This window comes from Mixophyes fleayi, chromosome 8, assembly GCF_038048845.1.
Source record: "Mixophyes fleayi isolate aMixFle1 chromosome 8, aMixFle1.hap1, whole genome shotgun sequence".
Lineage (NCBI taxonomy): Eukaryota > Metazoa > Chordata > Amphibia > Anura > Limnodynastidae > Mixophyes > Mixophyes fleayi.
In genome coordinates, this window is record NC_134409.1 from 5,141,846 (window position 1) to 5,350,523 (window position 208,678).

At 41.5% G+C, this 208,678-nt stretch overlaps 5 protein-coding genes across 6 annotated transcripts; 1 reads left to right on the forward strand and 4 right to left on the reverse strand.

The window, feature by feature from the left end:
- Nucleotides 1–2,207: 2,207 nt before the first annotated feature.
- LOC142099975 (uncharacterized) lies at nucleotides 2,208–43,955 on the reverse strand. The gene is made up of 17 exons (XM_075183984.1): nucleotides 43,923–43,955; nucleotides 40,051–40,141; nucleotides 39,132–39,219; nucleotides 38,741–38,785; nucleotides 30,006–32,497; nucleotides 29,505–29,563; nucleotides 28,418–28,572; nucleotides 24,051–25,990; nucleotides 23,550–23,608; nucleotides 22,559–22,713; nucleotides 18,485–20,106; nucleotides 17,464–17,522; nucleotides 16,145–16,299; nucleotides 6,398–8,629; nucleotides 4,422–4,534; nucleotides 3,610–3,729; nucleotides 2,208–2,888 (listed from the first exon to the last, which is right to left on the reverse strand). The coding sequence occupies exons 3-17, from the start codon at nucleotides 39,172–39,174 to the stop codon at nucleotides 2,862–2,864; spliced, it is 9,276 nt and encodes a 3,091-aa protein (XP_075040085.1). The 5' UTR covers nucleotides 39,175–39,219; nucleotides 40,051–40,141; nucleotides 43,923–43,955; the 3' UTR covers nucleotides 2,208–2,861.
- A 39,895-nt stretch (nucleotides 43,956–83,850) lies between these two features.
- On the reverse strand, nucleotides 83,851–102,938 carry MPL (MPL proto-oncogene, thrombopoietin receptor). The gene is made up of 12 exons (XM_075181713.1): nucleotides 102,738–102,938; nucleotides 100,480–100,633; nucleotides 99,553–99,716; nucleotides 97,861–98,015; nucleotides 96,357–96,504; nucleotides 95,556–95,661; nucleotides 94,212–94,375; nucleotides 93,166–93,308; nucleotides 89,943–90,102; nucleotides 89,623–89,710; nucleotides 89,013–89,100; nucleotides 83,851–86,865 (listed from the first exon to the last, which is right to left on the reverse strand). Exons 1-12 carry the CDS (start codon nucleotides 102,832–102,834, stop codon nucleotides 86,590–86,592), a joined length of 1,743 nt encoding a protein of 580 aa, XP_075037814.1. The 5' UTR covers nucleotides 102,835–102,938; the 3' UTR covers nucleotides 83,851–86,589.
- Nucleotides 102,939–106,059: 3,121 nt separating this feature from the next.
- TIE1 (tyrosine kinase with immunoglobulin like and EGF like domains 1) lies at nucleotides 106,060–155,119 on the reverse strand. 2 transcript variants are annotated; one of them, XM_075181711.1, is made up of 23 exons: nucleotides 154,648–155,118; nucleotides 146,475–146,765; nucleotides 135,210–135,329; nucleotides 131,905–132,060; nucleotides 130,753–130,884; nucleotides 129,996–130,136; nucleotides 128,185–128,313; nucleotides 125,117–125,262; nucleotides 124,118–124,262; nucleotides 121,504–121,662; nucleotides 120,732–120,869; nucleotides 120,231–120,521; nucleotides 118,913–119,203; nucleotides 118,350–118,543; nucleotides 117,508–117,718; nucleotides 117,112–117,222; nucleotides 116,474–116,664; nucleotides 110,622–110,735; nucleotides 109,628–109,698; nucleotides 108,665–108,705; nucleotides 107,493–107,589; nucleotides 107,133–107,232; nucleotides 106,060–106,590 (listed from the first exon to the last, which is right to left on the reverse strand). In XM_075181711.1, exons 1-23 carry the CDS (start codon nucleotides 154,706–154,708, stop codon nucleotides 106,519–106,521), a joined length of 3,402 nt encoding a protein of 1,133 aa, XP_075037812.1. In that variant the 5' UTR covers nucleotides 154,709–155,118; the 3' UTR covers nucleotides 106,060–106,518. The 2 variants fall into 2 exon arrangements, with proteins under 2 accessions (XP_075037812.1, XP_075037813.1); XM_075181712.1 differs by lacking the exon at nucleotides 118,913–119,203 and having other exon boundaries at nucleotides 154,648–155,119.
- A 16,555-nt stretch (nucleotides 155,120–171,674) lies between these two features.
- On the forward strand, nucleotides 171,675–185,759 carry C8H1orf210 (chromosome 8 C1orf210 homolog). Its single transcript, XM_075181714.1, has 6 exons — nucleotides 171,675–171,747; nucleotides 178,503–178,580; nucleotides 179,244–179,332; nucleotides 180,319–180,802; nucleotides 181,318–181,458; nucleotides 183,726–185,759. The coding sequence occupies exons 3-6, from the start codon at nucleotides 179,261–179,263 to the stop codon at nucleotides 184,046–184,048; spliced, it is 1,020 nt and encodes a 339-aa protein (XP_075037815.1). The 5' UTR covers nucleotides 171,675–171,747; nucleotides 178,503–178,580; nucleotides 179,244–179,260; the 3' UTR covers nucleotides 184,049–185,759.
- Nucleotides 185,760–188,957: 3,198 nt separating this feature from the next.
- TMEM125 (transmembrane protein 125) lies at nucleotides 188,958–207,291 on the reverse strand. Its single transcript, XM_075181715.1, is given in 8 exon segments — nucleotides 188,958–193,644; nucleotides 193,647–193,784; nucleotides 193,787–193,855; nucleotides 193,857–193,880; nucleotides 193,882–193,938; nucleotides 193,941–194,021; nucleotides 194,023–194,632; nucleotides 207,172–207,291. Coding segments are annotated over 7 exon segments (663 nt in total). The 5' UTR covers nucleotides 194,191–194,632; nucleotides 207,172–207,291; the 3' UTR covers nucleotides 188,958–193,518.
- Between the last annotated feature and the right edge of the window lie 1,387 nt (nucleotides 207,292–208,678).

A 208,678-nucleotide genomic window follows, 5' to 3' on the forward strand; every position in this document is an offset into this window, starting at 1 on the left:
GCTTGACCGCATTGTCTGAACTCTTAAACACTGATGCATTTATACAGGTCGTGTTCAGAGTTGCTGCTGTATACACCCTAAATTAGTAACTGTGTTTTGTACAGGCACAGTCCCCCTAACGCCCCCTTCTCCATTAATTATGGGACAGAATTACAACATTTTAAGGAAAAAGTGAAAATAAATGAACACACAGCTACATATAACAATCTCAACGCAGCCACATTAATTGTTCAGATCTAGAAATACTTTTTTTTCATGATGCAGATTGCTCCTATTCATGATTAATTAATATTTACAAGTTTTCACAGTTACTGCACTTGAAAGGATAGCGTCACTCTGAATTGAGAATTCAGCTTATACTCATTTATATCTTAAATTAATCATGAAAGTGAGGGGACATTGGTGCTATCTGCATTATATGTATCACTGTTGAGTGTTTGCCCCCTAAATGTGCTTTCGCCACCCCTTAATCTCACTTAAATAGTTTTGCCACGCAAATTAAACTCAGTTGTAACAAGGTAACATTATATTAATGCACGCATGCGCCTATTACATACCTTGAAAGGAACACCCAAAATCTAGCCAACGCCTCCCATTGGCCAGTGCTAACTTTGGAATCCCCGCACACAACGCCATCTTGGTCTGAAAATCAATGCCCCCCCCTATGAAGATGAGTATAAATGATATTGCAACGCAGCTTTTGCGCTGCTGAATTATACCCTAGAAATTCACTTACTGTTACAATTTGGCCCATTGGAGGGTATGGGGGGTCACTAAGGTATTTGGGAATTGGGTGCCCACTAGAATGTTGTCCTTTGTATATACTGTTGTGTCATCTCTTTGCTTCCTATTTCAGCTTCAATTATGATCTATCAGCTTAATAACATGGATCAATCATTACTAATAGATTGCAAATAATTGTTTTTATATACTTATAAAGTTATTTAATAATATTTTCAAGATTGAAAGTGAGTAATACAGTATACACTGAAGCAAGATGTGCTTGTAGCATTTCCAAGGTTGATACATTAGCTGGCTACACTCACGGTGATCCAGTGGTCCACGGATGGTGGCGTGTTCTATTGCATATACATGAACTTGTGTCATTTATTTCACTGTAAAAATTAAGCTACTGTTTCTTAATCCTCCCTGATCCCTGGTATTTAAGTGACAAATGCTTATGCCTGGCATCCTGATGGCCTATAATGATATGGAATGGGTATCGGTCTGGGCAGTGTTCCAGGTTGTTGTGTAAGTTAGCGTGTAAAGTCTTACAGATGTCTCTAGCATGCTTGTGATGCAGAGCTGACAATCCCTCAATGACCTCATCTTTTACAGAGCTGAATTCTAAAAATGCCAGAACATTTTACTGTGTTATAAAGAATATACATTCAACAACACAGAACTCAGATAAATGATTTAACAAATAAAGCTGCTATCAGACTTTAATATATATTAATGACTGTATTACTGAACTAAGTAACATGCCTGTCGTTTCTGAAACATTTATACTTAAATAAATCTGTCCAGCAAGCTATCTGTCCCATCCCTTTGCTGACAGTTGGCTCTTGGTTTGTAGTTTCCTAGGTAACAGAAAAGCTCTGTAATGATTGGTAGATTCTTATATCGGCGGTACTGTAGCTATTGTCCAGGACTCGTGATGTGTTTGTATAGGCAGTTAAGTGATTTGCTAGTGAAAGAATGGAGCACAGTTCCAAATACTTATGGATTCTATGACATGATGCATACAAGTTTTACTGGCCACACACAAATGCCCAATGCCCTTTTAATGATTTTATATCAGTGTTTCCACTTTTTTTCAGACCCGCTATATATATATATATATATATCTATATATATATATATATATATATATATATATATATATATATATATGTATTTATATATATATAGATATATATATAGATATATATATATATATAGCGGGTCTGAAAAAAAGTGCAAACACTGATATAAAATCATTAATAAATATATATATATATATATATATATATATATATATATATATATATATATATATATATATATATATAGGTTTGGGGAAAAAACACACAATTTTTAATATCTGTTCAAACTGTTTACTTAAATATTTTACAGGTTGCAACCAGTTATGAAATCCATTTAAGCATTTGTTTAAAACATACTCAGCACCCATTCCCTGCATATTAACAACAACAACTACGGAATTTGATTGCTGTATCACTTTTATATTAATATTGCATAAATAATATTGTTTAGCATCAATGTAGTATGTAAAACATTAGGCATTATACATTTGTACATATATTTATGCAGGTGCATAAATTGAAGCATAAAATATAATTTAATCCATCAAAACATAAATTAGAACATTTATTAATTAACTGGCTCGTTAGGGAGCTATAGATTAGAGCAGCATTTTGTTGCAAAGATATGTTCCGATACATGTAACACATTGTATATGTTTTTACTTAAAGAGATCTGTATGTATGTGTAGTGTTCCTACACGTAAACAACATACATGTGCCTTTTCGCACTTCTGTATCTCATCAACTTCCCTGCGATACAGGACACACGCTTTGTACGAGCACTGCACCAATGAACAGGCTGTGTCGCTACAACCATAGAGAATTGCATCACCCCCTTTACAAATCAACATTCACAACGGGAGATTTTCAGTGCAAATTTCTTAAATAATTATGTCTGAAAAATCAGAATCACGGCTTTATTGGCGGCCAATAAGCTGGATCCACGGCGTTGCTTCGTTAGCGATGGGCTTCTGATTGCACATGTCCCTTGTAAACATTCAAGGTACTCAGGAGATTTTAGGATTGTCTGGAGCTCTCTGCGGGAATAGGAGCTCATGTGCGGAGGTCATAAGAGCCTCTCTGTAAAGAGGAAATTGTAGGTGTTAAGAAAGTAAATAACACTTTTTCTGTGTATTTTGACAAAGTACATGTGCTGTCTGTCTTTTCATCTGTCCATAGATGGTGTGGGGGGGGGGGGGGGGGGGTTAATGAGCGTCTCCTCTATGTTATCAATTTCTAGCACACAGTTTAGGGAGGAGGGGAATCTGTAGCTGCCTGAACCTCAGGGGAAAGAGGGGAAGTAGTCTACATTTTAATTTGTAACTAATATTGACTGTGATTGGAAATAAAAATAAATAAATACATTTAAAAATCAACAGCACATTAGTCTACGGACCACTGTAGACACGTGTGTTTGGTTTTAGTTTTATTTTTAGTCTCCGGTGTCTCATTCATTTAACGTTTAAATTTGATTAGAATAAGGGACCCATATGGGAAAAGTTTAATTTGGGAAGTGTTGTATGAGCAATGTCTGACAGCCAGTGCAGGCGAAACACCCTTAGATGTAATGTTACCATATAGCTAAATATGTCTTTCTGGATGAAAGAAAATGTATTTAACCATGGTATTTGTGAAACAAAGTTGAGGTGTCACCTTGGCGCACCTAACCCCACCGCTGCAGGATATCACACCTGAGAACAGCTGTGCTTAAGGATAGCTCAGCATTGACAAAACAATGCTGCAGGCTGACACTATAAGGCTAATAAAGCTTGTGTTGTATTAGATGTTATGGTTCACTTACCACGGAAGTCGGCATGCGTACTTCAACACTTCGGAATGTCATCCCAGTCTCTGGTAGACCAATAGAAGGACCGTTATTGACGGCATAAATCATCCGACTAAAGAATCCCAGTCTACCAGCCTGTGAGATTAAAAGAGAGAATATCATTCAATAACACAGAAGAAAGGGAGAGATGTAGATCTAATTCTCCCATGCGCGACTCTCTTCGATGATAGTCGTAAAGTTTTCTGTTAATAATCATTATTTCTCTGGAGCGAATCACCTATATTTTATTTTAAACAATGTTATAAAAGGAAAATGCTGTCTGATGAAAGGCAGAGGTCACAGTGTCCGCTGTTCCATGTTTGCAAAGTGGACCTATACACAGTGCACAAGCAGTCAGTATTATTCCCTGCATGCAGAAAACATGTTGCTTCAGACAGGAAAGTGAAATGCTGGGCAGCTTGCACTTTATAGCCTACTTTGCCAATGTATCTGTTTCAACCAAATCGGGCAGATATTGAAGCATGTGTGAGTCCTAAAGCCAGCAGACTAGATCAAGCTGGAGGGGATACAGGTCGTCTGATAACTTCATCAGCATGTTTATAAGTGAAGGACAGGAATTATAATGCCTTCTGGAAATCCAGTTATTTGGTTTGGCTGCCAAATCCATACAATCGGCCACCAACTTATGGGTATATTGGTCACAGATCAGATTCAGCAATCAAGACACATAACCACATAGCTTCATATGTGGTCGATATGTCATTCAACCTACAGTTACAGTAACCCATGTTTCAATTTAGATGCCCTATCAATATGTTTCTACTTACCATATAAAATAATATTGGCAAAAGGACAATCACCAATATGATCATCACCAAGAGAGCAATGGCATAGGCTGGGATGGCAGTGGCTGAAACAGCAGCTATGCCACTACTGATACCTAAAGATGGAGAGAAGATGTATCACTTGATATAACAGCACTGTATATGGTCTGCAATAGACAGATAAATGAAGATATGTATGTATATCCGGCGGTAGCCTCTGATAGATAGGTAGAAGTCCTATCTCAGGCAAAAACACCCGCTGCCACCGGAGATAGTGATTTTCTCTACTTAATAAACAGAGCCCTTACACCATACATTCGCCTCATTCCAAATTTGACTACCCAACAACACCACACAGCAGAATGAACTGACCGTCATAATCTCCAGCTCAATTCATTCCAGGAATTGTGAATTTACAAATACAGTATAGAGTGGCCCTCCATGGAATGGCGAAGCAAAATCGGAACTTGAACATTGTATCACCAGAACTTCTCACCTCTAAAACCAGCTGAGAATCTACGGGTGCATGGCATGCACCAAAGGGTCTTTCGTTGGGATGTCTGAGAGTAAAACAAAAGCCAGGACTGAGAAGAGAGGAAAATTGTGCTATGTTACCCGGCTATCCCGTATGTTGCATCTGCACGCAGGTTTTCATGAACAGCAGGGTCTATTATTATTTATATTGCGCCACAAAGGGTCAGAAGTGCCGTACATTGGGCATAGGATAAAACAGAACATGGCACACAGGGAAGTACAAAGACAAAGAAAAGTGCAATTGAATTGACAACCCAGCTGAGACCGTGCAGAGAGGTATAAATGAATAAAGGGACGCTTTAGAGCCAGAAAGGGGAAGGAAGAGAGGTGGAGAGTGGTTTAAAGTAGGATGGGCCTGGACCAGGAGTGTGAGCGCTACTAGGGACCAGAGCCAGTAATGGAGAGGAGAAAACTGAGGCAGAAGCCCAGAGTTGAGGTTGAAAAATAGAGCTGGGCTGTCAGAAGCAACAGGAAGGTGACAGGAAGAGTAGAGGTCCAGGCTCGTGGGAACTTATAGTCTTCAGGAGCACGAAAACTAACAGGAAACACCAGGGGAAGATGGGGTGAGGGGATATGTGGGACGGGACTCTGGGCCTGATTCATTAAGGAGCGTAAATGTAGATATGTGGCGAATGTTGCATAAAATCACACTCTGCATGCCCAGAACCAGAGTATACCCCAGTGAATGCAGAAATATTCAATTTATCTTCGAGCGCAAAGGACCCGTACTACAGGCTACGATTTCAAGGACGGCATGGGGAGGTGACTGAGCGTGTGCCCGTAGTCAATGTACAGAAGCGGAGCGCCAAGCTTGAGCGCACGCAGCAGTGTCTGATTTAAGCTTTGGGCATCTCAAGATTTGTAGTCGTATCCCCTGCACCAGCTACAGGTCAGGTGTAAGTGCTGATTACTAGTGATGACGGCTGTGTATACAGCTAGAACATGCATTTTATGTACAATAGACATTCCTAACATGCTGATAAATGTATTTTAGGAAAAAATATATATATTTTTTTACTTTTTAACGCTTTCTCATTAATGACTAAAATAATAACAGGTGACATTAATTGAATACTTCACATGTTTTTTTTTAAAAAAAACAAAAAAAATGTTAATTTTGCATTTGTAAATAAATCAGGTGCTATTGGTCTAAACAATGCTTTCTGATGGAATTATAAATATAAGATGTGCAACATAAATCAGACCAATTTCATGAGTGTTTAGTCAATCTCATGAGAATAGCCGTGTGAGTTTGTCACTTATATCTGCTTTATCTTGTAGAGCAGCATCATTGACTGTGTAGCACTATGTTTACTATGTGGCATTATGTCCTACATTGTACATTTCAGTACCATAAACTCATGTTATACTGCTAAGAAAACATGTTGTAACACAACTGCTGATATACCACTAACTTGCAGGGTAAAGACTAATCTGTTAAGTACCTGCTACATTGCTGGATCCAGTTGTTGTTCTGTCATCTGGTGTAGTGTTGATTAAAGGCATCGTGATAACACCAGGATTAGTGGCGACTCCAGCACCGGGTGTGGTGGAGACTGCAGTCGCTGGGCTGGCACCAGGTGTGGTGGAGACTGCAGACATTGTGCTCCCACCGGGTGTGGTAGAGACTACAGGCATTTTGCTTCCACCGGGTGTGATGGAGACTGCAGGTGTTGTGCTGGAGCCCGCTGTGGTGGAGATTGCAGGTGTTCTGCTTCCACTGGGTGTGGTGGAGACTGCAGGTGTTGTGCTTCCACCGGGTGTGGTGGAGACTGCAGACATTGTGCTTCCACTGGGTGTAGTGGAGACTGCAGGTGTTGTGCTTCCACCGGGTGTGGTGGAGACTGCAGACATTGTGCTTCCACCGGGTGTGGTGGAGACTGCAGACATTGTGCTTCCACCGGGTGTGGTGGAGACTGCAGACATTGTGCTTCCACCAGGTGTGGTGGAGATTGCAGGTGTTCTGCTTCCACCGGGTGTGGTGGAGACTGCAGACATTGTGCTTCCACCGGGTGTAGTGGAGACTGCAGACATTGTGCTTCCACCGGGTGTGGTGGAGACTGCAGACATTGTGCTTCCACCGGGTGTGGTGGAGACTGCAGACATTGTGCTTCCACCGGGTGTGGTGGAGACTGCAGACATTGTGCTTCCACTTGGTGTGGTGGAGGCTGCAGGCGTTGTGCTTCCACTTGGTGTGGTGGAGGCTGCAGGCGTTGTGCTTCCACTTGGTGTGGTGGAGACTGCAGGCGTTGTGCTTCCACTTGGTGTGGTGGAAGGCTGCAGGCGTTGTGCTTCCACTTGGTGTGGTGGAGGCTGCAGGCGTTGTGCTTCCACTTGGTGTGGTCGGAGGCTGCAGGCGTTGTGCTTCCACTTGGTGTGGTTGGAGACTGCAGACATTGTGCTTCCACTTGGTGTGGTGGAGAGATTGCAGGCGTTGTGCTTCCACTGGGTGTTATGGAGACTGCAGACATTGTGCTTCCTCTTGGTGTGGTGGAGACTGCAGGCGTTGTGCTTCCACTTGGTGTGGTGGAGACTGCAGGCGTTGTGCTTCCACTTGGTGTGGTGGAGACTGCAGGCGTTGTGCTTCCACTTGGTGTGGTGGAGACTGTGCAGGGCGTTGTGCTTCCACCTTGGTGTGGTGGAGACTGCAGACATTGTGCTTCCACCGGGTGTGGTGGAGACTGCAGGCGTTGTGCTTCCACTTGGTGTGGTGGAGACTGCAGGCGTTGTGCTTCCACTTGGTGTGGTGGAGACTGCAGGCGTTGTGCTTCCACTTGGTGTGGTGGAGGCTGCAGGCGTTGTGCTTCCACTTGGTGTGGTGGAGGCTGCAGGCGTTGTGCTTCCACTTGGTGTGGTGGAGACTGCAGACATTGTGCTTCCACTGGGTGTTATGGAGACTGCAGACATTGTGCTTCCTCTTGGTGTGGTGGAGACTGCAGGCGTTGTGCTTCCACTTGGTGTGGTGGAGACTGCAGGCGTTGTGCTTCCACTTGGTGTGGTGGAGACTGCAGGCGTTGTGCTTCCACTTGGTGTGGTGGAGACTGCAGGCGTTGTGCTTCCACTTGGTGTGGTGGAGACTGCAGGCGTTGTGCTTCCACTTGGTGTGGTGGAGACTGCAGACATTGTGCTTCCACCGGGTGTGGTGGAGACTGCAGGCGTTGTGCTTCCACTTGGTGTGGTGGAGACTGCAGGCGTTGTGCTTCCACTTGGTGTGGTGGAGACTGCAGGCGTTGTGCTTCCACTTGGTGTGGTGGAGACTGTAGGCGTTGTGCTTCCACTTGGTGTGGTGGAAACTGCAGGCGTTGTGCTTCCACTGGGTGTTATGGAGACTGCAGATATTGTGCTTCCACCGGGTGTGGTGGAGGCTGCAGGCGTTGTGCTTCCACTTGGTGTGGTGGAGACTGCAGGCGTTGTGCTTCCACTTGGTGTGGTGGAGGCTGCAGGCGTTGTGCTTCCACTTGGTGTGGTGGAGACTGCAGGCGTTGTGCTTCCACTTGGTGTGGTGGAGATTGCAGGTGTTGTGCTTCCACTTGGTGTGGTGGAGACTGCAGGCGTTGTGCTTCCACTGGGTGTAGTGGAGATTGTGGAGACTGCAGGTGTTGTGCTACCACCAGTTGTGGTTATTCCAGATGTTGTGGTTGGTGGTACAGTCGTTGTTCGCATAAATAACACAGTACCTTTAAAATATAACAAAATATCTTATTGAGTGACTGATTGTCATAACATTAATTTTCTAAGATTATAATGAATATTGAATTGCACGCATTTTCAAAGACGTTATACACATTATGTTACAATATGAATGACTACGGTTTAAGAGAGAGTTGAAAATATATTCATAACCTATTTAAGGGGGGATTATTATGCAGTTATTATTTAGAACATTATTAGAAGATTGATTGTAAGATCAATCCTTAATCACATATAAAATGCACTTGCAGCAGAGCTGCAATTGTTAACATACCAGCATGTATTGTGTATCCCAAGTATGTAATGTGTAGGAAGTCACATGATGAATCGGAGGTCACATGATGCAGAAGATAGCAGCTTTAAAGAATAAAGTCAAGTTCAGTCTTATTCTCTGTTTTATGACCCACTAAGCTTCACTTATTCAGTAAAAGATTGGGCTGCGAATTAAGCTTTGCGGGACATAAGCTAGGAAGGAGCTAGGAGCCACAGGTAAAGGCTCAGAGGGCCACTTGTTGCCTATCACTGATCCATTGGGATGAGGTGGATCAGGGATGTTCCTTGCTGAGAATGGATTCATCACAAATAAACCTATTTTATCACACATGTAAAATCTAGGTTTGTTTTCTAGACAAAAGTATTTTAATGAGATAAAGGATGGTGAGGTCACATTTTTAAAGACTGCGCCAATATCTCCTATTATGATTCATTTAAGATATCAATAAAGCTAAACTGAGCGGTATTTTAGGAGTTTACATGAATAAAGAGGATGGGAATAAAGCAGTTGTGGCCAATCTGTTGCTGTCCAGGTTTCTTTTAAAACTACAAGCCCCAGCATGCTGTGCCAGTAGATGGCTAGTTGATAGCTGGCAGGGCATGCTGTGACTTGTAGTTTCTCAACACCTGAAGAACCACATGTTGGCCAGTTCTGTCATAAAGTATTAGTAGTTTGGACAATGATGTGACATGAGTATTTCATGTATGTGTAGTGGTAAATAGATGATTTGTCTCTCATTAGTCTCTAAATCTGATCTGTTACATTAAAGAAATAATTTGTTGCCAATTTATTCTTTCTTTCAATTTGTCCATTTGTTTGGTGGCAATTGCAAGAAGGAATTAGCTTTTATTGGTCTGTTATGGGTTGGTATGGGTTAAATGCTGCGTTATACGGCCTGAATAGAGTGTAAATGGTGCATTCAGCATTTTAGGTGATCATGTGCTTCTTTTATTACAAGAGACCTACTCAGGTTGTATGGCCCTGTGTGTTGTTACAGAACGCGTGAGTATTCAGATGCAAAAATAAGATTTCGCTTTACAGGACAAGATTTGTTAAAGGAGATAAACAGGTGGAGAGAATACAATTAGGGACATACCCCACTTTTGCAGAAGGACACAGACTTTTTCCCTTGACAGTGGGACTTGAGTTCTCCACCAGCTATAGGCTGCGAGAGATCTGGTCACGTCTCTACAATATGATGTGAAGCATTTTGCTACTTCCAGTTGCATAGTGACGCATGTTGCATGCTTGCAGGAAAGATTATGTCTAGATGCATTTCCCCCCACATAATAAGAAGCTTCAAACATGCAAATGTCAAACGTGATAAAGTCTTGATGTCCCCAGTCAGTCATGGTTCATTTAGGACGTAAATAATGCAAAAACAGTGCAGTATTTTAGGAAAAAAAACATTAAATGTTTTAGTTAATAAAACTAATGTTGAAGTAGCTGAAACTTGATGATGATTTCACAGTTCTACAGGAATGCTCATTCCTTGACTATCATGATTAATTTAGGACGTAAATAAAGCAAAAATATGAAAGGCCTGAGTCATTAAGGAACGTATCTCTGTTTTTTGTGTGTATAGTATGCAATTCCCTTCTGCGCATGCCCAGAACGAGGACACTCAGTCGCCAACGTAAGCAAATCCACTGCGTATGGCAACGCAAATGACAGTTACGACGGTCTACGATTCCGGTTAGTGAACGGGGCTGGGAAGGGGCATGTGCCAGTACTTGGTGCACAATGTGGGCGTGCCAAACTGAATCGAATGCAGCCATGTTGGAATGAAGCTCTGAAAAAAGTGAAAGTGAAAGTTTCTTGTTTTTCTGCCGTATCTCTTGCATCACCTAAGGGTCTAGTCCAGTGGTTCCCAAACTTTTGCAGTTCGCGGCACCCTTAGAGTCTCCAAATTTTTTCAAGGCACCCCTCCAAAATAATTATTGAGCAGTCCTGTTTTAGAAGTAGTTGGGTCAAAAAATTGTAATAAGTATTTAGGTCAGGACAGAAATACTTATTTAGTTTTATGCAAAAATGCCCCCTCTGCATCCAGAAACTCTGCCCTCAGGCACTCTGTCCCCTCTGCATCCAGAAACTCTGCCCTCAGGCACTCTGCACCCTCTGCATCCAGACACACTGCCCTATCTCACACTGCCCCCTCTGCCCTCTGTCACGCTGTGTCCCCCTCCACTGCCCCTCTCACGCTGTGTCCCCCTCCACTGCCCCTCTCACGCTGTGTCCCCCTCCACTGCCCCTCTCACGCTGTGTCCCCCTCCACTGCCCCCTCTCACGCTGTGTCCCCCTCCACTGCCCCTTTCGTGCTGTGTCCCCCTCCACTGCCCCTTTCGTGCTGTGTCCCCCTCCACTGCCCCTTTCGTGCTGTGTCCCCCTCCACTGCCCCTCTCACGCTGTGTCCCCCTCCACTGCCCCTCTCACGCTGTGTCCCCCTCCACTGCCCCTCTCGTGCTGTGTCCCTCTCCACTGCCCCTCTCGCGCTGTGTCCCCCTCCACTGCCCCTCTCGCGCTGTGTCCCCCTCCACTGCCCCTCTCGCGCTGTGTCCCCCTCCACTGCCCCTCTCGCGCTGTGTCCCCCTCCACTGCCCCTCTCGCGCTGTGTCCCCCTCCACTGCCCCCTCTCGCGCTGTGTCCCCCTCCACTGCCCCTCTCACGCTGTGTCCCCCTCCACTGCCCCTCTCACGCTGTGTCCCCCTCCACTGCCCCTCTCGCGCTGTGTCCCCCTACACTGCCCCTCTCGCGCTGTGTCCCCCTCCACTGCCCCTCTCGCGCTGTGTCCCACTCCACTGCCCCTCTCGCGCTGTGTCCCCCTACACTGCCCCTCTCACGCTGTCTCCCCCTCCACTGCCCCTCTCACGCTGTCACTCTCACTCTGCCCCCGCTGTCACTTTCACTCTACCCCTGCTGTCACTCTCACTCTGCCCCCGCTGTCACCCTCCGCTGCCACGATCCCTGTCACTCTCACTCTGCCCCCGCTGTCACCCTCCGCTGCCACGATCCCTGTCACTCTCACTCTGCCCCCGCTGTCACCCTCCGCTGCCACGATCCCTGTCACTCTCACTCTGCCCCCGCTGTCACTCTCACTCTGCCCCCGCTGTCACTCTCACTCTGCCCCCGCTGTCACCCTCCACTGCCACGATCCCTGTCACTCCTCTGCCGCGGGCCAGACATAGAAAAAAAAAAAAAGAACACAAACTTACCAATCCGCTGGGCGCCGGGACCCAGCAGCCTCCTCTCCCCGCAGCTTGTTACTGACGTTGATATTCAGTGACGGGGAGAGGAGGCTGCTGGGTCCCGGCGCCCAGCGGATTGGTAAGTTTGTGTTCTTTTTTCTATGTCTGGCCTGCGGCACCCCAGTGACAGCGCCGCGGCACCCCTGGGAGCCGCGGCGCACACTTTGGGAACCGCCGGTCTAGTCTAAGTCCTGGGTCAGTAGTGTATACAGCTATAACCTGTCTCCCATCAGGAGCAACTGTAAAAATGTATTTTATGTACAGTAGACATTAAGGACAGCCTAATAAATATTTATCAATGGTGAAAAATATTCTAAAAATTTTTTTTAATACAATTTCTATTTCTAATCATAAATATTTTTGACAGGTAACATTAATTGATTAATATTTTTTTTCCTCTGCGTTCTTTTGAGAGGCCATATTTCACATAGGTATTGTATGCAGGGCCGGATTAAGGGAATGGAGGCCCCTGGACTAAGGGGGCCCCCATTCCCCCATAAGGCCCCCCCCTGTTAGCCGGCCGCTGACGCCCCCCGTGAGGTCTCCCGTTTGCCGCCCGCCCCCCGAGCGCTTACCAGCCTTACCTCCTTCTCCTGTCTCTGTACTCCTTCCGCAGCATGCTGTAAGCTCTTTACTGAGATCTCGTGACACTCTCATAAGATCTCCTCAGTATGGAGATTACTGAGCGCCGCGGAAGGAGTACAGAGACAGGCTCAACCCCTGGCCCAATTACTGCTGCTGAGCACTTTCAAGGGCTCCCTGGATGCCCGAGACCCCTGGGCTGTAGCCCAGTTAGACCTCGGGTTAATCCGACCCAGATTGCACGCATCCTGCAGTGTCTGGTCTAGCACAGCAGAGTGAACCTACACCCATAGTCATCACCACACGTATCTTGAGATCCGTTCCTTGCTGAGCCGATTTCTGTTGCATTGAGAACAACTGCACGATGCGCTCTGCATGCGTGCCTTAATGATTCAATCCCAAAATGTTTAAGTTAATAAAATCTAATGTGGAAGTAGCTGAAACTTGATGATGATTTCACACTTCTCCAAAAATGGGCATTCCCTGGAGAATCTGCAAACCTGCAAAACTACCCACAGACTTTTCAGGGGGAGTGGGGGGGTGGGGGGATGTGGATTGTTCAAATGTTTGTTTCCTAAGTAGGCATTCATCTAGAAATGAGCTAGTATTAGACTAGTGCGCAAGAAGACGCATCACTAGTCGCTTGCAGTAAATGTCCCTTAGTGTTTAGTTAAAATATCATTTCCTCTTTGGGGGCGTGATTTGGACTCCATTATAAGCAGGTGTGCTTCTCCACAGATCTCTACCTGGCCACCCTTAAATCTTAAATCATCAGGGTTTCGCCACGCCAGAAATAGCACCCCTCACACTGGCACGATATCTGCCTAACAGCAAGGACCAGCTGGAGGAATCTGGGAGCCTCAGACACTTGGCACCAAACACTGTCCAGATCCAGGCCCTCTCCACGCTATAATCACGGCCTTTCCTGGGCGGCTATGTGCCCCTCTTCTCTCCTTAAGGTGCCCATTTACTTAAATTTTGTCACGAGTAGACGGTGACAGATCCAACACTCCAGCTGACCACGGCTCGGAGGCCTCAACCAATCCGGTGCTGCGAGGTCCTGCAGTCAAGTATGTCTCGGCGCCCCGACAATCACTGGGTGCCTGCCTCGTCCTATACTGCCAGTAGAGGAGAGGGATAGCCTGCTACACCCACCAGAGAAGGGTGGAAACCACGTCTGCCTCACACCTCTTGGGCTCGAACCAAAGCCTGTTTCTGGAGCGGATGAGCGCCATCTTGTCTCCCCCACACACAGTTCTCAACCAGTGAGTACATATCGGCATATGCCCTCCAACTCTACTAGGTTTCTCATCAACAGGAGCGCCCCTGCACCAGGGACGGGAGCTTTTTCAGTACGGGGTTGCAGATTATCCGCGAGAGGCAGACGACCCTGACCTTGGACACGGGCGTAATGCTGGAGGACTGTCTACCCAGTTTGTGGCAACACTCGGGGTATTTAGAGCCACCTCTGCCGACACAGAAACCAGCAAAGTCGCGGGTGGTGAGTTTTGGGTCTGGCTGACACCCTCATTCCAGCCATTATTATCCTGACCCTTTCATTAACAGAGCAAGATGCATGCAACTTCACTGCACACCAGGCACTTATTATAACTCAGTGTACTCACAATTGCCCCTGCCACAAAATCTTCTCAAAGATTTCTGAAGCCTAAACAAAACTGTCTAGCCAACTGGAATTTTTCATCTAACTATAGCACCATAGTGAGAAGCTGAGAAATCTACCACTCTACATCTATATAGAATCCTCAAGGGCAAAGGGAACCACGTATATATCTCTTCTTACTTGTTTCTCAGAAAACCATCTCAAGTTACAAGCAGCAGCAGCTGTAACAGTTTTGCATGAGGACATCTTGTGGTGGTCTCTGATAACTGCAACACAAATCAACCTCCATTATCCTTTAAAAGCCTGATTTGCCAGCACCCTGCATCAGGGCCGCCATCAGGGGGGGTACGGGCAGTACTGCTGTGAGGGGCCCAGACAAACTAGGGGGGCCGGACAGATCTCTCCGTCTGTCCGGGCTCCTTGGACTGTCCGGGCCTCTCAGTCTGACTGACCATCCTGCCCCTTCTTTTCTGCGATGTTGCAGCTCTGCCTTCCAGGTTCTGATAGGCTGGGAGCAGGGCGCGGTGATGTCTTCACTGCGCTCTGCGCTCCCAGTGTATCAGTGACTGGGAGGCAGAGCTGCAAAATCGCGGAGGAGAAAGTAAGTTAATTAGGTATTCATGTTATAAGAGAGGGGCAGATAGAAGAGGGGACATTAACTGTGCCTGGGATGGGGGAGGGGGACATTATCCACGGGGGTGGGGGAGAAGGGGACATTAACTGTGGGGAGGGGGTCCTTAACTGTGGGGTGGAGAGGGGGATCTTATCTGTGGAAGGGGGGGGGGGGGGGGAGGGGGGACCTTAACTGTGATTGGAGGGGGAAAAGGGGGACAAACGTAATGGTGTTGCCATAATACGGTCCCTCTAGTGATCTCTAAGGTCATAGATAATCCTGAGGGTCGCTCCCTCATCTTCTCAGGCAACATCGGTCCCCATGACATCACCATAGCAACCCACAATTTGGGAGATACACAAAGCAGTAGTGAGAGGAGAAATCATTAAGCATGCCTCACATCGGAAGAAACAGCAACTAGAGCAAATATTTCTGTAATTCTGTTTTTCTTTTTCCTGTTTCCTGAATATGTTCTGCATTGTTGTTTTCTTTTTGGACAAAGTGTAAAAATAAAGAGATTTAGCAAAAGAATCCTTTTCTCTTTATATTTATTTATGTATTTATAGAGTCCCATTGGCAACCGAAAACTTGTGTTTTTTCTGGATATATATGTTAGCCCTATACATGAAAGGGTTACTGCCGGCAATAGCGGAAAGCCCCACTGAGTGTAAGATTAACCAGGCGTGGCTTCTTTAGACCTTTGCATGGGGAAGCCTAATCGTGGAGGAACGTTTTGTTGTCGCCATCTTTGAATAAAGCATTTTTTCCTATCTTATATTGTAAAAGCATATTATAGTTTTTTTAAATCTATTTTTTTTTTCACCAGGTAGAATTGATATCCCAAGTCCGCTAGACACATGTACATATCAGCAGTGACTGGCAAAGTACTAATTTAACCCTAACCATTCCAGGCCAGTATCACCGAGGCAACGGAGTATTGCTAAGCTGTCAGAGACAATCATACACATCACTGCATTTTAATACATATGCCTCTAAGAAAAACAAAGGTTAGTTATGGAATTTATTACAGGATAGCTCTACTATTTTAAGAGAGCTGCTGTTTCTACCATCTATTTTTAATGTAGTGTAAAGAAGATAGTTGGATATATTATATCCCTCTTAGCATAACGTCAGTTCTATGACTCTTCAGACACAATCCATACTTACCATTAAATGTGATACTGGAGACCTCCAGTATTAAATCACCAAGTTGGCCACTGTTATTCACATCCTCAAACAACTGCTGGATCTTTGCGATATCTATAGGTTGCGGGGTGTCCTCCGGTAAGGTGACTACTAATTTTGCAATCACGGATCCTTGGCTGGAGAAAACAGCATACAATTACTATATACACACATACTGTAGATACTTAGATGCACATGTATATAACTGCAGACTATCATAGACATCACTCAGCACCAATATAAGATCATCCTGCCCCGACTTGTCATAGTCGCAGTTAGAGAGGAACAGAGTTTTGAAAACCATTTCACGAAAGATGTGCATTTAGCCATAAAATTTTGAAGGTTTCATTGGGGACATTTGGCCTTAGGGGTTCCCCGATCCCAAGCAAACCGCACAGCAGAATGCCCCAGCTCTATTCATAGTCTATAAATCTTTGAAGTGGAAATTAATGAATACTGGGTGAAATCGCATTCCATTGTTTGTCAAGGCAACAACTGTTATGTCTAAATAATAGGTTAATAACAATGTTGTCCCACAATACCCTCTTGTTGAAACAATGTGCAATTAGGGAGATCTTCAAGCTACTTAACAGGGATAGTATTCAAGATGGCGGTAGCTGCCACTGGGTGAGGTTGAATGGATCAGGGGTTTTATTTGCGAAGTGCAAATTCTGTGCTTAATTTAACAAGGAAAGGAAAATGAGATTTCGTTGTAAACCACAAGATTATTTAAATGAGATAAAGGGGCGGAGAAGGTGCATTTACAGGGACGCATTCTGCAACATCCGGTTGCACTTCTGCATCAAAGCTCTGTTCGAGGCACATGTCAACCACACCCCCCAATTGTCCTATTTGGCAAGGACTGTCCTGATTCTCTGACTCTCATTAGGATATGCCTTGGATCCAGCTTTCCTTGTGGTGCTCAACAATTGTCACAGATGATGGCCAGCAAAGTTCTCCACTAAATACTGAGACCCCTCTGAATTTAGTGTATAGTTGAGGGCCCCAGGCGAAACAACCTCAGGGGTTGGGAAGATGGGGGGCAGCAGGAGAGAGAGGCTCTCCTGTTAGGACTGTTAGACCCAACACGTGACCCGTCAGATGAAAGGATCAAATTAGAGCAGGTAATTGGGATTTTGTTTTTCCATTTTTCTCACCTAACTTTACCCAACACTATCTATAAGACATGGCTGGGATCCAGCTTTCCTTTGGTTGGTGTTATCCATTACATTACATTATGTCTCTTATGATGTTATACATGTATGTTAGATATATAGATATATACAGTATATTTTACTCACCTAAACTCAACTACAACCACTGAAAAAACAGTAAACTCTTGTTGTAGAATTTGGTTTATCTGTGTAAAGAACACATATAACATTACACACAAGAAACATACAATATTGTGTACATGTTTAGTCTACACAGGTGATTGGTTCTGCATTGGTTACTTTCAGCTAGTGATACTCTGTGTCTGTATATTGTTCTTTATTTATTTGTTTAAATCAGATAGTTTTTATTTGGTTTTCCAAACACAAAAAACATCACAATACAAACACCATACAAAAACAGTAATACAAACACAGCAATACAGCAGTATATGGAGCGTTTCTCAACTACATTAGGATTAAGTACGGGTATGTAATTGAAGAGCAGTGCAATAGAGAGATAATGATAAATTGTTTCTAACTTAACTTCAAATATAGGAAAATGCAAAATGGAAGACTAAAGTTATACATTTGACCACTTGCAACTTGTTATTTTTAGAAAAAGAGGTAGCATAAAGAGCTCTGACAACACTGAACACTATACAATATCAACAGAATTATACACAAATTTACATTTTGCACATTTACACGGAAAGAGTCTCTCTCAGAAATACCCTCTCCCCAATCCCCAGCACATATATCAATCAAAGGATATTGTTCTTTATTTTAGTAAAAATAGACCATGTCCTACTTTCTCTAATTCCTGATCTGTCACCCACTTCTATAAAATACCCATCTGCACTGAACTTACGTCTCTCAGTAGGGATCAATGATCCCTATATGGGTATCCATCTCTCCTCCGTTATTATGTCATAAAAAGGATAGGAGGAATGAAGACACCCGTGTCCACTACCAGAAATGTGTAATGCAGTCTTATAATGGTAGTATTTTTCGACTTAAGTGACTTAAGTAAGTGTAAAAATAAAATAGTAATATAGTGTAGTAATCCGATGATTACTGACCAGAACATCCAGATTACTTTGCTGAATAAATCAGTAGCTCCCTTTGTACTTTGATATCACATGCACAAATATATCTTATTATCACTCACCAGTCTCTCTATTTCTTCTTTCAGCTTCTTGTGTTTCTCTGAATTTGGGTCATTGAGATCTTCTGTGTAGTTTACATTAAGTATTTTAAAAGTCATTGGAATTGTGATATTGCCAATCACATTACGTGCAGTGTTGGTGTTGGCACTAGGTGTGCTGGTAATTTCAGGTGTTGTATCGCCACTGGGTGTAGTGGTGAATGGAGTTGTTCTGCTGGCACTGGGTGTGGTGGTGTCTGTTGTTGTGCTGCCACTGGATGTAGTAGAGAGTGCAGGTGTTGAGCTGGCAACAAGTGTGGTTGTAATTCCAGATGTTGTGCTGCCACCAGGTGTGGTGGAGATTGCCGGTGTTGTGCTGGCTCCGGGTGTGGTAGTGTCTCCAGGTGTAGTGCTGGCTCCAGGTGTGGTAGTGTCTCCAGGTGTAGTGCTGGCTCCAGGTGTGGAAGTGTCACCAGGTGTTGTGCTGGCTCCAGGTGTGGTAGTGTCTCCAGGTGTAGTGCTGGCTCCAGGTGTAGTAGTTTCTCCAGGTGTTGTGCTGGCTCCAGGAGTGGTAGTGTCTGCAGGTGTTATACTGGCTCCGGATGTGGTAGTGTCTCCAGGTGTTGTGCTTCCTCCAGGTGTGGTAGTGTCTCCAGGTGTTGTGCTGGCTCCGGGTGTGGTAATGTCTCCTGGTGTTGTGCTGGCTCCAGGTGTGGTAGTGTCTCCAGGTGTTGTGCTGGCTCCAGGTGTAGTAGTGGTGTCTCCAGGTGTTGTGCTGGCTCCAGGTGTGGAAGTGTCACCAGGTGTTGTGCTGGCTCCAGGTGTGGTAGTGTCTCCAGGTGTTGTGCTAGAACTGGGTGTAGTGGTGTCACCAGGTGTTGTGCTGGCTCCAGGTGTGGTAGTGTCTCCAGGTGTTGTGCTGGCTCCAGGTGTGGTAGTGGCTTCAGGTGTTGTGCTGGCTCCAGGTGTGGTAGTGTCTCCAGGTGTTGTGCTGGCTCCGGGTGTGGTAATGTCTCCTGGTGTTGTGCTGATTCCAGGTGTGGTAGTGTCTCCAGGTGTTGTGCTGGCTCCAGGTGTGGTACTGTCTGCAGGTGTTGTACTGGCTCCAGGTGTGGTAGTGTCTTCAGGTGTTGTGCTGGCTCCAGGTGTGGTAGTGTCTCCAGGTGTTGTGCTGGATCCAGGTGTGGTAGTGTCTCCAGGTGGTGTGCTGGCTCTAGGTGTGGTAGTGTCTCCAGGTGTTGTGCTGGCTCCGGGTGTAGTAATGTCTCCTGGTGTTGTGCTGGCTCCAGGTGTGGTAGTGTCTCCAGGTGTTGTGCTGGCTCCAGGTGTGGTAGTGTCTGCAAGTGTTGTGCTAGAACTGGGTGTAGTGGTGTCACCAGGTGTTGTGCTGACTCCAGGTGTGGCAGTGTCTCCAGGTGTAGTGCTGGCTCCAGGTGTGGTAGTGTCTCCAGGTGTAGTGCTGGCTCCAGGTGTGGTAGTGTCTCCAGGTGTAGTGCTGACTCCAGGTGTGGTAGTGTCTCCAGGTGTAGTGCTGGCTCCAGGTGTGGTAGTGTCTCCAGGTGTTGTGCTGGCACTGGGTGTGGAGGTAAATCCAGGTGTTGTGGATGGTGGTGGTGTCGTCGTTGTTTGTGTAAATATCTCAGTACCTTTAAAATACAACAAAAAATGATATTGAAATGACTAATTATCACAACATTAATGTTGTAAGATTAAGAAGAATATTGAACTGCAATATATTCAGCCTCCACCTGACACATGCTTGTGGTGCTCCTAGCAGAACATTAAATACAAGACTCCTGAATCCTGAAGCACACGCATGTACAAGGACAGTATACGTCTCATCTTACAAGCTGTAACAAGTAAATCTGACAATTCAATGTGATGTCTGCGTGACCAGAGTCCCCACCAGGTTGTGAGAGTTAGGTGTAATTACAAGAGGCGTAACGTAATTCTACAGAGAGATTTCCATCCATCAGCCTGTTGCTCTTGTAGTTATTAATGTCTATTATGATAGAGAATGTCTGGTCCCCAAGTGTACCAGGTGAAACAGATCCACGGAGGAAGGTACAGAATGATACTGCAATGCAATATGGGTATTTAAGCTGACCTATTGGTAAATTACTGATCCGGCAACACTCATTAAAGGTGTGAACGAGCCCCTAAATATAAACTGTTACTTAAAATATTTAAGAATTTTATACGTGTTACCAATTGATTCCTTCTTTGAATTTTTCCATTTGTTTGGTGGAACGGCAGCAAGCAATTACTTTATATTAGTCTAATGTAAGCTGGTTGTCCTCTATGGATTGATGACAGACTAAATGTGGCATTATACAGCCTCAGTACTGACACACACACAAGTCAACAGGAATTGCAGTACCCCGGTGAGAGCATTATATTTTAAACTGGTGAATGCAGCATTTCAAGAAATAATGTGCCCTTTTGTGACAAGAAGCTGTGTTTGCCATGGACTGTACATGTAGAATGCTTCACTTATCTATATGCAGCATTTTATGGGCTAACACTCTCTTGAGTTGTGTAACATCACTTAAAATGTGCACTTACTATTGCGCAAATTCACTATTTTAAGGCTAAGGGGTTGGATGTGTCTGCGGGGGTACAAAAGTGTACACCTCTGATGGGACAAGTGAGGTGCATTGCAAGGCTGTTTTTTTCTTTAAATTTGAATAAATGGGTTCAGAGGCCACATTTAAGGACATGTCCTACTCTGCAAGAGGGCACACAGAGCCATTTTCTCCAGACAAAAGAATTTGAGTTCTCCGCCACTTCAAAAGTGCCATAGTTTATGTCTGGCCCCTATACTATCATGTGGCGCAGGAAAGAGAATTTCTAGCATCTCTTCCACCCATGTAATGAAAAGCCTCTAACTTACAAATTGACACATGTGATAAAATCTCAATTTCTCTGACTATGAGGATTAATTTACGACATCAATGAAGGAAAACTGTGCAGCATTGTAGGAGAAAAACAGGATACGTTTAAGTTAATAAAAAGTATTGTGGCAATAGGCTGGAACCTGAGGATAATTTTACTGTTTCCATAACTGAACTCCGAGGTCTGAGCTTTCACTGCACATGCACAAGGCGGCTAGATGGCTCACGCACATCGGCAGAGGCTGGCACAGTAAGGTGCAAGTTATCCCATACTGCTCCTGGGGGCAGCGAGTGTCAATGAGCTGCTCGGCGAGATTTTATTTATGAGTTACGGAGTAAGAGATTTTGGGGCACATTTATCATCACTTGCAAAATATGAAAAATAGTTTTCAATCCTTATCGCATTGATAAGGATTGAACTATTTCTCATATTTATTAAAAAAGCAACACAGGAACAGCAGTTCCGAAAAACTGCTGTTCCTGTGAAGTAGAAATCATACCACTGCTGCTTCGTTCCCGAAGCAGTATGTGGTCAACGGGGGGTCCTGTTCTTACTCCAGTGCGCATGCGCCGAGTGAATCCCTCGGGCATGCGCACAAACATCTCTGTTCTCTATCGGGAATTATAGTTTGCAGAGAGAGAGAGTGTGAATGACAGGGAGGGATCATGTGATCCCTCCACACATGCGCTGTCCAGCTCTGCTCGTCGGAGCAAAGCTGACAGCACTGAAACTTTTCATTAATGATAATGTACGCCAGCTTCAGCTGGTACATTATCAAGACAAGTTCCCGATAAAAACTATTTTTCGGAAACTTGTTAGATTGCAAGAGGGAGCAGTCACCATACTATTGAATGGTGACTACTCCCCAAAACGAAGCAGAATGCAAAGCAGCAGATATCCACGATATCTGCTGCGATGCATCTTTAATAAATATGCGGGGGACACATCGGGGCATGGATTCTATGTTAAGTGCACGTTAGTGCACCATCACAATTTGTTAAATATACCCCATTGTTTTACTAGAAATTACCAATACTTATCTCTGCATTTTGAAAACTATTCCCCATAGAAGCAGTGATTAGTTACAACTTTTTTTTTAAAGAATAGATCATTTTGAATGTATCTATTAAAACAGTTAGATTTATTATATCCCTCTTAGCATAACATTGGGTTTATGACTCTTCAGACACAATCCATACTTACCATTAAAAGTGATACTGGTGAGATCCATTATGAAATTCCCAAATGCGCCACGCGCATTCAAATCCCGAAATACCTTCCGTATCATTTCAATATCTATTGGTTGCGGGGTGTCCGCCGGTAAGTTCAGTATCATTTGTGTAATCACAGATCCTGGGCTGGAGAAAACAGGATACAATTACTATATATATATATAGAGAGAGAGAGAGAGAGAGATGCACGTGTATGCAACTGCAGACTATCATAGACACCGCTCGGCACCAATATAAGCTGCCATAGGAACAATTAGAAATGAGCAGAATTTTGCAAACCATTTCACGAAATATGTGTTTTATTCCACATTTGACCACAAAATGTTACACGCTTTGCAGCTGACATACAGCATAGACTGTTCTCTACCCCAACCAAACCACATACCAGAATTCTCCAGCTCTATTCATAGTCTATAAATCCTGTGAATTTCGAATTTTACGAATACAGCGCGAAACAACATTCTGTTATTTGTATGTTAATAAATACTCTGTCTAAAATGTTGAACATTTGTTTTATCAACTCAAAAATCATAATATCTAAAAAATAGATTAATAGCAATGTTGTCCCATAAGAACATCTTTTTGAAGCAATGAGAAATTAGGGAGATTTTCAAGCCACTTTATAGGGACGGGGCCATCTCTGACCGATGGTTGGGGTAGGAGGGATCGGAGCTGTTCCTCGCTAAGTGTAGATTCTGTTCTTAATTATGGAGGGAAGGGGAAAAGAACATTTCCTTGTAAGGCTTCAAAAAAGTACAGAAACCCATCTGATCACCATGCGCACACTCTTACCATTCATTGCCTCTGCTCATCCTCCCCTTATCACCCCTGTTCTGCCTTTCAAGTCATAGGCAGTTGTAAGTGTTATTTGCGTTCAGACATGAATTGTATGAAATTGTGTTCATTGGCAAAGGGACTTATGTGTGAACATGAATCAGACCAATACAGTTTATTTTACTCACCTAAACCCAACAACTTCCACTAACGAAGCAGGAAACGCTTCTTTCATTCTTTCGGATAGCTGTGTGGAGAACATATAACGTTACATCCAAGAAACATACAAAACTGTGAACTATTTTACAATTTTAGTTTACACAGGTGGTTGTTCCTGGTTACTTTCAGCTAATGATACTCTGTGATTGTATTTTTGTTCTTTTTTAATTATAAATAGACCATGTTCTAATTTCTCCAATCCCCGATCTGTCACCCACGTCTGTAAAATGCCCATTTGCACTGAACTTGCGTCTCTCTGTAGGGATCAGTGATCCCTATATCGGTATCCATCTCTCCTCTGTTGTAATTAGGAGACTTAAATAAGTCTAGAAATATAATAATAATATAGTCTGAATAAATGCATGGTAATGTGATGATTACTGACCAGAACATCCATATTAATTGGCTGAATAAATCAGTAGGTCTCTAATTTTGTATTACATGTGCAAATGTATTTTATTATCACTCACCGGTCCCTCTATAATTGTTTTCAGATCCTTGTATGTCTCTGAGTTTGGGTCTTTGAGATCATCCGTGTAGGTTACATTATTTAATTTCATAGTGATTGGAAAACTGATATTGCCCTTCTCATTAGGTGCAGTGTTGGTGCTGGCGCCCGGTGTGCTGGTATTTCCAGGTGTTGTGCCGGCACCAAGTGTGGTGGAGACTGAAGGTGTTGTGCTGGCACTGGGTGTGGTCGTGACTGCAGGTGTGCTGGCATCTGGTGTGGTGACTGCAGGTGTTGTACTGGCACCAGATGAGGTGGAAATTGCAGGTGTTGTGCTGGCACTGGGTGTGATGGTAATTCCAGGAGTTGTGCTCTCACTCGGTGTGGTCAACACAGCAGGCATTGAGCTGGCACCTGGTGTAGTGGTAATTCCAGGTGTTGTGCTAGCACCGGCTGTAGTAGTGACTACAGATGTTGTGCTAGCACTGGGTGTAGTGGTGACTACAGGTATTGTGTTGGCATCAGGTGTAGTAGTGTCTCCAGGTGTTGTGCTGGCACCAGGTGTGGTAGTGTCTCCAGGTGTTGTGCTGGCTCCGAGTGTAGTGGTGCCTCCAGGTGTTGTGCTGGCTCCGGGTGTGGTAGTGTCACCAGGTGTTGGGCTGTCTCCAGTTGTGGTAGTGTCTCCAGGTGTAGTGCTGGCTCCGGGTGTGGTAGTGTCTCCAGGTGTAGTGCTGGCTCCAGGTGTGGTAGTGTCTCCAGTTGTTGTGCTGACTCCGGGTGTAGTGATGTCTTCACGTGTTGTGCTGGCTCCACGTGTAGTGGTGTCTTCAGGTGTTGTGCTGGCTCCAGGTGTGGTAGTGTCACCAGGTGTTGTGCTGTCTCCAGGTGTGGTAGTGTCTCCAGGTGTTGTGCTGGTTTTAGGTGAGGTAGTGTCTCCAGGTGTTGTGCTGGCTCCGGGTGTGGAAGTGTCTCCAGGTGTTGTGCTGGCTCCGGGTGTAGTGATGTCTTCAGGTGTAGTGCTGGCTCCAGGTGAGGTAGTGTCACCAGGTGTTGTGCTGGCTCCAGGTGTGGTAGTGTCTCCAGGTGTTGTGCTGGCTCCGGGTGTGGTAGTGTCTCCAGGTGTTGTGCTGGCTCCAGGTGCAGTAGTGTCTCTAGGTGTTGTGCTGGCTCCGGGTGTGGTAGTGTCTCCAGGTGTAGTGCTGGCTCCAGGTGTGGTAGTGTCTTCAGGTGTTGTGCTGGCTCCAGGTGTGGTAGTGTCTCCAGGTGTTGTGCTGGCTCCAGGTGTGGTAGTGTCTCCAGGTGTTGTGCTGGCTCCGGGTGTAGTAATGTCTCTTGGTGTTGTGCTGGCTCCAGGCGTGGTAGTGTCTCCAGGTGTTGTGCTGGCTCCAGGTGTGGTAGTGTCTGCAAGTGTTGTGCTAGAACTGGGTGTAGTGGTGTCACCAGGTGTTGTGCTGACTCCAGGTGTGGTAGTGTCTCCAGGTGTAGTGCTGGCTCCAGGTGTGGTAGTGTCTCCAGGTGTAGTGCTGGCTCCAGGTGTGGTAGTGTCTCCAGGTGTAGTGCTGGCTCCAGGTGTGGTAGTAATTCCAGGTGTTGTGCTGGCACTGGGTGTGGTAGTGTCTCCAGGTGTAGTGCTGGCTCCAGGTGTGGTAGTGTCTCCAGGTGTAGTGCTGGCTCCAGGTGTGGTAGTGTCTCCAGGTGTAGTGCTGGCTCCAGGTGTGGTAGTAATTCCAGGTGTTGTGCTGGCTCCAGGTGTGGTAGTTTCTCCAGGTGTTGTGCTAGAACTGGGTGTAGTGGTGTCACCAGGTGTAGTGCTGGCTCCAGGTGTGGTAGTGTCTCCAGGTGTAGTGCTGGCTCCAGGTGTGGTAGTGTCTCCAGGTGTTGTGCTGGCACTGGGTGTGGAGGTAAATCCAGGTGTTGTGGATGGTGGTGGTGTCGTCGTTGTTTGTGTAAATATCTCAGTACCTTTAAAATACAACAAAAAATGATATTGAAATGACTAATTATCACAACATTAATGTTGTAAGATTAAGAAGAATATTGAACTGCAATATATTCAGCCTCCACCTGAGACCTGCTGGTGGTGCTCCAAGCAGAACATTAAATACAAGACTCCTGAATCCTGAAGCACACGCATGTACAAGGACAGTATACGTCTCATCTTACAAGCTGTAACAAGTAAATCTGACAATTCAATGTGATGTCTGCGTGACCAGAGTCCCCACCAGGTTGTGAGAGTTAGGTGTAATTACAAGAGGCGTAACGTAATTCTACAGAGAGATTTCCATCCATCAGCCTGTTGCTCTTGTAGTTATTAATGTCTATTATGATAGAGAATGTCTGGTCCCCAAGTGTACCAGGTGAAACAGATCCACGGAGGAAGGTACAGAATGATACTGCAATGCAATATGGGTATTTAAGCTGACCTATTGGTAAATTACTGATCCGGCAACACTCATTAAAGGTGTGAACGAGCCCCTAAATATAAACTGTTACTTAAAATATTTAAGAATTTTATACGTGTTACCAATTGATTCCTTCTTTGAATTTTTCCATTTGTTTGGTGGAACGGCAGCAAGCAATTACTTTATATTAGTCTAATGTAAGCTGGTTGTCCTCTATGGATTGATGACAGACTAAATGTGGCATTATACAGCCTCAGTACTGACACACACACAAGTCAACAGGAATTGCAGTACCCCGGTGAGAGCATTATATTTTAAACTGGTGAATGCAGCATTTCAAGAAATAATGTGCCCTTTTGTGACAAGAAGCTGTGTTTGCCATGGACTGTACATGTAGAATGCTTCACTTATCTATATGCAGCATTTTATGGGCTAACACTCTCTTGAGTTGTGTAACATCACTTAAAATGTGCACTTACTATTGCGCAAATTCACTATTTTAAGGCTAAGGGGTTGGATGTGTCTGCGGGGGTACAAAAGTGTACACCTCTGATGGGACAAGTGAGGTGCATTGCAAGGCTGTTTTTTTCTTTAAATTTGAATAAATGGGTTCAGAGGCCACATTTAAGGACATGTCCTACTCTGCAAGAGGGCACACAGAGCCATTTTCTCCAGACAAAAGAATTTGAGTTCTCCGCCTCTTCAAAAGTGCCATAGTTTATGTCTGGCCCCTATACTATCATGTGGCGCAGGAAAGCGGATTTCTAGCATCTCTTCCACCCATGTAATGAAAAGCCTCTAACTTACAAATTGACACATGTGATAAAATCTCAATTTCTCTGACTATGAGGATTAATTTACGACATCAATGAAGGAAAACTGTGCAGCATTGTAGGAGAAAAACAGGATACGTTTAAGTTAATAAAAAGTATTGTGGCAATAGGCTGGAACCTGAGGATAATTTTACTGTTTCCATAACTGAACTCCGAGGTCTGAGCTTTCACTGCACATGCACAAGGCGGCTAGATGGCTCACGCACATCGGCAGAGGCTGGCACAGTAAGGTGCAAGTTATCCCGTACTGCTCGGCGAGATTTTATTTATGAGTTACGGAGTAAGAGATTTTGGGGCACATTTATCATCACTTGCAAAATATGAAAAATAGTTTTCAATCCTTATCGCATTGATAAGGATTGAACTATTTCTCATATTTATTAAAAAAGCAACACAGGAACAGCAGTTCCGAAAAACTGCTGTTCCTGTGAAGTAGAAATCATACTTACCACTGCTGCTTCGTTCCCGAAGCAGTATGTGGTCAACGGGGGGGTCCTGTTCTTACTCCAGTGCGCATGCGCCGAGTGAAACCCTCGGGCATGCGCACAGACATCTCTGTTCTCTATCGGGAATTATAGTTTGCAGAGAGAGAGTGTGAATGACAGGGAGGGATCATGTGATCCCTCCACACATGTGCTGTCCAGTTCTGCTCGTCGGAGCAGAGCTGACAGCACTGAAACTTTTCATTAATGATAATGTACGCCATCTTCAGCTGGCGTACATTATCAAGACAAGTTCCCAAAAAAATGTATTTTTCGGAACTTGTTAGATTGCAAGAGGGAGCAGTCACCATACTATTGAATGGTGACTACTCCCCAAAACGAAGCAGAATGCAAAGCAGCAGATATCTACGATATCTGCTGCGATGCATCTTTAATAAATATGCCGGGGACACATCGGGGCATGGATTCTATGTTAAGTGCACGTTAGTGCACCATCACAATTTGTTAAATATACCCCATTGTTTTACTAGAAAGTACCAATACTTATCTCTGCATTTTGAAAACTATTCCCTTTAGAAGCAGTGATGAGTTACAACTTTTTTTTTTAAAGAATAGATCATTTTGAATGTATCTATTAAAACAGTTAGATTTATTATATCCCTCTTAGCATAACATTGGGTTTATGACTCTTCAGACACAATCCATACTTACCATTAAAAGTGATACTGGTGAGATCCATTATGAAATTCCCAAATGCGCCACGCGCATTCAAATCCCGAAATACCTCCTGTAACTTTTCAACATCTATTGGTTGCGGGGTGTCCGCCGGTAAGTTCAGTATCATTTGTGTAATCACAGATCCTGGGCTGGAGAAAACAGGATACAATTACTATATAGTATACTATGATAGTCTGCAGGTGTATACATGTGCATCTATGTATCTGCAGTGTGTGTATATAAAAATTATATATATATATATATAGACACACATACTGCAGATACGTAGATACACATGTATACACCTGCAGACTATCATAGACACTGCTCAGCACCAATATAAGATCATCCTGCCCCGAGTTATCATAGTAACAATTAAAAATTAACAAAATTTTGCAAACCGTTTCACGAAATATGTGTTTTATTCCGCATTTGACCACAAAATGTTACACGTTTTGCAGCTGACATACAGCATAGGCTGTTCCCTACCCCAACCAAACCGCATACCAGAATTCTCCAGCTCTATTCATAGTCTATAAATCCTGTGAAATGCGAATTTTACGAATACAGCGCGAAACAACATTCTGTTATTTTTGTGTTAAAAAATACTGTCTAAAATGTTGAACATTTGTTTATCAAGTCAAAAACCATAATGTCTAAAATATAGATTAATAGCAATGTTGTACCATAAAAATATCTTGTTGAGGCAATGAGAAATTAGGGAGATTTTCAAGCCACTTTATAGGGACGGGGCCATCTCTGACCGATGGTTGGGGTAGGAGGGATCGGAGCTGTTCCTCGCTAAGTGTAGATTCTGTTCTTAATTATGGAGGGAAGGGGAAAAGAACATTTCCTTGTAAGGCTTCAAAAAAGTACAGAAACCCATCTGATCACCATGCGCACACTCTTACCATTCATTGCCTCTGCTCATCCTCCCCTTATCACCCCTGTTCTGCCTTTCAAGTCATAGGCAGTTGTAAGTGTTATTTGCGTTCAGACATGAATTGTATGAAATTGTGTTCATTGGCAAAGGGACTTATGTGTGAACATGAATCAGACCAATACAGTTTATTTTACTCACCTAAACCCAACAACTTCCACTAACGAAGCAGGAAACGCTTCTTTCATTCTTTCGGATAGCTGTGTGGAGAACATATAACGTTAGATCCAAGAAACATATAAAACTGTGAACTATTTTACAATTTTAGTTTACACAGGTGGTTGTTCCTGGTTACTTTCAGCTAATGATACTCTGTGATTGTATTTTTGTTCTTTTTTAATTATAAATAGACCATGTTCTAATTTCTCCAATCCCCGATCTGTCACCCACGTCTGTAAAATGCCCATTTGCACTGAACTTGCGTCTCTCTGTAGGGATCAGTGATCCCTATATCGGTATCCATCTCTCCTCCGTTGTAATTAGGAGACTTAAATAAGTCTAGAAATATAATAATAATATAGTCTGAATAAATGCATGGTAATGTGATGATTACTGACCAGAACATCCATATTAATTGGCTGAATAAATCAGTAGGTCTCTAATTTTGTATTACATGTGCAAATGTATTTTATTATCACTCACCGGTCCCTCTATAATTGCTTTCAGATCCTTGTATGTCTCTGAGTTTGGGTCTTTGAGATCATCCGTGTAGGTTACATTATTTAATTTCATAGTGATTGGATAACTGATATTTCCCTTCTCGTTAGGTGCAGTGTTGGTGCTGGCGCCTGGTGTGCTGGTAATTTCAGATGTTGCGCTGGCACCAAGTGTGGTGGACACTGCAGGTATTGAGCTGGCACTGGGTTTGGTGGTGACTGCAGGTGTAGTGCTAGCTCCAGGAGTGGTAGTGTCTCCAGGTGTTGTGCTGACTCTTGGTGTGGTAGTGTGTCCAGGTGTAGTGCTGGCTCCAGGAGTAGTAGTGTCTCCAGGTGTTGTTCTGGCTCCGGGTGTGGTAGTGTCTCCAAGTGTTGTGCTGGCACCAAGTGTGGTAGTGTCTCCAGGTGTAGTGCTGGCTCCAGGTGTGGTAGTGTCTCCAGGTGTGGTAGTGGCTCCAGGTGTGGTAGTGTCTCCACGTGTTGTGCTGGCTCCAGGTGTGGTAGTGTCTCCAGGTGTTGTGCTGGCTCCAGGTGTGGTAGTATCTCCAGGCATTGTGCTGGCTCGAGGTGTGGTAATGTCTCCAGGTGTTGTGCTGGCTCCGGGTGTAGTGCTGACTCCGAGTGTAGTGGTGTCACCAGGAATTGTGCTGGCTCCAGGAGTGGTAGTGTCTCCAGGTGTTGTACTGGCTCCGGGTGTGGTAGTGTCTCCAGGTGTTGTGCTGGCTCCGGGTGTAGTGCTGACTCCGAGTGTAGTGGTGTCACCAGGAATTGTGCTGACTCCAGGAGTGGTAGTGTCTCCAGGTGTTGTACTGGCTCCGGGTGTGGTAGTGTCTCCAGGTGTGGTAGTGTCTCCAGGTGTTGTGCTGACTCCAGGAGTGGTAGTGTCTCCAGGTGTTGTGCTGGCTCCGGGTGTGGTAGTGTCTCCAAGTGTTGTGCTGGCACTGGGTGTGGTAGTGTCTCCAGGTGTGGTAGTGTCTCCAGGCATTGTGCTGGCTCCAGGTGTGGTAATGTCTCTGGGTGTTGTGCTGGCTCCGGGTGTAGTGCTGGCTCCGAGTGTAGTGGTGTCACCAGGAATTGTGCTGGCTCCAGGTGTAGTATTGTCTTCAGGTGTTGTGCTGGTGCCAGGTGTGGTAGTGTCTCCAGGTGTTGTGCTGGCTCCAGGTGTGGTAGTGTCTCCAGGTGTTGTGCCGGCTTCAGGTGTGGTAGTGTCTCCAGGTGTTGTGCTGACTCCAGATATGGTAGTGTCACCAGGTATGCTGGCTCCAGGTGTGGTTGTTTCTCCAGGTGTTGTGCTGGCTCCAGGAGTGGTAGTGTCTCTAGGTGTTGTACTGGCTCCGTGTGTGGTAGTTTCTCCAGGTGTTGTACTGGCTCCGGGTGTGGTAGTGTCTCCAGGTGTTGTGCTGGCTCCAAATGTGGTAGTGTCACCAGGTGTGCTGGCTCCAGTTGTGGTAGTTTCTCCAGGTGTGCTGGCTCCAGGTGTGGTAGTTTCTCCAGATGTTGTGCTGGCTCCAGGAGTGGTAGTGTCTCCAGGTGTAGTGCTGGCTCCAGGAGTGGTAGTGTCACCAGGTGTTGTACTGGCTACAGGTGTGGTAGTTTCTCCAGGTGTTGTACTGGCTCCTGGTGTTGTAGTGTCTCCAGGTGTAGTGCTGGCTCCAGGAGTGGTAGTGTCACCAGGTGTTGTACTGGCTCCGGGTGTGGTAGTTTCTCCAGGTGTTGTGCTGGCTCCGAGAGTGGTAGTGTCTCCAGGTGTTGTGCTGGCTCCAAGTGTGGTAGTGTCTTCAGGTGTGGTAGTGTCACCAGGTGTTGTGCTGGCTCCATGTGTGGTAGTGCCTCCAGGTGTTGTGCTGGCTCCAGGTGTGGTGGTTTCTTCAGGTGTTGTACTTGCTCCGGGTGTGGTAGTTTCTCCAGGTGTTGTACTGGCTCCAGGTGTGGTAGTGTCTCCAGGTGTAGTGCTGGCTCCAGGAGTGGTAGTGTCACCAGGTGTTGTACTGGCTACAGGTGTGGTAGTTTCTCCAGGTGTTGTACTGGCTCCTGGTGTTGTAGTGTCTCCAGGTGTAGTGCTGGCTCCAGGAGTGGTAGTGTCACCAGGTGTTGTACTGGCTCCAGGTGTGGTAGTTTCTCCAGGTGTTGTGCTGGCTCCGAGAGTGGTAGTGTCTCCAGGTGTTGTGCTGGCTCCAAGTGTGGTAGTGTCTCCAGGTGTGGTAGTGTCACCAGGTGTTGTGTTGGCTCTGGGTGTAGTTGTGTCTCCAGGTGTTGTGCTGGCTCCAGGTGTGGTAGTGTCTCCAGGTGTTGTGCTGGCTCCAGGTGTGGTAGTGTCTCCAGGTGTTGTGCTGGCTCCAGGCGTGGTAGTGTCTCCAGGTGTTGTGCTGGCTCCAGGCATGGTAGTGTCTCCAGGTGTTGTGCTGGCACTTGTTGTGGTAGTAATTCCAGGTGTTGTGGATGGTGGTGCCGTCTTTGTTTGTGTAAATAAATCAGTACCTTTAAAAAACAAGAAAAATTATATTGAAATGACTAATTATTACAACATTATTGTTGTAAGATTAAGAAGAATATTGAACTGCAATATATTCAGCCCCCACCTGACACATGCTTGTGGTGCTCCTAGCAGAACATTAAATACAAGACTCCTGAATCCTGAAGCACACGCGTGTACAAGGACAGTATGCGTCTCATGTGGGCAGAACGAAGGACGTACATTTATGTGAGATTTAGAAACATACTCACATCCCCTTATGAGGCGGGGGGGGGGGGTGTAATTCTGTAGTTCTTATTAGGAACAGGATTGTAAAGTCAACATTTAAATCACATATGCATTGCATCTTCAGCACGGCTGCATTGTATTGAGTTTTGTTGTATAGGCACGGCTGCAATTGTTAGTGTCAACATGCATCACGCATCCCAATCATCTTCATACTTTCCAATATGACCCATTTCATACAAAGTTCCGCTTATTTTTTAGTAGCAGTCACTTGGGGTATATTTACTAAACTGCAGGTTTGAAAAAGTGGAGATTTTGCCTATAGCAACCAATCAGATTCTAGATAGCATTTATTTTGTACATTCTATAAAATGACAGCTAGAATCTGATTGGTTGCTATAGGCAACATCTCCTCTTTTTCAAACCCGCAGTTTAGTAAATATACCCCTAGGTCTGATTTAATAATGGATGTCACTGGTTTTTCTGATGTTTTTTTAACGCAACGCTGAAGTGGGGAAAATATCAGTAAAACATCAATGCTGATTTTAAGAGCTGCAATCCCTCAGCGCAGAAGTTATTGTGCGACCTATTATATACAAATAAACCTGTTTTTTGCTAAGTATATGGATGCATCTGTAGGGGTATAAAAGTGTGCATCATCCAATGCAATGTTAGGCAACCTGATACATTTCAATAGAGATGAGCGGGCTCGGATTATCGCAATCCGAGGGCGATCCGAGCACTGTTCGGGTACTTCCGGCAGGGAGAAACACTGAAAGAGAGGCTGAGACTCAAAATCCCGCCGTCGGATCTCACGAGATTCGGATTTTTTATATTCCCGGCTATAATGTGCTCAACAGACAGGAGTGCTGTATGGAAGTATGGATCTGCACTTATCAAATTCCTCCATTATGTCTGGAAGCAGACAAATTATCAATGTACATTGACTGCACACCAATCAGTCAGTATAGAAATCCCCAGAAAGGTGAGTACAAATCAAATATGAGCATTACTAATTATTGTAAGTCTAAGGGGGGTATTCAATTGTTCCTCCGGGCGCCGCCGGAATGAGCGCGTTAAAACTATTACCGTTTATACGGTAATTACTCACTCAATTTCAGCTCGCAGCTCCCTGAGCAGCGAGCTGAAATTGAGCGAGTAAATTACCGTATGAACGGTAATTATGCGCAATATTACCGTATAAACGGTAATAGTTTTAACGCGCTCGTTCCGGCGGCGCCCGGAGGAACAATTGAATACCCCCCTAGGAGTCATAAAATGTGGTTTTAGTATTATTTACGTTATGATTCGACTGGAGAACCCTTTTTAATTCCAGTTTTTGGACTCCCCTTGTCCCTGTGGCTCTATAGCAAAAATTGGTGGTTGCAAGTAAATGTTCATTTAAAAAAATAACATCAGACTGCTTAAATATAACAATAGCAATTATTGTTTGCAGTACAGCTAAACTTGGAATATACTACTAACAGAGAAATAGAACAGTCTCCTTTTAAATAAAATGCATTTTTGAAATTATAATGTGCAAAGCAAAAGCAGTGACCTTCGAGAGGCTTCTGCTTGGAGAAGGCATATCACGCATCCTCGGCATAACTAGAGTCATGCATTGTCAATTTGTGTGGAAGAGCTGTAATTGAACTGATTGCAGTTGTAATAAAGCTGATGGAGCAGTTGAGAAAGTGAATTAGTACATTTGTGTTACAGAGATATAATTGATATGCTGTTTATGTATTTACATGGTACATCTCGTGTATGTATGTGGTGTCATATATCTGTCAATTTAGTATGAAAATGTACAGCGTAGACTCTGCTTATTCACTCACAATGTATTATGACATAATTGTTGTGTCTGCTTATTAATTTGGTCATAAGGTGCATTATGGTGTGATATAATTAACCAGAAATCCATATATTCTATATATGCACAACTAATGTGTATGAACCAGATCCTGTAAATATCTATTAATCTGTGTTACAGTTAATGTTATAGCTATTTATGATTAGCTTTCATGTTCCAGTTTTACAGCCCTCTGCTACAATGGTAGTATCCATAAAGTATGTGTTCCATATTTTACTGGCCATGCCCCTGTGTGCATATTTGTACAGATTATTTGCGTTACCTAGGAGACTGCAAGCAAGGCACTGATCCAATATTGTGAGGTGTGAGGTGTTCAGAATAGACTGGAAATGAGTGGAAATGAATGTTGTTGAGGTTAATAATAGTGTAGGAGTGAAAAAAGAAACAAACTGGATTTTAGCACTTTTTATGCTTTTTGAAAAAAAAATCAGAACCCAAAACCCTAAATCAGAACCAAAACCTTTCGTGGGGTGTTTTGGCAAAACAAATCAGAACCCAAAACCTCAAGCTAATCAGAACCCAAAACCCAAAACACCAAAAGTGGCCGGTGCACTCCCCTACATTTCAAGAGCCAGAGTTGAAACCCTCTAAGCTTCAAAGTGTCTGCACATAACCCTTAATTTCAGCAATATATCAAATACATTTAAGCGAAGAAAGAGACAAATCTGTAATAACATATTAACAGGCATTAAAATGTAACATGATGCGGTGTTACAGCCTACAACAAACAAATCTGACAATTCAATGTGACGTCTGCTTGACCAGAGTTCCCACCAAGTTGTGAGAGTTAGGTGTAATTATAACCAGGGCCGGATTAACCCGAGGGCTTTCTGGGCTAAAGCCCAGGGGCCTCGGAAAGCTGGGTGGCCCTAGAAAAGAGTTTAATTTGGGGCTCTTTTTTTTTACTCTGTGCGGCTCAGGCTTCTTCTTCATCAGGTCGGGTGGAGGGCCCCCTGGCTCCGAATGTCAGGTTAGGGAGGCTGGAAGGCTAACAGCTAAACTAATGCTGTTAGCTGCCTGCTGTCCCTAAGTGCGGAATAATCTCCTTAGTGCGGAGATCTTGTAAGAGTGAAACTATAGTCTCACTCTGACTAGATCTCCTCACTTACAGTGACAGAAGAACGCCTGCCACAGTGACGAGAGGACGGTGAGGAGGACCACAAGTAATTAGTAGATAAAAAAGGAAAAAAAAGAGAAAAAATATATAGTTTAATATGTTCAAATTGATCATGACATTGTTTGCATTTTTAAAATTCTGAGTATAGGTATATTAAAATGAACATTTGTGAAGCGACTAATGCCCAATCCAATATTACTGGGGGCCCCCCAAAATATCGGATTGGGCATAAGTCGCTTAACAAATGGAGGCCTCACGATTCCCCTAGCCCAGGGGTCTAATATCTTAATCCGGCTCTGATTACAACAGGCGAGATTTCCGTCCATCAGTCTGTTGCTCTTGTTGTTATTAATGTGTATTATGATAGAGAATGTCTGATCTCCAAGTGTCCCAGGTGAAAGAGATCCACGCAGGAAGGTACAGAATCAGACTGCAATGCAGTATGGGTATTTATGTGGACCTATTGGTAAATTACTGATCTGGGAACACTCATTAAAGGGCTGAACCAGCCCCCTTTTAAGAATGTTATACTTGTTACCAATTTATTCCTTCTTTAAAAGTCAACAGGAATTGCAGTACCCCGGTGAGAGCATTACGTTTTAAACCGGTGACTGCAGCATTTCAAGAGATAATACACACTTTTGTGACAAGAAGCTGCATCTGCCATAGACTGTACTTGTAAAATGCTGCATTTATCTGCATGCAGCATTTTATGGGATAACACTCTCTTGAGTGACAGGGGTAATGCAGTTCCTATCCATTACAGGGTACACGTATTGGGCTTGTAGAATGCTCCATTTCTTGAAATGGAAAGATCACGTTAAGGCTTAATTATGAAATTACAAAATTGCAAAACTGTTGTGTATCATCACTTATAACGTGCACCTACTATTGCGCATTTCACTATTTTAAGGTTAAGTGGTTGGATGTGTCTGCGGGGGTACGAAAGTGTACAACTCTGATGGGACAAGTGGGTTGCAATGCAGGACATTTTTTTTTTCCTTTAAATTTGGGTTCAGATGCCACATTTAAGGACATGCCCCACTCTGCAAGAGGGCACACAGAGCCATTTTCTCCAGACAAAAAGGATTTGATTTTTCTGCCACTTCAGAATTGCCAGAGTTCATGTCTGCCCCCGTACTATCATGTGGCGCATTTTGCTTCTTCCAGTTGCATGTGTGCAGGAAAGCGCATTTCTAGCATCTCTTCCACCCATGTAATAAAAAGCCTCAAACATACAAAGTGACACATGTGATAAAATCTCAATTTCCCTGACTATCATGCTTAATTTAGGACATCAATGATGGAATACTGGGCAGCATTTTAGGAGAACAACAGGAAAGTTTAAGTTAATATAAACTTATGTGGAAGTAGGCTGGAAACTGAGAATAATTTTACTGCTTCCAGAACTGCGTATTCTCCGCAACATCTTCCAACTCGTAAAACTGAACACAGATTGATTATACGGGGTGGTTCCAATGATCATGTCCTACGTGGATATGCACCTTAAAATGAGCTTGGCTAACAAGTAGCAGATTAGTGGCTGTCAAGCATCGCTGGTCGGCCCTTTTTTGCAGTTCTTAAATGTCCGTTAGTGTGTCGGTAAAAATCCTGCATGTATATCAAAGGGCAAAAAGCTCAGTAAACCACATCGGCGGTAAGATTTGCCAACAATGGCTTCCTCGTTTAACAGGGATCACAGAGGTACATGTACAGCAAGGCGATAAAAAGAAATTCATAGTAAAAATGCATAACATGCTTTGAATAAAGCATGTTTGGTCTATATTTAATTATTTTGAAAATATATATATTTTTTTAAATATTTTTGCTTATACCAAGTGGAACTGAACTCCGAGGTCTGAGCTCTCACTGCACGTGCACAAGGCAGCTAGAGGGCTCACGCACATCGGCAGAGGCTGGCACGGTAAGGCGCAAGTTAACCCATACTGCTCCTGGGGGCAGCGAGTGTCAATGTGCTGCCTCGGCGAGACTTTATTCATGAGTTGCGGAGTAAGAGATTTTGTTTTACTAGAAAGTACCAATACTTATCTCTGCATTTTGAAAACTATTCCCCATAGAAGCAGTGATTAGTTACAACGTTTTTTGAATGTTACTATTAAAATAGTTAGATTTATTATATCCCTCTTAGCATAACATCAATTCACACTTACATGTTACATCCATATGTGCACATCCAGTACACACATCCATACGTGTGCATCCAGTACACACATCCATACATGTGCATCCAATACACACATCCATATGTGCACATCCAGTACACGTATAAATGCATATACATCCAGTACACACATCCATACGTGCGCATCAAGTACACACATCCATGCGTGCGCATCCAGTACACACATCCATATGTGTGCATCCAGTACACACATCCATACGTGTGCATCCAGTACACACATCCATACGTGCGCATCCAGTACACACATCCATATGTGCGCATCCAGTACACACATCCATACGTGTGCATTCAGTAATGATCCCAAAATGATAAAACTCGCCTGGCTAGATTATGAAACCTGGGGTAACTGATTTATAGTGAAAATTAGATTGGTCATGGAGAGGTAACATTACTGGATTGAATCATCTGTATATTTGTCCCAATATGTTATATTAAGTCCATGGACTACAATACATGAATGTAATGCATACCTGCCAACTTTTGGCAGTAGGTGTCATGGAGCTGTGGGGGGAGGTGGTCGTGCAGGGGTGGGGCTCAGAAAATTGATGCGATTCTCAGGGAATCACAGTATTTTGGATTTAATTCTGTCCACATCACTAGAAAGTGGGCAGATGCGGTTGGCTGCCATACTCTCCCGGGAGTCCTGCCCGGAATTAGGGAGTCTCCCCGACATTCCGGGAGAGTTGGCAAGTATGATAATTAAACAGCTTTTTCTAGACTTTCCCCTTTCTCATTCCCAGATACAATTGTTTTTTTGGTTGTAATGACAGTGATAACCAAATGAAATGAAACAATATGTGTGTGATATTGTCCTCAGTGTCTCTACTTACCTGCGCTGGTAGTGCTAGTCTGCGCTGCTGTTTCCACGCACAGGGCTGTATACAAATAACACAGAAATTAATTCAAAGGAAAATATTTGTGGCATTTATAATATTTCTTATATATCTGTCCAGGGCACAGGTGCTGTTGTTGTTTATGGATGATTACAGCTGTTTATTGTTGACTATAACGGCAGTGAAGCAAAGCATTAATAACCGGAAATAATTCCGGGATAACTAACACCGGGTACAGCTGCTTAATGTTCTACGACAATAAAGAATTCAACACAGACGGGGAATTTATATGTAAGTTTGTGTAATACAAGAGTTTGTTCCTGTCTGTAGATTAATACAGTGACATATACAAGCGACACATTATCTATATACTGATCCCTACTCTTACCTGCTAAAAGAAGCCAAAGTCTGGAGTGCATCTTCCAGTTCATTCTGAGATCTGAGTCTCAGCGCGATTTCCCCAACGCTCCCCGTATCTAGTGGAGATTAAGAGTGAAACACTGTTTATATGTATACAGCACTCTCTCACTGAATAGCATGGTAAAATGTCTCAAAGGGACCCTTAACATTAAATACAGGTTACTTTCTATTAAAGTAGTACTAATAGCATTTACAAATATATCCCCATACTCAGAGCTTGAGATGTTTGGCAGTGTATTCAAAATTAATATGGAACTATTTTGTGTATTTGAAGCTTTGTTTACATTGGGCTAATTAAGCCAACTGGAAGGTGAAAAATGGGTCCTATTAAAAGTATAAAACAAGACCCGATTTTGGTCAGCTAGGAACTGGTATAAAATTCAAGTCAATTTTGCTGTTATTAGCACCTCTAAAAATGTGCTGTCTGTACCCCTTTCAATTCGGCGTCAAGTTCCGCCAAAGTGATCGGAGATTTTCTCAAATCTCCGCTTATTTTTCCTTGCGCCCCATAGGGATGCGAGGAGAAGATGAGCAGAGACGCCGTACGGCAATGTGCACAGCCAGACATCTCGGTGCCAGCAATTGAATTCCCCCTTAATGTAGTATTACTACATTATATAATTGCATTACATTATATCAACAATATTTTGATTGCATTTTGTACATCTTGATCAGAAGACCAAATTTGTATCAATACACCAAAATGTAAAGGAACAGGAAAAGATAAAAAAAAAACTTCTAATTAAAAAAAAAACATTAATCCTTAACTGTACCCCTAACACGAAAAGTGTCACAACTGGAGATGGAAATAAAATAAAAGTTTTCATAAATGTTCCATAAATATTGCACCACCTCATGTAACAGCCTCAAGTCTACTAGACACACACCTGTACATCCGTATTCAACAGGGAGAGGATATGAAGATACGTCTGGTGATAAATACGGGTCTAGGTCCGCTCTGCTCTAACAGACAATACACTGCAGGACACGTCCAATACATATGTGGAATATAAAGTCACATAAGAACGCGCAGTAAAGAAATCCTATTCATTTAATGTCACATGGTAATAATATATAGTCATTAATGTCAAAACATTAAAAAAAAAAGGGTTTTTTTCATCCCCCCCCCATAAAATACATTTATCAGGATGTTATTAATGTCTATTGTACATAAAATACATTGTTATAGTTTCTCCTGATTGCAGACACATGTTCTAGCTGTATACACAGCCGTCATCACTAGTAATCAGCACTTACACCTGACCTGTAGCTGGTGCCAGTGATACGACAGCTGCATTCAGATTGGTTACATATAATAGTATAGTACAGGGTTTCCCAAACCCAGTCCTCAGGGCTCCCCAACAGTGCAGGTTTTCCAGATCACATGTGACATAATTAGGACCATCTGTGGATCTGTTACAATGTGTCAGTCAGTAATGAATACACCTGTGCTCCAGCAAGGAGATATGGAAAACATGCACTGTTGGGGAGCCCTGAGGACTGGGTTTGGGAATCCCTGGATAGTATAAAAAGCAGAGTAAAACAGCTATTAAACAACTCTATCCTGTATGAAAATTACCTGTGTCTTATTGGGGATGGAGGGAGGTTATATTCTGGTAATCCCGTGCTCTAACATGGCAGCACTAAGATAAATGCAGGGTCAATACTAGGCTTACTACATTAACAGTTTGTTTAGGAATAAGTTCTCTATTTGCATGTGTTTCATTTTACTTAGTCCTGATGCAAAACCGTAGAAGCTGTTGTTCTTCCTGAAAAGAGGGACCTTATTGGCAGTGATGTCAGAGAGAAGCTAAAAAAAATCAGGACACTTGTACAATGTGCATCTTAAGATTTATATTTGCTGCATTTAAACTGCATCCTGAACTGTTGCGTGTTTATATATATATATATATATATATATATGTCACTGATTAATTAAATGATTTTGTAAGTTTAGTCAAGAGGATATCAGTGATCAATCATCTGTCCACCAAGCTGAGTGTTAGTTACTATATAATATGGGGAAAATAATCATTAAGCACGGTGATATATAGCCGTCAGTGCTCGTGTTTCCTATGTGCATGGAATTTGATCTGATTGCAAAACAAATATATATTTAGCCCTTTCGGTGCTATTATTTTGACGGAAAAGTTTTACTGTACTAAATGTATTGTATCACATCTGTCAGGGGAAAGAGTTGGGCAATTAAGGAAGTTGGCTGGTCTGGGGGGCAGCCTGTCCCATACTGGGCTACCTGTATTTTTGTTCCCTTTAAAAAGTTACTAATAGGCTGCTGAGCCTAGTCCTGCCCCCTGGGCTAAAATTTGCAGCCCTCCCTTGGGGCGAAGTGAGGGCATTCCTTGCTAAGTGCGGACTAGGTGCACCGCTGTGCCTAGTTTTGTATAGTTGAATGCCAGGTCACTTTCTGCAGCTACAAAAGCTTTACTCATACTTGCCAACCCTTCCGTAACGTTTGGGAGACTCACGAATTCCAGGTAGGTCTCCCGGACTCCCGGGGGGAGTAGGGCAACCTCTCGCATCTACCCACTTTCTAGTGAAGTTGGCAGCTTTAGAGTCGCCATGACGCGATTCCATGAGAATCACGTCATTTTGGCCCCTCCCCACTGTAAAATGATGCCTATGTTCATCAAGCCCCGCCCCCTCCACCTATACCACCGCCTCCACTCATACCACTCACCTCCCCTCCAACAGCCAAAAGTTGGCAAGTATGACTTTACTGTCATCAAGTCTGCCTCTGTTTCTGAGTTGCTCACAAGAACCAGTGACTGGACGGACAGGGCTACAGAGATGAGCAGGGGGCTACATCTTATCTGAGCAAATGAAAGCAATTGATAGTGGATGAATCATACATATGTTTCATTTAATGGCAATATAAAATCACTGGTACTCTGACATCAGGGAGTAACCTCATTGTAGGGTTACTGAGCCTATTGTCCCTGAGCAAATTTTAACTTCTTCACAACTGTTTACGTCTATTATCTCTTTCCATTGAGTGTCGTGTCTCTGAATGCAGGCAGCAGAACCAGTTCCCAGCACAGCCATCCCAAACAAGTTTATCTTTTGTTTCATAATAATGAATACTTTTCTGAGGTGAATGGAAAATGCACAGACCTGCAGGTAAGAACCAGGTGCTATCTGATCATTATCCATCAGCCAGAGAGACGGATAACTCAGGTCACAGCAGTGACCTAATACATGTATCTGCAAATATCATAAATGGGTTCTAAATATAGAACCTGTTACATATTTATCTATACCATATGCTAATATTACATATTTACCCTCATCACAATCCTCATAGTAGAAACCGGAGGGATAATCCTACCAGTCTCTTTATTCTGTAAAATCGTAAAAGCTTGCTTATGTTTTTGAACTACAAGTCCCAGCATGTTCTGAGACAGAATCAGAGACTTCCTGTAGCTTCCCTCTGTGGTATGCTCACTACTTACAAACACATCCAGAGTAACCTGCCTCAGTAATTATCAGGTACTTAATAATAATTAATTCGTTAGTGGGTGTTCGTTAATAATTGTCAGACATCAATCATTTTCTGGTTCATGATTCAACTTGATTGGAAAATATTCTACCTTGACCCAATAATGGAAATCTGACCATTGTCTGGAACTATTATGTTATTTACTAATAGCAGCTACCAATGCCGTGTGTTTCTCAAAAGACGTTAGATAAACCCATGTACTGAAACTACTATAAATTCAGAGCAACTAAAACTGTTATTCTGTTTACATGTGAACCGTTAAACAGGACACAATGGGCCCGATTCATTAAGAATCTTAAATTAAGAAATACCTTATTTCAGTCTCCTGGACAAAACCATGTTACAACAATGCAAGGGGTGAAAATATTTTTTTTTGTTTTGCATATAAGTTAAATACTGACTGTTTTTTCATGTAGCACACAAATATCAACTTTAAATGTCAGTGTACAAATAAGCTATCAAGTATGTGTGTGCTACATAAAAAAACAGTCAGTATTTAACTTATGTGCAAAACAAAAAAAAATTTTTTTCACCCCTTGAATTGTAACATGGTTTTGTCCAGGAGACTTAAATAAGAAATTCCTTAATTTAAGATCCTTAATGAATCAGGCCCAATATATATATTTAACTATTAAACAGAACTTTCTGAGCTGCATGGTTCATATGAACTTATATACATGAAACAAATCATCTTAATCACAGCAAGAATGTAGCATTATCTGTATACAGAATAGACCAATCATATAGGAGAACAAGGTGACATTGTATAGTTCAACATCTTCTAAGACCAGTGATAGACAACCTGATACACTTCAGCCTCACAATCTTAGTAAATAAGTTGATACATTTAATGAAAGAGACACCTATCTGTATTAACATATCAGCAGGCATTTTAGGCAAGAGTTACAAGGTATAACAAACACGGCCCTAGGGCTGCCTAAAACCCATCACTGCTCTTAGATCCTGTACACAAGGGTCGCAGAAACACAGCGCCTGTTAAAAGCGAACACAAAACCGTATACTTTGCACTAACTTTTACCAGGGTTTCTTCGCCATAAATCTCAAATGACATTTATCTATTTCAAGATATCATTATCATCTGTCATTTTGTGGGATCTACAAGTAACCTCTGATGAAGATTGTTACAAAGGTAACATTATTTGTGAGTGGGCCCACCAGATCCCGGTAATGTATGTCCAAAATGAAAAATAATTCCTTCAGCATTGAATTCTCCATCCTCACCTGAGTCGGTCCAGTTCCTGTATTATCCTAACAGGTAATGAGGATAACTGTGGGAGCCGGCAGGTGAGAATAGCTTATATAAAGGAGGCAGGGCTAGATGCTTTGAGTCAGGTACCTGTATAGTCAATATTGCCTTTCTCTGTTCATATATTATACAGGGACGGCAGCTCATTCATCTAATTATATCAGTAATCACCTATGTAAAATACATTACAAATATCTGAAGAATGAGAGAAAGAAACTCGGAGAATGATGGGCGGGGTACAGGTCATATCACAAAAATAGTAGCAGGGAATTGTACAATTATCAGTGCGTTGTACACGAGTCATACACCAGGTTACAGAGTAGTGCTGGATAATCACACCTAAGGGGAAGTAACAGTCATGTGACTGAACTCAGGCAATTGAGGTTGTTTGGTGACAGATACAATGTATCTATGGGACATCCAAGAGTTAATACCAATTCAGAGACAACTTTTAATAGTTTAAATTGAAAGCACCATTTTACAAGTTTAAAATAAAGTATAAGAATGGACATACCAAAGTTTTGAATGTGGTTTTGAAACATAAACAGCATCATTTATTAATTTGAGTCTTGCATAAGACAGGATCTCATGTGTGACAGGTTTAAAATATGCAAATTGCAGGTAATTAACCACCAACTGCGTGTGGTTTAGAACAAACCACTGATTTGCAAACCGAACTCCTGATTTAATGCGATGCATCCTATTTTGACATTTATCTTTTAAGATACAGCTTTTAGGAGGTGCATCCTTGTGCGCTTGGTGCAGGTTTTATTGTTGTTGATGATGATTTCTCACCTTTTTGTCTGTTTTACCCAGTTTGTTTATTAGTTTACTGTGTTTGTCCCCAATTGTAAAGCGTTACGGAATATGTTGGCGCTATATAAATAAATGATGATGATAATGATGATGATGACTGACATATTTGTGTTCTGAAGGCATTTGTGTGTTATATAAAATTTTGCACATATCATGGGCCTCATTCATCAAGGAAAGGAAAGTAAAAAAAATTAGTATAATTGCACCTTGGCAAAACCATGTTGCTTATGAGGGGGAGGTAAATGTAAAATGTGGGGACAGATTTATAGTTGAGGTAGGGTATATATTAATATAGTCATGAATAACTAAATGTTAACAAATAAAAAAAGATTGTTTTTTCTTGTTTTTTCCCCCCATAAAATAAATTTATTAGGATTATTATGTTAATGTCTCCTGTACATAAAATACATTGTTACAGCTGCTCCTGATTACAGACACATGTTCTAGCTGTATACACAGCCGTCATCACTAGTAATCAGCACTTACACCTGACCTGTAGCTGGTGCCAGTGATACGACAGAAAAACACGTATCTGAGAGATGTCCAAAGCTTCAATAGGACGCTGCTGTGTGTGCTCCAGCTTGGCACATCCTTACTGTACACTGACTACGGGCATATGCCCAGTCCCCTCCCATTCTGCCAATTATATCATAGGCTGTAGTAAGGGTCCTTTGTGCTCGAAGTTGAATTGGACGTTTCAGCATTCGCTGGTGTATGGTCTGCTTCTGGGCATGCACAGTGTGATTTTACACACATACGACATCGGCATTTATATTCCTTGATGGTTCAGGCCACATATGTCTAAACATATTTACTTTATCAATCAATTGTAAATCAGGTACCTCTGTATAGGCATAATACTCAAAAAGTAACTACTCAGCACTACAGCCACTACGTATAGGGACGCCGAGGAAGTATAACATTGTTTCTATGGCTTATTGCATGTAAAGGTTGTTTAGTCACATTTATTGCACTGTTACCAGAGACTTCTATGCTCTGTGCAGGATGACAGTATGTTTTATAATAGGACTGTATGTGTTTTGCTGCAGTTATTGGGGCAATGTCTGCACCCTGCTATAACTCTGCTGACATGTGTAATACTGAAAAACTTACTCTCATTTTTACACCCTCTCATCAACCTGTTCCTGATTTTTATTTCTCATTTAAAAATATATTTTTTATTCCCCTTAAATATTATTGAGCACAGTTGTTTTTTTTCTCCATAAACTTTTATAGTTCTGACTAGTCTATTATTATTGTGGTCTATTTGCCCCCCTCCTAATGCCCTTTCATTCCCATACGCACCAGTGGAAGGCGGGCGCAGCGCGTGTTCAGGGGACATACCTTCCAAGTAACACACCTGCTGGAAATCCCAATGGGGATAGCCAGACAAATGGAAGCGAGTTGCTTATCTTGAAGCCCAGATTCTGGATCTAAATGATTTTTTTTTCACCTAAATTGTTTTGGTTTTTGTGTTTTATGTTTTATCATGTCAAAGTTAAGTTCCTCTATCTTTCTGTAACAAATGTATGTTATTTGTTTTTGTTTGTTCTTTACATGAGAAATGTATAAAATAAAGTTGTTTTATTGTTTATATTTGTCTGTTTCATTATAACATCCACATATCTTCCACTAAAATGCTGCTTTTAGGTCACTGTCCCGTTGTCCTGAAAGTCAGGACTGCTGGAACATATGTCATGTTCCAGGGAGCGGGCGCTGTACTCTTCTGCCAATGGTGTACGTAGCAATGCAGGGGGGGAGGGGTTCTGTAAGAACGGGCCTTTTGCTTTCCACCTGCTAGACACGCCCCCAATGATGCAAAGCCATGCCCCCAATGGTATGGCTACACTCTAGGGGGGCCCATTGAAGTTCCTGTTTCAGGGTCCAAAATTTGTCTTTGCACCCGTGACTGCATAATCCTGAGTTATTCCACCCACCCCTCCTCCGAGGGCCCCACTACCCCCTGAGACCCCTACTGGACATCCACAGGTCCAGGGCATGTGCAAAGAAAGCCTCAGATTATAATAATGGTGATATATAATCTGATTGGTTGCTATGGGTTACACTATGTCCGAAATACCCCAATATCTGCTTTCGCGCAGCAGACAATATTGTGATTGCACATAGCGGCAGTAGACTCCTTAAATGTTATTTAAAACAACAACACAACTTGTTATCAATTGCTTAAGTAGAAATTAATTTAAATAGAGTCTGAATGTTCGTGTCATGATATAATCAGATCGTGGGTAATGTTGACTTTATCCATGTGCCTTTCAGAACTAGCAAGAAACTGTCCATGTTCAGAAAGAAATCCATCAGTAATGTGTGCAACTGTAATACTGTATTAAATAATGAATCTCGACATCTGCAGTGTATTAAATGGACAGATGTATTGATATGAAAATCTATAATAGCTATAATAACATTGAAGTACTCTGGAACTATTATCCTAGTGACGTTAATTAACTTAATTTAAAATGACCAACTACTTTGATAATGAATGCAGCAAGGCGTGTGCTAATTTTCTCCACTTGGATATGAATATGCATGTGACCAGTACACATTAACCTATCACTTATGCGGATTATCGGACATTCCTAGGTTATTTTAGTCACATTAACAGGTTATAGCAAGCAGAAACAAGTAAAGCTTCTAATATGATTGTGCTTATTGTATCTGATTTTCTTCATTCTGCAGAGAGGTATTTTTTATTATGTTTTTATTAACAGTTATTTATGTAACACCACCATATTACATCGAGCTTTACAGGGAATATTTAATCCTTCACATCAGTCATATGTTGTTATGTTTTTTTCTCTAGTTGTTGGGCAATCTTTACCACCTTAGGACACCTAGTAATGATATGACCCGGTTATTGATTATATGTATAAAGGAAAAAAAAGAGGTTCTTTGAAAAGTAATGCACTGCTCACTCCAAAATAAACAATTGTATCATAGTGGTAATTAATTAAAAATTATAATACTTAACCTTTATTATTAATAATTTAAAAAAAATAATTAATAAAGGTTAAGTATTATAATTGTAAATTAATTACCACTATGATACAATTGTTTATTTTCATCATCGTCATCATCATTTATTTATATAGCGCCAACATATTCCGTAGTGCTTTACAATTGGGGACAAACATAGTAAACTAATAAACAAACTGGGTAAAACAGACAAAGAGGGGAGAAGGCCCTGCTCGCAAGCTTACAATCTATGGGACAATGGGAGTTTGACACATGAGGTTAAGTCTACATTTGCGGTCGGCCCAGCCAGACTGCAAAGGTAAAAGTGACTCATAAGCTAAATGATCCTGTCACACAACAATGTTGGTCAAGGGGTGGTTGTAAAACAGGTGGTAATAGGGTAATGTAGTGAGGTTAAGAGGGTGGTTGAGGAATATTATAAGCTTGTCTGAAGAGATGGGTTTTCAGAGAACGCTTGAAAGCTTGTAGACTAGAGGAGAGTCTTATTGTGCGAGGGAGAGAATTCCATAGAGTGGGTGCAGCCCGGAAAAAGTCCTGTAATCGGGATGTGATGAGTGTGGATGAGAGACGGAGATCTTGTGCAGAACGGAGTTACCGAGTTGAGAGATATTTTGTGACAAGTGAGGAGATGTATGTTGGTGCAGCTTTTTTGATGGCCTTGTAGGTTAGTAAGAGTATTTTATATTGGATTCGGTAGAAAACAGGCAACCAGTGTAGACATACAGAGTGATTCAACAGGGGAATAACAATTTGCAAGGATAATCAATCTTGCCGCAGCGTGCAAAATTTGAGTCTGTTTTTGGGAAGGCCAGTAAGGAGGGAATTGCAATAGTCAATGCGGGAGATGATAAGTGCATGAATTAAGGTTTTTGCAGTGTCTTTTGTGAGATATGTGCGAATTCTGGAAATGTTTTTTAGATGTATGTAACATGATTTAGATATAGAGTCAATGTGGGGAACAAAGGATAGGCGTGAATCAAGGATTACACCTAGGCAGCGAGCTTGTGGGGTGGGATTTATGGTCATGTTATCAACACAGATAGAAATGTCAGGTATGCTCTTGTTGGTGGGTGGGAATATTATTAACTCTGTTTTAGAAAGATTAAGTTTGAGTTGGCAAGAGGACATCCAAGATGAAATGGCAGAAAGACAGTCAGTTACACGGGACAACACAGATGTCGAGATATCAGGAGAGGATAGATAAATTTGGGTATCATCCGCGTAGAGATGATACTGAAAGCCAAAGGAACTTATTAGATTTCCAAGAGAAGCGGTATAGATAGAGAACAGCAGAGGACCTAGCACTGAGCTTTGTGGTACTCCAACTGATAAAGGAAGCGGAGCAGAGGTGGCCCCAGAGAAATTAACAGTGAAAGAGCGATTAGAAAGGTCGGATGAGAACCAGGATAGAACAGTGTCTTGAAGACCTAGGGATTGCAGCGTTTGCATGAGAAGAGAGTGGTCAACGGTGTCAAATGCAGCCGAGAGATCCAGGAGAATTAGGAGAGAGTAATGGTGTTTAGTTTTAGCAGTGATCAGATCATCGACAACCTTGGTCAACGCAGTCTCTGTGGAGTGTTGAGAACGAAAGCCAGACTGAAGAGGATCCAACAGGTTGTTTGTGGAAAGGAAGCGTGTGAGGCGAGTGTAGGCAAGTCTCTCTAGAAGCTTGGACGGGCACGGCAGCTGAGAGATGGGACAGTAATTTAAGAGAGAGTTTGGGTCCGAATCTTGTTTTTTTTAGAATAGGAGTAATCAATGGAGTGAGCAGTACATTACTTTTCAAAGAACCTCTATTTTTTCCTTTAAACAAATTGCCTTATGGTTTGTGCACCCCTTAATTAGATGATGAAATAATTCATGAACATTTTATAACAAGGGTATTTTTCACTCCTTATAATTGGCGCGACCTATTCATTATTCATTACCTATTCATTATTCCCCACTTCCTACTTCTTTGATTATTGATTATATGTAGACAGATCGATCTCTGAATACTTCCAGATGCTCTGAATTATGATAAATATACTGTTGTCATGAAAATATATCAGAAAAGTTAATTAGGGTATGACCTCTACTCTGTGATGCCCTAAGACCGAACACCCGGCTGTAGCTCAGTCTTTTCTAACCCACGGTAATCATGCAAGCAAACTTTAGCCTCACACATTTGCTGAATCTCTTGCCCAATTATGTACCTTGTAACTAGTTACGTTATTCAATCGATATAAATCGTGTCACTGTTTACAAAAAAAAACACATACAATTCTACAATAAAAGAAGAGTTTTCACTATCTCTTTGCTTACATAACACAGAGAGAAGACTTCCCCCATATTCAAAAATCTCCCAAATATGCACAGGACTGGACTTAATCCTTCTCCTGTCTGAGGGGGCACAAACTAACAGAAACCTTGGTTTATGTGTAGTGTACCTAACAAAATACAAATCTTGGCTCTACTTTATTAGATATACAGTCATGGCCAAAAGTTTTGAGAATGACACAAGTATTGGTTTGCACAAAGTTTGCTGCTACAGTGTTTTTAGACCTTTTTGGCAGATGTCGCTATGGTATACTGAAGTAAAATTTCAAGCATTTCATAGGTGTCAAAGGCTTTTATTGACAATTACATTAAGTTTATGCAAATAGTCAATATTTGCTGTGTTGACCCTTCTTTATGAAGACCTCTACAAGTCGCCCTGGCATGTTGTCAATCAACTTCTGGGCCACATAGTGACTGATGGCCGCCCATTCTTGCCTAAGCAATGCTTGGAGTTTATCAGAATTTGTGGGTTTTTGTTTGTCCACCCACCTCTTGAGGATTGACCTCAAGTTCTCAATGGGATTATGGTCTGTGTAGTTTCCTGACCATGGACCCAAAATTTGGATGTTTGATCCCCAAGCCATTTAGTTATCACTTTTGCCTTACGACAAGGTGCTTGAAAAGGCATTGTTCAGCACTAAACTGTTCTTGGATGGTTGGGAGAAATTGCTCTTGGAGGATGTTTTGGTACCATTCTTTATTCATGGCTGTGTTCTTAGACAAAATTGTGAGTGAGCCCACTCCCTTGGCTGACAAGCAAACCCACACATGAATGGCCTCAGGATGCTTTACTGCATAATACAGGACTGATGGTAGCGCTCACCTTTCCTTCTCCGGACAAGCATTTTTCCAGATGCCCCAAACAATCTAAAAGGGGATTCATCAGAGAAAATTAGTTTACCCCAGTCCTCAGCAGTCCAATCCTTGTACCTTTTGCAGAATATCAGTGTCTCCCTGATGTTGTTCCTGGAGAGAAGTGGCTTCTTTGCTAGCCTTCTTGACACCAGGCCATCCTCCAAAAGTCTTCGCCTCACTGTGCGTGCAGATGCCCTCACACCTGCCTGCTGCCATTCCTGAGCAAGCTCTGCACTGGTGGTGCCCCGATCCTGCAGTTGAATCAACTTTAGGAGGCTGTCCTGGCTCTTGCTGGACGTTCTTAGGTGCCCTGAAGCCTTCTTCATAACTATTGAACCTCTCTCTTTGAAGTTCTTGATGATTCTATAAATGGTTGAATTAGGTGCAATCTTGCTAGCAGCAATATCCTTGCCTGTGATGCCCTTTTTGTGCACAGCAATAATGACTGCAGGTGTTTCCTTGCAGGTAACCATGGTTAACAGAGAAAGAACAATGATTTCAAGCACCACCCTCCATTTAAAGCTTCCAGTTTGTTATTCTAACTCAATCAGCATGACAGAGGGATCTCCAGCTTTGTCCTCATCAACACTCTCACCTGTGTTAACGAGAGAATCACTGACCTGATGTCACCTGGTCCTTTTGTGGCAGGGCTGAAATACAGTGGAAATGTTGTTTTGGGGATAAAGTTCATTGTCATGGCAAAGAGGGACTTTAATTGCAATTCATCTAATCACTCTTCATGACATTCTGGAGTATATGCAAACTGCGATCATAAAGACTGAAACAGCAGACTTTGTGAAAAATTTGGCTATGGCTGTAGGTTAATTGGCTGCTATTAAAATTGACGCTCTTTGTCTGTGTGTGTGAATTTAGATTGTAAGCTCCAATGGGGCAGAGACAGATGTGAGTTCTCTGTACAGCGCTGCAGAATTAGTGGCGCTATATAAATAGCTGATGATGATATACAGCGGAAACCACCAAATCACACTTATCAGTACATAGCTGCACATTTTAATTCACATTATTTAGCTCCCAATCCTTACCTGGTGCCTGAGAAAATAGTATCAGATTGTCTTTTTGTAGGTATAACCCATTAATAATTGTCAACAGTTTAAAACATTTTAAAATAGTTTCCAATGACACATTGCTAGTGAGTCAGTGAATCTACATATGATACTTTCTCAAGGACCTTAGAGGATCACTATGCCCATGATGTCATGCTGACTTAATTGTATCTTTCTGTGCATTTCAATAATTCCCCTAAATTAATATCAACTTATAAAATCCAGAAATGAAGAATATATGGTAAGAATGGTAAGAATTGCATCTAACTTGCAGAAAATTAGGAATTTTATTCTGCATTTGGTCTATACTGAGATATTGGGACAAACGTTTCTAGGGAAAAATCTTTTAAAACCTGACCCTGAACATTGAGAGCATTTGGCAACTACAAAATATGTTTATGAAGTAAAGAATGATTAGTATCTAAATATATATAGTTGTGTGTTAAATAGTGATTTTGGATTCACAGTTCAGGCAGCATGGAGTTTTAGAGCATCAACCAGGCATGTCTAAGCATGTAACTATCTTACACAGAATAATCCACCACAAATTACTAATTTAAAAACAATTACTACGTCTCCTATAAATTATTTAATCTACTGTTGGTATCACACAAAGTAGATGGCATTGTTCTATATTTGCCTTGTATTTCAAGTAGAGGTATTCAAACCAGAGACTGGTTTGAAATACCTTTACTGAATTTATGCACCGCTCTGGACATGGAACTGATTATTCATCTCCTCACGTCTGTTTCAGCTGTTGTGTGCCACATAGGACGACAGTAATTATCTATCCTACGATTGTCCAAGTCTACGGAACCTTCTGATACCGTCACTGTATTGTGAGGGAGCGCATTCATTGCTGCAGCATTAGCTCCCACGAGCGCTACGGAGCTAGCAGACGCGGCGTATAGAGCTCCACAAGACATACTTCAGGTGCCATTTTCCATTGGTCCGGTAAGACACTTGTTCTACCCACAAAGCTGGGCATAATCGAAGAACTGTGGGACGGTGGCTCAGTGGTTAGCAATTCTGCCTCACAGCACTGGGGTCATGAGTTCGGTTTACGACCATGGCCTTATCTGTGTGGAGTTTGTATGTTCTCCTCGTGTTTGCGTGGGTTTCCTCCTGGTGCTCCGGTTTCCTCCCACACTCCAAAAACATACTGGTAGGTTAATTGGCTGCTAATAAATTGACTCTAGTCTCTCTGTCTGTCTGTCTGTCTGTCTGTGTGTGTGTGTTAGGGTTTAGACTGTAAGCTCCAATGGGGCAGGGACTGATGTGAATGAGTTCTCTGTACAGCACTGCGGAATAAGTTGTGCTATATAAATAAATGGTGATGATGATTTACATCCATCTATGCAGAGTACTGTATGATTATTGAATCATTGTTTTACAACGAATAAAGTGTGACTATCCACTATGTCCTGAGGATTTATATCCATTTACCTTTTTGCTCACGGCTAATATTTTTGGACGTATCAAGAATATTAAAGGAGTGTAGTCCAAATATATATTTCAATATTCCTCTATTTGCAGAGACTTGCATGCTATTCTATTTTCATATGCAAAATGTTGCCCTTAAATCAAACCTGTTTGTACTTTTAACTATTTTAGATGTGATTTTTTTTGTTATTGGCTATATATGCAGTGTTCAGCTTTTTAATCTTGGAAATATGACTGCAACTAATGAGCAGCTAGCGCAAACTTTTTTTCTCTTTGTTGGACAGGGGGCTAAATAATTATGTTCTGTGGAACAGAAAAGGAAAGACGGTGCTGTACACCCTTTAATAAAACATCCCAAGTCATCCCTACAGATTTATTACTACTCTGTTGTGTAGGCAGCTTATTCTCCAGATCTATAATTAATGGCTACACGCACGACTTGTTGAACATTCCTTATATCGTTGTGTACATGACAAAGTACATAGTTATACAGTAAAATATGTCATGTAAATATGTATAATTTATGTGTCTCATTATACTGTTATACATTATACATTAGGCAGGGTTGTATCAGGAGATATACAATGCAAGTGATCTGAAGGGAAGACCTTCATAGATTCATTAAAGACGGCCAGTAGAGAACCCACTGTTTATGGTGTAATAGGCTGTTTGCAGAGTTACGGTAATATAATCTTAGATTTGCGCTTTTGCTTCACCATTTTGCAGAATATGAGTCCACACTAACAAACAACTTGTTGGTTTTTGGTTTTGAGCCTGCAGCAAGCCCCTCAGAAAATCAATTTTATTTTGTGATTTGTAACAGCTTTTGTTTTACTATTTGAAATGAAAGCTCAATCCAGTCTTCAGTTGTACACATGCATCAGAAAGCCCCTAATGTTCAGGACAGAAGAATCCGGGCTTCCAAAGCAATGAGTAATGCTAATTGTTCTAAATATTATCGCAAATAAACAGTTCATAAATTGCAGTGAACATTATTTGGTATTCCTGCAATAGCTAATACCAAGGGAATACCAGCAGTGCTATGTATGTACCGCTGTTACTTGTACCAGCAGTGCCCTGTCTGTGTATTGGATTATTAGTAAAATCAGTGCCATGTATGTACAATGGTTTATTAATACCAGCAGTGCCATGTTTGTATTGGATTATTAGTAAAAGTAGTGCCATGTCTGTACAGCTGTTATTAGTACTAGCAGTTCCATGTCTGTATATTGGTTTATTAGAACCAGTTGTGCCATGTCTATGTATTGGGATATTAGAACCAGCAGTGCCATGTCTATGTATTGGGATACTAGAACCAGCAGTGCCATGTCTATGTATTAGGATATTAGAACCAGCAGTGCCATGTCTATGTATTGGGATATTAGAACCAGCAGTGCCATGTCTATGTATTGGGATATTAGAACCAGCAGTGCCATGTCTATGTATTGGGATATTAGAACCAGCAGTGCCATGTCTATGTATTAGGATATTAGAACCAGCAGTGCCATGTCTATGTATTAGGATATTAGAACCAGCAGTGCCATGTCTATGTATTGGGATATTAGAACCAGCAGTGCCATGTCTATGTATTGGGATATTAGAACCAGCAGTGCCATGTCTATGTATTGGGATATTAGAACCAGCAGTGCCATGTCTGTGTATTGGGATATTAGAACCAGTAATGACGTGTCTGTGTATTGGTATATTAGAACCAGCAATGACGTGTCTGTACGGCTGTTATTTGTAGCAGCAGTACTGTGTCTGCTTATTGTATTATTAGTAAAAGCAGTGCCATGTCTGTACAGCTGTTACTTGTGCCAGCAGTGCCATGTCTGTATAGATGCTATTTGTACCAGCAATGCCATGTCTGAGTATCTGGGCTATTAGTACCAACAGTGCCATGTCTGTACATTATATCTTATTGCCAGCAGTGTCACGTCTATGCAGCTGTTATTAGTACCAGCAGTGCCATTTCTGTATATCTCTTATTAGTATCACCAATGCCATGTCTGTACATTAGTTAATCAGTTCCAGCTGTGCCATATCTGAATATTGGATTATTAGTACCACCAGTGCCATGTCTGTACATTGGTTTATTATTGCCAGAAGTGTCATTTCTGTACAGCTGTTATTAGTACCAGCAGTGGCATGTCTCTCTAGCTGGTATTAGTACCACCAGTGCCATCTCTGTATATCAGTTTATTAGTTCCAGCTGTGCCATGTCTGAATATTGGGTTATTAGTATTAGCAGTGCCATTTATGTACAGCTGTTATTAGTGCCAGCAGTGCCATGTCTGTCCAGTTGTTATTAGTACCAGCAGTGCCATGTCTGTACGGCTTTTATCATTACAACCAGTGACATGTCTATATATTGGTTTATTAGAACCAACAGTGCCATGTATGTGTATTGGGTTATTAGTACCAGCAGTGCCATTTATGTACAGCTGTTATTAGTGCCAGCAGTGCCATGTATGTACATTTGTTATTAGTGCCAGCAGTGCCATGTCTGTCCAGTTGTTATTAGTGCCAGCAGTGCCATGTCTGTCCAGTTGGTGTTATTATTACACACAGTGCCCTGTCTGTACGGCTTTTATTATTACAACCAGTGACATGTCTATATATTGGTTTATTAGAACCAACAGTGCCATGTATGTGTATTGGGTTATTAGTACCAGCAGTGCCATGTATGTACATCTGTTATTAACACCAGCAGTGCCATTTCTGTATACCAGTTTATCAGTTCCATCAGTGTCATATATGTACATCAGTTTATCGGTTCCAGCAGTGCCATGTCTATACATCTGTTATTAGTGCTAGCAGTGCTATGTCTGTGTATTGGGTTATTAGTACCAGCAGTGCCATGTCTGTAAATCAATTATTAGTACCAGCAGAGCCATATTTGTTCAGCTGTTATTAGTACCAGCAGTGCCATTTCTGTATAGCAGTTATAAAAAACAGCAGTGCCATGTCTATACAGATGTTATTAGAACCAGCAGTTCCATAGCTGCACCGCTGTTAATTAAAACATCAGTGCCAATTCTGTACAGCTGTTATTAGTACCAACAGTGGCATTTATGTACATCGGTTTTTCAGTAGCATCAACGCCATGTCTGTATATCAGTTTATCAGTACCAGCAGTGCCATATCTGTATATCTGTTATTACTACCAGCAGTGCCATATCTGTATATCTGTTATTACTACCAGCAGTGCCATATCTGTATATCTGTTATTACTACCAGCAGTGCTATATCTGTATATCTGTTATTACTACCAGCAGTGCCATGTCTGTACAGCTGTTTATTGATACTAGTTGTATTGTTCGACTGCAGAATATGTTGTCTTACCAGTTCCTGAGACGTTTTTGCAGGTTCATAGAAGTCAGCCACCATTAATTACTTGTAATTGAATTGTTGTTCCTGTATAATTAAAAGGTGTTACAGGTATATGTAGACAAAAAAACCTTAGGCAATAGAAAATGCCAACAACACCTTTGTAAAATGCAAGAAAGTTCAATGGCTAAGGAGACAATTTGGTTCATCTACTGAGAAACACTGTTTACCTGGGACTTCTATATGTATCCTCAGACCTGATGACACTGCTGCTTATATACAGTCCATCATATACAGTGTGCATCATTCTCAGCAACACAGCTTGTGAATGGAGACTGCAGGTCAGCACAGTCAATCAGCAAATTTCAAGATTCTTTAGATTTGATTCACGCACAGTTTAGTAAATAAGTAATTCCTAATCTGCCTGATTTACTTAATGTTATTTATTTCAGATTTAATTAATTTTATGTGTTAACGTAGTTTATAAGTGTTAAAGGGGACATGTCCCCTACATAGTATAGCATATCAATTCATTAAGGACCAGTGATTAGTGCCCCAGCAACGGTTCTATGATCGTATTTATCAAAGGATGAAGAGCCCTATTGCCAGTGAAGATAAGTGTAACCCGCTGTCAGTAAGATTCACCAGCTTTTATCGATGCCTTCGCATTGGAGTAGCCTGTTCAGCAAGTACCTCTTAGCTCGCCGCTATTTTATTCATGAACACTAGAAATAAGATATTTTTGTCACTGTGATAAGCAGCGATAAATTATTATTCTTATTGCAGCAATTAGTTCACTATTAATAAGTAGGCTGCATTGAAGGATAAATGCTGGAAATATTGCTGCATATCTTACACTGATGAGACCTAATATAAGTTCTAAACACATAAATATGCCAATTGGGTTTATGACTCTGTATCTCCAGCTGTTTCTGTTTTTCAAAAGACGCATAGGAGAAAAAGTTAATTTATGGATGCGTTCAGTATGTATTCAACTCATATATTCTTTTGAAGGTAAGGTCTCTAAAACTGGATATAATACTCCAAATAAAGTTTAAGTAAATCTATCTGCAGTGGAATCAGGATTTCCCTCCCTTCTGCAAATCCTCTGTAGCCAAATGTTCTACTACAATCCCCTGAAATGATGATTTGTGATCTGACATTTCAACAATTCATCTGGTCACAGCGGTACTTGCTAATGCAATACCAGGCTCTTCATGAATTACAGGGTAACATACAGAATCGAAATGCGGGTGCAATAGTATAATAGCCCTTATACCAGTAATGTGAGAATATAGTTAATTTGTTATATAACAGCATTAACAAAACAAAATAGGGAAATAATGTAACATTTTGTTTATATGATTCCACTACGTTTCATGGCTGAGGGCCAGTTTCTTATGCATAAATATTATCTGAAACTACTATTTTTAGAATTATAATCTTTTTTTTATATAGTGCTAACATATTCCACAGCCCTGTATAGTCAGAGAGAACACATGACTATACCTTGATTATCAATATAGTAACAAAAAGGAAACAGGAGATATTTTATTTTTATTATTATTATTATTATTTTTTATTATTATTAATCTGATAATTATCCATATTATCTAAAATATGTGCTATGACAATCCTAAGACTATTTCTATTCCTGTCCTATTGATCCCTCTCACATCACACCCATTTTTTTTATTTTTTTTTAATTATGTAATGGTGCAAAGAAGGAAAACAAAACAAAGTGTCTACCCCAGGGGCTCTGGAATATTATCTTCTGTTTCCTAAAAACTTTCCACCAGATTTAAAGACCAAAGGGAGCCAAGATTGAACTCTCGAAAGGACCTACCATCTCAAGGGCTATATAACATGATGCATTGTATTTTAATCAGATAAATATTTGTATCTTTCATTAAATGTAATACGTCTAAGATCTATTACAGTTATGTAAAGTATACTACACTATGTCTGTTCTTTTATGTTTGGCAATAATTGAAGGTAACTTCGCCTACCAAGAAAGAGACTTGGAGGACAGCCTAAACAACCATACAGATGAGCATTAATTGGACTTTATTTTTAATTACTGCTCAAGAAGATCCTTTTATTTCTATGCTAAGAGTCTATTCCCTGACTCACAACATGGATTACAGACGCTGGCTGCCGCCTCACTAATCAAGATCAAGTATATCTCTGTTTATTATTGTTATTTCACAAATTGTATTGAGCGTCTTATGTAAGCTTAAGGGTATTGTTTAACTTATCTGCCTTCTGACATGTTATATAATGTTTTTTTTATTTTTCTAAACGATTAACATAGTAATTTGATGTATGATCTTGCCATAATTTTATGTGTGTGTTGTTTTCATGCTATATTACTATTCTTTACCTTGAGCTTAATGATTTAATGGTGGCTATTTATTTACTTACATTATCCAAATTGTTATACAGGCTATAAATACCCTTCTTCTTCCCCTAATTGGATAAAACTTTATTAAGTAAAAATAATCCATCCATGATGTTCAAGATGATAAGTAGCTGCCTCAATATCTGAAAATTCAAACTAAAGGTAAAAATGCAAATACCATCAAAATAAAATCTCCAATTATAAATAGTGCATTAAATAGCTAAAAAAGAGCCGAGATCAAAGTCAATGTTAAGTCCATGTGGGATTAAAGTTTTCATCAGATAAATCCATCTGGCTTCTGCCTGTGAAATGTTCTCCAGAACATTACCACTTCTCCAAAAATTATGAACTCGTGGAATTCCCATAAATTTCAATCCTTTTGAGTTACACTTATGCGCATTAAGATACTGGTTGGAAACACTGTGTGTGGTGACACCCTTCCGAATGTTGTTAATATGTTCAGCAATCCTAATTTTAAGTTTACATTTAGTTCTGCCTATATGCTGTAGTCCACAGGCACATTCCAACATGTATACAACTCCTTTTGTGTTACAATTGATACTAATTTCTATCTTAAACTCCCTTTTTTTGAGTTTGATTTGTATCTTGTTATAGGACTTGTTGTGGACATGTTACTGTTTTTACATGCCTTACAGTTTAGGTAATAGTGGAATCCTGTTGATCTCCCCATAATCTGTTCTTCTTCACAGAGTGGTATGTAACTTTTCGTTAACATATTGCGAAAATTGTTTGCTTTTTTGTAAATAATCCTAGGTCGCTTTGGGAGGATTTGGTGTAGTTCCTCATTCAAATTCAGAACATGCCAGTGTCTCTTAATAATGCTTTCCAGAGCTTGAGTGTTGCTTTTAAACTTTGTGATAAATCTCTGGAACAAGCTGTTGGTCCCTTTGGTTATATTTTAGAAGATGCCCTTTCCGTTTGTTTAACATTTTGGAAAGGCTGAGTTAACTGTTTTTTCCTCATAATTTCTTTCTAAGTTTCAGTTCTTCTTCCTGGGTTTCGAAGGTGTTTAAATCGGTAGAGTTCCTTTTTATTCTCTGGAACTGCCCTGTTGGAATATTTCCAATCCAATTTTTATGGTAGTTACTTGTAGCTAGTACCACATTGTTCCTGTCTACTTCTTTTGTGTAATTTTTTGTTTTAATCTCACCATCCTCAATATAGATTGTGAAATCTAAAAAATTCACTTGTACCGGACTGGTTTCGGCAGTAAATTCAAGATTAAGTGAATTGCCATTAATGTAAGTCAGGAATTTTCGGAGTTCTTCCTCCTAAATGAAGAATACATTGTCTATGTAGCACCTCCAACATCTCAAATGCTGTTCAAAGGGGTTGTTGGTTCATATATTGTCATCTTCCTATTTCGCCTGGAACAAGTTTGCATAACTCGGGGCCAAACGGGTCCCCATCGTAGTTCCTGTTGTTTGAATGTAAAATTGCCCCCCGTACCAGAAATAATTGTGTTGAAGAATGAATTCCATCATACTCATAATAAAGTTGATTTGTTCATTCTTCAGGTCTGTATTCGTACAAAGATAGTAGTAAGAGTGCGCACAGCCGTCTGCATGTTGAACACAAGTGTACAGTGATTTGACATCACATGTACCCAGGATGTAGCTTTCTTTCCATTCTAATTTTTCCAAAACTTGTAAGATGGTTGTGGTGTCTTTGAGATGACTTGTTTGTTTATGCACCAATCCCTGTAGGAAAAAAAATCAATATATACTGACAGATTAGATATAAGTGAGTCAATCCCTGAAACTATCAGATGGCCTTGTGGATCTTCAGCAAATGATAAAACACAGGTATTCTGGGATTCTTAATCTGAAGGTACTCAAATTCCTGTTTTGATAGTTTACCCAGATGGAAGCCTTTCTCCAATATATCACGAAGTTCATTTTGGTATTGCATCGTGGGGTCTTTATCCAACTTACATTAGTTACCCTCATATGACAAAATCCCCTCTATATATTTGCACTTATCGATGATGACAGTTCCACCTCCCTTGTAGGCTGGTTTAATTATGATACAGATGATTAATCTTTCTTCAGTTCAGTGCTCGATATTCTTTTTCTGAAATATTATGTTTGAAGCGTATGTTTTCTGGGAATTCCTCTATGTCATTGTCAACTAATTTCTGAAAGATTTCCACCATATGTCCTTTGCAGAAATTTGGATAAAAATTGCTTTTTGTTCGAGAGCTAGTATGAATAAATTGACCATTATTTTCCTGTCCCTTAATAATAGGATTTTTCAGAAAATATTTCTTAAGGCATACTTTCCTAATAAATCTATGTAAGTCAATATACATATTGAACTTATTGGGCTTTGATTGAGGTGCAAATTTCATTCCTTTTTTTAATAGACTTGTTTGGTTATTAGTAAGAATTATTCCACTTGTATTAAATGTACCATCCTGAGATGTGTATTCTGCATACGTTATATTTACACATTTAGTTTTTCCCCTCTCTTTCCCCTTCTTGAAGTGTTACATTTCTTGTTTGTTTTATTCGAGGGTTAGTGGTACTAGTTGTATTGAGTGGTGGTTTCTCTGTTCCAAAGAGGAATTCTAAAAAATCCTCTGATTCTGCAGACAGGATTCTTCTCTTCTTACTATTATTAGGCATATGAGCATTGATATTCCTCATTAAGGGCCTGATTCATTAAGGATCTTAACTTAAGAAACTTATTTTTTCAGTCTCCTGGACAACACCATGTTACAATGCAAGGGGTGCAAATTAGTATTCTGTTTTGCACATAAGTTAAATACTGACTGTTTTTTTATGTAGCACACAAATACTTGATAGCTTATTTGTACACTGAAATTTAAAGTTGATATTTGTGTGCTACATGAAAAAACAGTCAGTATTTAACTTAATGAATCAGGCCCTAAGACTCTAGAGGTATCATCCCTCTCTTTTTTTTGCAAATATTTCACCCTTTTGGTATAAATTCCTAATAATAGATTGCCTTCTTTTAACTTTCCCTTGCAGGGAATAGCTAAAGTGTCTTGCATTATATGGCTGGTACACCCTCTCTTTAGTGGGTTTCTTTGGGGTATACTTAATAAGTGTTTGTCTTCTATTCTCCCCTGTCTTGCCATAAGCACTCTGGTTACTTTTCTGTATCAATTTATGTAAATTCAGTTTAATATCATCTTCTTTAGCCTCCTATAAATCCCTATAGAATTTTCTTTGTTTCCTACTAATCTAATATCTTGCTCCAACTTATTGATCTTATCTAGGGTGAAGTTGGTCAGTTTCTTAAAATCCTCCATATTCTTAACAGGTATAAAGTTGTTATTTCATTTTTCAATTTGGGACTCCACATTGCGGAGAAAGAGAGATCTATCTTCTACAATTAAAGTCATCAATTGCCTGGAACACTCATCTAATATTATGTTCCAATTCTCATAGAAGTTCTTTTGATATGGTATAAATGTGGGGTTCTTCTGCATTTTTAAACCCCTTGAGATAATTACTTTTTTCAAATATTTTGAAATGGTGGTAATCTCCCACCACTGTCTCATCTCTATTGTGCACAGTTTTTCGAATAACAAGTACTGTGAGCAAAAATCTTCTTCCCAGTCTTCCATTGTTTGGATATTTTCTTTACCAAATATATCATCTACATCAACATTTTTATGTCTAGGAGACACATAAGCTAGATCGCAAGTGCTGACCTCCATCGATAGAGAATTAAAAATAAAAAAGGGGGTCAGGGCACTCTCGCTATATATGTGTATGTAGTACCTCTTAAATAAAATATAACACACTGTACTGAGAGGGCGCAATAAAAACAAGTGCTAAATATGTATATGTGATCATAATCCTAATGTGTTAATGCAGCTGTCAAAAACGAATATATATATATATATATATATATATATCTCGGTGTCACCAGGGCCTGATCAACCACTAGGCTGACCAGGCTGCAGCCTGGGGCGCTGGGTCCCGGGGGGCGCGGCACTGTGGGTATTTTTTTTTTTTTTTTTTAAATTTATTTATTTTTAAATTTTTTTTTTTTTCTTCATTCATTTTTTTTGGGGGTGGGGGAGGGGGGGGGGGGTCGCCGGGGGTCGCCGTGGGGGGGGGGTCGCTGCGGGGGGGTGGAGGGCTCGACGATCAAAAGCATTGGTGGTCAGTGGTTAGCAACACACAGCCAATCGCCAGGCTGCCTGTTGCTGTGCAGCAGACAGGAAGCAGGACGTCTTCACTTCCTATCTGCTGATCTGAGGAGAGGAGCGACGCTGGCACAACTACAGGTAAGTGAAGGGGGGAACTGCCCTGCATATCTATAGGGAGGGGGGGCGAACTGCCCTGCATATCTATAGGGAGGGGGGGGACTGCCCTGCATATCTATAGGGAGGGGGGGGGAACTGCCCTGCATATCTATAGGGAGGGGGGGGAACTGCCCTGCATATCTATAGGGAGGGGAGGGGAACTGCCCTGCATATCTATAGGGAGGGGGGGAACTGCCCTGCATATCTATAGGGAGGGGGGGAACTGCCCTGCATATCTATAGGGAGGGGGGGGAACTGCCCTGCATATCTATAGGGAGGGGGGAACTGCCCTGCATATCTATAGGGAGGGGGGGAACTGCCCTGCATATCTATAGGGAGGGGGGAACTGCCCTGCATATCTATAGGGAGGGGGGGGAACTGCCCTGCATATCTATAGGGAGGGGGGGAACTGCCCTGCATATCTATAGGGAGGGGGGAACTGCCCTGCATATCTATAAGGAGGGGGGGAACTGCCCTGCATATCTATAGGGAGGGGGAGAACTGCCCTGCATATCTATAGGGAGGGGGAACTGCCCTGCATATCTATAGGAAGGGGGGAACTACCCTGCATATCTATAGGGAGGGGGGGAACTACCCTGCATATCTATAGGGAGGTGGGAACTACACTGCATATCTATAAAGAGGGGGGAACTACCCTGCATATCTATAGGGAGGGGGGGGGGAGTACCCTGCATATCTATAGGGAGGGAGAGGGGGGACTGTCATGCATATGTATAGGGAGGGAGAGGGGGACTGTCATAGAAATCTATAGGGTGGGAGGGGGGCTGCCATGAAAATCTATAGGGAGGTAGAGAGGTTGATATGTATGAAGGAGGGCAGAGGAGGGGGGCTGATATATGTGACTGGGGGAGTTTTGATGTGACGGGGGGGGATAGCTAGCTAGCAGAGTGGAGGTAAGGAAAATAGCTGCAAGGGGGATGGATGCAGGGTGGGAGGTAAAGAAAATGGCTGCAGCAGGGGTTAAGGAAAATGGCTGCGGGGGGGGGGGTTGTGGTTAAGGAAAATGGCTGCAGGGGGTATTTAAAAAATAGAGCAGCTTTGGGGGGCAGAATCTCATGATTGTGTGGTGGTCACATGGGTGGTCTCAGCAATCACTAGAATACTAAATATTAGTGAGATGGGGCTGGTAGAGGTTTGTATTTGATTGACAACAAATATTCAGATATTGCTTATATATGCCTGTCCAATGGGGTACTTTTAGCTGGCCATAATGGAGTGTTTTGTTTTAACTAAAAGGCCTAATCATTCAGGGTTTGCATTATAATACATTTTTGCATTTTCAAAAAAGGACGCCAACTTTCCAGAAGCCAGCGAGAGGATAACAAAGTTGCAAGAGAGAAGAGCAAGGACAGGTAAGAGACAATGGCACAATCTGTCTAAATTTGAATGCTGGAGAATACACCTGAACATTCATATTCAGGAGTGTTCCTATACACCTATATATTCGGAGGAGGGGGGGGGGGGGGCTCTGCGGCCGTATTAGCCTAGGGCGGCCAGGACCCTTAATCAGGCCCTGGGTGTCACCAGCCACAGCTCCGGTAGTACTTCCTCGTCCCGGTTGCCTGGGCAAAAACCGGGACTCTTGCTGCTCCCTGCCGCCATGCCCGGCCAGCTGTCAAACAGCCGGGCGCGCGCACGCAGGGCTGTATAGGCTCAGCCATCCATGGCTGATTGGTTCAATATTATTGCAGCCACCTGGCAGATTATGGCAGCTGGGCACCCTGCGTATTCATTGGCCCCCAGTACTATTTAAGGCAGTGAGGGCTGAGTCTCACTGCTGGTTATAGCATTCTGTTCCAGTTTGCTACCTGCTTTTGTGCTGTGTTTGGTGAATACCTTTAGATTTATTTCTGTGTATGACCTCTGCCTGTTACCTGGACTCTGAACCATCGCTAGTTGCCCTGACCCTCTGCCTGTTACCGGATTTGAATCATTGCCTGTGGCCCTGGCCCTGCTTGTATCTGACATCTCAACCTGTGCTCGGTTAAGCCAGTTAGATATTATCATCTCTGTTCCAGTCCGCAGACCTCTGGTCTGTCCCTACTCCGTGTGTTACCTCCCACTCCTGAGTGCTGCTGTATGATCATAAACTTGTACTACACTGAGTGTAAGTCCTGGGGGCATCCGAGTACCTGTGAGCATAACCAGTCTCTATGGGAAAGGCGGCTGCTACAGGTGAAGACCTCTTCCGCTAGTTCTACAAGTTTATGACGCACTGGTGGCCATAACAATCGGCAGCAAAATCAACATGTACTGATACCAAGGTCCAATGTTTATAGCTCTCTTGTGTAGAAATAGCGTTGTTTCCAGCGGTGGAAAGCAAAATAACAGGAGAAGGAGGACTTAAGTTGTCTTACCCTAGAAATCCCTACTACAGAGGTCCCGGATTCAACTCCTTCTATTTTGCCTGTCAGCAGTGTCTACACATCCACGCTAGATGCTGTTGATGTTTCGCCATAGCTGAAGTGTGGATCCTTTTATAACTACTTTGTGGTCTCAACTCCATGTGAATTATTCAAAGTGGTATATAACATGTGAAAACATTTTTTAAGATACAATATAGTGTGATATTGTTTAAACCATAATAACATAGATATATAATAAAAGTGACATAAAATAGTAATGCTTTCTGTGAATTAATCCAGAGAGCTTGTTTCATCACGGTGTCTCTACTATGAATTTTCACTTATTAGACAATCTATTTTAGGATCGCCTTCAGTAATCAGATAGATTAACAACAGTGTGTTAAATTGATTGTTCCTTCGCCATACAAATCCCCTTTTGTGATTGAACTTACTAGTAAAAAAAAATGAATAAGGCGTATCAAAGTACTCGGTATCTCTCTTTTCCCTCTATGATGGTATTAGATGTTCTTAGATAAAATATCTCAGCGAACCATCTCTTTTCAATGGTTCCTTGTGCTACCCCTAAGACATGGGAAAATTGACCAATGTTATAAAACTGCTGAATTATTAGCAAAACATATTCCTCATTCAATGGCAGATAAATAACCTGGCTGATGCTTGTAGTAACCACTTGAATACACAACTAAACGAAGAGTGGGACATCCCTGCCGCCACACCTATTGTGGCCTTGAATGACCTGGAAGCTGAGAACTATAACACATTCAACAATTTATGCATCTTTGTTATTGCTGTGGAGATACAGCCCCAGTCCGGTGTTACACAAAGCACCCCTCAGCCCCAGTCTGGTGTTACACAAAGCACCCCTCAGCCCCAGTCCGGTGTTACACAAAACACCCCTTAGCCCCATTCCGGTGTTACACAAAGCACCCCTCAGCCCCAGTCCGGTGTTACACAAAGCACCCCTCAGCCCCAGTCCGGTGTTACACAAAGCACCCCTCAGCCCCAGTCCGGTGTTACACAAAGCACCCCTCAGCCCCAGTACGGTTTTACACAATGCACTTTTACAGAATGTCTAATAGCTACAATGTTGATCCCAATAAACAATTATACAAATTATATTTTTGCTTCAAGGGCAATGGAAGTAGAATGATTTTACAAGTAAAGTAATCTAATACAAGGACAGCAGTGCCAAATATTATTAGTCTTTTATTGAAGTGCTCACTTTTATTTAATTACTGTGTTGTCTTCAACAGTAATCACTGTTTCTATTGCCTAAATAAATGTTTATGTAGAAGCCAGCTGAGTGTCATGTGGGTTGGGCTCTCTGTATTAATTTGCTTTGCTTTCCTTAATCTCTTTTACTGTGGAAAAGAATTGATAAAAGCAGCCTGACCCTGATGAATTTATTTGAATTTTTTCTAATAGAACTTATTTTAGTGCCCCCGTATGTGCCTATGCAGAGGCAGCTGTTTTTGGCAGCAAGTTTTGGGGGCAGCTAAATAAGGAGAAGCCATTTAAAAAATGCTATTTGTCTAAAGTGACTAAGAGAGGACATATACGTATGTTTAGCACAGTGCCTATAACAGATGAGCGTGGGGCAGTTTCAGTTGTGTCCTCAGGAAGCAGAACAGCTGGACACCCATCTGCTTCCATATCCCCAATGTTCAGCTTTGATGGAACAGTGAAGCTCAGTCACAGACTAATCAAACAAAAGCAACATAATGTTTCCATTACTGCATACTCCTTTCAGTATTTCCATTGAATGACTCTCCATCCAGCCTCTTCTCAACTCGTAGAGACTGATAACAGACAGCAATAGCTTGCATTGGGGTTTACTGCACACCTAAATACAAAATAACATTTCTCAAATTTTGTCAAGGTATGGGAACTTTTACAAATATATTTGCACATTTTATTAGTAGCTTATTTATTCATTTTTGAAGTCATTCCAGCGTTCACTCAAGTGTTCTGTGCTGTGCTGTAAGAGGGAAATAATCTGTGGCTTTGGTAATACCAATTCTTTTTGAGTTGTTCCTTTTCTATTGTTCTTCCTTATTTTATTACTTCTCTTTTACACGAATGTGGGAACAAAATGATTATTAATACAAAGATGTGCTGGTCTATGTCAGTCACAAAAATGTCAGGGAAATTGGAAGTTGTTAATATAAATGTAGCGTAAATAAAGAGATTGGATAAAAGTAGAAGTACAATACATCGTTGCATTAAAGGTATTATTTTTATGTGTGTTGTACAATGCTCTCTGGCTGCTAACAAGGAAAGCTCGATCCTTTACTATGTGATACATCTTCTGCACAGCTATAATTACTGTCTAATTATTACCTACATCCAACAACAATCTGGTGTTTTATAGACTTCCTCTAAATCCATAATAGTAATGCACTATAGGTCATATTAGGCAATGATAGAAATTTCTGGGTTACACAGTAGTTTGTTAACGTCGAAGCTGAGAAAAAGGTGGGGAAAGATTCAGAAGTAACAGAAAAGCGCTTAGTAAACAAATCAGGGGTATTCCAGCACCGTAGATCCCCTTCCCACCTGCTCTTCCTGCCACAAGCAATAAGTGCAGCTGAAAGTTCACAGTGTATGTACTACTGAGATTTCCCTCCCACAGTCACTTTTGACCTTATGTAGAGCATTAACTTCTAAAATGCAGACGTAAATTGAAAAAAGACACATTCTACATTGTATGCTGAGTCAAATGTATCTCAGCTGATCATCATTATTTGCTTGTAACTTGCACAGGGATAAAACACCCGCAATAGATATGTTTCCATTCATCCAGGTCTATATCAGTCACATTGAATCAGAACATGCCCTTATTGTACTTTGCCAAATGCTTGCAGGTCACGTGCATCCGCCTCTATAAGTGTGAGGACTCATGTACAAAGGATGCAACTAGCTCAGCAGAGAGACTCAAGCGTAAGTCTTTATTTATCGGTAGGCGCAATAGTGTGAAATTCAGATTTTACGCTACATAACTAAACTTGCATCCAAGTCTACATGAGGACCTTTATGATGACCGTGGTGAACAATGGTGGGGCTAAAAGCAGATACAGTGGATGGAAAGGAAGTATCCCACCTCTCCCATACGTTTGCTACCCCTGATCGCTGGGGGCACTGGGAGACATCCTCCCCTAAAATGATGCAGTCTCCTTTTTTATTATTATTTATTATTATTATTATTATTATTATTATTATTTTTAAAACAAAACTTGAAGTTAATTTCTCTTTTCAATTTCCTGACTTCCGAAAAAAGACATTTCTACCATTACCGGTTTGTGGTCCTACAGATGTATTGTCACGGGCACTAGGAGTCTTTACCCAGGGATCACCAGATGGTAGGCTTACCAGAGCAATGTAGATGGTAATAGGGTACTCTGGTAGCTGGGTGATCACGGAACCTGAAATGATGGCCGATGAGATGCTCAGGAAAGTCTATGACTAGCAACACTGGTAATAATGAGGTAATGATACACAAGGAACTGTATGGACAAGGACACGTGAAGGTAGTCAGTGGTCTGCGATAGCAAGTTGTACCACTGCTATAGTGAGGTGGAATGTCCAACAGAAACAAGGAGGTGATGAGAGTCAGCGGTCTGCGGGTAGCAAGTTGTACCGCTGTCTGAGTGAAGGAATGGAATCCAAGTGGAGGTATCCAGGTAGTCAGTGGTCTGCGGTAGCAAGTTGTACCACTGCTCTGTGAGAGGATAATGGAACAGGTGATACCGGAAACAGGGATCAGTGGTCTGACATCAGCAAGTTGTACCACTGCATATATATGTGAGGAGGTGCACGGGGGAAGACTGCAACACAGGATATACACAGGCACCTTATACACGATCCACAGTAATATGCACAATATAGGTATATATATATGTAAATGACTGATCAGGTCTGCAATCTAGAAAGTCTCTTGAAGTAGTCCAGCACAATGATAACACAGTCAATGATGGCAATAGACTCAGCGGATAGCAGACTCCAGAGAGAACCAAACACAGTCCAGCAAGATATGCAATACACAGCACAGTCAATGAGAAGTATGCATACCGTGGTTCAGCAGTAGCAGTCAGATGGGATTGCAGCGGTACCTGAGCGGCTGGAGGCCGACTAGATAGGAAGTCCCTGGATAGGAGAGGCAGCGGTCTAGCAGGTGCAGCGCACAGGAGAGTAGACCGACAGGGACACGAATCCACAGGAATCGGCAACACGTGGAACTGGACTCATAGGAAACCCAGGAGGATGGAGATGATCCAGCAGAGGATAGTAGAAGAGATACAAATCCAATGCTGACAGGAGGGTAGAGGCCAGTGGAACACGTGAAGGCGTGGAGAGTGGATCAGCAGGAGATGGACGATAGCGCTGACCACAGCGGCAGGACTCAGCGGCACACGGAGGTAACCAGTAGCAACCACAGGAACCAACAGCGATGGGAAACAGGAGTGCAGCGCAGGGCAGGAGCTGTAGATCACGAAGTGTAGCAGATGGTAATGAAAAGCGGCAGTCTCGAGGAAGTCACAGCAAAGATGAGATGAGAGTGTAGTGCACGGAGGCAGCGGATAGTAATCAGCTGGCAGTCACGATGTTGAACACAGGCGAGTTGCAAGCAGGAGACTGTAGTGCACAGAGGCAGCGGATAGTAGTCAGCTGGCAGTCACGATGTTGAACACAGGCGAGTTGCAAGCAGGAGACTGTAGTGCACAGAGGCAGCGGATAGTAGTCAGCTGGCAGTCACGATGTTGAACACAGGCGAGTTGCAAGCAGGAGACTGTAGTGCACAGAGGCAGCGGATAGAAATCAGCAAACAGACTTGATGAGAAGCAGGTGAGTGAGGTAAAAGCTGGAGTGCACGGAGGCAGCGGATAGCAATGAGCAAACAGTCACATTGATATAAAATAACGTTGAAGTGGTGTAGAAGACTGTAGTGCACGGAGGCAGCGGATAGGAATCAGCAAACAGTCATGATGATAAAGTTGATGGTAGAAGTGGTAAGGAACCACAGTAGTAGAAGTGGTTTGGAAACCACAGGAATCAGCAGCACTGAATACACAAGTAATACAGGAACACCTTCAGAGACTCATGAGGAATGAGACTCCAAGATCAGGCAACGTGGTAGTGACCACAGGTGCTTAATATAGGGAGGTTGCCTGATCTGCCAATTAAGTTAAAGGGGTATACACTGAAGTATAGAAAAGGGCTGCGCATGCGCAGACCCTCAGGATGGTGGACGGCCACGGTTCCTAAATGTCCGGGAAGAGGCATTCACGGTCCGGTGAGTGACAGTACCCCCCCTTTTAAAGGTGGGCACAGAACGCCTGGAACCGGGCTTGTCCGGATTTTTGGAGTAAAACTTCTTCAAAAGGGCAGGAGCATTAAGATCTTCAGCTTTGATCCAAGAGCGCTCCTCAGGACCAAAGCCCTTCCAATGAACGAGGAAGTGGAGGACTCCTCGCGAAATTTTTGCATCTAGTACCTCGGTAATCTCAAAATCCTCCTCCTGATGGACTTGAACTGGCTGCGGAGCTGAGGGAGGAGTTGAAAAACGGTTGATAATAAGAGGTTTGAGCAAAGATACATGGAAGGCATTAGAAATCCGAAGACTCTTAGGAAGAAGGAGTTTCACACATACTGGATTGATAACTTGAATGATCCTATATGGACCAATAAAACGAGGGGCGAATTTCATGGATGGAACCTTCAAACGAATATTTTTTGTGGATAACCAGACACGATCTCCAATTTTTAGTGGTGGAATAGCCCGCCTCTTCTTATCAGCGAAAGACTTATATTTATTAGATGTCTTCTTTAAACAGGTTTTGACCTGAGACCAGATATTTTTGAAGGTCTGACAAGCAGTCTCCACAGCAGGAACTTGGGTGGGAGGGAGGGCAGGAAATTCCGGAAAAGACGGATGGTGACCGTGAACCACCAGCACTTGACTTTTTGAAGATGGCTCCTGAGATCCATCTTCAACGTCCGATGACGTCACGAACGCCCGATGAGAAGGAAGGCGTTCAGACTGAACCTTATCACACAGATCCGTAGATGAAGGATCCTGTGGAGGAGGACCTGGTGGAATAGACGAATGCTGTCTTTTGAATGAAACCACTTGAGAGAGGCAACGATGATGACATTCAGCTCCCCAAGATATAACTTGAGAAGTGCGCCAGTCAATCTGGGGAGAATGACACTGAAGCCATGGAAGGCCTAAGACAATCGGACTTGTCGTAACAGGAAGGATCAAAAACGATATTTCTTCATGATGCAGGGCACCAATCTGAAGGGTTACTGGAGACGTACTCTGGGTGATGAGACCGTTGATGAGACGTGATCCATCTATAGCCGTCACAGTAATGGGTGTTTTTAAGGTAATCACTGGTAGAGACCATTGATTTACTAATGATTTGGAAATAAAATTTCCTGCTGCTCCGGAATCAATCAATGCCTGTGACTCAAAGGTTTTGGTAGCAAAGGAAATAGTCACATCAAAAGCGCAGACTTTAGATTTCATAGACGATGGAGAGGACTGCAGGAACCCTAACCTTATCTCCCCAGTATTGGTTAGAGCCCGGCATCTCCTGGGACAAGAATTGAGCATATGCGTAGAATCGGCACAATAGATACAAAGTCTATTCTTTATTCTTCGGTCCCTCTCCTCTAACGTTAATTTGGAGCGACCTATCTCCATGGGTATCACCGGAGATGAAGCTGGGTGAAATTGAGGATTTGAGAGAGGAGGTGTTTTAACCGAAGTTGTTTTCTCAGGTTCTCTTTCACGAAACCTCAGGTCTACCCGATGGCAAAGAGAGATCAAATCTTCTAAAGAGGAGGGTAGTTCTTGTGAAGTCAGTGCGTTTTTAATTTTATCGGAAAGCCCCTGCCAGAAGGCGGCAACTAGTGCTTCAGTGTTCCACTGAAGTTCAGAGGCTAAAATCCTAAATTGAATGACGTAATGAGCCACAGTGCGAGATCCTTGGCGAAGACGGAGAATGCTGGATGCAGCGGAAATAACACGACCTGGTTCATCGAATACACTTCGGAACGTGGAAATAAATTCGGCACTATCCTGTAACAATGGATCGTTTCTTTCCCACAGAGGGGAAGCCCATGCGAGGGCTTGTCCAGAAAACAATGAAATAAGATAGGCCACTCTGGAACGATGGGTAGAAAAATTTTGAGGTTGGAGCTCAAAATGAACTGAGCATTGAGTAAGAAAACCCCTACAGGTTTTGGGGTCTCCATCATATTTTGACGGAGTAGGCAGGTGTAGCGTGGAAGCAGTAGACACCTGGGATGGCACAGGGGAAGAAGATGACGACACAGAAGGATCAACAGTGGCTGCTACCTTTGGCACAGAAGTTACTTGGGCGACTAAAGTCTGATAACATTGCAGCAACTGTTGTTGACGAACATCTTGTTGTTCCATACGGGTAACCAGATACCGCAGCATCTCTATAGCGGTAGGTTCCACATCTGGGTCTGTCATGGCCTGATCTTACTGTCACGGGCACTAGGAGTCTTTACCCAGGGATCACCAGATGGTAGGCTTACCAGAGCAATGTAGATGGTAATAGGGTACTCTGGTAGCTGGGTGATCACGGAACCTGAAATGATGGCCGATGAGATGCTCAGGAAAGTCTATGACTAGCAACACTGGTAATAATGAGGTAATGATACACAAGGAACTGTATGGACAAGGACACGTGAAGGTAGTCAGTGGTCTGCGATAGCAAGTTGTACCACTGCTATAGTGAGGTGGAATGTCCAACAGAAACAAGGAGGTGATGAGAGTCAGCGGTCTGCGGGTAGCAAGTTGTACCGCTGTCTGAGTGAAGGAATGGAATCCAAGTGGAGGTATCCAGGTAGTCAGTGGTCTGCGGTAGCAAGTTGTACCACTGCTCTGTGAGAGGATAATGGAACAGGTGATACCGGAAACAGGGATCAGTGGTCTGACATCAGCAAGTTGTACCACTGCATATATATGTGAGGAGGTGCACGGGGGAAGACTGCAACACAGGATATACACAGGCACCTTATACACGATCCACAGTAATATGCACAATATAGGTATATATATATGTAAATGACTGATCAGGTCTGCAATCTAGAAAGTCTCTTGAAGTAGTCCAGCACAATGATAACACAGTCAATGATGGCAATAGACTCAGCGGATAGCAGACTCCAGAGAGAACCAAACACAGTCCAGCAAGATATGCAATACACAGCACAGTCAATGAGAAGTATGCATACCGTGGTTCAGCAGTAGCAGTCAGATGGGATTGCAGCGGTACCTGAGCGGCTGGAGGCCGACTAGATAGGAAGTCCCTGGATAGGAGAGGCAGCGGTCTAGCAGGTGCAGCGCACAGGAGAGTAGACCGACAGGGACACGAATCCACAGGAATCGGCAACACGTGGAACTGGACTCATAGGAAACCCAGGAGGATGGAGATGATCCAGCAGAGGATAGTAGAAGAGATACAAATCCAATGCTGACAGGAGGGTAGAGGCCAGTGGAACACGTGAAGGCGTGGAGAGTGGATCAGCAGGAGATGGACGATAGCGCTGACCACAGCGGCAGGACTCAGCGGCACACGGAGGTAACCAGTAGCAACCACAGGAACCAACAGCGATGGGAAACAGGAGTGCAGCGCAGGGCAGGAGCTGTAGATCACGAAGTGTAGCAGATGGTAATGAAAAGCGGCAGTCTCGAGGAAGTCACAGCAAAGATGAGATGAGAGTGTAGTGCACGGAGGCAGCGGATAGTAATCAGCTGGCAGTCACGATGTTGAACACAGGCGAGTTGCAAGCAGGAGACTGTAGTGCACAGAGGCAGCGGATAGTAGTCAGCTGGCAGTCACGATGTTGAACACAGGCGAGTTGCAAGCAGGAGACTGTAGTGCACAGAGGCAGCGGATAGTAGTCAGCTGGCAGTCACGATGTTGAACACAGGCGAGTTGCAAGCAGGAGACTGTAGTGCACAGAGGCAGCGGATAGAAATCAGCAAACAGACTTGATGAGAAGCAGGTGAGTGAGGTAAAAGCTGGAGTGCACGGAGGCAGCGGATAGCAATGAGCAAACAGTCACATTGATATAAAATAACGTTGAAGTGGTGTAGAAGACTGTAGTGCACGGAGGCAGCGGATAGGAATCAGCAAACAGTCATGATGATAAAGTTGATGGTAGAAGTGGTAAGGAACCACAGTAGTAGAAGTGGTTTGGAAACCACAGGAATCAGCAGCACTGAATACACAAGTAATACAGGAACACCTTCAGAGACTCATGAGGAATGAGACTCCAAGATCAGGCAACGTGGTAGTGACCACAGGTGCTTAATATAGGGAGGTTGCCTGATCTGCCAATTAAGTTAAAGGGGTATACACTGAAGTATAGAAAAGGGCTGCGCATGCGCAGACCCTCAGGATGGTGGACGGCCACGGTTCCTAAATGTCCGGGAAGAGGCACTCACGGTCCGGTGAGTGACATGTATAGGTGTCTTGCATAATTACATAATAAACTAAATGGACCTTTCTTTTTTGTTGTTTCTAGTATGTATCCTTTTATTTTTCAGTTCTAAAAGACAGTTCCGATATGTCTCTTATACGTCTGTGAGAGTCTTATTCAATAGTCTGTTATCTAAAGGACTGGCACATATTATGCGCCTGTTCATACAAATTTTCCCTCTTTGAACAATTTCTATGCAACTGGAGACGTTGTCCTCTTGATATGTTATGTCTCCATATTTTATGATGACTACTATTGTAATTCAAAATGTTATTTGAATCATCTTTTTATGAAGATCTTAGAAATAATAGTGTTATTATTCACTGTTCAAAATAATTATTGTGTGTATAACTATATGTGCTAGTGAATTTCAAACTACAATTATTGTGATTAAGAGAATCATTAAATGTGATAACAGATGTAATATCCCCATCCCAAACAAAAAAGAGGTCATCTATATACTTACCATAAAGAGCTAGGTTCATCCCGAGTGAACTACGCCGTATGTGAAGCTTTACAAAGAGTCCCATATAGAGGTTGGCAAAACTCGGAGCGAACCAAGTTCCCATGGCAGTTCCTCGCATCTGTAAATAATATTCTGCATCAAAACAAAGTACTAGTGTTTTAATATAAAGCTAATAGATGATAATACAAAGTAATTCGTCACATCTCCCACATTAGTATCCTTTTTGAGAAGAAAATGACACCGCCATAATACCAAGATCACGAGGAATATTGGAATAAAACGATTCTAAGTCACATGTTAAATATTGATATGAATCTTCCAAATGACTGAATCAATCAGTTTAAAAAGTGTTTAATATCCTTGATAAGTGATTTGAGAGAAATGACATGACCCTGTAAAAATGAATCAACAAAATAACAAAGATTGGTCATGAGTGATCCCAACCTTGATGATATGGGACATTTCAGGGGATGAATGAGGCACTTGTGCACTTTGTATAAATAATAATACATAGGTACCACTGGTTGTGTAAGAAAAAGAAAGTGTCTTTGGATATTATACCTGTTACAACTCACCTGTTCCCCGTTCCTGCGCTTCGATCGCCTCTCTCTTCCGGGTACCGGCAGCTTGCTGTCACATGATCGCGCAGGGCGGGGAATTCCAATCTGAACTATGAAAACCCTGCTCTAAGGACTGGGCAACTTCCTCCGTTCCTGACATGGCGATTCTCAGTGTGTCCCTCTCGTGTACCAGACCTGCCTGCTTACTACTCCGACTCTCCTATCCCAGTGTACCAGACCCAGGCTTGCTGACCACACACATCTCTGTCATTCCTGTGTACCGACCCGGCTATACTGACTACGCATATCTCTGGCATTCCTGTGTACCGATCCGGCTATCCTGACTACGCATATCTCTGGCATTCCTGTGTACCGACCCGGCTATCCTGACTACGCATATCTCTGGCATTCCTGTGTACCGATCCGACTATCCTGACTGCGCATATCTCTGGCATTCCTGTGTACCTATCCGGCTATCCTGACCACGTATATATCTGGCCTCCTGTGTACCGACCCGGCTATCCTGACCACCACGTGGTTCATATATCCATCTTCTGGCTTCAGTGTTGATCTCGAGCTACCTCCTGCATCCTTACCTCTAGAGGCAGACCAGTGGACCGCAACCTGCGATCCTCCGCAGCTAAGCCCATCCAGCCTTGCGGCGGTTCTTGGTCAACACCAGGGGGTTCGTTAGACTTCTCACCACCGTCCAGCCAGCACTGATCTAGCGTAAGGCAAGTACTCCATATTGTATTACTTCAACGTAACATTACTGTTACAATACCATCTTCTAGTGCGTGATCCAGCAAGTCCCTTAGTTCTTCATCAACATCAACCAATAGCATTTCATAAAATTTGTCATCGTTCAATTGTCTTTGACTTTAAAAAAAAAATCAGACTTTTTTTAACTATAACTCCTCCTCCCTTATTAGCCAATTTAATTATAATCTACGTATCCAATATCAAATATTTTAGGTTTTACTTTTCCTTTTGCATTAGATTGTCTTTGAGAGGTTCCGTCTCTGCTTTCTCACATGAATGTTTAAATTCGTCCATAGTGCTCTTATAGAAACTGTCTACATAGGGACCTCTATACTGTAGTGGATAAAAATTGCACTTGTTTTTAAACATTTTTCTCTCAAATTCACTATATATATATATATATATATATATATATATATATATATATATATGTTTAAATCAACCAAAAGATTTAAAAGTTTTGGTTTAGCTGCCATAGCAAACTTTAAGCCTTTTTTTCAATGGATTCATTTCATAGGAACTAAGCTTTTTTGAGGATAGATCAAACGCCCCCATAGTATCTAATTCAGACAACACTTTTTGTGTGATTTTTTTGGAACATCCTCTGTTTCTATAACTTTGTATTGAACTTTCTGTGCATATGTAGGGGGCTGTTGACTCACCCCTAGAAAATAAGTCCTTCAGGATTCTCTTCCCTCATGCCCAATTTTCTTAAATATGGGTCTTGTCCCTTTTGAATCAAACTGTTTTTGTATGCTGTTATCATTGGATAAACACTCAATATAAATGTTATGGCTGATCGGTGTAGAAGAGAAGTTCATATATCCAAGTTGTTCATAAAAAGCGCTGTTATATTGGCATTGTACATGTGTGGGTGTAATATGACCTACCATTCATCATCATCATCATCATCATCACCATTTATTTCTATAGCGCCACTAATTCTGCAGCGCTGTACAGAGGACTTACTCACATCAGTCCCTGCCCCATTGGAGCTTACAATCTAAAATCCCCCAACATACACACACACACACACACACAGACACAGACACAGAGATAGACACAGACTAGGGTCAATTTGTTAGCAGCCAATTAACCTACCAGTATGTTTCTGGAGTGTGGGAGGAAACCGGAGCACCCAGAGGAAACCCACGCAAACACGGGGAGAACATACAAACTCCACACAGATAAGGCCATGGTCGGGAATTGAACTAACGACCCCAGTGCTGTGAGGCAGAAGTGCTAACCACTTAGTCACCATGCAAATGTCTTTGCTTTTCTCAGCACCAAATATGATTTCATATTTAATCATTATAAACCTAAGCGATGCAGTAATTATATAGTACTGAGCGTATATTTCTCCATAGTGGGTATTTTATAACCATTTCTCGTATAAAGATTTTGCAACAAGCTTGCCGTTTCCTCCATCAATATAGTGTCATTCAGTAGTGTCAAAACAATGCTGAGAGCGTCATACTTTCTAACACAAACGACACTTTCTATGACACAGACATGCTTACACACTGACACACAGCTTTCAGAAGCACCACCACTATCTATTTCCAGCCTAACTGGCTGTTATTGCACGTGTGGAAATGATTCACGTTTGCATCATTCCTTACTTTGTTTCAGTAGAAGGTGTTTCACAACCTGCTTTACATATTTATATTGTCACCTTTCTGGACAAAAGTGGATCTGAATTCCTCTTTATTCTGTGCTCTGACATAAAAATGAGACTTGTGAGTAAACCTTTTGTATCTCCTCTAAGTGACATAAAATAATGCTTGTGAATCAGTGACACAGATTACCATTCTCCCCAATTGTTCTTAATCCGCAGTGAGGTAACTTGTTATTAATTACATATATTGTCCGTGAAGGCTTTTTTTTTCCATTAACAAATATTCCTGATTTCTATGCTGAACAACTGCTCTGTTGGATGTGATTTGCAGTAACTGCACCTCTAAAAGTACAGAAAGCTGCACAGTTCTACAACTCTTGTTCTTCATGTATGTACAATAACACAGTAGTATTTCTCTTCCATTGTTTGCTGGATATAATTTTAAGGATCTTTTCTTATTCTATATGTAGGAGTGGGCTAGCTCGGTTTGAGATGCTCCCTCACTATTACAAAACACAATCATTTTATAGTTGTCTACCTGCCCCTCTACTGCCAGCTATGTCTGTGCTGCTCAGTTACTTGGTAAACTGTCATATCCCATATCGGCACTTATACCCACTTACACGGCACTTACTTGGGCAGCACGGTGGCTAAGTAGTTTGCACTTCTGTCTCACAGCACTGGGGTCATGAGTTCAATTCTCAACCATGGCCTTATCTGTGAGGAGTTTGTATGTTCTCCCCTAGTTTGCGTGGGTTTTCTTCTGGGTGCTCTGGTTTCGTCCCACACTCCAAAAACATACTGGTAGGTTAATTGGCTGCTAATAAATTGACCCTAGTCTCTGTGTGTTAGGGAATTTAGACTGTAAGCTCCAATGGGGCAGGGACTGATGTGATAATAATACACCCAACCTGTAGCTGGTGTTAGGCCCTGCATGTGAAAATTCATGTTTTATGTTTCCAATTGATTTGATATATGATATATCAAATATGTCATTTATTTCCCTCTGAGATTACTTTTCTGTAAACAATGCAATCACGAATATGTTGCCTGAGTCATCATCCATTGGATAAGAAAAATCAAATAAAATTGCCTCTGTTAACAGTCCTACTCCCGTTGGTACCTTATCGGGCAATGCCACTGCCCTGACATTTACTTTCATTCATCCACTAACTAAAATACAATATATTCGAAAGAGTCTCATGAACTGCAATAACCACGTCAGGAATAGATGGCCACTTATGCCCAATGCAGTAAAATGTATCTAGGTCTAACAAGACAGAAAATTAAGGAAAATTTAGTAGAACATAAAATGGCAATAAGACATAAAAAATGTAAAATATTCCATGACTAAATTTTTGGGAAAAAGAAGTACATGGCAATGAGAGCCAACTAAGGTCTATATTACTAGAACATGTTACAGTTATGATAGACAAAAGGAGGAGGTGACTTACAAAACTAGTTACAATGTAGGGAAACAGCTTAAATCCTATACATAGAATTAGATACTATAGAACCTAGGAGTATTAATGATCAAGGTAACCTTAAAACTCTTAAATATATACTGTATATATAATTTGTTTCTTTTTTTCTTTCATCGATTTGATATGCAAAACATGTTATTTATGAACTAACTAATAGCAAAATATTAAGTTCTTATATGGTTCTGATATTTTAAGAAGATTTAAGGGGTGTGCCTCCTTAAATTATCACCTTAAATACAAGAACCTACATAATGTGCAGTGAGGAAGGACGTCATCACGCCTGAAACACATTGGCTTTTTCCTATATATATGGGCAGGTCTGTACCACAGTGGTTAGCATTGTTGCCTCATAGCACTGGGTCATGAGATTGATTCCAAAAGGGCTCTATTTGTGTGGAGTTTTTTATGTTCTCCCCATGTTTGTGTGGGTTTCCTCCTGGTCCTCCAGTTTCCTCCCACACTCCAAAAACAGACGGGTGGGTTATTTGGCTTCTGATTAAATTAACCATATTGTGTCTGTGTGGCCGGGAATATAGATTACAAGCTCCAACGGGTCAAGGACTGATGGGAAAGGTTCCATATTCTCTAAACAGCGCTGCGTAATAAGATTGGTGCTATATAAATAATAAAAATGGTATAGAAGACACTCACAGCATCTATCATGGAACAGCTACATTTTCGTTTATTTAACTATTGCTCCCCTGCTCGGCTGTAGTTACATACCCAGCATAACTGAGTTTTACCAGAGACGGATATATACTGTATATTTTTCCATTGCATTAGTAATGGAGTTTTAGGGATCACTTGTTTCTTTATCTAAACAAGGGAATCTGGATAAACGACATTTTAGGTATCAAGCTCAAGACGTAAATTCCAGTCATTCAAGTTTACTTTTTTGGAGGTACTAGTTCCAGCAAAGTGATTTACTCATCCATCATACCTCATTCTGCATGTAGTGGTGTAACCGCTTAGACTCTCTGTGAATGCATCTATTGACTAAATTAGCATAAAATATAGTACAAGATTTATTCATGATGAATTAATGAATACTTGATTAACCTACAGATTAACTTAATTCCACACTCGGAATAGTCTAAATACTGCAGCACTTATTTTAATATAGCAGTTACTCACTCATTTATTTCTCCTGAATTCACATAAGCTCTTTGTTTAAATACTTGATGGTGATTTAAACTTGAAATTAAGGCATATATTTTCTGATTGTTTAACAATGCAGTTATGATTGATTCATGGAAATGATCTGATATTTAACAGCGCAGATTATCCTTTTTACACTGTCAGATTTACAATAATTTTAACAATAGTTTGAATTTGACATATTTTTAACAATAACGTTGTTATGTATAAAGAACAAAGAGGACAACATATAGGCACAGGAGTAAAATTCTTGGACACAAATTGGATACAGAATTTATTTTTTTATTCACAGAAGATACAATAAATGTATAATTTCAGTAATACTAAACCTTATATATATATATATATATATATATATATATATATATATATATATGGACTTTTATATCTCACTGTAATAACCGCTTTATAAATCTTGCCAAGTAAATGAATTTTTTGTTTAATATTTCATGAATAACGTAATTTCTAATATAATCACTTATTTAATTCATATTACATATAAAGACACTGGTGCGTTTATCAATTTTTCATTTTTCCACTTGTCTGTCTAAAACGGGGCACAATGATTTTTTTTCCAGATCACTGTTTTTCACAATTTCCTGATTATCCACCTCTTATTTGTTTCATCCTCTGTCAAATATAATAGCGGTGTCATTATTTTATTTGTTTCTTCTTAGGTAAGCTAATCAATTCTTATTAAACAGTATATTAAGCATTTGTTTCACAGTAGGTGAGCCCACCCTCTATACTTTATTTTGGTATATATATATATATGTGTGTGTGTGTGTGTGTGTGTGTGTGTATATACAAACACAGAGAGATATATTCCCAAATATTAGGTGTCAAACGTCTCACTTCAAACAAAGGAACCTTTTCCAAGAACCGGGAGAACATGTATCTTTTTGGTGTAATCAATTACTTGTTGTACAGACCTATGTCTCAAAGTTACAATGTGTCCTGTAAAGACACATGGGATGGAAAGAAGTTGAATTGTTCATGTGAAACTGTATATAATCAAAGGTAAGTGTTTGTCTAAAAAAGAAAATAATTTTGTGACTGCGTGTGATATGTAAATACAAGAAAATAAACGTATATATAAAAATAGTATTCATCTGACTTGATAAGTAAAGATATGTGCAATACATAACTAGATGGATGGATAGATAGATAGATAGAGAGAGAGAGAGAGAGAGATAGATAGATAGATAGATATGAGATAGATAGAGAGAGAGAGAAAGAGAGAGAGAGATAGATAGATAGATAGATATGAGATAGATAGATATGAGATAGATAGATAGATATTAGATAGAGAGAGAGATAGAGATAGATAGATAGAGAGAGAGATAGAGAGATAGATAGATATAAGATAGATAGATAGATATGAGATAGATAGATAGATAGATAGATAGATATTAGATAGAGAGAGAGATAGAGATAAATAGATATTAGATAGAGAGAGAGATATAGATAGATAGAGAGATAGATAGATAGATATAAGATAGATAGATATAAGATAGATATTAGATAGATAGATATGAGATAGATAGATAGATATTAGATAGATAGATGGATAGATAGATAGATAGAGAGACAGAGAGAGATAGATAGATAGATATTAGATAGATAGATAGATAGATAGATATGAGATAGATAGATATTAGATAGATATATATTAGATAGATAGATAGATAGATGTGTGTGTATATATATATATATATATATATATATATATATATATATATATATATATATATAAAATAAAGAACCTATCAGACTAATTTTATGTGGTTTGATTGCTGAATAATTATGCTAATAAAATGCAATAAGTTGGTTTGAAAGGACAACCAATTCTATTTCCTTTTAATTACCTATTAATTCTTCAGTGAATATTCTGTGAAGTATGAACAATGTCTTAATCAAGGGAGTGATCACTTGTGAGATATTTGTAAATCTAAATGAATGCATATAAGACATATCTGCACATGTATCACATTAAACAATGAGTCATATCATTTTGGAAGGTTTAGGATTCTTGGTCTTGACAGGTTCTATAGTTTTCAGATAGACTATATCTCTTCTACTACTTGACAGAGCGTAACACATCTCATTTGCTGATTTTACGATAACATAAAAACGGATCAAATGAAGTTTCACATTTTTAAATGTCCAGCGCCAGAGAATGACGTTTTTATTTTATGAGACTTATTTTTTTGTCTGTTTTATTTTTCCACCAAAAATTATGAGATTGCACATAAAAATGTTACGAGTTGAAAAAATGAACTTTTAGCAACCAATATAGATTTTACAATGTCAATGTTATAGGCTGGGAGGCCCAGTGAAAGGAGTGAGATACTAATTTTCTTCAGAGATCTGATTAAAATAGCATAAAACAATAGCAGACATTATGCCAAAGTACTGATAGATACATATATATATATACACACACACACAAACACACACACATTTATGATGTTTTTTACATTATAAATAATGCAATTTTAATGTGATCTTGAAATAAACTGTCAAAAAGTTCTATTTATCTACGTTTATATGACAGTATATCTGACAAATAATAGAAGTTTGTCCGCCTAGTACGTAACTGCCATCTGCTGGATGCACACAGTCATTGTCAAAAATTCCTCAAACAAGTATTCAATATTACAATGTATTGTACAGTTTTGTCATTTACAGTATATTATATGCTCACTGTACTTGCCCCCTCGTTGTCTCTTAACCCTATGAGATGACCATTCTCTGATGCGCTCTTGTTAACTGAGAATGACTCTCAGCATCAGTGTCGAAATTTTTAAATATATTCCAGGGATGCTGTTTTGATGCCTTTAAGCTCATCATGAACATAATTGGAGCACTACAATTCCCATCAAGTCAGGTTTTCTTAATTTGATTAGAAAATACAATTTTGCATTTGAAACAATTATCTTTGATAAAGATGAGCAGCATTTTTCTTGAATATTGACATATATGGACATTTCCAGGGCCTGATTATCCAATTGGCTAACTAGCCTGCAGTCTAGAACTCGAGGCCTTTGGAGGGGCGGAAGATTTTTGGGGTTTTAAAATTTTTGACAGGGATAGGTATAAACTGAAATTCCTTTTAAAATATAAGAGAATAGGTTTTCTCAAAAATAAAAAGAAAACATGAAAAAAAAATGCAGAAAGGTTTCACTCTTGATGTATTCCCATGGTGAAGGTTAAAGACAATGAGTCATCCTTGGGTGGGCGCTTGAGGATAAGTGAGTAGGAGAGACAAATATGGGGACATGTGACAATTAAATGAGTGACAAAGATTGCCATGACCCTTTTAAAGAGCCAAGTGGAGCTGATTTAACATAAATATTGGTTGCTGGGGCGTGAAGGAAGCCGTATTAAATCAAGGATGAGTTTATTTTTACCTACCGCCTATTAGCGGAAGGTGAGTCAGCAGTACAAGCGTATTAGCCTAAGGTGGCCTGATTCCTTAATCCGGTCCTGGACACCAGGGGGTATATTTACTAAACTGTGGGTTTGAAAAAGTGGAGATGTTGCCTATAGCAACCAATCAGATTCTAGCTTTCATTTAATTAGTGTTCTCTACAAAATGACAGCTAGAATCTGATTGGTTGCTATAGGCAACATCTCCACTTCTTCAAACCCGCAGTTTAGTAAATATACCCCCAGGTGTTTTTAGACTATACATATTATTTATATACATTCTTCCCAAGATCAATTAAAATGTTGACTCCACACTAATTAATCTTTGTTATAGGAAACAGGAAATCTCTTATCCAACCTGTTCTTAGAAGCAGCCTTGGCATAAGATTGAAGAAAGTTGTCAGAACTTTGTATTAATCCTCTTGGAGTAACATCAAAAGCTTGTTATTCATGTTTGTAATTCATGAACTAAATGTGTTTGTTGGGATACTTATACAGATATTTGAAGCTCCAGTTTCAAACTGCTATTAATCCTCAAAAAAAGGGTAGGAGCAGGGTGTTCAGTGTAACAAAACCGGGGGGGGGGGGGGGGGGGGGAAGGGGGCGAGACTCAGCTTAGCTGCCTATTATGAACATTTTAAAGGGAAAAAAATGCAGCTAGCCTAGTGACCCAGCCCAGGGTAGCCCACTATGAGACCCAAACTGGGGGGCTAATGCCCCCTGCCCCCCATTGCAGCCCCTGCATAAAGGGCACCTAAGATTGGTTGTGAGCGACCTGTAAGTCATAAGCTGCTCTCTGCTCAGCCTTCCATTTTCTGAAGCTGAACCCCTCTCGGACCACAACAGACAAGTTATCTGTTTTCTCTTTAAACTACCCTCCATTATAGGTTCAATAACTGCAACTTTCTGCCTCTACCAAAACACTATTTGCTTCTGAAAAAAAGACTCCGACATAGGGATAAATACGATGGTTGTGGCCTGCTGCTTTGTAAGGTCCCACTGGACGTTTACAGTTTAAGATAATTTATTTTTATATATTTTATTTCTGTTTTTTTCTATGGATCTGTTCTGCTGGTGCTGCCATCCTCAGAAAATCCATAATCTTTTTAGTTTACTGATAAGGTACATTTAATGAGGTCATTTATAGAATGTGGATATGGCTGTGGCACATGACCAGGTAGATCATGGAGAGCCCAAAAAAAAGCATCTAGAGCTGGATGGGCAAATCCCAGCCTGACTATGTTATATTCTTCATATAGTCTTAGTACATAATACATATAAAATATTTATATAAAGGTTAAAAACTGTACAGTGAATATAATATTTTACAAACCACAGAATGCTGTAACGGAATGATTTCCCCTGGCAGCAAAACACCTTTATAAAAATAATCCCATCCAGCATTAATTTCATGGTGACAAATTCCTGGAACGTTCTCTTCCGTTCCACCATGTGGTAGAGAAGTCGGTACATAGGGGTAGATCAAATTAGGTGAACCCGATTCTACCTTGTGATCCTATGAGAAGATCCACAAAACATGTCCTGTTGGGTGTAGCCAGAGGATGGGTTTTTGGTAACAAACTGATTCATATTTTCACAATAGGTTTATGAGAACCATATAGTCATTTTTTGATAAATTTTCCATGTTAACAGAATTATAAAGTTCTCCCCATATCACTGTCATCACTTTAAGTTCGCAATCATTGTTCCCAATTAGATTCCCTTTGTAAGTCATACACCACGGTACTGCAAGCTCCAACCGGTGGGCAGGTACGTCTGATTGGTGACACCATTGGATGGCTGGTTGTTAGAGTTCAGTTCTAGGCTGAGATCTGTAAGGTCTATCTTTGGCCAGTAGTCTTCATTCTGGTAGCTCGGAGGGGAGAGCTGGACGTAATCACGAGAGGTTTGTTGTCCTTCGTTAGCAAGCGTCACTTCACAAAGTATTTCCAGGCATGAGGGTTGGGGAGCTTCCTCCAGAGGCTTCTCATACAGGGTAGAACTAGGCTGGGGTCACAAAACCAGAAATTGGTCAGACAACAAATTTAACAGTGAAACCTTTCCTCATAAATTACAAAATTACATCATTTTGAGATGTGAAAAATGTTTCTTATATCAGGGTTCTAATGAGCTGAATGTGCTCCTGAATATATCTTGATACAGAACAATATTTAAATGCTCTGACCCCTCAAATTTGCTGTGAGATCTCATATATTTTCCCTGTTTCCATCGCCATAGCCCTGCATGGGCCAAGCATCCTATGTACAGTGCCTTGAAAATGTATTCAGCACCAGTCTATTTTTTTCATACCTAAGAATCTTACCTACTTGAATTTTTATGTAGCGCCGGTGACTCGAGTGGGCTGCAAGTGCGCTTTAGATACCTCCCCTACCAGCAATGAACTACATCTCCCAGCATGCAGTCTGAAGGGGAGTGGGTGAAGGAGCTGCAACAAGCGGCTACACCCTGAGAGAGTGGAGAAGACTTTACAGTGGAGAATGGGAAAGCTTACCAGATACCTGAGCAGAGAATAGTCATCATGGACACAGATCAGTGGAGATAAGTAACCAATGTTTATCATGTTATTGATCTACTTGGACTGATTATTTGTTACTAGTCAGGTAGGGAACAGGTGGGGAGACCTAATGGATATTTTATAATACCCTTTTGCGGGACTGTGATATAGTAACAAGGGTACAGTGTAAGGAAAGATAGTTAGGAGATAAAGACTGAGTCTAATACTGAGTAAAATTACACTAATCACCTTGGCATTATTTCCTATCTGTGGGAAAGCCTGGTGTATTATTATTTCATTTGTGTATGCCTGTGGCCCTAAGTAGGAGGGCGGAGGGTTCCTTAGTTTCTCTCTGGTGTTGTTCATTTCAAGAGGACAGGAAGACCCTACGGTACTGAAACTAAGGCCTCAAAGGAAATGAGGTAAAGTGTTTATTTACAGACAAAACACACCCATAGCCCCACCCCAAGAAATAATTAACTAAATAAAATAAAGTAATAAAAATAAAAACACTCAAATCTCATCATGTATTTATCCCCCTAGGTCAACACTTAGTTGAACCCCTCTTCAGTAATCTGTCTGAATAACCGTGTTTATTAATGTTGAACCCTGAGATCAAGCAATGGTTGCCTCTTCCTCCTTGCACAATTGCTGGAACTGGGTCAGATGAGTTGAGGAGCACCGATGAATGGCTTCAGATCTTACCACCGATTTTGGATGGAAAAAAAGATCAGGACTGGGCCACTCAGGACATCTATTGTCTTTATTTTAAAACTCCAACAACCCTTACTGTAAAATATCACTAACGTGCGCCTGCCCACAGCTGAGCATGCTTTTTTCCCAGTGCTTCACAGGTCCATAATGCAGGATCAGCAAATCGAGCTTTGTGGCAGGCGGTATCATATTTTTGACCAGGATTTGTCTGCAATCTATCCATCGATCCTGACAAGATTGCCCATCCCTCCTGCAGAAATGCTTCCCCATAATATGATGCCATATATAATGGTTGTAAAGTTGTTACCTGATTGCCTTGAAGCCTTTGACTTACGTCATACATAGCTCTTAGCATTCAGGCCAGAAAGTTCCTGAGGTCTCCTCAGACCACAAGACCTTCTGTCACGTCTCTGCAGTATCTTCTGTATGCCATTTTTTTCTAATTCTTTTTAGCCAAATATATGATGCTATTTTTGAAGCTAAAGCTTCTTTCTTGTGGTCCTCAAATGAAGACTCTGTTTGTAATACCTTTGAGAAAAATGACTTACGGACATTATCTTCTATAGCAGCCACTGATATCTGTTGTCACAATTGGCCCTACTCTGGTAGGTGCCCCTTTTGTCCTGCACAGAAGCTTGGGGAGGTGACCTGATCTAGGCAGTATGGCTGTAGCTTTATACATCTTCCACTTCTGAACTATGGGTTGTACTAAGCTTCGAAGGACGTTCAATGCCTTATACCCCAGATTTGCGCCTGTCTGTAATTATATCTTGGAATGGTTTGCTTTGTTTTGCAATATATAAATTTATGATACAGTTTATTTATGAAGCTGTGCTTTAGTTTTACCTTCCATGGGTTCCGTATGGAGATGCTTTATCTGATAATCCTGTACCAACTTTCTATATTAAGCTTTTATCAGCATTACCTGGTATTGTTTCCGGATCTCAGTCAGGTATGAGTCCAATACACGGTGCAGATTTGGCAAAGGGGGCCACAATTTATCCTTCAGCTTCCTTAGACCAAGATATGACATAGAGGAATATTACAGGTACAGCTTCATGAGCAGGTATAACACACAGGCATCACATAAAGGTATTGCACACATATAGTACACACAGGTATCACACACAGGTATTGCACATGTATTACACACAAACATCACATACAGGTATCACACACAGGTATTATACACAAGTATTATACACAGTTGTTGCAACAGGTACCATGCACTGATGTTACATACAGATACTACACAAATGTATCACATGTATAACAAACAAGTGCTACACACGTGTCCCAGACAGGTAGCACACTTTGGTATGAGACACTAGAATCATACACAGGTATTGTACACACAGGTATTATACACAAAGGCATCACATACTTTTATTAAATACACGTTGATATCACACCATATGAATAGAAGAGATATTAGTAGTACGGAGGGTTGGACATACAGAATAACATGATCAGATCTCAACCATAAGTTAGATAGCAAACTGAGGATTTTTATTTTTTTAGAAATATTTACATACCTGTAAAAAGAGGGGAAGATACAACACACACAAAGGCCAGCTGCCAGGACTAACACCACACACAGAATAACGACTGGTGTAATCCATCCTGCAAGAGAGGGTATATATCATAACATACATGTATATATCATATGTCGTCTTCACCTCTTATAACACGGGATTTCATGAATCTGCACCTAAAGGCTTGCACATGTCCACTGTGTCATGTCCCTGCTTCTGTCAATGAATACCTTTATAGATGATCAAGAAGAAGCTGTGGGTCCCAAATCTAACATATTTCTGCAAGAAGTTTTAATCATTCCATGCTTTTCTTGTCTTACCGATGCTGGATGGATACTTGACGGTGACTCGAGGGGACCATTCGCTCCAGAATCCCTGGATTTTCTCTGCGCCCGGACTGGCTCTTATTTGCAAGATGTAGCTGGTCCCAGGAATCACAGTCAGCAGCTTGTGGTGAATACCTGCTGGAACCTGTAGAGTCTGGTATAGAACATGCAACATTATCTCTTTATCTGTGTTTACCTATCACACCCAGCTCTTTAACCCCATCCTATAAACACGTCTTTCTCTCCCTCTTGTTCCATAATTTGCTTTACCTTCACTTTTGCTCTATTCCCTTATCATTTTCATCTATTTTCCGAGCCTCTATTTCTCCCTTGCGAATAATTTTACCCCATAAATCTCACATACCTTTCACATTTACTCACAATACTTTCACAACCTGTCACACTTTTTTTTGTTTGTTTTGTTTATAAATTACTTTTGCTTTACAACCGTATAACAAAAGGTTTAGTTTGGTAGTTTGTTGATCTGTGAGCACATTGGTTGATGTAATTACATAGTGGAGAAGATCAATATTACCAGATATTGCACAGTGAAAAGCAGTATTAGCTTTCCAATGCACGGAGCAAGTTACATAGTAATATTTTGAACCTTTGCTGCAGGTCAGAAGAGAGCTATGCCCTGTCAGACCACCACTATTGGCCATATGCCGAGTCCGAGTTATTTGAAGGGTACTGCTATTGATACTTTTGAAGAATCACACCGTTCACCCCCAGTTTTGCAGAATTTCTATCAACATTTTAGGACTAATAAATAAAGTATATCGTTTCTAAGTTTCTGCCAGGTTGTAATAGTGGGCACGGGTGGGCTCATCCAAAGCAAAGCAATAGCATTCTTCACATCAATATATTAATACCATAAGTACAAATATTATGAGTGACTTATTTCTATGATGCCGTTGTCTGAGCAGGGCACATCATATTCCATATTAATGGTCTTGACACTGTAATCGGTTGCATCGTTTTGGAGTGATTTCGCAAAACGTCCACCAGCCATTTACAACAATGTCCTCTGGAAAATGTGACAGTTAGTTGGCAATACACCTGTGGACCTGCTGGTGGCTCTGGAAACTATGTCAACTAGTGAACTCTCCCTGTGCACCTGCTGGGTGACCTGGAATTTATGACCTGGGTGGTCTGGAAACTGTGACAGTTATTTGCAACCCTGCTGTGTGACCTGGAACATGTGGCATGCTGGGTGGTCTGGAAACTGTGACAGTTATTTGCAGCCACATATATCAGTGCATCTATCAGGGACCATGCCCAGCAATGTAAGTTCAATGGAAGAAGTTATACATATATTGAAGTGTATAAAGTAATTCTTTAGTTTCTTTAAAATAGTGATTAATAATATTTATTCATTATACTCCATTGTTGAAAATTACTACATGTAATGTAGTGTATAAAAAGTTAGTGAATTCTGTTAATAAAGTAATTTAGTCATTACATTTCAGTTTAAGGCGGTTACCGCAGGGTTTCTCTAGTTTAATATGGTTTATAAATGAAAGATTGCTCTGATGGCGTGTCCCAGTCTCCTCATGCAGGATACAGAATAAGGGATGTGTACAGTAAAGCGATTGGTTATAAATGCAGCCTCCAACCAAAAAAGACAACCATAGGAAGGTAGAGCTGTAATAAATGGCTGGAGCAGACCAGGATAGAGACCCCGGCTTAGGGCCACAGCATTTTTTAATGTGTTATTTACTTATCAGGAAGACTTAGGCATTGCATCAGTTAGGGCTACATCACCTCCATGTATTTATCTTATACAGATGGGAATGTCAGATCTGGAATCATATAGAGTTAGGGCAGTAGGGGAGCAGAAAGTGTCCGGGGAGGGGGTGACACTAAATGTAAATCAGAGTTTAGGCAGCAGCCTTTTACATAGTCTGGATATTAACCTTTGAAGGTCCTGTGTTTTTAGGATACTAATTATAAGCAAGGAAGAATATTACAGTTTGTTGACCTGTAGAAAATTAGTATTGATAAATGTAAAAAAAAGTATAAAAGGTTTATTTTTAAAGGGTTTCATTATAATGTTCCCCTCTGTATAAACCCCTATGGGAATCCCACAATGTAACAAAGCAATGAGGAAGGTAAGTCAGATGCTTGGTTACATAGGGAGAGGAATCAGTAGCAGAAAGAAAGAAGTAATAATACCACTGTATAGGTCATTGGTACGTCCTCATCTAGATACTGTGTTCAGTTCTGGAGGCCATATCTCCAGAAGGATATAAATACATTACAGACTGTACAAAGAAGGGCAACTAACATGGTGCATGGTCTACAGCACAAAACTTACCAGGAAAGACTAAAATATCTTAATATGTATAGTTTGGAGCAGAGAAGGGAAAGGGGAACATGATAGAAACTTTAAAATATATCCATGGTTATAACAAGGTGCAGGAGGGAAACATTCTACAAAGGAAGAGAAGTATTAGAACACGAGGACATGTACTGACACTGGGGGGAAGGAGGTTTAGAGGAAATGACTTCACAGAGAGGGTAGTGGATAAGTGGAATAGCCTCCATCAGAGGTGGTAGAGGATAATACAGTAGAGCAATATAAACATGCTTGGGATAGACATGAGGATATCCTTACAAAGAACTAAGGATCAAATAGATTTTGAGGTTATCATAAGTTAAAAAAATGCGCAGACTAGATGGGCCAAGCGGTTCTTATCTGCTGTCAAATTCTATGTTTCTATATCTCACTATTAATTGAATCCACTGTGGCTCACAGCAGTGGAGGACTCAATCTATCAGTAGCTTCTCGATAGAACTCTACAGATCTCTGAAGTCATTTTTCTGCATGTTAGATACCATTCTTGCGGTATGTTGTTAATCTCCATGTCATATGAGTTAATAATTATTGTAGAGTGTTGCTTCAAATTTAAAAACAAGTACAATATGATCATGTTCTGTAAGTATGACATGATGGGTGTTGTAGTGCTACAAGGTACATCAAAGTCTGCAGAGAGAGTATCATGTAAGATATGCTTAGATAACATTGACTCAGCAACAAAGTGTCCCTGGAACTGATTGTAAAATGTTGATCATTATGCCTGAGAGGTGCTGCATGAGGACTGTGAATATGGATAATAGCCTAGAATGGGGGATTTATGATTCTCAGAATAGTGTTATACTGGTCATATACTCTGTGGACTCTACTTATTTCTGTCTGGCCAATTCTTATATTTACCGTCCAAGATTTTTCACTGTCCTCCGAGAAGCGGATCTGGTACATCAGATGTTCTCCAAGGCCCGGTAGTGAGCTTGACCAATTAAGAGCCAGCTGGTTTCCGGGCAGCTGCTGGACATTTAGTTCAGGTGCTGATGGTAGCACTGCAGTCAGATACAACACAGGGGGTTTGTATGTGAACAGAGACAGCATTCTAGTATGTAGTGTGACTCAATCAGATTCTTCATCTCGCCTGTAGGTGTCACTGCTGCTATGGCAGAATACAAAGAGTTTTATTTCAGACCATAGTGACATTTGTGACTCCTGTAGGCTACTATCCCAGTGTATTAATTAACAAGAACCCTTGCATCAATGACAATGTTAAGCTATGGGATCAGGGACCTAGGCTGTATGTCTGAAGCACAATCCACATTATCAACAGTTTAATTATTATTATTAATTGTAGCATTTTTGCTGGGACATTATATCTGCAGCTGATTTGGGATGTATTTGTTTAATTTCATTATATCACTTAACATTCTATGCTAATGTTTCCCTAATGGTGACAAGTGACAGTTCTGATTTGGATGTTATGGTCCTTTAGAAGGTATTATAACCCGGGGTAACCATGATTAACTAACTATCTGTTTTACAAGGATTATCTTATTCCTATGTACCAAGGTCTGTGTTTAAACAATAAGCCTGAAGACTGTTTGTGCTGTCACTTGTGATGAATTGCATTAGTGATCTAGATTCAGTACAATGACATAGTTGCAATCTGCTTCCGCCCTGACATTCATCATTAACAGTTGTATGACGGATTTAGGACATATCCAACCTATCAACCCTTTCATTTGTATTCATCTTTCCATCCTCTACCCAATAAATCCAAATTTATACAATGCCCTGACTGTTTCACCCCTGGTTCCAGAGAGTGCATCAAACATGTACTGCCTTTACAGCAAAGACTCCCTTCTCACAAGTCTAAAGATATTCTTAATTAGAATAATGTCTGTGTGGTCAAGAGGACTGTCATTCTGCGAGCGTCCACTAAGTGGCAGCCTTACCTATATGGTTAACCCAAAATGGTTTCGCATAGTACAAGCTCCAGTTCCCATACACAGATGTTACGTTCAGTTTCAGAGACATGGTGCTGCCATCTCTAGCCAGGAATACACAGTTACAGTCAGGTGAATGAATAGGATCCTCGCAAGGCTGCCACACTCCTGTGCTGTGTATGGAGAGAAAACATTATAACCGCCATTAACACATAGAAACAAGAAGAAAAAGTGTTACAAAACATGACTTCTGCTTGAGCTCACATATAATCAGCTTATATAGATCAGTAGGGCAAGCATTTAGTTATGACATACTTTCCTACTCTCCTGGAATGTGCTGGAGACTCCTGAATTCCGGCTAGTGGTCCTGTACCCCTGGGAGATTAGGGCCACTCCGGCTTATCTTACTGTAGAAGTGGGAGGGAGTTGATATGCTGATTTGTGTCATCAGTTTCCACCTGTGCTGCATGAGAACATGATTCACATCGTCACACAGCAGACGGCAGGGTATGATGACGCATTTCGCAAATTGTGACAACACACTTCCTGCACTTGCCCCTTGGGCCTCCCCTCCAAGATCTCCCAGAGAGTAAGTCAAGTAAGTAGGCAAGTCTGAGTTATGATGTCTACATGATTGCTCAGAAGTCTCATAATTAGTTCCCTGTGCCCAGTGGCTATTGTGAGGGAAGATGTGATAGAAACTTTTTCATGGATGAAAAACCTGAGTCTTATTAACCGCATGGGTGACACCCTTAAAGCTGTCATCTCCTTGGGCCTTTTTTACGAAAAACGAGGCTGTTGCATGGAAATTGGTATTCTCTGTAACACCGCTCCTCGGCATGCATGCTCTCGAGCCTATTCTCTATGCACCCAAGGCGGTTCCCCAGCCTCTAGGGATACTCTGGAGAAAGACAGCACTCTCCGGAATTTATAGTTATCTGACTGTCATTTTCTAATATTTTTGTTTCTGCAACAAAGACGTTAGGGTTAGAGTTGAGATGCACCAAGGTTTTGGAAAAGTTATCCTAGCCGTCACCTTACCCTAAAACTCCACCATAAAACCAAGCCCCCAAATTGTAAATAAAAAGAAATTGCAGATACCCTCCACTCAGAGGTATTAATACTCTCCTGGTTGAAAATAGAAACCATATCTACTAATATTATGGCTGCTGGTATCTATCTTAGGTCTTAGCAGCAGCAAATGTGACAGATAACCGTCCGTAATGAGTCTACAATTACAAATCTTCTATTCAAGTAAAGAACGATTATATCCCTCAATTTGTTAAATTACTGTTGTCACTTGTCCCCCTACTCTGTCTGTTGATTTGTTCCTCTGGTATTTACCCCCCTCACCTGTATCTATAGAATGCTTGGTAGAATGATTGTACATCGGTTTTCTTGCCCCATTTGCAGCAAACTTGAGACAGATCAGAGGTGTAGCATGTTAGCCCAATGCAATCTGGAAAGAGCAGATTATTACAGGATGATCGTCAGGGAACAAGGCTCAAAAACACTGTATTCCTAAGGTCTAAATGTCTTTAGTACTGTAGTACTAAAGACATTAGTACTGTTTCTGATAGTCTCTTACTACGTACTAGTTATTAGCAAAGCCACCAACAGTATTTGAAATTTCCCCACATCAAAACATTGTCACATATGCAATAATATTGCATGATGAATGCTCTGAGAGAGCAAGGAATCCTATTTACACCCCGGGCATCTGACACTGTTGTCTGCAGCTACAAACAACCTTGGCAATAATTCCCAGTTCAAAGAATCATACTTACAATTATGTAATTTAAATTATGAAATGGGAAACATAATAAATAAATGAATTTGTAGAACATGTAACAATTTTCTAGGTCAGTAAAGTTAATTTGCAGACTGCATTATAAGTTGGGACACAAAGTGTTTCATGTTATGCGGATTTGTTATTTTTAATTTATTAATTGTTGCTCTGTTTTCCATTTCTATATGAATAAACTTCATAACTATGAATCATAATAACTAATTACCCCTTATATATGCTCCACTACTCCACATGACAGACTAAAACGCTTAAAGGAACAGTCTCTTAATATTTACTTATTTTATTAACAATTTTGTTGTCAACTTTCCACTTAAAATGTAAGTTGCAATGTGTTAGTCATCTACCTGCAGATTGTGGACTGTCAAATGTAACAGCCTCTGACCAAGGGCCCCAAACCAAGGGTCCATCATCCATCCATGATGTGCGAACACGAAGATGGTAGTGCAGACCAGGTGTGAGCTGAGGAAGCTGAAGTTCTTGGTCCGTCACAATCTGCTCAGAAATATACAGACCAAATGTACATTTCAGTGCAACTCCAGAATCCCCTCTTAAAACAGTAGCACTCTGCGGTTCCCACCAGCACTACGGATCCCATCACCAGCACTACAGATCCCACCACCACCACCACCCCTACAGATCCCATCACTACCACCACTACGGATCCCATCACCACCACCACTAAGGATCCAATTACCACCACCACTATGGATCCCATCACCAGCACTACGGATCCCACCACCACCACCACTACAGATCCCATCACTACCACTACTATGGATCCCATCACCACCACCACTATGGATCCCATCACCACCACTACAGATCCCACCACCACTACGGATCCAATTACCACCACCACTACGGATCCCATCACCACCACCACTACGGATCCCATCACTACTACTATAGATACCACCACCACCACTAAGGATCCCATCACCACTACGGATCCAATTACCACCACCACTATGGATCCCATCACCACCACCACTACGGATCCCATCACTACTACTACAGATCCCACCACCACCACTAAGGATCCCATCACCACTACGGATCCAATTACCACCACCACCAATATGGATCCCACCACCACCACTACAGATCCCACCACCACTACGGATCCCATCACCACCACTACAGATCCCACCACCACCATCACTACGGATCCCATCACCACCACCACTACAGATCCCATCACCACCACTACAGATCCCACCACCACCACTACAGATCCCACCACCACTTCGGATCCAATCACCACCACCACTATGGATCCAATTACCACCATCACCACTATGGATCCCACCACCACCACTACAGATCCCACTACGGATCCCACCACCACCACCACTATGGATCCCATCACCACCACTACAGATCCCACCACCACTACAGATCCCACCACCACCACCACTATGGATCCCATCACCACCAATATGGATCCCACCACCACCACTACAGATCCCACCACCACCACCACTATGGATCCCATCACCACCACTATGGATCCCACCACCACTATTACGGTTCCACCACCATAGTCCTCTACAGTTCCCACCTCCCATGACTATAGCATAAAAATATGGCAATGAAACAGCCCTTATTGAACCAACAGTTAACTGTTTTAATATGTCAATAATAAATTATTAACAGAAAGTGTAAATGAAAAACTATAATATTTGCGTTCAGCAAATAACATCTGTGATTCTCTGCTAGCCGAGGTCAGGGACAATGTGGAGTTTCCACAAATCTATGTCTGGATATCAGATTCAGGAAACTATATGTAATATTTCATAGATCTTTGTACCAGGGGGATACCACAGGGTTAGGAGAAAAATCACCCACCTTTTGTTGTTTCTCCATCAAGTTCTCTGACCAATACTGCACCTCATATTGCAGCAGGAAGGGCATATCATATTCTGGAGGTTCCCATGTTACATGGAATTGTTCAGAATTTTCTTCCCATAAAACCTTGATATCACTTGGACTTTGTATTATTGCTAAAAAAGCCAAAAAGGAAAACATGTAAAAGATGTTGAGTGTTGTGTACTGGTTCCTAGACCAGGCCCTGTCTCCAAAATGTGAACTGATCTTATATGTGAGACTATTTATCCTGAGGGAGGTGTAGTCTGAAAAAACGGAGCAGCAGTAGAAGAATGTATTACGAGGAATATTAATCTAGCTGCTGCATTCAAAATAGATTGTAGTCGTAAAAGTCTGGTATGATGAAGACCAGTAAGAAGTAAATTAATATTTTTGCAGTGTCTTGTGTGAGACATGTGCATATTCTGGAAATGTTTCTTAGATGTATGTAACAGGCTTTGGATACAGTTTGCATGTGGGGAACAAAGACAGTTCTGAGTCAAGCATGACACCCAGGCAGCGTCAGATAAGAAGTTTGTATTGGCTGGGGATTTTTTGAAAGATTGAGTTTGTAGTGGTGAGAGGACATCCAAGATGAAATAGCAGATAGACAGTCAGTAAAGTGGCCAACATAGATGAAGAGAGATTCGGAGAGGATAGGTATATTTTCTATCATCAGCATAGAGGTGATACTGAAATCCAAAGAAGTGTATTCATTTTCCAAAATAAGTGGTATGGTCAGAGAAGAACAGAGAGCTTAGGACCTCCAACTGATAGAGGAAGCGGAGAGGAGGTGGATCCAGCAAATCAAACACTGAAGGAGCAGTTTACTAAGCAGGATGAGAACCAGGATAGGACAGTGTCTTGAAGACCTAGGGAATGTAATATTTGTATGAGAAGTGAAAAGTCAACAGTTTCATATGCTACAGAGAGGGCCAGGAGGATTAGAATTACAGATGTTAGTTGAGGTTGGGATGAACACAGGAGGCAGTGATCGACTAATTTGTTAGGTGATAGGGTCAAGTGGACAGGTAGAATCGAGTGGGAGGAGAAGAGGAGATTAGATTTGTAGGATCAATGAAGAGAATGTGCCAGAGGTTACAGTAAAGGAATTGAGACGGTTGTTGGTTGGGTAGAGTATACAGTTCATGTCAGATCTTGTCCATGGAGGATGCAAGATATTGGGCAGTGTGATAGTGGTTGGTTTGGGAGAGTTGTGAAGAGATTTAAATATATTAAAGGTGCTTTGGGGTTGCAAGGCTGACCGAAGATGAGAGATTGGTTGATCAGTATATTTGAAGAATTCATGAGAAATACAAAACTTTCGCCAATTTAGCTCTACTTGGCCGGCAGCACATTTCTTTCGTATGCTACAGATGAGAATGTGGATGACGCTGAAAGGGAAAAGTAGTTGGAGCCACTTAATCAAAGGCTGTTATTAGCGTTGATTAAGATACCGGTATTGTAATAGCAGGAGAAGAGAATGTAGAACTTAGGGCTAGAATTTGTTGCACAGAGTTGTGAAGTTGTTAGAAAATTAGTAGATATGAGATTTCTTCGTGTATGCGGAAGCTTAGTATAGTTTGAGTAACAATGAGATTCTTTTTTAAATATAATTGTTGTGAATAAATAGTCGTCCCATATTTAATTATTGCAAATATTGCTCTTTCTTACCTATAAGTCCAACCTCAAATCTACGTTTACTGAGGGTCAGATTTTTACTTCTGTCCTTCACTAATACATGAAGGTCATTGAACAAGCGGACGTCATCGTGTTCACAGACATAGAGCGTGCGGCTGCCATTTTGTACAGTGACGTCACATTCCTCTTCTGGCTCACTGCGGGGAACGGGATGTAATAAATTGTATATCAGATACTGCGTCACATTCACGGACTCCAGTGTTTAGTCTTCACTGTTGTAGTACAAGGTGTAAATTTCAAGAACAGTTAGAAAAACTCTTTGCACTTATATAATTGTGAACAATTTTGAAAGTACATTTGTATTACTGCTCCATTTTACACAGCTTAAATATACATCTATATAGGATTATCACAGGGCGTCCGGGCTCATATTTTGCACTGGGGCACAATGGCCTTTAGCTACAATGCTGTCTGGAAGGGGAGATGATTAAAGAGAAACTAGATACACTGTCCAAATTGGTCACTGAGCACTAAGACCACTGGAGCTGTGTAATATACTCATCCAATCAGGTCGAAAAATTGGATGAGGTCACGTGTGGCCATATTAAGTGCAATGTATATATGTAACAATATATTCTGTATCCTATTTATTTGTCTTATTTCCATATGAAATGTTTTGTTAGCCAGCAGAACTAATGAATTTGCAAGTGGTTCACCATTTGGAAATAACCGCTTTATATAGGCTGCGAATTGCAATCAGTAGTTTCGTGCGGTCAATGCCCTAAGCCTAAGATATGTATATAGCGCCACCTGTGTTTTTTTCATGTCATTTCAGGCAGATAACTTATAAAGTTTGTCCTTTCAAATGGCGCATTATAAAGTAGCTCAACCTATCACCAAAACATTATAATAATATCATAAATGCATTTCTAATGACTGTGTAATATTTCATTTACTTACTTTTCATAGAAGTAATAAAAACCAAATGTTACTTTACTTTCGCCAACAGTATCCCCGGTCGGTAGCTCCTCAGCCTCACAGTAACATGTAATTGTCTTGAGGTTTCTGGAAAAACAGTGAGGGACCCCCCTGTCTTCAGATAAGAGGAGAAGGTCTACAAACCATGGAAGACAAAAAAGAATATAGCTGTGCTCCAGTTCCCAATGACAGAATAATAAATGTACAAAGACATCATCATATCATATTCCAAAGGTATGAAACCTGTCACATGATTGAACATTTTGTTATAATGATAATAATAATAATAATAATAATACATAAATGCATTTGCAGTGCATTTTTTCACGCAGTAAGGAACCAAAGATAGACTGTGCCTTTGTTTCAATGATTTTTATTTTCACATTCATTTATTTGCACTAAAAACATTATTGAAACTCAGACTGTTAATGAAAGTTTGAACGAAGCCTACAGAGGGGGTCTGCAAAATACACAGAGCGGCAGATCTCAGTAAACCCACACTCAGAGAAATCTATTCTTCAGGCAGATTTCTTTATTTCCGTTGCACATGGATAAGATCACAGATAAGCTCAGGTGTGTGCACTGGACACAAATATATTTACTACACAAGAGGTATTACTTGACCTCGCAAAATGGAAATTTAGTCATTGGGTTAGATGGTAAACACCCCAAGAGTATTACAAGAACTGAGAGTGGAAAATAAACAAAATCTGGGTGGACAATGTAATCCTCTGGGGGTATATTTACTAAACTGCGGGTTTGAAAAACTGGAGATGTTGCGTATAACAACCAATCAGATTCTAGTTATCATTTATTTAGTTCATTCTACAAACTGACAGCTAGAATCTGATTGGTTGCTATAGGCAACATCTCCACTTTTTCAAGCCCGCAGTTTAGTAAATATATCCCCTGGAGTTGAAGTTTCCCTTTAATTCCATATCCGTATGCCCCCTTCTTTGGGCTTTCTTTGCATTCCTGATGGAACCAGAGTCGGATTATGAGTAAGGTGCTGGATTGGGCACGCTTCCTCTTCATTCAGGGACTGGCTGGCCAGGAGGGCATTTGCTCTCCTTTAAAATGGGCTGCTGAGCAGACTCTCGCCAGCCCCACCTATTTGTCAAACAAACATATAAAAAAGGGTTGTAATAATACTGGGCCTTAGGCAGCAACCTAATGAATGGAACTCCGCTGGAGAAAACAAATAGCATGGTATAGAGTGACGATGACCTCTCACCATCTCAGCTGCTCACATAGACAGCGGTGCTGTACGCTTCTCAGAGCAGACCGTAAGAAAATAGTACTGACATCATTTTTAGAAGTGTGTTTATCAATGCTTTCCATGGAACAAAGGATCTCTACGGTGCAGTATTTCTTCAGTGGTTTTCTCCAGTTGGGATCCGTTTATGTGGATGAGGTCATATTATATCGGGGCAGCACAGTGGCTCAGTGGTTAGCACTTCTGTCTTACAGTACTGGGGTCATGAGTTCAATTCCCGACCATGGCATTATCTGTGTGGAGCTTGTATGTTCTCCCCGTGTTTGCGTGGGTTTCCTCCCACACTCCAAACATACTGGTAGGTTAATTGGCTGCTAACAAATTGACCCTATTCTGTGTGTGACTGTGTGTGTATATTAGGGAATTTAGAGTGTAAGCTCCAATGGGGCAGGGACTGATGTGAGTGAGTTCTCTGTACAGTGCTGCGGAATTAGTGACGCTATATAAATAAATAAATGATGATGATGATGATTATATATTGCGATTGGCTCTACCAGTCCTCTGCAAAACCAAACGCCTGATGCTGCAGATTGGGATGAAGTTTGTAAGAGGGAACAATAACACCATGACCACAATGCTATTCTGCTAATGATGTTTCCATAAAAAAAAAGTCTCTGTCCCAGTCTAACATTCCCTTCTCGTTACTGTGAGTCTGGTGTAAAAATGGGAAACTGAATCTACACATCACATCATTATTATACACTGCAGTTTGGTTATATCCAAGAAGACACCAGTGGTTCATGTCAACAGGTCTCTTCAGGAATCTAATAGATCTCAGCTGATGCAAAACCTCTTGGCTGCGATTCTCGGGTGGATCATAACAACCAGAGACAGAACCATCACTGACATCTCAGTTTCTTGGGATGTTCAGCAGCAGTTTGGAATAAGATAACATTTTTTTCGTGGCACCAAACCAGACAATTTCCACAATAAGAGACTCAAAAGTGTCAGTTACACAACTTACCTTCTTCTGTGACTCTGGCTTTCCCAACGGCCACAAACAACGTGAGGACAATGCACAGGGTCAGAGGTCGGGCTCCTCCATCAGATCTGTCTCCCATATTTCTGGCTGGTTGTTGTCCTCGATGCTGCTGAATGTTCTGCGAATACTTGTCTGGCTCATTGACTTGGAACCTCAGGAAACACTTTCCTGGAGGGGTGAAGGGAGGCCCCAAACCACCCGAGTGTGGTGAACGCAATGTGACAGTGACATGGAGCAAACCACACTGTGCATCCTGTTGGTGGCCGGTACTGGAGGAGAGAACGTAAACAGCAGGAACCAGGCAGGGAAATAACTGAGGCGATAAGAACATTTCCACCAAACTCCCTGTGACGGTGCAACAAAGTGACAAGGAGATGATGATGCACCTTGTGAAGATAATATGTGATAAATCTCAGATATAGTAACTAAAGAGAAAATATTCATTTTTATCATTTTGACCAGTTTGGGGCAATTTAGACCTTCATGAAAGTCATAGTGGGGAAAAAAAAAATCATAATTCCGAAAAAAGTTGTCTTTAAAAATGTTGAGCAAATTTGTAGTTTAACAATGTTATACTGAAAAGTAACATTAAAAATAACAAAATTAACAAATGTATCATTTAAACAACTTAATAAAGTTGTCTGAATTAAAACTTTTGGCCCAATATTGCAAATCTGTGAACAGAACCACAAGAGATGCAATCCAGACATAGTCTGTGCTGCTGTGAGTATTCTGCCGAATATTGTCCACAGGTAGATCTCTCCTTGTTCACTTGAAAACCAGGGACATGACAGAAGCGTGTGATATGGAGATTAATAACAAGAAGTTGGATTATGAACTTTGTTTCATATAGAGACACATTTGATACTACAATTTTCCTGAAACTCACATCAGTACTCTGTGCTGCTGGGGACCCTGTTCCTTCCACTATATAACTCTCAGTCTGTGGCTTCCTACTGCCTCCATTCCTCTCCTCACATCATGTCACTGTTCCTGTCACATGCAGCCCTGTCCTAATTAACACATCACCCATCTCCTGATATACTCTGTGCTGCTGGAGGTCCTTGCTCCTTCCACTATATAACTCTCAGTCTGTGGCTTCCTACTGCCTCCATTCCCCTCTTCACATCATGTCACTGCCCCTGTCACATGCAGCCCTGTCCTCACTAACACATCACTCACCTCCTGATATACTCTGTGCTGCTGGGGGACCCTGCTCCTTCCACTATATAACTCTCAGTCTGTGGCTTCCTGCTGCCTCCATTCCCCTCCTCACATCATTTAACTGCCCCTGTCACATGCAGCCCTTATAACAGATATGGTGGCTCCAAGGATAAGAGCACAATGATGTCTGATTCATGGGGCAGATACAGTTCAGTGTGGATACCGCCAGATATCAACATCCGGCTGCGCACTTTGCCACCTGTTGCGGTAAGGAACCCTACTCATTTCTCTGCGCCCCTCGTAGGATGCGAGGTAAAATGAGCGGAGAGTTCAGCCTGAACCATGCGTTGATTAGTTTCCGCAGACTCCTCCGGTGACACATTGCGCTAATTTGAATTCTCCCCCCAAGAGACTGGCATAAGACACTGCTTCAAATGCAAGCTTGTTGGCAGGAAATCATGGTGGGTCTATAAGGAAGGAGCCGGTGTGTCCAGACCATTCTATAGTATTCAATTATTAACACACTAATTTTTTGTGAAAATATAACTTATGTGAATGATATGAGCCCTGTAGGATATCATGTGACCTGTAGGAGTCTAAGAACGAGAGCGACAGTCCAAGCTGTTTATATCTAGTATTGTAATGTTCCTTTACAAACAAAAAAATCAGCTGTAGCATGCCATGGCTTAATGATGTCCCTGTCTTTGTATTGGTATAATGGTTCGAATGTTCTAAAGAGATTGAGATGTTTGAGAACCACTGAACTAGGACAAGGGGAACGTCCAATACACTTGTATTTATCACAGATAAAGAGACGTAGACATCTAGGGCCAGATTTGTCTTCAAACGCAACGTGAATGCAACTTACTTTTAAAAATAAGCTTGTATGCACATACTAATACAGCCATGTTCAAATACAAGCAGGACAAGAAACGGTTCAAGTGGATTCTGGGTATAAGACCGCTCTGGCGATACGTTACAGAACAGACTGCAGGATACGCACATAGGTGAAATATAAAGTCCCATCAGAATGCATGAAAAAGAAAATGAATTTCCAGCTATTAATACTATAATCATTAATAAAAATATATGTTTTTAAAAAAATTTTTTTTACATGAAATACATAAATCAGGATGTTCTTAATGCGCACTGTCCATAAAATGCATTTTTACAGTTTCTCTTGAAACTAGAACACATGTTCTGGAAATCGTACGTGTAGTCATCACTATCAGCCGGCACTTACACCTGACCTGTAGCTGGGGCAAGTGATAGAGCTAAAGATGAGGTATCTAAGAGATGCCCAAAGCTTGAACCGGATGAATGTGCGTTTAAGTTCGGCACATCCATGCTGTCCACCGTCTACGTGTGTCCGCCCGTTCCCTCCCCCGTTCGGCCCTTTAAGTTCCAGACAGTCGTGTTGTTTGCGCTTGGATATGAATTGCATACAATTGCGTTCAGTCTGTTTCTGAGCACGCGCAGAGTTATTTCAGGTAAGATGCGGCAGGCAACAGGACTTACGTCCAAAGGTGACTCAGGCCCTATTGTGTGATGTTGGAGTTTTATTTCTATAACTGAACGAATATTAATACCCGACACAATAACTGTTATGTAATAACAGAGCACAGACACAAATACACAGACATATTATATGTGTAACACACACACCTGACAATAACCTTGCTGATACCCCCTCCATGTACAACCCACACCACCTCGGTGGGGCACTGGCTGCATCACCACTACCCATAGGGACTCCGCTCTAGCGGAGACCATGAACTAAAATGCCAAATTTGAATACCACCACCTCAACTCCAGGAACCCTCAGTATACCCCGTCATGACAAAGGTAACTAGCGCCACCTCTTGGGGGGAGGGGGTAGTCTGTCCTTCCTGAGACTGAAGGACTCATCACTAAGCCTGTACTCAACTCAGCCCTAAGCCCACCACTCCTTATAGAACCCCAATTGGTACCTCTCTGGATTACTGCCCTCCGGATAGTGCCCTCCTCTAGGGGGTGCTGTATAGATGTCACATTGGGCATATAGGGGGGGCTGAGAGGGTTCAGCGTGTGATGCGTTATATAATGTTTCAGGTTTGATTCTGTTGTAGTTGGTTTGGTTTATAACATACGAGTACCATCGTTACAATATGTACATAGACGTACAATCAATGGTTTATTAGGACACAAGATAAACAGACAGAAGGTTAAGAACTGTACAAGGGAACTAAGAGGACGCTTGGCAGAGTACACAGATCTCCGTCCAGGCCTGGCAGTGTTCAGCTGTGTCGGGGGGGGAGGGGGTCCTCATTCTTATCACATACGTCCAGCCGCACACTTAGAATAGACACACATGCATAAACAAAGAGATACAGGCTGCGAGCATGGACATATCCACATTACACATTTGTGTGGTTTGTGTACACAGCCACAGCTGAGTGACACCAGAGAAGCCTATGATCCGGCATTGGGCTTTGCTGTACTCCGAGATCTCCCTCTCCCGGGAAGGGGGGGGTTCAAATGAGTCCTTATTTTATACACAGAAAGTCCTGGTCTCTGGCAACCAATGTGCCGAGGACGTAAAGTTTCTTCCATCCTCGTTTTATGCTTCTTCAGCTGTTGCATCGATTCCGGCATAGGTGAAATTCTCAAACAACGCCATGTTCACGTAAGCCTGGGAAACACGGATGTGAGACATAAAGTTATTACAGGGAGCGGCTGAGATTCCACAGGGGGATTTCATGCAAAGAAAACCCCGAAACATATATTTAATTTATCTGTAGCTACTAAAATAAAAGAAACACTTAAAAAGGGCAATAGACATCAGGGGGTAAATGTATCAAACGGCAAAGTCCATCGGGTTGTGTCTTTAATAAAATTGCCATTTTAAAATATGGTGACACACCTCTGAGGATCGTGGTTTTATAATACTTATAGAATGCAAAACCCGCAAGATCTGACAACGCAACAATGACGTTTTGCCTCCTTTCAGATCCGAGGACGCACGAAAGTACCAAGACGGCTCGCGAGCCTACTCGGATCCCCTAAGTTAGGGTGGGCTCGGTTTTCAGAAAACCGAGCCCAAGCATCTATAATTTATATCTATATTGTAAGCTTCACTGAATGTTTATAGAAAAGTCTGAGTAATGAAGTATGGAGAACTTCCTCTTTCAGGGAACAGTTTTGGGGTGTGGGCACTGATTGGGTGACTCGTACCTTTCTGGCCTCCAGCATACGTATGAGCTGTAGAGATATCTGAGTGAACGGAGGACGCTCGTAGGGTCGATCTCTCCAGCACTGCCGCATCAGTTCGTACCTGAAACAAGAACCCACTGTAAGTGATCACCAGTGACGAGAACCCCAACACCAGAACTCTCAACTCTCATGGTCCCACCGTGCCTCACTCTCTGACGGTGATTGGAGAACTCCATTATCACAGTTTTTGGGGGGTTTTGGCAAAACAATCCATACGATGTACCCTACTGTAACAGGCACACGTTCCATGCATGAAATAGAACAATATTCACAGACTTATGATCTGGATAAAGTTCATTAATATATATTACAAACACTTACACCTCATCGTCACAGTTGCGGGGTTTCTCCATCCTGTAACCCTGCGGTAATTTTTCATAGAGCTCCGCACAGGTCATCCCACAATACGGCGTTCCTCCTGGAGATACAATGAACATGTGACTCTCCTTATAGCGCAGACAGGCTGGTTCTCACCCTACTGCGCCAAAACATCAGTGGTGATAATCATATGGTTTTTATTTTCCTGATCATTTCCATTTTATATCAATATTAAATTATTGTGACCAACTTATAATATATGTCTGCTTTATCATATATATTAATGAAGGCTGTAGTTGTAATCTATATCTATACATATTTTTTTTCACAAAGTGTAAGATTTATTATTTTATTGTAGATATAAATGTTAGCTTTTCCCCTTCAATCTCAATTTCTTGTCACTATTCATTGTGCTTTAAAACAATGTGTTAGTGAATTGTAGCAAAATAATAGTTTAGTTTATCGCTCACAAGAAGGTAAATGGTTAAAAATAATGTCTGGTGTTATCCACAAATCCCTTTTATAGTAGGAGTAGGCAATTAAACATGCTGGAATAGAGTACGGCATAGCGCCATCTAGTTGTAATTTATCCACATAACACTTCTATAGTAGGCAATTAAACATGCTGCATATGCAGTTCCACTGGAATAGTGAGCAGCACACTGCCCTCTAGTGGACATTACATTCAATATATCAAAATCAATATATACGGGATAGTGGTAATATTCACAGAACTTGTTACCCCTAATCTTTTTAACTACATGATTAATTTCCTAAATAATCTGACCTGAAAACAAGGGGGGGGGGGGGCATTAAGCATGCAGTCTGGTGCACAGGTAATTTTGCAAAAAAAATTTTTTGCTACACCCAACCTTCATTTATTTTACTGTACAAACAAAAAAAACACTAAAAAATGGATTGGTTGCTATGGGTTACACATATGTGTTTTTTTTTATATTACTATCATTATTATTATTATTATTATTATTATTATTATTATTATTATTATTATGATGTATTGTATGGTGAACGATGAATAAATTAGTACATATTATGTCTTAATAACTCACATTTTTTATTTATCTGTTTTTTTTGCACAGTTACCTGGCTGTCAGCTTTTATAAATGTCCCACAAAATATCCGAACATTCCAAATGAAACTAATACTTCACTTACCTAAACTGACAATCTCCCAGAGTAAGACCCCAAAGGACCATCTATGGAAAAAGCAAATATGTTACAGATCTGAAGAGGTAAAGACTCAGTATGTGAGGCATATAGACAATGCTGGGCGCTACCTATCATATTATAATTCATATAACTGCAGCTCTCTGATTTATGGGGATTATTTTCATATCTATGACCTTTTCAGCTGGATGAGAGGAAGACATTTGTATTTGCACATCCTGTTTCCTTGTGCAAAGGAAATGCAATCCTCTAATCCTACTGGAAACACCATTCTTAAAATGAGAAATTGCTGTATACATTATATTTTAATATACCTTTCAGTATAAATATATATTACCATAATTTATCTGGCAAATCTCCACAGCGCACAGGTGCCATCACTTCTATCTCAGCCTGTTTCTGAGCAAACCCCATAGATTGCCGTTAGATTGCTCTGGTTATATCGTATTCCAGAACTGACCTTGCTTATGGAAACTTGGTGTGACAACTATCATTGCCTAAAGAGTTAAATATATTGTTTCAATCTGTTAAATTTGCATCGCTGTGGTTATATTAGGAAATGCATTTAGTGATCATTTATCTAAATAAGGTAAAGATATACCAAGGATGTCTCATTTCAAAAGGTTTAATAAGTTTGTCCAGATGCTAAGCTGGTTAAAATGTATTTTTTCGATCCCACTTCGATTGTGTGATTACTAAGACACATTATTGTCTTTTTTTAGAAGATTATAGAATAATTCTTTGGGAGTTGTTGAGGGCAGGATTACTGTAGTTTTGTTTGATATTGAACTTGCTCTGCTTTACAGTAACCTACATTAAATTTTCATTTGTATGATTAGTAAATGAAATAATTATTTGCTTTTTTTCTCTTAGTCTTTAGTTTCTTTGTGCGTCCATGAAATGTTACACAACATGACCAGCCTGGGGCTGTTTCTTATAGATGGGACTTACACGTCACTCTTTGTAGTATAGACGCTGTAGTTAAGAGACTCGATGGCCATCCAGCGCACTGGGAGTCGGCCCTGCAATGTTAGCGGAAAACAAAATAAATTCAAAACTAAAAACTAGACCCATAAATATCAATGTTCAGTTCAGTCATTCAGTCGGCCCTGTCCAGGATTTAACTGACAAAATCTATAAATCCCATTACTATTATCTACTACTTGTTTGTTAACATTTATTTATATAGCATCCCTACAACCCTACAGATGGGAACAAACAGTAATAAAAAAGACGGGGTAATAACAGACAAAGCAATGAAAGGGCCGTTACCACTATCACCATTATCCACGAACACTATCCCCTTGTATTATTATCTAAATTAAAATCACCAATAATACTATTCACTCCTATCTTCTATAATGCTACTGACAATGATATTATTTTTACTATCTACCATGGTTTAAGTTGGTATAAGGACTAAATGCCCCCTCTGAATGCGGCAAGTCTCCAATACCATTTAGAACATGTCTCCAGTAGACCTCGTACAAGTTTATGACTAGACTTTTTCCTTATTTAATATATGACCTTCCTCAAGGCGAGTTCCACCAATGATAGAAATACAGTGATACACATATCCGGGAAGGACGTCACCAACCACAGGAGCTTCACTCAATGGGGCTAAATATTGAGCTAACGAAGGGGACACGTAAACAAGAATCTAGACCACTAGACTGGGTGGGACCCTCCACTTCATGTGTCTACAAGTTGGATTCCAGTGGGACATAATGATGTCATTCAGTAGAGTCTATGGTTGTTATTAGAGAAGTGGATGACACAATAGGCCTAAGAGGGAGACATCTGGCCCAGGCCTCATCTACTGGACACCAATGTGTAGTCACTGTCTAATACTGCAGTGTACGGTACCCACCGTCCTGTGGCAGCAATTATTCCCTTCATTCACAAACCACATTCTTAGACAGCGATGCAGAGTCGGACAACCTACCATGGTCTTCTTCACATAAACCTCCTCTCCTCTTGAAAGGCCAAAGTCTGCGATCTTTGCTGCTAAATTTTCTCCAACTAGGACATTTCTGGCAGCGAGATCCCTGTGGATGAACTGAGAAAGCACCACAGGAACATTAGACATCAAGGACCATATAGGGTACGTTAGATACTTTTCTAAAGAGTTATTTATATTTGCAGAAATAAGAACACATGAAAAACAGGTGATACAGCAACTTTTGAGTTTTAAATTCTCATTCATGTGGTTGTTATACTGTTAGTATCACTGGTGGTTGTTATACTGTTAGTATCACTGGTGGTTGTTATACTGTTACTGTCACTGGTGGTTGTTATACTGTTACTGTCACTGGTGGTTGTTATACTGTTAGTATCACTGGTGGTTGTTATACTGTTACTGTCACTGGTGGTTGTTATACTGTTAGAATCACTGCTGGTTGTTATACTGTTAGTATCACTGGTGGTTGTTATACTGTTAGTATCACTGGTGGTTGTTATACTGTTACTGTCACTGGTGGTTGTTATACTGTTAGAATCACTGCTGGTTGTTATACTGTTAGTATCACTGGTGGTTGTTATACTGTTAGTATCACTGGTGGTTGTTATACTGTTACTGTCACTGGTGGTTGTTATACTGTTAGTATCACTGGTGGTTGTTATACTGTTACTGTCACTGGTGGTTGTTATACTGTTAGAATCACTGGTGGTTGTTATACTGTTAGTATCACTGGTGGTTGTTATACTGTTAGTATCACTGGTGGTTGTTATACTGTTAGTATCACTGGTGGTTGTTATACTGTTACTGTCACTGGTGGTTGTTATACTGTTACTGTCACTGGTGGTTGTTATACTGTTAGTATCACTGGTGGTTGTTATACTGTTACTGTCACTGGTGGTTGTTATACTGTTAGAATCACTGGTGGTTGTTATACTGTTACTGTCACTGGTGGTTGTTATACTGTTACTGTCACTGGTGGTTGTTATACTGTTAGTATCACTGGTGGTTGTTATACTGTTAGTATCACTGGTGGTTGTTATACTGTTAGTATCACTGGTGGTTGTTATACTGTTACTGTCACTGGTGGTTGTTATACTGTTAGTATCACTGGTGGTTGTTATACTGTTACTGTCACTGGTGGTTGTTATACTGTTACTGTCACTGGTGGTTGTTATACTGTTAGAATCACTGGTGGTTGTTATACTGTTAGTATCACTGGTGGTTGTTATACTGTTAGTATCACTGGTGGTTGTTATACTGTTAGTATCACTGGTGGTTGTTATACTGTTACTGTCACTGGTGGTTGTTATACTGTTAGAATCACTGGTGGTTGTTATACTGTTAGTATCACTGGTGGTTGTTATACTGTTAGTATCACTGGTGGTTGTTATACTGTTACTGTCACTGGTGGTTGTTATACTGTTAGTATCACTGGTGGTTGTTATACTGTTACTGTCACTGGTGGTTGTTATACTGTTAGAATCACTGGTGGTTGTTATACTGTTACTGTCACTGGTGGTTGTTATACTGTTAGAATCACTGGTGGTTGTTATACTGTTAGTATCACTGGTGGTTGTTATACTGTTAGTATCACTGGTGGTTGTTATACTGTTAGTATCACTGGTGGTTGTTATACTGTTAGTATCACTGGTGGTTGTTATACTGTTAGTATCACTGGTGGTTGTTATACTGTTAGTATCACTGGTGGTTGTTATACTGTTAGTATCACTGGTGGTTGTTATACTGTTAGTATCACTGGTGGTTGTTATACTGTTAGTATCACTGGTGGTTGTTATACTGTTACTGTCACTGGTGGTTGTTATACTGTTAGTATCACTGGTGGTTGTTATACTGTTACTGTCACTGGTGGTTGTTATACTGTTAGTATCACTGGTGGTTGTTATACTGTTACTGTCACTGGTGGTTGTTATACTGTTAGAATCACTGGTGGTTGTTATACTGTTAGTATCACTGGTGGTTGTTATACTGTTAGTATCACTGGTGGTTGTTATACTGTTAGTATCACTGGTGGTTGTTATACTGTTAGTATCACTGGTGGTTGTTATACTGTTAGTATCACTGGTGGTTGTTATACTGTTACTGTCACTGGTGGTTGTTATACTGTTACTGTCACTGGTGGTTGTTATACTGTTACTGTCACTGGTGGTTGTTATACTGTTAGTATCACTGGTGGTTGTTATACTGTTAGTATCACTGCTGGTTGTTATACTGTTACTGTCACTGGTGGTTGTTATACTGTTACTGTCACTGGTGGTTGTTATACTGTTAGAATCACTGGTGGTTGTTATACTGTTAGTATCACTGGTGGTTGTTATACTGTTACTGTCACTGGTGGTTGTTATACTGTTAGAATCACTGGTGGTTGTTATACTGTTAGTATCACTGGTGGTTGTTATACTGTTAGTATCACTGGTGGTTGTTATACTGTTAGTATCACTGGTGGTTGTTATACTGTTAGTATCACTGGTGGTTGTTATACTGTTAGTATCACTGGTGGTTGTTATACTGTTACTGTCACTGGTGGTTGTTATACTGTTACTGTCACTGGTGGTTGTTATACTGTTACTGTCACTGGTGGTTGTTATACTGTTAGTATCACTGGTGGTTGTTATACTGTTAGTATCACTGGTGGTTGTTATACTGTTACTGTCACTGGTGGTTGTTATACTGTTACTGTCACTGGTGGTTGTTATACTGTTAGTATCACTGGTGGTTGTTATACTGTTAGTATCACTGCTGGTTGTTATACTGTTACTGTCACTGGTGGTTGTTATACTGTTAGTATCACTGGTGGTTGTTATACTGTTAGAATCACTGGTGGTTGTTATACTGTTAGTATCACTGGTGGTTGTTATACTGTTAGTATCACTGGTGGTTGTTATACTGTTAGTATCACTGGTGGTTGTTATACTGTTAGTATCACTGGTGGTTGTTATACTGTTAGTATCACTGGTGGTTGTTATACTGTTAGTATCACTGGTGGTTGTTATACTGTTACTGTCACTGGTGGTTGTTATACTGTTAGAATCACTGGTGGTTGTTATACTGTTACTGTCACTGGTGGTTGTTATACTGTTACTGTCACTGGTGGTTGTTATACTGTTAGTATCACTGGTGGTTGTTATACTGTTACTGTCACTGGTGGTTGTTATACTGTTACTGTCACTGGTGGTTGTTATACTGTTAGTATCACTGGTGGTTGTTATACTGTTAGAATCACTGGTGGTTGTTATACTGTTAGTATCACTGGTGGTTGTTATACTGTTAGTATCACTGGTGGTTGTTATACTGTTAGTATCACTGGTGGTTGTTATACTGTTAGTATCACTGGTGGTTGTTATACTGTTAGTATCACTGGTGGTTGTTATACTGTTAGTATCACTGGTGGTTGTTATACTGTTACTGTCACTGGTGGTTGTTATACTGTTAGTATCACTGGTGGTTGTTATACTGTTACTGTCACTGGTGGTTGTTATACTGTTAGTATCACTGGTGGTTGTTATACTGTTAGTATCACTGGTGGTTGTTATACTGTTAGTATCACTGGTGGTTGTTATACTGTTACTGTCACTGGTGGTTGTTATACTGTTACTGTCACTGGTGGTTGTTATACTGTTACTGTCACTGGTGGTTGTTATACTGTTAGTATCACTGCTGGTTGTTATACTGTTAGTATCACTGCTGGTTGTTATACTGTTACTGTCACTGGTGGTTGTTATACTGTTAGTATCACTGGTGGTTGTTATACTGTTAGAATCACTGGTGGTTGTTATACTGTTAGTATCACTGGTGGTTGTTATATTGTTAGTATCACTGGTGGTTGTTATACTGTTAGTATCACTGGTGGTTGTTATACTGTTAGTATCACTGGTGGTTGTTATACTGTTAGTATCACTGGTGGTTGTTATACTGTTAGTATCACTGGTGGTCGTTATACTGTTAGTATCACTGGTGGTTGTTATACTGTTAGTATCACTGGTGGTTGTTATACTGTTAGTATCACTGGTGGTTGTTATACTGTTACTGTCACTGGTGGTTGTTATACTGTTAGTATCACTGGTGGTTGTTATACTGTTAGAATCACTGGTGGTTGTTATACTGTTAGTATCACTGGTGGTTGTTATATTGTTAGTATCACTGGTGGTTGTTATACTGTTAGTATCACTGGTGGTTGTTATACTGTTAGTATCACTGGTGGTTGTTATACTGTTAGTATCACTGGTGGTTGTTATACTGTTAGTATCACTGGTGGTCGTTATACTGTTAGTATCACTGGTGGTTGTTATACTGTTAGTATCACTGGTGGTTGTTATACTGTTAGTATCACTGGTGGTTGTTATACTGTTAGTATCACTGGTGGTTGTTATACTGTTAGTATCACTGGTGGTTGTTATACTGTTAGTATCACTGGTGGTTGTTATACTGTTAGTATCACTGGTGGTTGTTATACTGTTACTGTCACTGGTGGTTGTTATACTGTTAGAATCACTGGTGGTTGTTATACTGTTACTGTCACTGGTGGTTGTTATACTGTTACTGTCACTGGTGGTTGTTATACTGTTAGTATCACTGGTGGTTGTTATACTGTTACTGTCACTGGTGGTTGTTATACTGTTACTGTCACTGGTGGTTGTTATACTGTTAGTATCACTGGTGGTTGTTATACTGTTAGAATCACTGGTGGTTGTTATACTGTTAGAACCACCGGTGGTTGTTATACTGTTACTGTCACTGGTGGTTGTTATACTGTTACTGTCACTGGTGGTTGTTATACTGTTACTGTCACTGGTGGTTGTTATACTGTTACTTTCACTGGTGGTTGTTATACTGTTAGTATCACTGGTGGTTGTTATACTGTTAGTATCACTGGTGGTCGTTATACTGTTAGTATCACTGGTGGTCGTTATACTGTTAGTATCACTGGTGGTTGTTATACTGTTAGTATCACTGGTGGTTGTTATACTGTTAGTATCACTGGTGGTTGTTATACTGTTAGTATCACTGGTGGTTGTTATACTGTTAGTATCACTGGTGGTTGTTATACTGTTAGTATCACTGGTGGTCGTTATACTGTTAGTATCACTGGTGGTTGTTATACTGTTAGTATCACTGGTGGTTGTTATACTGTTAGTATCACTGGTGGTTGTTATACTGTTACTGTCACTGGTGGTTGTTATACTGTTACTGTCACTGGTGGTTGTTATACTGTTAGTATCACTGGTGGTTGTTATACTGTTACTGTCACTGGTGGTTGTTATACTGTTAGTATCACTGGTGGTTGTTATACTGTTAGTATCACTGGTGGTTGTTATACTGTTAGTATCACTGGTGGTTGTTATACTGTTAGTATCACTGGTGGTTGTTATACTGTTAGTATCACTGGTGGTTGTTATACTGTTAGTATCACTGGTGGTTGTTATACTGTTAGTATCACTGGTGGTTGTTATACTGTTAGTATCACTGGTGGTTGTTATACTGTTAGTATCACTGGTGGTTGTTATACTGTTACTGTCACTGGTGGTTGTTATACTGTTACTGTCACTGGTGGTTGTTATACTGTTAGTATCACTGGTGGTTGTTATACTGTTAGTATCACTGGTGGTTGTTATACTGTTAGTATCACTGGTGGTTGTTATACTGTTACTGTCACTGGTGGTTGTTATACCGTTACTGTCACTGGTGGTTGTTATACTGTTACTGTCACTGGTGGTTGTTATACTGTTACTGTCACTGGTGGTTGTTATACTGTTACTGTCACTGGTGGTTGTTATACTGTTAGAATCACTGGAGGATCATACTATACAAAGAGCCGGTACCTGTTTCTCACTGAGATACTGCATCCCTTTCCCTACATCCGAGGCAAACTGCAGGAGCTGCTGCGAGGTAAGTGTCGACGCCGTCCCGTGCTCCTTGGCAAACGCTGGATCTGTCTCCAGAACTCTGCTTTTACGCAGGAAGTCGAGCAAGTTCCCGTATGGGGCATATTCTATGGCGATATACAGGTACCCTGCAAGAAAAGGTAGGTGGTGTCTGTGACTAGTCATCATCTCCTTCTAAAGGAATAGAAGACAAATAGATATAGGATGACACAATGCTCTCAGTCACTTATGTTAGTGTGTGATGGGGGTATATAGTCATTTTTTCAGAATTTAAAAAACAATTTGATAATCTAATGTAATTCTTACATCAAAATCTCATAAAAAGAACGTAAGAAAAACAAAAATTCTACTAAAGATGTTCACTGTCTTCTGCCATATTTCTGCAACCTCTAATTATTCACTTTAATCAATAAATAAACTGTTCATAACGTATGCTGCTCCTTACTCACATACCACACATTTTATAGAGTGGAGCATTCCCAATACAGATTTTTACTCTCAGTATTTACACCTCGATACCCCCCCCTCTATTGGTTCCACCTTAAAATCAGACCGTGAGAGGGTAATGGTGGTACCTCTGTTCTCGCAGGCTCCCAGAAGGTTGATGATATTTGGATGGTGACCCAGTTTACATAGGACCTCCAGCTCCCCGGCAAAATCCCGGTGGTCGTTCTCAGATGCAAACTCTGAAAGGGAAACAGGTCCAGTTTAATTATCACAAATTACTTTGTCTTAATTTTAATGTAAATGTAACCCCCACACATAATAATAAGAGGGGTCTGCCTTCTCAGATTCAGGGTGAGTAAGGTCCCTAAAATGTTCTACATGGGGGAATGTTCATTTAAAGAGAGGTTGTTCACAAGCGGTCAGCCCATTTAATGCTGTTGCTTGATAACCACAATTGGGGTAACTGACAACGTAACAATGTTTCCATTATACCGTTACATAGTTACATCTAACTCTCTCCTCACCTTTTAGCATCTTGATGGCTGCATTCATCCGTACCCCGTCTTTTTTAATCATGGCCTTTATGACCTGACCGAAATTCCCTTCTCCAATCACATCCTCAAACTTAATATCCGCCCAGTCCAGGATAGGGTACGAGAAGGGCTCTGTCTGGGGTCTTGGGCGTCGAGTGAGGGTCAGTGTCCCCGAACTGAACTGCAGGATGGTCTCTTCTCCCTACGAGGTCGGTGCAAAGGAAGTGTAATAAGAACGGATGTGAGTTGTCTTAAACACTTTTACAGTCTGTAACATTATTGTTTCGGACCTTACGCCAATTAATGCGATTGCATGCGCAGAACTATTTTTCGTGAAATGCGTCATGCAACGGAAATTGCAACTAAACATGAATCAGGCTCAGTTTGTTTCGATTTTTGCATGCCATTAAATACAGTATACCACAATAAATTTATATAGCAACACTTTGCAACATTAGCAAATGCAGAAATTATGTCAATTATTGTTATTTAGCCTAGTCTAAGCAACTGTCCTCTGTTACCAGTCATTTTTTGGCTCTCGCTTCCTGTACAACTACAGCCCAAATATCTTAATATAAAACATCATGCGTTGTAAAATGTTGCTATAACCTATACATATACATTTCTGAATATTATTAGGTTATTTATTTCTGAATTTATTACTTATCTCTTAACATAAGTTGGAAAAAAAGAAAAAAAATACTCATGTGAGACACCAAAGCCACACTGCCCCCTAGTGTCTGTATTATGATAAGTCATTGTATATTTCATAGGGAACTGTACAGTCATTGTCAATGCAGAGGGCAACCTGTGATAGTCATATTGTTACTCACAGATCCAGACTGGTATGTGAACATTCTCCTGCGATGGAATAAATTCTTTTTAATGCAGAAGAGGGCGAGCAGGGCGACAATGATGGTGAAACATGTGACCGATACGGAACCGATAATGGCCAGGATGAGCTGGTGACCGGAATCCGATGCCTGTGGGTTTTGGCTCTCCATGCTGATGACGCTGAGAGGAGATTCTATGGGCACAAACAGCAGTTACTCCAATGCACTATATAATGAGGCACAGCCTGTAATGAGGCACATCACACAATGAGGCAGATTATAAAATGAGTCACACCATCGAAAGAGTCATATAGTACATTGAGGCATATACATAATGAGGCACATAATACACATAGGCAGATCATATATTGAGGTTTGAGGCACATACTGAGGCACTGTGGCACACTGCTGTAACAATTGGCCAGATGATAATAACTGGTGGTGGAGTATGATTGGGATTTACCCTTCACAGAGTAAATTCTACTCTCCGGTATGACTTAACCCTATCATGTCTGTTGCTGGATGGGCTACGACAAGGACACAGAGCCTGAGAAGACATTTACCCTCGCTGTATGTTGCCGCAGTCACCGTTTGGCTCCATTCTCCCGGTACTCTAGAGTTGGCACGCACACGGAACTGATAGACCGTGCTGGAGTTCAGAGCGCCGATAACGTGCCAGGTCTGGTTGTGGCTCTCCGTATCCGCCCATTGCTGGTCCCCAGGAGCTCCCAGCCTCCGGCTCTCAACTGTGTATTTAATTATCCCCCCATTCTGGTCATCAGGAGGAGACCAGACCAGCTTTACACTGTCCCTAGAGAGAGGTTCTGCGTGGACGTCCTTCGGAGGTGATGGGCCTGTGAACACAGTAGATTTAGAATTTGTACACCAAGCACAGGACTCTAATTTCTAATAAAAAGCTGGGAACACATCTATACAATTATCGTGCAGATCACACAATTCGTGACCATTTGGTCAGATATTGCAAAAGTGTGTACGCTCCCACGATCATGTTTTAATATTGTTCCAAAACACATCGCATCCATTGATTTGGTTTTTAGCTAAAAATCTCGATCAACGATGGAATGATGTCGGGCAAATGTGGCAGTGTTTACGCACTCACCACCAGTGTAGGCAGATATCTGTACAGTGTACAGGGTCAGGATCTTTTCAGCAGATGATTATGAGAGATGAAGATCACAGATCTGAAGGTAAATCGTGTAGGTGTGTACACAGGAATCGGCATGATCATCCATACTTTCAATCGTTGGTGAAATCATTACAGAAATAGCATCTGAAGTAAGACTGCATAGATGTGTACACAGCTTAACTATCCATGGGGGCTGCAGGTCTGATATTCCATTTATTATGCACTGCCAATTAAATGTATTGATGAGATGCATAGAAATGGAAATTAATGTGCCTCATGCCTCAATGATGTCGTTAGCTTCTAGCACACTAGCCAACTTTTTTGAGTTGCAGTAGATGCGGAGGGAAGCCAGGTGTCATCAGGTCAGGCAGGACTTCATCACGCTCTGCCCACAGCAATACAATCTGCATCAACATTGAATTGGTGTTTTTAGGATAGGGGCATGGGGTCTAGGCGTTGTTCACCACTTTGCAATGTTCCAACTCCAGAAATGAAAAAGTTGGGAGCTACACTTTAATGTATGATGCTGTTGTACAATGGACAAGTAAAGGATGGACAAGAGCCCTTGGGGAAATGTTTAGCTGGACCAATGGATCCCTCTGGGTGTTATTTTTATTGCTGGTACAGTAAGTCTAATATGGATTTGAGAAAAGGAAGTATTGTTTTGTTTTACGCTGGGTTATATGTCTACAATGTGCTGTAATAACAGAGCACTGTTCTGTAGACACTCTCACCTTTGCTGTTGAGTATGATGACGTAGGGATCGGAGGTTGGCCCCAGGCTCGTGCAATGGTAGATGAGGACTTTAAAGATATACTCTGTGTTGGAGCTGAGGCCGTAAATCCGTGCAGACAGAACATCTATGGAGGTTATGTTCTCTTGCAAGTAAAGGCGGTACGGAGGGTAGTAAACCCTGACCAGGTAGCCACTGCCCACCACCTTGTAGGTGGGCAGCTGCCAGTTTATGTACAACGTGTTTCGATCCTCTATCGAGTAGCCCTTGATCTCTGGCTTCAATGTGGGTTCTGGAGAGAAAAGTCACCATAAACTATCCATAAGTATCACACATATAGTCAATGACAATCTCCTAGTATCTGGAATACTCTTGTTTAAGTGAAAAAATAATAATAATAATTTAGGCATTGTTTAGAAACTGTCCTCTTCATTTCACTGTCTGCCTTTCATCTTTTTGTTAACAATTTACACAAGCGCTGAATTGTAACAGATATATTTACCTATGCAATCGGTTTCTATAACAGCCAGTGGCCCCAATGGTCCTTCACCACCAGATCCCTGTCGGCTCAGCTGAAATTGTACCAGATAAGCGGTAACGGGCTTCAGATTCGGTAGTGTGATGTTGTCTTTGTGGTCCACTGGAAAGTAGATAGAACTATTCTGTTATATATAATGTGTGCAGGTATAACTATGAAACAGCCGTCTAAGTATTGATTACATCACTGTGGATTAAGTTCAATGATACACTTTTACTATTTATAAAATCCAGAAACACATAAGTGTTTATTTTATGTAACAGTGTATTGAAATGATCTGGCAGGGCTGGAGATCGCACAGACATAAATACTTGGTTTTATCTAGTTCTGTAGAACTTGAGAAAGTGCCATAAGATGACACCACTCCAGAAGCGGAGGAAAGCAGGACACTCATTGTCACATCGGAAAGTGAGGCACACAGAGAAGCCGACATAAAAAGATATTAACATATTTGAAAGAAATAAAACCCTGCTTCCCCCTTACTGTTCCAATAACTGTGACCAAAAGTGATATCAGGGAGTGCACATTGTGATGTGGAGCACCACATTATGCCAATCCACAATGGCCATGTACATAGGGTGCCCAGATAGCCCAAGAACGTGGGCAATGTGAACATAATGAATTTAGATTCTATAAAAATTCAAGAAAATCAGACACAACTTTACAATGTTGTTCCCAAATGTAGCTCAGAGTTGAGATCCAAGTGAAATCCAGGAAGCATTTCACAATTTCGTACCTATAATGTTGGACCATGCCGATCTACTTTCCTTAGGCCGATATAGTAATTTAATGGATGAAATTGGTCCATCTCCTTTAAAATGATGAAGTGGAGCGAGGATCAGCTGTCTACTGCGCCTGTCAAGCAGTCGCGGTGGCTCTAAAGGTTCAGGTGGCACTGCAAAAGAAAATTTCACATAGTAAAAGATCTTACACTGCAATTGATTTAAAACCAGTTCTCAGTATTCAAATATTTGACACGGTGTGGGAGGATGGCCTCAAATTCTGGACTGATAAAAGTTCCCTGGAATTGTGTGTGATGTTTTGAGTTCTAGTGTGAGTTCCTAAAGTCTAGCCCAAGGTCCAGAGTGAGGTCCTAAGGTCTAGTCTGAGGTCCTGAAATTTAGTGTGACATCTTTTGTTCCATTGTGAATTCCTGAGGTCTAGTGTGAGGTCCTGAGATCTAGTGAGAGGTCCTGAGGTCTACTGTGAGGTCCTGAGGTCTAGTGTGAGGCCCTGAGGTCTAGTGTGAGGTCCTGAGGTCAAGCTCGAGGATAATTTCTGGAGAGCAGTGTACCAATCACCAATCCTACCCAACTGTTTGGAAGTTCTAATGCTTTCCACAAAGGTTACAATATTTTGCTTTGCAATTTCTCCGCACACATGTTATATTGAATTTCCATGTGATCCAATCAGAAATAAACTGGATGTCATTTAAGAAAGTCTAAAAGAAATTACACCAGATGTAAAGTTTTAATGTTTAATACAGTTTGCTGAATACAGTGAAGAATTGAACAATTACAGTTCATGACACTAATTTCTTTGCATAAAGAAAAAAAAGAATCCAAAGCTGAATTCTATACAATCTATACAACAGAAAATAATTCAGATTGCTGTAACCTGTTTAGGTTGTCTCAAACGCAAGGCAATTGTCTTAGGCCTAAAGTGCTAAAGGACCCAATTATTATTTCAATGTGATAATAATAATGATAATACACCTTGTAAGCATTCAAACACTGTAAAGTTGCAGCCTACCTACTATAAAGGGGCCACTACATCCAAATTCATCAATAACTTCACCAGTCCTATTAGCCACACTAATCTGACTAAAAGCAAATAAACAGTACTAGATATATTAAGGTCAAATTTAGAGATCATCATTAAACCTGTGGATAAGTGCAGAGCTATTGTTATTATGAATAAATTGGATTGTAATGCATAAATTCATTGCTAATTAAATGAAGGGTCTACCTATCGGACCTCCACATTGTCAAATATTGTACAATTCCGGTTTTATACAGTATATCTTACAGTGTACAGTATATACAGTATATAGCCATAACAGTGAAACTACACTCCCAGGAAGACCAATTATAGCTGTCTCCAATTCATTAAGTGTTAATCTATCACAATTTATTGATAATAATTTACAACTGTATATGACTAAATAGAAGTTTTATTTGAAGGATACATGTGACATTTTGAAAAATTACAGAGTATACAATGGTGTAATCTTTATTATTTGGTGAAAGCAGTTTCCAACTCTTTATATACAATTATTCAGCATAATCAGGGGATTGAAGTTATAAGAGAGAAGCTATTGGTGGAATTATCATCAAGGGAACAGAGTTTAAATTGAAGAATATTTTTCCTATTTTGAAAGTTTCTACTACCTTAAAAAGATTGGGACAGCCATTGGCACCAGATTTACCCCCTGCTACGCCAACTTATTCATGAGTTCCTAGGAAGATATATATGTATGTCCCATGATTTACAGGGGGCAGGTCTGATAGCCTGACATAGGTTCATTGATAACATCATCTTTATATGATAAGGGGATGAGGATTCCCTTAATTGTTTTTGACAATATCTCGATAATAACCCTCACAATATAAAGGTAACATCTGACATCAGTAATCAAAGCGTAAACTTTCTAAACCATACTATTTATGTAAAAGATAATATAATACAAACTAAGATTTTTAAAAACCCCACATATAGCAGTTTTGTATGTTAAAGTAATTAGTCATCATCATAAGAATTGGCTAAAGAACATTCCAGTGGGGCAGTTTAAAAGATTAAAAAGGAACTGCACATAGAATCAGATCTTTGAGATACAGGCAACAGGGATACGGACACAGTTCCTAACTAAAGGGTATTTAGAACATCTAGTTGATCAAGCTTTGGAGACCATACAAGTGATAAATAGACAATATCTACTCACTACAATGATAAAGAAAGCATCCAAACAAGATTCAAGTTTGGCCTTTATTTCTCAATATAATGAGCAATTTAAAAATTTGGGAAAAAACATCAAAAGACATTGGAGGATACTTAAACAAGACCCACCTCTTTGAAGCATTCTATTTTTATTTTTATAACCTCTGAGATTATCATTTTGTACTATAAAGCTTTGTGTGTGGGTTTGCGCCTGTACCCCAGATTTTGTTGAGCCGTCCCTTCTCTAAGGGAGGGGTAAGCAAGCAGTTGGCAATGCATGCTGGGAATTATAGTTGCCAACCTGTTTTCTATATTTTTGTTATGTAAAAGTTCATAAAATGTATCAGTTTTTTGCCTATGACAACAGTGGGATTATGATGGAAATACAATAGTTAAAAAAATGACCATTTTACCTCTGACGTGCACTTGAAATTTTCGGTTGTCCTGCCCCCCGCTGGTAGATACACGACATTCCCAAAGTCCATTGTCTGACAGGGTTATAGAGGGCACGGTGAATGTACATGTGCTACGTTCCGAATCCAGGACCGCTTGGCTGGCCTATAGGGGGCGAGAGAGAGCAAGGGGTAGTGCAGGTTCATAACATGGGTAATAAAGAATGAATGGATATCTCATTTCCACATCACAGTTTATCACATTTTAAGGATATTTAGGATATTGGATATTATACTGTGAGTGTCTATCTTAATAAATACAAAAGAAGATACAGCTCTCTGCGAGGGATAATATATCTTCTTAACATACTGGAACAAAGTATTTTGTTTTCTTGGTATGATAGTAGTATTTAATAATAGAGGAATAATGGGTCTGATTCATTAAGGAAAGTTAAGCAAAACAATTGAGTAAGTTTTCTTACCCAAGTTTTCTGGACAAAACCATATTACAATACAAGGGGTGCAAATTAGTTTATTATTTTGCACATAAGGAAAATACTGGCTGTTTTTTCATGTAACACACAAATACTTGATAGCTTTATTTGTACACTGAAATTTAAAATTGATCTAGGACATGCCCTACCCCAAATATAAATTTGCCATCACATTTTAAATTTACCCCCCCCCCCCCCCTCTAGTGCAACATGGTTTTGCCTTACTTGCTTACTTTTGCTTAACTTTCCTTAATGAATTAGGCCCACTGTCAGAATTTAATATTTGTATATCCACACCCTATTAATTATACCCTGACCTCAGCTAGTCAGGGCTGGATTATGGGTGGGGCAACCAGGACAGCCCCTAAATTTTCCCCACGGCACTCTCATCACTACCCTAAAGTTGGATACAATATATATTTTGTTACCTACAAACCATAGTTGATTTTTATATTTTATAATACATCTCCTTTCCTCCACCTCAGGGGAGCGCTTTTGTCAGCAGTATCTGAGGACAGGGACTTACCACTAGCACAGAACCGTCAGGTCGGCGCAGTACGATACTCTCCCGGACGGGCTGGGGGTTACCGGACGCAGCGCAAGTGAGTATCGCAGTGGAATTCAAATTAAACTCAACCTCGGTTCGAAGATCAATGATTTGAGGAAGTCGATCTGCAATGAGAAAGATAAAAGGAAAGTTAAAAAAAAAACAAGATTGTAATGAGACGCTACTATAGAGTCATAAAAAATTGGATAATTGGTTTGGGGGCAGCTCATTCACCGTTGGCCAGGGAAAGTCATATAGTCCTCTTTTAAAAGGACATTACAGTAAAAAAAGACTTGCTTTGGTGACAATAGTTTAAATAATTGTGAATTTTAATTTCTTGGCAGAGTCGGATTACTCACTATGCAACCCGGCTCCCGTAAGGGTTTTTTGTTTGTTTTTTTAAACTTGCTGAATTTGCAGAGCAGTCTTTGTACAGAATCTGTTTAAGACCCTTGGCAACTTTTGCCCGTTAGCTAATTTCTTATCACCACTATCATCATCATCATCACCATTTAATTATATAGCGCCACTGATTCCGCAACGCCGTACAGAGAACTCACTCACATAGTAGCAATAGGAGCTGTAGTAACAGAGCAATTTATCAATTGACTGCTGATCGCCGTGGCGAAGGAGTGTATTTCCGGCTTCACACTGATAAGACCACGCATTTGCACAAATGTTAAACTAGCAGGGAAGGAGAGAAGGAGTGTCCAGTCTGCTGGATAGATCTCTGTCCGGCTAGGCTATTAGTATAGAGGGATATATGTGGTACCCCAAAGCCCTGTTGAACAGCACAGAGGAGTGCATAAACGCTTTTAAAATGCAGGGCTACAAGGGGTTAATTGTGCGCCTGAAAACTTGTGCCCAGAAGTGATTGACAGGAGGAGGATGAAGGCCCTGATTGGCTGGGGGAGTAACAGGAAGAGGTTGTGCAGGAAGGAGGAGAGAGAGAGCAGCATGGTAGAAGGAACAAGGGGGAGGATGTGCAGCCGAGCAGAAAGAAGATAAGCTGCTGCCAGAACTGTGACATTGCCAGCAAAGCCGACGGAGAACAGCCGGGGACACGCAGCGGGGCTCCAAAGACAGTATTCACGAACTACAGAACTCTTTTCAAGGTAAAACCTTAGCCTGCAGTGTATTGCACACACCCCAGTGTCAGAGGGAAGAGTGATGAGAGAATCTATCCAAAACTGACATTGCATTCTTGTACAAGGAAGGATTGTGAGAGCTTTTCCCCCAGATCATACCTATACACAGGCTGCAGGGAACAATTAAGACGGTCGTTTCAGCTATATCCTGTGTGTGTGTGTGTGTGTGTGTGTGTGTGCTGATATCTGGACATTATACCCTGCTGCAGAGTACATGTGCTGATAGAGATTCATTGACTGTTGAGAGAACAGCGCCATCTTGTGGCTGAAATGAGCAACAGCTCTGCTTTCTACTATAATACTTAACCCTTGATGGAAACCTCTGCAGGACATTGGAACACTACCCAAATTCCTGTGCACAGGTCAGCCCAGGACTGAGTGGAAAATATGGTAACGTTACCAGGGATAATATTGGTGCACCAAATGTTTTAGATGATAATGTTATGTGATTTACCTAAGAATTGATTTATTAATATTGAAGGTGTGACATTCAGTGTTAGTGGTACCGCTGCAATTCAAGTTAACTCAGCAGTAGATGCTAAAAGTGGGGCGCCTGACCCATAGGGAATAGCACGGTACCCCAAACACCTGAATAAGAAGTAGCCCTCTAGTGGGCGCGGTAGTGACCGCAAGAATCTTGATGGGTTATTATTAATGGTTATTGCATCATCACCAGTTAGATAATGTTAACGTGAAAGTAGTAACTGTGATTACCAGTGTGCCTTATTAGACAATGTGTATTGAAGATGTTATCGCTATTCTGCCTTATACTTAACAGGTGTATGTTAATGTTAAATGCTATTGTGCTCTATGCTGATCAGACGCATTATTTTGTCATTACTATTGAGCTGAAGGGGTCAGTGGCGCGGTGGCTTACCAAAACTATCCTTAACGCATTCTCAATAAAATCAAGTTGTTTGACAAAATCTTTGTCCCTTTCATTGAAGTATTTATCTCCTGACCACCGGATATCCAAAAGAGAAAAGAACCTGACTTGTGTCTGGAGGACAAGGTGAGGGACGGATTCCCATCAGTACCCGACCACCACATATATGATAACACCATCTGAAGATGGCGTTAGCTAAAGGAGAGTTCTGAAGAGATAAGCTTTTCGGAATTTGTTAAATTGGACCAGACTGCAGTTCCCATAGAAGATATAGGGACTGTGGTACTGATTGATAGTTTGGTGAATGTCGGAGGTATCTGTGATATATCCAGCGTTACATTGTTCTTAAATAGCCCCTATACTTAAAATTTGCCTTAATCCTGGGAAAACAGTAATTTCTGGATTTAAGGCAAAATAATGTTTCATAAATAAGCCTCTAAGAGAGAGCACCGAGCAGCAAACGGGACGGTGCAAAGTTGAGGTGACTGATGGCGTTCCTTCCAGGCTCCGAGAACCATAATAGATCCACAAAGTTTAGGGGTAAAGGAGGATTGTTATCAGTATCTGGGAGAAAAAGAAAAAATAATGTTGGGGGCATGTATAAGATATATGGTATAGTGGGAAGACATTATGGGGGGGACAACTGGAGGAACCAGAGGCAAATTAGTATCTTGCTTAGTTCCCCATGGGATCTTATTGTGGCTCCGTTTCATGGGTCTCTTACTTAAGAATAAAACATCTCTGGGAGAGTGTTTCTTTAACATTATTGATTGGTAATACCAAGGCACAATGACGAAGCTTGTATTAGTAGCTCGGACATTAGATGAGAGTGTTGTATTGTGATCTATAGATACTTCATAGACCTCTGCAGAGAACATTTTCCCATAATCCTCACTAATACTAAGAAAATTGAATTTGTACAGTTATGAGGTCATACGGACAAGCAGGAGATAAAGATTGATCACATAAAGATGTTGGTGGTCTATGTACACGCCGGGAAGTATCATCCTTACCTGATTTCTCACAATACTGCCCATGCCAGCTGTTGGGGCACACGCAGCCGCTGAACCTGTTACAGGAGCCTCCGTTCTCACACTCACACTTCAGGGCACAGCTTGCTCCGTACTCTCCAGGGGGACAGGCTGTCAAAATACAAATAGTCAGAATGCAATGCAGAAAACAGGGCGTAAAAAAGATGGGTGTGTGTGGATCCGGGGTGATACCAATATGTACTTAAGGGGCCTGAATCATTAAGGAACTTAACTTAAGAAACTTCTTATTTCAGTCTCCTGGACAAAACCATGTTACAATGCAAGGGGTGCAAATTAGTATTCTGTTTTGCATTTTGCACATAAGTTAAATACTGACTGTTTTTTCATGTAGCACACAAATATCAACTTTAAATTTCAGTGTACAAATAAGCTATCAAGTATTTGTGTGCTACATGAAAAACAGTCAGTATTTAACTTATGTGCAAAACAGAATACTAATTTGCACCCCTTGCATTGTAACATGGTTTTGTCCAGGAGACTTAAATAAGAAGTTTCTTAAGTTAAGATCCTTAATGAATCAGGCCCAAGACTCCTAAATAAAACATTGGAGCAAAACGAAATTATTGTTTACTAGAATTACTTCTGAAAATACCATATGGAGAACAATTGAGAAATTAAGTAAGTATAATGTGGGGGCTGCAAAATAAAAAACAGTTAAATAACAGACTGCTCATTTTCCAGTTGCAATAACTAAATGAACAATTCGTGTTGGTGGCTGTAATAAAGATTACAGTGTTTTATATCTTTTCCAGAGTATAAAGCACTAATACAAATGTTTTTATAGTGAACGTAACTGGAAACATTTAATGTTCCATCTGAGGCAGCCCCGTAAGTAACCCGAGGAAACAGTTTTGTAAACATCTGTGAGTAAATTTGAAGGAAACAGGTGACAATTAGGTCATTTACGGCTGAACAGCACAATACTGATGGACACTAGGTCTGGTTTCCTCTGTTGTGATGTCACATGACTGAAACACTTCAGTCTGATACAGAGTTGAACATAAAGCTGCATTTGCACACTTGTGCTTCCACATCTGTATCTTGAGTCATACATAGCTTAAGATATGTGCAACATTAAATGTAGCATATAGATGAGTCTGATCAAAGATGCACCAGTCATCATCATAAACTCCAAGAGCTGCATCTGTTTACATAAATGCTAAATGTTTGTTTGTAACTAACGTATTTCAACTTCCGTGTAACTCAAAATAAGTGAAAACAATACTCGTCTCAAAGGGGGATGATTAACTTGTATCTGCACCCCCTTACTGAACAGCACTTGTACGGTAAAGCTCTTTATCCATTTCTCCAAATTCGAGGGGCCACAAGTGCAATACACATACACATGCAACTAATGGATGCAAGTTGTGCACATATGCAGTATGTCAATATGGCATCAAGGCGCACATTTAAGTGAGCTTTGATTCTCTCTCTCACTCTCTTTATCTCTCTCTTTTTCTCCTTCTCTCTGGCTATTTCTCTCTCTCTTCCCCCCCCCCCCTCTCCTGTCTCTTTTTTCTCTCTCTCCCCTCTCTCTCTTTGTCTCTCCGCTCTGTCCTCTGTTGGTCTCCTCTCTCTCTCCCCCCCGTCTCTCTTTCTCTCTCCCCTCTCTCTCCTTTGTCCTCCTTCGGTCTTCTGTCTCTCTCCCCTCTCTCGCTCCTCTCTCTCTCCCTCTCTGTAAAATAATTGTGATGCTGGAGTTTACCTATAAATAACCAAAGCTCTTTCTGTGTGACACACTAAAGTGTGGTGGTGCAGATTGGGTTTGGTACCTGTCTGGCAGTGTGAGCCGGTCCAGCCACTGCCACAAGAACATCCATAGGGGTCCGGAAGGCAGAACGTCAGCCCTTTGCAGCCTTGTTCTTTCTTACATGACTCTTGACAGTTTCTGCCAAAGTTTCCTTCTCTGCAGGCTGGAAAACACGATGGGGCATTTACTGAAAGTGGGGTAGATGGAATTCTGTAGGAAAAGTTATTCTCTTCCCTGTGTCACATTTATAGAAATGTCTCCCAACTTCATTATGTGGGTCACATGTTCCCATGTAAGAGCCCCCAACTTATCCGGTCATTCTATGTACGAAGAACCGCTGCATTAAACAGTTGGTTATTGGTGGGAGCACCCCAACAAAAATACTGGTCAGGGGGAGGGTTAGGTTTTAAAATACATTAATGCGGACAACCCTTAAAAGCCAAGAAAAAGACAACTAATTTTATTAATTCTTGTGCATGTGAAATAAAAAGAATATTAACCTTAAAAAACAAGAATATTAAAGAGCTTCTGGTAAAATTCACAAGCACATACAATAACACAGATGTTTTAACTTTTTATCTCAAACAACGATAACTCCATATAGTCAGTAATACAATGTGAAATAAAACGTTTATTACAACTCAGTTTATATGTTTTAAATCTAATTATTTTTCTGACTGATAGATTAGAGTAATGGGGTCTTCTCTTGTCCACTGGTTGGGTTCTGGTCTATTGGCCGATCACTCATGTATTGTATATTAGAACAAAACTTGATGTACCCTTCTCACAACGAGGTCCCATGAACCCCGGGGCGCAGATACACTCCCCTCTGCTGTCGTGACACACTCCGCCATTCAAGCAGTCGAGACAATCCTTCTGACACGACGGTCCCCACTTATCGGCCGGGCATCCTGTATTCAAGAGATAAAGGAAGGATTTACTAAACTTACTAAGAGGTGCTAAAAAAACAGGAGAATTAAGTAACCAGGATCATCAATGAACGATAATGTTGCTGTCACAGTCATTATTGTCAATCCCGAAGCCTGGCTATCCATGAACCATGTGACTGCGCCATGTATTACGTATACTAGAGGGATGCTGACTGCTCCTGACACAAACTAAACATCTCACCTGTTTTATTTTGTTTTAGCTTTTTAGGTTTAAAAATCTGCAAATTCAGATAAAAGCTCTGTTGTGACCAGATTAAGTGACTCTAGTCCTGAATTTCAAAGTATGTTAGACAATCGGACATAAATCTTCTGGGATCAATTCGATTTATAATAAGACGCTTTTTCAAATTCAGAAGAGAAAAACACAAAAATGTTTAAATTACTTCATCAAGTCGACATGTTAATATCCAATGTATGTTTGTTTACAATTCACATGACTGTGGACATATGACAAGTATATAAAAACATTGTTTCTGTCTGGCAAAAAAACACAGCCATATATATATATATATATATATATATATATATATATATTAAGTCCTGAGAATGAGTGGGACATGTGAAATGACCCCCTAATGTGCTAAGGACAAGTCCTGCTCATCTGATGCATTTAAGGGGTTAAATAAAACACAGTTCACTTCCCACTGTGATCTGCTGGTTTTCTGATGCTGACAGAGGAAAGGGATCCTTCCTTCGTTAGAATCGTGCATGAAAGACTGTGGGAAATGACAGGAACAGGTTCACTTAGAGACTCTAACTCCCCATCCCTGGCACTTAGAACGCTGGGAGTACCCTTTTGAAATAGGGACATCCTCTCTTTCCTCTCAGTACCCCTGTTTATCTATTACCTGTTTTTACGAGAAGGCATTAAATGAATATGCGATGGGCCCCAAAGTGCTCAGCACAGGGGTGAGAAAAGCCGCAGATAGGTAAACCAAATGGAGCCTATTTATTACAATCTGAAGAGTTTCCATTTCTGACCTCTTACGATGAGCCTGAAGAAGGCGCTGGCCAGGGGACTCGCCGCCATGAAGCTGGCGCTGTACACTCCGGCCTGATTCACCTGCACCGACGGCATTGTGAGCAGCGCCACCCCGTCCGTCATCTCGTTCTTGTACGTCGTCTGGAATATGGTTCCTGGAATGTTAAGAGGTAGAGTGTTAGTGTGATTCATCTTCTATTTTCCAGGATTAGGAAGCCGTAAATCCATAACTTACAGCCTGGGAGTGTGTGGCCACTGATCCGAGCCCCCATAAAACTATATGGCTCAGTGGTTAGCACTTCTGCCTCACAGCGCTGGGGTCATGAGTTCAATTCCCGACCATGGCGTTATCTGTGAAGAGTTTGTATGTTCTCCCCGTGTTTGCGTGGGTTTCCTCCGGGTGCTCCGGTTTCCTCCCACACTCCAAAAACATACTGATAGGTTAATTGCCTGCTAACAAATTGCCCCTAGTTTGTGTGTCTGTGTGTATGTTAGGGAATTTAGATTGTAAGCTCCAACGGGACAGGGACTGATGTGAGTTCTCTGTACAGCGCTGCGGAATTAGTGGCGCTATATAAATAAATGATGCTGATAATGATGATGAAGAATATAATTTGAAAGTTAAATAATGTTACTTTCTCAATTTTCAAACCTAACGACATGCTTGCCAACTCCCGGAAACAAGTTTCCAGGAGGGGGGGGGCGTAACTGGAGGGTGGGAGGGGGCGGGACGAGGCCAATTGCATCATTTTGCCCCCCCCCTGCGAAAACATAATTTGCATAGCGGGGGGGGGCGGGGCCAAAATGACGCAATTGGCCTCACCCCGCCCCCTCCCGCCCTCCAAATTGGCGTGATTCTCTGTGATATCCGGGATCCGGGAGAAATGCCAGCCCGACTTGAATTTGGGGAGTCTCCCGGACTTTCCGGGAGAGTTGGCAAGTATGTCTAACGACAAGACAGAAACCACTAATTTAGACATTTATATCCAATCTGATGCTAGCTATCATTTATCTAGTACATTCTAGAAGATGATAGCTGGTTTGGTAAAGTTTGGTAAATCTACTCCTAAGAGATAATATGAAAATGACTATAAAAACCAGATGGATATTATTTCATGAGAAGATCCTCTCCACTTTTCATTTATACTTTCTATTTCTGAGTATAAATATACCAATAACATTTTTTGTACATATCTGTTGCATTCCATGTATCAAGGGTGTGCTGGTGTAACAATCCTGACCAGGTTTTGTTACTTTCCCTGTCTGCTCTGTTTTTCTGTGCAACACACGACTCACCCTCAGGGCGGGTCACTCTAACCTGCTCTATTTAAACTCAGCACTGACATCTGCTCACTGTCAGTGCAACTTGTTGCTAGCCTGATTCCTTGGACTCCTGTGTATCCTGACCCTGTGTCTTTCCTGTGTATGAGTTTCAGTTCTCTACTCAGTGCTGGAGCACTTCTAGTGGGACTCCCCTGCTGCAAGTATCATCTTGTGCATATTGCAAAGACTTTGTTTTCTCTCTATTGTGCCTCTACTGATTCACAGCCTGCTGCAAGTCTGTTCATGTGCATATAACAAGACTGTTATTGTATTTATCCTTGTCACACTCCACCGTGGCTAATTGACATCTGCATATCATCATCTGCATATATATATATATATATATATATATATATATATATATATATATATATATATATATAATATATGAAGATGTAATAATAATAATATATGAATATTACTTCATATAATAATTTATGAAGAATTGAAGAACTACATCGTGTCTTGCCTCATTAGTCTGAACCTAGTAGACTCAGCATCTGGTCGTGTACAGGCCTGCTCTGACTATCAGACCTGTAACTACCAGCACCGTAACAGTTGGCTCATTAAAAGCATCATGATCAACTTAGAATTAAAACTATAACATAGAAAGTATAATCACTTTTCTGAAGATGTAGGGCCTGATTCATTAAGGAAAGTATAGCCAAAAAATGAGTAACTTTGCACCTTGGCAAAACCATGTTGCATTGGAGGGGAGGTAAATTTAAAATATGATGGCAGATTTATAGTTGGGGTAGGGCAGGTCCTAGATCAACTTAAAATTTCAGTGTATGAATAAGCTATCAAGTATGTGTGTGCTACAACCAGAATAAAGCCAGTATTATTCTTATGTGCAAGTGGAGTCTAGTAGTGTAGCTTATTTATTTTAATTAATTTGTTTAATGTTTTTGATCCCTTAAAATCATTATTATTATTTTTTTTAAATGCAGTTTTACTAACTGCAAACTGCCAATGGTGTATTTCCTGACTTGATGTGCCAGTGCGGTGGAACAGTGTAAAGGGATATTGCTCACCTTACCCGTTGAGCAGGATGATGCAGCTGCTTAAGTTGTGAGACCACACACATACGGGGCAGTCATGATGAGTGACAACCTTATAAAACAGGAGCAAGTGTCATGGGACCTTTAAGATCCCCATAACTTATCTATGAATAAACTGCACACCCTGTATCTGCTACCAAACGTCCTACTTCATTTCCTTCCACAGTCACCTGTACTGAATTGGCACAGTGGTTAGCATTGCTGCCTCACAGCGTTGGGTTTATGGGTTCGATTCTGACCAGGGCCCTATCTGTGTGGAGTTTGGATGCTCTCTCCGTGTTTGTGTGTGTTGCCTCAGGGTGCTCCGGATTCTCCCACACTACAAAAACCTATTGGTATGTTAATTGTCTTCTGGAGAAATTAATCCTAGTGGTGCGTGTGGCTCCATGTGATTCGGAATATAGATTGTAAGCTCCACTGGGGCAGGAACTGATGTGAATGATTAGACATTATCAGAAAAGTGTTGTGTACTATGTGAGTTCGATTAATAAATTAATTAGTAATTCAAATAAAATTTCCTTCTGACCACTTCATTAATTCAGCACAATAATAAATGAAGCGGGAAACTCAGGTGTAGGGGGATTTTGTGCAGTGTGTACTGGGGTCACGTTGGAGGGTCTTTACCACCCCCAGTCACTATTTAATGAGTCTGCAAGTATGAGATGCAGAAGTTTACAAATTAACAAACATGACTTATTTGTAAGAGCAGTGTTTCCAATGTTTCCAGAAACAGGCGCTGCACCATCACATTGGTTCTACCAAATTGGACAGATACAGCCATTCAGAACTCGTATCACTGTCAGACGGGGGTCTGTGTGTTATCTGTGTATGATCTGTCAGAGGCCAACAGAGGTCACCTGTGAATCACATATATACTGGATATATTTATAATATACTCATTATCAGACCCCGTTACCTACCGTTGTACTTCCACAGGATGTCCGGGTGACTCTTTGCCACTTTGGCTTGTATTTTGGCTCCTAATTGTGCATCCTGGTTCACACTGACTGTCACTGTAACTTTAACTGGAGTCAGATCAGCTGGAGGAAGAGGACAAGACGGTGGTCAGTACTTAAGGGAGATGGTTTATATACAAAGAACAAGACAAGAAACGGACAGACCCAGATTAAGGTTACAATATGTCTCTTAACACCATCAGCTCAACCACAGTACACAGTAAAAATATTTCCATTATTCGTACTTTAGTAAGAGGGTTACAATTAAATCCTCATGAAAGACATAGTTATGTGAGGGTCTTTGCACACACACTAACCAAATTAATAAGATTTAGAAGACAGATATAGGGACATATTTATGAAAGCACGGTAGTGCACTTACCGTGAAATTAAGCTCCCTGGGTGTCCTCCGGATATTTATGAAAGGTGCATCGCAGCAGATATCATGGATATCTGCTGCTTTGCACTCTTCTTCATTTTTGGGAGCAGTCACCATTCTACAGTATGGCGACTGCTCCCAGCTCAAATCTAACAAGTTCCGATTTTTATTTTTTTTCGGATACTTGTCTTGATAATGTACGCCAGCTGAAGCATTATCAGAATTGAAAAAATCCAATGCTGTCAGCTCTGCTCCGAAGAGCAGAGCTGGACAGCGCATGTGTGGAGGGATCACATGATCCCTAGCTGTCACTCACCGCTCGCTCTCTGCAACTATCGTTGCAGAGACAGAGCGGGGATCTTTGTGCGCATGTCCATTTCTTGGAACTGCACATGCGCAATTGAAGAATGAAGAGAACGAGGAGAAGACCCGGAGACATCGCTTCCGAAGAGCCAGGTAAGTATGGTTTTTTTTTATCACAGAAACAGCAGTTTTTCGGAACTGCTGTTTCTGTGATCTGTTGTTCATAAATTTGAGAAATAGATCAATCCTTATCCATGCAATAAGGATTGATAACTATTTCTCACTTTTGCCAAACATTGATAAATGTGCCCCATAGAGCATTCTCTGCATAGGAGAAAATGCCCACACTGTCATCATCATAGTCATTTTTTGCAAGGCACCGTAAATATCTGCAGTCAGACTTGCAAATTACGCAGAATACAAATTGTACATAAAAGCAGAACAGTAGATACGAGGTTGACAAAGGAGATGCAGACGTGAGATCCCTGTTCGTGAGATCTTTCAGTCTAGGCGAGGCCCTGACAACCTGTGATCTACCAGATGTTGTGCAACTACAAGCCCCAGCATGCTCAGCCAGTCGATAGCCAGCTGATAGCTCGAAGAGTATGCTGGGACTTGTAGTTTCACAGGACCTGGAGTGGCACAGGTTCTCTGGGCTTGGTCTACAGGAAGAGGGCAATGCTGAGACAACAAGAACTAGTGGGACAGGAGTAGGCATGGGGCTGGCACTAGTTGAAGTGTCAGGTGGGGGTAAGATAGGTTACGGTAAAGATGTGGGTTCTGAGAGAGAGCTTGGAAGACTGAAGGTTGGGTTTCATAAGTGGGGATCAGCACGGGAGAAATCTTTGAGTCGTGAGTCTCACACAATGGACAAATAACTAGAGCACACAACACTTCAAGTACATCTACACACCATGGGCAAATAACTAGAGCACACAACACTTCAAGTACATCTACACACCCTGGAAGGTATGTGGAAGACACAATAAAGACACAAGCTCCTCAAACATGTAACTTTCCTCATAAAGGAATAGAGAGGAGGAAGTCTTCTGTAATTTCTAGATTAAAGTGTAAAAAAGTAGAGCTCTTAATGTACAATTTGGAGACTTTTCACCAAGTTGCTGCAATTGTAAATGTGACATATATTTTATTTCAGATTTTTTTTTTCCCTAATATTATATTTGGGGTTATCACTGAAATGTTTCATTCAATGCACAATAAATAATCACCAAGATCCTACTGCAGCGTCAGCTTACGAGCCAAAACTTCATTGAAACCAGGTTTATCCTTATTGTTATTATAATAACAAGTTTTTATTAATAGAACACCACAAAGTTCCGCAGCGCCGTCCAAGGCGGTAGCACAGATAAGGTAGACGGTTCACAGTAAACAAACAAAAAATTCACACAAACGTATATAGCACAAGTACAAGTAGTAATACAACAAGGGTGACTTAAAACAAGTCGTATTACAAAGGGCGATTCCCGGACAAACACCAGGATGACATGGGTAGCCATAGGTGACACGGGGACCAAGGAAGCAAGTGGGGAAGAGGGAGGGGAGGAAACAAAAGGATGGTGACCTCTGCTCGCGAGAGCTTACAATCTAGTTAGCTTTCACTTGTTTTTCTTGCATTAACTTAATGATTTTCCATGCACAAATCCCCTATCCTGAGGGGGCATTTTGCTGTGTATAAGGGTGATGTGGTTGTTATCATGTATCGGGCTACACTTCCCTTGTTTTCTGGTCTGGGTCCTTATCATGAACACAGTTTCTTTCCTGCTTTTAAGGCACATCCGTGTCGAAGAGTTTCTTGTAGCAAAGATCAGTGAAAGTGGCTTCCATACAGATTAATCGCCATCAAGTAACGATGACGCTTAGTGGTGCCCTGAAAATGTGCTTTTATCTGGGCAGTTGGTTGTATTTACACTCTTTATCTGTCTGACCAGCGATAACATCACTATCAAGAAATAAGGAAAGTGGGAAGTGTACAATCAGTGAGAGGAAGACTGGACGTTGTACATGTCTGAAAGAGAGAACTTTCCTTCATTTTCATCACTCCTTGTGCGTCTAATTAAAGGAGCCTGATTAATACGTATCTTTGATGTCTTTTACACAATTAGTAAAAGTCAAATATGGCGTTTTAATCCATTAGAGAAATTTGATTAAACCTCTTTACAGACAGTAATAGCAAAGTGACACCTACAAAGCAACATAGCAAACTCTGGATTTTTATTTTATTATTTTGTGCAAACTGCAACGTAAGATTCCTTATATAGAAGAGTTGCTAATCACTGTTGTGGAGGGACAGAAGATGTCAGAGCCGGTGCCCGTGAAGAGGGCGAAGATATCCGGCAGCGCTGTGCCCCTGGAGGGGCTGAAGAGGTCCCCGATGGTGCCCAGCTACAAGAAAGAAGAGGAGAAGTACTCACCCGTCCATCGATCCAGCGGCGGTGAGTATAACTTCTTTTTTGCAGGTCCTGTGCGCGGGGGAAGGATGAGCCAATCAGGGCTCATCTTTCCCCGCTGGCCAATCAGCGGCCGGATGCGCGAGCCAATCGCGGCTCGCGCCCGGCCATTCAAAAGATTGGCGCCGACGCGAGCCAATCAGCGCTCGCGCCGGCGGATGACGTCACGCCGGCGACTATATAAGTCGCCGGGTGGCGCCATTTTGGCAGAAGTCCGTCGGCGGGGAAGAGAGAGGACGTCTCGTCCAGACGTCCATCAACAGAGCCAGCGGCGGCAGGGGGCCCTTGTAAGGGCCGTGAGCTACCCTGCCGCCAGAAGACTTCAATCAAGCCGCCGGAGCGGAGATCGCCAGCGGGGAGCCCTTGTCAGGGCTGAGAGCGCCCCCGCCAAGCAGCCTTCAACAGCGCCGAAGCGGAGAAGAGGCGCCGCCGGCTGGAGGGTCTGGAAGACCCGGAGAAGAAAGGAAGAAGACGGCGTGTCAAGTTGAGTATCCTGCGCAGAGCAGGTAAGTATACTCAACGTTAAGTTCGGGCACTAGGCCCGTGGGCACATTCGGGCACAAGGCCCGTGGCACTGTAAATTAGGGGCACAAGGCCCAGGGACCTGGGCACTAGGCCCCAACGTGGTAGTGGGCCAGTAGGCCATTAGTATCTATATAAAGGGGACAAGCCCCTGTTAGTTAGAGAGGGGGACTCAGAGCCCCAGGTGTACAAGGGCACAAGGCCCTTAGGTAGTTAGGGGCCTAGAGGCCATAGGAAGGCCAGAGGGCCTGGTTAGAGGCTGGTAGCCTGTAGGTTATTAAGGGCACAAGGCCCTCAGTTAGTTAGGAAGGCCACAGGCCTTAGGCAGGGGCTAGGACCCCTAGGTAGTAGGGCACAAGGCCCTAGTGAGTGGGCTCAGAGCCCTGAGTTAGAGAGGGGGCTGAGGCCCATTAGTCAGAGCAGAAGGCTCTGCGTGTAGCTGGGCAGAGACCCATGGTGTATAGGGCATAAGGCCCTGGTGGTGTGAGGTAGAGGCGTGGGAGCCTCGTGAGAGTAGGCGCGGTCCTGTGTGAGGTGAGCACACGTGGTTAGGAGGTACGGTCGAGCGTAGGCTCCCGTGGTGCTGTAGCAACCTGCTGGTTGGCTAGCAGCGGTGTGTTCGGGTAAGTAGCGGCAAAGTACTGTAGACTGTATTTATTCTGTCTGTGTGGCGAGTGTAGTTTACATTACAGTATTTTGGTGTGTTTTCTAACTGTGTCCAGGGGCAAGACGTCAGGCCCCCATTAAAGGTAGGCTCTTGTTTCCTGTGGTTTTCCTGTGTTAACCCGTGCTGTGGGGGACAAGTGTAAGTACCAGCATACACATAGTCAGGGGAGAACACATGTAGTTTCCCTGTCCCTTAGGTCCCCGGGGTCACACTGGTACCCAGAGGGGGTGGCTGAGTGAGTTGGTGGCAGTACAGCACACCTTGAGGCAGTTCCAGGGGCGGCCGTGGTTCTGATCAAGGGTCCTCAAGGCCGGTTCCGTGCAGGTGGACCTGTGGTTCCGGACGTAGGGACACGTGTGAGATACCCGAGTACAGGCAGTCGGGCGGTTCAGTTCGATCGGCTGTTCCGTGCGGCAGTCGGCCCGCGGGTTAGTGTGCTGTTTTACTGAGCCTCAGCCGGGCTTAAAGAACCCGTACTTAGGGCCTGTGTGTGACTCCATAGCAAGAAGGCAGCTTCTTGGTAAGACCTGGGTGAGGGGGTTAGGAACCGCCCTCCGGTTTAGGCTGTGAACACCGGCTGGTGTTCCCCGTAGCGTGTAACTAGTAGTTCCGTTAGTGCACCACATTTAGTTAGTCCTAGTGTTTGACGTAGTTGCGTTGCCGACCATTAGAACGTTGTTAGGGTCGGGTCGCCGTTTGTAGTTAGTCCAGTTTTGTGGGTGCCATCTTAGTTCACGGAGAGCGTAGAGGGAGGCTGTGTGTTCTTGTCATCCGCAGGAGTCGGGAAGGTGCAGGAGAACCGGATCGGAAGTGGGAGTGTCCCGGTGAGTATCACGCTCGATTCCCCCTTTCGGTTAGGCCCTCACCGGCAGGTGTGTGAGGCACTTGAGGCGGGATTAGTCCTCGGATTAGTCTTGGCCTTCAGTGCCTGTAGTCCCCCGCGTCTTGGCAAGAACAAAGTGAGGAGGCGGCAAGGAGCTTGGACTGACCGTGTCCTTGTCCTTTGCCGTAGTCTCGGACAGCCCTTACCTGGTAGGCACGGCCGTAATCTCTGCCTCTATCTTAGAGGGACGTGATTGGAGGTGGCTGCGGATCTGCTGGGATCGGATCGCAGCTGGGAAATCAGAAGCGGACTGGAGGTGACCATCGTTTACAAGGTGAGTTATTTTCTGTTGCGTCTGTCCCTGTCTTTCCCCGCAGGGGGCGTTACATTTTGGCGTAGTCGGCAGGATCAACGATGGCTCATCGGGGGATCATTCCGCTGTACGAGGGATACAGCTGTGTCATCTCTCGTGACGAAGTGGCAGCGTTCACGAAGCAAATCCTGGAACGTTGTGAGACAAGGAAGAAGAAGAACAAAGGTACTAAACGGCAACCGGTGGAAGAAATGCTGTGCTGGAAGTGTGGGTTGCCTGGACACTTCGCATACCAGTGCCCAGTTGCCGAGGAGCTCTTTGATGAATGGGAGGACGAAGAAGTCTCCGATGAATGGGAAGACGTAGAAGTCTTCGAGTGGAAGGACGAGGAAGCCTTCCATCCATGGTCTCAAGAGAAGTCGGAATCTGGAGGGAAGGATCGGCAGAGCCTGCTGACTGTCGGATCGCAGGTGATCGTCCCGTCCAAGCAAGATTCGCGACAGGAATACCCGCGTCAGCCGGATGCTGGAGCTGGGGTATTGGAGACGTCGGATACGTCAGACGACTTGTCCGTGGCGGTGGAAGAGTTGGTCCCTGAAGACGAAGGGAGAACTGAGCAGACCCTCCACGGGGCAACGCTGTGTCCGGAGACATGTGAAGATGTCTGCCCGGTGGTACCTGAGAGGATGGAAGCCATCAGTACCCCGGAAGAGAAAGCTGCTGAAGAAGTACTGCCTGACGAAGACTGTACTTTAGAGAGCGCAGCTGGAGAGTGGTGGATGTTGCCACCTTCTGAAGAAGCTTCCCGCACAACCGAGGAGGTATCGGACGGATGGGAGGTTCCGGCATGCGCCGAGGAAGAGACTCCCTGGATACCGACTTCGGGCGAGGAAGTTGCCAGGATGGTGTGGATCCTGCGCGAGAGGGCTTTACCGCGAAGGACCCGGTGGACGCAAGTCAGGGATGCCGGTAAGCGACCCTTGGAGGTGGACGTAGAGGAGAAGACGTTGATTGTGGGGACCACAATGGAAAAAGGCGGCGGAAATGTGGAGGGACAGAAGATGTCAGAGCCGGTGCCCGTGAAGAGGGCGAAGATATCCGGCAGCGCTGTGCCCCTGGAGGGGCTGAAGAGGTCCCCGATGGTGCCCAGCTACAAGAAAGAAGAGGAGAAGTACTCACCCGTCCATCGATCCAGCGGCGGTGAGTATAACTTCTTTTTTGCAGGTCCTGTGCGCGGGGGAAGGATGAGCCAATCAGGGCTCATCTTTCCCCGCTGGCCAATCAGCGGCCGGATGCGCGAGCCAATCGCGGCTCGCGCCCGGCCATTCAAAAGATTGGCGCCGACGCGAGCCAATCAGCGCTCGCGCCGGCGGATGACGTCACGCCGGCGACTATATAAGTCGCCGGGTGGCGCCATTTTGGCAGAAGTCCGTCTGCGGGGAAGAGAGAGGACGTCTCGTCCAGACGTCCATCAACAGAGCCAGCGGCGGCAGAGGGCCCTTGTAAGGGCCGTGAGCTACCCTGCCGCCAGAAGACTTCAATCAAGCCGCCGGAGCGGAGATCGCCGGCGGGGAGCCCTTGTCAGGGCTGAGAGCGCCCCCGCCAAGCAGCCTTCAACAGCGCCGAAGCGGAGAAGAGGCGCCGCCGGCTGGAGGGTCTGGAAGACCCGGAGAAGAAAGGAAGAAGACGGCGTGTCAAGTTGAGTATCCTGCGCAGAGCAGGTAAGTATACTCAACGTTAAGTTCGGGCACTAGGCCCGTGGGCACATTCGGGCACAAGGCCCGTGGCACTGTAAATTAGGGGCACAAGGCCCAGGGACCTGGGCACTAGGCCCCAACGTGGTAGTGGGCCAGTAGGCCATTAGTATCTATATAAAGGGGACAAGCCCCTGTTAGTTAGAGAGGGGGACTCAGAGCCCCAGGTGTACAAGGGCACAAGGCCCCTAGGTAGTTAGGGGCCTAGAGGCCATAGGAAGGCCAGAGGGCCTGGTTAGAGGCTGGTAGCCTGTAGGTTATTAAGGGCACAAGGCCCTCAGTTAGTTAGGAAGGCCACAGGCCTTAGGCAGGGGCTAGGACCCCTAGGTAGTAGGGCACAAGGCCCTAGTGAGTGGGCTCAGAGCCCTGAGTTAGAGAGGGGGCTGAGGCCCATTAGTCAGAGCAGAAGGCTCTGCGTGTAGCTGGGCAGAGACCCATGGTGTATAGGGCATAAGGCCCTGGTGGTGTGAGGTAGAGGCGTGGGAGCCTCGTGAGAGTAGGCGCGGTCCTGTGTGAGGTGAGCACACGTGGTTAGGAGGTACGGTCGAGCGTAGGCTCCCGTGGTGCTGTAGCAACCTGCTGGTTGGCTAGCAGCGGTGTGTTCGGGTAAGTAGCGGCAAAGTACTGTAGACTGTATTTATTCTGTCTGTGTGGCGAGTGTAGTTTACATTACAGTATTTTGGTGTGTTTTCTAACTGTGTCCAGGGGCAAGACGTCAGGCCCCCATTAAAGGTAGGCTCTTGTTTCCTGTGGTTTTCCTGTGTTAACCCGTGCTGTGGGGGACAAGTGTAAGTACCAGCAAACACATAGTCAGGGGAGAACACATGTAGTTTCCCTGTCCCTTAGGTCCCCGGGGTCACACTGGTACCCAGAGGGGGTGGCTGAGTGAGTTGGTGGCAGTACAGCACACCTTGAGGCAGTTCCAGGGGCGGCCGTGGTTCTGATCAAGGGTCCTCAAGGCCGGTTCCGTGCAGGTGGACCTGTGGTTCCGGACGTAGGGACACGTGTGAGATACCCGAGTACAGGCAGTCGGGCGGTTCAGTTCGATCGGCTGTTCCGTGCGGCAGTCGGCCCGCGGGTTAGTGTGCTGTTTTACTGAGCCTCAGCCGGGCTTAAAGAACCCGTACTTAGGGCCTGTGTGTGACTCCATAGCAAGAAGGCAGCTTCTTGGTAAGACCTGGGTGAGGGGGTTAGGAACCGCCCTCCGGTTTAGGCTGTGAACACCGGCTGGTGTTCCCCGTAGCGTGTAACTAGTAGTTCCGTTAGTGCACCACATTTAGTTAGTCCTAGTGTTTGACGTAGTTGCGTTGCCGACCATTAGAACGTTGTTAGGGTCGGGTCGCCGTTTGTAGTTAGTCCAGTTTTGTGGGTGCCATCTTAGTTCACGGAGAGCGTAGAGGGAGGCTGTGTGTTCTTGTCATCCGCAGGAGTCGGGAAGGTGCAGGAGAACCGGATCGGAAGTGGGAGTGTCCCGGTGAGTATCACGCTCGATTCCCCCTTTCGGTTAGGCCCTCACCGGCAGGTGTGTGAGGCACTTGAGGCGGGATTAGTCCTCGGATTAGTCTTGGCCTTCAGTGCCTGTAGTCCCCCGCGTCTTGGCAAGAACAAAGTGAGGAGGCGGCAAGGAGCTTGGACTGACCGTGTCCTTGTCCTTTGCCGTAGTCTCGGACAGCCCTTACCTGGTAGGCACGGCCGTAATCTCTGCCTCTATCTTAGAGGGACGTGATTGGAGGTGGCTGCGGATCTGCTGGGATCGGATCGCAGCTGGGAAATCAGAAGCGGACTGGAGGTGACCATCGTTTACAAGGTGAGTTATTTTCTGTTGCGTCTGTCCCTGTCTTTCCCCGCAGGGGGCGTTACACTGTTACAAGAATTTTGAAAACTCAACAAGGCAGAATATATTGGAGATAAATTTGCACTGCATTCTGTTAACCCTTCAGTCAGTAACTTTGTATCCGCCATGGATCTATATCGGCATCAGACTTCCTCTCCGTCTATAGAGAAGCACAGTAATGATCCCCCAGAGCGTACACTCTCAGCTAGGTAAATATAGCACACTCAGCATTAAACCTCTTATATCCTGTTATCGCCTTTACATATATTTGTGTTGCTGATTCATACTGGATCCGCTTGTATTTTTAGTTCACTGTCCCTTTGAATCAAATTAACAATGGTTGGAGATGCATTACTGAAAAATCACTAAGGGCCTGATTCTGTGTTAGGAGCAAATTTGCACCTTGACAAAACCATGTTGCATTAGAGGGGGGGGGGGGTAAATAGAAAATATAGGGACATATTTATAGTTGGGGTAGGGCACGTTATAGATCAACTTTAATATCAGGGTAAAAATAAATCTATCAGGTATTTGTGTGCTACATGAAAAAAGAGTCAGTATTTTCTTTGCATGCAAAAAAATAATTCAGTTTGTAACCCTTGCATTATAACATGGTTTGTCCAGATGCAAAGTTGCTCATTTTCTTTGCTCTGATCCTAACTTAAAATCAGGCCCTAAGTAACTGCCTTTATTTTTGGTTTTTGAAATATATGTATGTATGTATGTATGTATGGTTGTATCTACCAATTTATTTTTCTCTAGAAAATGACTTTCTGGGCCGCAGGGCAACAGACCCATTCATTTCAAAAAGTTTCAGCTATTAAAAAAAATAATTTGTTGATGCCATAAATTTCCTTTTTAGTCTATTCTTTCTGCTAACACCGCAATATTTGATCAATTGACTTGGAGAAGCCTGTTTAACTCTTTACATGTATAGGGTGGACTGAAATAAGCCCTATTGTCAGCGAAAACTCCAATTCTCTCCAGTAATAGTGCTTTATACCCTTTGATTAGGGCCTGATTATCCAAGAGGCAGACTAGACTGCAGAGTACAAGGATTTTAAGGGTACGAAATTGTGAAAGGGAGAGGTGTAAACTAAAATAATTTTTAAAATATAAGAGAATAGTTGTTCTCCAAAGTGAAAAAGAAAAGTGTAGTGAAGTTATAATCTTGACGTATTCCCGTGGTAACGCCTGAAGACAATTAGTCATCCTTGAGCGGGTGCTGAATGATAAGTGAGAGACAAGAATGGCGATTATAATGAATTGGTTTTGCTTTGCGATCTTTCCTTACAAAGACTTGGGGGTAAATGTATTATACTCCGACTTTTTCAACTCGCCGGAAATCGGCGAGTTTACAGCTAAAATTTAAAGCGGCGCTGGCTTGTAAAGGCAAACTTGCCTTTACAAGCATTTAAATACATTTACCCCTTGGAGGTAGATTTATTAAAGGTTCTAAAAAGAAAAAGTGGAGCAACCAGTCAGATTCTAGCTATCATTAATATAGCATATTCTATAAAATGACAGCTAGAATCTTATTGGTTACTATGGGTAACACCTCTATTTCTTTTTAGAAGGCTTAAGAAATCTACCCCACATTCTTGTGCACAGTAAGTCACAAATGCACAAAGGTAGGGTCAGTGACTTCAAATATGGACTTAAGCGCTGTTTCACATGTGCGCAACTTACTAATTGTTTATGAATCCCATATATAGTTATGTATATATACTTATACATACTATGTATGTATACTTCTCTCAGGTACATATGTGTTTTGCAATACATATAAACAGCAGGAATGTATTGGCTAATGAGAAGACCGGCAATGGTTACTTTGTATGATAATCCTGCGGTTTACTGGTGATAAGATGTCATGTTAAAATAAACAAATTAAAATTATAGTCCATCCTGACAGATCTGCATTAAAAGTCTATCAATCGTCCTTTAAGGCTACATCCACAATGCTCTTTTAAGGTGTGCTGGTCACATTGGAGAGTGAAGGGAAAAATAATGAAAACGTCAATTTTTTTATAAACGTAGTCACTCCCTTTGTCCCCATTTTTTTTTTTAACTCTTCCACTTCTGTTTTGCTTAGAAGAAAGTAATAGACAGACAGCCTTGTGATAAGTGCACTGCATGAGTACCCTGTGCCAGTACCGGACTTACCGAATGGGCTGTTATAGGGGTAGAGTATCTTGGTTTGCTCTGAAGGACCCTTGGCGGTGCAGTAAAAGACGCCCACTACCTCGTTGGGGGCGAACCCGCTGGCCTGCAGCTCAGTCTTCAGTTCTTTGGTCTGAAAAGGATGCACTTTAGGGATCCGAACAATGGTGTTGTCTCGTTCAATGCGCAGGTCCGAAGTCTTCATTTCCCGCTCTCCGGTGACACATGATAAGACTAAATCCCCTCTGCGGTGCCCAGAGGTAATTGACACCAGTGTGACATCTAGAACTGCCCCTGTGGTGCAAAAAATACAAAGTACATTATTGGTCTATGCATGATGTAAGTGGAACTGGAGAGGTTAATGGAAGTAACACTTAGCTTGCCAATAACTTTCCTTACAGGACTCAACCTAGGTTGGATACAACTAATCCTAATTCACCATCTGGTTTACGACAGGTAGATAACTGCCACCACCAAATCCCATTTCTAAACAAAATCTTAGGCATTGGTTATGCCTTACTAAACACAGAAAGATAAAAACACATTTAAAAAATAAAATAAATAATAATAAAACAATAAAAGTTTATTGAAAAAATGATTAGTCTAAAAATAAAACTAAAATCTATTCATAAGCAAAACATTCAAAATTTAATACAAAGTATTAAATATATATATATATATTTCTTCTGATACAATGTTACAGCGCTTATAAAAAGATTGTTAGAAAACATGAAAAAGCTATAACTGAGAAAATTAGAAACCATTTACAATAATAGATCAGTATTTAAGCAGAGTCTGGCCGCCGAAAGGGCGGCAGTTAGGAAAGTGAATCACCTGCAGATAGGTCAGCTATTCCGTAATTAAAATAACCCCATAATATATTGTTTAGGATTATTTTACATAAAGAGCTCTTTGTGTTAGAAATAAAACCATCTCATTGTGTCTGTAATAGGAGGGGTGAATGCACTGGAGGAGAGAGTATGTATATCCATTACTAGCCCCATTGAAATTAATCGGCACAATGAAATGAATGTACATTACTAACCGAATGAGCTAGTTAAGGAAACCTCTGATATTTGAACACCGTACTGGAGATGTCTGGTGTATTCCAAATGATCCTGCATTGTGTTTCCGTGTCATTGGAGCTCAAAGGTAACGTTAGTTGTGTTTCCCCATATAAATAGATAGTCAAAGTTCTTAATTAAGTGGTAAACCAAAAATAGTCTGCACTAGATGCAGAATAGTGTTAAAGTATAAAGATAATATATTGTATATTTCTATAAGTTGTAAGAAGGTATAATCCTGAGGTGCTGTATAGGAGTAATAAAGGTAATTAAAGTGAAATAGGTAGTTCCAAAAAGAAACTGACAGAATATAGATACTAATCTATTGCTGTTCATTCATAACTTTCAATAGTAATAATTAAAATAGTAAGTAATTAACACAAAACAAATGTATAACATTTAGTGTGAAATATTTGGATAATATAAAGTTTATATAATAAAAGAGATCCACGTATTCACAGCATTTCTCCCTCCTCTTATATAAGATAAATGACATTTTTAAAATACATAAAAAGAATGAGTCTAAGGGCTAGATTTACTAAGCTGCGGGTTTGAAAAAGTGGGGATGTTGCCTAGAGCAACCAATCAGATTCTAGCTGTCATTTATGTAGTGCTTTCTACAAAATGACAGCTAGAAGCTGATCTCTATATAACTCATATGGGTAATAAGGTATCATCATCATCAATATTTATGTATTTAGCGCCAGCAAATTCCATAGCACTTTACATATGGGAACAAACACAGTAATATAACAATACTGAGTAATACATACAGACAGAGAGGTGAGAGGGCCCTGAACGCAAGCTTACAATCTATAGGACAATGGGAGTCTGATACATGAGCTCAAGTTACACATATTGTATATTGGTCCAGTCAGATCACAGAGTTATAGAATGACTAGTGGGCCATATGATCTAGTCACACAGCAATGTTGGTCACAGGGTTGTAGTCTTGTGTTAGCTGTGTAGAGGGTGGAAATAGTGTAACCTAGGGAGATTAAGAGGTTGGTTGAGGAATATTATAAACTTGTCTGAAGAGGTGAGTTTTCAGAGAATCCTTGAAGGTTTGAAGACCAGAGGAAAGGCTTATTAAGCGAGGGAGGGAATTCCACAAAGTGGGTGCAGCCCGAAAAAATTCCTGTAACTGAGAATGGGAGGTTGTGATGAGAGTGTAAGAGAGACGCAGATCTTGTGCAGAACGGAGGTGTCAAGTTGGGAGATAGTTTGAGACAAGTGAGGAGATTTATGTTGGTGCAATTTTGTTGACGGCCTTGTATGTTAGTAGAAGTATTTTATATTGGATTCGTTGAAATACAGGCAACCAATGTAGAGACTGACAGAGTGGCTCAGCAGAGGAAGAACAGTTTGCAAGGAAAATCAATCTAGCTGCTGCGTGCATAATAGATTGTAGGGGTTCAAGTCTGATTTTGGGAAGATCAGTAAAGAGGGAATTGCAATATTCGATGCAGGAGATGATGAGTACATGAATTAAAGTTTAAATTCTGGAAATGTTTTTTAGATGTATGTAACATGATTTAAAGATAGAGTCAATGTGGGGAACAAAGCATAGTTCTGAGTCAAAGATCACAACTAGGCAGCGAGCATGTGGGGTGACATTTATGGTCATGTTATCAACAGAGATAGAAATATCAGGGAGGAAGTTTCTGTTTTTGGGTGGGAATATTATTGTCTCTGTTTCTGAAAAATTAAGTTTGAGTTGGCGAGAGGACATCCAAGATGAAATGGCAGAAAGACAGTCAGTAACGCAGGACAACGTAGATGGTGAGAAATCTGGAGAGTAGAGAAAAATTTAGGTAAATTTGGGTCATCTGCATATAGATGATACTGAAATCCAAAGGAGCTTCTTAGTTTTCCAAGACAAGTGATATAGATCAAGAACAGAAGAGGACCTAGGACTGAGCCTTGTGGTCTCCAACTGATAAAGGAAGTGGAGTGGAGGTTGTTCCAGAGAAATTAACAGTGAAAGAGCGATTAGATAGGTAGGATGAGAACCAGGATAGAACAGTGTCTTCAAGACCTTGGGATTGTAGCGTTTGTATGAGGAAAGAGTGGTCAACAGTGTCAAATGCAGCAGAGAGATCCAGGAGAATTAGAAGAGAGTAATGGTTATTATTTTTTGCTGTGATCAAATCATTGACAACCTTGGTCAGTGCAGTCTCTATGGAGTGTTGAGAATAAAAGTCACAGAAGAGGATCCAATAGGTTGTTTGCAGAAAGAAAGTGTGTGAGGCGAATGTAGGCAAGTCTCTCTAGAAGCTTGGATGGACACGGGAGCTGAGAGAAGTAATTTCAGATAGAGTTCGGGTCAGAATTTAGTTTTTTCAGAGTAGGAGTAATCACTGCCTGCTTGTATAATGATGAGAAGTTGCCAGTAGAGAGAGAGAGAGGCTTTTATAATACCCCTGATAACTCAAGCAAGGTACCCAATTATCAGACTATTCTATAAGTAGCCCGTTCAGTTAGTAATGGGAAACTTTATAAATGGAGCTTCTCCCATTTGAATGGGGTTTATACATGTAACACAAACACTGGAATGAGTGGGCCCATTGAAACTATTGGGAAAACCTCAGAGACCTTTAAAAATTTCTGTTAAATCACCTTTTGTAAAATAGGTGTTTCGTAGATTAGGGAGTTGGAACAAAGAAATCCTGTTTTAGGGCACTTTCCAATGATTTTGATCAATATAAAAAGGTTGGAAAATCAAACTTTATTAAATCTCTCCCAAATTAAGACAATATTAGAGTGACTTTAATGCAGCAATAGAACATAAACAACAATTTCAACTTTGAATAGATACATAATAATATTTAAAAATTATATAAAAACAGCATTCGGACCCTTCCCCCGACCCCCACACAACTGAATCTCTGCTTCATCAACTGTAAGATTATAGCATAAAATATTAGCTTCTGGTATCATACCTATTGAGTCTAGGTTATTTCTTTTGGTAAACAAAGCAAACAATGGTAAAAGAGTAGTTACACAGTGTAATAAAGAGTTTTGTTGGCAGGTTTACTTTCAAAATAGTTGGCATGTGGGTGCAGGATGATAGTAGAGAGCAGTGTCCACTTTACTAAGATATATTTTATCATCATCAGACAATGGATTTTATTCTTGTACTAGAAATATTCCTTATCCTTAATCCTATAAATGAAGATGAATTATCTACTCTCTTCTCTTCTAGTCCACTTGACAAATCAGTCAATCCCTATCTCTTACGTTCATCCCAGTCTTAATTAAAATCTGTAATCTTTCCCTCTCTATTGGTATTTCCCCATCATTATTCAAGCATGCAATTATTACTCTTATTCTGAGAAATAACATATTCTGACCCAAACCCTCACTCAGATTATCGTTCCCTAGTTCCTTTGTCATTTCAAGATTCTTGAAATAATTGTCTACAATCACCTCACACGTTTTCTTACTGCACTCAACCAATTGGACCCTCTTCAGTCAGACTTTATCTCCCAACACCCCACAGAGACTGACTAAGGTGGTCAATAACTTGAACACTGATAAATCTAAGGGCTTATTATTCAATTCTAATTCTCCTGGATCTCTCTGCTGTATTCAACACTGTTGACCACTCTCTTCTCATACAAGCACTACAATCCCTAGGTCCTCAGGACACTGCCCTATCCTGGTTCTTATCCTACCTATCTAATCACTCTTTCAGTGTTTGTTTCTGTGGATCCACCTCTGCTCCAATTCCTTATTAGTTGGAGACCACACAGCTCAATTCTAGGCCCCCTGCTCTTCTCTATACAACTTTTCTTCTAAAACTGATAAGCTCCATTAGATATCAGTCCCATCTCTATGTGGGTGGTATCCAAATGTATTTATCCTATCTGGATCTCTCACTATCTGCCTACGTTACTGACTGTCTTTCTGCTATTTCCTCTTGGATGTCCTCTCACCACCTCAAACGCAATCTTTCAAAAACAGAATTAATAATATTCCCACCCGCGAACAGAGGCTGCTTACCTGACATCTCTATATCTGTGGAACACAGGACAATAATCAATCCATCATCATCATCATCAATTTATTTATATGGCGCCACTAATTCCGCAGCGCTGTACAGAGAACTCACTTCCATCAGTCCCTGCCCCATTGGAGCTTACAGTCTAAATTCCCTAACACACACACACACACACACACACACACACACATATCAATTAACTAGTAGCCAATTAACCTACCAGTATGTTTTTGGAGTGTGGGACGATAACGGAGCACCTGGAGGAAACCCACGCAAACACGGGGAGAACATACAAACTCCACACAGATAAGGCCATGTTTGGGAATTAAACTCATGACCCCAGTGCTGTGAGGCAGAAGTGCTAACCACTGAGCAACCGTGCTAGGGTTGGCTCCACCAGTGCGCTCTTCATTTGATGAGAACATAGTGAAGGATGATTCATCTCCTTCAAGCTCTCTGCCTGGGTGTCCTCCCTAATGCGGAATTGTCATTTGTTCCCCACATCCAACCTGCAACCCAATCATGTTACATACATCTAAGAAACATTTCCAGAATACACACACGTCTCACATAGGACGGTGCAAAAACTTTAATTCATGCGCACATTTTCTCCAGCATTGACTATTGCAGTTCCCTAATTACTGGTCTTCCCCTAACCAGACTTTCAACCATACAATCTACGATTTTGAATACAGCGGTCAGAGTCATTTTCCTTGTAAAGAAATTCTTCTGCTTCTCTCTGTCAGTCCATGTATTGGTCGCCTGTATTTTACTGGATGCAAAATAAAATACTTGTACTAATATACAAGGCCCATCAACAACACTGCAGCAGCAAACATCTCTCCCGTTGACTCAAAGTATCGCTCAACTCGACCCCTCCGTTCTGCACAAGATCTGCGTCTCTCATCCACTCATACTCATTACCTGCTCCTATTCCCGGGTACAGGATTGTTTTCAGGCAGTTTCCACTCTGTAATATTCCCTACCCCGCACAACTGCCCTTTCCTTGGGCCTCCAAACTCTAAACCTTCGAATGTACCCTAAAAAACCCACCTCCTCCAGCAATCTTACCTAATTGCCAAACTACTCTCTTATGCCATAAACAGTGTCTTCTTAGCATAAATCTATGCATACACATGAACAGGTAATAACAAACAACAGGGTAAATGAGGGACACAGAACATATTGAGTACTGAGACGGAAAGGGGTGATTGTTGATTCACGTTTGGCAGGAGCTTCACTGACCAAGACAGCTCAACTTGCTAATGTTTCCTGATCAACAGTGTTTGGGTGATCTCAGCATGGAACTCTGAGGATTAAGCAACATCAGAACTTGACAACATTGGGTAGAAGCGAATACTCTAGAATCATAATATCTTTACATTAATTTTAAGTGCCAGACAAGATCAACCAGCAACTGCAGATCTACTGACTGCAAATTACAACCCGTTGCTCTAGCAGCTAGTGTCTTAAGAAATTGTTCGACGGGAACTCCAGAGAGCTGGATATCAAAGTTGGGTTGCAGGTGGTGGAGGTGAAACGGTCAGATGAATCATCCTTCACTATGTTCTTATCAAATGAAGAGTGCACTTGTGGCACCAACCCAAAGAACTCTTCAGATCTGAGTGTTTGTTTCCAGCAGATTGGGGTTCTGGTGATTACCTAATGTTGTGGAGGCATTTTTCTGACATGAGTTGGGTGCAGCCATTCCCTTAGAAGACAAGGTCAATGCTCATCACTACTTAATGGTAATGAGTGATCACCTCATTTTATATAATTTATTTCCTGATGGGGGTGGGGGTCTTCCAGGATGACAGTGCCCCTATCCACAGCACAGGTGTGGTGGCACAATGGTTTCATGAGCAGGGCCCTAATTTTATCCATAGGTATTGGCCTTGTCAGCCACCGGATCGGAACACAGACAAGTATTGGGATGGAATATTCTGGAATGACGCCTGAGACAGTGTATCCAGCCCCCTCAACCAAGTGTCAGAGTAGGGAAGAGTAATACGCAACCATCCTGCACAAATCAAAGCAGTGGTAGACTCATAGCCCTATTAAGTGACTTTAGATTAATGTGTCCAGTCATTTGACTAATACCTGCGTCATATATATATGTATATATGCAGCACAGTGGCTTAGTGGTTCGCGCTTCTGCCTCACAGCACTGGAGTCATGAGTCCAATTCCCGGCCATGGCCTTATCTGGTTCCTCCCACACTCCAAAAACATACTGGTAGGTTAATTGGCTGCTATCAAATTGCCCTTAGTCTCTCTCTTTCTGTGTGTGTGTGTATGTTAGGGAATTTAGATTGTAAGCTCCAATGTGTCAGGGACTGATGTGAGTGAGTTCTCTGTACAGCGCTGCGGAATTAGTGGCGCTATATAAATAGATGATGATGATATATAATATATATATATATATATATATATATATATATATATATTAGACAATGGAAACTATTTTCTTTTATAACAGGATTTCTTGATGTACACAACATACTACCACCCACTTCAAGATGGCAGCCCAAAGTCAGCAAATACTAAGATTAGCATGGATGCCTTTTTAATAAAACAACAAGCAAATAGCACAATTGATGTTCAATGAAGTGTAATACACATTTGTAAAACTGCAACATAATACTGTCGTTGTATACAGTATCCAACTTTCGGTGATGCAGAGCAGTATACAGTATACAGCGACACACACACACACACTAAACAAAGCAGTATCATATATACTGATACACACTCTGCACAGATCCATACAGTATATGGAGTTACACAGCATATAATATACAGTGACACACACAACAATTTACAGTATTACACACGGCCATATATTATACAGTGTTACACACTACACAGATCCAGGTCATGTCCCCTTTATTTATATATATATATCGCCCTCTCCTCATCCGTACTGTAACCCCTGATGGTACTTACAAGGTTCTGTCACATCCCCCCTGTCTACTCTTCTCCAAGCTGTACATATTATGGTCTGAAACTATAATATTTATTACTGAGTAGTTAGGTCACTTATGAATCTTACTGCACATAAAACACATCATTAAATCTTTAAATGAATAATGACAACAAGGTGTCGTTACCTATTTCTGCTGGAAGTAAAGACCCAAGAAAGAGGCTCAGGAAATGAAACAGCTTCAGCATTGTCCTTAATCCAATCCAGAGGTGATCTCCCAATGTGTGTCCCGTGCCCAGGAATCACATCCGCATCATCTCTTATATCCAGGGATTAGCGCTTATAACAGATCCACAAAAATATTAATCCCAAAACGTTAATTCCATCCAACTCATGAACAATAAAAACAGATTCCCATAATATCTCAGGTGTATCCCAGTGCGGAGACTTCAGGGATGAATGATCAGATGTCTCCCATCACATTGTGGCAGAAGGCGGCATGGATTGCTAGCTCAGTGGCCAAATTCCAAACTTTAGTAAACAATATCAGCAGGGACTCCGATTTCTGTTCCCTTCTAAACTTTCTCACATTCACCGCCTCTGACTTCCAGAGGTTTCTGGGATTTGGAGATGGAAAGAGGAAAAGGCGTAGCAGGACTGCTGGGTACAGGAAACTCCTAGAGCTGAATACTCAGCGATGGCCTCTGCTTTAGGAAATCACAGTCTGAGTAACTATGGGAAAAGAAGATGACAAAAGCTGACCCCCCCTCACTTCCCTAGGTATGAACTGTATTGTTATATTTAACACTGCGAATCATTCTCAGCCCTGAATTCTGTGGTAAAGGCCAACATCTCACAAAACTCTGAGCACAAATATAGAAGTATTTAGCCACGAAGTGCCAAATTATTCAGCTATATTTTAAGTGGACATATCTATAAAGGCTCAGACACATCATTGTGATAATTCTGTTATCACACAGGTCACACATCAACTTCCTGTGTCCCTTGTACATTCCAATAGTGTGAATGTAACATTATAACGCAACATTGAGCAATAAGTCGTCAGATGTGGATTATTGTTCTAAAGGACATGACGATGAAAGGATCGTTACAGCCATAACTGAAAAGGTTACTTACCTGGGGGTAAATGTATCAAGCTGAGAGTTTTCCGGTTGGTTTGAAAAGCCAATCAGATCCTAGCTGTCATTTATTTAGTAGATTCTACAAAATGATAACTAGAACCTGATTGGTTGCTAGAGGCAACATCTCCACTTTTCAAACCCGCCGGAAAACTCTCAGCTTGATACATTTACCCCCTGGTGTTCAGGCTATCCAGTGCTTTTACCTGATTGGTCGCAGGAGCCAGGTGGGCAGTGGTGGGCATGGGCAAACCGCTTAGTAGCCTGAACACAGCTAAGTAATCTTTGGGGATCAGGTTGGGTGGAAAAATGCTTTAATTTTACTATATAGGCGGATCATGATGCTTTTCCCACGTTCACCGTATAGGGCCATAGGAAAGATACAGGTTCGGGACCCCTATCTCCCCTCTATTTGTAAAAAAAACAAAACACATACAAATGGCTTTGAGTTGCCCAATGGATGATCCAGGTCTGGTGTAAAGCGACACGGTTAATGTCCAGTATGTTCACATCCTGTGTGTTCGGGGGTTAGGTCTGAGCTGCAGGAACAATCATACCAAGAGTTTGTCCTTTAGACGTCTGGCTACATCTCAGGCTTTTGGACTCAGCCCAGAGCCTGTGTTTTTCCATATTATCCGGTAACAATCTGCTATTTAGGATTGCATTTTACAATTACTGACACATCCACCAAGCTAGTGGCTTCCACTCTTATAAGACAAGTTATCTATTTAAATAAATCTGATAACAATTCATGTAACTAATTCACCTTTAATTTTTATGGAATGAATTCCAATCATTAAGTGAGCTCTAATGATCTTTCTCTTATAATGTTGCTATTAAAGGTTTCATACTGTATCTTGGGGTCACTTGTTTATAAGGTTTACAGCAGTGGGAAAGATACCTAAACATGTAACATGTTTTATGTAGTACATGTATGTAGCGTGGGTATTAATAGCCACATATGAAGGCAGGGTATGAATTAGTATCTAACAGGGATTAGAAGGAATGACAGGCAGAAAGGTCTTGGAGGTGAATCCAGGGTCAGAGCTATGAATATGGTCCTTTATCTTGTCCATCACAAGCCAGGTGTGACATCAGGAAATGGGCACAGAACAATGACATTGTCACATTACATTCCAGAACAATGGCACACTGTCACTTGGGGTCCCCGGATAACGGCACACTGTCACTTGGGGTCCCCAGATAATGGCACACTGTCACTTGGGGTCCCAGGATAACGGCACACTGACACTTGGGGTCCCAGGATAACGGCACACTGACACTTGGGGTCCCCGGATAATGGCACACTAACACTTGGGGTCCCCGGATAACGGCACACTGTCACTTGGGGTCCCCGGATAATGGCACACTGACACTTGGGGTCCCCGGATAACGGCACACTGTCACTTGGGGTCCCCGGATAATGGCACACTGACACTTGGGGTCCCCGGATAACGGCACATTGTCACTTGGGGTCCCCGGATAACGGCACACTGACACTTGGGGTCCCCGGATAATGGCACACTGTCACTTGGGGTCTCCGGATAACGGCACACTGTCACTTGAGGTCCCCGGATAACGGCACACTGACACTTGAGGTCCCCGGATAACGGCACACTGACACTTTGGGTCCCCGGATAATGGCACACTAACACTTGGGGTCCCCGGATAACGGCACACTGTCACTTGGGGTCCCCGGATAACGGCACACTGTCACTTGGCATCCTAAGTTATCCTAGTCACAGTGACAGGGTCCCTTAATAATGGCAGAATGATGCTTGGGGTCTCTGAACAATGGCACCGACACTTGGAGTTGACTCACATCCGCTGAACCACTCTGCACCTACTTTGTACTTTCCAAGAAATGCCCTCACTCAAACCAACACCTCCCATCGACTGGCGCAAGTGTCTGTTCCTCCACCATTGCGGTCATCTTTCTCCCTAACCCTATATGTAGGCACAGCATCTCCTGAGAGGGTTTTTGTGCAGTAATTCAGCCATTTTTCTCTCCGTAAATGAGGATCACAGATTTGTGGGCAAAAACCATCAGACTAATCAATGTACCCCGGTTTGTCCTGCATATGGGAATAGCTCATCCATTGCAGAATATTGCACAAACCCAACGTTTGTAGCTGAAAGCCCTTTGTCACTGTAAATATTTGTGTGATTACAAAGATGACGAAACACAAGTAAACTTGTTTTATAAAAACTTTTCATTTGTTTACTGACAGACAAGTAAAAGAAGGATTTAAAGCCAAGTGACCATTTAGCACAAGTGTTAGAAAACATCCATTAAACAGAAAAGTCCCTTAAATTCGGGATGTTTATTGTTGTTTTGAACTAAGCATTTTGAGGGGAACTAAGAAACCCTGGACGATGGCGAGTGTGAGCAGTGTGTGGGCTGATACACAACGAGGCAGATACCACGGAGGGAAGTAAAGGAACAATGGTGCGAGGTAACGTCTGGGACAAGGAGATTGTAAGGAGAGATTCGGAGATGTAGGAGAAAACGTTTCCCTCGACGTTCACACAGGAATCTCCGTGGAGCACAATGGACTATTTACTATACAGGAGCTGAATCTCTGTACCTTGGTGTTTATTTTCTTTTGTTTAATTACTGGACCATTGGGTCCAGATCGCCGACCCTTAAAAACATTTTACTGGCAAATTATTTATGGAATTCTACAATGTATCGAAAAATAAATGTACTAGAATACTAAGCGGATGAAGGATTTAAGGAGAACATGTCACAGGTTCTACATTAACTTTATATTTTTTATCTGCTTATTACACAGTGGGTTATGCACGGTGTAATAAGGTAAATAAAAGGGGAGCAGGTATTTTTTCCATGCCCCCATTTTTTAATGAAGTTTTATTTTGTAGGCAGACTAGGGGGGCAGGGAAACAAGACACCCTGAACTGATTTTGGGGTCACAACGGGCACCCAAGGATCTTGTGTTTGGTTGCAGTTGCCCCTATTGCTGCCTCACTGCAATTTAGTAACAATTTTGTCCAATAGAGATTACTCCTTTTCCTAGAATTCCAATGTCAGGTCACATGGGTACTAGCATTTCTGCTCTATAAGTATTAATACCCTATGCAGACTGCACATATTATGCAAATCACTGAAGTGTATAGGGTGGTTATGGGATTTGGGTACAAGTATAATAATAAGAACTTAATAAACATCTACAATAGAATGTCTGTAATATAATGTAATAAACACAAAGTACAATATGTCAGAATAATCAGAGAAGAAATAGCATCAATCACTCGATGACGGAGGTAATAAAACACGTTTAATTTTTGATTGACATATCTATGAACTTATCTGCCAACAGTCCTGAATTTTTTGGTCCTGATTTTCGGCAGTGAAAAAAAGGGAGGTCTGTCAAGGGAAAGGGGTGTGGTCTCACCGTAAATTGGAGTTGCATATGTCAATCAGGAGCGTGGCCGGGGGTGATTGGAGGTATGACCTTATGGTTCCCAATTTTGCAATCATGAATGTTGGGAGATATAGTTAAATGAGCCATGAGAAATTGGCATATTAAGTATTTGAGTTTCTGATTTTTTCGAGATGGTGTAAAGCTTTTCAGCTTATTCATTTATCACTACCTCAATATAACATCGCTCATTACTTATCCATGGTGCCCAGTGGTTAGCATTGCTGACTCACAGTGCTGATTTCATGAGTTTGATTCTTACACAGTGGTCCTGATTCATTAAGGAAAGTAAACAAAAAAAAAAGTAGTACATTTGATCCTGAACAAAACCATGTTACAATACAAGGGATGCAAATTAGTTTATTCATTTATTTTGCACATAACTTAAATACTGGCTGCCTCTTCATGTAACACACAAATACTTGATAGCTTATTTGTACACTGAATGTAAAGTTGATCTAGGACATGCTCTACCCCAACTATAAATCTGTCCCCACATTTTAAATTTACCTCCCCTCCAATGCAACATGGTTTTGCCCAGGTGCAAAGTTACTCATTTTTTTGTATTTTTTTGTATTACGGTGTCCTCTTATTGTCAGGAATTATATTAAAAGCAAAAGAGAGCCGAGCCAGCAGTATATTTGTAGAATAATATAAGTTTATCTAAATGAGGGAACCAAATGTGATAGTAAGATGTGGTTAGTGGTGACTTTGTCCCACTTTATACTGCGCAATAATCACAAAAATAGGGGTACATTTACTAATACCTCTAAGAAGGTGGAGGTGTTGCCCATAGCAACCAATCAGAATCTAGCTAGATGCCAGCTAGAATGTGATTGGTTGTTATGGGCTAAAGTTCAGTAAATCTACCCTACAGGATACACAGAGGGACCAGGAACTAGTAAGCGCCATTAATCATATATATAAGTGTAGGACGAACATTCTAATATGGAAGAAAATATAATATATTTTAATTACAGGTAACAATTCAGCTGTTTAGCCTCGGAGAGCACAATATCATTCGTTACTTTGTGATTTCACAATTTAGACAGAAAATAATGTATCATTTTTGTTTACATTGTTATTATATTGGGGGATATTTGGTTGCTGGCTCAGAGACCTCCTGGACTCTTTGCTGGCTCTCTATAGGGAACGACGCACAGATATTACAACAATGGAGAGGAAGTCTGCTGGATGTCTCGGGGCCGGGGCTGTCTGAATTCCTGGGGGAGGGTTTCTCTTAGTGCAGTTTCATGTTGTAGGAGTTGTTGTCGATTTAATTTGTATTATAGAATTATAAAGCGAATAGTGTAAAGGTGGATGAGGGTTTGGACCCACTAGGGCGGTGAAGGGGTTTCCCTAATGTCAGCAGCAGCTTCTTCATTATCTGTTTACCTGAGACTTTCTGATCACGTAAACTAATGTAACAATACAGAGAGCAGAAGAGAGAATGGGGAGCAGGTGATGTCAGGGTGTTAGGGCCACAAATGGGGGCGATGGTGCTGTAAAGGCATTGGAGACAAGTAAAGGGGCACAGCTGTAGGGAAAGGGGGGTGGGCATGTATGCCCCTCCTCTTGTTCACCCCTGGAGGATGCAGAAGATAGGGGGCAGAGACACAGAGGGGTAGCGAGGTGGTGAGCAGGGTAAAGGCACCAATACTTTTTAGAAATTAACACTGGCCTAACCCGTGAAGAAAGGTTAAAAAACAAAAAAAAATGGGACTGGATTGCGCTGTTTCTGTTTCAATAAATTGCATTATTCCGCTATTTTATTAATTTCTGGTAACTTTCCAACATTCACATTCTGTTCCGTTTATCTCGCTTTATTGGGTATTGCGGTTATCTGATGTCATTCATGGACATGATTGTTATAGTTGAGCTTACATGGCCGTGTGTCAAGGGCGAGTGAGCAGATTGTGCGCTCCAGGCACTGGTTCTGGGGGTCTTGTTGTGGTGTCCAAATGGTAATCAGTACGCACTCAGTGGGTGAATTGTAGTGGAGTTATGGCTGAGAGGGGAGAAATAGGGAGTGAGTGGGGAGAAGTAGGGAGTAAGTGGGGAGCAGTAGAAAGTGAGAGGGGTGGAGTAGGGAGTGAGTAAAGAGTGAGTGGGAAGAAGTAGGGAGTGAGAGAGGTGGAGTAGGGAGTGAGTAGGGAGTGAGTGCGGAGAAGTAGGGAGTGAGTGGTGAGAAGTAGAAAGTGAGAGGGGTGGAGTAGGGAGTGAGTGGGGAGAAGTAGAGAGTGAGTGATAAGAAGTAGGGAGTGAGTAGAGAGAATTAGTGGGGAGCAGTAGAATGTGAGAGGGGTGGAGTAGGGAGGGAGTAGGGAAGAGAAGGGAGTGAGTGGGGAGAAGTAGGGAGTGAGTGGGGAGAAGTAGGGAGTGAGTGGTGAGATGGGTGGAGTAGGGAGTGAGTGGGGAGAAGTAGGGAGTGAGTGTCGAGAAGTAGGGAGTGAGTGGTGGTGAGAAGTAGGGAGTGAGTGGGGAGAAGTAGGGAGTGAGAGAGGTGGTGTAGGGAGTGAGTAGGGAGTGAGTGGTGAGAAGTAGAGAGTGAGTGGTGGTGAGAAGTAGGGAGTGAGTGGGGAGAAGTAGGGAGTGAGAGAGGTGGTGTAGGGAGTGAGTAGGGAGTGAGTGGGGAGAAGTAGGGAGTGAGTGGGGAGAAGTAGAAAGTGAGAGGGGTGGAGTAGGGAGTGAGTAGGGAGTGAGTGGTGAGAAGTAGGGAGTGAGTGGGGAGAAGTATGGAGTGAGTGGGGAGAAGTAGAAAGTGAGAGGAGTGGAGTAGGGAGTGAGTGGGGAGTAGTAGGGAGTGAGTAGAGAGAATTAGGAAGTGAGTGGGGAGTAGGGAGCGAGTGGGGGGAAGTAGAAAGTGAGAGGGGTGGAGTAGGGAGTGAGTAGGGAGTGAGTGGGGAGAAGTAGGGAGTGAGTGGGGAGAAGTAGAAAGTGAGAGGGGTGGAGTAGGGAGTGAGTGGGGAGAAGTAGGGAGTGAGTAGAGAGAATTAGGAAGTGAGTGGGGAGAAGTAGGGAGCGAGTGGGGAGAAGTAGGGAGTGAGTGGGGAGAAGTAGAAAGTGAGAGGGGTGGAGTAGGGAGTGAGTGGGGAGAAGTAGGGAGTGAGTAGAGAGAATTAGGAAGTGAGTGGGGAGAAGTAGGGAGCGAGTGGGGAGAAGTAAGGAGTGAGTAGAGAGAATTAGGAAGTGAGTGAGGAGAAGTAGGGAGTGAGAGGGGTGGAGTAGGGAGTTGGAGAGCAGAAAGGACAGGGAAGAATATACTGGTACTGTAGTTCCATGACCAACATTATAAGTTGAGAGGAGCCACTCACTGGGGTTTTAAACCAGAATCTAAAGGTCATTACAAACTTAGGAGAACTTAAATTTGCACCAAGAAACCCATATTTCCATGAATTTGGGATATATCTAAATGTGTTTGCGTGTCTGTGTCTCCGTACACCTAGTATGAGCCATTCAGCAGCACTGGAGACAGAGTAGATTTTCATCTCTTGGGAATGAGTGGGAGCATTATTACGTTCTTATGTATAAAGCGAGGAACAGACGATTTATGTAATAAGATGGTCCTGGGATCCGTGCAGATGGTAATATGAGGATGTAATTCACAAATATTAGTATATGTGTCCGGGGTGTCAGATCCCTTGGAGGAGTCAGGGAAAGCAGTTGGACACTGTGAGTGACACTGGGGAATCAGCCTCTCCCCATTGTCTAAAGGAGCAACGTGTCTATCGGGATTGTCATTAAGGGAGAGAGAATAAAAGATATTTCAGTTGTCGTATGACCTCCTCCTAGTGTGGAACCTAGAATTAGATGGTTCAGGGCCCCCTGGGCGGTTCGTAGGGAAGAATCAGGATAGATTGGCTGCGGGACACATCTCAAAATCTATTTCCAGACATCCAGTGACTTGTGCTTCTTGTAGACTCCAATTACCTATTCGATTTAGATGGCAGGTTGTATATTAAGTCTTCATGTTTTGGTCATCCCAGCTCACCGTTACGCTTTGGGATGTAAGATTAAAGAAAAGGATTCTCTCTGGCCTGGAGTCCCAGATGAAGTCTATAAATGATGTTTTAGGGAATTAGAATAAGAACAGGGCACGTAAATTGGCAGAGTTTACATAAGATAGAAAAGTTGTTATTTTTCCTGTAATTCATCTCCTCCTGGCACCGGACCAGCTCAGCCCACCCTCCTTCCTGCGTTCTTCCTTCTCTGTATAGTCCACAACAAAAACAAAACAATGCGTAGATTTGTCAGGGACAGGAGGAAACTTTTCTCCTAAATTTCATGTTTCTGTTTCTCATATTCCAATGCACAGTAAAATCACTGTTTTACACAATTTCATAACTAACATAAAAACGGTGGGACAAGTTCAGGTCTGGACATCTGGCCAATGAAGAGCCGGTGTGACAGTGTTAGCCTCAGATGAAACGATGAGCAAAGTGTCTGCAGAGCGGAACTTCAAAAAGCGTAACGGTGGCGTGCGCCAATGTACGCCTATAGAGTAATAGACTTATTTGCTGTATTTTCAGTGGTTTGTTAATAATGTTTCTCTCTCTCTGTCTTCTGTGTGTTATCTTCTGAAAACGTTCCAAAATTTAGATGGTTTTGATACCGTTTTGTTGACAGCTTAAAACAGCCAATTAGAACAAAATGTTTTTACTGATTCTATCAAAACTGTTTTTTGTATTCTTTGATTTGAATGAAGGTTTAAAGGCTGCTCCCTCTCAAACTGATTGGGTCTCTCAATCTATTTGAATATGTTTCACCCCTATTACGCCGTATGGAGGTAACTGTCACTTCCTTTGGTGTTATTCACATTTCTATCTTCTTACATCAAGGAATCAAAATTATTATTATTTTATTCTAATCACAAAATACTCTAATGTCAAATAAAAAGTAAAAAAAACTCTAAAGGTTTTTGTTAATTAATAACAAGCAAAAACAGACAATAATCTATTACAAAGGTAAACATTCCTTTAGCTGAGATACATATAAAGCAGTGATGGACATTTAAGTGGCCCCAGGGCCACATGTGGCCCTCTGAGCCTTTACCTACGGCCCCCAGCTCCATCCCGTTTTATTGTCACATTTGTTTTTTATAGCCTGTAACACTTGTTTAAAATGTCTGCTGATGTTATTACAGATAGGTGTCTCCTTGTTGATTATATGTTAAATGTTGAAAATTAGAGGGCCACACAACGTGGCCCCCAAAGTGTATGAGGTTCCCCATCACTGATATAACCATACCCTGGTGCAATCAGTCATCTCCGGAGATCACATCCGGTGCGAGAGGAGCAGCGAGCAGCTTATGGGGAGAACCCACCAGATGTCCTGAACTCTGGACCTCAAGTAAGAAACATTTGGGGACTGGGTTTCATGTGAAATATTCCACCCAGAACTGAATTCTCAGTCTTGGATTGAACGATCCCGTCAATCTGTTGCATACATCAGAGAGAGGGGTCTGTGCCTTGTCCTGCGCCTCAGGGGTTAAGTCCTTTGGCTTCTCCTTGTACGATCTCCTTTGTCTTGAGATGTTTTCCTGCTATTGTTGAAGACAGTAATGAAGTTCGTATCCACATCCTGCCAGGGTCTGAGCAGCTGGGCATTCACCGTCTACAGGGAGCCTGAGTCACAGACCCCGGAGCTGAGGATGCCCAAACGCTGTCATCAGGTTTCATCGCTGGCCAACGGCGCACCCGCAGCTTCCTGTCACTGAGTGGTAACACAGGGGATCTCAGAGAGGCTGTAGGTCATCCCTGGTCAGTACATTGGCCTAATATCCATTGGTTAGAAGTGAGTTACCCTATGCAGTGAATAAACAGATGGGGTAGAATGTATTGCAGCGAGTGATGCAATATACTAAGGTGGAGACTCTGAGCTTCCTCTATGCAGGTCTTAGATTCCTTTAGCTGTTTTCCATCGGGACAAGTTATTGACTGCAATAAATTCTGATCCATCTATAAGGGCAGATTTGGTTCTGTAATGTCTTAATGCAAATGCTTCAGAACTAGAGAGATCCCGGCTTGGATTTCACCTTTCACATCGCTCACTCAGAGCTGGAATTTTCTGTCTGCGGAACATTCAGGGTTTGGCTCCGCACTCGCTAAACAACATTCACATAAAAAATATGTAATAAACAAATAAAGATATTGAATCACACACCACTGAGGGTGCTTAAGAAAACATAAAATACAACATAAGATGATAAAAAAGGGAGCAATCTGCTGCCCAGGAATTTTGCCACCCTACGCCTTACAGAAGCCCAGGTTACCCTCTAAATCCTGTAAATCCTGCCCCTCAGGAGCCAGAACATGTCTGGCATTGGTGACACGTGGGCGCAGCAGAACGCCACATTTTTCCAGCCAGAAAAACATAATTGAAGTTGTGAAATGAACCCACTGTGGCACATTACATTCACTGGGAAACACTGTTTCCCTGTCACACAGGAGCATAGAATGCACCATTCGATTAACTGTTCTAAAGGGTTCCCATATGACAGGTAAACCCTGTTTCCTCTTAAATATAATATGTCACAAAGCGGGCGATTCCGCATTGCTCTGGCTGGAAAAATGTGACGTCAAAATTTGTTATTGTGATGCCAGCCTGGGATGAAAAAAACGTATTTATGTTAAAATTAAGGTTGTACTTTCTCACCTGTCTCTACGCATCTTGGACAAGGTATAGAACACATCACATTTTTTGCCACCACCCCCCCATGTCCTATCCCATATTGCCCAAGTGACTGTGCATTGTTCCTACATCTCTCTATAGAAACCAATTAATTCTATGGGAGCAACTGTTTCCCCCCATTCATCTATCAGTAAAACAGAATGAAGGTGAGATAGAATAAAAACACATTTGTGTGCAGAAACCCCAAGATTATACATATATATATATATATATATATATATATATATATATATCATTCTGCATAGAGTAATACTAGACACAGACAAGGGTACAAGTGTGTTCATCTTTCATTGTGTTTTCGGTCTACAATCCCCACTTGCATGCTTATTCCTGCATTATCTGGCTTTGTGTAACATCGCCGGTTATACAGTGGCTGTAAGCTTGTAAATCTATTTTCTCAGAAGGTTAACACTGTATTTATGTAGTGAATAGTAAGAATGTTGGTATGTGGTACGGGTCAGGAGTAGAGGAGAGGTCTCCTCATAGCAGAAGTGATGATAACAAGGCAAAAGGAAATTGGGAGTTAGTCCTATTTCTATGGTGAAGGAGACAGATTAATAGACTCTGCTCCAATAGGGGAAGCTGTTTGATATAACATAATAAATAATCGAGCAGAAAATGAAAGGTTATTGCATATTTGCCAACATTAAAAGATTCACTCAATCTGTGTCAAGCCAGCGATGTTTAACTGCCAAGTTCTCAAGTGTCCCAAACAGGTCACGTTTTCAGAATTATGCTTTGTGGGAACAAGTGAGATAGTTACTCACTGAGCCAAATAGATCGGTTCACCTGTATAGGTTTAAAGACAGCAAGTTCAAGAAAACTGTCATGATAACATGTATGTATGATCTGTGTTATATATACACATATGTTTGACATCAGTATCACAGGAGCCTCGTATCACTATTCTGTTCGTTATTTCCATTTAGACACTCTGATTGGCTGTGTGTTGGATAAGCCCCACCCACCAGGAACTTATTTACTCTGCCATGTAGTTAACGGTCTAATGCTCTGATTGGCTACTGCTTGCTCTAGCTCCACCCAATTCATCTCCTGTTTGTCCATTTTTGAAGAGTGAAGGCAACAGGTGATCTGACTCTAGTCAAACCCACCTATAAATTGGGGCATTTTCGTGACAGTGGATACATCTTCAAAAAATAGGGCTGTCCCTGGAAATTAGAGCAGGTTGGAAACTGAGCTATTCCTGGAAATATGATAATTTCACCCCAATGATCCCAGCCCAGGTTCTGTATTGCATTCCCACTATAAATGTATAAATCAATCCCAGGCCTGGATGTTCCCACAAAGAGACAAGCACACAAGGTAAAATATACGCATTACACATGTTTTAAAAAGTACATAGTGACAGCATCAATGCATTATCAGCCTGACTCATTAAAGGAACATAAATGAAGATATGTGCCGCATTTTATGTAAAATCGCTCTGCGCATGTCCAGAACCAAACTGTACTCCACAGAACCGTCCAATTATTCTTCTAGCGCAACGGACCTTACTAAAGCCTACTATTTCAGGGATGAAACGGACTGGGCGTATGCACGTAGTCAGTGTACAGTAAGGGCGTGCCAAGCTCCAGCGCATACGTATACAACTAGAACATGTGTCTATGTACAGTAAACATTATTAACATAATAATAAGGGGAGAAAATGGGGTCCATGGAATGAAAAAAAAAAATTTTTATTTTTTAATGGTTTGTCATTAATAAATATATTATTAACAGTTGACATTAATTAAATAGTTTTTTTGTTTTTCTGTGCGTTCATTTGGGACTTTATATTCCACATATGTATTTTACGTATCCTGCAGTGTCTGTTACAGCAGAGAGCACCTAGACCCGTATTCAACAACAGACGTATCCTTACATCCGCTCCTTGTTGAATGTGGACGTGCGTATACCCGATTTATGTGCGGTTTAGAAAACACGCACAATACATTTGTATAGCGCGCCTTAGTGAATCAGGCCCGATATGTCTGCAGGCTGCCAAGTTCTACAACACTGCCACCTAGTGGTCACTTTTCACACTGGCGTTATGTGAGTCAGCCTTGCCAAATAGATATTTTTAATAGTCCCTGTTGTATGTTGACAGTAAACCCTACGACTCATCTAACGAGTAAAACCAGAGATGGCAAATTAGATTTTTATAGAAATCAACTGTTAGCAAATGACAATTTTGATTTAATGTTGTATTATTGTCAGACACTCCCTCCAGCAGGTAAATAACTCACTTTCCTGTACAGCTCAGGCATGACGTAACCATGTGAATTGTATGTGCAATCCTCTGTGTATTATAATAAAACAGGAGACAAACAATCACTTCCTGCAAAACACCTCCTGGACCTGACATCTGTTCCTCTCTCCTGATTATTCATGTCCCCTTCATCACAACACACAATAAATGTAACAGCTTAATGACTACATTACAAACTGTAAATAATAAACCAAGATCCTGGAACTTGTAGTTCTACAACAGCTAAAGTTTGTCTAAAACAACCCTATACTAACCACTGTTCAATTTGGACAGCGCAGTGGCACAGTAGTTAGCATTGCTGCCTCACAATGCTGGGCTCATGGGTTTGAGGGCCCTATATGGTTCTACCCATATTTCCGTGGGTTTCCTCCCACACTCCAAAGACATACTGGTACATTAATGGGATTCTGATTAAGCTAACCCTAGTGTGCGTTGTGTCTGTGTGGTAGGGAACATAGATTGTAAGCTCCAGTGGACCAGGGACTGAGATGAAAGGTTCAATATTCTCTATAAATGGTTAAGCAATATCTAGGCACTTAATAAATAACTGTTAATAAAATAAATTAGGTTTAGTAAAACCTCACTATAAGAAAAAAAGAATAATGTTGTACTTTTCTAGGTAACACTTTACAAAAATTAATTTGAGTCACTGTATATACATATAAATGTGACCAATAAGGGTGATTTATAAATATACAAACTGAATGACCTGCAACATTGAAGTAGCTTTACGTTTCTAATGTTATGCGTCTATTTAGCCGCAATGGCGCTCAGTTTTACAGGTAACGTGCCAAGATGGCGGAGACCAAGTGCTTGGACATTAGAGCACTTTTTAGTTTTTAGCTGGTTGCTTTTCTTTGCTTCCTTGTAATTCCTTTTTCCCTTCCTCTCTCTTGTAGCTGTTTTTCATTCTTTCATTACGTTTTTATATCCCATGAAACTGTAAATAAAGAACCTATGAAAAGAAGATGCAGCAACTGCGGGGTACATAATATTTTTCCTTCTAAGGGGGGAACTTAGCAGATAGGGCAGCTACTTGCTGAATATTGACATGATTTTGCGCCCAAATGCAGAAACAAGATTTGTATTGCGGGGTTCTTCAGGAGATGGAGAATGCAAGTTTACTTTGATGTTCCTGGATCAGCGGAAGGGTCACAGACCTGTTGCAGACTGAAGGCACTGCTGCTGCAATTTGACAGATTGGTTGTGAATAGAGATGCTGAAATTATTCGAACCGGTTCGAAATTTGATAGATTGGGGCTGGTTCTAAGGCCTCAGGCTTGTTTTGTGACATGATCCTGATATTCTGGGCTTGTTTCAATGCAGTTTGAAGTTCAAGTTTTCAGCTAAAACAACAGACGTTAAAATATTATTAATAATCTCTAGTTTAGAATAACTGACCGACCTCAGCAATATATGTACTTGTGACAAGAACCTGGGGTCTGCTCCTGGCTGCAGATTTGCTAAGGAGCAAATCAGCTCTTCCCAGACTACCTGTCAAACGGCAGCAACAGGGGAGAGAAAGGGATGGGGTACTAGAGAGAGAGAAATAAAAGGGGGGGGGTGTGCAAACAGATTCAACACCAATATAATTGATGTGGCTGTTTATCAGCCAGTGGTTCTTTGTGGCTTTGAAAGTTATAGCTCTTTTGCTTTGGCTCTCTATAGCTCTTTTGTTTTGTATATTGTTTTTGAACTGGAATTATATTGATTGTAGCTCAGTGACTATAGCTCGGTGATTATAGCTCAGTGATTATAGCTCAGTGATTATAACTCTGTGGCTATGGCTTTGTGGTTGTAGCTATGTGATTATAGCTCAGTGATTGGCTTAAAGGTTATAGCTCAGTGTATTGTTGTATATGGGGATTGTGCGTGTAGTATGTAGTTGTGCGGTGTACGGCGGTTGGCTCTTATTTTGCTCTTATAAGAGCAGTTACTGTTTTTTGCAGGTAGTTTTGCTTGTTGGTTGGGTAGAGTCAAGGTAGGGTTATGCCTCTTTCGCTGGTGGTCAGTAGTGTAAGTGTTGTAGCTGTGGGCTAAGCGGTTTCCTCTAATGGCACTTGTAATGCACGTGTGCGTTCCAAATCCCGAACCTCCATTGCCTCAATAGGCCTAAGTGAGTGGAGGAAGCTGGCTGGAGTGGTCAGGAAGACTTGGGTGGATGAGCTTGAGATGAAGCTGTGTTATTTCTGATACTCAAAACATTTCATCCAGTAAATTGCTGTCCTCAGCATGTAGATTTTAATTAGACATACTTTTTGAGTAGATTTACCCTTTAAATAATCTTTAAGTCACCTGAAACCTGATAGGTCTGACAGCTGAGTAGCTCTGTAAATTTTACAGAGTAGAATTTTATTCTGTAGCCCTACAACATGTGCGCTGCATTCTGGCTTCTTGCGCTGTTGGCCGGACACACAGCAGGGATCTTATTAAGCTCACTGATGTCCGCGGACACCGCGCTATTGTCCTCTAAGCGCACCGTTCATGCTCAGAAGAGAGGAGATGGAGCCACAGGAGGGTGCACCAGCAATGGTGGGCCCCACTAACCTTGGGGCACAGTGCGGCTTCACCCCATAGAGTGGCCCTGGTGGCAGCTCCCTCAGTTGCTGGACCCCACAGTAGTTACTCCATTGAATCCGGGGACACTTTGGCATCTAAAGACAGGTACATGCTATAGAAAATTTGTCCTTGTACAATATCTATTAAGATTTTACCAATGACTGAAAGTCCCGATCAGCAGCCGATTCCTGTGTACACACTATACACGTGTTACATGATTTACCGTCAGATCTGTGCTCTTCATCTGTCATAACCATCGGCTGAAAAGATGGTGACTCTGCAGACTCCATAGAGATATTCGGACACTGACGGTCCTGAGTGCAGACACACTGCAGAATTTGCCTGACATTGTTCCATTGATTATAGAGATTTTTAGTTCGGTTATATATTCACATGAAACGATACAATGAGCTTTGTAACGATAAAACATGATGGTGGGAGTGTACAAACTAATGCAATATTGGACGGTTGTTTCTCGTGTGATTGGCACAATTATCAGGTGCAAAACCTGTAGTGTGTACCTAACTTAACAGTTTAAATAGTCTTCTGCAATTAATACTCACACAGAACAGCAGATAGTGAGAATCAAGTACAGTAAATGGAATAAGAGAAGTTGTACTGTGCAGTTGGTTCACCTGGCACTCTCTCTGGAAAGTAGGGACAGTTGGCAGCTTCTTTGGCTGTAACAATCCTTCTATTATTTAAAGACATTGCTTCACCTTGAGTCAGCTACAAAGCATTGCCCAAAAGGTGCACCTCTATTATATATATTATATTTATCGCTGGTGTTTGAACTCTGGGCATAACCGTGGTATTTGCTTAGTGTGTGGCAATTCTTACCCTGTGCCAGATGCAGCTGGCACCCCCTAGTGGTCATCATAGTAGAACTGCAGCCAGAGGGAAGGAAGAAGCTGGGTGGCAGAAGGGAACTTGGGGTCATTTGGGCTGTGAAAGTTTTTGTTTTCACTCTCTGGAGCCACAATCACACAGGCAGTCTCCCTCCTCTACCCCCTCCTCCCTCCAGTTCTCCTCTCATTGCCCACACTCAGGAAGTTACATTTTAACCAGATCTGCCACCTTTGCACCTTTCCTCCTGCCAGGCTCCGCCCCTCTCCTCCAGGAAGACAGAGCAGGTAGGAGACAGTGTGAATGGAAAGGGTGCAAGAGACATGTTACATTATATAAAGGTAAGTGTGCAGGGAGGGGTGTCTGTAGTGTGTATGTGTTCTTCCTGAGTTGTGTCTCTGTGTAAGCAACCAGGATATTGCATTGTCTAGGGTGATATGTATAGAATATAACATTCTGTCATGTATGTGAGTCATATAGATGCATCAGTACATTTACAAAAACTGGATTTTCTGTGTTACTGTCTGTTATATTCTGTGCACCAATGACAGGAGGACTTTGTGTTAGTTTGTGAGTGTATAAGTATCATTCTGTCCCCCTGTGTAAAAATATTATTCTTTAAGACATGTAGATGAATCATTCTCCCAGCCAGTCTCAATAAATATTGCAAAATCTGCCTATAATAAATACCATTCCATCTGCCCTGTATGTGAGCATCATTTTAATTGCCTTTGTAGACGAATATAATTCTATCTGCCTTTGAAGTTGAATATCCTTCTATCTGCCAGCCTGGCATGATTAATATAATGTCTGTTTGCATATATAAATATCATTATATAAGCCTGTAGACAAATATAAGTTTATTGTACAGTGTTGTTGAATAACACTCCAGCTTCTGTAGATAAATATTACTCTATCTTCATGTGTAGATGAATATCATTCTATCTTCCTATGTAGATGAATATCATTCTATCTTCCATTGTAGATTAATATTCTGCCTAGATCTATATCATTCTATCTTCCTGCATAGATGAATATCATTCTGTATTCCTGCGTAGATGAATATCATTCTATCTTACTGCATAGATGAATATCATTCTATCTTCCTGCATAGATGAATATCATTCTGTATTCCTGCGTAGATGAATATCATTCTGTATTCCTGTGTAGATGAATATCATTCTATCTTCCTGTGTAGATGAATATCATTCTATCTTCCTGTGTAGATGAATATCATTCTATCTTCCTGTGTAGATGAATATTCTGTCTCCCTGCCTAGATCTATATCATTCTATCTTCCTGCATAGATCTATATCATTCTATCTTCCTGCCTAGATCTATATCATTCTATCTTCCTGCGTAGGTGAATATCATTCTATCTTCCTTTGTAGATTAATATTCTGTCTCCCTGCCTAGATCTATATCATTCTATCTTCCTGCGTAGGTGTATATCATTCTATCTTCCTGCGTAGATGAATATCATTCTGTATTCCTGCGTAGATGAATATCATTGTATCTTCCTGCGTAGATGAATATCATTCTATCTTCCTGCGTAGATGAATATCATTCTATCTTCCTGCGTAGATGAATATCATTCTATCTTCCTGCGTAGATGAATATCATTCTATCTTCCTGCGTAGATGAATATCATTCTATCTTCCTGCGTAGATGAATATCATTCTATCTTCCTGCGTAGATGAATATCATTCTATCTTCCTGCGTAGATGAATATCATTCTATCTTCCTGCGTAGATGAATATCATTCTATCTTCCTGCGTAGATGAATATCATTCTATCTTCCTGCGTAGATGAATATCATTGTATCTTCCTGCGTAGATGAATATCATTGTATCTTCCTGCGTAGATGAATATCATTGTATCTTCCTGCGTAGATGAATATCATTCTATCTTCCTGCATAGGTGTATATCATTCTATCTGCCTGCGTAGATGAATATCATTCTGTATTCCTGCGTAAATGAATATCATTCTATCTTCCTGCGTATGTGTATATCATTCTATCTTCCTGCGTAGATGGATATCATTCTGTATTCCTGCGTAGATGAATATCATTCTATCTTCCTGCGTAGATGAATATCATTCTATCTTCCTACGTAGATGAATATCATTCTATCTTCCTGCGTAGATGAATATCATTCTATCTTCCTGCGTAGATGAATATCATTCTATCTTCCTGCGTAGATGAATATCATTCTATCTTCCTGCGTAGATGAATATCATTCTATCTTCCTGCGTAGATGAATATCATTCTATCTTCCTGCGTAGATGAATATCATTGTATCTTCCTGCGTAGATGAATATCATTGTATCTTCCTGCGTAGATGAATATCATTGTATCTTCCTGCGTAGATGAATATCATTGTATCTTCCTGCGTAGATGAATATCATTGTATCTTCCTGCGTAGATGAATATCATTGTATCTTCCTGCGTAGATGAATATCATTGTATCTTCCTGCGTAGATGAATATCATTGTATCTTCCTGCGTAGATGAATATCATTGTATCTTCCTGCGTAGATGAATATCATTGTATCTTCCTGCGTAGATGAATATCATTGTATCTTCCTGCGTAGATGAATATCATTGTATCTTCCTGCGTAGGTGTATATCATTCTATCTGCCTGCGTAGATGAATATCATTCTGTATTCCTGCGTAGGTGTATATCATTCTATCTTCCTGCGTAGGTGTATATCATTCTATCTTCCTGCGTAGATGAATATCATTCTGTATTCCTGCGTAGATGAATATCATTCTATCTTCCTGCGTAGATCTATATCATTCTATCTTCCTGCGTAGATGAATATCATTCTATCTTCCTGCGTAGATGAATATCATTCTATCTTCCTGCGTAGATGAATATCATTCTATCTTCCTGCGTAGATGAATATCATTCTATCTTCCTGCGTAGGTGTATATCATTCTATCTTCCTGCGTAGATGAATATCATTCTGTATTCCTGCGTAGATGAATATCATTCTATCTTCCTGTGTAGATGAATATCATTCTATCTTCCTGCGTAGATCTATATCATTCTATCTTCCTGCGTTGATCTATATCATTCTATCTTCCTGCGTAGATGAATATCATTGTATCTTCCTGCGTAGATGAATATCATTGTATCTTCCTGCGTAGATGAATATCATTCTATCTTCCTGCGTAGATCTATATCATTCTATCTTCCTCTGCAGCTGAATATCATTCTATCTTCCTGCGTAGATGAATATCATTCTATCTTCCTGCGTAGATGAATATCATTCTATCTTCCTGCGTAGATGAATATCATTCTATCTTCCTGCGTAGATGAATATCATTCTATCTTCCTGCGTAGATGAATATCATTCTATCTTCCTGCGTAGATGAATATCATTCTATCTTCCTGCGTAGATGAATATCATTCTATCTTCCTGCGTAGATGAATATCATTGTATCTTCCTGCGTAGATGAATATCATTCTATCTTCCTGCGTAGATGAATATCATTGTATCTTCCTGCGTAGATGAATATCATTCTATCTTCCTGCATAGGTGTATATCATTCTATCTGCCTGCGTAGATGAATATCATTCTGTATTCCTGCGTAAATGAATATCATTCTATCTTCCTGCGTAGGTGTATATCATTCTATCTTCCTGCGTAGATGGATATCATTCTGTATTCCTGCGTAGATGAATATCATTCTATCTTCCTGCGTAGATGAATATCATTCTATCTTCCTGCGTAGATGAATATCATTCTATCCTTCTGCGTAGATGAATATCATTCTATCTTCCTGCATAGATGAATATCATTCTGTATTCCTGCGTAGATGAATATCATTCTGTATTCCTGTGTAGATGAATATCATTCTATCTTCCTGTGTAGATGAATATCATTCTATCTTCCTGTGTAGATGAATATCATTCTATCTTCCTGTGTAGATGAATATTCTGTCTCCCTGCCTAGATCTATATCATTCTATCTTCCTGCATAGATCTATATCATTCTATCTTCCTGCCTAGATCTATATCATTCTATCTTCCTGCGTAGGTGAATATCATTCTATCTTCCTTTGTAGATTAATATTCTGTCTCCCTGCCTAGATCTATATCATTCTATCTTCCTGCGTAGGTGTATATCATTCTATCTTCCTGCGTAGGTGTATATCATTCTATCTTCCTGCGTAGATGAATATCATTCTGTATTCCTGCGTAGATGAATATCATTCTATCTTCCTGCGTAGATGAATATCATTCTATCTTCCTGCGTAGATGAATATCATTCTATCTTCCTGCGTAGATGAATATCATTCTATCTTCCTGCGTAGATGAATATCATTCTATCTTCCTGCGTAGATGAATATCATTCTATCTTCCTGCGTAGATGAATATCATTCTATCTTCCTGCGTAGATGAATATCATTCTATCTTCCTGCGTAGATGAATATCATTCTATCTTCCTGCGTAGATGAATATCATTCTATCTTCCTGCGTAGATGAATATCATTGTATCTTCCTGCGTAGATGAATATCATTGTATCTTCCTGCGTAGATGAATATCATTGTATCTTCCTGCGTAGATGAATATCATTCTATCTTCCTGCATAGGTGTATATCATTCTATCTGCCTGCGTAGATGAATATCATTCTGTATTCCTGCGTAAATGAATATCATTCTATCTTCCTGCGTAGGTGTATATCATTCTATCTTCCTGCGTAGATGGATATCATTCTGTATTCCTGCGTAGATGAATATCATTCTATCTTCCTGCGTAGATGAATATCATTCTATCTTCCTGCGTAGATGAATATCATTCTATCTTCCTGCGTAGATGAATATCATTCTATCTTCCTGCGTAGATGAATATCATTCTATCTTCCTGCGTAGATGAATATCATTCTATCTTCCTGCGTAGATGAATATCATTGTATCTTCCTGCGTAGATGAATATCATTGTATCTTCCTGCGTAGATGAATATCATTGTATCTTCCTGCGTAGATGAATATCATTGTATCTTCCTGCGTAGATGAATATCATTGTATCTTCCTGCGTAGATGAATATCATTGTATCTTCCTGCGTAGGTGTATATCATTCTATCTGCCTGCGTAGATGAATATCATTCTGTATTCCTGCGTAAATGAATATCATTCTATCTTCCTGCGTAGGTGTATATCATTCTATCTTCCTGCGTAGATGAATATCATTCTGTATTCCTGCGTAGATGAATATCATTCTATCTTCCTGCGTAGATGAATATCATTCTATCTTCCTGCGTAGATGAATATCATTCTATCTTCCTGCGTAGATCTATATCATTCTATCTTCCTGCGTAGATGAATATCATTGTATCTTCCTGCGTAGATGAATATCATTGTATCTTCCTGCGTAGGTGTATATCATTCTATCTTCCTGCGTAGATGAATATCATTCTGTATTCCTGCGTAGATGAATATCATTCTATCTTCCTGTGTAGATGAATATCATTCTATCTTCCTGCGTAGATCTATATCATTCTATCTTCCTGCGTTGATCTATATCATTCTATCTTCCTGCGTAGATGAATATCATTGTATCTTCCTGCGTAGATGAATATCATTGTATCTTCCTGCGTAGATGAATATCATTCTATCTTCCTGCGTAGATCTATATCATTCTATCTTCCTCTGCAGCTGAATATCATTCTATCTTCCTGCGTAGATGAATATCATTGTATCTTCCTGCGTAGATGAATATCATTCTATCTTCCTGCGTAGATGAATATCATTCTATCTTCCTGCGTAGATGAATATCATTCTATCTTCCTGCGTAGATGAATATCATTCTATCTTCCTGCGTAGATGAATATCATTCTATCTTCCTGTGTAGATGAATATCATTCTATCTTCCTGCGTAGATGAATATCATTGTATCTTCCTGCGTAGATGAATATCATTCTATCTTCCTGCGTAGATGAATATCATTGTATCTTCCTGCGTAGATGAATATCATTCTATCTTCCTGCATAGGTGTATATCATTCTATCTGCCTGCGTAGATGAATATCATTCTGTATTCCTGCGTAAATGAATATCATTCTATCTTCCTGCGTAGGTGTATATCATTCTATCTTCCTGCGTAGATGGATATCATTCTGTATTCCTGCGTAGATGAATATCATTCTATCTTCCTGCGTAGATGAATATCATTCTATCTTCCTGCGTAGATGAATATCATTCTATCTTCCTGCGTAGATGAATATCATTCTATCTTCCTGCGTAGATGAATATCATTCTATCTTCCTGCGTAGATGAATATCATTCTATCTTCCTGCGTAGATGAATATCATTCTATCTTCCTGCGTAGATGAATATCATTCTATCTTCCTGCGTAGATGAATATCATTGTATCTTCCTGCGTAGATGAATATCATTGTATCTTCCTGCGTAGATGAATATCATTGTATCTTCCTGCGTAGATGAATATCATTGTATCTTCCTGCGTAGATGAATATCATTGTATCTTCCTGCGTAGATGAATATCATTCTATCTTCCTGCGTAGGTGTATATCATTCTATCTGCCTGCGTAGATGAATATCATTCTGTATTCCTGCGTAAATGAATATCATTCTATCTTCCTGCGTAGGTGTATATCATTCTATCTTCCTGCGTAGATGAATATCATTCTGTATTCCTGCGTAGATGAATATCATTCTATCTTCCTGCGTAGATGAATATCATTCTATCTTCCTGCGTAGATCTATATCATTCTATCTTCCTGCGTTGATCTATATCATTCTATCTTCCTCTGCAGCTGAATATCATTCTATCTTCCTGCGTAGATGAATATCATTGTATCTTCCTGCGTAGATGAATATCATTCTATCTTCCTGCGTAGATGAATATCATTCTATCTTCCTGCGTAGATGAATATCATTCTATCTTCCTGCGTTGATCTATATCATTGTATCTTCCTGCGTAGATGAATATCATTGTATCTTCCTGCGTAGATGAATATCATTCTATCTTCCTGCGTAGATGAATATCATTCTATCTTCCTGCGTAGATGAATATCATTGTACAGCCACTTCCTGTTTAGATGGTTATTATTCTCTCTGTTGCAGTTATAAGACAACTAGACGCTGTTCACCTGGTCGCAGCAGAAGGACGCTGCTGTAAAAGTGGTTCTTCAAGTCCAAAAGGTAATTATTGCCCTGTTATCACCAGATTAAACTAATTTTGGGATTTTCTGTGCATCTATATTATTTTGAGACAATTTAAAATGACATTTACTTATGTTTTATTTTTACACCTGAGGACACGAATGAATGTCCCTTAATGTGTGCATCATTCTCCTGATGTGTGGGGTGTTATCCTGTACCATGGATACCCGCAGCATTTGAATTTTAAGAGTCACACAAAAATGTGATTAACGAATGTATAAAACTTACTTTTGCACTTTCCTGTATAATGTACACTTGAGAGACACAGAAGGTGTCCACCTTCATATGTTTTAGTTGCAATTGCTCAACGTTGTATATTATATTGTCTTATTTACATATACATGTGATTAGGTTTTTGTCAATCACACCATTTGTAAATTGGCTGTGTGCTTTAGTATTGTAGTTTTTGGTTTATATTTCGGAGGTTGGGAACCTCCACTAATGGCAGCACGCCAGTTGATTATTAGCTACGGAGTTGGTGCGCAGTGGTCATACCTTTGTTTATTATAAAGATTTCAGGCTCCTGTTGCACTTGACATGTACTTCAATATCCCCTGTAAGGTGTTAATGGGGCAGCTGTTAGAAATGATCATTGATAACGTGTTAAAAAAATTCATACATTATATTTTGATTTTTTCCCAGCTGCCGGTTACATCACCATGAGGCTTCTCTTGGTCATCACATTTCTCTTCTCACCCGTTGCTGCCTCTCCCTGTACATTCAGCTCTCAGGTAGGACCCCTTAGTGACGCTCTTTACCGCAGAGCTCAGGAGATAACAGAGTTTGGAATTGAAGAACACAATAGGAGACAATAATAAAAACCTGTGTGTAGAAAATTAAACTCTGCAGCCAATCAAATGATTGCTTTTCATTTCTGAACCATGCTGGAAAAATGACAGCTTTAATCTAGTTGGTTGCTGCGGGTTACAGTAGCTTTTTCCTGCGCACCAGTTTTCATAAATGTTTACCTAATTTTAGATGGAATTAGAGGACATGACGCTGTGATAAAGGATAGTGAGAGTTATTAGGTAACAGTTCACATATAGGGAACCTGTATTATTTAAGGAGAGGTCGGGCCACCCTTGTGCCCATAAGAGCCATTTAATGTTTCCTGTGTGAATCCACCTGTAATCGGTATATTTTGGTCTACTTGGGCTGGGTGCATCTGTATTATTGGAAAATACAACAACAGGTTCAAGTGGCAGAAACCAGCACTTTACCTGCAGAGCACAGATGCAAAGTCTTTTCAGAACTGAACGGTGTAACACATTATTCTGAGAAACCTGCGGCTCAAACAATCTCCTGGTGAATATTTAAACAAGCTGTAGCCGGGTGCATTGAAGCGTAACTTACCGGCCTCCTTGCTGCAAGTCAAAGGGGCTTCACAGGTCATGTACATTAATTCTATAGCAGAGGGCATGGGATAGAAGTTACAGTGTAATAGAGCACTCTTCGCTGTGGTGGAGGCAGCTGTTTTCTAGGTGACTTAAATATTTATGAGACTTCTCTGCAGGTCTGTGATGTCACAAGTTCCTAGTGAATTGATTTGTTGACTGTCGATCCAGCCTATCAAATGGCAGCCTCCATGGTGTGTAGATGGTGGTTTAACTTTAAAGCAGCATAAGACAATTCCTTGCCATTACCATTGAGGGTTGAACTAGTAGACCTATACAGTATATGGACACAATACTAACTCTCTGTGTTGACATTTGCCCAGGGCAGGGCGGAGTGCAGCCATAAAGGACTGATTCACATCCCACATCGACTCCCTCGGAATCTCCAATACCTGGACCTATCTGCTAACTCCATCCAGCTCTTGCAACCTCTCCCTGGAAGGTTTTCAAGTTTACTCCACCTCAACCTGTCCGGTAACCCTTTGTACCACCTTCCAGCCGGAGCCTTCAAGAACTCATTCCGTCTCCAAACCTTAGATCTGAGCAGCTGTGGAATCCACCAGTTACATCCCAATGTCTTTGAAGGGTTGACCCGTCTCCAGACGTTGCTCTTAAGCAATAATAGCCTAAACACCATCGATGTTCAGAATCTTAAGGCATTGACCAAACTGGATGTAAGAGACACCCCATTAACGTCATCACATCTGCATAGACAGCCCAGGAGAGATGCCCTCATCCACCAATTAGACAGCCGGGGATTCTGTGATTGCTTTTCGAAGACACCGCTCCACAAATCCAATGAACAAGGTATTAGCAAGGAATGTAAAAGAGGTAGATGGCGATTCTTAGATATAGCGTTTGGAAGTAAATTGAATGTTTATTGACAGGATAATGGGATACGCGCCCCAGTTGTGGTAACACTTGTGTAATACTCCTGCTGATATGTTATTACAGACAGGTGTCTCTTTCTTTGATTAAATGAATTGTTTTACCTTATTACTGAGATTACGGGTAATGTTTGGCCATTTTGTTGGTTAGAGGTTGGCAGCATTTGGCCCCCGGAAGTTTATCAGGTTTCCCGTTACTGTTTTAATCACTAGCCACTTGTAAGGGCTGGAATCCATTGTACAGCAAACCTTTAAAAGGCACTTACCACGCCCATATACCACATTAACATACATTTAATCTTTGAGATTATTAAAATGATATAATATTGTATAGACTATGTCTTACAAGTAAAGAAAGTTTTAAGTCACTTTTATTTATTTTTTTCAACTAAGTTATTTTTCTGCAAGTGTCGAATTCTCTTCCTCTACTTCCAGTGTCTGGTGAGTTCTGCTCTTGCGTGACGCTGATCGAAGAGATGGATCATCGTGTACAAAGAGCTGGGCGGAGTGAGGTCATCAATCGTTTTGTCCGTGAGGTAGCTGAAAGCACCAATGGCAGCGCATCGTCCAACCTCAGTAAGTCACGTATGACCAGATAGACCGTGTAGACAGGTGGGTGATGTGCGGAGGCAGCTCAGAGTCACTAATTTACAGAATCCACAAGTAGCAATAAGGAAGGGAATGTGCAGACTTACGGCAGAAGGTTATATTATCACCATACAGGTATTATACCTGAGGATGGGTCCACGGACTCGAATTATATTAGTGTGAATAGAGGTAATATAAAGCATGGCTGAAAGTCCGTCATGTGCCTTTTATATGTATAGCTAAACACTTCTTTATGGTAGAAATACAGAGTATGTCCAGCAGGGGGCAGTCTATAGCTCCTCATATATCCTATCATTACTATATACTGTATTCTACGGGCCTGAATCATCAAGGAACGTAAATGACGATACGTGTGTTCTGTCGTATCACCTGCACCAGCTACAGGTCAGGTGTAAGTGCTGATTACTAGTGATGACGGCTGTGTACACAGCTAGAACATGTGTTTGTAATCAGGAGCAGCTGTAACAATGTATTTTATGTACAGTAGTCATTAATAACATCCTGATAAATCTCTGTCCTCACTGTGACATCCTCCTTCTCGCCACTCTGCCATCACATGACATGTTGTGAGCTGTGAGTTTGTGTGTGTTGGACTAGCAGCCATACTGGTCTCCCCTTCAGAGAACTTCTTGAGGAAGAGATAATTATTTGTAGGAGTGCAGAAATAAAAATCATATGCATGCTTAAAAGGTACTTAACTTGCTATGTAAAGAAACAGAAACCAGTCTATGAGGGATTGCTAATTTAAGTTCCATATGCTTTTAAAGCCATTACATATAGCATTTGTGAATATTACTTGTAGCTCTGTCATACAATCCAGGGGATGTACGCATTTAATCTCTCCGGCTCGCTGCTTTATGGGTGTGTCACTGTATTGAGCTCCGAAATTGTGAAATAATTATTTGCAGAGTACTTTCACAAATAGATGTATTCAGCAAGATAAGTTTGCTAAGTATTTTGGCAGCAGCAGTTTAAATGTTTGAATCACCTTTATTGCTCTCTGTGTATGCTACAAACACTTGTAAATCATTTGAATCACAATATGCTTTAACTTTCCTAGTTTGCAAACAGTATTTAATAATGCAGCCATGCAAATAGATCCAGCTAACACCCACTGTCTAATATTACACTTTTCTTCCTCTTTCTTGCTGTACGGCAATGCTAAACAGCCTGAGGCTGGCAGGATATGCTGGGACTTGTAGTTCTACAGGTTGCCTAAACTATTGCAAAGCACAGAATTCTCAGCTCAGTCTGTATTATCATTAATGAGAATGTCTCCCCTTGAGATTTGATGTCGTATTACATTGATTAACAGTCATAGGGAGGGATTAACACTAAAGCAATTAACAGCACCTGTTGTGATAAACACACATCTCCTAACATTGGAGGTCACAAATGGAGCAAAAAATTTGACCATGCCCCCGACTTGGCCGACCATTTCCCTAGTCCATCTAACCACGCCCAACATGATCAGCCGCAATCACAATTTGCTCAGACCGTTCTCGTAATTCTAAGATCAGACCTTTCAGGCACCACAAATCGTTGTGGGCGTGGCGACTGACGCCAGCTAGTGGCCGGTGACTAGTGAGTGGGTTGAGTGTCTAGCTATATGCAGGGTCACATGGAATTGTAAATACTTCTGTTCTTTGATTGCTGGAACTACAAGAGTTGCTATCTGTACCATCCTGACAGCCCTGAATAATACTACAGCAAAGTGGTTCAGCAAACCTGTGTCAGCAGCATTTTGTTTTTGGCGTGCTTTTCACAATACATCTATATATCTAGAACTGAGACTCAGAGCTAGACATTTGGTATCATTTGACACCCCGCCAATGGTTTGCCCAGGTAATCACCTCTTTATCTTAAAGAAATGGCTAACTATAAGGTGCAAATATTCTGGCAAATTTTCCAAAATCTGTCAGGTGTGGGTACAATGCCCCGATGCTGCAGACGGGGCTGTATAACCTGCTGTGTAGTTCACCTAGTCGGGGGTATGTTCACCCTCCACAGATGGTTTTTTTGGAGCAAGGAGTAATGAGAGGTTCAGGTTTTAGAAATCCCCCCTAAATAATAAATACTTACTTGGTTATTACATATTGTATATATGTATATTATACATACATCATGCCTGGGTCTGACACAAGTACAGATACAGAATACTTCTCTCTTTTATAAACTGTAACGTACACCGTAGGAGAGAAGTCAACCTTTAACTCTTTGTTTTTGCTAATTAGCTTCTCCCTCGCCAACCGAAGCGGTATCTCATGGTCGCAGTTGGCCCTATCTGGTGGGGTTCGTGGTGATCGCGGCCTCTGTGTCTCTCCTCATCGCTTTTGCTGCCAAGTGCAACGTCTTCCACCGGTATTTCCGTAGCTACCGACATCGTCCCTTGCCAGAAAACGAGTGGGGGCACGAGTCCCAAAACGACCTGCCTGGGATGCCCCTCCCGCCGCAAGACGACGAGGATGGGTTTATAGAGGACAATTATATCCAACCCGAGGACCATCACGATGAAGAGGACGAGGAGGACATTCGTATACCGTCCGTTGAACTGTAAGACATGAATAAAACAAGGAACTTTGATCTACAACAGGGTTTTAATGTTATGTGATCAAGAGAACATGTTATAAGGAACCAAAGGGCTTGTTCTTCTGACCATCTGCTGAGAAGGCCGTCGAAGGCCCTTTGTCCCAAACACAAGCTAATGACACAGGACAATACACTGACCCAACACGGCCACCTCTGAAAATGATTACTCTGGTTTTTAACCCCAGTGTTTGAGGAAGTGCAGACTTTATTCAAAATGTTTCATTTAAGAGTTTTAGCCATCGAAATGCATTGCTGTTGGTAATAGCCATGAGAATGATTACTTGACTATTGTAAATATCCACGTGCCCTTATAGCTGAGGGATGCTTGGTAGTATTGTGTATTTATTACCGCATTGGTCAGACTGACAGATCGAACCATCTGTCTACAATAACACTCCAAACACCCTGTTCACCCACAGACTCCCTTCTAAAGTTGGATAATGTAACACCAACGACGTCTACTGCTGTTGAGATCAAACCACCCATAAATAGACACTTAGGGGTAAATTTATCAAGCTGCGGGCTTGAAAAAGTGGAGATGTTGCCTATAGCAACCTATCAGAATGTAGTTATCATTTATTTAGTACATTCTACAAAATGACAGCTAGAATCTGATTGGTTGCTATAGGCAACATCTCTACTTTTATTCAGCTTGATAAATTTACCCCTTAGGATCTGATTCAGAGTAGCACATAAGAGTAACTTGCACTTGAATAAGTTGCACCCAAGTGCATGCGTATGTGCGCCGTATCCATAGTTGAATGTGTGTCCACGTCAGAATGATTATTAGATGTGTCCGCGTGACATCAGACACGTCCAATTTGCGACCATGTACAGAAAGCTTCTACTTGATATGCTACCAACGCAGTTGCTATGAAGCATTATTTAGACTTGAATAACCTAATACAGCAGGAACAACTTCCCGACAGTGTACAGAAATATATATATTTTTTTCTTCTTTCTTTGTTATAACACGCTCAGCAAATTCTAGTCTATGGCTGAGTGACAACTAAATTCTCAATAATTGTCTTCGAATCGTTAGCACACCTCTAATTACAAGTGGTTCATTAGTTCTGGTGTTCATCATCATCACCGTCTTCATCCTCTACTTACATGACCATCCGCAAATAATGACGCTTTTCAGCCGTATCTGCGACTACGCCCCAGTCTGAACCCGTACGCAGTTGCTCGAACACGCCCTTACTGTACATTGACTACGTTAGAACTTTCCTTGCCCGTAACCCTCTTCAGACATAGGAGTTGTGCCAAAAAGTGTCAGGTCTGAATAGCCGCTACAGAAACAGACGAATGTCTGAATAGCTGCTACATCCACTTAACCTCTCATCTCTTCTGCTCATCCTCCACACTCATCCTCCCCTGACCCCTCTTCTCTCTCCCCTTTGCTTCACTGGCTCCCTTTTGTGCCTGACTTTGTTTACCCTCCCTTAGGATGTAAGCTCGGATGAGCAGGGCCCATCTTCCCTCCTGTCTCCATACCTGTTCTTCTGTTCCGTGTCTACTGTATCTGCCTGCCTGGAGTTTCTGAAGTATTGGTACTTTGTGTTTAATGTTCTGTACTGTTCTACCCTGTATAGTGTACTGTATAGTCTACTGTTTGTGCGGTGCTGCGGAAACCTTGTGGCGCCCTAAAAATAAACGATAATAATAATAATGTCTCACTCTGAATCAGGCTCTTACTCTCTGAATTCATCTTTATCCTCAGCAATACGCCACAGGGGTGTAACTAGAAGTTTCTGGGCCCCTGTCCTACATAACACACTTAATTTACATAACATCACTCCCACTGCGCTGATATCTGCGCCTTTCCCACAATAACTGACATTATAACACACTAATTACAGACATCTATACTGTGCACCTATCCTTTTATCCCCAGTGGCTGCTAATTCCAAATACTCCTTAAATAAAACAATGAAGCCGGACTGGAGGGCCCCTTACAAGCACATATTTGTGGCCAAGGTCCAATATGGTCCTAGCAGTTGCATAGTCCTCTGTAACATTGGTACTTTTTTTTACAATCATGCTTACTGTCCCAGCGTGGCCTATAGGTGACTGGAGTGACAGCATTTCCATCTAGTCTTTCGCTAAAGGTCTTTTACAAAGCCGCAAATACCCCTGCCAGTTCATGCAAATACCGTCTTTGATGTCATTTGCATGTTTGCTTCTGTTTTTATGGGTAATTGCAGGGCTTATCGCATTAACATGATGCAGGATTTTCCTTCACCTGATGGGAGGAGTTTGGAAGATCTCTGAATGCAGGTGAGACGCAGGACACGTGCGTCATGTAAAGATAGGTTTCCAACAACATATTTAAATGAACTACAAATCGATTGCACCTGTGTACGCACACGGCTGTCACATAGGAGTGTTAGCAAGAAACAGAATGCACTGCGTTTCCACTTATTTTGCAGCTAGTAAATCATCATCATCATCATCATTTATTTATATAGCGCCACTAATTCCACAGCGCAGTACAGAGAACTCACTCACATCAGTCCCTGCCCCATTGGAGCTTGCAGTCTAAATTCCTTAGTAAATGACATTTAATGTATTTCCATCACCTTTATGCATCTTTTCTGTTACCACTTCTTTTACCTGTGTAAGAAAATATCTCTGCGCGCTGGAATTTGTACTGGAAATAAGGGAGTTTGTACCGTAATAATTTCGTATAAAAGAACGGCACCTTTGACAAAAAAAAAAGTATTATGTGTATTTGTTTATTATCATTGTATTTATATTTAATCTGTGCTCTGTGGATAGAGTGCAGCGCTGGTTTAATGCGTCAGACCTACAACCTGAATCCGATCCTACAACCTACCTTTCCCCCTTCTGCAACCAAACCCATCCTATGTGAGACCTGCAGCCCAACCTTATTCAGTAGTGACCGGGATTAGAGAGGACAATGTGTACATTGCTATTTAAAGCCTACTCTACAAACAAATGTCCCTTCCCGCCCCCTGGTTCACTGAGGTGAGTGACAGACAGCATATGGATCATCACATACTGAGCATCTCTCTACCCCTCCCCTGCAGAACCCCTGCTGTCCACTATTACTGGAGGAGGGGACGGGTACTGGCCACGATTAGCATACGAACTGGCCAAGGTGATTAGTATGCTAATCTCTGGCGCCACGGAGCATTTGCACAGTGAACGGATTCTTAAAGAAATGGGTTTTCATATTTGTTTTTTGCCATATGCTATTTGAAGTCTTTACACAACAAAAAAAAAATCACAAATATGTGTATTCGTTTTACTGGCCCTTCAAATTAAATAGAATTATACCTTGTCGTTTTTTGGCCTAGATCCAGGTGCATCTTGGGGTTACCCACAATACACTGCGGCTGTAGTGATCGAAGTCTCCTGTGGATTTCAAAATAAGTTCTCCGTCAGATTCTAAGGGAAAATGGACAGGACAGGATGATAGAGGCAGCAACTAAGTGCTTCTGTATGTCCTTCTATCAAACCATTATTAATATTTCTGTTGGGAATTAAATTGGTTAAATGTGACAAGGCAGCCACACAAAAAAAACACAGAAGCAGACATTTCTGAAAACTGGTGCACAGGGAAAAAGATGGTGTAACTATTAGAAAACTGACAGTTAACAGGTGATTGGTCAGTTTGGGTTGCAGAAGCAGATCCTTTATTCCTAAACACCAGTGTTTAGTATTCTCCTCAAAAGACTCCAGGAAATATACACATTCTGTAGGGTGGAAAGATTTGCAGTAACATAAGCTGTATCCTGAGACGGGATAAGGAATTATTTTTATTCTCATCAAAGTTGTGTGAATTCCTTTGTAATTTGTGCACTTTTCATAAAATCTTTAGTTGTGTTGTTGACCAAACTTTTTATCACTATTAATTCTTACAGATGGTTCTTGAGCAGTATCTCAAATCCGTTCTTTAGTTTGGGTTCCTGCTCCTCAGGGGCAAACGCAAGATTTGTAGAGAGGGGTTTCTACGCTACACCGCCAGTGGGCGTGACCAGCATGGGGGCGTGGCTATAATTTTAGACAGTGCTTGTCTGCTCTCCAACTCTTCCTATCCCCATAATATACATGGGCAATGCTGCGTGCACTACTGTTAGGTGCACGCAGCTCTCCCTTTTTAAGCAGATCTGTGTGAAACAAGAGCAGGGTCCAGCCACCTCACTTATACAGTGCCCCAGGCTTGGAGGGGGGTTTCCAGACACTAGAAACCCCCCCCCCCTCGGTTTGCCTATGCTCCTTGTGTTTATACTTTTTCACAGCACCTCAAATTTGTAATTCCCCAGGCGTATCAGCGGAGTGCAGGTGAAGGAGAATGAGGTGAGGGTTTCATCCCGGTCGTCCCCTAGCACTTAGCCTCCCGATCCAAGTCCCTCGCCCCACGTTATTGAAGGAAAGATCCTATCTCATCCTTGTAACAGTGACAAAGATACATGTTCTCAGCTGTGTGATCTCTGCTCCAGCCAATCACCACCCTGCACCTAGCCCATTCTGAACTCTGTACACCAATCACATGCTGTCCTGTCAGTAACCACGGAACTCCGCTATGACTGATAATATCCTGTTATATAGCGCTATCCCATATATTTAATCTCTTTATACATTCCACAGACTTCTATTGGGGATTCCCAGCAACAAAGTAACAATATACCATGAAATACTTCTCCCCATCACTATTTAATGGGAACAGATGTCTGTAATGTCATTTATAAATATATGTTTGTGATTTCTCCCTGGAGGACATGAATACAAGTTATCTTTCAGAATCTGTTATCTCTTATCAAATAAAACACAAGATATTTCAGTTGAAAAACAAACAAGACAAGGTGGACTAAATCATACACATATCTTTATTAAATGTGTTATCCTGAAATATGTAATATATTAGCTTCTCATTAAATAATCATCATTCATTTGTACTGAAAAAATATATATATATTTTGTACCATGTCTTATTATTAAAACATTAGCATCTCAGATGCATTAAGATAAGGACATATACATTTTATGTTACATTTAATTCCATGTGAAATTCCACACTGTACAAATTTCATTCCCGGAGAGAAGTCACTAATGGATCTTGCGGGAATACGTCCATATTGATATTAATTTACACATCGGCGCTGGGCTCATACAGAAGCGTTCTTCCCAACATTTAGAATCACGAAATCGGGACAAAATCGGCCCTGCCCCCCCCCCCCCCCCCATTCTGCCCAAACCACGCCCACAAATGTGCAGATTTGGATAAAGCGCCACCCTCTTTGCTCAAGCCTCACCCCGTTTGCAGCTCACAAATCGGGATGTCCCGCCAATCTCTGAACAGTTGAGAGCTATGCAGAAGGTCAGTCATATAGATGGAGTAATCTGTGGTATAAGTTGAGGTTTTGGTGAGATATGATATAAAATAATATATAAAACATTCCATCATTTCCTCGTTACTTTCATCAAAGTGGCTCTTTGCTATTGGAGTAACCGTTCATCTTGTCAGACCTGTGAACATTAATTATCATCTAATACCGTTCTGTGCCCTCTTTACTACCAACCCATCGCTGAGGTCTGGCTAGATGGAGGCAGACTCAGCAGCCTTCTATCAGTATAAAAATAAATCAGTAGGTCTCGCTGTAGCTTTTGAAGGCTAATAAGACAGGTTCTACCCAAAAGTTTCCGGTGAACAGGATATTAAACAAACAAGAAACAATACAACTGTTTTATATGCCACATAAGGGTTTAACTATCCTCTTAAAGGAGAAGTGAAATACCTTTATATTTATTTTCCAAAACTCCTTCTCTCCCAGTGGTAACACCAAATTGCTCACCCCACGTGCCCTCTCGCCATCTATTCTCCATCCTGCTGGGTCTGGAAAAAGAGTAGGGTTTGTACCGGTGGTTGAGGTGGAGTGTTGATATCCGGCACAGGACGGTCTACTGGCCCAGTGGGCAGGAGAATAGATTCAGCAGAGCTGCGATAGGGGTACAAATGGTGAAGTTACCCCTGTGTTTTACTACTGGACAGAAAATAATTTTGGGGAAAAAAAGAATAGGAGATTGGTGTTCTCCTTAAATTAAGAGACAAGTGACTCCTCCGTGACAATAAGTTTTGGCCCGAGGGTCCGTAGGACAAATGTCACTGTCACGTGACACAGTCAGAAGGTGTCACCAACAACTTGACGGCTACACCGACTACTGTATCACCCCAATAACGGTAAATAACTAAAAAGTGATGATTAAATAAATAAAGTGATATTGTCTTTTTGGAGAGTTGTTTGTCTTAGTATAAAATTATCAAATATAAAAAATATATATTGTTGGACGTCCTCTGAACAAATCCTATATTCAAATGTTCTACAGATAGCGGTCTAATAAGAGTTATAAAAGAACATCCTGAAGATTAGCTGCAGAGTCCACATCTAACATCCAAAAATATAACGGGGTTTAACGGACACCTTCACATTTAAAAAAATAACATACATTTAATACCCTGGGACACAATGGTCATTAATGCAAAATACTGGCCGACCTGACTATTTATTCGATGGTTAGATACTTTAATTTGTTATGGTTAGATACAGTTTCTATTACAGTTTTTGAAGGTTAGATACACTTTTATTTACATAGCGCCAGCTGTACATTTGGGATCCAACACAGTGATAAAACGAGACTAGGGGGTATATTTACTAAACTTCGGTTTTTATAAAGTGGAGATGTTGCCTATAGCAACCAATCAGATTCTAGATGTTATTTTAAGAATGTTCTAAATAAATGATAACTAGAATCTGATTGGTTGCTATAGGCAACATCTCAACTATTTCAAACCCACAGTTTAGTAAATATACCCCCTAGGTGTTATCAGACAGACACAGAGGTAAGAGGGTGCTTACAAGCTATATATTTGGATCAGCTAAAGTGCACTTTTAATCTTGTTGTTGCATAGTGTATGTAACATTTGGTTGTGTGTCTGTGTTATCATGAAGTTTCCATGTTTGGGTGCATGTCCCTGATTTGGCAAAATGTGGCCATTTGAATAGACTGGCTCCTCCCATTGTTGGGATTGGTTGGTGAATAGTATATAAGGAATCAGTTCTTATAGGAAATGAGTAGTGATAAATCCATCCGTTTGTTTGGAACTTCATAGAAAATAATGAAGGGTGGAATCTTAAAAGAAGGACATTTTTAAAATAAAACATGGTTACCTTCCCATTGGAGCTTATTTGGTGGGCAGAACAGTGGCAGAACAGTATATTTTGTCCTGCTCTCGGGATTCTAAATGTTGGGAGCTTTGGATATGTATAGCGGGAAAGGTACCGTAAGGAAGGTAACTGATCCATCCAATAGTCTCCCAGCAGTTGGGGTTGGGGGATCTTACGGTAATAAAAGAATTCAGGACGTCATGGGGCAAACATGTGACAAGTGTAAATATTTAAATGGAAAATTTTAAGGAGAAGAAGAAAAAGGGAAACCAAAACCCTCAATTCCAGACACACACAGATATACTGTAATGTTATTTTTTTCCCCCATTAAAATTCTATTATATCTAACAGCTCCTCTCTCCGCGATGCTCAAGCTGGAGCAAATCAGCTACAAACACCACAAATAGCGACGTTGGAGAAAATAAAACAACAGGAAAGTTTGTAGATTGCTTTCCAGCAATTCTTACGGAAACCATTGTTTTTATTTAGGGGAGAGGAGCTGTTAAATACCTAATAGATGGCCTAATGAACCATTACCTTCTAATGTAAAATATGTATTGTATGTTTTAAGATGGAGTTACCTCTAACGGATGGATTTAACTTTAAATGTGCTGAAAGGTTATTGTTTCATTTTTGCATTGTTACTCTACATCGTAACTATCATATGAACTGTGAGACTACTGGAACAAGGAAATAAATTGTTAAAATGTATCTGAAAGAAAAATCGTTTGGGGTTACAGGTGCGGAATGCGGAATTTCCCGGTCATTTATTTGAGCTTCGGGAGCCATGGAAGTTACCTTTGGAGTTATCACATTCCTAGTGATATTAACGGACCGGAAAATAGATATTATATTTGTCAACTAGTGTACAGTCGTCTTTTTGGGAAGCTTTCAGCTGGAATTGTTTATGACACGCTGAATGTAGATTAATTATTTTTTTTCGTTATAACGGACGGGCCATGCTGACCTCACATTGGGACTTTATTCAGGATTCTCCGAAGTTAATTAAAAAAAAGAGGAAAATAATTCTCTTATCTAGGGGGCGCTTCACCATTCAGCCAAATTCGTCATTGTTACTTTAATAAAATCATAATTCTTTAGTGATACTTTCTAAAATTATATTTACACATTAACCTATAATCAGCAAATTATTAGATAATACATCACATAAAAACATCTGTAAGAATCTCTTATTGTTGTGGTTATAACAATTTTAATCAGAAAACGTTTTCTCATATTCAATATCTCTACACTGTATTTTAATAATATTTAGCCGATTATAGACAAATGTGTAAATATAATTTTAGAAAGTATCAATAAAGAATTATTTATTAAAGTAAACGGTAATGAATTTGGGTTGAATGGAGTAGTGCCCTTAGAATTAGAGAATTAGTTTCCTCTTTTTTTAATAAATGTAATTCATGCATTTCTCTTGAGGTAGCATCCTCTGCTCTACTAATAAATAAAGATGAGAATTGTCAATAGATAGTACACGTTGGGCCTGATTCATTAAGGAAAGTAATGCAAAAAAAAGGAGTAACTTTGCACCTGGGCCAAACCATGTTGCATTGAGGGGAGATAAATTTAAAATGTGGGGACAGATTTATAGTTGGGGTAGGGCATGTTCTAGATAAACTTTAAATATCAGTGTAATAATAAAGCTATCAAGTATTTGTGTGCTACATGAAAAACAGCCAGTATTTAACTTATGTGCAAAATTATACACTAATTTGCACCCATTGTATTGTAACATGGTTTATCCAGGAGAAAACTTACTCCTATGTTTGCCTTACTTTCCTTAATGAATGAGGCCCATTAAGAGCAGGTACATTCACATTATCAGCTCACCCCTATAAGTTATAAAGGTGTCCTCTGTGCAGAGTCTTCTTATCGTTGTAGGATTCTCCTAAGTGTATCGGTCTTACTGGAATTTCTCATACTACAGAGCAGGGACTGACTGTTGGAGAGTTGAAACACTCCTGACCGATGAAGAATACAGATGTGCAACGTACTCAGACGTGTTGACTTATTAATAGAGGTTTTAAGTTCAAGCTAGAAAGAAGTGTCCACTTCAAGTAAATAACACTGGGACCGGCGGATGCTTATCTGGTGGAGTTTTGTTGCGTCAAACCATAGCTCCGAGTTCGCACCAATCCAGTCGTTACTAAGTTTGGCTCAGATCCACAGAACTTGTTAAGATGCCGAAGAGCTCAACTCCGTTCGCCACTTTGGATGTAAGAAGAACTTAGATGAGGTTGGACAGACTGGAGGTCGTGTTCCTGCCGCTGGGTCATTTGCCCACGAGATGGAGAATACACTCGATGTTCCGAGGGTGGGAAGCGGGCTGTTGACAACAAGACCTACCCACAACATCACGATGACAAATATCAAAACACCAACAAGGATAACCAACCCCACGACTACCAGCGCCACTCCCACGTTGTGCATGGTCACCAGTATGTGGGAGAAGCCTGGAGTCTCTCCAGAGACAGAAATGATGAGAAGGGGCAATTACCACATGCGAGGATAATGATGGCGCTTACAAGGAAAACCACTATATCCCACAGGCCGCCACTCTTCAGATTGATCGATGTGCTCACGTCTCATGGACACAGTGCATGTCCTGGATGGCCGAGCTCAGGAGCTGCTTCAGTAAAATCCAGCAGAGGCAAGTATACAGAGAGTCGATCCCACGGCCAGTCTCCATTCTCCTGATTTACTTGTGGTGGTGGAGAGGAGAACAATGCCGGCCGATGCCACATGCCAAAATAAGGACCACGGCCAAGCAGTAGCACATTATCGACTTGACCGGCTCCCTAGTCCACCAGAGTTCTCTGTGTTCTCCAGGGCTTCATCCTGCATTCCGTCCTTGGTTGGGCGAAGCCCTTGGTGGTGGCAACTCATCCATTTCTGACATCTTAAAGATTGAGGAAAAAATATAGAGAGTGTTCGATTTGGAGAATAGTCAAATAAAAGCCAATGTCAAGTAGAGTATTCCCAATGTGTCAGACATGATCAAGGAGTAGAAGTTTGTGAGATTATAAAGCACAGTCTTGGGGTAATATGTCTATAGGACGTTTCATGTTCCAGGCTCCTGAAGACTCACCCCAAGCAGGAGAATCAGGGGTTTTGCATTGGCAGATAATCATTAAGCAGAGATAGAGATCCGGCAGATACAGTTCATGGACACAATGACAGGAAGACGAAGGAGGACACAAGTGTCACCTAAAGACGTCAACGATTCTACGTCTTCGCGGTTACAAATTCCTTAGAATTTTTTCCTGTTGATGTAGAGCAACTTGTTTCTGATTGACGACCATTAGTGGGAACTCCCTTCAACGTTCAAAGTTTAATGTCACCTAAAAACACAAAAGATGAATGAATTAAGTGTTTGTGTAAATATTCTGTATATACAGATGGGGCCTATGTACCAGGAACATACTATCTCACAGGTATGTAACTACTTTCTTGTAGAACTTATTCTAGTTTTGAGAAATTTTATCTTTGAGAAATACATAACTAAACTAGTCCTACTGCTCTGTCCAGATGTACTTTGATGGATTAGGATAAGGAGCACTAACAGACAGAAACATGATACTGGTTGCTTTAGGGAAAGGAGTCTTAGAGGCCTTGCAACTATAATGTGTTACATTTCACAATCTGGTAATATATAAATTGCACACAACACAAGTTTCTTACCATTAGTCCCACTTGATTTTAGAGTATTTAATTTCAAAGAGAAAAATAGTGACAACCTCCCAGCCCCAATATAACATTACTGGAACATCACATTATCAGACCTTCCAAAACAGCTTAGGGTGATGTCAGATGGGAGCTTTGAATGCGACTGCTTTACCAGCCAGAAACGTGTTAGATTTCATAGCATTGGATAGGTGTCCACACATTAAGTCAAGAGGAAACCACTTCACTGTCGGTCAGGAGCGATTCCGCCGTAAAGATGATTCATACAACCATTAATCGTTTCGATGTGCATACCCTACCCCCGTCTCGCCCCTCTTCGGTCTATCCTCAACGCCGCTGCGCCCCTTATGTTCCTCTCTTGCGCTCTATCTCTGCTGTCCCTAGCTTTGCCAATCACTACACTTGCTCTATGTCTCCCACAGCTACAAAATCCCTCCGGCACCCCTCCTCCCCCTACATCGCCAATCTCCTCCGCACCATCCACCAATGTCCACCACCTAACTACCACACAGATTATCTCCAGGACTTGGCCCGGGCTGCTCCTCAGCTTTGGAACGTTCTCCCACGCCCTATCAGATTATTTACTACTCTCCAAGGCTTTAATTGTGCCTTCAAAAGTCATCTCAGCCACTCAAGTCTATCAACCAAACTCCTTACCCCTCTGCCTCTGCTATAATCTCCACTCCCCCACTCAGTGCCCCTCAGTGCTACCCTCTAGGATGTAAGCTCATGGGATCAGGTCCCTCTTTGCTTGTGTCCTCTTTCCTACCATTGCTCCTCTTGTTCTGTCTCTCCAGCCCTGTTTCTCGAGCCCCTGCGCCTGGGCACGGGCCTATGAGGACGAGGGCGCTACTTCTCCCTTATGGTCGCTGCCTTGTCAGTAGCGGGATCTGCAATTCTATGTTCTCTGTTTATTCTCTGCTATCTCTTGTTGACTGGTCATTGCAGAATTTTATATTGTGTAATTATGTATTATTGGTAGCTGTCTGTGGATGGTTGTAACACTGTTACATGTGTACTTTGTACCCCTGTGGTACGGCACTGCGGACGTCTTTTGTGGCACCTTATAAATAAAAGACCATGCTAAGAATGATAATAGAATACATCACCCATCAGCTCAGGATAGATCATGTACTAGCAATGCCCTCGTCTGACACCAGCCCTCCTGTGTACTGCAGGAATCTGGGTAACGTCTTTCAGCAAAGACTATATATAAAAGGTTTCCATACACACAAGGCACAAACACTTCACCGGGGTGTAAGTAATGTGAGACTTTGAAATGCATGTAGCAAAGAGGGTGTGTTGATACAAAGTGACACAAATCACATATTAAATATATCATCTATGTAAGGAATGTCTATAAAAAGTCATAAACCAGTGGCAATAAAAACAGCACATTTACTTAAAGGTACAAACCCACCAAGAATTGTTATTTTTTTTTCCCCATTAAACAGCAGCTTTGTACCACTTTAATCAAAAGCTGAAGCAGGTAGTAAATTTCCTGGAAGTTCTCCTATAATTCCCAAAGCAGAATTGCTCAGTGGGGGAGATTTGTATGGCTGTCACTGCAAACAGTGTGTTTCCTGAGCCAGTCAGTCAGGAAGCTCCTTAGGGTGGGGATTTATGCTGTAAACATTCCAAAGCCTCTCAACTTAGTACATAATGTCATGTGACTGTGGTTGCCATGGTAATTGTATAAACCTTAGCATAAAGTTGTCTGAATTCTAAAGTAAAAAAAAATACTGGTAAGTACATTGATCTCAGATAAAATATGTGTGTTGTGGGAGGAAATTTAGACTGTAAGCTCCACTGTAGTGGTGACCGATGCGAATGAGTAAAGATTCTGTGTAAAGCGTTGTGTAATACAAGTTAACCCGTGCATGATACTCATGCATTCTAGTCAAATCAAGCTACTTAAGGTGTTAAAAAGGTTCTTGTCATGCATTTGGGCCATAGCCCAGGCCTCAACCACCAACCACTCCCCACTGTCACCCCCGGCAACCACCAACCACTCCCCACTGTCACCCCCGGCAACCACCAACCACTCCCAACTGTCACTTCTCCTTCAAGAAATATATTTTTTTTTTAAAAAAAATCTTTATAAACACTTTTAACAATTAACAAATTAAATTAACAAATTAAAAACATCTTAGTATACCAAATTTCAGCCCTTTCTGAATTTTTTTCCCACACACACTAAGAATTTAGTAGGTCAGTGTATAACTCCGCCCAGCAGGTGGCGCTGCAGCTTGGTTTTATTTTTTCACACACACACAGACAGACTAACACACGTCACTAGACATTTATATTATAGATATGGTGCTATAAAAAAAAGATAATAATAGTAATAATTCTGAGATTAAGTAGAAAGATATAGACAGGGAAAAGCACACACCTGTATATAAGACAGAATTGCATGTATACACAGAAATAGACACAGACATATACACAGGGATAGACCCACTGGACCTGATTCATTAAGGAAAGTAAGTCAAAAAAAGGAGTAAGTTTTCGGCTGGACAAAACCATGTTACAATGCAAGGGGTGCAAATTAGTTTATTATTTTGCACATAACATAAACATTGGCTGTTTTTTCATCTAGCACAGAAATACTTGATAGCTTATGCATACACTGAAATTTAAAGTTGATCTAGGACATGTCCTACCCCAACAATAAATCTGCCATCAAATTTTAAATTTACCTCCCCCTCCAATGCAACATGGTTTTGCAAAGTCTCATTTATTTTGCTTTCTTTTCCTTAATGAATCAGGCCCATAGACACGAGGGTGTACATATGAACAGTAGACACAATCACATGTATACACAGGGATAGGTAAATAGTTTCACAGAGGGGGATACATAGGAATACACAGAGGTGGACACACATATATGTATGCACAAGGTGAGACAAACCAAAGATACACACAGGTAGACATGTTTACACACATATACACAGGAGTACACACAATGACACACAGTCACACAAAACAATGATCGATTGGCTGAATAACAGAACTTACAGTTGACAGGTAACTTGGACATGACAAGGAAGTAACTACAGGACGTCCGCTCTGAGAGTGGTATTTGTATACAGTAAGCAGAACACTCTGACAACCCCCCCCCCCCTTCTTACTTCCTGTGTTGTGTGTTTTATGTCCTTCTGCCCCTGATACTAGTAATGTGCTATAATACTCTAGTACTCTGCACGTATCTTACCTGCCCTGGGAGCTGCTAGGTGAGAGCGCACAGGCGATGTATGAGACATCCAGCAGGATAGAGCACTGGCTGCTGCTGGTGGAGACAGCTAAAGCGCAGGAGAGTGCACGGAGTGCTCTGTCCTCTCTCATTGCTGTCACAGAATGTGACTCTTGTCACCAGCTGCTCTCCCTGTCACCAAGTTACTCTGCCTGCAGCCTCACAAAGGCGGGGAGGAGCGGACGGTAACCCTTCACATGCTGGGGCAGGATATAGCACATTGCCAGGATATAGAGTGTGAGTGGGAGAGGAAACCTGCAATACAAGTAATACCAGAGGGAATGGGGAGAGGGTTGGGAACAGTCCTGGAAATAAACCACAGCTCCCGACTGTCCCACTTATGGACACTAAGCCCCTCTTCCTCCTTTCTGCCTATATAGAGAAACTCCTTCGCTGACTACCAGAAGTCTGCAATTAGCTCACAAGTCCCCAGTCAGTTTATTATTATTATTATTATTATTATTTATTATTATTATTTTGTTTTACTAATGTTTGGTTCCTGTAGCTTAGCACAGTAAGGGGCATTTTTGATACATTGTAGCCTAAAGTCTGCAGAGGTGAATGCTTGACAAAAAATGTATCTTATTCTAACAAATCCTTGGGCTCCCTCCAGAGAAGAAATTTGCAACATAGAAACAGTGCATGATAAAGATCTGTTTATATAGGTGCTGAAGAGAATTTAAGAAAACCACTGAAAAATATCATTTTTCAATCACTATTTCCTCAATGTAATATTTAAAGTAATTAAATGACAAAACAAAGTTACAAAAACTATTATTTTTCTTTGCAATGCTGATTTTTTTTTACTGACCTTGTGATATGGCTTATCTTTAGTTTATTTAAAACATTAATTAAGTATTTATGCATTAAAAATGAATAAAGCATTTTTAAAATTATTTTGTTCTTTTATGCGACAATGGGAGAGATGATGGGGGGCGAGTGGGGGTGGAATAACGTGACAAGGAGAGAATGGCGGCATATGTGACAAGGGCAGACTGGAGGGGGGCATATGTGACAAGGGCAGACTGGAGGGGGGAACATATGTGACAAGGGCAGACTGGAGGGGGGAACATATGTGACAAGGGCAAGGTGCGGGGGCATATGTGAAAAGAGACAGACGGGGGGTAAATATGACAAGGGGAGTGTGGGGGTGCATATGTAACAAAGGGAGATTGGGGCAAATAATTTGTGACCAATGAAGATGGGGTAGGACCAAGCAAATCCTCACTACCTGTGAAATGTACATTATGCTCGTTACCATGCCCCTGTGTGCCGCATAATGTACAGGGTGGGTGCCCATAGTGTACTCGGTGGTAATCGCTTTAACGCTACCGGGAATTCCAACAACAACGCAACTTACATCTAGGTTAATTTAAAGCGGCAATGTCTGGACCCCGCAAGTGTTTAAACACTTAACCTGAGGGGTCCACACATTGCAGCTTTAAATAAACACACGTAATTCGCCATGACGTCACACTGAAGTGCCAGAGACCTGTGTCTTCACCATCAGTTCCTGTCATCATGGCGGTGCCATCGAACATCTGGACCTTCGGTTTTCAGGTAATTCTGTTTTTATTGAATTCGTTTTTGTAGCCAATCGGATTTTTTTTGTAGGTATGAACGTTGTCGGAATTCTCAGCAGCGTTAAACCGCACCCAACCCAGTGTACGTAGAGCCCAATGCCCCAGATCACTTTAATCCACCACCGCTTGTATCCCCTAAAATCCAACCCTACAACAGATCTCGATTTCAGTATTTCAGAAACTGACTGCTAGCTTCCAGGGTGGTCATCCCGTCCACCCAGTCACATCAAGGACTTACATTTTATCCCAGCTTGGCGGATCTGTGTTTGCTTCCATCAGCTGTATTTTACTTATTGTTCCCCTAATGGGTGATGGAAGAGAACACAGACCTACCAAGCTGCGGTAAGTCATCCCCTTAATCTGCTGATCATGTTCTACCATCTTCTGTGACTTGTACCAACTTCAGATCATCACCCTGCGTCTGTCACCCTGTTCCTATTCTGATCCTTATTTCAGGACCTCTCCCCCCTTCACACCTCCAAACCCTCCTCAAGCGTCCTCGAGTAAGTGAAATCGTTAAGTACACACTGTTTATGGTCCCTGCTCTGCACTTTGATCCTTATGCTCAAGGTTTATATATAACCTAAACTGTCACCTACTGTTCTGTTTGTTTCCTTGTAATGACGTCGGAATCTGCTTTGGGCAGAGACATCTATTGTGCCTTCTACACCTGTCTCTTTTGTTTTTTAATAGCTTTAAGTTTTATAAATAAACAACATTTAACAGAAATATGCTTAGCAAAGGCGTGTGTAGTTATTAAACATTTACAATGGTAACGCAAGTGGTTACATGGTTATCCAAAATCTTTTGGAGAGACAATGAAAGTAAAGTTCTTGTGGCATTTTCTCCATAGTAATCTCTACTATTGTGATATGTGCAATATAATGAACAAATTGGGAAAGGTAAAAGTATATAGGGAAACGTCCCTTGTCCTCCAGGGGATGAGAAGTTGATGGGGGGAAAGTGGGATGGCATCTAGCTGTCCGCAGCCCTCTATCCAGCCAATTCTCTGTACCCACCAATAAGTTTAGAGCCCACTCAGGTTCATGACATTCCAAATAGAACAAATCTGATGTATTATATAAATAAACAATGGCTTTGTAAGATTTGTTGAGTATATACAGTGACGCCTGAAAAATGAAAACTTTCCAAGAGCCCCTTTCAGTTGACCAAACAAAATAACTTGAATTTGGAAGGATTGGTAGGATGATGAATGAGATAACTTAAATTCCTCCTATAAATCAGCCAAGGCTAATCTAACAAACGTTGTACTCTATCATTTCCACCTTCTACCCAAGATGGGTAAGGGAATATAGGAGCCTGGGGGAGGGTTATTGTGCCAGGTAAAGACCTCTGATAATTGTGTCCCAAATTTCCAATGTAAATATAGCGTGGCTGAACATATTGAGATAACTTCAATTAATTGGGGAGCCAGAATAAAGAGAGAAAATCCCTTTCTATATACTCCCAGCGGTTGGTCATTGGAGACAAAAAGATATAGGATTTCTTTGTTTTATAATGCTGAAAAGGTCAATTAATTGCTGACCGAGCAGAACCAAAGCCGTAAATGTTATGTTGAATATCATACTTTATCTAGAACTTGAATTAATTAGTCGTCTGCTAGCCGCAGAATAGGTATAACGCCTCTGGGCCATATGTAAGTCTTTCTACACTTCCTAAAGGTTTTGAATCCTACCCCATTCATACTGCACCAAAATCCCGGTTTTTTGCCAGGGCGAGCTCAAACGACCCGGGTCTTGGTGCAGTATGAATGGTACAAGTCAAAAATCCCGGGTCTAAAAACCCGGGTCTTCAACCTGGGATTTATCGAGGGGTAATTCCCGGGTCGGACCCGGGTTGCCTGCACTATGAACGGTGCAACCCGGGTTTTTCAACCCCGGTTGCACAGAAAACAAGCTGATTGGCTGTCTGCCTGTCTCTGGAGGATTTGGAATTAGGCATTTCTCATTCATTTTATGCTTTCCAAAAAGAGGCCATTAATTTTCCATCTAGAAGTCTAGTCTTTTGGGGTAATCATTGAAATATGCAATGCCTAGCTTTAAAAGCTCCTACAACCTTCCCTTAAATATATGTTTCCCAGTCTCTTTATGCCTTTCAGAAAGCCCTCCTAGACTAGTACGACTAAATATATAAGCCAATTGGAGGTATCCTTTATTTATTATTGTATTATTGTATTATTATATTGTGTATCACCATTTTTCAGCCAATGAAAACTGCTCTGGTGATGACTCCCACAAATTGCCAGGGCACAGACTTGTGCAGTATGAATGGGGTCAACCCGGGAAATTCCCGGGTCCGAGGTGCAGTATGAATGGTGTTTCTGAGCTGGGACGCTCCGAGCCCCGGCAAAAACCCGGCTTGAAAAACCCGGGATATTGCCGGGGCGGCAGTATGAAAGCGGTATTATTAGAGCAGGATATGAAACCCTGAGAATTCAGCAACATGACCTTAGTTATTGGAGGATCCATTTGAACGCCTGCAGCTGAAACAATGTGAACTGATCTGATATATTTTCAGATTTGCACAGTCCAAACTCAATTCCTGTTTTTTGCAAATAAAATTGTTTCAATGTATGAAATGTATGAAAGATTCTAAGATAAAGAGCAAGTTATCTGAGAACCATCCAAATATACAACGAAGAACTGATTTAGAATATCTCAGAATATGTTATTTACTAGGTGTTGGGAAGTAGCAGGTTGAGTGCCAAGACCAAAAAGCATTACTGTATATCCAAAGTATCCATATCTATTTCTAAACAGAGATGGGCAGCTTGGTGGCACAGTGGTTAGCATTGCTACCTCACAGCGCTGGGGTCATGAGTTTGATTCCCAATCCTTATGAACGCTATAAGCTCACATTTTCTCAAATAAATAAGGTCTATGTTTTTGAGAATGACCTTTAATGATTTGAAGGAAGTTTTCCATTTTGGGATTACCAGATCTGCAAATAATCCCAAATGGAAAATCAGGTGAAATTAACACATTAACACATTAGCACGCAGCAGATAGATTGATTTGCCTTGGAAACAGTTCTTCCTCTGCTGAGCCATTCTGTCAGTCTCTACATTGGCTGCCTGTTTTTCAACGAATCCAATATAAAATTCTTCTGCTAACATACAAGGCCGTCAACAAAATTGCACCGACATACATCTCCTCACTTGTCTCAAAATATCTCCCTACTCGGCACCTCCGTTCTGCACAAGATCTGCGTCTCTCTTCCACTCTCATCACATACTCCCATTCTCGGTTACAGGACTTTTTTCGGGCTGCACCCACTTTGTGGCATTCCCTCCCTCGCACAGTAAGACTTTCCTCTAGTCTTCAAACCTTCAAGCGTTCTCTGAAAACCACCTCTTCAGACAAGCTTATGATATTCCTCAACCACCCTCTTACCCTCCCTAGGTTACCCTATTACCACCCTCTACATAGCTAACACAAGACAACAACCCTCTGACCAACATTGGCACACACACAGCCCACTCAGTACTTTTACCTTTGCATTCTAGCTGGTTCAATGTGCAATATGAAGTAGCACATGCCCTTGTGTTTCTAACTCCCATTGTCCCATAGATTGTAAGCTTGCGAGCAGGGTTCTCTTACCTCTCTGTCTGTATGTATTACCCAGTATTGTCTTATAAATGTTTGTTCCCAATTGTAAAGCGCTACGGAATTTGCTGGCGCTATATAAATAAATGTTGATGATGACGATGATGATAAAGTCAGACATGGTTCCCTAGAACGATTGGTCAGAATGAGATGGGAATTTTTTGGAATTACATTTCTATTCCTTTTTGTGTTGCACACAATTTAAGGCAATAAAGTGAACCTATTGGTCATACCGCTGTCACTGGGAGATACCCAGGTATATTACAGGTCTACATCTAGAAAGTGTCCCTAATGGGTTAGGGCTCATATTGTTCTTGCATATGATGCATTATAGAGCTGTACATGGTGGGGCTGATTCATCAAGGTACGTATCTGCGCAAAATCTCTCTGCGCGTGCCCAGGACCAGCTGCGAACGAAGCCCTGTTCCGTGCAAGGACACTGACTACAGCCTACAATTTCGGGAAGTGAACTGGGCAAGGAAGGGGCATTCGCTCGTAGTCAATGTACAGTAGGGGCGTTCCAAACTTGAGCGCACACAATCGCCTCCAAATCAAAAGCTGCGCACAACGAAGTTACTTGTTTTTCTGCCGTATCACCTGCTCCAGCGACGGGTCAGGTCTACGTCCTGATCAGTGGTGATGACGGCTGTGTATACAGCTAGAACGTGTGTATGCAATGACAAGCAGCCGTAAAATTGTATTTTATGTACAGTAGACATTAACAACATTCTAATAAATGTATTTCATGGTTAAAATTTGTTAACAAATACTCTTTTTTTTAACTATTTTTTCATTAATGCCTTTATTATTACCATGTGACATTAATTAAAAACTTTTTTCATTTTCCTGTGCGTTCTTTTGCGAATTTTAATTAACATAAGGACTGGACATATCCTGCAGCGTTTTGTGTGGTAGAGCGCAGCAGACCTGTCCCCGATTTCTGCAGCGCTTGTATCTTGAGATCCGCGCCAAAGTCTAAATACGTGCGTATAATACTGAACGCGGGCTGCGTGCAGAATACATGCCTTGATCAATCAGGCCCGGTATCATTATTTCTGTTAATGGGATTTTTACCGACAGACATGTATTTATAACGTGACCTATGGGGCAACCAAATTTGGAATTTCCCTCGTATGAACATTCCAAGCGTGAGCAGCAGCGACTGCATGTTGGGGTCTTCTTGTCATCATATATGTTACATGTCTTCAGATATGACGTTGCATGTCCCCTTACTGTTACACATGTGATTTGGTCCCCATCTCCGCACACTGAGCTATTTATAGACACTCTTTGATTCACGGATTTCCTGCTTGCACATATAACCATGTAGTCATTCACAAACAATGGTTTGATGTTTGAATGTTTGGGGGTTTTCAACTGTGTTTGGCTCCAATTTGCTTCAAAAATGTAAGTTATTAACCCTTGAAAGTGCTAATTACTGAACGTTTTATAAACATTTCCTGACGGCTGGTAACCCTAGGTATAGGAGCGCTTTCAGCTTGCAGAGCGGCAGCGCTTTGCTGGAATTCCACATAGTTCACAATCTGCCAGTCTGTATTGCAATCTTAGTCACCAAATTCCGCCCACAGACCAGCCCACACCTCCTGTCATACTTATACCGGGTCTAATTGTGGGCACAGGTGCTGGTTTTACTTTGGAAAAAAATATTAAATGAAGCAGTGAGGTGTAAAGGAGCACTAAATCCCAATAATTAAATGCTCAGATATAAACCATGAAGTTAGAATACAATGTTCCCCCGACATACCGTTGCAACTCTGTTATAAAGGATTACCCATTATATATAGCTGAAGCTCTTCCCATATCTTTAGCGCCTAGTCCTGATGGGATCTTATACATGCCAGGGTATCAGTCAACCAATCCAAACTGTGCCTTTCCACCAAGAAAGTCTGGCAAGCTGTCAGTCACTCTGTATTCCCTTCTCTGACTATTGGCTAAGATCAGGTGTAGATGCCCATGTATGCAGTAAGGTATAAAGACGCCCCCTGTAGGCGATGGGCCGTCACCTTGTCCTCTGCCTGGAATCCGAGGTGCTATGTGCCCCCACTGCTGCCTGAGCCAGCGATGCCGGAAAATACACATGGCGGTAGGGGACATCGCGTGCACAGAATATGGCACTGTCAAGTGAGCACCTTTAGACTTCAGGCAGCACCATTTTTCCTTTGCCCTTGCCATTTGGCCGGGGCAAAGACAATCTTTAATATACTCGGCCGAAAGGCTAGGGCCTTGATTGACAATGTTTATATATTTATTAAACACTTGCACCACACTGTGCACTTTATTCACTTTTTTTGTGTGTTTTGGTTTCTTTGTGGTGTTTGAGATTCTGGGAGGAGCTGAAGAACCACATACACGGGCAAAGCTTTGGAGTAAGAAAGGGGCCCACCTGAGCCTTGCAGTGAGGAGGGCCTGAAGACCTTTACCCCTTAAGGGACCTTATGGCTCCGTGGCTCCGGGATGTCAAGGGCCCCTCCCTAACTTCAGTGAAGGAGGGCATAAAGACTCTTGTCCCTCTCTGGGGCCTTCTGGGAGGGAATGGAGCCCTTTTCCATTTAGGGAAGGGTCCAAAGTCACAACCCTCCAGCGTTGTCTTTTAAGAACCGCACCTCCAGTTTCAATAACAAAAAAGAAAAATAAAGAAATCACTCTGCATTTGCTGTGTTAGAAATTCACTTCCCTCCTATTATGACAACTTACTGCAGAGGTGTGACAATGAGAATGATGGCACCATGCCATATTTATTGAAGTATAAACACTCCAGCCATTTCATGTGTATCATTCAGCTCAGTAATACACACATTGTGATATATTTTAATGTCATATAGTGGGTTCACTTGCCTTTAACGCTATGAAAACTTACTCAAAAAATAAACCTGATTATTATCACAAACTATTACCCGTATATATAAACCCTTAGTCAATATTGATAAATACAGTGTAGACTTTTCTCACGTAGTCATCATGTATAGCCTCACCTGGCCTCGAGTTGATGGAGGGAAGAAATAGACTATGTACATTTAAAGAAAAAGTATAACTCATACAGTAATGAATCCTAGCAGCAGGGTGCATAGAGATTATCAGATAAGATATAAAGTATCAGAACAGTACAATGGAGAAAGCAATTAGTTCTAAACAGAACTGCGCCCTTGTTTAACCCTGATTTACTCTGGAATCGGACTTAGTACCATTCTTATTACCTGTAATTACACCCAGGTACAGTTCAGTGACGTATGTCTGCACACAACACCTGTGCCCAGTGATCGCTCAGATTAATCTTTATATTATACAGTGTTTGTGCTTCTCTACAGCCACCAGTTACATATACAGTAGGTATCCATTAAAACGTTAAACAAAAGGCTGATTTAAAAGCAGAATCACAAACCAACAAAAGGAACAAAATAAAAATATTGTAATAAGGATATGATCATAAAACGACATTACTAAGAAGGATTAATTATGCACAAAGCAAAAGTTGCACAATTTCCTAAGTTAAGCTTTGCTTTCTATCATGGTAACACAGACTTGGTGCCACGAATGTGTCCAACATGGCTGCATGTGCTGTATCCCAACCTGAGGCTGTCCAGCTGCTGGGGAACTACAAGTCCCAAAATGTCCTGCAAGCAGTTCCACAGGTTACCTGCCCCAACTATCTCATTACTTTGTACTGAAAGAGTTACCAACATACAGAGCATGAAATATAATGCAGAACTTACCTGGAGACTGCACTGACCGGCGCCGGGAGGAACAATAAGTAGGGAGGGAGCCAGATCCTTCTCCTCCGCACTCACTGTTCTGTATCACAGGATTCCCAGCACTTGTTTGTTATTCACAGGTAACACTATCTCTTCCTCCTCAGTAGCCTCTGTGCTGATTGGCTGCTGGCTGCAGTGACATGAGAAGGGCAGGTACATTACAGGTAATGTGATCTGTGTGTTCCACCTGTTCATCTGTAGAAGGTGCTGAGGCCAGAGAGCCTCCCAACCCACCTACTTCACTCTGGTGTTATACAATGTTACTGCTTCACTCTGGTGTTATACAATGTTACTGCTTCACTCTGGTGTTATACAATGTTACTACTTCACTCTGGTGTTATACAATGTTACTACTTCACTCTGGTGTTATACAACGTTACTACTTCACTCTGGTGTTATACAACGTTGCTACTTCACTCTGGTGTTATACAATGTTACTGCTTCACTCTGGTGTTATACAATGTTACTACTTCACTCTGGTGTTATACAATGTTACTACTTCACTCTGGTGTTATACAACGTTGCTACTTCACTCTGGTGTTAGACAACGTTGCTACTTCACTCTGGTGTTATACAATGTTACTACTTCACTCTGGTGTTATACAATGTTACTGCTTCACTCTGGTGTTATACAATGTTACTACTTCACTCTGGTGTTATACAACGTTACTACTTCACTCTGGTGTTATACAATGTTACTGCTTCACTCTGGTGTTATACAATGTTACTGCTTTACTCTGGTGTTATACAATGTTACTACTTCACTCTGGTGTTAGACAACGTTACTACTTCACTCTGGTGTTAGACAACGTTACTACTTCACTCTGGTGTTAGACAATGTTACTGCTTCACTCTGGTGTTATACAATGTTACTGCTTCACTCTGGTGTTATACAATGTTACTACTTCACTCTGGTGTTATACAACGTTACTACTTCACTCTGGTGTTATACAACGTTACTACTTCACTCTGGTGTTAGACAACGTTGCTACTTCACTCTGGTGTTATACAATGTTACTGCTTCACTCTGGTGTTATACAATGTTACTGCTTCACTCTGGTGTTATACAATGTTACTACTTCACTCTGGTGTTAGACAACGTTACTACTTCACTCTGGTGTTAGACAACAATACACTGATGTTATAAAATGTTACTACTTCACTGTGGTGTTATGAAATGTTACTACTTCATTCTGGTGTTATACAATGTTACTACTTCACTCTGGTGTTATACAACGTGACTGCTTCACTCTAGTGTTAGACAACGTTACTTCTGCACTCTGGTGTTATACAGCGTTGCTACTTCACTCTGGTGTTATACAACATTACTACTTCACTCTGGTGTTAGACAACGTTACTACTTCACTCTGGTGTTATACAACGTTACTACTTCACTCTGGTGTTAGACAACGTTACTACTTCACTCTGGTGTTAGACAACGTTACTACTTCACTCTGGTGTTATACAA

What these genes read in the sequence shown, in the direction of transcription:
- LOC142099975 (XM_075183984.1), bottom strand. Translation starts at nt 39,174, where the DNA reads ATGAACTGGAAGATGCACTCCAGACTTTGGCTTCTTTTAGCAG. An exon ending in GTGGAAGTTGTTGGGTTTAG is followed by an intron (nt 28,573 to 29,504) that starts GTGAGTAAAATA and finishes TGTTTTCTCCAG; the next exon opens with CCCAGGATCTGTGATTACAC. An exon ending in TACGCATGCCGACTTCCGTG is followed by an intron (nt 2,889 to 3,609) that starts GTAAGTGAACCA and finishes TCCTCTTTACAG; the next exon opens with AGAGGCTCTTATGACCTCCG.
- MPL (XM_075181713.1), bottom strand. Translation starts at nt 102,834, where the DNA reads ATGGGAGACAGATCTGATGGAGGAGCCCGACCTCTGACCCTGTGCATT. An exon ending in TTTTATTACTTCTATGAAAA is followed by an intron (nt 99,717 to 100,479) that starts GTAAGTAAATGA and finishes CGTTCCCCGCAG; the next exon opens with TGAGCCAGAAGAGGAATGTG. An exon ending in ATTTTGGGTTAACCATATAG is followed by an intron (nt 93,309 to 94,211) that starts GTAAGGCTGCCA and finishes ATCTGACTGCAG; the next exon opens with TGCTACCATCAGCACCTGAA.
- TIE1 (XM_075181711.1), bottom strand. Translation starts at nt 154,708, where the DNA reads ATGCTGAAGCTGTTTCATTTCCTGAGCCTCTTTCTTGGGTCTTTACTT. An exon ending in GGGACCTCGTTGTGAGAAGG is followed by an intron (nt 130,137 to 130,752) that starts GTACATCAAGTT and finishes CGTGTTTTCCAG; the next exon opens with CCTGCAGAGAAGGAAACTTT. An exon ending in TTTATGTGAAGAAGACCATG is followed by an intron (nt 109,699 to 110,621) that starts GTAGGTTGTCCG and finishes CTAACATTGCAG; the next exon opens with GGCCGACTCCCAGTGCGCTG.
- C8H1orf210 (XM_075181714.1), top strand. Translation starts at nt 179,261, where the DNA reads ATGAGGCTTCTCTTGGTCATCACATTTCTCTTCTCACCCGTTGCTGCC. An exon ending in CCTGTACATTCAGCTCTCAG is followed by an intron (nt 179,333 to 180,318) that starts GTAGGACCCCTT and finishes ACATTTGCCCAG; the next exon opens with GGCAGGGCGGAGTGCAGCCA. An exon ending in CAGCGCATCGTCCAACCTCA is followed by an intron (nt 181,459 to 183,725) that starts GTAAGTCACGTA and finishes TTTGCTAATTAG; the next exon opens with CTTCTCCCTCGCCAACCGAA.